The following is a 285,748-nucleotide window of genomic DNA, read 5'->3' as shown; positions in this document are numbered from 1 at the left end:
TCCCAACTTCCCCCAGCCGAGCCGGGAAACCCCTCGGGCCTGGCTTTGGAGAGAATGGTGGCGACTGAAGTGGAAGGTGGTGTGCGGTACAGGGGAGAGGTGCCAGCGGACAGGCGATGAGCCGCTGGGTGTGGGAGGAGGGACGTGCTGGCTCCAGTCGTGCTGCGGGAAGACCCCCTGGCTGCACTGCGGGGGCTGGACTGGAAGGAGGAGACCGCAGGTGGTGGGTGGCAGGGAGGGCAGCCAGCAGCCGGGCACTCAGCCAGGCGGTGTGGCCTGGAGGACAGACAGGCAAACAGGCTGCAGACGGGAGCCAGAGAAAGCGCTTGACCGGAGCTGGCGTCTGTATCTGTGGGGAATGAGTGGGAAGAGGCTGAACACCGCGCCAACCTCATTTCCAGCAAAGGAAGAAGAGAAACCTTGTACGAACGTAAATTCATTTATTCAAGGCATATTTATTGAGCACCTACTCTGTGTCAGGTCCTGAGGTTGAGAATTTACAGCCTAGAGCTAGAAGACCCTTAAATTTATTTATTTATTTTTTCCCCCAAAGCTCCAGTAGATAGTTGTATGTCATAGTTGCACAGCCTTCTAGTTGCTGTATGTGTGACACGGCCATGAGGCCGGAGAAGCGGTGCGTCGGTGCGCGCCCGGGATCCGAACCCGGGCCGCCAGCAGTGGAGTGCACGCACTTAACCGCTAAGCCATGGGGCCGGCCCAACTAGAAGACGCTTAGAGAGCAGCTGGTTCAAACCCAACATCAAACAGGTAACACGGAGGCTCAGAGAGGGACGGACATTGACTCAAGCTCACAGCAAAGGGACCAAACTGGGAGTCACACTCAGATCTCTGGACCCCCAGCCCAAAGCCCTCCATGGCACCCCAAGGCATCTTTCTCAACACACTGGTGGTGGGATGCAGACGCGGATTTCTGGAGGCACTTCCGGGTCTTGGACCCAACCCAGTGGGCTCACTCTCTGAGGCTAAGCAAAGATCCCGTGTTTACAGTGCCATCGCTGTAAACAAGCTTAGTGCCGTCACTCCAGTTCCTGGGTGCAAGACATCTTTGCCCAGAGGTCTCAGAGAGTCAACTCCCCTCCCACAGGACGCCAGCCCCGCCGGGGCCCTGTCCCAGCTCCTCACTGGCCTTCTCCGACCTCACTGCTCTCTGATTCTTCTCATTCCTCCCTTGGAGTTGGGATTCACACTGCGTCTCCCCCAGCTCATTCCAAAACCTCCAGGGGCCTTTCTCTCGAGTAAATGATTTGGCAAAAAAAAAAAAAAAAGGCCGAGTGATTTCACAAGCAAGCAAGGTGAGCTCAACCAAATTACCCCTCCCAGCCACAAACAGATTTCAACACCCGTGTGGAATGAGGCTGTGTTTTCTCATGAACCACAGATCAGGCCTCTTGCCTGGAGGAAAGCCATCTTTCTGGCTGGGCACGTCAATTTTCAAGGTCTCAGTTTCCCCACCTGTAAAATGGGGGAATAGTGCCAGCACGTCACTCAGCTCCCTGAGCAAGCCCTGCGGGGAAGGGCTGGGCCTGGAGCTGGCGCGCAGTGGGGCCTCAGCAAACGTAGCCGCCACCAGCCCAGGCGGGGACCTCTGTGGGGGACGCAGGCTGCGCACTGAAATGCAGGCTCTTGTGCTGCCGTTTCTCACACTTCAGCCTCCCTAAAAGTCATCCGGGGAGATTGTGAAAATCACAACCCACAGACTGTTAAGTCTTCTTGCCCCCGGCCCTCAGAGTCTGGGACGGGGTCCAGAAACCTGTGCTTTTGTGACCCCCTCCTGGGCTGCTGTGGACCCTTGAGGGCCACGCTGTGAGAAGGTACAGAGTGGGTCACCAGATGCATCCTCGGGTAATCCCACGGCAATGATGTGCCGGGCCGATCCCACGCCCTCCCAGCTGAGCACAAAGGCTGCCTCTGGAACACGCTCTCCATCGAGGGGGAGAAAGGAACAAGAGAAGCAGGACATTCAGGGCCAGGCAGGAAGTCACAGCTGGGCGCCGGGACACCTCCTCACTGGTCTAAAGGAGGGTGTGGCTCTGCCTCAATTCTGCAGGCCCCACGGGACAGTCATTTCTCTTTAACCCAGTTCCGCTTTAGGATTCCCAGATTTATGCTTGGTTTACTTATTCATTCGCTCACTCACTCAGTCAACAAACATGACGTGAGCCCCTCCTTGGTGCCTGGACTTACATGTGTTTGGTGCCAGGCTCCATGGCAACAAGAACATCGTGACAGAGCATCGTGACCTTCCACTTGTCACTTCTCTGAACCAGCAGCAAGAGGGCAAAACAACAACACATGTTGCAGTGGGAGGCAGGGAGGATTCAATGAGACGATGCCTGTGAAGTGCTTGGCCCAGGGCCTGGCCCGCTGAATGTTAGGAGTGTCACCTTTCCTGTGGCCTCAGTCCCCCCGACCCCCAGCACTCTCCATATTCCAGGAGCAGTGGACTTTCCTCAGTTCCTCGGGGCCCTGCTCGCTCTCGCCTCCAGGCCTTTGCAATGTTGGTCCCTCTGCCAGGAACACTCTCCCACCCCCAGCTCCCCATCCACAGACATACATACTGCCTGGCTAATTGGTCCTCAGTTCTCCAGTGTCACTGCTTCAGCGGAGTCTTCCCTGACAACCCCCTCCTCCCAGTGAGGTGCAGACCTCCACCATGCATTCCTATAGCACCGCCCTGCAGTCCTGTAGCACAGCCATGCGTTCCTATAGCACGGCCCTATAGTCCTACAGCACAGCCACGCGTTCCTACAGCATGGCCACACGTTCCTACAGCACGGCCCCGTATTCCTACAGCACAGCCACGAGTTCCTACAGCACGGCCACGCGTTCCTACAGCACGGCCACGTGTTCTTACAGCATGGCCCTGTATTCCTACAGCACGGCCACGTGTTCCTACAGCACGGCCACGCGTTCCTATAGCATGGCCCTGCATTCCTGTAGCACAGCCACGCGTTCCTACAGCACGGCCCTGTATTCCTACAGCACGGCCCTGTGTTCCTACAGCATGGCCACGCGTTCCTACGGCACGGCCACGCATTTCTATAGCACAACCCTGCATTCCTACGGCACGGCGTTTCTCAACCTCGGCACTTTGACATTTTGGGCTGCACGATTCTCAGTTGTGGAGGCTGCCTGTGCAGTGTAGGATGTTTAGCAGCATCCCTGGCCTCTACACGAGATGCCAGTAGCAGCCCCCAAGTTGTGCAACCAAAAATATCTCCAGACATTAACAAACATCTGCTGGGGGACGCAAAACCGTCGCTGGTTGAAAATCACTGGGTTAGCCCCTTGCTCCTCCATCGGGAACACACAGCCTGCAGGTTGCTCGGTGCTCGCCATCTGTCCTCCCTGAGAGATGATAAGCTCCATGAGGGAAGGAGCCGGGACTGCCTTCCCATGGATAAATCCTCAGCACTGAAAGTACTCAAGAAATAGTTTTTGGATGGATGGACGGATGGAAGGATGGTGATTCGCCCAAAGCCACACTCCTAGCAAATGGCCCAGCTGGGCGTTCGACCCATCTCTGCCCCCAGGAGCCTGTCCTCCTTCTACCACACCAAACGGGGCTTTTGATCCTGTACCAGACGATACTCACCTGACCTTAGTAATAACAGCTCATGCTCATTGAGAGGCGGCTAGAGGCCGGGCTCTGAGCTCAACACACGTCATGGCTGATCTTGCTAAATGCTCAGCACAGCTCCATGGGGTGGGTGCAGTTGTACTCTCCATTTACAGATAAAGAAACTGAGTCGCAGGCAGGATAAGTAATTTCACCAAGTCGGGCAGCCAGGAAGGGGCAGTGCGGGGGGCTCCCTCTGCAGGAGATTGCCACAGTCTGGCGTCAGCGTTCTAGGGCCCCTGAGATCAGAGCCAGCACCCACCCGGCTCAAGTCAGGGCCCAGACAAAGGGGCCTAGAGTGTGCGCATCAACACTGCACATGATACTGGCTTAGGAGTAGGCGCTAATACTCTTGGGAGAAGGAAGAAAACCTTCAGAGTGCTCCTGACCGATGGAAAATTACGATCCTGCAAACAAAAGTACAAAATTCTTGGAGCTGGAAAAGTAATGACTTTGACTTTGGTAGAGATGGAAAAGCAGTGCCAATGCGGGAATGAGCCCAGACACAGAAGAAAAAGACCCAGGGGTCACAGAGGCTCACAAGCTGAGTCCACGATACAGTGGTGTTGCCATCCCTAGGTGGCTCTCCTTGCTTTCCCCAAGCAGCACCAAATCTTACGTCTCCCAAAGCCGTGCCAAGCTCACTCCTATTTCACAGACCTCCATTGTTCCCTTCTGCCTTCAGATCAAGTCCAAATTCATCCCTTTCAACAAGCTCACTCTTCCCAATCTCTACGTGCTTAATTCCCCCAACTACCAGACTGACACTGCACTCGCCAGGGTTCTCCAGAGAAACAGCACCAATACTACATATCTCTCTGGAGATTTATCATAGGAATTGGCTCAACTGACTATGGAGGCTGAGAAGTCACAGGATCTGTGGTCTGCAAACTGGAAAGCAGGAGGAGGGTTTCAGTCTGAGTCTCGAGGCCTGAGACCAGGAGTGGCGATGTCCCAGGGCAGGAGGAGACGGAAGTCTCAGCTCAAACAGAGCCTGAATTCTCCCTTCCTCCGCCTTTTGTTCTACCCTGGGCCCTCAAAGAATGGGATGAGCCTACCCACATTGGGAGGGGGATTCGATTTACTCAATTCTCCGATTCAAATGCTAATCTCTTCTGGAAACTCCCTCACAGACACACTCGGAAATCGTGTTGTACTAGTGATCTGGGCATTCCTTAGCCCAGCCAAGTTGACACATAAAATTAGCCATCACAGACCTCCTTGGTACAGCCAAAATGGTCTCCGCGTGTTCCTCAAAGTTGCTGTGGCAGATCTATTGCGTTTTCCAAAGACGAACGCAGCAATGTCTCCTCCTCACATCTCTTCTTATAGAGTGACTTGGACATTCCTTCTAGTGAGAGGTGGGATTTGGGTTCCTTTGCCTTCAAACCAGGTGGGCTTTTCTGACTGTTTTGACCAACAGAGCTCAGCAGAAACGTCATTATTGGACTTCCGAGGCTGGGTCTTAGGAGGTGATGCAGCTTCCACATGGGTCTCTTTAGACATTCAGCTTTGGAGGCCTGGCCACTATGCAAGCCAGCCGACCACCCTGAGGCTACATACTGTTCCTCCTCCTCCATGCAGACCTCCCTGAGTGCTTCAGTTCTTGGCCTCACTCCCTACATTAACTCCCCGGGCACTCACCGTCCCTACTGTTCATCATTTAGCAGATGCATCTCTTTTATAATCATCATCTTTTTATGTTCATTTTCCAGCCCAGCTTCAGGGACCACATCTTTTCTCACCATCCCCAGAGCCCAACACTGAGTGTGTTCCATAACCCAATGCTGCCCATGGGCGCTAGAGGCTGGGATGCCCCGTACACCATCCTGTATATGAGTTCCTCAGCGTCCACAGCAGGACTGATGTTTGAAGGTCACAGAGAAAGCAGAGAGAATGCCAAGAAGACCCTACAGGTGACTTGGGAGGGGAAGGGAGTGGAGACCAGCAGGTCCTCCAAGGAAAGAGGAGAGAAATTAGAGTCCTATGTCCCAGGGAAGAAGACCACAAAACATCCAGATGGGTTTCAGCTAGAGGTGGGCTGGGCTGAGGGACAAGGTCTTAGAGACAAATGATGTTATAGCTCCAGGCCACCTAAATAACACGGGGTGCTTGTTAGAATGCAATTTCCCGGGCCATCTCAGACCTGTGGTGGAGCCCACAAGTCTGGATTTTTAAGAAGCATCCCAACTGATTCTCATGATAAGGAAAGTTTGGGAAATGTTACTTCATGTCAAAGACAACGTGCGTCAACTAGAGTGAGTGGTGCAGTTTTCATTCATTCATTCATTCATCCATCCCTCCATCCATTCATTCATCAAGCATTTAATGAGCACCTACTATGTCAGGCTCTGTGTTAGGTGCAGGGGAATCGGTATTGAACAAGACAGACAGCTTTTGCCTTCCCGGAGCCTAGTCTAGTGGACAAGACTTTAATGACTTAGTGACGTAGATAATTAATAAGTGCTAAGAAGAAGTCAGGATTACTATACGCACACAAACAGGAGATTTAAACATTTATTTTTCCTTTTGTTCACACAACATCTGTATCGATTTTTTTCAGCACATGACCTAAATCCCGCCAGTCCATCCAATGCGCCCACCTAGGGGTCTTTAGATCTGGGGGCGGTGACCGAAGGGGCAGGGACCACAGGTGACTCGTGCAGAAGGCGGAAGAGGTGAGCACAAGCCCCCAGCCGAGGGGGCGGGGCTTCCCGCAGGGGTGCGCCCTGCGTTAGGTATCTGCTGCTGTCAAGCAAATCACCCCACGCGGAGCAGCTTGACAGAACAAGCATTCATGGCCTCACAGCTTCTGCTGAGCTGAGTCCTGGGGCCCAGGGTCGCCCACGAGGCTGCGGTCGAGGTGTCAGCCGGGGCTGCAGGCTCCACCAGGAGGGGATCGGCTTCCCAGACCACCCACGGGCATACTGGCAGGATCCAGTGCCTCACGGGGCGCTGGACCGAAGGCCTTGTTCCTCGCCGGATGTTGGCCAGAGGCCTCCCTCGGTTCTTTGCCATGTGGGCCTCTCCACGGGGCAGCTGCCTTCCAGCAGAGCAAGCGAGAGAGCGAGAGACGGTGAGCAAGATGAGAGCCAGAGCCCGTTTGTAACCCAACAGAAGAATCAACATGGCCCATCATGTTTTACAGCCTTCTCTTCATCAGAAGTGAGTCCCCAAACCCAGCACACACTCAGGGGCGGGGAGTACAAGGGTGTGAACCCCTGGAGGTGGGGATCACTGGGAGCCCTGTGGGATCTGCCTACCACACCCCCAATGGGCCCTACGGTTGGATTTGGGCTATTTCCAGTGTCTTCCTTCTTCGATCCCAGCCATTCCCCAAGACCCCCTCTCCAGCCTTCCAGGAGACTCCATATACTGCTGGATGTCCTTTCCTGCTTAAGCCTTTCCTGGCGTCTATCATTGGAAATCAAGAGTGTTGATTACATGGGGAACTCCAGGCAGGGATAAGGGTTTGGTGTCTTATCAGGCAAATGAGCAGAGAAGGATGTTGTATTAGTTTCCTAACTGAGTACGAAGTACCACAAACTGGGTACCACAAACTAGAACAAGAGAAATGTATCCTCTCTCAGGTCTAGAAGATAGAAGTCCAAAATCAAGGTGTCAGTAGGGCCATGCTCTCTCTGAAACCTGGAGGGGAGCATCCTTCCTCACTCTTCCTAGCTTCTGGTGGTTTGCCAGCAATCATCAGCGTTCCTCGGCTGGAACCTGCAGCATTTCAATCTCTGCCTTCGTCATCACATGGCCTTCTCCCCTTGTGTGTCTGTGTCTCTGCGTCTCTTCTCTTCTTCTTATAAGGACACCAGTCATATTGGATAAGGTCCCACCCTACTCCAGTGTGACCTCATCTTAACTAAGTACATCTGCGATGACCCTATTTCCAAATCAGGTCACGGTCTGAGGTTCTGGGGTTAGGACTCCAACACGTCTTTTGAGCGACACAATTCAACCCATAACAGATGCCAAGAGCCAGATACACAGCAGATGCCCAGCAAATATCTACTGAATCAATGGATGAATAATGTTCACAAAAAGGGAGCAGAGCTGCCCTCAGGCTTGGAGTGGGTACTCAGATACAGGATTCATTCATCCAATCCACTAGTATCTATCAAGCACCTGCTGTGTGACAGCCACTGTTCCAAGTGCTGGAGACACAACAATGACAATACAAGTCCCTGCCCCACTGAGGTTACAGTCTAGTGACAAAGACAGACAACAGATAAAGAAATATAGGATCTAATGGCAGGTGCCAAGTGTTACAAAGAAAAACAAAGCAGGAAGAGAGACAGACAGTCATGGGACGGGGATGTGAGCAGGGAAGGTCTCTCCATGGAGATGACATTGGCCTCCATTCTTGAAAGCTGGTCCAGAGCTGGGCCCACAGCAACACAGGGGAGCAGACAGGGGCTGGGTCTCTGGGGCCAAGGGCTGGGCAACTGGATGTGTGCAGAGGGGGACAGAGAGGGGTCTTGGCCCAAGAAGAAGGCTGAAGCCCCGTTCTCAGAAGGGGCCACATGATCACTGTCAATGCAGCCAGATGGCTGACTCGGGGTCTGGCCATTCCTGGTGACAGGCTGGGAGGGACTGTGGGGCAATAATGATAAGGATGATGATGGAGGTGATGATGATATCTGTCGATTACTGCACATATTAAACATTTTACATAGTCGTATTTAATTCTCACAATAACCCTTTTAGTTAGGTGCTATGACTATTCCCATTCTATAGATGAGAAAACAGAAACCCAGAAAGAGGAGCAACTTGCTCCAGGTCTCTCCTGTGCCCCAGGTCTCTCAGTAGCAGAGATGAGATTCAAACTCAGGCTTGTCTGACTCCAGAGTCTCAGTCTCAGAAACAGATGTACGTGGCGGGGGGGGCGGTGTTAAGAGATTCCAGGTGTGAGATTGGGAGGCTTCTGAAGCAGAGAACTCCAGGCGTGATTTGTGTTACCAGTGTTTGGTTTGCAAGGAAGAGAAGCTGATCTCCATGTCCATGGTGGGCTGAACGAGAAGCAAAGACTCAGTTCAAGCAGAGCTCATCTCAGTTGATCATGTATGTGATCATGGGCAATAACAAAAGATAACAGATGGAAAGAACAATGTTATAACACATAGATATCAAGATATATTATAAACTTGTAATAATTGAGACAGAGTGGTATTAAAACACAGAGAGGCAAATACACCAGTGGAATGGAATAGAGCTCAATAAATAGAGATGGATTAACGAATAATCAGGTGGACTTTAGATCTAAATGTGAAAAATGAAACAAAGCAGTGTTATTCAAAACAGCCAAAAACTGGGAAGAATCTGAATTTCCATCAACAGTAGGACAGATAAATAAATTGTGGTATATTCACATGACATTGAACAGAAACGCATTACTACCGCATGCAACTACATGGATGAATCCCACAATCATAATGTTAAATGAAACAAGTCAGATACAAAAGGACATATGCCATATGATTCTCCTTATATAAAGTTCAAAAAGGCAAATCTAATTGATATGGTTAGAGGTCAGGATACTTGTTATCTTTGGGGAAGAAGATGCAAGTCATGAACAGCAGGGCCGCAAGGGGAGGCTTCTTGGGTCCTGGAAGGCTCTACTTGTGGACCTTGGTGGTGGTCACAGAGGTGTGTTCACTGTGGTAATTCATCAAGAAATGCACTTATGATCTGTGTGCTTCTCTATATGTATATTGCAATAAAGTTATCTATTATAAAGAGCAAAAACTGAAAAATTATCTGCAATAAATTGATAAAGGGTAATAGCTTTAAATACAAAAAGCAGATAAAAACCAATAAGAAAATAATACAACTTCTTACCAGAAAAAGGAGCAAAAGAGAAGTGAAAAACTGATAAAAGAGGCATTACAAATGGCTTGTCTATCCTTGAAAAAAATCTTTAACCTCAGTAGTAATGAAACAAGTTAAAATTTTAACACAAAGAGATACCAGTTTCACCAAGCAAATTGACAAAGATTTAATACAAATAATAGGGACTTCTGCTTCTGACCATGATGGAATAACAGGGACCAGATTTACACACACACACACACACAAACACACACAAACACACACACACACACAGACAACTACCACCTTGAACAACTAAAAAGAAAAACAGACAAATTATATGAAATAACAGTTTTCACTTATTGGACAGCAGGAGTGCAGTACAGCAGTCCCTGAGAGAAGGGACATGAGGGGAGTCCTGCGATGCCCTGAATGAGGGGAGCCCCATGATGCCCCAGCTTACTTTCCCATGAGTTTCCAGGCCACGGAACAGAGAAGGGGAACTCATACAGAGGCCAGCAGTCTCCTTGAATTGAGGAGGCAGAATTGATCATTCGCAGAGCTCAAGAAGGCTAGAATTTTCAGGGCACAGTACCAAAGAGTAGAATGCTGCACAGAAAGGGCCCTGGAGAGCTTTAGAAAATTTCCTTCAAATCTTAACTTGAGTAATGATCAGCACACGTCTGCAAGGAAACAACCCAAGTCTTGGGAAGGAACTACTGAAAAGCAATGGAAAGAATAATTCCCAATCCCCAAACTTGCACAGGGTCTGTAATGGTTTGTATTCACACCAGCCAGAGTGGGAAGACCTTTTAGCACACAGGGCATCAGGTGAATTCCTCAGAAGGCTATTCCCTGGGTAGTGGGGCCAAATAGGCCTAGACTAAAGGATGTTCTGTTCCTGCAAAGCAAAGCTTAAAAGCAAGCCTCAGAGGCATCAAACTGTTTCCTAGTAACTTACTGCTTCTCAGGACAAAGTTTTAAAATATTTAAAGAAAATTGAAGAAGTCCATCATCCAACATTAAAGCCACAATAAATTTTTAAAACATTACTAGGCATGCGAAGAAGCAGGAAAATGTAACCCATAATGAGGAGAAAACTCATTCAATTGAAACAGATCCAGAAATTATGCAGATGATAGAATTAGTAGAGTGATATTAAAAGTTATTTTAAAAATACCCTATATGTACAAGAAGGTAAAGGAAAGCATAGACCTGTAAAGGAGAGATGTGGAAGATATAGAAAAGTCCCAAATCAAATATTTAGAGATCAAAAGTAGAATGTCTGGGCTATGGATGGGATTAACAGCAAGTTAGCCCCAGCAGGAGAAAATATTAGTGAACTTTATGATCAGCAATAGAAACTATCGAGAAGGAAACATGGGGACAGAAGGGGGAGGAGGAGAACAAAGGAGCTGTGAGCCGTGAAACAAGGGGCCTAATATTCACAAAATTGGAGTCCCCAAAGAAGAGGAGAAAAGAGGTTGTGGGAGAGACAAAAAATATCCTAAGAAATAACGGCCAAACATTTAAAAATGTTGATGAAAACTGTTAATCCACAGACACAAGAAGCACAGCCAACCTAAAGCACAGGAAGCATTAGAAAACTACATCAGAATCAAACTGCTTAAAACCAGCGATAAAGAGAAACCTTAAGAGCAGCCGGAGAGAGAGCACACGGTGTGTACAGAGAAACGGGGGAACGAAGAGAGGAGCAGCCGGAGAGAGAGCACACTGTGTGTACAGAGAAACGGGGGAACGAAGAGAGGAGCAGCCGGAGAGAGAGCACACAGTGTGTACAGAGAAACGGGGGAACGAAGAGAGGAGCAGCCGGAGAGAGAGCACACAGTGTGTACAGAGAAACGGGGGAACGAAGAGAGGAGCAGCCGGAGAGAGAGCACACAGTGTGCACAGAGAAACGGGGGAATGAAGAGAGGAGCAGCCGGAGAGAGAGCACACGGTGTGTACAGAGAAACGGGGGAATGAAGAGAGGAGCAGCCGGAGAGAGAGCACACGGTGTGTACAGAGAAACGGGGGAATGAAGAGAGGAGCAGCCGGAGAGAGAGCACACGGTGTGTACAGAGAAACGGGGCAACGAAGAGAGGAGCAGCCGGAGAGAGAGCACACGGTGTGCACAGAGAAACGGGGCAACGAAGAGAGGAGCAGCCGGAGAGAGAGCACACGGTGTGCACAGAGAAACGGGGCAACGAAGAGAGGAGCAGCCGGAGAGAGAGCACACGGTGTGCACAGAGAAACGGGGCAACGAAGAGAGGAGCAGCCGGAGAGAGAGCACACGGTGTGTGCAGAGAAACGGGGGAACGAAGAGAGGAGCAGCCGGAGAGAGAGCACACGGTGTGTACAGAGAAACGGGGCAACGAAGAGAGGAGCAGCCGGAGAGAGAGCACACGGTGTGTACAGAGAAACGGGGGAATGAAGAGAGGAGCAGCCGGAGAGAGAGCACACGGTGTGTACAGAGAAACGGGGCAACGAAGAGAGGAGCAGCCGGAGAGAGAGCACACGGTGTGTACAGAGAAACGGGGCAACGAAGAGAGGAGCAGCCGGAGAGAGAGCACACGGTGTGTACAGAGAAACGGGGGAATGAAGAGAGGAGCAGCCGGAGAGAGAGCACACGGTGTGCGCAGAGAAACGGGGCAACGAAGAGAGGAGCAGCCGGAGAGAGAGCACACGGTGTGTACAGAGAAACGGGGGAATGAAGAGAGGAGCAGCCGGAGAGAGAGCACACGGTGTGCGCAGAGAAACGGGGGAATGAAGAGAGGAGCAGCCGGAGAGAGAGCACACGGTGTGCACAGAGAAACGGGGCAACGAAGAGAGGAGCAGCCGGAGAGAGAGCACACGGTGTGCACAGAGAAACGGGGGAATGAAGAGAGGAGCAGCCGGAGAGAGAGCACACGGTGTGCGCAGAGAAACGGGGGAATGAAGAGAGGAGCAGCCGGAGAGAGAGCACACGGTGTGCACAGAGAAACGGGGCAACGAAGAGAGGAGCAGCCGGAGAGAGAGCACACGGTGTGTACAGAGAAACGGGGCAACGAAGAGAGGAGCAGCCGGAGAGAGAGCACACGGTGTGCACAGAGAAACGGGGCAACGAAGAGAGGAGCAGCCGGAGAGAGAGCACACGGTGTGCACAGAGAAACGGGGCAACGAAGAGAGGAGCAGCCGGAGAGAGAGCACACGGTGTGTACAGAGAAACGGGGCAACGAAGAGAGGAGCAGCCGGAGAGAGAGCACACGGTGTGTACAGAGAAACGGGGCAACGAAGAGAGGAGCAGCCGGAGAGAGAGCACACGGTGTGTACAGAGAAACGGGGGAATGAAGAGAGGAGCAGCCAGAGAGAGAGCACACGGTGTGCACAGAGAAACGGGGCAACGAAGAGAGGAGCAGCCGGAGAGAGAGCACACGGTGTGTACAGAGAAACGGGGCAACGAAGAGAGGAGCAGCCGGAGAGAGAGCACACTGTGTGTACAGAGAAACAGGGGAATGAAGAGAGGAGCAGCCGGAGAGAGAGCACACGGTGTGCACAGAGAAACGGGGGAATGAAGAGAGGAGCAGCCAGAGAGAGAGCACACGGTGTGCACAGAGAAACGGGGGAACGAAGAGAGGAGCAGCCGGAGAGAGAGCACACGGTGTGCACAGAGAAACGGGGGAATGAAGAGAGGAGCAGCCGGAGAGAGAGCACACGGTGTGTACAGAGAAACGGGGGAACGAAGAGAGGAGCAGCCGGAGAGAGAGCACACGGTGTGTGCAGAGAAACGGGGCAACGAAGAGAGGAGCAGCCGGAGAGAGAGCACACGGTGTGCACAGAGAAACGGGGGAACGAAGAGAGGAGCAGCCGGAGAGAGAGCACACGGTGTGCACAGAGAAACGGGGGAATGAAGAGAGGAGCAGCCGGAGAGAGAGCACACGGTGTGCACAGAGAAACGGGGGAATGAAGAGAGGAGCAGCCGGAGAGAGAGCACACGGTGTGTACAGAGAAACGGGGGAACGAAGAGAGGAGCAGCCGGAGAGAGAGCACACAGTGTGTACAGAGAAACAGGGGAACGAAGAGAGGAGCAGCCGGAGAGAGAGCACACGGTGTGCACAGAGAAACGGGGCAACGAAGAGAGGAGCAGCAGACTTTCTGTTGGAAACAATGAAAGCCAGAAGAAAGTGGAACGACGTCCACTTGCCATCTCTAAAGTAGCGGAAGGAAAAATCGTGAACCTAGAATTCTACACACGGTGAAAGTATCTCTCAGAAGTGAAGGAGAACAAACAGCAAGGGAGAAACTGGAACCCTAATGCATTGCTGGTGAGGTTGTAAAATGATGCAGCTGCTGTGGAAAACAGCCTGGCAGCTCCTCCAAGGGTAAAGATAGAGTCACCACACGACCCAGCAAGTCCACTCGCAGGAAATACTCAAGAGAACTGAAAACAAGTTTCCCACAAAAACTTGTACATGATTGTTCATAGCAGAATTATTCACAATAGCCACAAGTGATAACAACCCAAATCTTCATCAACTGATGAACAGATAAACAAAATGTGGAATATCCATATGATGGAATATTATTTAGCCATAAAAAGGAATGAAATACTGACATACGCTATAACATGGGTGAACCTCAAAAACACGCTAAGTGAAAAAAGTCAAACACAAAATGCCATATTTTATATATTTCTAATGACATGACGTTTCCAGAACGGGCAAATCTATAGAGATAGAAAGTAGATTAGCAGTTGTGTAAGGCCAGGAGATGAGGGAAATGAAGAGTGAGGGAGTGCAAATGGGTACGGGGTTTCTTTTGGAGGTGATGAAAAATGCTCTAAAATTAGAAAGTGCTGATGGTTGAATTATACAATTTAAAAGCATGAATTTTATATGGAAACTATATCTCAGTGGAGCTGCTATTTAAAACTAAAAGCGAAGGTGGAATAAAGACTTTTTCAGACACATAACCTGAAAGACTTCTTCACAGGCACCTTGGAAATGTTGATGGAACGCCTTAGGCAGAAGGGAAATTACAATCAGGTGGGACATATGGATCTACACAACAGAATGAGGAGTCCCGGAAATGAGAAACAGACGGGTTAACGGGAAATGTTCTTTTTAAATCTCCTTAAAAGATAATTAACTATTTAAAGCAAAAATAATAATTTTTTATTGTGGAATTTATAATATATGCAGAAGTAAAATGCATGACAGCACTAGGACGAAAGCCGAGAGAGGGACAACGAGTTCTGTGGTGGGCTCTAGGCTCCACGAGAAGCGGCACGTGTGACTGTGGACCGTGATAGGTTAGAGGTGTAGGATGTAAACCCTACAGCGACGGCTAACAAATTGGGTATATAATAAGCCAATAAGGGAGATAAAATAGAATCATAAAAAATACTTGATTGGTCAGAGAAAAAAATAGAAAAAGAGGAAAAAAATGAATAAAGAATAGATAGGACAAATAGAAAGCCAAACAAATAGTTAGGACAAATAGAAATAACCCAATCATATCAACAATCACACGAAATGTAAAAAGCATAAATACCCCAGTAAAAGGCAGATGTTATCAGACTGGATAAAAAAGCAAGACCCAACTATATGCTGTCTACAATAAACCCACTTTGAATATAAAGATACAAATCAGTTTAAAGGGAAAGGGTAGAAAAAGATCCAGTATGCAAACAGTAAGCTAAAGAAAACTGAGGTGGCCATATTAATACCCCGCAGGGAAGCAGGATTCCCTGGAGCAAGCTGGTTAACATGTGGATTCCGGGGTTCCACCTGGGGACAGGAATACCCCCCAGGGCTGGAAGGTTGTGGCCCGAAGGCCAGGCTGAGGAGCTGGCATGGACTTGGGCAGGCAATGGATTCACTGAAGGGTTTGGAATGCAGCGTGTGGAATGCATGGGGGCGATGCTGCGGCCTGGAGACTGAGACCCAGCAAGGCAAGGGGTGATGCAGGCCGGGACCACTGCAGTTGGAGATGTGTGACGCGTTTGAGAGACCACAGAGGGGGGACTGAAAGGCGGAAGGTGGAGGACAGAGGAGAGAATCCGAGCCAGAGGGACTGGGAGACAGGTCCATGGCATAACAAGGGGAAAGTGAGGAGGAGGACCGGCTAGCGGGTGGGGAGATCCAGGCTGGAGGAAGGATGCCGATCCATTTAGCATGTACTGTGCGTCTATTATGTGACAAACCCTGAGCTGTGGGCAATGTGGAGAGTTCAGAGACAAGGAAAGCTCAGATCCTGCCTCCCAGAAGCAAAATATGAGTCTGCATTACCGGGATCTACATTATCCTGACCTGCACTGTGAGTCTCCAAGAGTGCCCTGGAATGCAGCATGTCCCAAACTCATTAGACCCTCTGCCTCTGTTAGAGGCGCAGCAGCAGTCATCAATTATCGAGGACTTGCTGCACGCCAGGCACTTCAACTGCCACCAGGCTTTCCGGGCACACACTCGCTTTATGGGGCGTCTCTAAGACGAGAGGGTTCCCCCTCACAAAACCCCAACTGCATGCATGTCGTTCCTCCAAATGTCCGTCTTTCCCACTGATAAGGTGTTGGAGGACAGAAAATAAGTGTCGAGTCTTGTTGGAAGCAATGAAGTGACACTTGGACAGATAAAGCCGAAGCACAGGTGAGCCCGGCTGAGCTAGAGTCTCCTGCTCGCTCTCCACCCTCTGCGGCAGAGCCGGAAGCCCCTGTCAATTCCCAGGCCACTGGCCGCGGGGTGGTGCTGGGGGAGTTTCAAACAGTGGCGGTGAAAAACTGAGTTTTGGGAGATGGCCACCTACCTTTAGGAAGTCCCCCTCGTTCCCTCCCCTGTGAGGCAGCAGGACTATTACGCCCATTCTACAGATGAAGAGAGGCTCACGGAGGCTGAGTGACTTGCCCAAGGAAGCAGTGCTAATAAGTGGTGGGATCTGAAGCCAGGTCAGTCTGACTCCCGCCTGGTGAGTCTTCTTCGGGCTGAGGAGTGAGAGCAACAGTTTGCAAAATGCCCCTCTGCAGGATAGTAAACGCATGCGCCTCTCAGACAGGGAAAGCCAGGGCAGGAATACCAGACGAGCCTGCACTATCTCATGCCAGAGAGTAAGGAAGTGTTCAAAGAGGGCTGGGGGCATGGCAAAGGACACGGGCGCCAGCCTGAAGGACTCCCGCTGGCCCCATCCCGGGCAATCTGAGCATCAACACAAACAATCGCAGTGATGGATTATAACCCACTAAATAAAAAGAGGAGTCTATGAGTCCATGCTGAGTCCATACACAGATGAGTGCATGAATGGGAGAGGAGAAAGCTTTTCCTCACGATGGGGTTGCCAACCAAGACATTTAGAAGGAACCGTAGAATCAGAAAATCACCATCTGACAACCATCTTAGTAATACTTGATTCAGGCAAGAATCATCAATAAATGCTAAAACCAGTGGGTGAAAGTTTGATGGGGAATGGAATGTTCACATAATTACAAAGTACCTCTTCCACAAAATACTTTTTTGGTAACAAAAGGGAAAAAAAGGAACTTTACTATGGAGAAACTTGGTGGACGTCTCCTTAATTAAGAGATCAAAGTGAACGTGACCAGTAAGGGAACAAGTAGAAATTGTGTGCTACCTAACAGGATGCGCCGAGAAGACATCCTTCTGTGATATTCCTACCAGAGGGGCAACCTGAATGCAATAACGAAGAAACAGCAACCACACGACGTTGAGGGACGTTCTCAACACACCTGGCCTGTCATCCTCAAAAGGGTCAAGGTCGTGCAAGCCTAAGGGAGGCTGAGGCTGTTCTAGAATGAAGGAGACTCAGCCTAAGGAGTCCAGGACTGGACCCTTTGCTATAAAGGACATCATTGGGGTGGCTGGTGAAACTTGAGCGGGGTCTGAGGACCGGATGACTAATGCACAGGTGTGGGTGCTCGTGGGGAGGTAGAGAATGTCCCTGTTTGCAAGAAATACACACAGAGCACTTGGGGGCGACAGGGTATCGTGTTAGCAGCTTACTTCAAATGGTTCAGAGGGAAGATGCTCTGTCTACCACTGCTGCGACTTTCTGTAAATTCAAAGTGATTCAAAACAAAAACAAAATTGGAACCACTTGCTGGGGAACTTGTCTCAGTTGTTACCGGTCGAAGGTGGGAAGGAGGGGAGGAGAGAACTTTCCGAGGAGAGCCAGAGCCTTTCCCTTCCCTTTCTCAGGCAGCCGTTGCTGAGGCCCTCCACTGTCTCTGGAAGAGGCCTGGGGCCACCTCCGGATACCCGGACTCGAGGCCAGCCTCTGCTTGCACACCCGCAGCCACGCAGAGCTCACCACCTCTGTTGTAGGCTGGCTGTCCTTGTCAGCAAGTTCTTCCTCTGTTCCCAGACTCTGGTCTGAGGGAGGCCGGTCTGTGCCCGAGAAGGACTGGGTCCCTTCTGACCTGAGCGTTAGGTCACCTTTACTGGGAGGTGTTCTAATTCCGCAGCCTCCCCACGCCCGGCTTTGTGGTGATGGCGCCCTCTTGTGTCCGAGGAAGGAGGTGCAGCTGCCTCAAGCCCAGATCCCGCGCGGGGGAGAGAGAGGTCTCTCTCCTCACCGCCTCCACTCCAAACCCACTCCTCCTTGGACCGGCCAGCCCATCTACTCCGTTCACTAGGCACTCACTCTTCACTGTAGCTGTCCGTTCGCTTGTTCATTCAAGCAACCACTGCACTCCAGGCAACTGCGTTTGACCCTGGAAGTACAAAAACGGACCCCAGGCCTTAACGTCAAAGAGCTCCCAGTCTGACGGAGGGACAGACTGTTACACCATAGCAGGATCTGTGGCCCCCCAAAGGTAAGCACAAGGGCTGTGGGAGCGCCCAAAACAATATGGGAAAGCTTCCAGGAGGAGGTGACCACAATCCAGCTCCTTTCTGCCCCCTGCCACCATCAGCCTGGAGTTCCCCAAAGCTCCCTGCCCTCTCCTCTGGGGCTCCCAGCTCTGACTAGGCCTGGCTGACAGAGGGCTGCCCTCCCAGGGTCCCACACCAGGCCACAGAGGCATCATGGCTGGGTGGGTCCCTCCAGGCAGCCCTGAGGCACAAGTTCCCTTGCTGGTAATAGTGTTGACGATGATATTGACACCGATATTCACAATAGCAGCTACCATTTCATGAGTCTTAGTTTGTTCCAGGTACTGCTCCCAGAAGTCTACAACATTATATCATGTAATCCTCACAACCACCTAGTGGGTACTGGGATTATTCTCATTTTACAGATGAGGAAACTAAGGCTCAGCGAAGTCAAGGAGGGACTCTCACTGGTCACCTTCCAGTCACCGTTGTCACAGCCTCACGTGCTCTGCACCCAGATTCCCCACTCTCCATGCTGTTCCATCCACTGAGGGTCCCCCTCGCATCGCAGGTCAGCTCAGGATCCCACCACCTCGCACGTTCTGGGGGCCTTGACTTAGTAAGTGCTTATGAGGCTAAACCATGTGGGGCACCTCCCCTCCCCCACAGAGGGGACTGCAGGTAAACAGCGCAGCCTGGACATGAGCTGGGGACGGGGGCATCCACACCGCTCTGTGTTCCCCAAGTTGACCGTCCTTGGTGGATGTGCACCGAACACCTGCTGCTTGAAGGAAACTGCCTCCTGCTTTAACACGTGATGTTGGTCCAGAGCGCTCAGAGCTTCTGTTTCCAGTGCTCACGCTGGATTTGGTTTCGCTGTATGGCTGGGATCCGCATGTGGTGCCCAGCGGCTGTTGAGCTGACCATTGCGGGGGAGCGTTTTCCTAGGGCCCACCATGTGCCAGAGCTGGCCACGCTCATCGCCACCAGCTCCTCACGATGGCCCTGCATGAGGGAGAGGAGGCTCGGGGAGGTGAGAGCCACAGCGCCCTGGACACCCTCAGGTGGGCTCCCCAGGCCCCTGCCCTCCCTTCTGTTCCTCAGCACTCCACGCTCCGCCCGGCCTCCGGGCCTTCACACCCGCGCCTCCCTCTGCCTGTGTGCTGTCCCCTGGATCTTCTGGCCAGCTCCTACTCATCAGTCAGGTCCCCGCTCAGCGTCACCTGCTCTGACCACCCTACTATCCTATGTCACTCTGCCCTGCCTCCCCGCTCAGCCTTCTTCGTGGCACTGGCTGTGGTCTGACATTCTCACGCATTCGCGAGCTTGCTCCCTGACTGATTTCCCGCCAGCACACGAGCTCCGGGAGGGCAAGGACTCTGCCGTGGACACTCCCAGGTCCAGAACAGGGCCGGGCACACGGCAGGTGCTCAATGAACTGAATTGTTTGCAAGCCCCATCCACTTGACCTCAGATGACCCTTTCACACGCGCCCGCCCCGCCTAGCGGCCACTCTAGCCACAGCTAGATCACTGATGAGGCGACCTGTAGCCACTCAGGTGTTCAAGTCATCCTGCAGAGTCGTCTTTCTAACCCACACTGTGTTCACACCACTCCCCTGTCATCACTCCTGTGCTAAAGCTTCCCCCAATATCCCGAGGTCTTCATTGTCTCACTTTGTAGACGGGGGACAGAAGGTTGGAGAGGCTGAGTGACTCGCCCAGGCTCATACAGCTCCTAACAGCGGCACCGGGATTTGAACCCAGGTCAGTGTGACTCCAGGCCCATCCCCTCGGCCGCTGGGTTCTATGAGAGAGCGCAGCTTTGGCCAGCCTCACACTGCAGCGTGCGCGTTATCCCCTGGAGGGCTTGTTAAAATGGAGGGCTGGGCCCGTCGGAGTGTGGGATTCAGTCGGTCTGGGGCAGGGCCTGAGAATCTGCATTGCTAACACCTTCCCCAGCGAGGCCAGGGCTGTGGTCTCACACCACGAGAACCACTGACCTGGAAAACTTGTGTCTACAGTTTCAGGAGGTTCCTGGACTCCTGCAGCCTCTCCGTGCCTTCAGGAAGGCGAGGGTCCACGGCCCTCACCTTAAGAACCCTGTTCAAAGAAACCATGACGTCAGACGGAGGCCGGGAGTCCTGTTCAGCAGGTTTCCATCAAGTGAGGGGCACCCGGTCTCTGTCCTTACTCCTTCTGCAAATCTGACTCTTCCTTAACAGAGTTAATTATCTGACCTTGAAATGCACCCTAGCTGACACTCCGCGGAAGGCCTCTGCTTTTCCTACCGACGCAAGTGATCAATACAGGGCCCCAAGCCACCTCTCTCCCAGACTTTGTGCCTGTGTTTTAATCATCGTTGAGCAGAGCCTTGGGAACCAATCACAGAACTAGGGCAGCTTTTTTTGTCTTCTAAAACTACTTGGTTTCCAACTCCTAAAACTTGTGGGTATCTAGTACTGACGGGTCCAGAGGGGTTTTGACACACGGGTGAATTGACACTTCCCCCTCCTCCCTCTGCTCCTCTCCCTCCTAATGTCTTCCTCTCCCTCCACACCTCCTCCCCTCATCCTCCCCCTCCCCACCCCCTCCTCCTCCTCCACTCCTCCTCCCCCTCCTCCCCTCACTCTTCCCCTCCCCTTTCGCCAGCTTCCTCACTGAAACCAAGTTACCCTGGGATCTGAATCCGAGGTTGGAAACCTGCTGTGGGCACTGGGGCCTTCAGCCATACTCTCTGCTCTCCCCGTGTGGTCAGCATCTGGGAACCTGCACTGACTGGCTGGCCGGTGGGGGGGACTGGGGGACCTGGGGGTCAAGCTCCACTCTTGGGGAGCCTGTCTGGCTTCCCCTCCACATCTGGCGATTTCCCCTTCCAGGTGCACACCTGGCAGAGGCCCGTGTCCTCCAGGCCATTGCTGTGGCTGGTGGAGCCACCGGCTCCAGCACAGGCCAGTAACTCAGTCCTCAATGTAACTCAGTCCTCAATCCTCGAAAATGTAAATCAGATCATGTTACAGCCTGCTCTCCACCCTCCACGGGCCCCCCACCATACCTGGAGCAAAACCAAACTCCTTCTCAGTCCAGTCCTCACCAACCTCGCTGACCCCATCTCCCCTGATCCCCCTCGCTCTGTCTGCTCAGCCATGCTGGCCTCCTCACTGACCCCCAGGCAGGGTCCTGCCTCAGGGCGTTTGCACGGCAATTCCCTCTTCCCCAGACACCTGCACAGGCTGGTTCCTCACATGACTCAGGTCTCCGCTCAAATCTTCCCTTCCCATCTTCCCAGGCACCCCTCAACTAAGACAGCACCCCCACCCCCACCCCATATTAGTCATCGCCCTCAGTCTATACTGGCCGTGTGTCTTTTTGTTGTCTCTCTCACTAGAGTGTGAGGAGCATGAAGGCGAGGAGCAGTTTGGCCCGTGACCACCGTCGTATTCCCAGCGCTGGGCTCCCAGGAGACGCTCAGTGAATGTGGAATGAATGAAGGCGACCGCTGATGGAGGAGACTGAGTCCTAGCTGGATGTTTCCACATTTATCCTCCCACCCACCCTACAAAGTGGGAATTACCGGCTCTCTTTTTAGTGCTGTGACGGCTCAGCTAAGAGAGGAGATTATGTGACCCAAGTTCACACAGTAGCGAGGGGGACCTGGGCGGGGACCCCAAGTCTGTGTGACTCCAGGCCCATGGATGGGCGGTTACCTGATGGCAGCTCAGGTGGGGTTCGATGCAGGTGAGGGTGGCTCCCAGGAAGGACTGGGCCCGTGGTGACAGAGTGCAGGTGGGAGGTCAGAACTTGGGGGCAGGCAGTGTGGGGTGGCTCTTCCTCGGGCTCTCGGGGTACCCCTAGAGGGAGACTGAGGGCCGAGGCAGGGCCCTAGGCAGACCTCAGGGTAGGCCTTGGAGCAAAAGCTTAGTCTCCCAGAGCAGGGAGGGGGCCATTAGAGACTGTCTGGGGGCCAGAGCTGGGCGGGGTGGGCTGGCCCCAAACCTTTCCAGCCCTACACGCGTGATTTATGGGTCTGGGCCACTGACATGGTCCTGCCCTGCTGGGATGGGCTTGGGCCGGGCTGGCGCAAGAGCTAGGGTGTCAGGAGATGGCTGTGAAGAGATGGGGAGCCAAGAGATGGGGTGTCAGCAGAGGCCAGGGCCGGGGGTCGCAGACCCCGCTGGGGGACTGTCAGCTCCTCGCCAGGCCAGCAGAGGTGGCAGCACTACCGGGGGGAAGGACGCGCACTGTTCAGCAGTGTTTGGAGCCACAGGCACCCAGAGAAAAGTCCTGAGTTTCCTGACAATGAGGGCAGCTCAGGGCCAAGCACTGCGCCCCAGAGGCAGGCGAGAGCGCGGCCGGGACGCCTCCACCGGCCCAGTGTGGGGGCCGGAGCCTCGCCGGCCACTGGCGCCAGGACAGCTGCACCCGGCCGGAGGCGGGGAGGAGGTGCCCAGGGGGCCCGGTGGAGAGGATGAGAGTCAGCATCCAGAGGGAACCGCGCAGGGTCTGCCAGGATGACACGGACAGGGCGTCTTCCCGGAAGGCAGAGAAGAGAAGACCCAGATGAAACGGCTCCGAATGACGTGACCAGGGCTTGGGGTTTGTCCCAGACTCAAGCCTAGGAAACCGTGGGCGGAAGTAGCAAGACCCACGACCGCAGCCTGGCAGGGGGTGGACGGCCGCCCGCGCTCCCCTGTGCCTGCGCGTGCACACACGCCGGCCTCGGTTTCCTCTCTGTGCGACGGGACAGTGGGCCAGCCTGGAAGGGTGTGGTGTGCCCTAGGCAACCTGGACATAACGAGAAGTGCCACCAAATCACGGCAGTCCCACAGCTTCCACGTGGACCTGCCGGGGGAGAGCGCCCACTTCCCCCAAGAAGCCACCGTGACCCCCTTTGGGGCGCTCCCTTTCCGAAAGCACCTGCAGAGCTGGGGCTCGGTGTCAGCCCCAGATCTGGCTCCAGACCCAAAGGTGAAGTGATGTGACTCCCGCCTCCTGACGAGTCCCACAGCCTGCCGGAAAGGGCACTCGGCACATGACGACATCGAATGCCACTCCCTCGAATACATTCAAGAAATGCGAGCCTCTGCCCTTCAGCCGTGGAGTTAATCCTTGACCTCCGTCAGTCCCTTGGAGCCACGGCTTGCAAACGAGGCGAGTGAGCCAGTCGGGAAATTCTGACCGCCGTGGGCACAGGCTCTGGCACCAGACCCGGGTTCCTCCTCCGGCTGGGGAAGTGCCCTGACTTCTCTGGGCCTCAGTCTCTTCTGCTGTGAAGTGGGTACAGGACTAACCTGCGGCTGGTGGCAAGGAGGAAACGAGATTAGACACGTGAAGTGCCGAGTGAGCCCTGTGCCTGCCCCGTGGCGAGGGCTGTTACAACTCAAGCCCGTCTTAGGAAGGAGAGGGGTGAGCACAGAGGTGGGGGAGCACCTGGGAGTGGAGAAGGGCAGAGACGGGCACGGGAAGAGGAGGGGCGGTGCCCACGCCAGCAGAGCCTCCCCCACGTTCACTCTGGAATGCACTGTGGGGACACCGGCGTCCTTAAAAGCAGGACGAGCCTGCCACCCAGTGCTGCTAGGTGCCACCACAGCAGCCGGGCAGAGCGGCTGCCCCTCCCAGCTCCACCCCATGCCCCCAGCCTGGGCCCGGCTCCCGGTGGCTGGGACGGCCGATGGGGCTCTGTGATGATCCGAGGCTGCCACTCCCTCCTCACCTGAGACACCTTCCTCACACCCCATTCTTCAACCAGCTCGCAGGTCAACAGAGGGGCCTGAGACCCCAGGAGGGAAGCCCCAGGAGCCAAGAAGGTCTCGTGCGGCTGGCATGATCCATAGTGGAATATGACCGAGTACCAGAGTGGCCAGCAGGCAGGGGACTCGCGGAATATCAGGCACCCGTCAAAAATGATACTTGTGAGGACGAGGGAGCCACGGGAGATCCCGCCTAGTCCATCCGTGCCACTCAGGCTCTCCAGAGGCGTCTGGATCAGATGGAAGGACTATACATGAATTCTCCTTTTATATTTTTATTATTATATTATATATGACTGTATAGCATACATTTCATTATTATATTCCTATATTGTATATAATCATATATTAAATATTTTATGAGACTGTATTTTATCTTATATTTATTATATTCATATTTTTGTTATTTTATTACTGCTCTGCTTGGCACTGTTCTAGGAGCTTGCACACATTATCTCATTAATCCTCACACCACCCTTGACCTAGGGACCATCATTTCCCCCACTTTATGGATGAGGAAACTGAGGCGCAGAGAGGTGAAGCAATTGGTCCGGGGTCACAGAGCTCGGATTTGAACTCAGGTCTCCTGGCCCCGGCCTGAGCTCTGAGCCACGATGCCGTAGAGGCTTCGGGTCTTACAAGCTTCTTCGGGTCATCAACACAGTCCTGGAGGGAAAGACACTTCCTGGAGAAAAATCATTTTTAAAAATTCTACCAAGAAATAGTGTCACACATACTTTTCCTCTTTAGTGGCACTTTATAAATAGGTCTATATTTTAAAAAGAGAGAAAAGTGAAAGAAAGAGGGAAAACACCCCTCCCCCCCACCAGGGCTCAGTCCTGACCTCTGAGCCTCTGTGCTCTCCTTTCTCTACCCCTGTCCCTCCCTCCACAGGGGCCCCTCCCCACCAGCAGCCACTCTTCCTCTTAATTTCTAAAAACTGATCTCGAGAAAAATCCCAGATCCCCGGATCAAACAAGAGCTGCAGGAAACAAGGCTCCAGTGGTGGAATTTCAGGCGGGGGGAGGGAGGGAAGGAGGAGGAAGGGAGAACGGGAAGCAGAGGCCAAGGGAAGCAGGGAGACCCGATGCTCACTGAGCACAGACACAGCTCCACACACACTCACAGTCTCTTCTTGAACACTGTCACCACCCCATGGAATGGGCATTGCCCCCATTTAAAAGACGAGGAGACTGAGGCTCTGAGGGGTTCAGGGACTTGCCTGAGATAACCCAGGTAGAAAGTGGTAGAACCAAGATTCACACCCAGTCTCCCCGACTTCACACGTGGAGTCCACTGCATGTTCTCGGAGCCCCTGGAGTGAGTTCAGTGCATGCTGGGAGCTGGGGTCCCTAGATTAGCCTGGCCCAGCTCCTGGCCCCCAGCAGCTCAGGCTGGACTGAACTCTCACATCCAGTGTTGCTCACGAGCCCAGACTCCCGGCTCAGGCTGGGCCAATCCTGACTTTCGGACTGTTGGAATATTACACACCCATCAAAAGGATCATTAAGAAGACAATGCTCTCTACTTGGACACCGAAAACACTAACAAAGGAAGGAGAGAGCAAGTACCAAGAAAAACAGTGAGATTCAGTGTTTTAAGTGACTCTGCCCCTGGTTAGCTGTATGACCTTGGGCGAGTCATGTACTCTCTCTACACTTCAGCTTCCTCATCTGTAAAATGGGTTGATTCCGTAGCTTAAGGTACCCCATAGGGTTCCAGGAGGCTGTGAAATAACATAATGGGTGTGGAAGCAATCTGTGAACTGAAGAACATTCCACTACATAGCCAATATTATTATGATTTTAATAAAGTAGTGTCGATTGTTTTCTGATTTTCTCCTGTAAGTGAAGCTGGCGCTAAGGGCTTGGCCATTAGACTATGAGAATCTGAGAGCCGCCTTGACCTTGGGCAACTCTCCTAGAGGCCCAGAAACAGTGAAGGAGTGTTATTCCCTCCATGCCTGCTCCCGTCATTAAAATGCTGAGACTTCTCATTGACATGCTGTTCAATGCAGTGGGTGTCTCCTCCCATTTTATAGATGTGAAAACTGAGGTCAACTTGCCCGACATCCCTCAACTTGTAAGCAGCAGAGTCCAGACACACCAGGTTCTCTGCCTCTTCCTACACGCCCCCCGCAGCCCCTATACGAAGGATGCAGACAAGAGGCTAGGCTGGCACGAAAAGACAGCCCAGAAGCCTACGGCCAAAATCCTGATGAGCAAAGACCTCATTATAAAACCAGAGAGAGTCCTGAGGAAAGTTAATTGAAGTGAACGAAATCCCGAAGAATTTAGCACTCAATTTGAGAAACTATTTTTGGCTGAACCAAGATGAAAAGACAAAAGAAAATGCACGAAAATTGAAGAGAAACTAATTGGGAAGACATAATAGGAAGAAAACTTCTCAAATTTCCTCGGCGCCCAGGAGACGTGATTATTCAAGAAATAATTAGATGCTATCCTGGGGGTAATGAGAGCTAAAAATGAAGAAGAAAGAAATTGAAAACCTCCAGAAAGGTCACAGGCTGCTCTCAATATTTTCTTCCTTTACAGATTTGAAGATGCAAGAATTAATCCGCAAAAGAACAATAAAGCAGAACTAACTCATCGGAGAGGAAACTGAGTTGGGAGAATGGAAACCTCTCGCCCATCTGTTCGGGGTGACTCTGCTGGGAAACGCAGAGCAGGCGTCTCTTGAGCCTGGAAAGGGAGGGCAGTCCCTTCCGAGACGGCTGCAGGAGCATAAAGCGGGTCCCCTGCCCCAAAGCTGACCTGCTCCCTGGCCTGAGGGGTCAGCAGACTGTTTCTGTAAAGGGCCAGAGAGTGAATATTTTCGGCTTTGAGGGCCGGATGGCCTCTGACGCAATTACTCGATCCTGCTGCTGTAGCGTGCAAGCAAGAGTAGCCAGCGTGTCCGTCAGTGGGTGTGGCTGTGTTCCAGTGAAGTTTTATTTACGAAAAGAGGCAGCAGGCTGGATTGGCCTTCGGGCCACAGTCTACTCCATCCCACCTGAGTTACCGCATCTCGTCTTCCCATCTGCAGTCTGACCCCGCTCCTACCCACCCCGAAACATGAGCTATTAGAAGAACCTTTCAAAAGCTAAAAGTAATAATGATGATGATGATGATGATAATTATAACAAGAAGGAGGAGGAGGAGGAGGAGGAGATCTCTGCTGGCATAGAAACACAGAGTACTTAGTATGTGCAAGGCAGGGTTCTCAGCACTTGCATAACACCGACTATCTTCACAACCTTCATGAGGGAGGTGCAGTTTTACAGATGAGGAGGTGTAGTAACTTTTCCAGAGAGGTGAAGTAACTTGCCCAACGTCACACAGCCAATGAGTGTCAGAGGAAAGATTTGAACCCAGACAGTCTGGCCCCAGGTCCATGCTCTTGACCATTATAATTTTTTTTTTTTTTTTTTTTTTTTTTGTGAGGAGATCAGCCCTGAGCTAACATCCGCCAATCCTCCTCTTTTTTTGCTGAGGAAGAGGGCCCTGGGCTAACATCGGTGCCTATCTTCCTCCACTTTATATGGGACGCCGCCACAGCACGGCTTACCAAGCAGTGCGTCGGTGCGCGCCCGGGATCCGAACCAGCGAACCCCGGGCCGCCGCAGCGGAGCGCGCGCACTTAACTGCTTGCGCCACCGGGCCAGCCCCACTTGACCATTATAATTTATTGCTTCTAATATGATTGGCTTCAAATTCTTCAGGAGCTTCCCAGTGCTTACAAGATCAAGTTCAAATTCCTACCTCACTACATGACTTCATCTGTGACTCGGTATATCTCACCTCTCCAGTCTTACTTTTCTCCAAGCCTCATCCCTGCCCCACGCATCCAGAACTGCTTGAAGAGCCCCGTATTTCCACGCCTTCCTTCACACTGTTCCCTCTCCCTGGGACGTTCTTCATCATTCACTAACACCCACGCTACCTGCCAGACTCAGCACAAGTGTCATCTCCAAACAGCTCTCCACGACCCTGTTGTCTATTGCAGGTTGATCAAGTCGCTTCCCCTCTTTGGCCCAGTTTCAACACCCAGAAATTGGTGAAGGGTAGCGGAACGGCTGATCCCCAACAGCTACTAAGGCTTTAGTGTGAATTAGCCTAGCAGATTAGCTTGGTTTCCTAGTGGCATCTTGAAGGAATGAGAAACAGAAGAAATAAGTTCAGAGGTAGGGGAGAGAGAGGTTGTATGACGTATGACTCAGTTTATCTTGAAAACTTTGATTCTACCCAAGCCTGGAGTGCATCTCTTCTCGGCTGGGGGCCTGACAACCGGTCTCTTCAGCCCGTATTCCCCCGGGGGACTGAGCTCTCAGACTGAGCTCTGTGCTCGCTTAAGGGGAGCTACTGCTTCACTTGAACCCAGCTGCCCTGACTCTACGAACAGTGCGATCTTCCCAACCCCACGCTGGAGAAAGAACTGCGTCTGTCAGGCTAGGCACCTTGATTAAAACATCCCTTCAGAATACCAACCCCTTCTGCTCTAATTCCAATCCTCCAAGGAAACTGTGACCTATAAATTGGTTTTCTTTCTTTTTTTTTTTTTTTTGTGAGAAAGATCAGCCCTGAGCTAACATCCATGCCAATCCTCCTCTTTTTGCTGAGGAAGACTGGACCTGGGCTAACATCCATGCCCATCTTCCTCTACTTTTTTTTGGTCATACGGGACCCCGCCACAGCATGGCCTGACAGGCGGTGCATCCGTGCGCGTCCGGGATCCGAACCCAGGCCTCCAGCAGCAGAGCGCGTGCACTCAACCACTACGCCATGGGGACGGCCCTATAAATTGGTTTTCATCCATTCAAATCTGATTCAGATCCGTTATTCCCCAATGCACCGTTCGAAACTTTTTCCTCTTTCGTCCATTCCTTCATTTAAAAGTAACTTTGAACTAGGAGTACCTTTGAACTGACTCCTATTCTAGCATATTCTAGCCCATCCTTCTAGCCATGTATCCTTCCTTCCACCTCTTCTTCCACCACCAGCCTCCCGTCCGTTCTTTCATCCCTCCATCCTCCCTCCACCCATCCTTCCCTCCATCCTTCCCTCCATCCTCCCTCCATCCATCCTTCCCTCCATCCTCCCTCCATCCATCCTTCCCTCCATCCTCCCTCCATCCTCCCTCCACCCATCCTTCCCTCCATCCTCCCTCTACCCATCCTTCCCTCCATCCTCCCTCCATCCATCCTTCCCTCCATCCTCCCTCCACCCATCCTTCCCTCCATCCTCCCTCCACCCATCCTTCCCTCCGTCCTCCCTCCACCCATCCTTCCCTCCATCCTCCCTCCATCCTCCCTCCACCCATCCTTCCCTCCATCCTCCCTCCATCCTCCCTCCACCCATCCTTCCCTCTATCCTCCCTCCATCCATCCTTCCCTCCAACCTTACCTCCATCCTTCCTTCCCTCCATCCTCCCTCCATCCATCCTTCCCTTCATCCATCCTTCCCTCCACCCTTCCCTCCACCCATCCTTCCCTCCATCCTCCCTCCACCCATCCTTCCCTTCATCCTCCCTCCATCCTCCCTCCACCCATCCTTCCCTCCATCCTCCCTCCACCCATCCTTCCCTCCATCCTCCCTCCATCCTCCCTCCACCCATCCTTCCCTCCATCCTCCCTCCATCCTCCCTCCACCCATCCTTCCCTCCATCCTTCCTTCCATCCATCCTTCCCTCCACCCATCCTTCCCTCCATCCTTCCCTCCATCCATCCTTCCCTCCATCCTTCCCTCCACCCATCCTTCCCTTCATCCTTCCCTCCACCCATCCTTCCCTCCATCCTTCCCTCCATCCATCCTCCCTCCACCCAATCTTCCCTTCATCCTTCCCTCCATCCATCCTTCCATCTGACTTGCTTCCATCCATCCTCCCGTCCATTTCCTCCACCCATTCACTCAAAAATGGGTTGAGTGCTCCCTGTGAGCCAGACCCGTTACTGGGGGTTCAGCGGACAGCGGTGAGCCCAGCAGGGGCTCACCCCCGTGGGGCTTACACTAGAGTAGGGATGACAGAGAAGAGCGGGCACTTCTCCTTCCGCCTGCGGATGTCCCCTCCCCTGCAGATGTTGACGGGAAACTCTGGGTCCTGTGTCCTGGGAGCAGCACCATCCTGCCCTTGACCCCACTCACTTTCCCTCACCTCCTCCTCCGTGTCTCTGTTCCTCAGTGGTCTGCATCTCCTTCCTCCCCAGAGGAGGGACTATTCTGCCTTCCTTTCCAGGCTAATGCATCACTTCTCTCACCTCAGTCCCCTCGGTCTCCTTCCCTCCTGCCTTCTGCAGCCCTTGCCTTACCATTAATTACCCCCTTAGTTACCATTCATGTTATTGTTTATTTGATGTTTGTATTCAACAGTTGCCACCCAGGTCTGAGCCACTGAGATCTCCGGTCTGGATTATTGCAATAGCCTCCTCGCTCATCTCTTTTGTCTTCCTGCAGTCTTTTTTCAACTCAGTATCCAAGGTCCTGCACATAAAATGTCAGTCAGATACTGACACTTCTTTGCTCCAAACTCTCTGGTGGATCCTATTCCACTCAGAGTGAAAGCCAAAGTCCTTTCCACTGTCCTACCCAGCCCCACGTGACCTCTGATTCTTCTCCTGTGGCTCTACCCACCACTTGCTCCACCCCAACCACACTTAAGTGATTCTCAAACACACACTGACCTCAGGGCCTTTGCACTTGCTGTTCCCTCCACCTAGAGCACTCTTCTTCCAGATCTCCCACAGCTCACTCTCTCTCTTCACTTGGGACTTATTCAAATATCCCTCAGAGAAAGTAAGGCCCTCTTTGACCACGCACAACAAATAACGTCCCAATCCTCCTTCTTGCTCTCTATCTCCATTTCCCTGCCTTATTTTTCCTCACGACATTTTCTACCACTGGACACATAATATTCATTTATTTGTTGCTGTCTTCCCCCATTAGGATGCAAACCCCTGAAAGCAGAGGCTTTTTTTGGTTTTGTCCACCGCTGTATCTCCAGCACCCAGCAGAGTTCCTGGCAAAAGCAAATGCTTAATCCAGACTACGGCATGAATGAACGCACGAAGGAATCAGTGTCCACCTCTCTACCGAATCTGTCTGCTCAGCCTACAGACATGTCTGAGCCTCTAGTTTTAAAGCAAATGAAACAAAACAAAACCCCTCCTTGCCCATTTAGCTCTCATCTTTGCCTTTCCTTTCACCACCAACCAGACACATGACTCTCTTTTACGTAATTGCAGGTAACAATTCTGAGTTCCTCTCTCACCTAACCACCCCCCGCACGTGCTGACGAATGTTCTAGATGCACGGTGGCTCAGGGCAGTATATCCTTCATTCTGGCTCCACTTCCCAACTTTCGCCACGACCGTATATGCCCTTTATGCTCTTCCATTCAATACTTTTCTTTAAAACAACTCGCCTTTTAATTTAAATAACGTTATTTTAAAAGAAATCTTATAATGCTACCAGAAATAGGAAATCAGTGTGACTAGCCATAATTAGCATACAACTGTAAAAACAAAATAAGGATGAAAACAACCTGATGAAATTCTAGACAGACACTGTCACCTGCTGGGGGCTCTGGGCAGGAACCTCCCCGCCCCCTTTGCTCTTTGTGAGAAGAGAGACCGGCGAGTGTCGGGGAGACGTTGGAGACCCGGGGGCTGGACGGCGTGGCGACCACGGTTAATGGCGCTGTCCTGTGTACATGGAATCTGCTAAGACGGTAGCTCTTAAGCGTTCTCTCTCACACACGAAGGTAACCACGTGAGGTGATGGATGTGCTAATTAACTTGTGGTAATCATTTCACAAAGTATACATATATCAAATCAAAGCATTGTACCCTTTAAATTTATACAATTTTATCTGCCAGTTTTGCCTCAATAAAGCTGGGAGAAAAAGAAGACCCAGGAGCCCCACTCCGAGGCCTTCTAGAGGAGTCACCAGGACCAGAGGGCCTTGGAGAGGCCCCGACATTCTCACCATGTCACTCACAGGCATTTCATGTCCCTGAATTCGCGGCACTTAACGTCCTGCCTGTGCTCCCCCAAAACTCAAGCTAACTTTCTGAGTGAGGCAGGAGCCTCTCTTTGGAAGGTTCTGGAAGGGCAGAAAGGGAGGTGGACTGTGAGGCAGCCTGAGGCTAGTCCTTGTCCGGTTCTGGACGTGCACACAATCACAGAGAAGTCACTCTGGTCTCAGAACTCAGTCTCCTCACCTCTAAGAGAGGCCGTTGACCTGGAGGGTTTCTGACGTTTATAATCCACTGCGCCTTATGTTTATCATTTTAATGATAAATTTAATATTCCACCAAATTAATACATCACAACTCACTTAACCCTACTATAGGACTTTTATACTGTTTCTGGTCCTTCACAGTTTTAATTCCCACTGCTACAAATAGAATTTTTTCCCTGTCACAACAGCATTTTCCCTATTTTCGAGTTACTTCATGGGATAAATTTGCAGAATTGGTGTTCCTGAATTGAAGGATGTGGGTCTAATCCTCATCGGCCAATGGCTGTCCCAAAGGCTTGTACCAATTCACACCCACACGAGCAGTGCCCAGGTGGGTGCCCTGGGAATGGGCAGGGGAAGGTCTGAAGCCGTTTCTGGGCGTCGTAGGCAGTCCGGGGCTTTCGGAAGGCGTGTAAATTGGAGAAGAGCAGTCCACCTCCAGGCAAAGCTGTGACTTGGCTCAGAGTTCACACCTCGAAAGCCCAGTGACCTCAAACCTTCGCCCTCTTTACCCGAATCCCTGCTCCTCCTTCTCCTCAGTTCTCTGACACCTGGAACAAGTGAAGAATTTCAGAGAAAGAAACTTTCCCCCTTGCTCTTTCTCCCATGGACCTGTCTCTGCACCCCCTTCCTCCAATGGGGAGACCCACGGTCCCAGTGCCTCGCACACCCACAAGGATGGGAATCCGGGGCTGCACCTAGCCCGGCACCCTTTGAGGTCACGGGGGATGTCTGGGAGTATCTTATTCTTGGTTCTGAAGAAGGATGTGTGTTTTGTCTAGATGATTTCTCAGCTCCATCCAGCGATGGGAAGGCTTCCCTCTAACAGTGTAGTCATATCCTCTCCCTGTGAGCACGTCCGAGGGCAGGATTTGCGCCTGCCTTGCTCACGGCGGAACCTCCTGCATTTAGAGCAGGTCGGCACACAGAGGGGCCAGCACACGTTTGTTGAATGAGTGGATGGTGCGACCAAGCTGTTCCGCTTTGATTCGGGTCTGATGCAGGAAGCGGTGAAGCCACTCCAACACATAGCTTTCAGTACCAAAGGGCAAGAAAATGTTCTAGCAACGTGGCAGCTTACGGGGAAGTAAGGGTTTTCTAGTCCAGAGAACATCATTATTCAAGTTCAAATACAGCCTGTGACTAAAATGAAGCAATGAGCATCATATTTTAAGAAGATGGTTAGCATGTGTTTCCTTCTCCCCCTGGAGGAAGGGGACACTCATTCTGAGAAGAGAGGAAAAAGGGAGAGAAAATGAGAGAGGAGAGAGAGGGAAAAAAGAGAGAGAAAGGAGAGCGGGAGAAGAGAGAGAGAAGAGAGAAGAACATGTGACTTGACAGACAAATGCAAGCAAAGAATAAAAAGCAAAAACGTTCCACACCTAGGCTGAAAACATTTCTTCAACAAGTCATTTTAAACCATTGGCAGGGAAAGGTATAACCAGTTTTTAAAAATTGGCTTAAAGCCAATTAAAAATACGTTTTGAATGTGTCCCGGGGTGATGAGGCAAAGCAGCCTTTGAGCCCTGGATCCTGCCCCGGGAAACCCGGACTGAGGAGCCCGCATCCCGGACGGAGAACCAAAGCCCGGGCCAGGTCAGGACCCTGGAGAGCGCCGAGCCTGCGGGGGGCTGCGAGGAGCTCAGCGGCCCAGCAAACCTGGACAGGCATGAAGAAGGGTCCCTTCCCGACCCCCTTCTGAGCGTTAAGCGACTGGAGCCTTCCACTCCCAGACGAGGCCTCGCAATGACCAGGGATGCAGACACTGCAAAACGAAATCTTGGCGCTGAAAGTGGCTGTCACAAACGTCCTTCTGCGATTCCAACCTCAGATCCAACTGCATCCCCCTCCTTGTTGCCGACTTCCGGGTCCTGTGTGTATGTGATATCTAGAGCCCATTGGTCCCCTACTCTGCCCATATTATAGGTGAGAAGACCGAGCCCCAGAGAAATGAAAGGAACGACCCAAAGTCACGGTGAGACAACGCCTCCCATTCTGAAGGGGAAGCAGATGTGCAAAAGATTGGGGGGCCTGTTGGACTACGACTCCTCCTCAGAGGGCAGCACTGGATCCTTCGGGGTTGCCGAGATGTCCGCATCTAATGGGCTCAGACCCGTGATCCACAAAGACTCTAGGCTCTGAAGTTCTTTGCACTTTATCTTGCTTTTCCTCTTTCCCCACCAGAAAGCCTACGATGGAGGAGCTACGTAAAAACCAACAGATGGCTGACTTTCTAGGAGTAACAGTCACTGTTCTTGTCCTAGCTCACTGGACAGTGATTGACTCCTCACTGGCTGCACAACTTACGAGCCCAACTCTGTCCAAAATTTTCTTTGGTTCTGGTCTGGCTAAGGCCAGTTCCTCCTGGGGCTCATCACTGTGCAGCGAATCGGCTGTGAACGAGGAGAAGCTGTGAGGCCCTGGTGACAACAGCAACGCAAGACAGCTGGACCATGAGGTCAGCTCTCTGAAGCGAGAATCACAATACAGCGTGGAGAGAGGAAGGCCCTTGCTCAAGGTCAACGGCAAACACACAGCTTCCGTAACCAGAGCTGTGCACAGAGAGGCTGAGCTGCTTCAGACCCCGGAAGAGAAAACCATGTCTCAGAGCAAAGCCATCACTCCTCATCCCCTGGGCCTGCAGGACACTCTTAGGTGTGCCTGGCAGTGGGTTTTATCCTCAGTATACACTACGAAAGGCACGAAATGTGTGTCTCCTCACCTAGACATGATGAGGTCAGAGATTCCACCCTCGCAGATGACAGTCTTTCTTTTGGGTTGAGTATTGCCCTTCTCATTCGGAATGCTGATCTCTTCCAGAAACACCCTCACTGGGTACACCCAGTACACCCAGTATACCCAGTATACCCAGAAAATGTTTAATCTGGGCACCTGGTGACCCACTCAAGTTGAGACACAAAATTTACCATCACAGGTAGGAAGTTTAACATCAACTGCACCCCAGGACAGGACTTTGTGAAGGTCCCTTTCTCTAGTGACCACGACACTGATGGTGGCCTAGTTCCATTCTCAACCCACACCCAGCACTTTCCTCTCTGATTCGGGATTGCTGTTCAGCGTTCACTCATTGCATTCATGTGGAGTGAGTCCTGCCTTAGGCTGCATACTAGAACCATCTGCAGAGCTTTAAAAAACCCAGTGCCAAGGCCACACCCGGCCACCAACATTATATCAGAATCTCTGGGATGGGGCCCAGACCTCAGTAGTGACACCAATGTAGACACAAGGTTGGGAACCACAGCTCTCCTGGGGGAACAGAGTAGAACTCTAACCACGTCTATCTCCACCAGGTTGAGCCCAGCACGCCACCCCCAGGAGTATGTAAATACCCGCTGCATCCATGGAGCCAGATAGGCTGGGTTCCACGGCAAAGAAAACTCACAGGACACCTAAGTGGCGGTGCTTACCCGTCTAAGGTTTATTGCAGGAAAAAGACACAAGCCAGTAAGAGAAGGACTATGTATAGCATGGTGATGATAGTTAATCATAATACATTGTATCCTTGGAATTTGCTGAGAGAGTAGATCTCAAGAGTTCTCAACACACACACACACACAAGGTAACTATGTGAGGTGATGGGTATGTCAATTAGCTTGATTGTGGTAATCATTCACATTTCACAATCCTTTCACACAATGTTTTGTATCTCAAAACATAATGCTGTACATCTTAAATATACAGAATTTTTATTTGTCAATCATACCTCCGTAAAGCCGAGAAAAAAGAAGACAGTAATAGCCTTAAAGTACGGATATGCATCTGGCGCCAGCCTGGTGGTGTAGTGGTTAAGTTCGTGTGCTCTGCTTTGGCAGCCCATGGTTCATGGGTTCGAATCCTGGGCATGGACCTACACACCACTCATCAAGCCATGCTGTGGCGGTGTCCCACATACAAAGTAGAGGAAGGTGGGCACAGATGTTAGCTCAGGAACAATCTTCCCCTCACACACACACACACAAAGTCTGGAAATGCATCACAGCCAAAGGTTGTGTCACAGCCAGGAGCCCCAAGAGGTCAACGAGGGCTCCGATCCTCACGCTGATGTGGCAGCATGTTGCATGTGCTTCTTCTCTCAGATCCGGAACCACTGGTGTATACACGCAGGAGATCAGAACCCGGAAGCTGGCAATGGAGTGTAGCCCAGGGCTTCTCACTCCACCAGGTCACACGGCCCAACTCTTGCTCCGCAACCAGTCTAACGGCCAAGTTCTCCGAGGGCTCCCTGAGACCAGGTGCAGATCGTCAACCTCATTATTATCGATAAGCGATGCTGAGAAGCGGATGCAAACCACCCCGGAACCCGCCCGGGCCTGGGGTCACAACAGTGCCCTTTCCGCCTATCCAGGCCTCGGTGCCATGCAGGCACGCCTCTTACTTCAGCCAACGGCTCCAGCGACCCCAGGCCTGCCGCCTCACAGCGTACCTGTAACACGAGTCAGCCTCCTTCTCCTTACCCCTTGATACTCACGGTGTGGCCCTGAACCACTGCATCGGGTGACCCGGAGCTCATTAGACATGCAGAACCCCAGGCCCCCCCACCAGACCCACTGGATCAGAGTCTGCGTCCCAACAAGACCCCCAGGCGGGCCCTGCGCTGAGGGCTGAGGCTCACTGTCTCCAGGTCGCCACACTCACACCGCTTTCTCTGCCCGCCCTAAGGCCGGCTCTGACCCGGCGCACCGTGGGCTGAGACCAGTGTGACCTGCCCACGAGGAGGAAAGCGTCCCTCGTGTTCCAGCCCTGAGCCCCCAGCCCAGTCACAGAGTGTCACGGGCCGGCCCAGGGCGGGGACTGTGCAAGTCTCCAGCCCACTCCATTCACTGGGGACCCGCCATTACCGAGGGCTCAGTGACCTCGTGCTGGTGGTGCAGGGTCATTTGGGCCCAGGGGACCAGGAGGGCACTCCCGTCACTGCCCTCTTCCGTCCGACGCGTGAGTTCAGAGGAGGGCAGGTTAGAGCAGCAGCTGGCGCAGCCATGAAGGGAACTTGGCACGAGCCCTGACTTACTCCTCACAACAACAACAACAGCTGCACTGAAAACCCGTCTCAGAATCACGGCCACGGGCGAGCATCACTGGGGCATTTCCACGTGCTGGGCACTCTGCCGGGGGCCACACTCACATCGGCCCACTCGCCTGCACCCTGCGGAGCGGATGGTTGTCAGCCCTACTTTACAGGTGAGGACGCAGACTCTTAGACATCGCGTCAGGTCACCCAGATTGAGGACGCAGCCCAGGGCTTGGACTCGGGTATCTGATCGCAAAGACCCCACTCCTGACTCTGACCTTGCTCTTTGAGAACTGACCCCTCCAAACCTGCCGGGGTTACAGGAGCAAACACACAGACACAGACCCGGCCCTTGTGGACGCTGCCATTTTGGGGGACTGATTTCTGAGCACGTACTGCCTGCTTTGCTTACATTCAGTTGATTATTTGTATGACAACCCTAAAAGGTGAGGCCATTATTAGCCCCGTTTGACACACTGAGGCAGGGCTCAGAGAGGTTAAGTAACTTTCCCCAGGGTCGCACAGCAGGGGCAGGCAGGGTGTGGAAGGGGTGGGTGAACGGGCACCCATGGTGCCTCAGTGACAGCTGAAGGGCTCAAGGCATACAAGTGACTATGGGGCTGTTTCAAGCTCCGCCCACTTCTCACAGCCTTCCAGAGCTGGAGTCCTCTAAACCCCACCAGAGGAAGGCTAGGGTCCTCTGTGCCATTGTCTGGAACCCCTCGAGGCAGTTTCCCTGTCCCCAGTTTGCTGTGTGGCTTTGATCTCTCTGAGCCATTGTGCCACCTACCTGGAGGGTCAGCGTGATGATGAAACCAGACAGACCGTGGAAGGGCGCTGGCAGGTGGGGGGGGAGCCCGCTACACGTCAGCCACTTCTCCCAAATCCCAGGGTGGCAGCGAGGTCATGGGAGACCCACACCCCATGGGGAGAACCACTGGCTGACAGGGAGCATGCCGACAAGCGGCCCCAGGCCCAGAAAGGCAGCCGCTCTGGACCCGGCTTGGCTTTGCAGAGTCTGAGCCCCGCTGAGCACGGCCCAGAGCGACGCAAGGGGCAGAGGCCCTTCCAACACTCATGCGATACTCACCTTGGCCACATGAGGGCAGCACACACCCGCACAACGCCCAGCTCCGGCTGCAGCGATTCCCGGGCCTGGGGCTCTGACTGCCGCCCCCAGAAGGAGGGACTCACGCACAGAAAGCGGGGAGACCTCTCCGCACCGTGCCCACCCGCTCTGCTCTGCCGCGTGTTCCTCCTCACCCTCGGTTCACAGATGTCATCAAGTCCTCGTTAAGGTGTTTATTTTAAGGGTTAAAGCCACAGGCTACTCACCTCCCATCACCTTCCATTCAGCCAATACTTGCTGAAAACCTGCTTCAGGCCAGGCCTGCTCTAGGAGCTGGGGACTCAGCAGTCACAAAACAGGCACAGATCTCCATCCTCACTGACCTCACAGGCTAATGGAGGTTATTAGCTACCTTACTCCACACAACATTTTATTAGGAAAAATTTCAAACACGCAGAAAAATTGAAAGAATTGTACAGTGAACACCCAGAGGCCCACCACCTTTACCACTTATTTATCCACTTTTGTATCCCTCTATTCACCCATCCTACATTTCTGTGCATTTCAAAATAAGTTGTAAACATCTCTATATCTCTGATCTAAATCATTACCTAGAGTTCAGTGTTTATTCATGTTCTTCTAAAGGAAAAATCAGTATAGAGTGAAATGCACAGATCTTAAGTGAAGACTGCACGGATTCTGACAAATGTATCCACTTGTGCACCCAAATCTAATCATGACAGAACCCATTACTAGCTGCCTTTTATTAGTTCTGCAACTTTGGGCTGGTTATTTAACCTTTCTGGATTGGTTTCCTCAGTTTTTAAAGAACAATCAAGTTGTTGAGAGCATTAAATGAAATTACATATGAGAGCACCTGGACCACGATAAACACATGGGTTACAGTCAACCTGCCTGGCATGGAATTCTCACTCCACTATTTTTTGGCTGTGTGACTTCGGGCAAGTTGCTTAACTTCTCTGAGCCTGTATTTCCTCCTCTGAAGTCAGTCATAAAACTTAACTTTTTAGCAATGGTCTCAACCCTGGCTGAATGCTAGAATAACCTGAGGGACTTTCAAACATGATCAACCTTTCCTAATTATTTGGAAGTGCTTAAATATACTTTCAGATTGGAAAATGATTGGAGGAGTTAGGAGAACTGGACTGGGTAACGGCTCTTGGGTAAAAAGTACACTTAAGCTCCCTGGTCCTCAGTTTTCCCATCTTTAGAATGGCTGCCTCGTTGGCTTGTTGTGAAGTACAAATGGGCTAACGGATATGGGAGGAGGAGGAGAGCTGTAGTGTTCCACCCTTAGGATACATCATTATTCAGTAATGATGGGGTCAGAAAGGACCTTCCAGATCTTCATTTGACAGAATTAACTGTTTTACAGAAGGCAAACCAAGGTATAGGGAAGAATCCAACTGTTTATCCTATCTGAGTAAATTCTACCTGGCCTTGCTGATTCCTCAGACCCCAGCGAGTGCAGAGACCCCAAACAGCCCACATGTTACCTCCTTCAGGCAGCCTTCCCTAATCACACCAGTCTCTCTCTTTCCTCTATTGTCTGCTCTACATAATTAGCAGCTTATTAGAAACTCTCACGTGTTCTACTGTGTAGGATTCAGAGAAATGACATTTGTGGCATGTGTACCTCCACTACCTGCTCCTGTGCCCCAAACAGACATTAATAATTGATTGCTGAACCTTTTTTCACCAAGTCCATGGCTGCCTTTGGTGCCTATGCCACACACACTCAAGCAGATATCACCAAATGATCAGCGTTGATGGGTGAAATGAAACCTTTTTGCCATTGTTCCTGATATGAAATTTCAATAAATATTGGCTGGCAACATGAGTTGTTTTATTTCCCCCAATAGAGTATCAGTCCTTTGAGGACAGGACCATGTATCATTTTCTGCTGTGTTCCAATGAAGTTCCAAGCATTATGAACGGTAGCTGTCCTTAAGCATCCCCTGTCTGGCTGGAAAGGCAGTGTGCCAAGGTGGGCATGGTCTCTGCGGTCAGTCAGTCCTGACTTCTGGACACAGCTCTGCCACTGTGTCTTACTGGCTTGGCGACCTGGGCAAAGTGACCTCCATTCTCGAAGCTCAGTTTCCTCTTCTGTAAAATAGGGGAGCGTGCTGCCTCTTCTGCAAGATCTCAGAGACTCCCTGAGCCCATGTGGGTGAGCCCCCCACAGCGCCTGGCACAGAGCAGGTGCCCAGCAAACGCGGACTTGTCTCATCAGCACGACTGCCCAGCTGGAGGAAGGAGAAGGAGAGCCACGTCTATAAAATCCCAAGCCAGACTTGCTCATCAGAGCCGGACACAGAATGAAAAAAGCCCCCCGCCCCCTCCAGTGCCCGAGACAGGCGAGTGCATGGTGAGTACCTGTCACTTCACCTGGCAGCTGATGCAAGTGTTTGTTCCTGCAAAGGTGGCAATTTCCGGGACAGAGCTAGGTCCAGAAAGGTTTAGGTGAATTTGTGTCTGGAGAGCTCGTGGTACCCAGGAGAAAAGGGGGCCAAGGGCCTTACACGGGTGGGGCAGGTGTGTCTGGAGAGACACCCATCTGCAGGCGATGGGGAAGAAGGCCAGCCTAGCAGGTGGGATGGGGGCAGGAGAGAGATTCCCATGCGGGGGCAAGGCCGGCAGCAAGGAGAGGTGCCCAGTGGGTGTCCCAGCAGGTGAACAGAAAAACAGAGCACCTGGGAGCCGGTGATGGGCAGGCATCCAGGCAGGCAGGTGGCAGACAGTTGGCGCCCACTGAGTGTGGAGGTGCAGAGGAAGGTCAAAGAGCGAGAGAGAGTGAGAACACAGCAGGGGATGGCTCTAAGAACGAGGCTTCATCCAGTGCGGCAGCCAAACAAACGTGCAGGGTCAGGAGCCTGGGTCATCCGTGCCTGCACCCCAGAATCGGCATCAGCTGGGGGGCCGTTCACCCAGCGCCTGGGCTGCCTCATTGCTCTCAAGGTGCCCCGGCCCCCCAGCCTGGGGAGCTTCCCCGAGCAGCTCCTCTGGCCCAACGGAGCAGCACAAACACCGCTCGCCTCTCCTTGTCGGTGGCTGTCAGAGCGCATCTGTGGCAGCGGTGTTCACGCGTGCTCCAGGACGGGCGCGAGGCTGGGCGCTTTGGGGGAGGCCGGATTTAGTGATGCCTGTTATCTCTGGATGACAGCAGGGGACTCGTTCCCTGGCCAAAGCAGGGGAAAATGGGACTGGGTGGGTTTCTGGTGGGGGTGGGGAAGGGTGGGGGGAAGAAAGGAGAAATCTACTCAAACGCTACCATCTTGATTGCACTGGGACTTCTAACAGGTCCCCAACAGAGTAAGAGCCGAGATCCCTCAGTTCTCATCCTTAGTTCTGTTATGAAGTTGCTGTGTGCTGCAGAGGAGGTCACTCTGGCCCTCGGTCTCCTCATCTGTAAAATGAAGATAGTCACATCTGCCCTGACTAATAGGACAAAAATGAGGTCAGAGGTGAGCCACCTCTTCCCAGAGCACAGAGCGGGCAGGGATGACAATACATGTTCTCTTGGGTGTCGACTCTGCTTAGTCGTAGCTGCCTGATCACTATGTTGAGAAGGATTCTGAAGCTGAGGCCGAGCTAAGCCAGAAAGCTTGCTGTGGTCGCTTAGTTATGTCTGCCATGGGTGCAAGATTGGAGGGTGCCCCTTCCCATGCTATATATTTGCCATTTTTGTCCTAAATGGTTGTAAGATATCATTATTGTCATTTATTCTTCTGTAGCCTGAAGGGTAAACCACTCTGAGGAGAGGCCAGTATGCAGTCTCCATTCTAGGCTCTTGGTGTGTCTCTTTCGTGCCCTGTCTTCCTTCCATCCTCCCTCCTTCCTTCGTCTTCTCCTTTTCTCTGTTTTCTTCTTCTTCTTTTCTGGGTCGGATGACCAGGTGACGTAGACTCGGGCCAGATCTCAGGGTCGACAGTGTCACAGTCTGAAGGGCGGAAGGAACTGGGAGCCAAGGTCAGGTGGGCAACAGTCAGACACTGAAGGCAACACACGAAGGGTAACAAAGACAGCGAGGGGGTGTGGGCCGCCCCGCGGAGCGGGGGAGGAGGCCAGGGACCCCGGGGCCGGGACGAGGGGCTGGAGAGCGAGGAAACGCAGTCACGGCGAGCCAGCCGAGCACAAACTGGTGCCTGGGGGTGGAGCCAGCCCAGGCCCCGGGGTCGGCGCCGCGCTCTAGCACTGCGTGCCTCTCTGAGCCTCAGTTTCCTCACCAGTAAATGGAGACCACAGTCCTGCCTCAGGGGGTGTGGTGAAGACTAAGTGACACCGCGGCCACAGCAGCCTGGCAGTGTCCCGTGGCTCATGGCTGCCCTCCTGCCAGCGTCGGGTCCCAGGTGAACCCCTGCAGGCCTGGCCCCCGGCTCAGCCCGAAAGACTCTGGAGTGGGCCTGTGCAAGACGAGACAGGCCGTCTGGGTCGTCACTCACGGATGCCTCTCTCGTCCCTGTCCCCAGGCCCTGGCATGTCCCCAATCTCCCAGATCCCAAGTCCTCCTGGATTCACACCCATCCCTGCCCAGGAGTTTCTAGCTCCTTCTGGTACCAGCTCCAGATGGTGCTGGGAAGGGAACATGGGGTTCTTTTCTCTGCAGTTGTCCTAGAACTTCAGAGCATTGAGCAGGGATGATCACGATTACTTACTCGTCCCTCGGGGTCCCAGCCCACTTAGGGGCACCAACATCACTGTGCTACAAGCACCTCCCGGGTGTGCGCCCTCACGACCTCCCTGTAGAGGGGGGGCTGTCAGACTCCGTCCCCTGCCTTCCTTCCCGCCAGGCCACCTCCTGGCTCGGGGACCTCTGGCCCCTCTCTGGGCCTGCGTTTCCTCTTCTGTAGGGTCCCTCCTGCCTGGTGGCTAGAGGGCTACATGAGATAATGTGTACGCATGAAAGGGCTCTGTAAACTGCCAAGTACTGGGCAGACATTAACTCATGTCCCCAGAAATTCAGAGCTCACAGTCAGCCCAGGGGCCTATTCTGGGCAGTGACTGGGGAGCAGGTGTTATCACCTGGTCTCCCCACTCCCATTACTGCCTCATTTCCAGCCACGTCCTTCTTCACTGCAGTGAGGAGAGACTTCCAGTTACTCTAATCACACCACGTACTTTCAGGCCTCAGCACCTTTACGCTGGTTCTTCTGCCTAGAATGCCCTTTCCCTCCTCGCTTGGCAAACTCCTATGCATCCTTCAAGACTCAATGTCAATGACAGCTCCTCTGGGAAGCCTCCCTGCCTGATGCCTCCCTCCCCTAGGCAATAGTGTCTCGCTCACTGGGCTCAAACAGACCTCTGTTTTTGCTCGCTGTGGTAGAAGCTCTCCGGGACAAGCTGAGTCAGCTTGATGCATGTGTGCCCTGGCCCCGCACACAGTAGGTGCTTACTCATGTATGGACTTGCACTCATCACCCCCAACCCACTCACCCAAGACTGCCCACATGTCTGGCCTTCAGAACTCCACGCAGGCTGCCTCCTGACTGTTTGCAAGCCCCTGATTCTCCTTCAGCTGAGCTGCTGTTCCCCCAGCCGCCGTGGAGCAAAGCCCTGCCCGGGCGGCCGCAGGATGCTACGTCCCCGTGTGGCGGGGTGTGCGGGAGCGGAGGGGCGGTGGGCACAGAGGAGCCAACCGGGAGCTCAGAGGCCGCCCGTCGCCATGGCAACAGGGCCCCGGGGCCAGCCAGGCCCGAGCTGTCAGGGAATGAATAAACGTGGCCCACTTTTCTGCCTTTGTCGGAGCCTCCCTGGGCTTCCTGCTGTCAGCCCAGCTGCGGGGAAGGGGCATTGGCCTGATAGCGCCGAGCCCGGCCGGGCCGCCCCATGCCAAGGTTCACGCCCGGCTAACAAGCCCCCTTTGTTCCTGTGGGAAAGTCCAGCCCCTCAGGAGAGAGCCCTCTCGCCGGCCGGCCCCTGCTCTGGGGACTCAGTGAGGCACACAAAGCCCCCTCCGTCGACGACGGGTCACAGGTCCCGGTGTCCACCTCCCTGCCCCGCAAGATGGGCGGGTCTGCTCTGGGAGGCGGACCCGGGCGCCCCTCTCCCCCTCACCCAGGGGGCCGAGACACGAACACAGGCCAGAGGTCCCCCACCCCCGGCCCTGCCTCTGGTCTCAGAGTGGGGGCTGAGCGAGAGGGGACGGCCCGCTGGGGGCGGCGGACAGAGCTCAGCGGGGGCACCCGAGGCCCGGCCCCTGCCCCTGGAGCTGAGGCCCGTGGATCTGCAGACACTCTTGACCACACCTCCGTGCGCGGTGGCCTGACCCCCTCTGTCCACACAGGTGGCCTTGGCCTCATCGCGCCACCTCATCAGCCTCCTGACAAGGACACTGAGCCCGGCTGCCTCCCAGGACGGCACTGATAGTGACAGGGATAAGCAGCAACTTTATTTAGCACTAGCTCTGTGCCAGGCGCCCTGCGAAGGGCGTCGCATGGGTCACCTCAGTGGGAAGTGTCTCACGATGAGAGTTCACCACTCAGACGTGTACAGGGGACAATAGGCAGTAACAGGAAGGAATGCCACAGCCCGAGGGGGACAGCCGTGGGCACTTGGATCTCTGCCCTGCCTAGAAGGTCTCCAACAACTCAGCACCAGCAACTGTCCCCACGGGAGACTGTGGGTCCAGCTGGCCAGATCTTCTGATTGTTGCTAAAGGAAGTCGGAAATCTGGATTTTGATGGGAATCTTCTCAATTTGTAAAAATGTAAAACTAAACAATATATCACTTACATCTAAAGTAGAACTGCATATAACGCATGGGGATGATGAACACAAAATTCGGCCTAGTGGTGACCTCTTGGGGGTGGGGGGCTGGTGAGGGACACTGGGGGCTCTGCAGTCTCGGCTGGTCTGTTTCTTGAGCTGGGGGTTGTTATGTGGATGTTCATTACATGATTATTTACACCTCATATGTACATTATGTTTTTTCTTTGGAATGCATGACATGGACTCCATGGTAAATTATTTTAAAACCACCTGGAGATCAGGGAAACCTACTTTCAGCCCACGCATAGTCCCCAGGCCTCCTGTGTGTGACAGCTGCCCTAGGGCTCAGGTAAGCTTTTCCCCATTCCACAGATGAGGAAACGTGGACTCCAGGGCTTGAAGCCCCTGCCTCAGCTCCTACAGCTCTCACTGATGGCTGTGGTTTAGGCCTCCCGGGAGCAGAGCCTGAGACAAGGGTTTGAGGGCAAGTGGTTTACTGGGAGGTGACCCCTGGAAAGACAGCAGGGGGGCAGGAAGTGAGACAGGAAAGGGAGGGAGGCCAATTGAGGGTATGTCCTCAAGCAGGTGACCCCTGGGGGCAGCTGGAGCTCAGGCCTGCTGGGAACCTCTGGGAGCCGTAGAACATGCACCTGCCAGCTCTCGTGCTCGACGGACGAGGGAGCTGGGGTGTTTATGCTCCCTTCCCATCAGCATCAATTCAGGACTGCTCCAGAAGGCACTAATTCCCCTGGCATCTCCGGCCTGCTGTTGGTGAGGGCAGAGCGGCTCTGGGGCCAGAGAGGGCCCTCAAGAAAGGGACGCAGGGCTGGCGGGTAGAAGTCAGGCGGTGTGCACAAAAGGGGCCGGAGTGAGAGGATAAAGCAGGACGCCAATGACAGTGTCTGCTACAGTGCCTGGGAAACCCAGGAGGCTGGCTTCCTCCACTACAGCGTCACGCGCTCGCTCAAATTCACTAGCCTGAGTAGCTCCTACCCCACAGCCGCGGAGCAAGAATCTTGGGGGGAAGGTACAGGCAGATGTGTTTTCAACAGGGTCCCACATCAGCCTTATAGGCACTAAGGTCTTGGCTTAGGAGAGAGAGCCCAGGCTCCTGGCCTGCCAGTCCAGGCTGCCACCACACTCAGCTCCCACCTTTCCCTTCCTGTCGCTGTGCGTGTCCGTGTCCCCGTCCCGAGGCTGCAGCCCCACAACCTGCTCCCTTATCTCTCTGAGGAACAGCCGCCCCGGGAAGGGCAGTGCTCGCAGACGAGTCCCTGTGTGGCAATTCCAGACTCACAGGAGTTAAGAAACTGCCCGTGATGAGGGTTTCTGAAATCACTCCTCTTGTCTCTTCTTGGCCTTAAGATTGCTTTCTATAAGTTGAGATGATGGAGATGTTTCTCTCTTCTGCAGAGAGGCGTCAAGGGAACCACTTCCATTTTGTAACCCAAAACGTAAGCCTTAATCCTCCATTTCCTCTGCAGCCACAGTAAAGCTGCTAATCTTTAAACCTGTGCTGATAGTTCCCATCCTGGACATCCAAGGGATCTGAAATCCCATCCCACTTCCCTCGGCTTTATCTGAATTTAACCCTGTAAAACAGACACGGGCGACTTGAGCCCTGAGAGCGTGAGGGGTCCTTTAAGGCGAGGGACGCTTTTGCACGTGCTGGACGCTGACTGAGCATCTGCTGCACCAGGCACCGTGCAGGGTCACGGGGATGCGGAGGTGGGTGGGCACCAGCCCCCACCTGGGGACTGCGGGGAGCACACGGAGCGACGGACCGCTTCCTTACTGTGCGGTGCATGTGACAGCCGGAGGAGGATGTCCAGGTGCGAGGCTGTGACCCTGACCGTGGGGCCCCGGCTCTGGGAGTCACCAGGGGCTGCAGTGGTGACACACTCAGTCACCCCCCCAGGACGAGTCCAGCTTAAACCTGATGCGGAATACCGTTGCGGCAGACTCTACACTAGCCCCTCCTCACTCTTCCAGACTCATTTCTAAAGACCACCGATGAGAGGAATCAGAGCACAAAATGCTTCAGAGACTCACCCTCTGCTTTTCCACTGGTTTCCGCAGACACTGAGGAGAGCACCCCGCTTGGAGCTAAGGCGTCTTTAATACCTAATCTCCCCAGCTCAACAAGAAGGTCCTGGCAACAGCAGGGCTCGGTGACAAGGTCATTCCGACCAGGGAGCCATGTAGTTAACGTCAGCCCCCTGGGGTTGGGCATCTCATCCTTCCTGCGGAGGAGGATTGCCACGGGGGCATGACTCACAAGGGAGAAGAGTGTCTCCTTAAGATCTCCTCACACCCTTTAGGACAAGCCTATTCTACAGGGCGAAGGGGTCCATGGACACCTGTGCCTGGACGCCCTTTAGGAAAAGGTTTAGGATCCAGGGAGCCTGAGAACTTGCACTTGGTGGCAGGGGTCCCAACAGGATGGATGGAGATCGGCAGAAAGACACCAGTGACATCGTGAAAGAGTCTATTGTTTCTTTAAAGGCAAAGACCGTAGAAACGGACCTGTTTGGTGTGGAGTTCAGAGACAAATCTGGGATGTTCCAGCGTGTGCCCTGGTTGAGGCTCAGGCCTCCGGCACTGCTAAGTCCCCCACCGAGATATCAAGTCACCCGTGCCACCACTTACATACTGGAGGCTTTGGCCAGCATCAGAGCCTTGAATCATCAGGTACTTCGTGATCATTACATTCCTTGCTCCGTCTGAACTATCTTGAACATTCTGGCTACAGCTAGTTTGCTCACTAGGTGCAAGGAACTGCTGCAAATCAACCCTAGCCCCTTCTGAGTGCTGGCTGCTGACTGAGCCTGCAGAAGGCCAATTCCCCAGATTTATCATCCCGCTAGAAGTGGTTCCCAAACTTGGCTGCCATTAGGATCGCCAGGGGAGCTTTAAGAAAGACCCACACTGAGTCTCACCCCAAGAGATGCTCAGGCAATTGGTCTAGGGTGTGACCTGGGCATCAGGACTTCTTTAAAAGCTCCCCCAGGTGATTCTGATGTGCAGCCAAAGTTACGAATGCTGACCTAGAAGGACCGGGGGTTGACTATCTCCTTTAAGACCGACAATCCACGTTCTCTCAAAGGTTCTGAGAGCCCCTGTTCAACGCAAAGTCGCCCAAACTTATTTAACCACGGAACCCTTTTGTCTCTTAACACTTACTGACATCGGGGAAAATAGCATGCCGTGGAACACATTTTGGGACATGCTGGGGAGAGAGCATTCTATAGGGTGAAGGGGTCCATAGGGTGGTGGGAATAAACGGTCTATAGAGGCAGAAGATCATTCTAACCTTTGCCCATGATGGAAGGTTGTATAATTGATCAAAATATTTGCTCTCGCTACAGTGACCTCTGGCTTGGCCATGTGGCTTGCTCTGGCCAATGAAACGTGAGAGGAAGTGACACATGTCCCTTCTGGGCAGAAGCATAAAGAGCCACTGCTTGGTGCCATCAGGTTCTCTGTTTTCCTTTTGCTATGAGACAGCACCAGCTCAGACAGAGGCTGCTCTGTCAGCCGGGGTCCTAGAGAGAAAGAGATGTGACACAGAACCACAGCCAATTCCCAGCAGACGAGCAGCTTGAACAGGAAATAAATCTTTACGGTTGTAAGACACTGAGATCTTGGTGTTACTTGTTACCACAGCATAACTTAGCTGATGCTGACTGATGTACCCATGGAAACGGGGCTGGTAACATGCTTGTTGTCGCCATAAAGTGCTGAAAATTTAGGCTGAGTATTCAGATCCTCTGTATTATTTCAATGTTTCCTCTTTGGCATGTATCTCATTCAAGAAAAAAAAAGCTTGTTTAAAAGTGTTTCGAGTTTTACCCTCACAGCGACCCTCGTAGAGGAAAGCTTCTTCTGCTCAGGCTGGCAGCGTCAACTGGAAGCCTTAAGTGCATTCTCTGCTCAAGCAAGACAACAAAATGCCTTTCCCGGAGGAGATGCCTAACCTTTTACAAATATCCTTCAGAACTTGGATGTGCAGAAGGAAATGCTTTGGGGACGTGGCTTTAAAACCAGTGGACGTTATTTTTGGTTTCTGCCCAACACAGATAAGCTCTGGGCCACCCACCCGGAGGGGAAACGGCTCAGTCAAAATGTCAACACAATAATTTCCGCAAGACCTTTCAGTTTCCTGCTCTGGGGACGATTAGGCAGCAGAGAGTAATGTACATCCATCCTCTGGAAAGATGTCCAAGAACACGGAGTGTAGCCTTTTACTGGTTCACTTAAGCCAGCCGGATTCCCTAGGTTTGATGGTCTGCGAAGACATCTCCCTCAATCACCTATGACGGTGCCTGTATTCCGCCATCAAAGCTTTATTCCTTCTGGCCTCCCACGTGCCCTGTAATGGTGCTTAGCAAAGTGGAATCCATGAGCCTGCTGCCTTGTGAAGAGGAATGTGCAATTGGCATCAGGTTTAAGCATCTAAAGGGCCATGTTATGGGATGGAAGCTGTTCCTTCTGGAACAAGGCAAGAGTGAGGCTAAGATAAGAACAAGCCTGGCACCACAGACCCTGTCAGGGCTCAGCCACAAGCATTGCTGGTATTCAGCTGGTGCGTACTGGGACACCTAAACCTGTTGTTAAAATACTGAAAAAGTTCATTCGTGTTGTAGCTGCTGTCACTTGAGATTAAAGCATTAATGGTGGAATCTCAGGCACAGAGACAGGCGGTGGGAGGGCCCTAGCCACTTTGTAAGGTCCAACTCCCCACAGCCAACCCTCCCCTCCATCCAGAAACCAAAGGGAATGAAGCCTCCTGATCAATAGAAACCTTGGAAGCTGAGAGCAAGGCTCATGGGAACAGAAACTAGGGGGTGGGTTACCAAAAAGTGAAACAGGCACAGAGGGCAGTGGAGGTGGGAAGGGCCAGAACAAAGCTCTCCAGCTTCTCTCTGTGCAGAGGAGCCGCCCTGCACTCGGAAGGGGACACAGCAGCACTGAGCTGTTACTGAGAGCCGGGGAGGAGCAGGTCTCTGCAATGCTCATACTTGAAGAGTTTCCATCCAAACCAGAGCAACCAAAGTACTCAGCGTGAAATGTCTGGGCGAGAGGGGGGAAGCCCTCTAAAAGGCCCTAAAATCTAAAGAGCATCCAGAACATACAAAGAGCTCCTACAAACCAAGAAGATGACAGCTAGCCCACTAGACAGCTGGGCAGAAGACTTGAGCAGGCACTTTACGCAGAGAAACATCCAAATGGCCAACAGGGATATGAAAGAAGGCTCAACCTCATTACCGACCAGGGAAGGGCAAATTAACACCACGGTGAAATATCTCTACACACCCCTCAGAATGGCTAGAATGCAAGACAGACAAGACAGGCATTTGCAAGGAGGGGGAGCACCTGAGACTAACATACGTGTATAGATGGATCTCACCAACGTAACGTTCAAGGAAAGAAAGCAGACACAAAACATGACACACAGTAGGACTCTGCTCCTACAGAGTTCCAAAGCTCCCAGGAGGACTCAGGATAGTGCCTCTGCAAGCTGAGGGTGGGAAGTGACTGGGAAGGACATCAAGGGGGCTCCTGGGGTGCTGGTGCTAGAAGCTTCCTGATCTGGGTCCAGTTTCATGGATTTTGTCAGCCAGTGAAACCCATGGAGCTAACCAGGTACAATTTGTGCATTTTTCTGCATGTCTGTTGTGCTTTAGTAAAAATTAAGGGAAAAACCTTAAAGAAGGTATTTTTGTGTTCATTCCCTTCATTTTCACAAATGTCTGAGGGCAGAAAAAGTATAGAGAGAAACATCTTTCCTGAAAAATGTTTCCCCGACTATATTCCCACCCCTTTTGGAAACACTGAAAGAATGGCCATGTCTGCTAACACAGGCATCTCAAAAAAGAACGTGCTGCTGTGCGGAATCTCTGCATGGACAGGTGAGAGCGCTCACTCTGCAAATTGTGTCCCCTTTAAGGCTCATATTTAACAAGTAGTTGCCCAGCACCTAAAGCGTGCTAGGAACGCTAGCACCTGTAGCATCTCAGGTCACGCACCCAACAAGCTGTGAGCGAGAGACGATAGCCCACATTTTGCGGATGAGGGAAGTCAAGGCTTGGAGAAAAGGTGGGCGGCATTGACAAGGCCACACGGCCACGTGCTGGAACCGCGATGCGAGCCCTTGGATGTCTGCCTTCAAGTCCAGCATTCCTCTGTCAGGTCACAGCTGCCGTTCACAGTGGACCAAAAGTTCTGTAACTCGAAGGGAGAGGAAGTTCTAAATGAAGCACCATCTTTCATTAATGGTAACTTGTTTCCCTTCTATCCATCCATTTCTGTCGAATACACACACACACACACACGTGCGGCCGCCGTCAAAGCAGTCTGCACGCAGGCCCGGGGACTAGGGGCCCCAGGGCCCCTGGGCTGTCGGGGTGGGTCCTGGGGAAAGGCAGACCGGGGCCACGTCCGCGCAGCCTGAGGGCGGCTCTGGCTTTTATCTCTAGAACAGCCCAGACCCCCTGTCCAGGGGCCTGACACAGCCTTCAAAGCAACTCTGTGGATGCCAAATCCTGACAAACCTGGAGAGCAGGACGCTGCCCCACCTGGAGAAAGTGGGGAAGGGTTTTCTTAGACTAAGTGGTAGGGGACAGAACGCCTGGGCTCAGGCGTCAGGTCCAGCTTCCCCGAGTCCAAGGATTCAAGTCGGTCCACACCCGAGGCGCTGCAGCGCTTCCTCTGCTTGCTCTCACCTCTCCAGGCACCAGCGCCCCACGCCCCCACCCCCCCATCCTCAGAGGAAGCCCCAACCACTCCGCTGTGCTACCCTGGCCCAGACCCCACCTCCCTCGGAGCCTCAATCTTCTCCTCCGGAAAACGAGAAATCTGGACGCTACGGACTTCACAGCTGCTTTTGGCTGTCACATTTGGGAGTTTCTCAGACCTCATCGAAAGCAAAACACCCAGGCTCCGTCCCTGAAGACTCAAGACGGGGTCCACGCTCAGGGCGGGCTGGGGCTTCTGTATGTTTCAGCAGCATCCCTGCGCAGCTCTCTGAAGCATATGACCACGGGCCCCGGACACAGCTGAATCAGTATTTTTCAACACCTCCCAGAAGATTCCCATTAGTGAGGTGAGAAACACTGGCCTCTCATTACAGGCCTAAGCTCCCCAATCGTGCCTCAGTTTCCCTATACATCAAGTGGAAATAATGGTTTCCTTGAGCCTCTGACCCGCAGCTGGAAGGGGCACAGTAGGTTCTTGGAGCAGTGTGGCGGGGCACCCCATCCTGGACCCCATCACAGAGAATTCTAGGCTGTATCTCCCGGAGGAGGCAGGGTCGGGCGGGGAGGAGGAAGGCAAGTGCAGCCCCACCTCATAACTCAGGAGCTGGGAAATGCGGGGCAGGCACCCTCGCCTCCTCGTATACCGCACATTCGATGCCTCACTGGTGGCCCACAAGGGAGCTTTGTGGAGAGAGGGGCCGGGAAGAGGGCGGGCAGTTAACGTAAATAAACCCTGGGGCCAGCTCTCCCCCAGGGTCCACCAGCTCCGCAATCTCCTCACGCAGGGGCTGGAATCACGGCTTTTTTTTTTTTTTTTTGGAGGAGGAGCATTTGGCTCTGGGTTTGAGGGCACACAAAAGGCCCTCAAAAAGGAGACAGAAATCCATTACCCGCCTGGCCAGAAATAGCCCTGCTGGAGACTGGGCTGAAGCCAAGGGCCGAGGAGCAGTCCCGGGGGCCTCGGGAGGCCTCTGCGAGGGGGAGCGGGAGCCGCCTGCCGGTGCCCGAGGGCTGCTGGCTGCAGGGAGGGGCTGTGAGGGCACGTTTTAGCTGCAGGAAGTCTGGGACGGAGGGTGTAATGTCAGGCTGCCCACCAGCAAGGGGTCCAGTTGAGGAATCACAGAGGGGCAGCGATGCCTCCCACCAGAGGAGGTGCCGCGTCCACTTCATCTGCCCAGAGGGGCGGGGCTTTGCCTCATGTAGACGAAGGCTCCATATGGGTACCAGAAGGCCCTGGTCAACTTTGCTTGGCCTGATTAACAAAGATGTGACCCATTTAGGAAGAACTCACTCGTGGCAGGCACTGTGTGGATGCTGTGCATGCACGAGAGGCAGTTTAGCCTAGTGGTTAGGAAATAGATTTAGAGTCAGATCTGGCATTTCCCCGCTGTGTGACTTTGGCCATGGAATCTCACCTCTCTGCGCTAGGGTTTCCCCAGCTACAAGACGTGGATCATGTGGCTGCTTCCAGGATTCAATAAGACAGTGCAGGTAGAGAACGGTGCCTGGCAGAATGAGCACTCATTACAGCAGATTATCTGCAGTATCTCTCTAGGTCTTGACAATGTGGAGATACAATTGTGCATCGGTGAGGGTAATGCCAGCTGCTGTAACAAATAATCCCCACGACTCCGTAGTTTAACAGATGTTTTTGCTCACATGCTCCAGTGCAGGTGTTTCTGGTGGGAATGCGGCTCCCCTCCACACGGGGATTCAGGGAACCCAGGCTTAGAACTCTGGAGGCCTGGCATCTGGGAGGAAGCTGAAGGAGATGACGGAGAAGATACAGCCGCTTCTTCACCACCCTGGCCTGGAAGTGAGGCACATTCCTTCCACTCATTCTGCCGGTGAGAACTAGTCACTAAGTGCAGGGCGTGCTGAGAAATGCTGTCCCTGGCTGGGCAGTCACTGTCCAACTCTGCACAATGGAAACCACAGGGGCAGTTAGCCGTCTCTGCCACCTATCGCTTAAGGACAAAGATGCTGAATCTCAGAGAGATGAACTTGCTCAAGGCAGAGCAGCTTGCAAATGGCAGTGCTGAGACCTGAGCTCGTGTCTGCCTGCCTCCTAAGCATGGTGTCTTTCCACCGAGCAGTGCTGCCTCTGCCTGGGGCATTGTGTCTCCTCCTGGCTGAGCCAGGTCCTTCAGCTGATGGGAGAGAAAGAGTGAGGACCTGACTGTGAAACTGCGGCTGCACCAGCCACACGGTCAGAGCAGACTCAAGGGTCTTAGTCGATGCTGGAAGTGGCTGCCATTGTGACAGATGGAGCAGAACGGAGGGAACCCAGACAGTGGTCAACATTTAAGGCCCCCGTGGGCAAGACGCCTTCTGGGAGTCAGACCCCAGTCCTGAAGGTGGTGGGGGCACAAGCTGGAAAGGAGTGTAGGGAGAGAGGAAGGCCTGAACCAGCAGGTGTCTTCTGGGGAGCCCGTCCCTGAGCTGGGGGCAGCCAGGAGATCCTGGGAATACGTGTGAGGGTGTCTTGGTCTGTTTCTCCCAGAAGCGGACTTGAGGCAATTGTTGAAGTATAAATTGTTTATTTGGAAGGTGATCTGAGGAAACACCAGGAGGGGAGGGGAAGGCTCTTATCGAGCAAGTGACCCCTTGGACAATTGGAGCCTGGTCTTGCTGGGGACCCTGGGGGACGGTGTAGGACATGTCATCCCAACAGGGGTTTTTATCCCCAGATCCCCACTGCAGGTATCTATCGGCATGCAGACGGGGTACCGGTGGGAAATCAAGAGTGTCTGCTCCCTGGGTATTATTCTGGGGCTCAGAACTGTGGGGAGGATGTTGGCGCCAGGGCCACTGGCATATTACCCACCTTGGCCAGGGTTGGCTTAGAACTTGGAGTGAATCAGTGGCTGTGTGTGTGGGCAGCAGAGGGCAGGGTCTGACCCCATGATGTGGAAGGGAGGGAAGTAACCGTATCCTCCGAGATGGAGACAAGGGCATGAGGATGCCTAAGATGCCCCAGGCACCGCCCCAAGGCTCACATCTGCAGGACGTGTCCATTCCCCTCTCCCTCCCCTCCTCTGCGCTGTCCAAGTCCATGTCCAGAATGCCTCACTCGCATCCACCAACTCGTTGGGAAGTGAGGGAGGAAGCCCAGAGCACACAGCAATTCACCGTGCAGCACAAGAGGGCAGCCAGGCCGGCATCCATGTGAGCTGGGTGGCCAGGTGGCCAGGGCGGCTCCCTCTGAGGGGAGCGGTGCCAGCCCGTGTGGCCAGCCGGCCCCAGGGAGAAAGCTCACAAAAGCACACCTCTGAGGTCTTTTCTCCCCGACTTCAAAAGGTCCCACAGACGACATCAGCCAGAATGAATGCTCAATTAAATGCACCGAAAGGTAATTAAGTGCAATTTCCCTGCCAGAAATGCAAAGGCAGCTGGGGGCTGATGGGAACAGCGGCCTCCTCTGGTCAAGTCTTGGGGTCCCGGACCTGTGGCCAGAGGTTTGGAGGGTTTCAGGGAGTGGGAGGGGATGCTGGCCACGAGCCCGTGCCTTTGTCCTACCAGAACTGCACAAGGAGGCCCCGAGGAGCCTCTGTGTTCTGTGGGCAAGAGGTGCAGGCTGACGCCCAGCAGCGGCGGCACCCAAGATCCTCAGCCTGTGTACAGGCGCCGAGAGGGAAAGAACGCTCCGACGGGAGCTGGGGGTTCAAGCTGGAGACAGCCTGCGGGGGAAACATCCAACAGAGACGGAGCCTGGACCAGACTGACTGGGGTCCAACCCCTGCCTCATCACTTACAAGCTACCTGACCTTGACCACATGACCTCACCTCTTTAGCCCCAGTCTCCTTCTCTGTAAAATGGGAATTATGAGAGTAAGACCTACCTTCCAGGGCAGTCAGGAGGATTAAAAGGGAGAAGTTATAGAAAACACTTGATACATAGTAGGCACTCAATTATCATTTATTAAGAAAGACAGTTGTGATATAATAAAATTATTGGTAACATGGAGTACCTACTATGTGCGGATGCTGCCAAATACTCCACATGCATTTGCTTGTTTTTTCCTCTCAAGCAGGTGGCTGGGATCAGGTAGGAGTGGAGACTGGACACACTCATCCAGCCACGAGGGAGGGCCCAGGTGGATGGTCAGCAGGGGAGAGTGGGCATAAACTCCTGGGGCTGGTTGCCGCAGGCAGCTATGTCAGGGGCCCAACTTCGGGTGGGGCAGAAGAACCCAGGTTGCAGTGATACTCAAGGTCCAGCAGGCACTAGACATGGCTTCATTGGGATGCCAGTCCGTGGCCTGCATGCCACCACCACTCTGCAGCCTCTGTCTCTGGCAGACATAACTAATCCATCACAGAACGGTACCCTGGAAGTCTCCAAATCCTTCTCAATGAGAGTTGCCAAAGAAAGTTAAATCAACTTGCCGCCTTTGTACTCACAGATGAACCCACGGAGAAGGGGTGAGTGTGAAGAACGGGAGTCCTTCACCTGATGCTGGGGGTGCTGCTCTCTGACCCCAGCCTTAGAGGAAGTGCAGCTTCACATGCCCGTGGGAGGAGGACTCCTAATACCTCCTTCCCCATGACACACACACCCTGCGGGCCAGGATGACTCAGGAAGGTGGCGGGGGCTGAGTCTCCACGTTCAAGAGGGCCAGGACTGCAGCTGAGCAAAGGCTGGAGATGGCATGTCCCAATTGGTGCCTCAGTTTCCCCACCTTGAAAATGCAGCAGATGGAGTAAGCTCTCCAATAGCCTCCTCTTTCCTAAAACCAAGCCAGCAAACCCTGCTACAGGGGCATCTCCAGAGGAGATATTTGCAGCAAGGAGCACAAATGAGTCTGGCCCCAAGGGGCTCCCCCTGGAAGAATCCAGGGTACAGAGCCAAGAGTGGGAAGCTCCGAAAGTCTGATGAAAGCCACGCTCCATCAGGTGTACTGTGGCATTTCTCAGAGCCTCCTGTGTTCTCCAGTCTCCTCTGAGTGTGAACTGTTCATTTCACGTTTTCTCGATTCTGTCACTCAATTAACCAGCCAGCAGGTGCCACCTCCTCCCTGCCACCTTCAGCACATGCAGCAAGAACTAGAAACTTCCTCCCTGCAAGGATTGGATCCCTTCTGTTTTCGGCTCTGCTTCACCCAGGCCATGCCCTGCCCTGCCCATCCCTTCTCCCTCACCGCTCTTTTCCGTGTGTCTTTTGTATTTCTGTGCTTCCCCTCGTCTGAGCTTTCTCAGCTCAGGGTTGTACAACTGTAACTTAAATTCTTCTGTGCTCTTTGTTTTCTGTGTGTTCTGACTGAGGACGTGTGTTGACGCCTTCTTAGAGGCCAGTCGGTGAGTCAGCACAAGTGTGTATGTGGATTTTCAGAGAGGAGGAGAGAACTGTGCAGACCAAACTGCCAAAGCCATTACTGCGATGTTGGAAGTGGCAAGTCTTGTCACTTGATGTCTAAAAGGCCGTGTTCAAAGCCTCTGGCCTCCTGTTTCCCGTGGGTGCCTCTTCCCCTCACGCTTGCTCATTACCTTCCCAGAATGATTGCTGCCTCTCACCACCACCTGGAATCAGATCCAGGCGCTGCTGAGCCAGCTGGGGCGCCACTGCAGGCACCAGGGTCAGAAGGGGTGTGGACACGAGTCTGCGTACCAGCTGGGTGACCGCAGCCACGTTACCAACGCCTGCCAGCCATTTTATTTTTTTCAACATGTCGGGTTAATTCAGACTCACCTCACATGTCCCACCTCTTCCTTACCCCTCTCCACACTCAGCAGAATGAAGAGCCTGGGCTGCTCGGCAAACCTGCATCACCAAGGACAGGTGCGCGGCATTCCCTAGACACGCGGCTGGTTGAGGCCCCCGCTGTGGCCCGGGGCTGACGGGAGGGACCTGCACCGAGCGTGGGGAGGTTCAGGCCCTTGCGTCAGTGCTGGGCTGCGCCTTACGTCTCAGCTCCACGGGCTCTCTCTCGGGCTCTCTGTGGTGCTCCCCAACACCTTCTCTCTCGGCTGTCTTACCACTTCCTCGACTTCACGCCCACCTAGACTCCAAGGATGCCCAGATCCATGTTTCCCACTCTGACCTCTCCCACAAACTCAAACCCGCATCTCCAAGAGCTGGCTGGACACCTCCACCTGGTGTCCCACCAGCGATACATACTTCACATGCTCAACACCCAAGTCCTCGTTTTCACCCTGTGCCAATCGACTCTTTCTCCTGGGTCCCCCAGCTCAGAGCTGAAACATCTGCCCAGTTACCCCAGCCAGGACGTGTGCACCAGCCTTGACTATTCCTTCTCACTCACCAGGTCCTGCCAAGCCATGTGCTCCTCCAGATGGCTCTTTCATCCCCTCCCCCATCCTCCCTGGTGTGGGCACCTGCATCCGTTGCCCAGACAACAGCAACAGCCCCTTCCCTCATGGCCCTTCCCCTCCATTGACATCTTTCTCCTCACTGCCATCTGGGTGATTTTTCCAACACGTAAATATCCAATTCAGTCACTCCCCTGTTGATGCAAATTCAAGAGGACTACGTGACAAGCTCCATGGAAGTTGGGACCTCTTTTGCCATTTTTATGAGACATGGTCCTGGGAGGAGACAGATGGCATACACACCAAGCTGGGGAGTTGAGGACAGCCCAGGACTACTTGGAAAGGTGTGGGTGGAGTTTAAGCAGAGTGACAAGGATGGTGCAGAGCCCAGGACGAGTTAACAGCAGGCAGCCACCGCAGCTGAGGCCTGAGGGTCAAGAAGAGGGAGCGGTTTCTCTGACCCTGAGAGCTATCTGAGAGGGGGTTTCTCTGACCCTGAGAGCTATCTGAGAGGGCGGACTGACGGCAGCTGTGGCCTGGGAGCTTCGGGCCCTGCTACTCCCCCAGGGAGGGAACTGGGGAGAGAAATACCCTGGTCTCTCTCTCTTCGCCCTCTGCTGTCTTGCTAGTGCCTCTAATTTGCCACCTCTACCCAGCACCCAGAGGGCACAGGCGCCTGCTGACCCAAGCCGTATGGGTCAGCCTCCTGGGGCACAGAGCAGCACAGAGGAAGGTTCCCAGTGGACCCGAAGGAGCCAATGGAAGATCCCAGCACACCATTGGCACCAGGGACCAGCTGCTCAGATAGTTGAATAAACCAATAAATCAATAAATGTTTCCAAATGCACGTGAGGAGGAGGGAGGCCAGAATTCCTGGCCGGGCATTTGGAGACCTTCATAAATCTGACCCAAACTCCCTTTCCACGTGCCATATGCTCCACGTCCAGCTAGGACACTGCTTCTTATCCAGGGCACTTTTCAAATGCCACCTCTTCTGGGAAGGCTTCCCTCACTTCTCCAGAAAGTTATCCACTTTCCCACAAACCTAGCTGATTTTCTGCTTTTATTATATCATGCACTGCTTTCTATTCAAATCTCTTAACATGTCTCTCCCCACCAGCATACGCACTATCATTTTTATCTCTACATCCCAGCATCTGGTCCATACGAGGTGCTCAACAAAACGTTAAGTAGTTAATAAGAAATGATAGGATAGAATCGTGAGATGCGATCATTCCTAACGCCCACCCTGGAGGCAATGAAATTTTCTATCCCTTGCCAAAGATGGTTAGGGCATTTTTCACCTTCTGATTTTTAAAAATCAATGTGATATGTTATGGACTTGAGATCAAAAGCTGGTCTACTTTTTTTACTGTGTAACAAAAGTACCAAGGTAAAAACCCGAAGGTGCTTCAATTCAGACTAAGCAAAGCCAGAGACAGTGAAGCTGGCGCCGAGGGAAAAGCTCCCCGAGCGACAGTGAAGGGCGCCCGCCTGCAATTCCCTCCCAGCTCCTCAAGCACCATAAACTAATGGAACCGAGAGCCACTATTTGGAAGCAAAGTTTACAGTCCAGTTACCGATGGAGAGGCATTTTGTGGACACGGGCTATGAAAGTTGTTTTCGTTTTGATGTTTTTAAAATCTCATTTCCACGCAAATAGGAAAAGATGTGTTTGCGAGTGTCGACTTTGGGATTTGTTTGAGCATCAAGCGGCATGACTAATATTTGGGGGGTTGGAAGGTGTCCAAGGACACTTAAGGAATTCCAGTATTACAAAGGAAACCAAATATGTTGTGATTAGAGCATTCACTGTCCCATGCAAATAAATGAGCTGGCTCAGAAGAGGAGCCGCTGTGCACTGCCCATTGGCTTCCGATCAATTCTGTTCCCAAGAATCTGTGATCATGTAAGAAGACTCCTTGTTCAAACTTTGGTTAAAAACTCATTTATTCAAACGTTTTTAAAATGGGTTTTTAAATATTCAGAGGAAGAAAAATGCAAAATGTTAGGCCTGCGGGGCGGGGGCCTGCTGATAGAGTTTTAACAAGTAATTTGTTTCTGCGTTCCGTTCCGTCCCAGGGAGCCTGAACTTGAAGAGCGGGAGGAGGGAGAAGGTGAGGGTTTAGACGCTTGGGATTTCTCTCCTGATTAAAAAGGGAAAGAGTCATGACTGTGGCGTGAGGAAATCGGGTATATAATTCCCGGTTTTAAGAAACCTTTCTTGGGTTGTGACTTTGCGCTCGGGTGAAAGAAAAGTCCTTGTGTTTGAATGGGGAAGAAACGAAGCTGGAGAGGTAGTCAGCACAGGACGTTCTCCAGCTGAAACAGTTTGAAAAGGGCAATGACCTCATTTTATCTGATAAGAGCAAATGAATAGGCAAAGGCTTTTAAGATAATCAATTTGAAGTCCCCATAAAGAAAAGCAAGAAGTTGAGATGGGGACCCCAGAGCCCCAGAAAGCCTCTGTGTCTTCCCGATGTCACACCAGGGACCAGCCTCAGCATATGCCACGTTAGAAACCAACTGAGGTTTAATACGAGAAAAGGTGCGGCTTGGATCTAGATATTTGCATCTTCCCTATCTTATTCTAAATCTGATATCAAGATATTATATTTTATAGTAGTTCAACAATACTTGCTATTGTTTTGATAAAGAGCTAGATCTGTGTGTGTGTTCGTGTGCGTGTGCGCACACGCTCGCACATGCTCTGAGATCTTAGTTACACGCACTGTGTCCATTGCCCCAAATCTGCACTAATCACTACCTCCCCTAGTGGCCATCTCCATAATTGCAGGCCTGCGTCACTGCCCCCTGGCGAGGGCAATGAGTTTGGTTTACGATTTCTCATCTACTGTTTGTCTCATGGTGCCCCTGACGTGGGGACATGAGTACCAGATGCTCCACAGGTTCAAATTACTCATCCGGTGATAGCCTGATCACGTGTCTGGGACTTCCATTTTAAGTAGAACCTCTGGCTCTGGAAGGACATTTGCCCTTTCTTTCCTAATTCTGGGTAACGACTCTCCCGATTTCTTTCTTCTTTCCCAATTTCTTGGTGCAGAGCACCAGCACAGCTACATGCCCCTTCCTTGTCCCAAGAGGAGAACCACGCTCATTAGCATCAAGTCCCCTTAAAGGGCCAGGGAGCCATTGGTCCTTCCTTCTCAGACCAGGAAGGCTGGCTGGACCTGAAAGATCTACGGCTTGACATGCATTGACCTGAATTTTTGTTCCATTCTCATTTCTACTCAAACAACTCTAGATGGCATTTCTATCGCTGTTTTAGTCTAGTATCCTGGCAACCACCTTCATGGTTCTTACTGTCTGACAAGAACGGTGGCAGGGAGGGAGGAGAGGGAGAAACGTGTCCTAGAGGTGGACGGGAAGAAGGGCGGCCACGACATGAGGGGAAGGTGGAGGGAGGAGAGGAAAGGAGAGAGGAGGCGAGGAGGCGAGAGAGAGGAAGGATGAGAGGGAAAGACACATGAAGCTAGGAAGAAGCGGGGATGAGGTGGGGAAAGGCAGGGAGGGAAGGCTCGTGTCCCCCAGGGTAGCAGGCACCGAAAGGACTGGCACCGCAGTGGTGGCCCAAGACACACAAGCGGGCAGATCAGGGTCCTAACATCCTCCCCACTGCAGCCAGAGCCGGCGGCTCGCTTGCTGGCCCGGGCGCCGGGGCAGCCCTGCTCCCTGAGACGGGAGGGACAGGCAGGAGGTCAGTCAGGGGCCCGAGCGCCCTCAGTTAGGAGGAGGCTTCAGCTCAGGGGCTTGTGGCCCCGCCTGGCCTGCACTTGCTTTCTGGCTCTGACCTTGCTGCTGCCTCTAGACCCACACACAGATTCTGGAGAATTCTTCGGGTTTCTGACTCGTGCGCTGCTGTTTCTGGGCCCAGCTCCCAGGAAGCTGCTGACTAAAGGAAGTGATTTCCAGCGAGGTATCTTCAGCAGCCAGAAGGAGCTCAGCTCCTGGCTGCTCTGGACCTGGGATGCAGACATGTACAAGAGCTTCCCTTGGACGCTGGGAGGCCCCGTGCAAGCTGTATTTTCACCTCATCTTGGCACAGCAGATAGGCTCAGCAAAAGGGTGCCTCAGGCATTCTAAAATATGTTCCCATCTCGCTAAAAGCCAGCAACCGTCTTTCAACATGCACTAAACAATGTGCAAAGTGTTGTCACGTACTGCGTAGTTTTTTCTCCAGAAGTGGTGGGGTGACTTTCCCGGCCTTGCTGTTGGCCGCAGTGGGGGTGCTGACAAGCCAAAACAAACACGCTCTGCTTCAGAAGACTTTCCACGGAGCTGATGTTCATGCTGCTGTGCTGAAAGGGAAATTCTTATCCCATCATTCCTCCAAAAACACAACTTGTCAAAATGAAAACAAGAAGAAACAGTAAGGTTGAATAGTCCTATATTCTTTAAAAAAAAGACAACTCTTTCTACACATTAAGAAATAGCAATTTTACATCATCTTGTCCACAAAATAAAGAGGAAACGTCTCCCAACACTTTATTTTGAGACCAACATAACCCTGGTATCCAAACCAAACAAGGATATTATAAGAAAAGAACATTATAGGCCAATATTGTTCATGAACAGAGATGTGAAAATTCTATACAAAATATTAGCAAATTGAATACAGTGACGTATCTTAAAAAAGGATAATATATCATGACTGAGTGAAGTTTCTTTGAAAACTGCCAGCATGGTTTAAAATTCAAATATCAATCAATACATTTTAGAACATTAACAGAAAAATCATATCTCAAAAGATTTATAAAAAAAATTTGATGAAATCAACACCTATTCATGATAAAAATCTCTCAGTATTAGGAATATAGAGGAACTTCTTTAAATAGGTAATGAGTATGCACAAGATATGCACAGCTGACATCACAGTTACTGATGAAGTATTACACTCTTTCCTCCTGTGGCTGGGAAAAGATAAAGATGCCCAGTATCCTGCTTACAACCTTAGGGGCCAAGCAAACAATTAGAATTAATAAGCGAAGTTGTCAAGGTCACTAGATACAGGATCAACATAGACATCAATAAATTTAAAAGCACTTAAACAATATAAATTTTGTTCCTGAAGTACAATGGAATTAAATTAAGAATCAGTAACAAAAAGATCTGGGAAATTTCTAATTATAGGAAACTAAACAACACACTCCTTGTTAATTTATAGATCAAAGAAGAAATTACAAAATATTTTGAACCTAATGAAAATAAAAACACAATATATCAAAATTTGTGGGCAGCTAAAACCGTGTTTAGAGGAAAATTTATAGTAATACATGCTTATATTAGAAAAGAAGAAGAGTTTCAAATCAATCACCTAGGTTTCTAACTTATTATTCTAATCAAATTTATTCTAACTAAGAAACTAGAATAAAAACAGCAACTTAAACCTAAAATAAGCAGAAAAAAAATAGAGGAAAAAATTTTTAAAAATCAATGAAATAGAAACAGAAAAATAAAGAAAATCAAAAGCTGGTTATTGCAGAAAATCATTAAAATTGATAAACTACTAGCCAGAGTAATCAGGAAAAACAAAACAGATGACACAAATTACCAATATCAGGAATGAGAGATGGGACATGACTATAGATCCTACAGACAGTAATGGTTAATAGAGAATATTATGTATAAATCTATACCGATAAATTCAACAATTTAAATTAAATGGACAAATTCCTTGAAAGACATAAATTACCAAAGCTCACTCAAGAATAAATATATATCCTAAATAGCCCTATATCTAGTAAAGAACTTGTTTTGTAGTTAAAATTCATCCCACAAAGAAAACTCTAGGCCCAGATAGCTTCATTGGTGAATTCTATGAAAAATTTAAGGAATATAATATCAATTCTATACAAACTCTACTGGAAAATTCAAGAGAGATCACCTCCCAACAAATCCTATGGGCCAGCATTAACCTGATAGCAAAACCAGACAAAGATACTACAAGAAAGAGCAAAACAAAACTATGGACCAGTATCTTTCATGAACATAGATGCAAACGATCAAAACTTAGTAAATCATAACCACAACATGTGAAAGGATCACGACCAAGTGGGGTTTACCCCAGGAATCAAGGTTGGCTTTAGATTTAACGTCAGTGCAGTTCCCCTGCTCACAGACTGGAACAGAAGAAAACAACAAGCCTGTGATCACCTCAACAGACGCCACAAAAAGCAGCAGCAGCAGCGTCTGACAGAATCCAACAGCCGCTCACGACAGAAACTCCAAGCAAACCAGGACTCGAGGGGAACTCTCTCAACCCAATAAAAGTGACCCACAAACCTACAGCTAACATCATCACACTTAGTGTGATGGTTAATCACACTATACCTTCTCCCCAAAGATCGGGAGACAGGCAAGGACGTCTGTTTTCTCCACTTCTATGTGATATTATACTGGAGGTTCCATCCAGTGCAACAGACAAGAAAAATAAATAAGACCATACAGTCTAGAAAGGAAGAAATACAACTGTCTTTATTTGTAAGCGACTTTATAGTCCCTGTAGATAATTGTAAAGAATCTACAAAAAAAAAAAAATACTGGAATAAGTGAGCTTAGAAAGATTGCAGGATACAAAATTCACATACGACAATTCATTGTATTTCTATATACCAGTAAGCAACAATTGGGAATTGTTATTTTAAAAAACATTATTAACAATAGCAGGAAAAATATGAAACACTCAGCAATAGCTTTGAATAAAAGATGCACAAGACTTGTACGTCGAAAACTACAAAACAGTGCTAACAGAAATGAAAGAAAACCTAAAAAGATGAAGAACTATACCATGTTCATGAACTGGCAAAATCAATATTATTGATACAGCAATCTCACCAAATTGATCTATAGGTTCAATCAACCTCAACTAAAATCCCAGCAGGTTTTTTTTTTTTTGTAGAAATTTACGAATTGATTTTAAAATTTATAGGCAAATACAAAGGACTTAGAATACCCAAAATAATTTTGAAAAAGACAAACAAATTTGGAGGACTCAGACTACTCAATTTCAAGATTTATTATAAAGTAACTGTAAGAAAAGCAGTGTGGTGTCTATATAAAGAGACAACCTCAGTGAAACAGAATGGAAAGTCCAGAAATAGAACCACATATTCACGCTCAATTGATTTACAACAAAAGTGCCAAGGGAGTTCAATGGAGAAAGGATAATCTTTTTAACAAATGGTTCGGGAACAGTTGAATATTTGAAAGTAAAAAATGAGGCAGATCATTACCATATCACATCATATACAAAAATTAACTTTAAATAGATCATAGATCTAGATGTAATAGCTAAAACTATAAAACTTCAGAAGAAACCATGAGAGAAAACCTTGGCGATCTTAGACTTGGGCAAAAAATTATTAAATAGGATACAAAAAGCCTACACCATAAGAGAAAAAAATAAATTAATTGGTTTCCATCAAAATTAAAAACTTTTGCTCTTCAACAAATACTGTTAGAAAAATGAAAAGGTACAGACTGGGAGAAAATAACTGCACAACAAATACTCAGCAAAGGACTTGCACGTAGAATATATTTTTAAAAAATCACAACTCAGTATTAAGACAAACAGCCCAACAAAATATGCCAAGAGATTTTAACTGACATTCCACCAAAGAGGATGGTAAATAAGTGCATGAGAAGATGCTCAACATCATTGGTCATTAGGGAAATGCAAGTCAAAACCACAATGAGGTAGCACTTCACACCCACTAGAATGGCTAAAATTAAAAAGACTGATCACTCAAAGTGTTAGCGAGGATGTGGAGTGGAGCAATTGGAACTTTCAGACTCTGCTGGTGGGAATATAAAATGATATAGTCACTTTGGAAACCAGATTGTAGTTGCTTAAAAATTAAATATACCCCTACCACATGATCCAGCCATTTTGCTCCTACGTATTTACCCAAGGCAGGAGAAATGAAAGTACACGTCCACAGACAGACTTGTACATGAATGTTCATAGCTGCTGCTTGTTAATAGCACAAAACTGGAAATAGCTCAAATATCCATCAGCTGATAAATGAATAAATGAACTGTGTTATATCCATATAATGAATGCTCAGCAACAAAAAAGGAACCAGGTATTGATACACAGGGCATCACGACTAAATCTCAAGATAATTGTCTTGGTGAAAAAACTCAGATTCCCCCCCAAAAGTACATATTGAACAGATTTCCATTTATATAAAATCTAGAAAATGCAAGCTAATCTATAGTGACAGAAAGCAGATGGGTTGTGCACAGGGACAGGCTGGGGTAGAAAGATAAAAATTGTAAAGGGGCATGAGGAGAGTTCTGGGAGTGATGGACATTATTATCTTGATTGTGGTGACAGTTGCACAGTGTACATGCACATCCAAACGTATCAATGGCACAATCGAAATGCGTACAGCTTACTGCACCTCCATTGTGCCTCAAGGGTAGCTGTAAGAAACTCAACTGTACTCTAGTGTATTTTCATACACCAGCAACAAGCAACGGGAAACGAAATCTTACAATCTACAAGAGCTCCAAAAATGTACAACATCTAAGAATAAATCTAACAAAAGATGTGTAAGACATCTACACTGAAAATTACAAAACATGATAGAGAGCGATCGAAGAAGCCCTACAAAATGGAGAGAGAGTCCGTGTTCACAATGGGAAGACTCAATACTGTCAAGATGCTACGTCTCCTCCATAGGACCTACAGATTCAGTGCAACCCCAGTCAAAACCCCCAATTGTTTTTTATGGAAATTGAGAAATTATTTTTAAAATATATACAGAAATGCAAAGGATCTAGGACAGCTAGAGCAATCTTAGAGAATCAGACAAAATTGGAGGATTTACGTTACCAGATTTCAAGAGGTAGTAAAAACTGTGGTAATTAAGACAGTGTGGTATTGGCACAAGGTCAGACAAATAGACCCACGGAACAAAATCAAGGGTCCAGAAGAGATCCACACATATATGGTGTCACTGCCGTTCAGTGGAGACAGGAGGATCCTTCAATAAATGCTGCCAGAGCCATTAGATCACCATGCGGAAAAAAAAGAATCTTGGCTCCTAGCTCAGATCATACAAAAATAAGTTCCAGATGGATCACAGATTTAGATGTGAAAGGTACAACACAGAAGAAAACATAAGAAAATAGCTATATGCCCTTAAGTATGCAAAGATTTCTGAAACTGAAAACAAAAGCACGCAACATTCAAGTTAAGCTATTAAAAAGGAAAGCCACGTAGTGGGAGAAGATGTGTGAACAGATCTATCTGATAAGACTGATACCCAGAATTTAACAGGAACTCCTACAAGTCAATCAAATAGGCCAACAACCCAGAAAAACGGGCAAACAACCTGAACAGGCACTTCACAGAGGAGGCCATTAAGTGGTCAATAGACGTATGAAAAGTACTAAACATCATCACTCACCAAAGAAAGCTAAGAACATAAATTACAAACCCAATACAGTACCATTACACACGGCCAGAATGGCTAAAATTAAAAAGGCAGAAGTGTTGACAAGAATGTGGAGCAAATGGAACTCTCATACGTTGCTGGTACGAGTGTTAATTGTGTAAGCATTTTGAAAACCCCTTGGCAGGATCTGCTAAACCGAACATACACATACCCTACAACCCAGCGTTTCTACTCAGGAATAGACACAGCAGGAATGTGTGCATATGCTCAAGACATACACAAAAATGTGCACAGCAGCACTATTCCTCATAGCCCAAAGTGGAAACAATGGAAATGTCCAGCAACTATAGAATTAATCCATTGCAGGATATTCACACATGGGAAGAAACAAGCTATAACCACATGGATGAAGCTCACCTGATAATGATGAGTAAAAGAGCCAGCCAGATGTCAAAGAGTACACACAGTAGGACCCATTTCTGTAAAGTGCACAAGCAGGGAGGAGCAAGCCACGTACGTGGGTTGGAAGTCAGGGTAGTCGTCCTCTTAGGAGCAGTGGTGACCGAGAGGGGGCATGAAGGGGCTTCTGGTGCTGGCTCTGTTCTGTTGATCTGCGTGCTTGTCATAAAGGGTTCACCCTGTGAAATTCACCCAGCTGCACAATTATGACTTGTACACTCTTCTTACGTATGTCACGCTTCAAAAAGTAAGGTTGACTTACTGTGTGGAAAGTGCCGTGATGGAAACCAACAGAGTGCTGGAAAGAGAATCTGGCTGGGGTGGTCAGTCGGGGAGGGCTCCTTGGAGGAAGGGATATTTAGCTGAGAGTCAGAGGGTGAGGAGGAGCCTGCTATGAGAGGAGCAGCACGGACAGACAGTGTGATATAAATCAGGACTTTTTTCCCCAGAAAACCACAGGCTGTAGGGTGATGATCCAGCATAACAGACCCGCCTTGGTTGGTCATTTAACTGTCTTTAAGTCAACTCTGTCACATCCTGGGGCCCTAGCCTTGGTCCTCAGCTTTTCTCTCTACTGCTAGAAAAAATGAAAGCTTCTTTCTTTGGAAGCAACCAAAGAGGGCCTCTGGCTTTCACTTATCTGTTAGTCATCTTTAGGTGTTCATTGTTCTTCTTTAGTATAGAGAGCAAGGATCAGCAAACCACAGCCCATGAGTCAAGTCTGGCCCACAGGCTGGTTTTGTAAAGTTTTATTTGTTTACGTATCATCTGTGGCTGCTTTGCACTACAACAGCAGAGCTGAGTTGTTGTAACAGACTTTATGGGCTGCAAAGTCTAAAATATTTGCTATCTGGCCCTCAGAGGAAAAAGCCTGTGGACCCTTGGTACAGAGCATCAGTGGTGCTTAGCCATAGCCATCAATCCCAGTGAGCCTCGTGGCTACTGTTTTCTCCATCCCTGTCAAGTACCCAGGGTACCACACCTGCCCGTGCATTCCATTCCACAGGTCCACCCTCCCAATTCCCTGCTCATGGAAGTTTTAACACGTGGGCTGTCTCTGCTCAGTCAGCCACCAGTGATGGGAACCATTCCCATCCAGGCCGTGAGCAATGAAGCTCCAAAAGCCCATCCTCTCACCCGCCATCTCAGACCAGTCCTGGCACCAACTCCTGGAGGTTGGGGTCTCCAAAAGTAGACACCAGATGGAGTGTGGGGTGCAAGATGTTAACAGGGATCAATAGCTGTGAAGGGAAGAAAGAGAAAGCAGGGTTGGCAGAGGGCGAAGTTGAAGCGTGTGGAAAGCTTGACGAAGCCTTGGCTCATCAGGGGAGCTCTGGTCCTGTCTGAGCATCAGAGCATCCTGCACCAGCAGAAACGGCTGGACCCTACACCCTCGCCTCACTTAGCCACTCGATGCAGACTGTCCTGGGCAGGGCATGAGCTCGGCAGGGGGTTTCTCTCCAGCTGAAGCCAACCCTGCGGGAGGTGACAGCTGGAAGCTGCTTTCTGATCGCACTCCCCGCAGCTGGGCAAGTCCTCCCTTGAAGGGGAGAGCGAGGCTCTGCAAGGTGCACTGAACAGGCCAGGTCACACAGCTAGGGAGTGGCAGGCTGGTATTCAGAGGTAGTCTGCCTGGCTTTACATCCCGTGTTTTCTCCACTGTAGCCCACCACCTCTTGTAAAGCGACTACTGTGTGCTATAACATTTTACTAATTAAAGACAAATCGCGGGCAGCCAGGTCGTCTGACCAGCTTGAGCTAGCCAGAGTCACTCTTGCACAGACACAGGGACACGCGTAATTTGTGTACCCACTGTGTGTCAAGCACTGGGCTAAGCTCTCAACACAGATGACCCCCACAGCAGCCCCTGAAGTAGGAGCTACTATTATCCCCATCTTACAGACAGGGAAACCGAGGCTTAGGAGAGGAGAAGTGACTTGTCAAAAGCCACTGTCACACACAGGTCTGTTTAACTACTGCACACCACTTCCTCCTGTCCTGGGTAGAAGAAGGTGTACCTTCAACAAGAGCAAGTATGGGTTAGTTTTCTTGTATCTTCCTACTGTAGGGAACTGTATAACTTTAAGCTTTTTGAAATATTTAAAATAGTCCAGGGAATCCCATTGCTGCCTTCAGAGACCCCCAAGGACCCGGGCACGCAGAGTGGGCCCCACTCACCTGTGGTAATGACAGGCCCAGGGAAGGTGGGCTGGAGTGCACCCGAGTGTTGGGAGGGTGCAGGGATGACAGCCAGCTGATTTGGGACCCTTTCGCTGTCCACTGGTTTTTGTTGATTTCCCCCTGAAGATCATGCATTATAAAAGACAGCATTTACTTTGTTTTGTAAATCAGACAGACAAGCTTTCAACCCCAGATTCTGCTCCTTACTAGCTGTGTGACCTCCACTACATAGCTTCACCTCTCTGATCCTCAGTTTCCCCATCTGTGAGGTCTGGCTTATAACATCCTATCTCCTGTCACTGCTGTGAGGGAATGCTTGTAAAGCTAACCATGGAGCATCGCACGCAGTGGCAGTCAACAAACAGTACTTGAGCTCTGGTCACTATGGGAACCCAGCTCTTTGGCCACACAAGTAGACACCTCCTGTTTTCAGCCCAAGATCACCATCTCAGCACAGAAGCCCTGCCTCAGTTCACAAGCAAGGTCTCTTTCCCTCCTCAAGCACCAGAGAATACCCGTCTCCCTGACTCCTGACCAAGCACTCATTCTTCCTATCACCTCTGCAGAACTACATCTGGAAGAGGTGGAGAGTAGTCAGCCCCGGAAGCCAGGCTGGTTTGAATTTCATCTAAGTCGCTTGTTAGCTGTGTGACCCTGGACAAGTTTCTTAACATCTCTGGGCTTCCCATTTCTTATCTGTACAATGGGGATAACAATCATACCCACTTCATTGGGACTATGGTGAGGGGTCAATGGACGTTGGATGTGAAGGCTCCTTGCACACTGACTGGCATACTGGAGGTACTCAATAGATGCCCGTTCTCTTTTCCTTTTGTTATTCCCATGTATTTTAAGCCAACACTTTCACCAGAGACCCCTAAAAAGCCCTACCTTAGCCCAAGCCTTTCTATAATCTTGCTAACAGATTGCTATAGTTATTTAAAAAGACAAAAATCAACAATGTATTTCTTAATAATAATAATGGCTACCTGTATGGCATGTAGAATCAGCCCCAGTCCATGCCCTGCTGCTGCATACAGTCTAGCCTAGTGCAGAAGGTGAACACAGACCCACCAGCCACAAGCGCTGGGAAGGAGAGGTGCGAGGGACAGCTCACTGACTCCTCAAAAGGATCCTCTGAGATGTACACGATTACACCCACTTTCAGAGGAAGAAACTGAGGTTAGAGAAGGCACGACTCCTGCTGAGGGTCCCCCAACTAGCAAGAGGCAGAACCCGGGTCTGAGCCAGGCCTTCTCACACTCCAGCTGTGAAACACACGTAGGGGTGGTAGACGGACCTTGTCAAACTTCTAAGAGACAGAAGCCCTGTTAAGTAGAGACTGAGCATTCCACACCTTCAAAGAGGAGTGAGCTTCAGTGGTTAAGACTGTTGTTTGAGACGTGTCTGAAAAGGGGGAGAGAGAACAGACCCCCAAAGAAGCCAGTGCTGGGATGCTTTGTTTTGAAAAGCAGGATCTGTCAGAACCATAAGTCAGAGGGAGTGGAGGCTTAGGTGGCACGTGGTCTAAACTTGTATTTCACAGATCAGTAAAATGAGGCTCAGAGAAGGGAAGAACCTCGCTCAGGGGCACAAAGAAATCGCTAGCAACTGATTTCTCCCCATGTCTATATGTCAATCCCAGGAAAGACTCTGATTGGCTCTTTTGGATCACATGCTCATCCTTGCACCAATCACTGTGGCCAGAGGGCAGCCCTAGATCCCTGAGTGAAAGCCCCGCCCAAACCATCCCACCACTCTTCCTTGAGATGCCAGGACTGCTCCTTCTCAGGTTTTGGGTGAGAACGATACCTATTCAGACAGGCCTTCCTCAACCACCAAAGGGAGACCCCGCCCTGGCCCCGTGGTCCTTTTATTTTTCTCCATAATACTTATCACTCTTTGATAGTATTTATTTCTCTTTCCTCACTAGAATATAAAGAAGCTTCTTGAAAAGAGGGGCCTCAACTGATTTCTTGATCACTGTACCCCCAGTGTCTAGAACAGGACTCAGCATGTAAAGGTGCTCGATAAATATTTTTGCATAAAAATAAAGAGAGTCGGGGAGAAGTTTCCCAAAGGATCTGGAAGAAGACAGAAGGAAAGCATTCTGGACAGACGTACAAAAACACCCACAACAGCCACTATGGAATTCTCAGCAATTCATTTCTAGAGAAAGCGATAAAGCAACTACTTTTTCAATTAGGAAAAAAAAGTCCGTGGGAGGTCTGTGACCTTTGGTTCCTCATCCTTCTCCCTGACTAGCCCGGTACCTTCTTGGTGGCAGAAATGGGGACTCACTAGTCTCTGCTTGCTTAGCACTTACCAGAGTCTGGCACACAGCAGGTGCTCAAACACGGGTTCTGGATGGATAAACCCAGACTGATATCTCAGTCCCAGTTTCTGAAACATTCACGTGCACTGGAATTACCTGGCGGGCTTGTTAGAATGCAGCTTCCGGTTCAGTAGGCCTGGGCGGGGCCAGAGAGTCTGTGTTTCTAACAAGCTCCTAGCTGCTGCTGCTGCTGCTGCTGCTGGGGGACCACACTTCCGGTAGGAAATCTCAGTGTACTGACAAGGAATCTGTGGGCATCTCACTAAACAAAGAGGTGAAATAAAGAGCCAAGAAGGGCTTTCCAGAAAGAAAAATGGTAGAAGGATTGGGAGACCTAGATTCTAGTCCAAGGTCTCCCACCTATGAGCCAGTGAACTTGCACAGGTTTCTGCTGCCCTCTGAGCCTCAGCCCCGGCCGCCAGGTCAGGACGCCCCACCTGCCCTGCCCTCCTCACAGCCGGTGTCTGAGCTGCAGCAGGGAGGCCGGGGGCTGGAGTTGGGGGGACGGGGTGGTGTCTAAGGCGGAATCAGGCCCAGTGCTGTTCTGGATAAGCTCTAGGAGCTCACAGGCTAGCACGCCCTGCGAGGGTGTGTGGAAGAGTTAGGTCAACACACACCGCAGCAAACAACCCCTGAACTCACACAGCTGCCAGCCGGCATGTTGATCTCACAGTTTATACTTAACCCTACTTCATCACTTCTCTGGTTATTTTCCATTTCCTAGGGCTGCTCTCTCTCACTAGCTGGCCTCCCCTCTCTTTTTAAAGACTTTCTGATCTCTGATTTTCACCCTACCCTCTTCCTGAAAAAAAAATCCCTTTGCCTTTGGCTATGCCTCACAAACAATAATGAAAATGATAAAGGATAAAAACGATAGCTTAATGTTTATTAAGCACCAGCTCTGTGCCAGAGGCATTAATAAGACCCGTACCTAGATTATATTGGTGTTCCCTAAAAAGTGGTAACCATCTACTACAGCATGTGATACGCAGACAAGTGTCACTTTAATAGCTATGTTATTAACGAGTTACCTTCTATTTGTGGTAAATAATGCTCTTTGCACTTAGGGTAACAACAGAAAGTCTCCTTTAAATATAAACAAAGTGAGTTAATATAAAGGAAAAGCAAGTCAAAACCACAGTGAGATACCACTTTATACCAATTAGAACGGCTATAAGAAAAAAAAGATACTAAGTGGTGACGAGGGTGTGGAGAAATTGGAACTCTCATACACAGCTAGTGGGAAGGTAAAAATGGCGCAGCTGCTTCGTACAACAGTCTGGCAGTTCCTCAAACGGCCAAACACAGAGTTACCAAATGACCCAGTAATTCCACTCCTAGGTATATACCCAAGAGAAGTGAAAACATATGTCCAGGCAAAAACTTGTACATGAATGTTCATAGCATTAGTCATAATAGCCAAAAACTGCAAACAACCCAAATGTCCATCAACCGATGAATGGATAATAGAATGTAGTATATCCACACAATGGTGTATTATGCAGCCATACAAAGGAATGAAGTACTGATAAGTGCTACACCATGGATGAATCTTGAAAACATTGTGCTAAGTAAAAGAAGCCAGGCACAAAAGGCCACATATTTTATGGTTCCGTTTATACGAAATATCCATAATGGGCAAATCCAGAGAGATAGAAGTAGACTAGTGGTTTCCCAGGGCTGGGGGAGGGGTGGGGTGGGGAAAAATGGGGAGTGATAGCTGGTACAGGGTTACTTTTTGGGGTGACGAAAATTGGGGTGTTCAAAAATTGGTTGTGCTAATCCTTGCACAACTATGTGAATATATTAAAACCACTGAATTGTACACTTTATCTCCAGGCCAGGCAATGGAAAGACGGCTTTGGAGCCAGGAGACCCAAATCCATGCCCCAGCAACCCTGCTTGCTAGCCATGCGGGTGATTTAAACTCTTTCAGCTTGGTTTGCTCAAATGTAAATTGGAGAGGATGCTAATACAAACCACACGCTATTTGTGGTATAGACTGAGTGAGGGAATCTGCAGGAAGACAGTTGAGAAAGATCTGCTTGGAGCAGTGACAGACACCTGTCCCCTGCCACTCTCCAAAGAGGAGAACAGATGGGCAGTTAGAAACGGGCACAGCACATCATAACTCATGGCTTGATGAGAAGCAAATGGCCCACTGGGAATGCCTGATCTCTAAGTCGTGGCTGAATACTCAGCCTCAGGCAGGAAAATGTCTGACTTGTATTTGGCAATGATTCGAGACCTCAAATAGCCCCCTGAGAACTACCTGGATGGGACTCAGACTGGGTTTGCAGCATGGACCAACTTTTTCCCAGGCAGCCCAGGAATGAGAATCTGGACTTTCTCCCTTTATATCTCAACTGGACAGTGCTGGTCTAGAAAAGCTGGGACACTCAACGCTCTGGTGCCACTCTGGGGAGCGTGGCAACCACATAGGTGCTCACAGCGGGATCAAAAGCACAGATGCTTCAGGGGCCAGGCAGAGAACAGAACAGCGTGAAGAGGCTGGGAGCCATATAATAGCGAGTGGCTGGTACTGTGAGTTGTGTGGCAAACTGGGCATGTCTACAGGCTCATTTCAGCCCACAGCTGAACTAAAGGCTCAAATCTGAATTTACTGCCCTCTACTGCCCCAGCTTTTCTAGACCAGTATTGTCTAATAGAAATATAATGTAAGTCACATAACTAATTTAACCTTTTCTAGTATCCACATTTAAAACGTATAAGGAGAAAGATGAAATTAATTTTAATAATATATTTTACTTAACCCAATAAATGATTCTGATCACCAATTCCAATGTGTGTGTGTGTGAGTTCCCCCACCCCCACCAAGCAATTCTCGGACATCAGCGGGGTGTCCTACGATTCAACTCCATTCTCACAGTATCTATCCAGAGTTAGCAACAGATTCCACAGGTTAAGGGCTCGGTCCAACAAGACTGCCCCCCACTTCAGATGCCAATTGCAAGTCCAGGTTGTCACTTGTGCTTCTGGTCGACAGGCTATAAATCAGAGGTTCCCTTGGTCCCCTCCTCCGGTTCAATTACTTTGCTAGAGCAGCTCACAAAACTCAGAGAAACATTTTACCTACTAGATTTACCAGTTTATGATAAAAGGATATAACTTAGGAGCAGGCAGACGGCAGAGATGCATAAGGCAAGCTGTGGGGAAAGGGCACAGAGCTTCCAATGCCCTCTCCAGGTGCACCACCCTCCCAAATTTCCACCTATTCACCAACCCAGAAGCTCTCTGAGCCCGTCCTTTTGGTTTCTAATGGAGGCTTCATTACAGAGGCACGATTGATTGACTCATTGCCCATTGGTGATTGATTCAACCTCCATCCCCCTCACCCCCTCGGTGGAAATCAGGGTGCGGGATGGGAAGTTCCAGCCCTCTACTCACGGTTGGTTCCCCTGGCAACCAGCACCCCCCCCCCAGCTTAGGGGCTCTCCAAAAGTCACCTCGTTAACATAAACCCAGTTGTCATGGAAAGGGATTTGTTATGAACAACAAGACACCATTTCACCTTTATGGCTCTGAAGCGATTTCAGGAACTGAGGACAAGAGACCCAATACTTTGACAAAAGATGTTCCCATTGTTCTTTTTGCTCAGGAAATTCCAAGGGTTTTGGGAGATGTGAGCCAGGAACTGTGGACAAAGACCAAACATATATGAGAAATATATCCGAATGGTCAAACATATATTTCTTATAAGTCACAATTGCACCCAATATATCCAAAATGTTATCATTTCAACGTGTAATCAATATTAAAAATACTGACGAGCTATTCTACATACTTTTTGTTTTTTATACTAAGTCTTCGAAATCCAGAATGTGTTTTACACATCTCAATTAGGACCAGGCATGTTTAAAGCACTTAGTAACCACCGGTGGCTGGTGGCTGCTCTGTTGGACAGTGCAGCTCTAGGCAGTTGGCATCCCCCACGCCCACCGGACATTTCTACAACTCCATGCCTTTGCCTACACTGTACCCTCTGCTGGCACAGCCTCCTCTCCTCCCCCACCTGAACTCTCGCTCATCCTTCAAGCGCTCAGTGCAATTGTCACCTCCTCCCTGAAGTCTTATGCAACCCTGTAGGAGCAGGGGTGCCCTTTCCTCTGTGCTCCCATAGGACCTTGTATGCATCTCTGTTCAAGTGCCCACCACTCTGGATTATTGCTTGTTACCTCCTCGAAAGGCCAAGACCATTTCGGAGCCGTCACCTGCACTTAGCACGTTGCTTGGCACATGGCAGACCCTCAATCACAGCTGTCGGCTTTAGGGGGTAATTATGGAGCTCTCTCTGGGATGAGGATGTTAGGGCATCAGGAGAACGTCTTTAAAAGTTCCCCATTAATTTTCTTTTGTATTGGTTCACAATAAAGAAAGTGGTAGAAAACATTGCTTAGGGAGTCACTGTTACCAGAGAAACTGGACCAGAGAGCTGTGATTTGGGGCTGTATGTCTCTTTAACAGTCATTCAGTTCTTAGTTTATGATCCTCTGCAGGAAATATTTGAGCAACCTTGATACAGAGTTACAAGGCATGTATATCTGGGGCCGCTGGGGAGCGTGGCATTTTACCAGCTGGGTAACTCGGGGTCAGTGTGGACATGAGTACTAAGAGGGTCAGGGCCACCGTGTTGCACAACTCCAGAGTAACAACGTGAACGGTGCTCCTGGAGCCGAGCACGCACAGCCTGCTGGCTGGGTGCAGTGGTCCTGAAGCCCTACCTGTGGGCAAACGTAAATGTCTGCGGCATGGCGCTGGCTTTAGACATCTGAGCCAGAATAGCGAGGAGAGGAGAGAAAACACAGGGACACTCAGAACACGAGGAACCACGTGTGTTCACACACACGCTGCCCAACTCCTGAAGGACTGCAGCTCAGCGTCCAAGTGGAAAATCAGGGTTTCGGAGCTTGGAAAGCATTCTCCAACGGAAACAGGGCCCAGATGGGGGCTTCTCCTCCCAGGCTGGCATCCAAGACATAATGATGAAATTTTGAGCTCATGTTCTTGGGCTTAGATGAGGAAGAAGATATGAACTTCCTCCTTTGTCCTCTCCTTTTCTACCCAGATCAAACAGGGAAAGACAGAGTTCATGTGGGTGACACCACTGGCTGGAAGAGGATTGAAGTCAGACCTGGCAGGTCACAGAGTATAAGTCAGAGAAGTCGGTTTGAATTCTGGCTCCACTGTGTGATTTTGGACAAGTGGCTGAACTTCTCTGAGCTTCAGTTTCATTACCTGTAGAATAAAGATGTTGCCATCCCTACGCCACAGTGGTATCGTGCAGCATAACAGAGATGGGGTACAGGAGGGCCCAAGCACACTGATAAGCCTAACAGAGATGGGGTACAGGAGGGCCCAAGCACACTGATAAGCCTAACAGAGATGGGGTACAGGAGGGCCCACGCACACTGATAAGCCTAACAGTCAGCTTTTGCTGTGTAACAGCCTCAAAATCTCAGTGGCATATAATGAGGAGCGTTTATTTCTTGCTCGGTAACGGTCGGTTGGCTGGGGCAGCTCTGCTCCATTGTCTACTTCTGGCGCCCAAGCTGCAGGGGCAGCAGCTCCACGGGGTATGTTCCTCTCCTGGTGATGTCAGCAGAGAAGAGGGCAGGCCCGACTACGCAAGCACACGTCAAACCGCTGCATGGCCAGTGTGAGCCACACAACCAAGCCCGATTCGAGGCACGGAGAGGTGCGATCTGCCCATCACCAGCCACACAGGAGAGGGTGTAGAACACACGACGGGCGAGCGAAGGGTCGGACAGCCCTTCACTCTATTACAGTATGCAGACAGAATTATCATCTGCTCGTGCTCGCTCATCCAGACATTTCAGTGGAAAACCAGGTAGTTCTCATAGCTTTCCTTCTTTCAAAAGCAGGTTGTCGTAGGCATTGTGGCAGAAGATAAGCAGACGAGTAAGGATTTAGGGAGACTGCTAAGGGGCAGGGGAGGGAGTATCAGCAGGAGGGGTCGCCCATCCTCCCCTCTGAACTCTGGCCCTACCAGTAAAGATCTTGCCCTGAACCAGCCCTGAGGGTATTAAAGGAAGTTTTCTACAGCAACTGGTCAAGGCAGGTCCTAAGTCTGGTGGGTAAAGGTTGCAAAATGATGCTTCCTTTTGGAAGTTAGGGTCATCAAGGAGCCCAGAAAATTTAGAGGGTGGAGAAATCATTGTGGAATTCATGACGAGGGTGAGCAATACACTGGGCTGAAGAGAACGAGTTGTGTCTGATGAATGAGAGGAGCATTCAGGGAGGGCAAGGACACGAGCAGAAGTGCATGAGCCTCACTGATATCCAGCGGCTTGAGACAGCAGACACTGATCATTACAGCTCCCGAGGCGGGAGGCGGGAGGTGGGCTGATCCGGGCTGGGTGCGCTCACGCCTCTGCAGGTCAGAGGGCCTCCGCTTCAGTCTCGGTTTGTCTGGGGAACTCAGCTGTGGTGGTTCTGCTCTGTGTGTACCGGGTGTTCCTCCTGGACCAGCAGACTGACCTGGAACATCCTCTGCGTGGTGATGGCAGAAGCAGAAGGAGGAGGAAACACCTGCGGTCTCCTGAGGCTCGCAACTGGCACGTCATCACTTCTTCCTCTTTCCAATGGCCAAGGCAAGTCAGATGACCGAACTCCGGCGCTTGGAGGGTCCCGCAGAGTTACCTGGCAAATGGCATGAATACAGGGAAGGGTGAAGAATTGGGATCGTTAACACAAACCTCTTAGAAAAAGCATGGTGGTAGTAATGAGGCAAGGTTTTTGCAGACAACTGTGTTCCCAGGGGCTCTCGTGATTGGGAAATCCCAGCCCTCAGTCCCCTCGTGGCACCCCTGCTGGGTGCCAGGCCAGCTTCCACCTCTACATCTCCAGCGCTGAGGGGCTCACCACCTCCTGGAGCAGATTATTCAGACTAGACGACTTGTAGGAAGTTCTTTCTGGTACCTGATGCCTTTTAGCTTCCTCTCTTTGGTCTTGGTTCTGCCACGTAGGTTTTTGGTCCGGCAGCCATTCACACAATTCAGGAGACTGCACTGGTCTAGTGGTTCTGGTTTATCGCTCCCTGAGCGAGCCAGCAGTGGGCGCACCGGCACAAGGCGGAGCAGGACCATCACCCCCACAGAGGGGCGCTCGAGGCCCACTAACCAGGGGGGCAGACTGGACACCTTCCCTTCCCGCACCCTCCACACCCAGCCCCAGGGCAAGCCCTGTGGGCAGCGCCCCATCACTCTACTCCACCTTCCTCTCTCTCTCTCCACACCCACCTCCCTCGTCTAAGCTGCCGCCCTCTCTCGCCTGGACCACTACAGCAGCCCTTTCACTGCCCCACCCCCCCATAATCCCCTTTTCACACTGTGGCCACACTAATCCCTTAACAATGCAAATATGCTCATGTCACCCACTGCTAAAAACATTTCCCCTTCAGGAACATCTTGTTCCACACTCTGCACTCCAGACTTGGCCCCGGCCATCATCTTTCAGGATCCCCAACCCCTCCTCATCCAGTTCATTGCTCCTTCAGGCTTCAGTTCATCTGTTACTTGCTCAGGGAGCCCTCCCTGATCCCCTTGACAAGGTCAGATCTCTCAGTTGCAAGCTCTCCTAGCACCACAGACTTCTTTGCAGCATATACCAGAATCTCCAACTTGCCATTCATTTCTGCAATTATTTGACTAGCATCTGCCTCCTTCACTAGTCCATAATGGGGGACTGGTACACTGGCTGGTGTGAGCGGGGCTGATTTGTAGTGCTGGCAGATTCCTGTGGTGTAAACACAACCACCAGGGTAGATTTCAAGCTACCAACCATTGTGGCTCACAAAATCCCTGAAAACTTAATAATCAGCTCTCATGAGCTAGAATAAGCTGGCTCTAGAGTACCACCAGGGCAGGCCTGGTAGCTGGTTTTGTACCCTCAGGACCAATAAAGTATCTGGAAGGTAACTGAAGAGCCATAAATATTTGGTGAATGAACGAACAAGCAATGCTGAAGTTTAAATGAGCCTTCAGGACAGCAATTGCTGTTTCCAGAAGATAAAAGACTTTGAATGCTTGCCCAAGAAAGGAACAAGGAGGTCAGGACATTTTGTTCTCTGAAGACTATTTATACATTTATTTAACAAACACATCTGTATCAGGCACAAATCCAAGTGCTTTACTAATCCTAACCCATCCAATCCTCACAACAATCAAAAGGTAGATACTGTTAGGACCCTCATTTACAGATAAGGAAACTGAGGCTCAGAGTCACCTGCCAAGGTGGTGGAGCTGGGCTTCGCACCCAGGGAGTGGGACTGCAGAGCCTGTCTCCCTAACCACTGTGTGTGCTGCATCAGGCTCAGCTCTGGAAAGGAGACACAGCCCATGTTCCCATCCGGCTCCAACCTAAGTCCATCCACCCCGTGGACTTGGGGGTGTGCTCTTCAGGTCACTGCACCTCAACACAGAAAGAACGAACGGAAAAGGGCCAGAGATGAGGCTCCACACTGATGGGGGAGATGTGGCTCTTCTGGATAAGGACAGAGTAAACAGATCAGCCAGCCCTGGGGGTCTAGTTGTTAAGATTCGGTGCTCTCAGCGCTGTGGCCCGTGTTCATTTCCCGGCCAGGGAACCACACCACCCGTCTGTTGGTTGTCATACTGTGGCGGCTGCATGTTGCTGTGATGCTGAAAGCTATGCCACCAGTATTTCAAATACCAGCGGGGTCACCCACGGTGGACAGGTTTCAGCAGAGCTTCCAGACTAAGGCAGACTAGGATGAAGGACCTGGCCACCCACTTCCAAAAAAACTGGCCATGAAAACCCTATGAACAGCAGCAGAGCGTTGTCTGATACAGTGCCAGAAGGCACAAAAAAGACCGGGCAGGGTTTGGTCCTCGTGTACACAGGGTCACTAGGAGTTGGAATCGACTCGATGGCGCTAACAGCAACGAGAGACAGATTAAGCCTTTTCCAGAGCCACAAACTAGCCAAGGAGATGGACTTTAAACATTTATTTACTAAATTCTAATGGGAGGAAAGGGACCTGGTCAACTTTCATAAAGGGCAACATTAAAACTTGAGAGGCGAGTTTGGGACACTGGTATGTGTCCAATGTTCTTCTCTGCACGTGGTCTCACTTCACCTCTAAGACCACCCTGGGAGATGAGGACAATCAGGCCCATTTTAATGAACCGAGGACACCAAAGCTCAGAGGGTAGGAGATGCACCCAAGACCACAGAACTCCCCAATGGCAGAACTGAGCCCAGGTCTGAGCCAGAGGATGGCCAGCCCCACCTTCTCACGCTGGTGCAGCGCCACTCCCCAGGCAGGTCTCATGGAGTCAGAGCCGCTCAGGGGAAGTCAAGTCCTGGGGCTCATTAAGTTGAGCAGCAGATTACAAAGCAAAGTGCAGTCGGATTCAAAGGAGCTGTCACAGATTCCGGGCAGACGGCCTAACATTAATAATAAGAGTTGAGAACGCGCCTCTAACTTTCCAGGTAGTTGTTCATTTAACAAACAGACTCCTAGGTCCTGCGTGCCTACTGTGCGCAGGGACTGTCAAGGTCAGAGACGCACTCCCTCCTCTGTTGCCCATTCCATATGCAGCCTTGAGGACCGCCCCAAAGAAAATGAGAGCACTCACGCGGACCTTTAGCCTGGGAGAAGAACGGCCTTCATTTAGAAGGAAAGCCTGGGACAAGCAGACTGTAGGGTAATTTTGAATGCCAGGTCAGCAATTTGATTTTATCCTTTTTAGGAAAAGAAGGGCCAGTGAAGACTTTTAAGCAAGCGAATGGTATCACCATCATCATCATCACAATAAAAATAATAGCTACTGTCCACAGAGCACCCATGCCCTCACACCCGCCCACCGATGTGGAGCCAGGGCTCAAGGCTGAGTCTGCTGCTGCAGACAGGAGGCCAGGCAGGCGGCGGCAGAGCAGGAACCCGAACAGGCGATAAGGTCGCGTATGGGACCACGGCGGACTACCCTCCCCAAAACCCGTATGAAAGGGAACTGATGTGGAAGTGACTTATACAAGGCAAGCGGGGTTGGGGAGGGGGCTCCGGAGTGTCGGGTGATGGATGGCGGCAGAACGTCGGGCGCCTCTCCATAGCAGATCTGCTGAACGCAGCACTCCCGAGGAATCTAAGAAAACCTCAGCTACTTCCTACCTGGGACGGAAGGGACCGTTTGGGCAGAGGACATAAATTTTCTGCTAACAAGTTACTCTTTCTACTGGTCACAGATCAGTTTGCCTACATACAGTTCTAAATGTTTTTCCAGAGCACATTGTGAGCATAAAACGGGGAGGGAAGCAGGTGGCCTTGGGGGCTGAAGTTCTAAGAGTTCTTTGCGCAGGGGTGACTGTCTTTCATGTTTCTTTTGACGTGTGCAGCTTACAATCCATTTTAGCTTCTCGAGGCTCCTGCGTGATGCTTAGTCAGGCGGAGGGCTGTCAGCAAGTTACTCTCATCAGGGTCCTCCCGCTGTTCTGGAAGGCAGCTCAGAAACTTGGATTACTTGGTTTCCCATGTAAACCTTGTGCCTACAGGCACAGTTTCATTCTCATCCAGGGCAACTTGAACTCCTTCATCCTCGGTTTCACCATGGGGTCAGAATTAATATCAACACCACTCGGCAGATGAGGAGCCTGAGGCAAGAGATAACAGCTCACAAGGGGCAGAGCCTGGATCTGAACCCACATCCACCTGAATTCAGTTTACTCACCCTAAACACCCTGCAGGATCTTTGCTTTCGAACATACCCTGGACAGCGCATGGGGTGGAGGTTTGGGAGCCATCAGCGTTTAGTGGGGTGGCTAAAGGCACGAGAAAGTCCAAATTTAAGGGAGACAAAGGAAAACCAGAGAAGCAGGGAGAGAAACAGAAGCTGAGGCAGGCAGCATCCAGGAAATCACGCAAGTGCAAGTTTTAAGAAGGAAAGAAGGGAATAACGGTGCAGACAGTTGCCTAGGCAGGATGGCGCTGGACAAGGAACCGCAGAATTTGCCAAATTAAGAGGGCTTCCGGGCCTTCACAGACAGCATTTTCAGAGGAGTGGTGGGGGTGGGGGCCAGATTGCTGTGGGCTGGGAAATGAGTGGGAGGTGAGGACAGGGCCGGCAGCATATAAACTCACTCTTTCAAGAAATATGATAGTAAGGGGGAGGGGAGGAAGGCAGCCTGAAAGGGGAAGGGTTTCCTGGGGGATGACGGTGGGGAGAGATGTGAGCGGTTGTAAGCCAGAACAAAAGGAGAGGCTGAAGGCTACACGACAGGGAGGCTCCCCCTGAGAGAGCCCCAGAGGGAGCTCCAGGGGACAGGTGGAGAGCACATGGGTAGCGTTAGCGACAGCTCCTGCGGGTGGACTTCCCCAGGGCTGAGATGACAAAGGTGGACCTGACTATCTCTGTGGCCCCTTGCAGATCTAAAATTCTTTCCCTTTTCTTCTTCCTCCCTCCTTCTTTCCCTCCGTCCCTCGCCTCCTCTTTCTCTCTTTCCTCAAATGTTTACTGAGCATCTACTACGTGCTAGGGCTTGTGCTAGGCTGTGGCTATTATAATGAACAAGACAGTGTATATCATCCTTATAGTTGAGTGGGGACACAGATATTAAACAAGATGCACAAATATGTGTATGTGTGTGACTATACATTGTATGATAATACTAGTAATTGCTGAAGTAGTTTATAAGCAATTTCTCATTAACTCCACACACACAAACACACACACCACCCATAAGAAAGGCACTATTGGTATTCCCTGTTGCAAATCAGGAAACAGAGGCACAGAGAGGTCAGATGACTTCACACAACTAAGATGGGTGGAGCACGTCATTCAGCTTAGATTTGCCTGTCTGCAGACAGGAGCACTGAACCGCCACACTGTCCTGACTCACTGTGTTTATAGCAGGGGGCAGCAGGATGAACAAGATCTGGAGGTGTCCCCACCCTAGGGGAGCTCACAGTCCCCGAGCACTGGGAAGAAACCAAGAATTCATTTACCCCTTTTCCCTCCAAGTATGGTCCCTGGACCAGCAGCATCCGCAGCAGCTGGGCGCTTGTTAAACATGCAGAAGCTCCAGCCCAGCCAGACCCATCAGATCAGGATCTGCAGTTTAACAAGATCCGCAGGTGCTTGGTACGCACGTTCAAGTTGGAGAAGCCTGGTCTAGAGCCCACTTCTCTTATCAGAGATGGGAAACCGAGGGCCAAGCGTTTGGAGGTTAGAGAGAGTGGTTGCACTTCAGGGCTTGGTGTCCTCGGGAGCTCAGCCTAGGCCTGAATGGGCGCTTCCACTCTTGCGCTAAGAGGCCGGCGGAAGGAAGGGCGCGCAAGGTGCTCGGCGCGCGCAAGGTGCTCGGCGCGCGCAAGGTGCTCGGCGCGCGCAAGGTGCTCGGCGCGCGCAAGGTGCTCGGCGCGCGCAAGGTGGGCCGCGGCGGCGTGGGCGCCCTGAGGGCGGGGCCGCCGCGCCGCGCCCCAGTCCCCGTCCCCGCGCCCGCCCGGCCCGGCCCGGCCCGGCCCCTCAGCTCCACCCCCGCCTCCCCCTCCCGCCCGCTCGCGCCTCCTGAAAAGCCAGCCCGCCCGGGGCGGCGGCGCAGAGCCGGGCCGGCGCGCGAGGCAGGCGGCGCGGCCATGACGGCGGAGAAGGCGCTGCCTCTGGGCACCGGGAAGGCTGCGGAGGAGGCGCGGCTGTCCGAGGCAGCGGCTGGCGGCGCCGGCGGCAGCGGGGGTGCGGCGCCCGCGCGCGACCCGCGCGACAAGCGCGACCAGGCTGTCCACGAGCGCGGCCACTGGAACAGCAAGGTGGAGTTCGTGCTGAGCATGGCCGGGGAGATCGTGGGGCTTGGCAACGTCTGGCGCTTCCCCTACCTGTGCTACAAGAACGGAGGAGGTGAGGGCACGCGGCACTGGGGGCAGCGGAGGGAGGCGCGACCAGCCTGGTGGGGGCGGGGAGCGAGGGGGTGTGCGCCAGGCCCCTCCCGCGCCTGCGTGTAGCGGGACCCTCGGGAGACTGCCCGCCCCAGGCCACCGGCGCGTGAGCTGACCCGGGGCCAGGCGCGCCTTCCCAGTGCGCATGTGCACTTGTCGCTTCGCACCTGACTGTGCCGCCTGCTGGCACGCGGGGACTTGCCCACCAGGTGCATTGTGCCCCAGCGTGAGGTGCAGACCGAGACAAGGAGCCCTTGCTTGTGGTAGCTGCACTGCTGTTTGAAACAGGGCAGGAGACAGCCCCTTTCAGCCTTAGCTTTCCCAGCTAGAGACCGGCATCGGGGAAGGGGACTCGGATAATGATCTGAGTAAGCTCGGGTTTTGAGCACTTGCTGAAATGCCAGGGTGGGTACTAAGCTTTACCTGCGTCATCTCATTTCATCCTTACAGTCATCTTTGTAGGTAGCGCTATACCCATTTTGCAGATGAGGACACTAAGGGTCAGAGAAGCCACTCACTTAATGAGTGATAAAGATGAGATTCTGACACCAAAGGCCTTGTTTTAAACTGAGATTGGACCGACAACAGGGAGAACTTTTAGGTGAGGCCTGGATTTCCTGCCCAGGCTTTCGTTTGCTCTTAAGGCCCCTTCTAGGGCCTCTTTTCGGGTCTCTCCGGTGGAAGAATGGCCCCCAGCAGTTTTTTTTTACTGGTCTCAGTCACCCACAACGAATAGCAACAACACTGATTTAATGTTTAGAAAATGCTCAGAGATTGGGGGCGGGGTGGACGACGACAGGGAAAGAAAGGTGATGAGAGAGTCATGTCTAGTGACCACATGTCCAAGTCAGTTTGGTGGAGATGCAGCAGTGAATCCTCAGATCTCCCAGCTCAAGGAAGGCGCTCCAGACTTCAGGAGCCCCCGCCTGTTGTCGTCAGCAAGACAGCCAGTGGGTCCAGGGCAAGGGACCTTGTCAAACCTTCTTGGGTGGCACGGTTTCTCCAAGAAAAAGCCTTTTCTATGTATTCCTCCCTCCCTTTGCTGTGCCCCTGCGCCTCCAGCAGATCCCCAGACCCCAGTGAAGGTGGCTCAGAAGTTGGCTGGCAGGGCCCATGCTGTTAGCCTGTGTAGAGCAGGACTTCCTGTGCGAGCAGCTGCAGCGAGAGCGAGAATAGTACTGCTTGGCCCAGGCCATTTCTTTGGAGACATTCATCCTGAAGGCACAGGCTGCTCCAAGCCTGCTCTGCACTGGTAATGAAGTGGCCGCCGATGTTGGTGGTTTGGCAAGGGGGAGAGAGGGAGTGGACTCGGAGACCCCAGACATGCCCTGTGCCCTTGGCTGCGAATCCCGCCTCTCTTTGCAGATTCAGCCTTTATAAGCAGCCGTGTCTGCTTAGAAACCTGTGGAAACCCTTTAGGGTAGTCCCTGGCAAAAATTGTTTTAAGATCTTTTTTTATCCGGGAAATTGTTATGCCAAAACAAAAAGCATTCCTAAAAGCAAAAAACACAGTAAGTTGGGTTAATTACAAATTCTGCCACAGATTTAAAAAAAATGGTTGGAGTGAGTAAAGTTTAAAAATGAGTCATTCTTTTTTTCTTTCTTACTCGAACTTGCCAAGAGTCTCCATTGGGTACACAGATTTCCTGGTTGACTTGAGCTAGTTATCTTCAGGATTGCTGGCTTTGAATACACAGGCCAAAAGGCTTTCAGGAAGTGTCATCTGTTATGTACTAAAGGATTCGCAGGTAAATTACAACATATTAGAGATCCTGCTGTGGCTTGTTTTAATCACTTAGATTTAGATTCAGCACACAGACCCTCTTATCCCCTTTCACACACTTTTTGCCTTCTAATGTAGTTGGGATATCTGCTTATCGACTGTTTACTTTAAAAAAAAAATCTATACAGCTCTACTCATAGATCCCAACAATAGTTTAAAGTCTTTCTTTCCCAAGATGAAACTTTAAAAGTAGTCTCTGGCCCAGGTAAGCTAACAGACTTTCGAAACCTGGTAGATATGGTCCTGCTATCAGGATTGATCAAAATTGTTGCTATTAATCCTGCGGGTAAGAGACTTCATTTAGCAAAAAGCAATTTCAGTTAAGCCTTCATTTGTGAGATCAGCTGGCAAGGAAGAGCCTGTGTTTCCATGCTTTGTTATTAGATGGGAGAGAGAAGGAGGGATTTGGAAAAATTCCTTTCTGGTTGTAATAGCTCATGTTCACCTCAGTTATTTAATTTGTTTCACAGAAAGGCCCAGGCAATGGATTGTATTTCAAGATAGGAGCACTAAAGCTTGCGATGCTCTTTTTTCAGATTGATTCAAAGCTAGCCTTTCTGGACAGATTCTTGCTGCAAACTCCTTATAACTCAACTCCATATCTGAGGCTCGTTGTATCGGGGCCGCATACTGCTCATTGCATATCTCCTTAAGAATGCTTTTCTTTATGAAAAAGATATTTTGCAGTTCACTTCCAAAGTAAATATGAAGAAGAGGTTCCCCTCACCTGGCCTGTTGAAGTTGCTTTAGAATAAAAAAGGAGGATGCAGCATTCAGGGAGGGAGTGGATTTGACCTGTGTGTGGGGCGACATGTGTAAATAAAAGAATCAGGCAAATAAAACACTTTATTTTACATTATCATCTTAGCTGCGTCTCAACGATTCTATGACGTTAAGTGGTGCAGATATTAAGTCTTAAAGCCCCATTTTACAGATGAAGACGTGGAGGCTGGGAGATATGAGGTAGACTTACTCAAGGCGTAGTAGGCGGCGGAGAGCACAACCCCAGGGCTGTGGGGGCTGACTCCGGCCCTCATAGTGCGAACTTGAACACACGCTCAGGGGACGTTATGTCTTGCCTGTAGTGGGTGCTTATTAAAGATTTCTTGTGCTGAACGTGAAGTGGTGGGGGCAATTTTAACCTACTTCCTTTATTCTGCATCCTTTCAGGGGCGTTCCTGATTCCCTACGTGGTGTTTTTTGTTTGCTGTGGAATTCCTGTTTTTTTCCTGGAAACGGCTCTGGGACAGTTCACGAGTGAAGGTGGCATTACATGTTGGAGAAAAGTTTGCCCTTTATTTGAAGGTGAGTGTTGAGTTAATTGGAAAATAAAACGATGCCCAGGTGATGTCAGGCTGTGAAGAGTTGCTGAGACTGTTTTAACGAGGTGGAGAGAGACTCAAATCGCTCCCTTCCTTTGCTCTTTCAGGCATTGGCTACGCGACACAGGTGATCGAGGCCCATCTAAACGTGTACTACATCATTATCCTGGCGTGGGCCATTTTCTACCTGAGCAATTGCTTCACCACCGAGCTCCCCTGGGCCACCTGTGGGCACGAGTGGAACACAGGTATGGCCCCCAGGGAGGGTGTCTCTGCTGGTCCTGCTGGGGGCCTGGCCTTGGGGGTGTGTCCTCGTCCTGGAGGCCAGTCCCGGCCTCTGGCCTCTCGCCATGAGTCCAGATTCCGCTGAAACTGGAGATGGACTCTGCACTGGGTCTGCGTACATGCTGTGGGTGGCAGCCCTGAAGCCTGAGCTGAGCCCTGGCCCACGAATTGGCATGAGTGGAAGAATGGTGATGCTCTTTCCTCGCTTTGCCAAATATGGAGGCTGAGCCCTTTGGGGGCAGAGTGGAGGTGTGAGAGGTCTGGCTCCAGTTCCAGCCCTACCTCTCTAGTGTCAGGTTTTCCTCTGAGATGAAGGGGTTAGACTAGGTCAAGGGTCACAGACAGGGGGCCTATTGGCCAATTAGGCTTTAGATCAGTGACCAGCAAATTTCAAAAATGTATTTGGTTGCCAAAATTGAAAAACCAGAAGACTACGTGAAAATCCAGACTTCTAGCTTCTCTTGAAAAGTTAAAAATATCTGGCAACACCAGACCCACATTCCCACGTTCTTGCTTGGCGGCACTTGCTGCAGCTGAGAAGTGGCTGTTGCCTTTGGATGAGGCATCTATCCTCAAATTGACCACAGTCCCCACGCACTCCACTTTGCTCATTAACTTTACCTGTCCAACCCAGGTAGATATTTGAATTCACCACCCCCACCCCACCTCCTTGAATGGAAACTTTTTAGATTACTTCTGATTCTGTGTACTGTTTGCTTTTCAATTTGTCATCCTATCAGGGTTGAGTCTTATGATCTAGGGAAGACAAATATGTGCCAACCCCATCTACACTATGCTCTGTGCTCAGAGCAGACATCACTAGTCGATTGTAGCACTCGGTCCTTTTGAGTCTGGTCTTGGCCTTAGAACCCTTCTCAGCAGTGCTGTAGGCATCCACTGCCTTTCGATGGGGACTGGCACACACGCTTTAAGCTATTTACCATCCATGTTGTAATCTGTGGTTAGGTTGTCCCTGGAAGTGACCTGTCATCCTGAAGGCTGAGCTACAGTAAGGCTGGGTAGGATGTTTGTCACCAGCAGAAGGGACAGCAGGCATTAGGCCTAGAGAGTGCTGTGAACTAGTCTCCAGCCCTGCCTGACTTTGCCCTGCTCCCCGACCCGTCACATTTTGTGGAAGTCTCGCTGTCTCTCTTTAGGGCCTGTCTCTTAACCTTTCTTTGGCCAGGGACCTCATAGAGATGTTTATTAAACTGAAATTCAAGGACATATTCTTGGAGGCCTGTGAGTTGTCCATGATAATTTGTGTTTGTTTATTTTGAGGCTGCTCTAAAAATATGCACACGTTCTGGATTGTCTGCACAGCCACCTTCTAACTGAGGACAGTCAGGAGATTTCAGTGCCTGACTTTGTGCGTGGTTACAGTTAAAGGTGCGTCCTTAGTAAATAGGATGATGGCAGCCCAGGGAAAAAGCGGAGAGATTTAATTCATAAATGAGGCATTCGTACCAAGTGAGGTCCGGTTGAGAACGCAGCAAACCGTAGCAATGAAGGTTTCGCAACGGTGTGAACAGAGAACAGTTGGTGGGATTGAGCCTCAAACAGCCCGTGGGGTTCAGGCAAGCTGAACTCACTGGCCCTGCCCTATCTGGCAGCTCCGTTTTTCTGTTGGGAAATCCACCTAATTTCGCAGACTGGCATTATCTTTCCCATCCATTTTATGCTGTCAGTTTGAATTGTATTGGGTCCATAGATTAGTCGATATTTAATTTGTAGATTTAGTTCTGGTTTTATAGTTGTGTGACTACTACAGTCACAAAGACTTTATAACTCATTGTTTATTCGTACATGATTAAATATCATTTTAATAAAAATGCCTTGTCAACCTTGGGTGTCTGAGAAATTTTTTTACTCTAGAAAAAACATTTGAGAAACACTATTTGAGAGAATCTGATCAATGCTGAGGGCTCTTCACCCCAGAAAAAGGCACAAGGGCACCTCCGACGTTCTGCCTATAATATCAGGTTTCCAGACTCCTGTCAGAACTGGGGGCCCCACAGACCACCTGCTTCCAGAGTGTGGTTAGCACTTGCCCAGAGGAGTGGGAAGGAGGCAGACCGTCGGAGGGACTGTCCCCAGCCAACTGCAAACCTTTCTTCCACTGATTTGCGCTCCCCTCTAAAGGCATGTGAACACTTGAGATGGGTGAAACATCACGTACAGGAGGTGCTTCCTGCTCCAGAGATCACAGGTGTGGTTTGGAGGGTTCGTACACACGTGAGAAGAGAGAGATGCCAGGGTGAGGCTGAACACAGCCTCCGTGCTGGCCACCGTGCTGGGCGCAGCCGCTCGGAAGTGAATGGGTGCAGGAGGCCCTGCCCACGGGGAGCGCTGTAAACAGAGGGGTGCTGTAAAGAGGCACGGGTCCCCTGGGCCGACAGCGCTGGACAATAACCATGGCAAAGGAGATGGAGACTTGGCTGGGGTTGATTCCCAGTTCTGCCCCTAACTGGCTGGTGACTTGTAGAGGAGGGAGAGGGTGTGGATGGAGGCCCCTTGACTATTTCTGCACCTTAGATTCCTACTCTTCAAAATAAGGGGAGTTGGAGAACATGGTCCTTTGGAGGACCTTTAAATTCTAACATTCTTAGAATTCAAGGGAGGGAGATCGGGAAGGCTTCCTGGAGGAGGGAGGGACTAATGGGTTGATCTGAGCCTTAAAGGATGAACACTTGGATATTTTTACTTGAGATTCAAATCTCGCTTGGTCATCAAGTTTTGTGAAATGAGACATTTGGTAGACCTTCCTTGGACTGATTGATGGAGCGAGGGAATGGTGAGGAAACGAGGGCTTCTTCACACATGCAGGCTCACGTTGTTTCATCCAGTCATCACGTCTTTAGGAGGCAGCTGTGAGATCAGCTTCTTTTTACGTGAAGGAAAACCGAGTCTCGACTGCATCACTGCCCTAAGGATGCCGTGACTGACCCACTGCTTTAGTTCCCCCGTTCCTGTGGGGCCGCTGAGCGGGGCAGGTGGATGCCACAGGCAGGCCTTAGGTGGGGAAGTGGGAAGGGAAAGGAGGTTCGGGAACAAGGCGGGAGGAAAGAGTGACAGGGCACGTGGAGTGGGAACGAGAGAGGAAGGCCCTGCCCCCAAGACTTGTCCTCCTGTTGGAATGAGGCCAAGCCTCTCACACTGTTTGGAGTCACTGATCCCCCCACTGCCCTTTGAGGCGTGTTGACGCGGAGTGGCTGGGTGAAAGGCCTGGTTGCACCGTCAGCTCTAACGTTTTCCAAGATCAGCCCCCCGGAGGTTAATCTTGTTATCTCTTGTCTTGTTTTCCCCGTAGAGAATTGCACGGAATTCCAGAAACTGAACGTGAGCAACCACAGCCACGTGTCCCTGCAGAGCGCCACCTCTCCCGTCATGGAGTTTTGGGAGTAAGTGGAAAATGACTTGTCTCCCTTGGCCGGGGGGCTCTGTCCTGGTTCTGCTCAGTTAATGTTGCTCCCACCCCTGGAAAAAGCCTGACTCTTCCTTCCTCCGGCCTCTCACTTCCTGGCTTCTGTGGCCTTTGACTGCTTTGGAAGCCAGTGGAAATCTTGAGAGGTTTCCCACAGGAGCTGCTGAGAGAAATGCTTTCTTACTCTTTGATGACATGTCAGCATGCCTAGTTGCTTGTTAGGGCAAGAAGTGCTTGGTAAAATGATGGACAGTTTAAAAGTTCATTTTTGACAAAAGAGAAGCTACGGCATGTTTGCAATGAGCTAAGTCAAAAGTATATTTAGCCTGGAAGGCAGAAGTCTCCCGGGGGGACAGGTTAGCTTGCTTTCAGTAGCTGAAGTGTCATGCAGAAGGGAAGTAAATCAACTTTAATGGATAGAGGTTATAAAGAGGCAGGTTTCACACATGCTTAAGGAAGAGCTTAGACTCACTCCGAGGGTCGTGATCACCCACCTTGGGAAGTGTTTGGCCAGTGTAAGGCTGCTGATCGTCATTGGGGAATCCGCTGACATCATGGGCAGCCATTGTGTGGATGGGCGTTTTCCCAGAGATGGCATTTTTCATCAGTGTTCCAAAGGGGCCTATGACCTAGGAGTTACAGGGCTGCCACATATTGTTGTATAAGTTGTTCACTGCACAACCCTAGGGGGCATCATTTGCATTGTGAAATGTGCACTCCAGAATTGTGCAGTGCCAACCTGTATAACTGTACACAGTGGCCCTGACTTAGGAGCTTCTCTGTAGAGGTGGGAGGCTTCCTTGCTCCAGGTGTTGGAGAGAAGTTTCCCCTGTGGGTCAAAGGTTGGACTAAAGGCTCTCAGCCTTTTCGATATGAAAAGTCTGGCTTCCTTGAAGAACATCCCCTACCCTAATCCCTAATGCTGGTTAACATTAGTATAGGGGACAGTGGTTTTATGAGTGATTTTTATTCTTTTCCCAGATACCATTCCTCTCCTTCTCTCTCTAGAGGCCATTGTGCTGAATTTAGATTGATCATTCTCATGTTTATAGTGGATATATATAAAATAGTTCTCTCTCTATATATACACACACACATTTTATATATATATAATACATTATATAGTATTTATAATACATATAATATATATAATGCATTAATGTATATAGTACATTAATTATTATATGTATACATTGATAATGGATATAACAGTATATATGTGTATAATATATGCATCTTCAGTCATGCACATCAGGATGTTTTGGTCAATGCAGATGGCATATACAACAGTGGTTCCATAAGCTTAGTACCATATAGCCCATGTGCAGTAGGCTATACCATCTAGGTCTGTGTAAGTCCTGTAGGGGAGGAAGAAATTTTCCTCTCCCCTTCTAGGTTCTTCTGGCTGATCTAAGAATTAAATTGATATGAGACAGATTGATAGAAAAACAAACAAAAGTTTAATACCATGTATAAATGGGAGAAACTCAGGAAAATTAAGTAACTCCCAAAATGGCCAAAGCCCTCACCTTAAATACTATCCTCAGCTAAAGACAAAAGAAGGTGTTGGGGGTGGGGAGAGTCAGGGACTTCAAAGGGAAGAAGGCGATTCACAAGTAGGTGAAAAGGAGCAAACGTTTGGAAAACAAGTGTTTGGCCACACAGAAACAGAACACAGAGGGGCCCAACAAAGAGGCTTTTCTAGGTTCCTCCCTGTCTACTACCAAGTTCATATGATGCTAATGTGATAGCTCGCTTCCTGAGACAGGTTTTCTTTTTTTAAGATTTTTTTTTTTTTTGAGGAAGATTGGCCCTGCGCTAACATCTGTTGCCAATCTTCCTCTTTTTCTTTTTTCTCCCGAAAGCCCCAGTACGTAGTTGTGTATCATAGTTGTAGAGTTGTAGCTCTTCTCTGTGGGATGCTGCCTCAGCATGGCTTGAGGAGCGGTGAGTAGGTCTGCGCCCAGGATCCGAACCTGCGAACCCTGGGCCACCAAAGCAGGGCACTCGAACTTAACCACTACGCCACTGGCTGGCCCTAAGACAGGTTTTTTAAAATCTGAATTCTTTTAGGCAGTTAAGAGGGAGGTAACAAGAAAAAGTTTCTGAATCTTTTGTTTCTTAAAAATAATCGGCCTAAAATCACCCTCATGTTAAAGAGGCACATTCTGGGGTGACAAATTTTGTTACCGTTCAGTGCACTCTATGATGTTTGCACAATGACGAATCACCTAATGACGCATTTCTCAGAACGTATTCCTGTCGTTAAGCAATGCATGACCCTGTAAGTGTGTGTGTAGATAGATGTCCTCAAATAGCACCCAGATCTTTCTTGCATGTTGTAAAGTTTTATGTTGATGGTATCCATTACTTACATTTTTTTACAACTTTGTTTCTTTGCTCAACATTGGTTTTGAGATGTCTCCATGTTGATATGCGTAGCTTTGGTTCATTTATTTGTTCCTTCTGTATAGTATTTCAGTGTGTAAATAGACAACACTGTATCAGCCAACTCCTCTTGATGGGCATTTAGACTCTCTCCTGTTTCCCACTGTTATTAAGCACACTGGGTGAATGTCCTTTCTGTGTGAGTGAATGAAGGTTTCTAGGTTGTATACTTAAGAATGGAATTGCTGAGGGCAGGCCCCATGGCATAGTGGTTAAGTGCATGTGCTCCACTGCTGGCAGCCCGGGTTTGGATCCCAGGTGCGCACCGACGCACCGCTTGTCAGGCCATCTTGTGGCAGCGTCCCACATAAAGTGGAGGAAGATGGGCACGGATGTTAGCTCAGGGCCAGTCTTCCTCAGCAAAAAAAAAAAAACAAAAAAACAAAAACAGGAGGATTGGCATGGATGTTAGCTCAGGGCTGATCTCCCTCACAAAAAAAAAAAAAAGTGAAATTGCTGAATGGTAGGGTGCGTGCATTATCAGTTTTATCAGATAATGTCAAATTGCTTTCTAAAAGGATTGTTCTTATTTACTCTCCGAACAAGAATGTGCGAGAATTTCTGCTGCTCTATATTCTAGACAGCACTTGGTCTGGTCAGGGTTTTTAAGTTTTGCCAGTGTAATGGGTGTGAAACTGTATCCCACTATTTTACATTTGCATCCCTCTAATTACTTGTGAGGTTGAGCATCTTCATGTTTTATCCTCTGTTTGGGTTCCTCATCTGTGAACTTCCTATTCATATCCTTTTCTCTTTAGATTGTGTGTCTTTTCTCATAGGTAGGAATTCTTGATACATTCTAGATATTAGTTTCTTGATACATTCTAGATATTAGTGTTTTTGCTGCAAATATTTCCTAGTGTGTGGCTTTTCTTTCTTATTTATTTATGGCATACAGGAATTTCAGTTTTATTTAAGTCAAATTTGCCAGTCTATTCTTTTTGGTTTGCCCAGTTGGTGTCTTATTTAGGATATATTTCCCTACCCCAAAGTTGTGAAAATTTTCTATATTTTCTTCTAAGAGTTCTAAAGTTTTATATTTCCACATTTAGGAATATAATCTACCTGGAATTTTATTTTTGCATATAGTACAAGGTAGGAATCTCGTTTTATTTTTTTATAAAAATAACCAATTTTTCCAGCAGTATTTACTGAATTGTTCATCATTTCCCTACTGATTTGTAATGCCATCTTCCGTATATAGTTTTCCTAAAAGCACAGGTCTGTTTTGGGGCTCTCTGTTCTGTATTGGTCTCCTTGGCTAATTGTGTGTCAATACTCCACTTATAGTTTTATTGTAAGCCTTGAGTTGGTAAGGCAAGTCCCTCACTTTGTGCTTTTCCAAAGTTGTCTTCGAAATGAATTTTAGAATCAGCTTGTCAAGTTAAACAATAATAAAGAACAAAACAACTCCACGGGGATTTTGATTGGAAGTATATTGAATGTATAGGTTAATTTGAGCAAAACTGACATCTTGATGATTGAGCCTCTCTGCCTGTGAACATGGTGTAGCTATCCATTTATTTAGGTCTTTTTAAATGCCTGATAGAGTAGTGCTACTTAAATGTGGTCGGCAGAGCAGCAGCACTAGCAGCACCTGGTTAGAAATGCAAATTCTCCAGCCCTCCCCAGACCTACTGAGTCACAGTCTCAAATAGAGCATCCAGAGGATGTGTGCCAGAGAGGAGGGTGCTGTGGTGGGAGGGCCTGTGTGGCCATGGTTTCCCAGAGGAATGTCACAGAGACTTGTTTGAGACCTGCACACTGCAGGCTCTGCAAAACATGGTCTCTGTGCTCCGTTAGAGAACCCATCCTGGAACCCCACACTGGGCAGTCTCTGTGTAACTTACTATTGTTTTGCACCATTTATTTCCTTTGTGACATATATAGAAAACCTCAAATCGTTATTTGTGCGATGTGTTTGTTTCTTGTCTGTGTTTCCCACTAGACAGTCATGAAGCTGCACCTCGTCTGGCTTTACTCACTACTGCTGGTCTATGAAAGGCCCTCCACTGAATATTTACAGAATGGATAGATGTGTGGGAGGAAGGCAGGCGGGCAGTATTTTCTAGAAAGTACTACATGAGAAGAGTCAAAGTGGGCTCTGGCAAGAACCCATCCTGTCACTAAGCTCCCCAGCTGACAGCGTTGGTTGCTTCCAGGATTCCTCTGCAATATCTATATCAGCATTTATTTGGACACAAGTGGTGTGAGGGGCAGTTAGTCTCCCACCTCATGTGTAACTGGACCTTTTGGCCTGCTGCTCGGCCACTGAAGATGCAAGTCCATGGGTGAATAAACCCATGGTTCTAGTTTTCTGTTCCGATGGCATCTGTACCTTCTGTGCAGAGTTGAATTCTGCATCCTGAAATACTCAGTTACTGGCGGGACGCCCCTGCATACTGTGCTTCTGTCAGACGACTCTAATTCATCTTTCCCCAGGGGTGAGCTTGGGAGGTGGAGCCTGTGTGAGATGTCATAGCATCCTGTGAAAAACTGTTGGGGCCACATAAATTGGAGAAGGGCTGAAAACTGCGCTCTTCAGTAAGAACATCCATAACCTGTGATTAACCCAAACCCCCAAACGCATTTTCCTGTAGAATCATTTGGAATCTTTCCCCTCCTCCCACCACCCTACCCCCGCTCCCGGCATGCTACCATTCCACTAACACACTCTGATGCCACTTTGCTGGGAGGAAGTTCTTCCTTAAATTCAGCTGCCAGCTGGCTCCTGGGGCTTTGGATCAAACATGCCTAATACCTTTCCCATGTGACAGCCCTTCAAGTATTGGATCAGGTTTCCTCAAAAATGTTTCTTCTCCCATTCTCTTCACTGTTCCCTTGTGTGGCCTGGCTCACGGATGCCCGGCTGTGATGCAGATCTCCACTGTGCCCCTGCTGCCCTTTTCTCCCTGCCTCTAGTGGCTGGGACCTCATTCACAGCACATTGCTTGGTCCACGTAGACTGCCTCGGCTCTCTGCTTGTTCATGCATTTCGCAAACGCCTGAGCTCCTGGTGCACGTAAGAAGGACACTCTACGTATCTGGAGGAGGCAGAAGTGTAAGACGTGGTTCACGCCTTCTAGAAGCAGAGGTGAGACAAGCCCGTAGATTACCGTAAAATCAGTTACAAGGTGCTGCTTCCCTGCCCCCGACGGGCCTTGGCTTCACCTTGACCATGGGCACCTGGCCCAACCCACCCCACCTTGAAGGTTCATTGCCCTTTTCAGGGTGTAGTTAAATTACTGAGAACAGCGCAGTCCCTGGGTCAGTCCTGGATTCTGTCTCAGGCAGGGGGCCTGTGGGGCCAGGGCAGTTTGTCTTTCTCGTGTCAGATTTCAAAATCACGCCATCCTGGTTTCCCTTAGTAACTCATTATGCATCTGGCATCTGTGCATTTATCTAAATATGTTTGCAGTTTTAAATTCTGAGCCTGTCTCTGGTGGGATACAGGGCTGTAAAGTGTGTAACCGGCATCGTGGCATCAGATGGGCTTTGATCTGCCTTCGCCTTCCTTCCTCAAGCCCTCGAGTCCAGTCAGTCCAGGGTTCTGCGGGCAAGTCCACACTGCTGTGTATGCAGTTGAAATCGTTATTGTGTGGCATCCATTCGACAAACATTTGTTGAGCACATATTGTGTGCTGGGCCTGAATTAAACTCTAATGGTATTCGCTTCTCTATCTTTATTCAGAAGGATGAGGCCTGTCTTTCTGGTTTATCTTTACTGGAGGAGTTTTTTTCAATTTGTTTATTTCTAAATCACGTGGCCACTTGATTGATTTTCTTTGGTCGCAAAATCTGGGATCAAAGGAGCTGGAGGTAAACCTCATTCTTCTGTGGATCTGGCCGGTCCCTGCTCCCTCTCAGACTCCTCGTCCCCTCTGCCCATCGCCCTCCTCCGCGCTGGCCTTCCTTCTGTCCTTTGCACATACTGGGCTTGTCCCAGGATCCATCTCAGGTGTTGTCGTGCCCTTTGCTCAGAAGATTCCTCACCAGAGCCTTGTGTGTCTGGCTCCTTCTTATCACTGGGTCTTAATTCAGATGTCGTTGGGGAAGCCCTCCCTGACCATCCAGCTGGATGGGTACCCAGTCCCTCTCCATCCCAGCACCCTGTTTTATTGTCTGCATGGCACTTAGCTGAAATCCTCGTGTCTTTGTTTACTTGTTTATTCTCTCTCTCATTCCATTAGAGTATGAGCCCCATGCTAGCAAGGAATATTCTGTTTTATTCCCTGTTGTCTTGCCAGCATGTTCTAGGTGTTCAATAAATATTAGTTGAAATAGATGAGTGGAGGAGTGAATAAATGAATGAAAGAATGAATGTTTCCTAATCCCTTAGAGTTCAGTGTCCTTGTCTATAGATTGGAAATGATGATGGTAACACCCACCTGCAAGGCTGAGATGAGTACTAGATGAGACCTCTCCTGTACCGAGCCTGGCATAGCTTAGGCCCTTTGGAAAGGTTTGAATGCAGAAAGAGAATGTTCCTGATTGACTCTCCTGTTTGTGAGATGGGGATTAGCCCTGTTCCCTGCCTTGCCGGCCTCTCCAGGTTGCTGTGAGGATTAAAGGAGATAACACACGCTGAGAACTTTGATGGGTTGCAAGTGGGGTGCCTGAGTTAGTTCCTGGTCCTGAGCCTCGGTGTCCCGCCTGGCCTCTGCCTCTGCAGGTGCAGATTCGTGGCTGAGCCTTGGGCAGCGTCGGCCTATGTGTCTGAAGTGGCCTTTGTGCCTCCTGCTGCAGGTCAGAAGCGCCCCAGACCCTTTCCCTGTGTCAGACCCAGCACTGTATGGCACCATCTGCTTCTGTTAATGTGGATTACCCCACTCCCAATATATCACCCCATTCACAGCCACAGCGTAGACTTCAGCCAGCAAGTTCTGGAGCCCAGTGTAAGTCATTGCTTCCTCCACCTGCCGTGGGCACAACCCGGGCGACTTAGACAGCCTCCCTGAGCCTCCATCGGCCCCTCTGAAAATGGGATGGTAGTAGTCCCTACCTCTCAGGGTTGTCGCGAGCATCAGAGGAGATGAGGCCTGTATGCTTTGCATGTGCTAAATGCTCAACATATGGTAGCTAATTTTACAAGGAAGACTTTGTCCAGATATTTGAAAATCTACATGGGTTCTTTTCAACATTCTGTTGAGAAGCCTCATCAGCCAGGTCTCTTTGCCCCTGACTGTGGACCTGGAGAACTCTCTTAGTGCATTTTCTTCACTTGGTGGTTGTTCTGACATTCTCTGAGCACCTACTGGGTGCTGGGCAACTTATCAGTAGCCAGAAAGATGAGGGGAACACTGTCTGTCCCTGAAGAAGTACAGAGCCTGATGGGGGAAGCTGGAAAGTAAAAAATATAAAATAAAAATGAAAAGAATTTTTGAAATAGAAGGCAACAGATATCTGGAGGATACTTGCACAGAGCCAAGACGAGGAAGCCTGGATGCCTGGGCTTTGGGGAAGGACTCATGGAGTTGGTGATGCTTAGCTGTGTTTTGCAGGGTGAATAGGAGTTCATGTGGTTGATAGTGGAGTGAGCGAATGGCATGCCAGGTGGAGAGAATAGCATAGGCAAGAGCACAGCGACCTGAAGTTGTGTGTTGAGGCGTGTAGACTTTACCTGAACGCTGCTGCATGTGGAGCCTGGGGAATGGTAGGGACTTTGCTGAGGAGGTAGGCAGGGCGTCAGAGTCTTTATTGAGCACCTACTATATGTCAAGTATAGTCGTAGGTTCTGGCGTGCAGCGTGAAGGAAACAAAGACTCACCGTGGTGGAGCTGACGGCACAGACAACCAAATAAGCAGGAAGTACTAGGTTTAAGTTGGGATCGGTCTCCTGAGGAAATAGCAAGCGAGGAGCAGAGAGTGTCGTGGGGTCAGGGAGGAGGTGGCGTTTGAGCAGGGACCTGAGAGAAGTGAGGGAACCAGCCGTGCGCTGTGGGGACGAGCTCTGAGGCTGAGGGAGCAGCGAGGGCGGTGCTCGCAGCGGGCAGATGGTGGGGGTGTTCGGGGAGCAGCAGGCGGGCAGAGAGTCGAGCCGAGCGAGCGTGGAGGACCGCGGTGCCTTTCTAAAGGGTTTGAGATGACCTGGGGGCCCTCCACGGGCTCTGTCCCTGGAGTAGTGTGATCAGGTCTGGGAGTAAGGCGGGTCCCCGGCTTCCGGCTGGAGGCGGGGCAGTGGGGGCACGTGCTGCGGTGCGGGTGCGGGAAGCGGAGGTTTCCGCCTGGGCAGGGGCTGGCTGGGGAGCGGTGCCCTCCCTGCGGGGGAGACGGGCGGAAGCAGTCTTGGGAGGACGATGGTCGTTGTGCCCGGCCATGCGGTGCGCCGGGTGAGGAGAGCGCTGCCCCCTGACCTCCTAGCGCCTCCGCAGCCTCCCGCCTGCGCTCGGGTTCCCCTACCTGCGCGCGGGCTCGGGGGGCGCTCGTGCCAGGCAGAGGGGAGGCTGCAAACTGGCCTGGACCTCGCGGCCTTCGCTCGGCGGCGGAGGCCGGCTCGGCAGTCACCCTGGCGCGTGGGCCGCGCTCGCGCCGTGTGCCCAGAATTGCGCTTCTGCAGTCAGGGCTGCAGGCGCGACCGCATCGCCTGTGTGCAGTGTGTCGATGGCAGCACTGATGGTGATCGTTCTTTTTAAAAGAAAGACACGTGTAAAACCTTAAATATGATCCTGATTAGGTAAATTATCGTTTATTCCTGCCGTGACTGCTAAAAAGGGAGGAGGCAGAGAATGTGTTGGTATGGAAACGATCTCTAAGATAAAATTAAGTGAAAAAGGCGAGGTCTAGAGTGTTGTATATAATAACACATGTATAAAATATACGTACACGGCTTTATCTCCATAGGACGTTTCTGAAGGGAACGCAAAAAACTGTTAACCGTGGTGATCACCCGAGAGTGGGTGGGGTAAGCGAGAGGGTAGAGAGGGTCTTACTTTCTGCTTTATACTTTTTTGTAATATTTGAATTAAAAAAAATTAAAACCAGGAACATGTTTATTTCATAGTAGTAAAAAAAAAAGGAGCCATGGGGTTACTGAATAAGCTGACATTCATGATAACCATCCTTCCTCTTTAAGTGACAAATCCCATTTACAGACCTGGTTTTACCTTTCTAATCATATTTTATTTATTTTACAAATCGTTTTTGTTAACATCATTTCATTTAATTTTTAAATCAGCCCTTTGGGACAGGCAGAAGAAAAAAGTTTCCATTTTCCAGTTAACTAAACATAATCTTGGAGAAGCTGACAGCCTCCGGGCAGCCCGCTTCTCCAGAAGGCCCTGCTTTCTTGGAGGAGGGAGGGTGCTCCCTCTCCCTGCATGCGCTGTGCCCACGGACAGAGGAGCCTCCCCTCAGAGGAAGTTCTTTCCTACTAGTTCCTCCTAGGCAGGGAGGAGGGCTCTGATGTAAGGAGGAGAGAGAGGAGGGCCAGTTGAGGGCGTAGCGCTTCCCAGCTCTTAGGAGATGTGCCAAAGCAAACTTGAATCCGCACTTGGTTGCCCGAGTAAGGTGTTGTGTCTTTTTATTCTAATTGTTTAATATTTAACTGATGCCAAAAATAGTGAATGTTGTATGCAATTAAAACACAACAGTTATATAAATGTGATAACGTTTGCATGTCAGATTATAAATCACTTAGAAATATGTGTCTTAGTCCATTCGGGCTGCTGTAACAAAAGTACCAGAGACTGGGTGGCTTCAACAATAAACATTTATTTCTCCCAGTCCTGGAGGCTGAGGAGTCCCAGATCAAGGCGCTGACGGATTCCGTGTGTGGTGAGGGCTCATTTCCTGGCTCAGAGAAGGCCGTCTTCTTGTTGTGTCCTCATGTGGCAGGAGCGGTGAGGGAGCTCCCTGGGGTCCCTTTCATAGAGCCCTAATCCCATTCACGGGGGCCCCACCCTCATGACCTGATCGCCTCCCGGAGGTCCCACCTGCTAATACCAGCACGTTAGGGATTAGGATTTCAACCTAGGAATTTTGCGGGGACACAAACATTCAGTGCTTTGCAACGTTTCCCCCCAGCCCTGCCCGCGAAGAGGTAACTCTGTTAACAGTTCATGCTCTTCCTGCCAGGCTTTCCCTGTACATTTAGTACCATTCTTTTTGCTTTCCTGTTTGCCCTGTCTGTTGAAGAATATAAGTTCCCAGATTCAGAAATTTAATTCACCTCTTAGGTCAGCTGCCTTTTCTAGAAGTGGGTTCTCCCATCGACACTTGATTTCCTTATTGCAAAAGTAATCTGTGTTTTTTGTAGGAAATGTAGGAAGTATGTTTAAGTAAAAGAGGAAAAAAGAACATGCAATAGGATTTCAGTTTCCACGCTGCTGAAGCGGGGTGGGGGGCCCACCCGTCCGGCTTCCTCGAATCCTTGATGACAGCGCCCGAGGGTCCCTCTCTCTCCCCCGAGGGAAGTGGTCAGCCCCAGGGATGCCCGTGTGCCCAGAGCCCCTGCCCAAGAGGGCCAGTTAATAGTTCTGATGATGATGCAATCTGAGCACAGTGCTGAGAGCAGGAGCTGAGGGCCGAGGTGCTGCTTATGTGTACCGTGGTCGAGATGCTCTTTAAAAGTCCCGTGATAGGGTGTGGGGATGCAGAGGCCTGGGCTTTGGGGCCAGACAGCAAGAGTTTGAATCCTCTTGCTTCCACTTATTAGCCTTGGGCTTGTTACTTAAATCTCTCTGCAACTCACTTTCTCTGTCTGCAAAATGGGGGGGGGGGGAGGAGGAGGAGGAATTGAGCTTAGTAAGTGCTGAAGAGTTGTGATCCACTATTATTACCCATTCTTGATCATTAGAGTAAAGATATTTGTATATAAAGTCAGCCACGAGGGCATTTGTTTTCACAAACTGATAGTGGATGTCTTACACTAAATACTGGGAAGCTGCGATTGACTGAACCAGGAGAGTTTTGTCTGAGGGTCTTTCACGTCCTGATGGACACAGTGAGGGAAAGGAACTCTCATTTAGTTACTGTGCACCTGCTGTGTACCCTGGCCCTGAGCAGGGCCGTCCAGGCACGTTCCCTCACTAATCCACCCAACCCAGGGGATGAGTGATGTCTGGATCCTCATCTCACTCTGATGCAGGGAGAGGTTAAGGGGCTTGTCCCAGGTGCCTCTCTTGGCGAGCAGGGGCCAGAGCTGGGCTGAGAGCGGCGTCTGATCCCTCCTCCCTCCGTGCTCCTCCTGCTGGTATCTGAAATGCATCCTTTGCCTGTTTTATTTCGGGGCAGAATCCGACTGGCGTGTTCCTCCTCTCTGCAGCCCTGTGGATCTAGGCTCTTGAAGGAAGAGTTTTGCAGCAGATGGGGAGGTATAATTCATGGAGGGAGGGAGAGAGGGAGAGGGAGACTAATGAGGAATGACTTAAGAGAAGGCTCCAATGCCCAGCAAAAACAAAAAGAAACCTGTTGGTCTATGTCTTCTCTGGATTTCAAGAGGTTCCTTTAGGAAAGGACTTGAATCTTGCTTTTAGAAGAAAACTGGTTTCCAGCTGAGCCTGGTGCTGTGTGAGACCTGTGGACTATGATCTGCTGTGGTGACAGATGTAAACTGATGCTGGCCTCCCCGTGTATAGCTTGTGGCCCCGCAGCTGGTGGCACGAGGCACTGATGAATGACTTTAATTCAGACTCAGGCATGGAATAACTCAGACGTGGCTGTTACCCAATTTTAGTGCATTATCTCGATTCCAGATTATTTTAAATAAAACCATGGGAAAGTATATAAAACTCCCCAGTTTTACACACACACGCATGCGTGTACACACGCATGTACACGCACACACACGCACATGGTCACCTCTGCTCCACGCTCTCCCTGGAAGACATCCAGGATGGGGAAGAAGCGTCAGAGCTGGGGGACCTGACTCTTCCGTGTACTAGTGGGGCCCCTGAGCATGTGATGCTGAACCTCTGTTTCCTCGTTGGTGGAACGGGTGTACATCTCCCACCCTTCAGGGCACAGTCAGTGTGAAGTGACAGTGGTAGGTGGGGAGGCGCAGGTCAATGTTAGCTTCTCTCACCCCTGCGTCTCTCATTCTCAACCCGCCCGCCTCCCCCACTCCACAGCTGCGCTGGATGAGGTGACATTGGAAGAACAGAGGTTTGAGGTCTCCTGGTGGGTTGCACACGGCTGGCAGCAGACCCCCGCTCCTCACTCCGGACCTCCTTCTCCAGGGCTCTTCCCCACGGCACGAGTGCCTGTCCTGGTTGCCGGCCCTCTGTGGCAGACAGTGGCTCTTTGCTCTTTGCCAACCTTAACACAGACCATCTCAGAGGGGCCAACGGGCAAAGTTGGTCAGACTTGACCTGAACTTTTGGTCCCACGTAATGCAGAGCTGCTGTGCCGTGGAGGCTGTGGGGCTGGGAAGGCTTGGGTGGCACTTTGGGGCTGTGTGAGTCCTGGTGGGCGAGAGAAAGGGGCAGGACTCTGAGGGCCCTGAGACCTCAGCCGTGGGGTCGTGATCCCATCCACCTCTTGGGGTCCGTGTGCTGTGTGTGAGAATGGGCTTGTGAACTTGTGGTGGGTTCCGGAAGCTGCGGCAGCCTCTCTCGTTCTCAGCCTGCCCCTTGTGTGCTGTGCCTCCCGACCTGCAGATGCTCTGTTCCCTTCTCCCCGCGAGGCCCGAGTTTGGGGGCTTTCCCTGTGTTCTGATGGTTCCCACCTCTAGACCGGCTCTCCTCTCCTCACTGCCTCCTGCTTCCCTGGATCTCACCCTCCAGCTGTGGAGGGCCGGAATGGCGTTGAACTTGGGGTCAGGAGACTGGGGTGTGAGGCCAGCCTCTGTGACTTACCAGTCTGTGATCCAAGCAAGGCACATATCCACTTGGGGCCTCAGTTTCCTCTGAACAAGGGGTATGAAACAAGATCACGCACATAAGAGTGCCCACAGCTCCAGCCCACAGCGTGTGTCTGCACAGTGTTAGGAAGTATCGCTTTGGAAAGACAGAAGCGTGGTGGGGGCAATTCCTTCTTAACAACTTTTTAATAACTTTGAGGTCTAGTTTACATACCGTAAACTGCACCTCTTTTAAGTGTACAGGTTAGCGATTTTGAGTAAATTTGCCGAGTGTGAAACTGTCACCACACTGTGGGTTTAGAGCCTGTCCATCACCCTTCGGGGATCTCGCATGTGTGTTTATAGTTAATCCGCACTCCCACCTGCAGGCAGCCGCTCCTCTACCGTCTGTCTGTGTGGATTTGCCTGGTCTGGACGTTGCACACAAATGGGCTCCGACCACGTGTGGTCCTTCATCACTGTCTTCTCTCACTTGGCGTAATGTTTTCGGGGTCCATCCGTGTTATAGCCTGTATCACGACTTCATCCCTTTTTGTGGCTAAATCATGTTCCACTGAGTGGGTACACCACGTTTTCTTTTTCTGTCTTTCCATCAGTTGATGGACGTTTGGGTGGTTTTCGGTTTTTGGCTGTTAAGAATAACCTAGGGATGGAATTGCTAAATTTTATGTTTAACTTTTTAAGAAACTGCCAAACTGTTTTCCGACACGGCTAAACCGTTTTTCATTCCTACCAGCGATGTCTGACCGTTCCATTTCTCCGCGTCCTTGAAGACACTTGTTATCGTCTGTCTTTCTGATGGCAGCCGTCCCCGCGGGTGCACCCTTGTGGATGTGAAGTGGTATCTTGTTGTGGTTTTAATTTGCGCTTTAGTGGGGAATAGTTCTAAATGAATGTGGGCGGCCTTGGGTTAGACAGAGCTGTGGAGCTGTCTTTGTTGTAGGATTTCTCGGAGCCGTTAGCATTCTGAGGAGCCTTGGGAAGCTCTGACCCGGGCTGCGTGTGCAGCCTTTCCTCAGATGAGGCCCACTGTGGCCTGGGACTCAGGGTGTTGGGAAGGGTTAGTGCTCTTTGGGAAGCGTTAGCCGGGGACAGGAGTTAAGAAACTGTGGGCCGTGTGCCGTTTGCTGCCTGCTTTTGTTAACGTTTTATTGGAAGACAGCCACACCCACTCATTGACAAACTGTTTTGGAGGCTCTCACATTGCATAGAGTTGAGTAGCTGGGACGGAGACCATATGCCTTGCAAAGCCTAAAATATTTACTGCCTGGCCCTTTACAGAAACAGTCTGCTGACCCCTGACCTAGGGGCACCTGGTGCACAGCAGGTGCTCACTTAACCTTTAGATGGAAGGAGGGACAGGCCCTCAGGGTACAGGTGGGGACTGAGGAAGCACTCTGTGAGGCTTATTTGAGCTGGTGCTTGAAGGCTTGAAGGTAGAATTTTGACGGCTTGGGAGAATTGAGAAGGACGTTCCTGGCAGAGAGAACAGGGGAAACGAATCCTGGAAAGTGGACAAGTGCGGGGTGTGTTTGGGGACTGGCGGGGACTTCTGTGTGGCCTGGAAGGAGGGTTTCTGCAGTGAGGGGAGAACGTGGAGCGGTAGCCCCAGACTCCTCAAGACAACTTAGGTCCCCAGTTGTGTTCCCTGAATGACACGTGGCCAGTCCATCTTCCCCAAGACTGAGCAGTGAGTCTGAGCTCTGCCTCTGGAGTCAGGCAGATGTGGCTTCAGGCTCCGCCTCTGCCTTCCTGGGCAGGTTACTTCCCTAAGCCACGGTTTTCCCACCTGTAAAATGGGAATGATAGTGGCGCTTACCTCAGGAGTAAGCACAATGAGGGAAATGCAAGCTGTTGTCCTTGTTGCTGATAACTTTATCCTCCTGGAAGGGAAGCTCGCTGAGGGCAGAGCACGCCTGCTTTACTCATGACTGGCGCCCTGGTCCTTAGGGCGCTCAGCATGGAGTTAGTACCCAGCAGTATCTGCTGAATGACGCAGAGGCCCGAGTTTCTTGCTGGGGAGGGTCCTGCCCTGAGTCCCCAGCTTGGTGTAGGGCCTCTGCTGTGGGCTCTGCAGGAGCAGGGCCCGTGCATGGGGAGAGTTGGGGGCCTGCACTTCGCTTCTTTCTTCCTGGAGATGTGAGAGCAGAACCCCGAGAGCGAGGGCCAGAGAAGGCACATTTGTTTTGGTGATGGGCCCCTTTTTGTTTGTTTGTTGCTTTGGGAGACCAGAAAGGAGGACTGAACAAGGCTACTTATAGCCCAGCCCCTCAGCGCCAACTCGTGGGGCGGTCTCTGCATCCCTGGCAGCTCTTTCCTCCAGGGCAGGTTGAAGAAAGGTGACGTGTTTGCCGGCTCCGTGCTGGACATTAAGATGAGGCCTGCCAGGCCGGCTGGGAGCCATTCCCACCCGCCTCTCCAGGGCTCTCCGCTGGCGGTGGGAGAGAGGGGTCTGCTCCGTCTCTGCTCTCTCTGCTCCCGCCATGCCTGGCCCTGGACGCAGGAGTGTTTGGAAGGGAAGCTCCGGTTGTGTGGCTGTGTCCTTCTCTCCAGACTCAGCCCCTCTGTGTGGGTGAAATGACCGTGATGCCTGAGGAGCGGGTTTGGGATTCCAGCCACTTCCCTCAGATGTGAAGGATGTACGAGACGCCTTAGGCAGGATGCATCCTCTCTCGGGGGTCGGTTTCTGGTGAGGCAGTGGGATGTGTGGGTGTCAGAAGAACCTGGTTTCAAGCCCCAAGCTGGGCACGTTGCTTCCCCTCTCTGGGCCTCAGCTTCCCCGCCTGTAAAATGGGTATAATAATGCTTTGACAGGGAGGACTGAGTGCAGAGAGATGTGAGGGCTCTCGGGTGGCACCTGCCACAGTCTCCTCCACTGCCAGCTCCGTTTAAGCTCACCTCTCAGTACCTGCCTCCCCCAGCTGCCCCTGACTCTGACCCGTCAGAGCCAAACTCTCCTAAAGAGCCGCCTCACCAGGGTCTCACCTCCTGTCTGCTCGCCACCCCCTGCCTTCTGAAGTGTGCCCCACCGGTGATCGGTGAGCGGCCCTCCTTGCCTCACCTGCCCCTCCGAGTCTCAAGTCATGCGGCCACTCTCCCTCCCACCAGGCTGCTCTGCTACCCTTGGCCGATGGCTGTTCCTCTCCTGGAGGCCTCTCCCTCTGCCTAGGGGACCCACCTTTGCCTGCTGTCCCCTGCCCTTCTGCCCACCCTCTCTGCCTCCCTCAGGGGCTCCTCCCTTCCTCTCTCTGCCCTGTCAGTGTTGGGGTTCCGGGGCCTCTGCTGCAGGCCCCCTCCCTGCCCCTTCTCCATCTCTCCCAGGGCAGCCTCATGTTCTCCCGGGGCACCCCGATGGCCGAGGGCTCAGGTCTGCATCTCTTCCCTGAGCTTTGCACCCAGAGACCCAGTTGCCCTAGACATTGCAGCTAGGGGTGTCCCGCAAGCACCTCGACATCCTCTTCTCTGAAAGATTGATTCTCCAGCTCCTTCTCTTCCCCATGTGCAGTTCACTCCTGCTCAGCTAATGACCTCCGTCCATCTAGGTGTGAACCTGGCTATCTGCCTAGACCTCCCTCTTCCCTGCTACCCACTACCCCCAGGCAGTCCCCTTGTGCTTCTGCTGCTCTCAAACCTTCCTCTTCCCGTCTAGGGCCATTCCCCTTCCTTGGTCCACAGCCTCCCCGTTTGTTGTCCAAATTAAGGCAAAATTCTCTGCACTGGGCACCCTGCCCCGTTCCACCCTTACCGTCCATTCTTCCCGCTGCAGCCAGAGAGTTTTCTGAAACGTGCATCTGACGGGGTCTCGCCCTTGTTTGAGATTCTTTTAGGCCTCCACCACCCTCAGGATGCAGCCCCAGCTCCTCAGCAAGGCTCACAGTCTGGCCCTTGCTCGCCCCTCCAGTCTCGTCCTCACCACCACCTCTCCCTGCCTCCTCTGCACTGACCAACACGCCATGCCCTTCCCTGGCCTCACTGAGCCTTCCTTCCAGCCTCCTGGCATTTGCCCTTGATGGCCTTTCTGCCCCAAATACCCCCCCTTCTGGTTTGCTAACTCTCTTCCTACCCTCCAGGACCCCCACCCCACCCCCTCATCCTGAGATTGGCCAGACCCCCATGAGGGTCCCGGCTTTTCTCTATATGACCTCTCCACGCCCTGCTCTGTTTCCTCATCTGCCCTCCCCATCAGAACACAAGCTCTTTAAGGACGCGCAGATGTACACAGGACCTGGTACACTGAAGACACCTTACTAAGGATTACTTGAACAGATTAACAAATGCATGAAGGACACGTGCTGTGTACTCCTTTTACTTAGCACACAGAGACAGCTTTGGGGCGTGCATTTACTACAGCTTTAGCTTACAAAGGAGGGGAAGGCAGTGATTTGAGTGTGGTGGGGAGTCCAGGAGAGAGCAGTGAGGCTGAAAGTGTGGGCTCTGGAGCCAGGAGCCCTGAGTTCAGATCCCAGCTCTGTCGCTTGCTTGTGATATGTCTTCCAGCAAGTTACTTAACCTCTCTGCACCTCAGGTTCCCCATCTTTGAAATGATGATAGTAATTGTGCCTACCTGAAGGATTGTTGAGAGAGTTAGATGAGTTTGTGCTTAAAACCCTGGAGAAGAGAGGTATCATCCTTCCTGTTTTACGGATGAGGGAGCTAAGGCTCAGAGAGGAGATCCTGTTACCCGAGGTCACACAGCTGGTGAGAAGCAGAGCTTGGATTTGAGCCCAGCCTGTCTCTGATGTGCCAGTGGCTGCAGAATCAGACATATTATGCCTGCAGGCTCTGAGATTTCAGCCTCTGGGTGGAAATCTCCAGAAATATTCTACTCTTATGGCCAGAAAAAGACGCTTCGTGCAGAAGCTGCTTTCTTGCCTGGCTCACAGCAGGTGCACAACACTGCTCGCGTAGATGAGTAATATTTACTAAAGGCCTCAGAGCCCCATCTCGTCTCCAGCGTTTCCTGCCCCCTGGGCGGTGGCGGGAGGGCTGTCCTGGGTCTCCTTTGGCCAGGGTGCTGACAGCAGCCTGTCCTCATTCAGGCCTTTCTTCTCTCCCAGCGCTTCGTGGGGGAGAGGCATCGAGAGAGCGTTCTTCCAGGAGGAGCTGTGCCTTCTCCGAGTCTCCGCAGTTGAGTGTCCCAGCCCCTGCGCTCTCAAAGGCTGCCCTTGGGGGTTTCAGAACAACCCCACAGCCCTGCAGGCTGAGAACCTGGCCTCCGAGCCCCTCCTTTGGGACTCAAGGTCTGTGGCTGGAGTCAGCGCTGGTAAAACCTAAAGAAAATAGTTTGGGGATGTTCTCAGATAGTGTCTGGTGGGGCAGAAGAGCGGTTGGTCCTGCGTCGCTTCTAGTAATCTGCTTCACTCTGGGGTGAGAGTGTTCAGTTAAGCGAGGGCGCTGACGCAGGCTGCATGGCTCAAAAGTTTGCAGCATCCAGAATGTGGAAGAGAGGGGACTGGAGCCAGTTTGCTTCTGACAGGTCTGCTCCTGCTTTCTCCCTCCATCCCACGCGGTTTCCAGTTTTCAGATTCTCCGTTCAGAAAACAGCGACATCCACAAGAAGGCGTGTGTGTGCACCCCTGCTAGCTAGGGGCCTTGTGTGTTCCTTTAGTGAAACATGCAGAGTCGGGAGTGGCCTGGGGCGGAGCACACCCAGGTCGGTTCCCCCTGCAGTGGCCCGCTTTCTTTCCTGCTCGGGGTTGTCCGTTCTCATTCACCAGCTGAGGGGCATTTGGGACGCTTTTGGGGGCAGTTTGTAAGGTGGCAGGTATAGGCTGGCTACAAGGTTCTTTGGAGACAAGGGAGCTGGTGAGCACCCTGAAGTTCCCTGCTGAATTCTGGGAGTGAGTAGGTGCATCAGGGAATTTCTCCGGGGAGAAAGCCCATCCCACTGGTAGCTTCCCAAAACACCCCTCACTCCCTCCCCAGGTCCTCGCCAAAAAAAAGGATAAAAAGGGTCCGGCCCGGTGGCGTGGTGGTTAAGTTCGCATGCTCCGCTTGAGCGGCCCAGGGTTTGCAAGTTCAGATCCCGGGTGCAGACCTGTGCACAGCTTATGAAACCGTGCTGTGGCAGGCATCCCACATATAAAGTAGAGGAAGATGGGCACAGATGTTAGCCCAGGGCCAATCTTCCTCAGCAACAAGAGGAGGATTGGCAACAGATGTTAGCTCAGGACTAATCTTCCTCAGCAAAAAAAAAAAAAAAAAAAAACTATTCAAGTGGAGTTTGTAGGTCGTTCCTTCATTGCTGGGAAACTGCTTCTGTGGTGCTCAAGCCATACCGTGTGTAAGCAGGCCTTGGGGAAACGTGGCAAAATGTGTCTTCCTGGGAGAGCCCTTCACAGAGATTGGGACTCAGTGGGTCTGGGATGGGGTGCAGGAATTTCTGTGTGTTTGGCAAGTACCCCACAAGGACCATGCTCTGGGGCCCACCGCTCTGTTATAATAATGGAAACTCTTGAAGGTTTCATTTAATAAGGTCTGTAGTTTTAAAATGAATTAGAGCCAGATACTGGTAAGACATAGGAAGCAGATAAAGTAACGGTTGTTATAACTGTGTGGCTGCCTCCTTTCTTTCTCAAATAACTTGGACTTCTTTTTTGTCTAGCTTATCCTACTAGGGGGCAAGAGCCAAACCCTGTGCCCGTTTTTATCCTCAGTGTCAACATAGTGCCTGGCACGCAGTTGGTGCTCCATGAGTGTGTATTTAAGTTGATGTTCCCCCTTGTCCTGGCCATAGGTCTGAGAGCTGGTTTCCTTTTGCATAAATCCATGGCCGCACACAGCCCGATTTTGTTTGGGGGCCTGCCTGATTTCTCCAGCGGGGTTTGGGGTTGGAGGGAGCCTGCAGACCAGTGCTAATTGGTGTCATTGAGTAATTAATGCAGAATCAGGCCCTGAGCGGATTCCCAGGGCGACAGACACTGAGGGAGGCTTTCATGCTTGGTGGGATGGGAGCTGCTTTCTCAAAGGACGTTCACAGAGCGCTGAGGCGGCTGGCGTGGTCCGGTGGGGGTGGTTTGGCAGCTGGAACGGGGTTCGTGGAGCGAGTTTGGAGGGAGTTTGTGTTGGTGCCATGGTTCTGCACAATATGGAGCGTGGCGAGTTTGACTTTAAAGGAACACAAGCCCCAGGCGTGGGCTCTGGAGCCAGGCCTGTGTCAGCTCTGAAGCATTGATGGTTCTGAGGGAAGGCCGTGGCTGGAGCCGTGGCCCCGTGCACCCAGGCGTCCTCGTTCTCCCGTGGCCTGGGCCTCTGAGACACCCCTCCCCTCAGCATGCTGGTCAAGGCTCTGTGGTCCTCCTCTGCTGACCTTTCCTGCTTTCCCCTTGATCCCTGTGCTCCAGCCTCCTCCAGGTGTCCCGTACTCTGCCTTCTGGACTTTTCTTGTGCTATTCCCTTGACCTAAAGCAATCTTTACCCCTTCCCTCCCCTGGCTAAATTCCATCATCCTTCAAAGTTTGGCTCAAATATCCCTTCTTCCAGGAAGCTCTCCCTGATCCCCTGTAGCAGTCAGGATAGAGTGCTATCCTGCCCCCAAAGATCTCAATAGCTTAAAGCAACAAAGTTTATTTCTTACTCACAAAACATCTCTGACACAGGGTGGCGGGAGGGCTTACATAGTCACTCAGGAACTCAGGCTTCTAGAGGCCCCATCGTGACACATGCTCCTGTCGTGACAGTAAGATAGGGAAAAGAGAACGTGGCGAACCACACCCCCTGGCTCTGAAAGCTCCTGTCGAAGGGACGAGTCCTCTGGCCACTGCTGAGTTCAGCAGGCCAGGGATGTGTACTCTCCCCTGAGGGAGGACCTGGAGTGTTTGTGGACAGTACTGCGAGCTCTCGGCTCCCCTGAGGTGGGCTGGGTGCTTCTCTGTCTTCCCAAAGCCCCTGCACTTCCTGCATCCTCGCCTTTACCACGCTGTGCGGTAAACCATCTCCGACTGGCCCTCTTTCCCCCATGGAGGGAATCCATGAAGGCGGGGGGCTGGGTCTTGTTCCTCTCTGAGGCCCCCACACCCAGCCCTGGGTTTGGCTCAGAGAAGACGCTTTGGGGGCAGGCAGGTCAGCGCGTGGGCCCGACCCTGCCCCTCTGCAGTGCTAGCTTTGCCCGAGGTGGGGATCGAGGTGGGCCGTCTGCAGCCCCCCTGACTCTCGGCCCTCCCTTCTGCAGGCGCCGGGTCCTGGCCATCTCGGATGGGATCGAGCACATCGGGAACCTCCGCTGGGAGCTGGCCTTGTGTCTCCTGGCCGCCTGGACCATCTGCTACTTCTGTATCTGGAAGGGGACCAAGTCCACGGGGAAGGTAGGAGGTGGATCTTCAGGCACCTAGCCGCGGCCAGGGGTGGGTGTGAGTTGTTGTTGCAGGAGCTCACAGGAGACCCAGAGAGTGCGGGGAGTTCGCGTTGCAAAGGTCAGCTCTTAACTTGGGAGGGAGGAGGAGCCTGGACTGGAGTCCACTCAGGAGCCCAGAGCCGGAATCCCAGTCCACCACGTATTGGCCGCACACCTCAAGGCTGTTCCCTCCTACCCTCTGAGCCTCCGTTTGCTCATCTGTGAAATAGCAAAGCCTTGTCCCTCTTGCTGAGCTGAGAGTCGCACGAGGAAAGGGGAACTAAAGTGCTTTGACAGCCAGGAAGTGCCGAACTGCCGCCATGTAGTTTTTTGTAATTCAGACGTGCGCTGGAGGCGTGTGCTGGCGCAGGTAGTGCTGGCAGCCTCGCTGACAGAGCCCGAGGTCTCACTCGCTTGGCGTCTGGAGGGAGGGCAGCCGCTTCCACCTCGTTGCCTTGCTGCGCCGCCCGCAGCACGTGGCCTCCAGGGCCGCGCCTCATCAGCGGGAGAGAAATGGGAGGAGACAGCCGGCTTTAACTGCCCTGGCCTGGCAGTTACCACGGCCCTTCCCCGCGCAGACCACCGGCCAGAACCTGAGGCAGGGCCTCACCTAACCGCAGGGAGGCCGGGAGGTGTGGGGGAGCCAGGGTCAGCCGGGAGCGTGGCCGTGCAGGCCACAAGCATCGGTGCGGAGGTTACAGCTCACGGCCAAGTCCAGCCCGCTCATGCGCTTTATGTAAAAGAGCAGAGGGCAGGGGGGGAGCTAGTTACCAACATTTAAAAATCAGGAGATTTCAGGTGGAAAAAAGAAATCTGATTCTGGCAACCCTTAGAAAGTTGAAAGATTTGGCGACACTGCACCTGCGTACCTACACGGCAGCGCTGGGCTGAGCTGAGCAGCAGCCGCCTCCTCCTGGGGATACTTTGGTTGACCGCAGTCCTCACCATTCCTTATCGCCCCAGTCCTGTGGCGGAATGTCAGTGCCGTTAGTTTCCTCGTTTGTGCTGCTCGTTTGTTCTTATGGAAAAGAGGAAAATGAAGCTTTTCTTATGCCTCCGTCACCCCGACCACGACTCTCCTTGCCTGCCTGCTTCTGGTAGGCAGTTGCTCATAAATTTATTCTAAGCTATTGGCTGGGGCAGGGGCTAGAGTTAAAACCTCCAAGGAAACAGGAACTTAACAATTCTGGGCCCTTTTATAAAAGATGGTCCCCTTGGCTCCCGCAGCGGTGGGTGGGATCAAGAGGAGACTGCTAGAATGCTGGATGTGGGGGAGCTGCAGGAGGGAGGTTGGGATGGCAGAGAAGAGACGTCAACAAGCTCCGTGCTGTGGGCTGTAGAGAAGCTGAGCATGTTCTGGAAAGTGGTCACGAGTGTGCGTGGGGACCAGAGGAAGCAGAACAGAGACTCCAGTGTCCCTTCAGCCACGGTGACTTGGCTGGTCTTTACTTCTCTGGTTGTATCGTAAAGACAATAGAGTTTTTCTGGTTTTCCAAATATAAAAATTATTGCATTATTGATATACTTCTTCAAACTACACACACGCTGCCCCTGTCGCCCTCCTTGCTGCCTCTTCCGGCTAACGAGGAGGAGACTGTGACTGGGGGCATCCAGAACCAGGGTCTGGAGTCAGGATTCACACCTCAGGTCTGTCGTGCACTAGCTGCGACCTTGGGCACGCTACTTACTTTCTCTGAGCCTCAGTCTCCTCTTCTGCAAGACAAGGATTGATAATGGAGCTCACCTCACAGGGTGGTTTCCAGGAGGAAATGCAGGGATGCACATTCAGCACTTAGCAGAGTGTTAACTAAGAGTAAGTACCGAGCGATGGTGATTTCTAAAAATCTTGTTATGAAGATGACATTTATTCATTTAGGCAGTAGTTTCTGAGTATTTGCTGTATACATAGCGCTATCCAGCAGATATCTAAAGATGAGTAAAAGGTGGCCTCTCCCCCACCCAGACAACATGCATGAAAGCACTCTGTGAACCACAAGGAGGCGGGAGGGGGTGTCAGGGTTGGTCTCATCATTCCTCCTACTGCAATCGCTGCCTTCTTGGGAGTCGACGCTGAGGCCAGTGGGGCTTGGCTGCGTGCTGTGGTGTGCGGTTGCTGCGAGGACTGCTTGGACGGGGTTGTGGTGCGTGCACACGTGTCAGTTGTCCATGTGCACGTGGCCTTGCACGCTTGGGCCCAGGATGGGCCATGGCAAAATGTGGTTCCACTCCGCCCTCAGGAGGAAGCTCGATGCCATGGTGGGGCCACTGGCCATTGGCTGGGCCATCGAACCTGTGTGTTCGAATTCCAAGGCAGGGACCGAGTTTCAAGGAAGGACAGGCAGGCTACGTTCTTGGAGATTTCAGGAGAGGCATGTGGGGAAGGCACGGGGGAGAGCGTCCATCCACGGCCTGCTGCTCGCTCGACCCCCTGCCCGGGGTCTTCCCTCTACGTTAGCACGTAAGATCTCACAAACTGGGGAGATAGTGCCTCTGTGTCACAGGCGGAGACCCTGAGGCCGAGAGGTTGAGTACAGAGTTACACGGCAACTTTGCACCTCAGCACGGACCGAGAGCTCCTCCGCCTTGCCTGAACTTGGACTCGATGAAAATGTAGAACATTGTGGTGGTTTGAGTGACGTCCTTTCACACACCCTCCCTGAGCCTGCTTTTTCTCCTCTCCAGTAGAAATGGTAATGATGGCTGTAGTAATAATACTGATAAGTAGTAATAAGTAATAGTTATTGAGTACTTCATGTGCCCCTTCCATTCAGACCTTGAAACAACCCCATGAGCTGGCGCTAGCGTTAGCTCCATTTTACAGATGAGGAAACTCGAGCTCCATTTTACAGATGAGGAAACTCGGAGGGATTACCTGGCTTGCTCAAGGACCCTCAGGCAGGAAGCAAGTGGCCGGTATTAACCCCAAGCCTTGGTAACCGCCTGGCCCATGCTCTGGATGAGTGTACCATAGTGCCTGTCACCTGTGACATGGGGGCAATGACGATTTTCTTATGGGCTAGTTACAGAAAAGCAGTTAATGAGATAGCTTAGCACATAGTAGGTGCTCAATGGTTGGTTGTTGCGCATAGATCTAAATGGTGCTTTTAAGTGAAATGCTGAAATCACATGAGCCGATTAAGGATTTTCCTGAAGGCTGGGTTTCATGGGCTCTTCCCCGTGTTCCATGCCCAAGACCAGAGTTAGCATCGGGCTGAGATGTGGTTTGCTGGAGCTGTGAGATTCCTTAGAGACCATCTGGTCCACCCCCATCCTTATTTTATGGATGGGGAACAAGGTCACACAGCGAGTAAGTGTCACTTCAGAAACTAGAGCCTGGTGGCCCAGCTCCCCGGCTGTTTATAACTGATGAGGTTCTGGGGTCACATCGGGTAGTTTCTGGAGACCAGGAGTCCCCGGATCGGCACGTGGGCTCTTCAGGAGAGGTTACTGTTTATTACTTGCCTCACCTTGGCCATGAGCACAGCGTCCAAAGGTTTATCGGGTTCTGTACAAAAACAGCTAAAAATAAACACTGGGTCATCTGAGTCTTCCCGAGTGGTCAGAGGTCGCCCCTGCCCCCTGCCTGCAGAACCCTGGCCACAGCCGTTTCCATGACGCTGCTCATGAAAGAGAACCCCATCTTGCCGCCGTCGTCCGGGCCACGACTGAGTTGGCATTTCCTCTTCATCCCGAGTGCCAGCCCACTTCCCATACTCAGGCCGCAAGCAGAGATTTCTGAAATTTTATTAATTCGAGAAAAAGTTCCTGGCGCCCTCCTGTCTCCAAGGTAAAAACTAAGACCCCAACTTGGACTCAATTCAGCAAGCACGTGCCCCCCGCAGGTGGGCCGGCACTGCGGGCTCAGCCTTTCGGGAGCTGCTTGTCTAAGTGGGGATTTGGGATCAGGTCACAAATAAGTAGGGTACAGGTGAGGCCTTGACACTGCCATAGGTGACAGGGCGGCCATGCTCCCAGGGGCCTATGGGGCAGTGCGAGGGCCCAGGCTGCGCTGGCCTGACGTCCCCCGGGGCCAACCTCCGCAGGTGTCCTTCAGCTCCATCCTCTGCTGCACCCTCCTCAGGTGCTTTACAACCTTCTGACGACACAGAGGCTGGCATTCGGGGTCTCCCCAGGGTCAGAGCGGGCAACCTCTACACTCAGAGGAAGCTGCTCTGGGCTGAGAGAGAGATTAACCAGATTCCAGCTGGTTCCAGGGTGCCACATCCCTTTGCTTCATAAACATTTGTGGAGTGAATGAATCCCGCCTGTGCCTGGGGCTCCCTGCGAGGCACTGGGATGCAATGGAGAGGACGGGGGACAGTCTTGTCCCCGCAGAGCGTGCATCCTAGTAGGGCGGGCACAGACACAGAAGCAGTTGCGGTTCAGTGTACGTATCGGTGCTAGCATTAAACAAAGGACAGTTAGAGAATCAGATCCCAAGAACGCGGGGATACTAACGGCTGAGGACTGGCTCTGGAAGATTAGAACATGGCATGTCAGAGCTGGGAGGCATCTTGGCTTTTAAGTCTAAACCCTATTTTACAAATAGGGAAGTGGAGGCCCAGAGAGGTCGCAAGGGTTGCCCGAGGCCGCCCCACTTGGAAGGAGCAGAGCAGGGATTCAAACCCGGGTCGACTGCCTTCCGTAAGCCTGGTCCTCATCTGTTCTGAGGCCTCGCGCTGGGAGTCCACGTGAGGTTCAACATGAGCGCGTCGATCACGGTTCCGAGCCCCTGCAGGTGCTTGGTAAGCCGTCTCCCTGCCCCAGCGCGACAGCTGCACTCTCAGTTCTGCATAGTCATTCCTCTCTCCAGACGCTGTTGGAAATTCTAGAAATCTGGATTAAAAAAATAAATAAGAACCTTTCTCAGGTGTATATTAAGTCCCGAGAAAATGTAGGATTCTGAAACACTTGGTTTCTTCAGAGGAAACTTCCAGGCTGTTTATCACTTGTCATCTTCTAGATGATAGACAGTTTCAGTCTGGAAGATTGGAACATGGATAATTGAAATCAAATGACCAGAACGTGGAGACATGTTTGTGATTTTCCTGTGTCCTTGTTTTTTGTTTTTGTCTTTAAAGACTTTATTTTTTAGAGCAGTTTTAGATTCACAGCAAAATTGGGAGGAAGGTACAACGAGTTCCCACATTACCACTTAAGCACAGCCTCCCCCATCATCAGCATCCCGCACCAGAGTGGTACATGTGTTACAATTGATGAGCCTGCATTGACACGACATAATCACCCAGAGTCCATAGATGACCTTAGGGTTCCCTCTTGGTGCTGTGCATTCCATGGGTTTTGACAGATGTGTAATGACATGTATTCACCAATAGTTTCACTGCCCTAAAAATCCTCTGTGCTCTCTTCTGTTCCTCTCCCCCTTCCCCACCCCTGGCAATGACTGGTCTTTTTACTGCTTCCATAGTTTTGACTTTTCCAGAATGTCATATCACTGGAATCATACTGTATGTAGCTTTTTCAGATTCACTCCTTTTACTTAGTAATATGCATGTTCCTCCATGCCTTTTCATGGCTTGATAACTCATTTCTTTTTTTTTTTTTTTTTTTTGTGAGGAGATCAGCCCTGAGCTAACATCCGCCAATTCTCCTCTTTTTTTTTTTTTGCTGAGGAAGACGGCCCTGGGCTAACATCTGTGCCTATCTTCCTCCACTTTATATGGGACGCCGCCACAGCATGGCTTACCAAGCAGTGCGTCGGTGCGCGCCCGGGATCCGAACCAGCGAACCCCGGGCCGCCGCAGCGGAGCGCGCGCACTTAACCGCTTGCGCCACCGGGCCGGCCCCGATAACTCATTTCTTTTTATCACTGAATAATATTTCATTGTCTGGATGTACCACGGTTTATTCACCTGCTGAAGGACATGTTGGGTACTTCCAAATTTGGCAATTATGAATAAAGTGCTGTAAACACTCGTGTACAGATTTTTGTGTGGACATAAGTTTTCAGCTCCTTTGGATAAATACCGAGGAGTGCAATTACTGGATCTTATCATAAGAGTATGTTTGATTTTGTACAAAACTGCCAAACTGGCTTCCACAGTGGCCGTCCCATTTTACGTTCCCACCAGCAGTGAATGACAGTTCGCGTTGCTCCACATCCTCGCCGGCATTTAGTGGTGTCAGTGTTTTGGGTTTGGGCCATCCTAGTAGGGTGTAGTGGCATCTCGTTGTTTTAATTTGCATTTCCCCGATGAGAGGTGATGTGGAGCATCTTTTCGTATGCTTCTTTACCATCTGTGTATCTTCTTTGGTGAGGTGTCCATTAAAGTCTTTCACCCGTTTTGTAATCACGTTGTTTTCTTCTTGTTGCATTTTAAGAGTTTTTTGTGTATATTGGATATATCGGATGTGTCTTTTGCAAATATTTTCTCCCAGTCTATGGTTTGTTTTCTCATTCTCTTGTCATTGTCTTTCACAGGGCAGAAGTTTTTAATTTAATGAAGTCCAGCTTATCAATTATTTCTGTCATGGATTGTGCCTTTGGTGTTGTATCTAAAAAGTCATATAGATTTTCTCCTATGTTACCTTCTAGGAGTTTTATAGTTTTGCATTTTACATTTAGGTCTATGATCCATTTTGAGTTAATTTTTGTGAAGGGTATAAGGTCTGTGTCTAGTTCGTTGTTTTACATGTGGGTGTCCGTTTATTGAAAAGACTATCTTTACTCTTACCTTGTTTTTATATTCATCAACCAAATTCATCTTGGCCATCCCTGCGAGTAGCTCCTCCCCCTGGTTTTGTAGGCCTGAAACCACTAAGTCATTTTTGACAACTTCTTTCTTTACCTCTCATCCAATTATTGACGAAGTCTCATCCTATCCTGTCCATTTTTGTTATCCATCCATCCACTCACCCACCCACACAGTCAACAAATATTGAACCCTCAGTGGTTCCCCAGTACCTCCAGAGTGAAAACGACTCTGAGAATTTCCCGCTTGTACAAACATTTTCCTGACATACAGAATGAGACAACTGAAATCCTTTGTATTCTATGAAACAATAATTTCAAATAAATTCTAGGTGTTCCTGTCTTTATTTTGTTTTATCATATGACAGCATGTGAAGCAACATTATGGTTTTGTGATATATTCCTAGTACCTGCTATGCATATTTGTTGAAGACCAAAAAAAACTGGTCATTACTATGTGTCTTTCTCTTGTAGCTTTGCCAGGCTTTAGTCTAATCCACAGATTGGCCAACTATGGCCTTAGGGCCGTATCCAGCCCACGGCCTGTTTTTGTAAATAAAGTTTTATTGGAATACAGCCACGTCCACTCACTTATGCATTGTCATGACTGCTTTTGTGCTACTGCAATGGCAGAGTTGAGTAGTTACAACAGAGACCACGTCACCCACAGAGCCTAAAATATTCACTATCTGGCCATTTACAAAATAGTTGTGGCTCTCTAGTCTAAGCTATTAAACTACTTCATGCGAACTGTTTGCTATTTAACAAGAAACTAACATCTAAACTGCTATCACTCAGAGCATGGACGGTTTCAAACACCGAAAAGCTACAGTCAGGGTTGTCAATGGAGAGCTTTTCTGAAAGATCCTCAAAAATCTCACCCCGGCCTTTCCAGCCCCAGAGATGCTACTTCTTGTGTCCAAATGCTCGCTTGCTCTGGATGTTGCTCATTCGCTCGTTCGTTCTTTCATTCGTCCAGTAAGTGTTTATTGTGCGCCTGCTGTGTGCCAGGCACCAGGCCGGGGGCTCTTGTCAGCGGGGAGTGAACCAGACCATGGAGCTTACAGCCTGGTGGGGAGATGGAAAATGAACAAGTCACAGCAGTGCTGTGGACGGCAGAAGGGGGCTGTGAGAAGAATGAGGGCAGGGGACTCCTCAGAGGGGTCAGGAGAGCCTTCCCCCACCTGTGATGGGATGGAGGGGAAGGGATTGGCCGGGTGGGCAGCACACACGAAAGTGCTCAGGTGGGAAGCAGCTGGTGAATTGGAGAGGCAAAGCAAGTTGCGGGCCAGACGGAGTCAGTGGTGGAGGGAGACGGAGGCATGAGAGGAGGCAGGGGCAGTCGGCAGGGGCCAGACCTCGCAGGCCATGGTGAAGGGTTGGGGATTTTATTCTAAGCGCAATGGAGAGCCGCTGAAAGTTCTTAAGTAGGTGTGGCATGATCTGATTTTCACCTTTAAAAGCTGGCTCTGGCTGCTTGTTGCGAATGGATGTGTAGGGGACAGAGAGGCTGTGCGAGTCCTGTTAGCGGGTGACCAGGGTGCGGGTGGCAGCAGAATGGAGAGAACTGGTCAGATCAGAGAAACCTTTTGGTGCTGGAGGGCCCCATGTTGCACAGGACTTCCAGACCTTGCTGTCCTTCCACTTTTGAGCCAGGGCAGCTGGCCCAGGATGCTCTGCCCTCTGCAGGCAGCCGTCCTGCCCACCAGATAGTCAGTGTCCCCTCATGCCGCCCCCACTCCCTCCCCAGCTGGCTCCTGTTCCTTGCTGTCTCCCCTGCCCGGTTCCTTCTCTGTCCTCCTCTCCGTGGATGATTTATGGATTTTTCCCCCTCGTTTCCTGGTCTCCAGGAGCAGCGGCTGGGAGGGGAGGACGCTGCAAAAACAATTCTGGTCCCTTCCCCTCCTCCTCCTCTTGCCACTTTAAAGGAAGCTGCAGGATTAGCGGGGATTTTAAGAAGAATCTTGCCTTTTCACTACTTCAGGGCTCTGTTTTTATTCTTTTCAGAGCTCCAGGACACCAAGGCAGGAAAAAAGAAAACACACACACACAGACAGACGCGCTCACACAGAAACAACCGCAAATAGCCTTGAATTGAATTGACTTTTTTCTTTCCTTCTCTTCATTCACCAGCAAGTGGGGAAACTGGAGGTGGCACAAGGACTCTTAAACAGCCCGTGCCGTCCGCCCGATGATCTAGGAAAGCAGATGCTTGAGCGGCGTTTTGTACTATCCAGGCGCTGTTCTAAGGCCCTTGCTGCATTAACCCATTGAGTCCTCGCAATGACCCTAGGAGAAGGGGACTGTTATCATCCCCATTTTGCAGAGAGAAGACAAAGGCTCCCAGGGCTCAAGCTGCTTGCCCTAGGATCTCGGGGAATCCAAGCCCGCCGGGGTCTGGAGGAGCAGGGTGGGGCCCTTGGCAGGTGAGGGTGCCTGCCCCAGCCAGCCCGCCCAAGAGCTGCCAGATGGAGACGGGGCCGGGTTGGAGCCGCCAGTGGGGAAACCATCGGGAGCCCCACACAGAAATTTATTCTTCGGGAGCACCCTGTAAAGTGGCTAATGGATTCAATGAGGCAGAAAGCGGGAGTAAAGGGGGGGAATGAAAGGGAAAGACGTGTGAAAGGGAAGAGAACAGGCCCAGGAAAGGAACTGGGCAGCGCTGTCTCTCGGCCCTCAAGTGGCCTTTGTTGCCGCCTGAAGCGAGCAAGGAGCGGCGTTGGTGGCGGGGCTCTCCCGGCGGCTGATGTCTGCATTCAGAGAGGAAACTAGAGCGCTCATGAGATGCATGCAGAGAGCCCTGCCCTCGGCCCCCAGAACCCAGGACGCCCTAAGCGGCCGCCGAGGGGCTTTTGTGCGGAGTTGGGAGCACTTCTCCCACAGCTGTGGTTCGCGGAGAGCCCTGGATGGTAACATTAAGTCAAAACAGTTTAGCATCTTGATTCAGCCCTTTCTTTGGCCTTGAATGACAGCGCTTCACCTTTAGCGGGAACCCTGGCAGCGAGGAAGGTTGGAAAGGAGGGAAGCTTTGTGACTCAGTAATACCGTCTTTATTAAAGCACAAAGGCCCCCCAAAGTCCGAGTGGTTGCTGGGTGGGAGAGGTTCTGCAGGGCTGGCTGCCTCCTGAGAAAGCTGGCTGGAGCACTGAGAGGGGGCCCTGGCCGGGGTGGGCGCCGTTAACCCTTAGGGAGCACCTGGGGAGTCTGGCACTATGCAGAGCCCGCCCACATCCCTGGGTCTCCCAGGGCAACGGAAACCCACCCTCCCGTGAGCAGGCACGGAAGAGTCAATGCAGCTTTGCTCTCCACGTGAGACCAAGCACCGTGCTGTTGGACAACTACACCAGAAACGAGTGACGTATTGATTTTGTGCCTACTGCATATTAGCACTGTTCTAGGCACTGGTTGGGGGAGGGTTAAAAGAGTTGTTATCTGCGTATCTGCCCTCAAGAATTGGGCAAAGAAGAGAAAGACAGAGGTAACGATGAAGAAGGATGAAATGAGCCAATGTCAAGAGTCACAAGTCCGGCCCCACCGCTTGCCAACTGTGTCATTTAGTGCAGGCCACCACGACCTTCTCTGGTTGTTCATGTCACTTCGTCTCTCTGGGCCTCAGTTTACCCTTTTTTCAGGGTTAGCATGACAAGTGCTGTGACAGGTTGGGGGCTATGTTCTCTCACGCTAGTGAGAGAACGAGTGGGTCGGGGGGCCTGGCAGCCAGAGCGTTCGGAGCAGGGGAGGACATGGGGTCAGTATGTTCTAGAGGCTCCAGGCTGGGTGACATGTGGGTGGCTCTGGCAGATGTGGTGGGAACAGTGATGAGCAAAGGCCCGGAGGGGTCTTTGGGGAGCAGTGAGAGCTGACGTGAGCCTGGGCAGACTGTGGCCAGATGGCTGAGTGGGGGCCTGGCAGGTTACAGAGGCCCCCGTTTGCTGTCAGCCGAGGGGTGGTGGGCCAGCCCACTCCAGAGCAGTGGGAATTGACAGGGAGCCGCTGTCATCCTCCAGAGTGCACACTGGCTGCCCCTTCCTCCCCACCTCTTGTCACCTGTGTCAGGCAGCATTCAACCAGAGCAGCCGAACCATGAGAGATACCTATTAAGAGATGCAGGTTGAGGAATTGGTGGTCTTGGGGGCTGGCGGGGCAGGTCTGGAATCCAGAAGGCAGGCTGTCAGGAAGGGCAGGCTAGAACTCTCTGGCATGAGCTGAAGCTGCTGTCGGCAGGTGGAAGTTCTTCTTCATTAGGGAAACCTCAGTTCTGCTTGGAAGGCCTTTCAGCTGATTGAACCAGGCCCACCCAGGTCATCTAGGATAATCTCCCTTACTTAAAGTCAACTGATGATGAACTTCAATCATGTTTACAAAACACCTTCATGGCAACACCTCAATTCATGTTTGGATACCTGAGGACTGTAGCCCAGACCGGGCATATTACAGAGCCTTCCCAGCACCTTCATCCACGTGTGCCCCACCTCACATCAGGACGATGGCACAGAGGCCACCCTGCTGCGCCTGCCCAGGCCGTTTGTCTGCCACTGCCAGACTCGGCTTCCTTGACTATGGCTTCCATTGCGTAACTCTTCCCCTCGGAACTTCCCAGTAGCTCCCCCTCACCTGGGGCGCCTACTGCCCAAACAATATTGTAACGACAACTATTTCAAAGTGAAAAAACAGTCTCCTCGAATCATTTACGTGTTCCCTCTAATACTTAGATGTGTGTAACCATGGTTTGTACCTTGTTTAATCATAACACGATAGAATTTAATATTTTGCCTTTACCATTTAACAGTCCATCACCCGGCATCCCCCCCACCGCCATTTTGCCGAAAGATGGTTTTTAAATTCCATTGAGTAAATATCCTATGACATCATAGACTATTCCATGACTGTTGAACTTGTAGGATATTTACAGTTTTTCACGTCATTGAAAATGCTAAAGGGGGCCTGGCCTGGTAGTGTCTGGTGGTGTAGTGATTAAGTTCGCATGCTCTGCTTCGGCAGCCTGGGGTTTGCAGGTTCAGATCCCGGGCACAGATATACACAACGCTCATCAAGCCATGCTGTGACCATGTCCCATATACAAAGTAGAGGAAGATTGGCACAGATGTTAGCTCAGGGACAATTTCCTCAAGCAAAAAGAGGAAGATCGGCAACAGATGTTAGCTCAGGGCCAGTCTTCCTCACCAAAAAAAAAAAAAAGAAAGGAAAATGCTAAAGGAAATGCTTTTTTCACATGGTTGTTCTTCCCTCGGGGAGATCATTTTGTTAGGAAGCTTAAAAAGTGGGAAACGTCTGCCACAAGCGCCTGTCTTATCTGCCCGGAAAATCTCTGTCCTCTCTCTGCCTCCCTCAGTGAGCCTGGGCCCCTACCACCTCTCTTCTTGTGCCTGGATGCCTTCCCCCCTGACACTCTGCTCATGGTTGAAGCCCAGCTCGAGTCCTGTCCTGGTATTTGGGAAATGTTAGAATTGGATGGAGGAGGTTTGTCTCCCTCACCCCAAACAGTTGCTCCCTCACACCTGCGCCTGTCTCCACCCCTCGTCTCTAGTCCCCCCTGTGCTCCCTGGCAGGGTGATGGGCAGGCCCCCGTCTCCGCCCCTCGTCTCCAGCCCTCCCTGTGCTCCCTGGCAGGGTGACGGGCAGGCCCCCGTCTCTGCCCCTCGTCTCCAGTCCCCCCTGTGCTCCCTGGCAGGGTGACGGGCAGGCCCCCGTCTCTGCCCCTCGTCTCCAGTGCCCCCTGTGCTCCCTGGCAGGGTGACGGGCAGCACTTTGTCCTCCTCCGTCTGTCACTTCCTCATCACCCTGCTGTCTCTCGCTCCTCCAGGGAGCCTGCGCTGACCCTCCCACCCTCATCCTTCTTGGCCTTCTTCTAAGTCCTCCTGTGCCTCTTGCCGGCAGCAACATCCAGTTGCCCTGAGTTTGCCTCTTACTGTGTCATGACTGCCTGGCTTGTGGGTCCAGGGAGATTTCTTAGCCCAGGAGGCAAATATTTATTAACAGTGTCCTGTGTACCATGTCCTGTGCCGGGCACTGCAGATATCGACTCTAAACAAGTTCAGAGGCTCGAGTGCAGGCAGACAGGTAAACGGGCAGTTACAAAACCTCCCTGTGCTGGGGGTAAACACGGCCCCGGGGAGGCAGGGGCGTCCGAGCCGGCCGGTGAAGCATGGCTGGTTATTGATTACTGAAGGCCGTGGAGAAAGAGGATTCCAGGGCAGAGGAGCTGTGGACAGTGCCCCAGAGCCAGCTGCGTCCTCTCTCTCCCTCCTCTCTTCCTTTCCCTTCTCTCTTCCTCCTCCTGTGTGTCAGAGTGAGCACCCATTGCACGTCAGGGGCTCTTACGCATGTCTGTGTCCCTGGGGAGCCACCTGGTAGGTGTTGGGAGCGATTCCGTCAGCCAGGTGTGTGTGATGGCCGTCATGTGCTGGGACCCGTCTGATTGACAGGAGAAAGTTCCACAGCACTTCCTAACAGTCACACAGCCAGGCCCTCCCCGCAGTGGCTAAGGAAGCAGCAGAGGGAAAACCTGATTAGGGGCGAGGAGTGAAGAATGAGGCAGGGTTGGTAGGAATGTGTGTGATCCTGGGTGCACAGCTGTGCCGCACATGGGGGGTGATCGCAGGCCAGGGCATGCACGGAGATGGGGAGGGGCATAGAAGTCAAGGAGTCAGACTGGCCCAGTCGAAGCTCCGGTCTCCTAAGCTAAGGAAACATCATTTACAGAGCACCTACTGTGTGCCTGACGTGGGGCTTGGCACCCTGCATTCGTTCATTAATTTAACCTTCACAACTTGTAAGTGTTAGCAAGCCCACTTTATAAATGAAAATGCTGAGGCCCAGAGAGGTGAGTGCTGTGCACAGGGTCACATAGCTAGTGGAGGAGGCAGGATGTGAACCCAGGACTGCCAGAATGGATGCCAAATCCAGTGTTCTTCCCACTGCTGCATGTGGAGCCCTCAGGAGGTGTTGGCTCCCTTGCTTGCCTAGGTGAACATTCGTCCCCCACCTGCCCGAGTGTTTACTGTGAGCCGGCACCGCTGGTGGGCGGCGTGGATGTGCTCAGGCACCAGAGAGCAGAGCCGGGTGGGCATGGGTTTGAATCGCAGCTCTGCCCGCGGTTGACCGTGGGCGTGGGCCTCTCTGCCTGCGAGCACCATCCTCAGCCTTCACTGGGACAGTAAGAACACCTGTCTCACTGGGTCGCCGTGAGGCTTCAGTGAGCAGATGCGTGTAAACGCTCACAGGGTGCTTGTCGCACGGTCAACACGCAAATCACTGTTGTTTTTATTTTATTGCTCGTAATTTTTTTTTTTTTTTTTGGTGAGAGAGATCAGCCCTGAGCTAACAGCTGCCAATCCTCCTCTTTTATGCTGAGGAAGACTGGCCCTGGGCTAACATCCATGCCCATCTTCCTCCACTTTATATGGGACGCCGCCACAGCATGGCTTGACAAGTGGTGCATCGGTGCGTGCCCGGGATCCGAACTGGCGAACCCCGGGCCGCCGCAGTGGAGTGCGCGCACTTAACCACTTGTGCCACTGGGCTGGCCCCCATTGGTTGTAATTTTTATAAACCCATTCTCTGACCTAAAAGAGTTCTCAATCTGGTGGGGAGCTAAGATGGGATTCACTCACCTGAAGATAATGAACCCGATTCTGTAGTGTATATTAACTGTCAAATAATGGCACATTCAGTGCTGGTACCGAGTTTGGATAAGGAAGTGGCCCAGAGTTTGGAAAGGCCTCCTGGAAGAGGTGGAATTTTACTTTGAAGGGCAGCCAAGTGGAGGGGCTGAGCTGGGCCTCCCAGTGGAGGAGGGGTGAGGAAGCGGGAGTCAGGGGTGGGTATGGAGGTTAGGAAGCAATAGGCTGGGGCAGACTTTAGGGTAGGGGAGCACAAGTGCCAGACCACGGTCCCATGGGCAGTGGGGAGCCATTGAGGGTTCTTGAGCAGGAGTATGTTTTGGGAAGGTGGAGACATCACAGACGGGCCTCACACCATGCTCTGTGCTGCAGCAGCAGCTGTCTTCCTCCCGGTTTGACGGCCCCTGTGTGTGATGAACCAGAACGTCCAGTGAGAACTGGAGCAGACGCTCACGCACTGCAGGAGCCGGGCATGATCTTTATCCTGAATCACAAGTGTGTTGTGTCACGGTTATGATTGACCCAGGACGCTGGCGATAATAGTAGCAACACCAGGAAGCAAGTGCGTACTCCATGCCAGCCCGGGTACGGGGGCCTCTACAAGCCCCCAGCGCTGCTGAAGCCACTCACGGACCCAGCACCCCTTGTGTATGATGAGGATTTGTAACAGCGCGTTTACCACCCTGAGATGCAACTCATAAATAATCTACCTGCGCGGGTAAGTTCAAGAAAATCGATATAGTACTCTAGCTATATTTTAAAGGCAGAGCAAAAGGGAAGCGACTTGTGAAAAAACATCATGCGTGTCAATACGTAGGCACTCTCAGGGTAAGGGAGTATTAGGAGCTGCCGCCACCTAGAGTGACCCCGTGTGGACGTGAGGTGAGGGAGCCGAGGTTCTGCTGCATCCTGCCAGTGCTTGTTCTCTGTGGTTCCCGTCTGAGGTAGGGCTAACCACGTCTGTTCCTACAGCATCGCCGCAAACCCAGCGGCCACAAGTGTGGGCCGAGGGGAGGGCGTTGCACTGGCCTCTCAGACTCCACGGGTGGCAGCGCCGTCGTGACGTGATTTTCTGAAACGATGAATAATGTTTGGGAAAGCGCTGAATGAGAGTCCAGCCTTCCCTCCTCTACGTGGTAATTGTATTTGTGGAAAATTCAGTTTATATTAAAATGAGATAAAATATATACTTTGAGATTATATGTAAAACAGAGTTAGACTTGAGAATTATGAACAGCCCCCCCCACCACGAATGTCTGGTGGGACGGCTGGAAATCATGAGAAACGGGGCGGTTTTCTGTTGTGCGAGGACTGCCCCCTGCATCGCAGTATTCCAGCTTTCCTAGCCCTTGGTCATTACATGCTGCCCCTCAATCTTTGTGATGGCCTGAGAGGGCCTCGCATGTCCCCAGATTGCCCCTCGGAGGACAGTGCTGCTTTTGTGGCAGCCACCAAGTTGGATTCCGCTGTTGAAGCTCCGCAGCAGTCCTCCACAGTCTGTGTCCATCCCCACATCGTGGACGCGCACGCTGAGGCGCAGAGCGGCGCCCTGGTCTGCTCAGGGCCACGGGCTGGGCCCGGAACCCGCCCTGTTCATCTGCCTCGCTGTGGCATTTCATAGTGTGTTGGTGTTTATGGAACCATGTGCCTTAAGATTAACTCAACAGGCGTGTACTAAACACGCACTGGATTACAGCACCCTGGTAAGTCCTGGAGACACACAGGCGGGTATCTAGGCTGTGGTCCCTGTGCAGCGTGTGAGAGAACGCGGCTCAGGAAGGAGCAGGAGGTTGTGTGTGGCAGGAGCGGGCAGTCCTTGAGCGGGAGCGGGAGGGGCAGGCTGGACTGTAGGCGGGGCCGGCTTGGAAGGGCACGTAGGGAGCCTTGTGAGAAGAGGAAGGCCGTGGACGGTCACTGAGGGGCTGAAAGCAGGGGAGGATGACCGGTTTTCTTCGTAAAAAGGCAGTGTGATTGTGACGTGGGGAGTGGGCAGACGGGAGCCGAGGCTGGAGTCCACGTAGTGGTCGTTCAGCAGGAGATGGGTTCAGTAGGAGATGGTGGCGGCTTTGAGGTGGACAGAGGAGGTCGGGTTTGAGAAATACCCGAGTGTGACATAAGCCCTGGTGACTGAATGTAGAGGGTGAAGGAGACAGAGATGTCCATGGTGCACCTCCTGGCTTGAGTGCCCGGTGCTTGGTGGTGCTGTTGAGAGAGATGGAGTGATGTGGCGGGAGGAGGGGGTTGGGAGAGGTGGGGTGAGGCGGCGGGAGGAGGGGGTTGGGAGAGGTGGGGTGAGGTGGCGGGAGGAGAGGGTTGGGAGAGGTGGGGTGAGGAGGGGGTGGGGAGAGGCGGCGGGAGGAGAGGGTTGGGAGAGGTGGGGTGAGGAGGGGGTGGGGAGAGGCGGTGGGAGGAGGGGGTTGGGAGAGGTGGGGTGAGGCGGTGGGAGTTGGAGGTTGGCTGGAGTGGAGGGAGACAGTGCGTCTCTTTGGGGACCCAATACGTTTGTGATGCCTGAGACTGAGGAGGTGTGGAGCTCGGGAGAGGGAGTACGAGTCGAGTCATCAGCATGTATGTTGGGATTTCTTCACCTGCGGTCCACAGATGCTTCCAGAGGCCCCTGAACCCCTTGGAATTGTATAAAAATTATGGGATCATGTGAATAAGTACATTTTTCTAGGATGAGGGTCCATAGCGATCATCTGACTTTTTTAATTTAATTATTTTATTGAGGTCATATTGGCTTATAACACGTGAAATTTCAGGTGTACATTATTATATGTCTGTTTCTATATAGACTGCATTCTGCTCACCACCAATAGTCTAGTTTTTATCCATCACCATATATATGTGCCCCTTTACCCCTTTTGCCTCCCCGCCCCCCACCACCTTCCCCTCTGGTGCCCACTAGTTCTCCTTATCCATGTGTTTGTTTATCTTCTACATATGAGTGAAATCATACAATGTTTATCTTTCTCCGTCTGGCTTATTTTGCTTAGCATAATACCCTCAAGGTCCATCCATGTTGTTGCAAATGGTACGATTTTGTCTTTTTTATGGCTGAGTAGTAATCATTGTATATATACATACCACATTTTCTTTATCTGTTCATCCATTGCTGAGCACTTGGGTTGCTTCCACATCTTGGCTATTGTGAATAATGCTGCCATGAACTTAGGGCAAATGAAAATAAAAACACAACGTATCATCTGATTTTTGAATGGGCCTGTATCCCCCAAAAGATGAGAAACTCCTGATATTCCGTATTTCATCTGGTGTAAGTTACATCATTATTTTATATACCAGAAGGTACCTAATACTACCAATTAAGAAAGATGTTTACCAGAAGCAAAAACACTTCCAAGTCATCTGCTCTACATTGCCTTAAAGTTCTTCCTGTGTGGCACATGAGATACCATACCAGACTGTTGTTGCTTTGAAGTTTTTTTATGTCTTCCAAAGGAATCGTGTATTGTTTGAGGATAATAGCAGTCAGTTTGTAGGTACTGCAGTAACAGCATAATACAGCTTCATCTACTCGTGGGTATCTTCTTAGATCTATAGAGTACTTGGTTGTTTCTTTGCAGAAAAATATGGGATCGTGGTCAGTTCTCTAATGGTTTATATTTGCTTTAGAGTATCAACTTTCTCCCCTGTCTGTTTCTGTGCCTTTCTGCAGAAACACAGTGTAATCTTTTAAAAAGACACTCTAAACATTAAACAGCAATTGACTTAAATTTATTTAAATAAAAATATTTTAACCAACAAAGCCCGTAACTCAACTGAAGTGATGATAATAGGAGCAGCTCTGATCTAGGTCCCTGACACTCGGGGAGCTGGAACTACACTGCAGCTGCCACCTGGGGGCCATCCGGATTTCAGAGGTAATGAGATGAACCGTGCTCAAAGCGTGCGTCTTAGGATTGATGGAAGTGAAGCTCTGGCAACAGTGAGAGACTCAGGGAGAGAATTCGGGAGAAGGGCGGAGGGATAAGATGGGACTTGGGGAGCCAAGAGGAGGAGCCTGTGTGGAAGCTGAGTTCTCTGGGAAGCAGAGAAAATTCAGGATGATGAGGCGTCAAGGAGAAGAGGAGGGGGAGAGGGAGAGCCCCCTGGGACCGGCCACGCCTGGCGAGAGCAGGAGGGGCTGCAGGGCAGTGGAGCCTGACTGTGCATTTCTCCTTTGAAAGGGTTTGTTCACGGAGAGGGAGCGAGAGAGAGAGAAGCTGAAATCAAAGATGGCCTGGGGGTTGTAGCTTGGGTGGCACCGTTATCCAAGAAGGGGACACAGGGAGGAACAGGTTTCAGGGAGAAAGTCACGGTTTTGGTTTTGAACGTGTGGAATTTAGGTAGGAAATCCAGGTCCATTTCCTAAGAAAGTTGAAAATAATGGGTCTTAAACTCAAGCGATACTGCTGGGCTGATGAGAGAGATTGCTCGTCGGCACGTCGCTGGCTCCTAAACCCACAGGAGTAGGTAAGAAACGCCAGGCGAGCAGTGGAGAGAGAATAGACATGGGATGAGGCCAGACTTGTGGGAAACAGCTTAGAAATGTACGGAGAGCAAGCCGCCACAGGGCGAGCGGGAGAGCAGGGCGAGCAGGAGGGCAGGGCTCGCTCCTGGTCTGTCTTTGTGTGCCCTGTGCCTGCTGTGGTATCTGGCACATAACAGGTGCTAATCCAAGTTGGTTGATTGATTGGTTGATTAATTGATGGAAAGAATGTGTGAAGAAATGAACCTGTTAGAGACTAAAAAAATCATGAGGAAAGGAAGCAGAAAACCAGAAAAGTCTAATGAGGAAAAGTTTTAAAGCTGAAAAATTGGAGAAGACCAAGCACTAAGAAGCTATTAGGTTTGACTTAACAGAGGAGCCCTGGTGTCCTCTGGGGTGGCTGCTGAGTGGAGAGGTGGGAGGCAGGAGGCAGACCGCTGTCAACTGATGCAAGGATGGGAGGCGAGCACAGATTTCTCTTTCAAGAAATGAAGCTGTTTTGGAAGGAGCGTGTTGTAACCAGCGCAGGTGGCCTGGGAGGGATCCGTGTTGCTCAGGGAGCCTGAGGAAGGGCGTAGGAGAGCCCCAAGTTGTTGGCCTGCCGGATGGATGGGAGGCAGTCTGTTGTAGAGAACAGGTGATGCCTGCAGCATCCAGGCAGCTCGTTGCTCTTTCTGGCTGCAGACGTGGTCCCCGAGCGTCGGCGCCCTCCTCTCCACACGTCCACCACCAGGAGCGTGTTGAAGACTAGGGTAGGAGGACATGGAGTGGTGCTTCTCATCCGACAGCCTCCCCACACTGCTAAATCCCTGCCTGGGGTTTAGTGGTGTGCTTTAATGGTGCCCTTGGTCACCAGGGTGACACCAGCCTTCTAGTCCAAGAGAGATGGATGGAGTTTAAATCATTATTAGCCAAGGTACTGAGTGTGTTTTCCAGGCGGTAAATAATAGCTCCTAATGCCGGTGTAAGCCTGACTGGGCACTGCGTGGCATATTTATGTCGCTGGGCTTGTTTGGGGATTTGTTTTCATTTTTGTGGTCTTTATGGTGGAACTATGTAACAATCAATAGCACTGACTCTCTAGCTAATCTTAATTCGCCATGAAATAGGCTTAAACACTAGACTTCCCATCCAGTGCTTTTTAGATATCCTGTGGACAAGGATTTGAATTGGGCTCAACCGTCTTAATGAGCGTGGTTGCTATTTAAGTATCTTGTCACCTCCGGGCCCAGCTTCCCTGCCACCGTGCAGAGCTGGTTTCTTCCCCTGGAGGTGACGTTCCCAGGCTGAAGCATCCCACGTGTTCCATGTCCTGAGCCCTTCTTGCTCTAAGGAGTGATTCACCTGATACTTTCTAGATCAGGAGTCTTTGGAGTGACAGGGACAGCCTGTCCCCCTTCAGAGCCCAGCTCCAGGAGGACCTGTCTAGCTGTTCCTTGTCACTCTGTGTGTCCCGGAGCTCCCACCACTGCCGTCCCCTGAATGGGCCATCATGTCTGACCATGTCGAAGGCTAGCTCATACGCCCTTGCAGGTGAGGGCCAGCTCATTCCTCAGCATGCTCTCTGAAGCCAGGGCGGTGCCTGCCACACAGTGGGCTCAATAAATGGCTGATGAATGGAATTAACCAGAAAGTTCTTTACTCTCAGATGGAGAAACTCAGTGAGAAGAGGGGCTGTGTGCACCGAAGGCCCATCGCAGACATGGGGGATCATACCCCGTTTTGTCCCATGCTTTCTCACTGGGTTATTGAGGTTGGAATGTATTCATTCATCAACTATTTGCAGTCTATGTATGTCTTTGCAGGAAGTGTTTCAGAGCCTATAAAGGTGAGTGACACCCTTGCCCTTCAGTAGCTCACAGCCTAGCGGGAGAGGCAGGTGTGTGAGAAGTTGGACTGAGGTAGGGCTAAGTGAAAGGAGGAAGGGGAGCTGTCTACTAAGGGCTGACGTGCCGCGTCACTGTGCCTGGTGCTGTGTGACAGTGGCTCATTTAATTCTCGTACTTACCATGGGAGGTGGGAACTCTTATTCACATTCCATAGATTAAGAACCTAAGGCTCAAAGGGATTGAGTTAATCTGCTGCATTATCCCCATTTTACAGAGGAGACTAACAAGACCTAGAAAGACAATAACTTGCGGAAAGTCAGTCACACACATAGAAAGCGCCAGAGGCTGGATTTGAACTTGGGCGGATCCCGTATCTGCATGCCATATTTCCCAGTGTGCTGTCGGCTGTAGAAGGAGCGTTTCTTCCTGCCTGGATGGCCTCGTGCTCAGTCCTGGAAGACTTAGTGATTGAGCTGGTCTTGAAGGCTTGCAAGATTGTGGTTAGTAGAGAAGGGGGCGAGGACCCCAGGTGACAGAAGTGACAAAAGCCAAGGCTTACAGGCAGGAAAGTGCCATTTCTTCAAGGAACACGGGAAGATGTGGTGTGAGGTGAAGCTAGGTGGGTTCTGGGGGCACTGAAATTCCCCGTGGGCCGGGTGGGGGTTGATCAGGCTGTGATCAGATGGATCTGAGCTTGAATCCTGCCTTTTTCGAGCTGTGCAACCATGGTCCAAATACCCGACTTCTGGGTGCTTCAGTTTCTACTTGTGCCAAGTGGGAATGATGATAGTTTCTGTCTCATAGAGCTGGGTGACATAAGAATGAAACGTGAGGAGCCAACAGTAAATGTCAGTGCCGTTGTTATTAGATACCTCCCGATCTTCCATTTCCCCTGACCTGAGCACTTTTCCCTCGTAAGCCCTCTGCTTCCAACCAGGGTGTCCCTGATTACTAAATAAGAAAGCCGTGGAATCTCCAGGTTAGAACAGGCCATGGGTGTCGATGATCTTTGTGGTCCCCATCATCAGCAAGAAGAAGGAGTAACGCCGTTCCCTGGGCTCCTAAGGCGTTTGGTTTCTTGCCCACAATGCCCCAACCCCTGAAGATGCTGCATGGATCTAATCCTTCCTCGTGACCTATCAGGGCTGAGAGTGGCACTGTGGGATCCGTATCTGAGGAGTCTCAGCAAGTTTCCCTCCATAAGCTGCATTGAGCCCACAGCAACCACGTACCCCTCAATGGGGAGCCCCCCAGCTCCTTTCTCACTGGAGCCTCACAAAGGTTGGTGATGCTCATTGTCCTTGGCTTCTCGTCAAAGCCTGGCCTCGCTCTTTATGGGGCAAGCTTCACTCCTGTCACGTATGTGTCTGTGATGACACAGCCAGGGCCTATCCTTCCCTTCAATTCAGCCTTTTTTTTTTTTGCTGAGGAAGATTCTCCCTGAGCTAACATCTGTGTCAATCTTCCTCTATTTTTTTTTTTTTTCTATGTGGGTCACGGCCACAGCATGGCTGATGAGTGGTCTAGGTCCATGCCTGGGATCCAAACCCGCGAACCCAGGCCACCAAGCAGAGCTTGTGAACTTAACCACCATGCCACAGTGCTGGCCCCAATTCAGCTTTTGAGTCCCTTCTGTTCTTTTAAATTGGAATTTGGTCTCACCTGGTTCCTTCCTGCAGTAATATCTTCCATTCCATCTAAGACTGTCTGCACCCTGGCCCCTCAGCTGCCATAGCTGTTGGCTGGAGCTGGGACTCCAGAGAATTCTGGTCCGTAATGGCCATCTTGGCTTACTCCTACTGCCCTCTAGCCTTCATTCCAGAGTCTGGCTGCTGTAACTCCTCAGCATGGCTGTGTACACTTCCCTCGTGTCCTGGTGGTTTTCTTATCTCTGGGTCCTATTCACGCAGATTTTCCCAGCTAATGTATTACCACCTCTTTACACCAGCCTTCCACTGCCGCCACATTGCCAGTCACCCACCTTGTCAGTGAGAGGATCCCATAAGGATTTTCAGGAGCCACTCCCCCAGCCCCCCTTAAAGCCAAGACAGGGCTGACTCCAGCCTCTCTGTTTGCATTCTTGAACCCCTCTGCCAGTCAAGGCCACTCACTCGCTGGGCTGGAGGGGCATTGCTTATTGACCCAGTGATGGCCAGCAAAGGCAATCATAATCCTTCCAATTATTGAGTGATGTCTGTGTCAGGTGCTTTGTGTGATTTCTAATCCTCACGTCCACCTTTGAAATAGGCATTATCCTCATTCCACACGTGAGGAAGATGGAGGCAGAGGGAAGCCTCAGAGTTTTTCTAACACATGCACACAGCTTGGTACTTGACGGTGGGGTCCACACCAAATTTGGCTCCCCACCCTGTGAGGCTCATTCTAAACTGTGACAGAGGAGGTTAGAACTGTGGCTTACCAAGACGTGGTGATCTCTTTGGCAGGTCTGTTCTAACTGCTCTTTTCATGTTACTGACTGCACCTTTCTGAAGACTTCCTGACTATTTGTTGACATTCCTGGTTGACCCCAAGTGTAGGATGGTCACTCGCAAGAGTCCACCTTCGGGATCCTCAGTTCGTCCTCAGCATCTTCTCTTCATTCTGAGTAGAAAGGAAGAGTGTGGATCATCTGGGCTGGGGCCTTCATTTAACAAGAAATGATGCAGACTTAGATCCTGTTCCTGAACAGGACCTAGCCATGATCACAGAGGCAATGGGTGGTTAGATATTTAGGTTACATGTTAGGCTCCTTACAGTGGAGACCTCAAAGAGCAATAGTGGAAACAAGATAGTGTATTTCTCTCTCCTCTAATAGTCCAGGCATGAGCTGCCTGCTTTTGGGGACCTAAACTCCTTGTGTTTTGTTGCTCTGCCTTCCTTGGATGTTGCCTTCATTTCCATGGTCTAAGATGGCTCACCACCTGGTCTTCCTTCCAGCCCATGGGAAGGGCAAGAAGGGAAGGATAGGATACAGCTCTTCCCTTTAAGGACACGACCTGGGAGCTGTACACGGCACCTTTGTTCGTATGTGATTGGCCAGAACGTAGTCACATGGTCATACCTAGCTGCACGAGAGGCTGGGAAATGTCTTTATTCTAGGTAGCCATGGATCTAGTTGAAAATTCGGGGTTTTGTTACTGCAGAAGAAGGGAGAGCAGCTCTTGCGGGGGGAGGGACTCATGGTCTCTACCGCTGTGGTGGAGTGGGGACTAGAACCTGGTCGTCTCACCCTGTGTGGGCTGCTCTAACCTGCTCTAACCCTGTCCCTCGCCAGCTCTCCTCTCTTCCTCTTCAGCCTCGCTCAGGGACGATGCCATGAGACAGGAATCCCAAGGTGGGCCAGTATGTTGGTATATTCTTGAGGCTCCACACATGGGCTAACTTTCATAGCTAATGACAAGCCACTGTCATTGCACAAAAATTGTGACTTTAGCTCCCTACGGAAATATTGCTGCACTGCTAAAATACCATCACCTCCTTGAATAATGAATATCTTCACTATTTTCTTATGAAAACATGACTCCCTCCAGCTATTTAGAATTGGGTTGATTAAAACAGAACTTTTTTTTCCATTTACTATTTCTGTTCGAATAGTCTAAGAATACCTCAAACAATGGTGAAAAGGCCAGATGTGTCCGTGATGACCTCCCTTCTTCAGATTCACATTCTCTTAGCATCGTGTTCCCAGAGATGAATATCATCTTAGTGGACGTGATGCCATACTATTTGGTGCCTGCTGTGGTGTTTTCTCCTGGGAATTCAGGTAGTGCTCTCACAAAAACCAAAGCTGGGAAAAATCTTTTGGCATTCAAAACAATGATTCTCTGAGGATTGGATGTTCAGTACCATGCTTTCCAACCATATGGGATGGGCAGATGTACCCCAGACACAGAGGCAAGCCTGGCTGGAAGGGAAGTGTGGGAGGGCTGGGCTAACACAGTATTTCCCAGGCTGGGAATGATGACTTCTTGCCAAAAGTCAGGCGAGCTGGACTTTTGAGGTTAAGGGCAGACAGAGGAGAAAACATGAGTTGGAAACAGGAAGGCAATGCCTGGCCTGGTGTGCCGCAGAGAGCACAGCCATGGTAGAGAGCAGACTTCCGATCACTTACTGCTCTGTTATCTGGAACAAGCCACTCTGTTTCTATTCCTCGGTTTTCTTCTTTGTCTGCAAAATGAGGATAGAACCTATTTAAGGGTATGAAGGTCAGTTAGAGATACTCCATGACACATTTCTGGTGCCCAGTAGGTGCTCAATAATGGCAGTGTCTTCCAAGGCTCTGTAATTGGCTTGCAGAATGTTCAGCCCAGATCAGTGTCAGGACCTTGGATAGCTCCAGGGAGTCCTGGTCCTTTGAAAAGGGTTGTGGTTGATGGTGGACTGTTCTAGAAAACACTGCAGTTGCTGGGATGGACCTCAAGATCAGCCGTCTGGTCTTTCCCACAAATATGGGAAGTGTTCCTCCTACTGGCAGTCCACAGGATGATTTAGTGGTACATGAACACAGATGAAAGAACTTCCAATCGCGTGATGAGAAAACGTCCCCTTTGCGTGTCTCCTAAGGCAACGGGAGCAGTAAGCTGGCTCCTCTTTGACACTTGCTACTCTTGCTTTTGGACAAAGGGAGAGCACAGCTGGGACTCAGAGCCTCTGGCTGGAATTTAATCACATCTGGTTTTCATTGCATTTGTTTTTGCATTTATCTTCTATTTGTGGTAAGAGATAAAAGTTTTTGGTTTATGATGATAATTCACAGTTTTCTCATTACATATATTTATTTAATGCAAGAAAGCATATTGATTTATAGAAATATTGAGTAAATAATATGAAAGCGGTAATGTATATGGCAAAAAAAATATTGGGAAAATGGTACAAGAGTGACTGAAGTTTGGATTAGTTCACTCCTGCCTCTTTGTAGATGGTAAAATGCCAGCCCAGAGAGGGTGGGAACTAGCCCAGGCTGCCCAGCACATTGGCTCTTTTGACCCTGTAGTCCTGGGTTCTTACCCTCCTTGCCCAGTGCCTTTTGAACAACACTCAGCTTTCCAGTTGACCCCATTATCCCGGAAAACTTGGGGAGGGGCAGCACTTCTCCAGCCTTTGTGGCATTCCCAATGATCAGACAATCCCCCTGCTATGAAATAAATGGCTGTGTCCTGGAAGTAAGGGGAAGACCCCCACAATTTCAGTATTGGAATGCAAATGAGCAATTAGAGTCAATTAAAGCAGGATACAGTATAATTACCACCAATTGTGCTAACCTTTATATTCAGAAGGACTTGACCTGCTAAAAGGAAACTAAACAATAGTAAAAAACTCTTTCTTAACCAAGGGGTGTGCTTTGTGCAGGAGCCTCATTTTGGGGCCTGAGAAGTCTGACAGATTGGAGTCTCCTTCCCCCTGCACCCACCTCCCTGGGTCTGAGCCACCACTGGCAGTGGCCTGGAGCAGCCGGGCTGGCTGGTACCTCGTCGTTGACCTTATTGTGCCTGTCACCAAACGCCGCATAATTTAGCATAATGCCTGAGCCCTGCTTGGCTCTTCCGGACTAGTCCCGGGACCTCAGGCGTCTCGAAAGGGACTCTCAAGTCTGCCCGGAAGCACCTTGCACCCGAACTTCCTTGCCCTTTGTATCCGAACTGGTCTTTCATTTAAAACCAAATCTCTTGTGATGTCTTTATAAACACTCCTCTTAAAATCTGATTCAATTTCCGGAATCCTGTTTTATGTGGATCCACCATTTCATAAGGACCAAAGACAGAGTGGTGTTCTGAAGACCTGCATTCTAACCTCAGTTCCAGATATCAGCCTGCTTATTTATTTATCCATCCAGCAAATATTTGTTGAGCACATTTTATGTACCATATGCTGTCCTGGGCACCGTGGACACAGCTGGGAAAGCAACAGACAGAACTCCCTTCCCTTGTGGAACTAAATTTTAAACTTACAAGCCAGTAAAACAGCTGGTGGAGAGCAGCCGTAGTGCTGGGAGGATACGGGAGTGTCTGGGGGATGAACGTGGGATGGGGGTCAGGGAGGACCTGGCACTTCAGCCTCTCAGCAATGTTTGGGCAGACGCATGCTTTACAGGTAGGACCGTGGCTCCGGAGGTGAGACTGAGGCGCTTCCCGTCGACCTCTGTGGACACCTGCCGCCTGCCCTCTGAGGTGGGTAGGGCAGTGGTATCGCAGCTGGAGAGGGGGTCCCTGGCCGGGGAGTCCTCAGCCTTGTGGAGATTCAGGCACGCCCAGGACTGATGCAGTGGGTGGCCCGGGGGCTGGGGATGGACGTTGTGGACAAAGGGAGGCGTGAAAAGGCAAGGAGGCCTGAGGCAGCCTGGCGTGCTCCCCAGCGGCGAGGGCCCTGGCGCGGCGGAGAGCGCAGTGGTTGGGGGAGGGTAGAGGCCGGCCCAGCCGCACCAGGGTGTGAACCCAGGCCCCCTGCCTGCAAGTCCAGCCCTTTGCAGTATCCCACAACCCTGAATGTGAGGGGGGACGTGGACTCAGAGGAGCAGGGAGACACATGCCACTTCTGTCTTCTTAAAACTTGGGCCACGGTGCGGGCTGTCGCATGATGGAGAAGAAAGGTGACGGGGGCCCCGAGGATGAGGCTGAAGAGGGGTCTGACTTCAGAATACACTTGGGGATCAAGTTGGCAGGACTTGATCCTACTGATTGAATGTGGCAGAAGCTGAGGAAAGAGGAGAGGCTGCCTCCAGCTTGAGCCCCTGGAGGTTCCTGGACGTCCCAGGGGACAAGATTCTGTGCCCACTTCCATGTCCTTGGCTGGTTCCACGTCTTCCCTGCGTGACTCGGCCTCTCCCGTTCCTCCTTACCATTGGAGACCAGCTCCAGCCGCCCCATCACAGCCAGGAGAAGGCTGAATCCCTTCACAGAGACCTTCCTGACCTGTCCCTCTCACCTCCTTTCCCTGATTCACCCTGCTGCCGTGGTGTCCTGACCCCAGGCGTCGCGTTCATGATGCACGCACTCAGCAGTCCTTTCCTTCAGCGCACGACCTGGGTCTGACCGTTCTGAGGACAGAGACTGGGGACCTGCAGGAGACTCTGAACACATAAATAAAAAATGAGCTAGATAAAGAGTGGTAGATAGTGGGTTTCTTCCCAACTGATTATGGGGGCTGCCAGAGTCCTGTGTGGAGGGTTCTGAGGCTGCATCCAGCGTGTTGTGATCAATTAGTGATGTCTGCCCTGAGCACAGGAGGGGTGTGGCAGCGTGCATGCTGTTTATGTGCAGTGTGTTGATGACTAGATCTGTATTGTTTGGACAGCCTGCAACTGTCCTCAGGAAAAATCAAAGGTGATGTCCAGGTGTCTGGTGTGGCTGAGGGTAGAAACGGATTAGAAAGGGCTTTTAGGAAAGCTGGCACCAGCGACAGATACAGGCTGTCCTCAGCGTTGTGTTTCACCTTTCACACCACTCGCCATTTGTGTGCATTATGTAATGGTGCCCCTAAACCACCTTTTGTACCCTGACTCGAAGCTCTCAAACCTCAGCTTACAAAGGAATTTTTCTAGCTGAAGCTCGACAGCCAGCGGTTTCATTTTGGCAGCCTAACTCGTTGTCTATGCTGTGGTCTTTGGGCAATTCGTCTGAATATTTTATTTCCCTTATGGTTTTATAAAAGGAGTGTGAAAATGGAGGTGTGGATACCAGTGGAGGGAGTGTGCTTCTCCTAAATATAATATAGAAACAGAGTATCCATTTACAACTCTAGACAATGGAATTGCCTCAAAATAGTCATCAGCCATTTAATAAATCACGGCACTGAGGTCGTTGAGGAGCATCAGCTGTGTGTGTTGCCAGGGGCATGGTAAGAGTGCATTTGGCCGGGTTATAAGTGACCCCTTAATCACACCCCAGTGGCCCAGTCCACTCTAAACAGACTGAGCGGGGCATAACCAACAAGTTTAGTCACATGAAGTGGTCCCACAGATAAAGGACAAATTCCTGTGATTTTCAGTTTTTCTTACGTTTTACATGGTAATGTTCTTTTCCTTAAATTTTGTGAGCATTGGGGGTTAAGATGGCTAAGCCCCAAAATATCGTTAATCAGGTCCTGGGCATTCTGGACAATTGATCTTCTGCCATACAACAGAGGTGAAAGTGGAAATTACTCAGTGAAAGCAATAGATTTTTAGCCTGACTTTTCATAGACTTAAGCTGGTTGACTGGAGGGTTTGTTTAGAACTAAGAGACTCAAGAATTTACATGAAATGCTGAAGATCTGTGATAGGTTGTGCCTACAAAGCTAAGGGTGATGGAGACTTATTTTATAGCACTGATAGCTCCCTGGGCAGGAACCATCAACCCTTGTTGACTGCTGGCCGTTATTATTAATATCGGCTACTGATGTCTTGTTATTCTGTATTTGACCTGTATTTACCTTCTCTGGATTACATTATATATGACAGCAGGAGATTGTATTGATTACATGACATGTTGACTGAACCGATGGTTGGTTGGGAAACAGGGATGCCTAAATTGGTGGGGCGGGGCTGTGAGTGGGCTGAGGATGGCGCCAGCATTGTAGGCTGGGGACAGTGTCTGGATGGAATAATCCAGCCTTCCGGGTTGCGTCAGCAGGACCCATTGACACCACCCTGCTGGTTCTTGTTTCCTGTTTTCAAGAACTGGGTTTAACCTGCTTTGTCACTTACCAGCCGAATGACTTTACTTCCTGAGTTGCATCTCTAAAATGGGGGGATAAGTTTGACCCGAGTGTGCATTGCCGTCGCGAGTCTTGTACATAGCCTGATGGTTGAATGCATGACCTTGAAGTCAGGCAGGCCTCGTTGTGAATCCCACACCTGCCATTCATTAACTGGGCCGTCCTAGGCAAGTTACTCGTGGCCTCTCTGACCCTCCTCCTATGTGAAAAGAGGATAATCATGCCCATTCAAAGAATGAGTGCCTGCTGTGTGGAAGTGCTGAATAAATGTAGCCATCGCTGTCGGCGTGTGTGACGTGCCTGGCACGGAGTTGGATTTTATTTCTTCTCTTCCTCGTTCCATCCTCCTGTCCCATGTCCTGAACTCCTACTCCTCCTTTATGGGCCAACACCTGAATCACCTCCTTGGAGAAGCCCTCCCTGACTGCCCCTGCGGTGTAGCTCCTCTGTGCTCCACCATCCTGCACTCCCCTGATTACATAGTGCATTGATTACCTACTTGCCTACAGGTCTGTCTTTTCCACCAGTGGGGAAGCCTCTTGAAGCAGAACTTCCATCCTGTGACTCATTCTTATTGGTGCATTCCAGAGCCTGTCTCAGTGCTTGGTACACAGGAGTGTTTTGGCATTTGGGAGTGAGTAGGTGGACGAGTGAGTGAGTGAATGGAGTGAAGGACCGAACCACTGGTAGAAGGAAGCCTGGGTTGTCAGGGGTGAGAGGCTGCAAAGGGTCGTTACCTGGGGAATGAGTCTCTGAACCATCCAAAAGCTTGCACACCTACCTGTGTCTCTGCACACTGGGGGAAGGGGTGGGGGTCCATGGTGTCCTCAGATTCTCGCAAGTGTCCATGGCCTCCATGTTGACAAGTTGCTGATCCAAACAGATGGAACAGACAGGCCCCGCTGGGGGGAAGGAACCAGGTGATTGGAGTAGAGAATGCGACAGAGGAGAAGAAACCAGCACTGGAGGGGTCGCTGGTCCTGCAGGGACCTCAGGCAGGGCTGGCCCCAGGACAGGAGCTCCCACAGTCTGTAAAGGGGTTGCTTCTAAGTGCTCTTGTGTGAGGAGACCGGGGGAGATTTTGTCCCTTTCACCGTCTTGATTCTTACAGAGACTCCCTGGGGTGAAAGGGCCTCTCAGTTCCCGGGGTCCCGTCACCTACCTCTGAGCAGACCGAGCCGAGAGGATTCCAGGCCAACACTGGGTCTGCCCGCCCCTCCCTCCTCTGTCCCACTCTATCCTGTCCTTGGCTGTAGAAACCGGATTTTCATTAAGAGCAATGTTTTTCAAAAATGGGGGTCTTGGCCCATTGGTGAATTATGACACGAACTTGGAGGGTCAACAGCTTTAAAAAAAATGAGATAGAGTATGATAGAAAGTATCGAGTGCCTCACACGTGTAAGAGTGAGTAGGATTTTGTGAAACTTTGTTTCAGCTCACTGTGTGCTGGGTTGTGATACCAGCTGTATTTCTTTCTGTGGGTTGTGGTCAAAACTGTTTGAAAAACACTGAGGTCAGGCATCCTTGTAGGCACGCAGTAGGTGCTCGCTGAGAGACCAGCCCTTGAGGGGATGATGTTGAGAGATGAGGCGGGAGATCAGGCTGCGTTAGGGGTTCACTGCCTGTCCCTGCACTGGAAAGCCCTTTGCCCCAGCGAGACATGAGGGGCCTGCTGCTTTGCCTACCATGTCCTCCACCTTGTCACCCCTTCTGATTCTTTCCTCTCCTTTCCCGGGCAGGTTGTCTACGTCACTGCGACATTCCCCTATATCATGCTTCTGATCCTCCTGATCCGGGGGGTCACATTGCCCGGGGCCTCCGAAGGCATCAAGTTCTACCTGTACCCCGACCTCTCCCGGCTCTCCGACCCGCAGGTAAGAGTTGCTTGCTTGCTGCACCGTCGCCTGCCACCACCGGGAAACCTTCTGCGGGCCCCTGCTGCCAGCCACGGAGGCTCCATGGCCAGTTGAGCAGTTGGAAGCCCGTGGACCCCTTCTCAGAATAATAAGTTTAATGCATAAATTAAATACATAGAAAATTAAATATATGGAAATACAATCACCAAAACATTCAAAAAGAAAAATTTGTGATGTGATAATATATGTGCCTCTTTATCATTACATTACATAGCAAGATCCAGCAACAGGTCCAATAATTTCCACGATTTCAAAGCAGCCATGAGCGTAAAGGATATTTGGTGATATCTATACTGTGATATGAAAGTATCTGGGATTCCTACTGCTAACAATAGCGTGGTTTGTTGCCTGTATTCATAATTGAAGGAAATGCTAAATTTCAGTTACAGGTTACTGAAAGTAAAAACATATTTTCCCCCCACCTAAGATCACAGATCTCTGCAGCCGTGCATCTCAGTGAGAGAAACTAGGTCTTGGTTGGCGACCGATTTTCTGTGTGGGGGTAGCTCAGGGAAAGAAAGCATTGGTGAAAACTGGCTAACCTGTTAGTTGCCTTTGGTAAGGCATTGGCCGTTCTACATATTGCGTAGTAATTGTTTCTGCCTACGCTTCTCTAAGTGGATATGGGGTGGTGTGCCTGGGGTGTGTTAGACAAGAGATGGAAGCAGAGCATCTTAGGGGCCCCGGGTTTCTCAACCTTGTGCTTATTAGAAGCTTTGAGGAGCTTTTGAAAATCCCAATTCCCAGAGCGCAACACGAACCAATTAAAATAAACTTTCCGGAGCGGGTCCCAGGTGTCAGTATATTTTAAAGTCCCCGGGTAATTCCAGTGTGTGAAACAACGTACTCCAAGATGTGTGAGTGGGTGAGGAGACACCCATTTTTCTATTAAAACAGACAGATCACGCGGTGGAATGTGGAATCCGCATTCAATGGAACAGGAGTCTTGCAAGCAATTTCAAGTCTGTGGCTGTGGTTTCCGGCCACCCGGTTAGGAGAACTTGGGTGCAGATGTTGTGGAGCGCTGGTTAATGCGACTCAGCTGCACCTCCTCACGGTGAATGAAAGTGGGCGGTGGAGTGGCAACGTGTGCTCATTTCTGTCTCGGTTTACCACACGGTGAGGGGCCCTGAGGCTCAGGGCACCACCAGGCGCCTGAAGGCAGCATCCCGAGCTGCAGGCAGAACCCTGAGGAGGAAGGAAAGTAGCTCCTGACTGTCGGCCTCGCCCGCTCCAACCTCTGGTGGCAAAGGCTCAGTTGAAGAAGCAGTTCTGGAAAATGTGTTTCCAAAATCACTGGTCTGTGTATTTTTGTTAGGTCCACAAATTCTGCCTTGATCCGGGACAGATTTCCTGTTCTCTCCTCTGCTCACAGGCTCCCTGTTCCTGGTTCTCGAGGTAGTCAGTCGAGGTCTCGAGCGTCACCCAGTTTCCAAAGCTGGCTGCTCATCAGAACACTTGGGAACGTGTTAAAAATGCAGATTCCAGGCCCTGCCCCTGGAGATTCAGTTTCAGGGGCTCTGAGCTGGCACCTGGGCATCATCATTATTAAGAGGTTTCAGAGGGGATTCCGATGATCAGAAAAGTTTGGGGAAACCCAGTCAGCCCTTTCAACCTTAGAGCCCTGCACGTATACACACGTGCACGCACAAACACACTCACACGCAGAGCAGAGGTTAGGCCAGGCAGTTCACCGTTCAGACGGTCTGTGCCCTAATCATCCCGCTGTCCTGCCGTCTCCTTCCGTTTAGGCCTCGGCTCCTGGGCCAGCGCTGGCCTGCAGGCCTGTTCTGTGGAGCGGCTGCTTGGAGTCGTGGAAAACACTGGGCTGGGAGTCAGGCTGTGGGTTCTCCCTCTGGTGCTGCCGCTGATCCTGAGGGGCCTCGGACAAGTTTCTTCTCTTTCCTCTTCTGGGCCTCAGTTTCCCCACAGATGACATGATGGAGTTGAATTCCATCAGTGGTTTTCAACATGGATTCGGAGAACCCTGAGTTTTCTGTGAGCCGTGGGTGGGCAGACTACGACCTGCGAGCCAAATTATTGAGCCCTCTGCCCGTGTTTATAAATAGTCTTATTGGAACGCAGCCGTGTGATTATTATTTCTTTTCCATGTTGTCTGTGTCTGCTCAAAGGCGTAACCCAAAGGCAGCATTGAGTAATCGAGACAGACTCTGTATGACCCCCTGTGTTGAAGGTCCCAAGACCCCCACACATTCGGTGATTTACTGGAGGGGCTCACAGGACTCAGGAGCAGCTACGCTCTCAGACGTGGTTCCTGTCCACCAGGAGTGTGAGGAAGAGACACATCAGGTGCAGTCTGGAGGAATTGGCGCGCAGGCTTCCCACAGTCCCCCTCCTGCCGGGAGAGGCCGCACGGAACGTGCTCCTTCTTCCAGCATCGAAATGCGGCAGCCTGTGGGCGGTATTTCTGTCCAGAGGAGCCTGCTCAGGACTCAGAGTCCAGGTCTTTAATGGGGGCGTGCTGTTAAGTGCACGGGTACTTCCTGCCTGCGTGAGCGACCACAGTCCTCAGAATTCCAGACTCGCAGAGGGAAAGCAGGTGTTCACCGTAAATCACGTTGCTTGCACAAGCAGGGCAGGCAGGCTGGCACGGCCGAGTTCAGTGCCCCAGGCAAACAGAACAACCGTGTCACTTAGGACCGTCTTCAAAGCCAAGGTCTCCGACACCAGTCAAAGCCAACCCTGCAAGCAGGCCCTACTGGAGAGCACCCTCCAGCCCGCTGCAGTCACTCTTTCCTGCACACCTGCAAGACCTAAAATATTTACTGTTTGGCCTTTTCTAGAAAAAGTTTGTGTATTCCTGAGCTGAAGAACCCTCAGACCCCTGTGAGGGGAGAGCTGATGGGCTGTGACCTCCACTCCATTCATGTGGCTCTCTGCCTCTGCTGCCACCAGCCTGGTCCAGGCCACCACCGTCTCCCACTTGATAACTGCAGCAGCCTCCTAACTGGTCTTCCAGAAATGGCTCTTGACCCCTCTAGGCCACTGTCCACCCAGCAGCAGAGTGATCTTATAATAATAAGTGGTAATAATAATAAAGAAATATAAATCCGATGAGCACCTCTTTGCTTAAATCCCTTCTCAGGTTCCCTGTGGTCTTTGGAATGAGATCCAAACAGTGGGGCTTCCAAGGTCCTCCATGAGCTGCCTCCTTGCTGCACCCACTATGACTCTGCCCCTTTTTCAGTTCATTTCAGATATTGGCCTCCTTTCTGCCACAGGACCTTTGCACATGCTGTTTCTCTGCTAGAAACACTCCCTCTTTCTTCCCTAGACCCTCCTACCCCACTTTGCCTAACATCCACTCATCCTTTAGGACTCAGTTTAAACATCACTTTGTCAGGCAGGTCTTTCCCAACTGCCACCCATGCATACCGCCCCCAAGTATTCTGCGTGTATTTTCCAAAGCACTTATCATGTTTGCAGTGAAATATTTATATAATTATGTGTGTGTGTGTGTGTGTGTGTGTGTGTGTGTATATATATATATATATATACATATATATATATATATATATATATATATATAACGTGTATGATTCATTTGTTTAATGCCCATTCATTTGCTCAACAGGTATTTCCAGAGTGCCTACTCTGTATCAGAGATTAGTATAGGTACTGGGGGTATAGCAGTGGACAGTGGACAGAACAGGGATCCCTGCCCCATGGAATTTATATTCTAGTTGGGGAAGAAGGCAGTAAACAAAATGGGAAAGTAAAACATGCAGTCCATTAGCTGGTGACAAGGACCATGGAGACAAAGTCTGGCAGTGGAGAGAGAGTGCTGGGGGTAGGGCTGCGGTTCCAGCAGAGTGGCCAGGGAGACCTCTCCGAGGAGGCAGCTTCTAGCCAAGGGCTGTGTCTGCCTCGCCCACCACTGTGTCCCCAGTCCCTGGCTAGCTCAGTGCCTGTTACATAGTAGGTGCTCAATAAGTGTTTGCTGAATGAATATAAAAGCCAGAGCTATTTTGATTTTTGAAGAAAGATTCTGTTGCTTTAGCAAAAAGTCTAAAAAATTCCAGCTCACCAGATCTGTGAGCTGTAATGTTTCCTCATTTTCTATCAGTGATCCCAGGAAATGGATCTGAGTGTGTGTGTGTGTGTGTCTGTGTGTGTGTGTTCCCAAAAGCAGCAGTGACAGCCGATTGTCTGTCAGAGGGAAAGGGAGACAAGATCATGTCGCTGGTGGTTTTGGAAGCTGGAGTGTGCTGCAGGGAAGGCCCAGCATGGCTGGGAAGGGAGGCGGGGGCAGCCATGGGCCCGCTCTCAGTCTGCTCTCGGGGCTGAGAGGCTGGTAGCGGGGTGTACAGTCATGTTGGGTCCATGGAGGGGTCGTGAGGGCTCCTCAAACTGTGGAGGCTGGTGCATCACGCACAGCCTGTCTCTGTGTGCTGAGGGAAGAATCACAGTGCCCCAGCTGGAACGTCCACTCGACAGATAGATCCAGGTCAGAGAGGCTGAGCTACTTGTCTATGGCCACACAGCAGCTTAACAACCCAGTTAGGACTTAGAGCCCAGGGTTCCTGGGTTCTGGGGGGAGAGCTTCTAAATGAGGGAAGGTGAGGTCTTAAGAACAGAACGACAGATCCACACCACCTGTGCCAACCGTTCCCATTTGTGAACACCCCAGACCACGAAGCAGCAGGAGGGCACTGATTTCGATTCCTGCTTTGCTGTTACTGGTGGTCTGGCCTCGAGTCTGTCTCCTCACCTCTCTGGGGCCAGCCCCCTCTTCCCTAGCATGAGGGTCGCAGGTTGTACTTGCCTGCCCCGTCAGATGGCTGTGAAGTTCAAGTATGATGACCCAGTTGGTGGAGGAGTGCTTTTTTCCTTTTACAGTTATGTGTATATTTTAACGTGCATTAGAAAAAACCCGGGACATCAACATTAAACCATAACTTCATAGTTGTTATTGCTAGAATGAGGAGATATGTATGTGCACACACACACACGCACGTATACGTACATCTATGTGCACATATCATATATATGATAGAAAGCAAGGTCACTTGAAAGGCAGCTATAAATAAATATTGGAATAAACATGGACATGGAAAAACGGCACAGGTGGAAGATGGTTGGCTCCCGTTTAGGGTGCAGCTGGGGCAGGAGAAACGCCCTGGGATAGTGTCGGGACTTCAAATAGCGCGTAGTGCGCGCGAGACAGCCGAGGCACCGCTCTGGAGTTGGAAAGTAGGTCAGGGGAGCTCCGGCTGGAAGCGTTTTACAGGCGGTCGGTGAAAGGCTCTGTCCAGAGTCCCTTGGGAGTGTTCTCCTTTTCACAAGCCCGGATTTTTGTTTCCTGACTAATTGTCCTGCCTTAGTTCCTCATTTGTACTTCAGATTACCCCAGGAAGGAAAGTTCCCAGGAAGTGTCACTAGGCCTGGTGGCTTGGCTGGCCTGGGCGTGAACACCCTTGTCTCTTGGGGATGATCTAGAAGTTGCAGTGTTGAGGCCTCCTGCAGCTATGAGGGACTAGAGGACTAATGGGTCGATTCTGGAGCCACCGAGATGTCTCTCGTGGGTGGAGAGATGGGAGGGGGAGGGGGTCCGGGGGAGGTCAGAGGGCTGGTCAGAGGGTGAACTCCAGGACACACTCGCGTCTCCAGCCTCTGAGCCCCCCTGGCCCCCTGGGTTTCTCCACCCAGTCCCTGGGGATGGTCTCAGGTGGACTGAGGCCAGCAGGGGGTGGAATGAGCCCTTGACTGGGAGTCCTCCCTGGTCTATCGCCTCCATGAAGTCAGGGGTCACCACAGTCCTGTGTACCAGTCATCTGTCGCCAGAGTCCAGCACAGCTGTTCCTTAGTTTATTCCCCTGACATTTGTGGCATGCCTCTGTGTGCCAGATGCTCAGTGTGTAGGATGAATAGGACCCCCTTCTCCCTGAGGAGCCCATAGTCTGTGGCAGAGGGCAGAGTGGCACCTCTCCCCGCCTGTTTCTCTCCCTACAGGAAGAGGGAGGTGGGGTTGGGGGAGATCAGAGCTTCTCATCGTTCCTTTTGGTCTTTTGAAAAGAACCTAGCAGCTTGTTATTGATAATGGTCCTTGTGCCGAAGCTGAGAACGACTCCTGCCTTTTATACCTTGGAGCGGATCTAAAGTGGCTGCACCCTTGCCATCGCTTTCGCTCTCTAGCCTTACCAGGGGCTTCCTTGGGTGGAGGAGAGGGCTGATGGCAGATGCCCCAGGCATTAGACAGAACCCGGGAGATGCCTTCTCTCTCCAGCAGCCTGGAGGGCCAGGTGCTCCAGTAATAGCTGTGGGGTTGCCCATTAGCATCAGAGCTTTGCTTCTCTGCAGACATGTTTGGGGTTTCGTGAAGTCTGGGACCTGGACTGGGGGGGAGTGGCCATGCAGGTCAGCAGGAGGAGGGGAAGAAATGACCCCCTGGAAGCCTCCAGGTGCCTTCCCCGCCCCGCCGTAGGACGCTCTTCTCCCCGCTCCCCGCATCCCAACTGGGTGAGGAGGAGCTCCGAGGCAGCCCTGCGGCCGCTCCGTGATCCATGATCCAGAACCTCCATTCATTCCAGACCCCGCCCCGCTCCCCTTCCCCACTGCCTACGAGGGGCTCAGACACGCCTGTTTGCTGTGTCATTTACATTTCTGAAGGGACGTAGGGCGCCTGATGGTGCAAAGCTCTGGATCCCAGCTCCCGGGGCCTTAGACGAGGAAGAATTCCCTTTGAGGAGCCCTCCTGGCCCCTCTGGGCTTGTGTGGCAGGGATTCCGCATGGAGGCTGATGAAGTGTTGAGTGGGGTGGGTGGGCACATTCATAGCGGCCCCCTCCTGTCTCCAGAAAGGACGGAAAGAGAGCTCCCTGTGGAGAACCTGGGAGCCAAGGAGAATCCCGTCCTCGCTGGGTGACCCCGAGGTCGAGAGACAGAGCCAGGGAAGTTGCTCTAAGGTCTAAAGGGCTGTGCGCCATGCTGTTGTCTCCGTGAGGGTTTCCTGGCCACCTGGGTTAAAATTGCGCCCCCTTCACCCCCCACACATCCCGTCCACCTTCCGGGCTTTGGTTTCCTCCGTCACACCTGCCACCATCTCAGACACCGTTCATGTTGTATCACCATCCTCCACTCGCTACAGTGTAAGCTCCATGAGGGCAGAGAGCTGACCTGTGCATTCCCCGCTGGCTCTCCAGCCCCCAGAACAGCCACTGCCACACGGTGAGCACTCAGTAAATATTTTTGGAATGAATGAAGGACAGTTTCTGGCAGAGGCTGTGTGACTTTGTGTTGCAGTGATGCAGCATATACTACGGTTGTAGGTACACTCTCCAGAGAGAAGGTTTTGGTGTGGTGGAATCTGGTGTCAAGGGAAGGAAATTTGAGTCACTCTACTGCCATTGACCAGCTGGGTGACCTTCAGCCTGTGCCGTGACCTCTCTGGGCTCTGGGTTCTCACCTGTCCGTTGGGGTCAAGATATCTATTGCACAGGGTAGCTATGAAGCCAGCGTGCACATGAATGCAAGGGCACTTCTCCTTCTCATTTTTGGTGCTCGGCCCAGGGCGTGGCGCGCAGTGGGGCTCCAGGGACACTGGTGGTGTTCCTCACTTTGCCTCCATGTCACTGGCTCTGGTCAGGACGAGTCCGAGCCCCATAGCCCAAAGGGGAGGCGTTGAACTCAGAACTGAGTGCCTTTACTGTGGATCCAGTAAATTAAGTTTCTCGTCAAGAACTTGAAGCGACACAGCAGCTGCCTTCTTTGTCTCCTGGTGATTTGCATTCCGTGGTCTGTTATAACTTTCCAAACATCTATGTGTCGTCTCTGTCAGCCCTGTGTTCTCTCTGAAGTGTGAAGTGCTTCCACTCCAATTTTTTTCCCCTCAAATTTTTGTTTTCTGTCTTTTCAGACTTTGGGGAGGGAGGGACTCTTGCAGGAAATCACATTTTCCCTGCCCCAGATTCCTGCCACTCTCACTCCGCATTGTGTTTCAAGTGTGTGTTTTCAGGGCAAGAACAGAAAGGCCTGTCACGGATCCAGATCGCGGGGTCTGCTTTCCCAGGGCGTGCGCAAGTTCCCCAAGTCGGCCTCCTCTATGGAGGGAACTGGAGTCTGCAGCTAAGGAGTCCAGACCCTGAGGATGCAGTCGAAGGATGCCCCAACAGTGAGAGCACCTCAGAATACCAAATCTCCCTCCTCCCCACACCACAGGAGGACGGGTCAGGGCAAACAAGACCCTGGTGTAAAACCCTACCTGAGGAACCTCTTGGATGTGACCGTGGAGTTGCTGCCACCTGGTGGCAGTGTGCTCTGATCCCAGGCAAGGACCCAAGGAAAAACGGGCCTCTTGGCTGTTGGACTTTCAAAGCAAATTTGCAAAATTGACATCGACTTAGAGACATTGGGTATGATTTTGAAAATATTGCGAACCTCAGTGACGTGGAGGCTGCTCTCTGGGACTGAAAATCCCCCAAGGTTTCCTTTCAGTATGTTTGGTTCTGGGTTAGGGTCACTGCCCCCCCAGCATTGGTTTGTTGTCCGCTCAGTACCACTGGGGATGCAGAATCTGATCACACGTGGTTCTCGTCTTCAAGGAGATGACGGTCTCTGGGGTGAGACACATAATTAAGTCAGTGATTGCAGAGTGAAGGGCCGTGCTGGGGTTGGAATTCACCTGATACAGGTGTGCTCCTTCCAGCCATCAGGTAAACTCCCCAAGAATTAGAGACGCATTGGTGATCTAACATCATGCCCACCTAAAGAAAGGTAGTGAATGTTTCTCCTTCCTTGAGGTTCTGTGCGTCGCTGGGGTGCCTCATTACATTCTCTCAGCCACGGGTTTCCTCAGGGTGAAGGTTCCTGATCTTTCGTTCTTGGCTGTTTTAGCAGCATGTTATTAGTCTGCAGTCTCAGGGGATGAATAGCTGCTCGGGTACCACTGAGTGTGGTGATGCTAGTTATGGTTTCTTGGCGGCTGACTCTATGTTGGGTACTATGATTTACAAACTTGTGATTTAATTTATCCAATTCAGTCAATCAACAAATAGTCAGTTATTAAAAATTATGATGTTCTAGACCTAGGAGCTAAGTGCTATATGTAAGTACCCTAAATTCTCATAACCTATAAGATGGCTCCTTAAGATCCTGTGACCAGGAGAAAGGTCCTATCTTACGGGTCGTGTGGATTTTCAGACTTATGTCCTGAAGTTTTATTTATTTATTTATTTTTATTTTTTGTGAGGAAGATCAGCCCTGAGCTCACATCTGTCACCAGTCCTCCTTTTTTTGCTGAGGAAGGCTGGCCCTGGCCTAACATGTGTGCCCATCTTCCTCCACTTTATATGGGATGCCACCACAGCGTGGCTTGACAAGCGGTGCTTTGGTGCGCGCCCGAGATCTGAACCTGCGAACCCCTGGCCGCTGCAGCAGAACGCACGCACTTAACTGCTGCGCCACTGGGCCAGCCCCTGTGTCCTGAGGTTTTAGAGATGAAGGGACTGAGGCTCCGAGAGCTTTGAGCACTTGCCTGCTTCTTGCACATCTAGCACTGAACCGAGGTAAGTCTGACTTGGCCGTGTAAAGGATGCCGTGCGGAAACTCTCTGTTGTATCTGATTTTCGGGCCTCGCTCTGGCTCTGTCCAGCCCTGGGTTGGCAATCCTGCCTCTGGGGTCTTTGAGTACCTCAGACCTTCGTGACTGCTCTTCAAGAATCCTAGAGTCTCAGCATTGGATAGGTGTGGCCCCCACGCAGTGCAGGAAACCCCTCTGTAGTAAGCTGGTCAGCCTCCGACTGGCCCCTCCTGTGGCAGCGAAGACCCTCATTCTCACTTTGGGACACCCCACTGCTCACCTGGTTCCCAACGTTGAGGTAGTCATTCATTCTTTCTTTTGCTTATTCTTTCTTGACTCTTCTGCTCTAATTGGCAGTGCCCCACTTTGAGGGTTTCCACCAGGGTTGGACATACCAATATAAGTGCAGCCTAAACAACCAAGACACAAGGCAGCCTCCTCTGGGCTAATAGGAGAGCCTGTAAGGTGGGCTGCCTGCCTTTGCTCCCCACTGCTCCATCCCTCACCCAGCAGACTGAGGGAGCTTTGAAAGAGCAATCTTGGCTCGTGCAGCTTCCTGTCATTGTTCTTTGAGTGTATTTTCCTTTAATTCTTTGAGTAGATTTATAATAGTTACTTTAAAGTCTTTGCTAAATCTAACATCTTTTTTTCTAGAGTACGGATCATCTTTTCCCGTTTCTTTGCATGTCTGCTAGTTTTTGATTGAATACTGTGGACTGTGATTGAATGTTATGGATACTATGTTGTGGAAGCTCTGGATTCTGTTATCTTCCTCTGAAGAGTGTTGGTTTTTATTTTAATAGGTAGCTCAATTACTGGCTGATTTTATGGTGGTTCAACTTTATGTTTTCTTAGTGCAACTCTGTGGACGTCACAAGCTGTTTCCCGAGGCCCTCTAACTTAATAGGACTCAGTAGGCTGTAATAGGATTCTCAGCTCTGTCTCCCCTGTAGGTCTCGTCAGAGTCTGGCTTTAGGCTTTATTCGGATGGGTCTAGAGTAGTTCTTACTCTGGAGCAATGGTTCTCAACCAGGGACGTTTTGCCTCCCAGGAGACATTTGGCAATGTCTGGAAACAGTTTTGATTGTCACAACTTGGGGGGCTACTGGCATCTAGTGAGTAGAGGCCAGAGATGCTGCTAAACACCTTACAGTGCACAGGACAGCCCCCACAACAATGCATTATGGAGCCCAAAATATCCGTAGTGCCGCAGTGGAGAAGCCCTGCCTGAGGGCATGGTTCTTGCCCCTACAGGGAGGTCTTTCCGTGTCTCAGCCGGTACCCAAGGTGAGTACTTGGCGTTGACCAGATCTGTCCACTGCGGCAGGCTGGGAGCCTCTAGTGTCTCCGCTGCACTCTCGACCCCATGCCAGTGCTATCTGGAAAACCTGGACATTTACAGCCCAGCCATCAGCCACAGCCTCACGGGGGACCTCTACCTGGCCCTCTGGGTCTGTGGATTCCAGCTGTCTCAGCTGCCCCACACTTGCCCTACCTCCGTGTGTTCTGCTCAGACTCCAGCTCTCGTCCCCTGGTGGAGGGCTGGGCGGAGACCCCTTGGTGGTCCCCATCTCTCGGGGGTAGTGGTCTTGCCCTGCATGTTATCTATGGCCTGAAAACAGTTGCCTCTTGTATTCTGTCTGCTTTGATAATTGCTTTTGCAGGAGGGCCATTCCTTTACCAGTCACTCAGTCATGACCAGAAGCAGAAACTCTCCTGCTTACAACTCCCCTTGCACTAGGATTAAAATCCAGACTGCTCGCCGTGGCCAAGGCTGAGGAGCTCTCCGTGGCCTGGTCCCGTCTCCCACACAGCCCTGGGCATTGCAGGCTCTTTCCTACCACAGGCTCTGTCTGTCTGGATCACTGTTCCCCCAGATGTTTCCATGGCTGGCTCGCTCTCACCCTGCTGGTCTCGGTGTCAAAGTCCAGCTGAGCTCAAACATCCTCACTAAACCCCCTGACTTTAACCAGGCCCCTGTTTTATTTTATTCACGGGGCTGATGGTGGTCTGAAGCAATTGCATGTGTTCGTTTGTTGATGTGCTCACAGTTAGTCTCCCCCAGTTGGAATGTCAGCTCCGTGTAAGCAAAGAACTTGTTGTGTTGTCCACTGTGGACTCCCTGGCACCTGGCACAGAGCCTGGCACATGTTAGGCTCCCAGTCAATACTGGATGGGTGGGTGGATGGGTAAATGGGTGGATGGGTAGGTGGATGGATGGGTGGGTAGGTGGGTGGGTGGGTGGGTGGATGGATGGATGGATGGATGGATGGATGGATGGATGGATGGGTAGGTGGATGGATGGATGGGTAGGTGGGTAAATGGGTGGATGGATGGGTAAATGGGTGGATGGGTGGGTGGGTGGATGGCTGGGTAGGTGGGTGGATGGATGGGTGGATGGATGGATGGATGGATGGGTAGGTGGGTGGATGGATGGATGGGTAGGTGGGTAAATGGGTGGATGGATGGGTGGGTGGGTGGATGAAAGGATGGATGGATGGGTAGGTGGGTGGATGGATGGATGGATGGATGGGTGGATGGGTGGATGGGTAGGTGGATAAATGGGTGGATGGATGGGTGGGTGGGTGGATGCATGGGTGGGTGGGTGGATGGATGGATGTGGGTGGGTGGATGAAAGGATGGATGGGTGGGTGGGTGGATGGGTGGGTACCATATGGTGGTTTAGATAAAGGACTGAAAACAGTAAGAAGAGAACAAAATTATGTCCAATTGCATGTCCTAGAGAAGACTTTATGAAACAGGTAGCCTTTGATTCGATCCTTGAAGGATTGGGAAGGGGAGGCTGCTTGGAGATAAGCAAAACCCACAAAGTCTACATATATGAAGGAGATGGTGAGTAGTTCAGTGTGGCTACGGGACAGGTTTTGTGACAGGGAATCGTAAGAAATAAGGTTGAGACAGTAAACCAAGGCCCTTCAGTGGCAGCCTTGGGTGCCAAGACCAAAGAGTCTAAGACCTCACTCGGTGGTCAGTGGGCAGCTGTTGAGTGTTTCTGGGCAAGAGATCGCCTGGCGTGAACAGAGCTGTAGCTTCGGTGGATTACTCAGACAAGAGAGGCTCAGCAGAGCTTGGCGGCAGAGGGTTTTAGAGTCAGCACTGCATTTGAATGCCTGCCTCTCACCCACCCACTGTGTGACCTTGAGCAGATGACTTGCCATCTCTGAGCCTCGGTTTCCTCTCTTTGTAAGCTTCTAGAGGGCAGGGTCCAATCTTTTACACGTCTCCTGCCCCCTCGTAGATGCGGTAAGGTTAGAAGAAACAACACATGTAAACTTCTCCAGGTGCATAGAAAGAGCAAGGAAATAGAGTGAATTTGGAGGTGAAGGGGAGAGAAGTGGAGACACATATCAAATGGCCTTGATTTGAGGGCGGGCTGGGGGAGCAAGGAAGGAGTCTGTCTGCCAGGGTGGCGGAGGCTCTGTGTGTTGTAGGGGATGTGAGAAGCGGCCCTCCAGCTGTGCCGTCCCGCGTTTATGGGCAGATGTGGCTGGAGTTAGTGCCACTGTGTGAGTTTGTCCAGCTACTTCCAGAAGCCCGAGAGGTACCTCAGAGGAAGGAGGCAAAGAGATGTCAGCGAATATTCGGGATGCACCTACTGTGCCAGCCCTGACCACGCAGTAGGAGTGCGAGGGATGTTTTTGCCCTTGAGGATTTTTCCATCTCCCAGAGGAGAGAGATTTCACCGCAGTGGCCACAGGAGGGGCTGGTGCGAGCCATGGAGAGTGACGACTCCAGCCGTACCAGCCCCGGGGAGGGACGGCTGCGAGCCCGTCACCAGGAATTCTTAGGCCGTTTTGTAGAATTCCAACCTTAACGTTTCTTCATCCAGCAGGTATTATTGAGCACCTACTGTATGCCAGGCATGGGGCTAGGTCTTGAAATGTGTAAGGTATCCACTCTTGCCAGCCATTTGCTGGGCTCAGTGGGAGTGGGGTGGAGGGGGTGGCTGGTGATGTGTCCTAGGACAGCAGTTTTTAATTGGGGGAGGGTCTTTGGCCCCCTCCCCAAAGTTGGACATAAAATTTTGTGCATTAGGCATGTACTTTTCTTAATTAATAAACTTTTTAAAAGCAGTTTTAGCTTTCCAGAAAAATTAGTCAGAAAATATGGAGAGTTCCCATAGGCCTCCTCACCCCCGCCCCTAGTTTTCCCTATTATTAGCATCTTACATTAGTGTGGTACATTTGTTACAATTGATGAGAAAGTATTGATACATTGTTATTGACTGAATAAGTCCGTAGTTTACATTAGGGTTCACTCTTTGTGTTGTATATTCTGTGGGTTTTGACAAATGCATAATATTATGTTTCCACCATTACAGTGTTGTACAGACTAGTTTCACTGCCTTAAAAATCCCCTGTGCTCCACCTAGCCATCCCTCTTCCTCCCTCCCCTGCCCCGGCAACCGCTGATCTTTTTCCCGCCTCCACAGATTTGCCTTCTCCAGAATGTTGCGCATTGTGTAGTCTTTTCAGGTTGGCTTCTTTCACTTAGTAACATTTAAGGTTCCTGCATGTCTTTTTGTGGCTTGCTAGCTCTTTCTTTTTATCACTGAATAATCTTCCATTGTCTGGATGTACACAGTGTGTTTATCCTTTCACCCATTGATGGACACCTTGGGTACTTCCAAATTTGGCAGTTGTGAGTAAAGCTGCTGTGAACATTTGGGCGCAGGTATTTCATCACGCATGTTTTTCTTGAAAAGAGTCCCCAGCAGTCGGGATCCCTGTTCCTGAGCTTTCAAGCAAAGCTGCAGGTACCGTGTGGGGGTTCCCGTCAGACTGCTTGGGTCTGAGTCATGGCTGGTCCGCTTACTAACTGCGTAACCTCCGGCGGGTTACTCAGCCTCTCTGTGCCTTGATTTCCTCGTCTGTAAAGGGGGTTGTTGTGAGGATTAAATGAGAGAATCTCGTTCGCAATGTGCGTAGCGTTGTGTCCAGCACGTAGTAAATGCTCAGTAAATGTTAGCTATTATTTTCTTTAAGAGATGAATATGCCTTTAATTTTATTTTCTTGACCAAAACTTGAGGCATTTTTGTGATGCTGCATAGTGTGAACCAATTTGACCCATCCTCTCCCACAGAGTATGCTTTTAAAAGCCTATGGAGAACCGATAGGGCAAAAAGAGAAGACACAGAGGTTAATGTGAGCTGTTATTGTGCTGGCTGTCACTGTGTCTGTGGGCAGAGTTAACTGACGCCTCAAGACAGCTGTCGAAAACCTGACACCTCGACGTGTGGTCCGCAGACCAGCAGCAGCAGCAGCAGCCGTATTTGGGAGCTTGTTAGAAATGCAGGCTCTCAGGCTCCATCCCAAACCTGCTCCGTCAGAGTCTGCGTTTCAGCAACGTCCCGCTGGTTTGCATAACATGAAAGTTTGAGGAGTGCCGGTCTGAGAGCATTAGGGGCAGGTGAGACCTGTCAGACACAGCAGTGAGGACTGTGGTCAGAGTGGGCAGAGGTGCTGGGGCCGAGTTAGGTGAGCAAGAGGGATTTCCTGGGTGTCGGGGCCACCCACCTGCTCCCGCTCCACTCAGGGCAGAGGGAGGGAGAGCACGGTCCAGGATCCCTGCACCCGTCTCTCGGGACCATTTGGGAATGGAGCAGATCCTTTCAGGGACTGCCCACCCTCTAGAAGTACACTGTCCAACATGAGAGCCACAAGCCATATCTAACCATTTAAATTTAAAGTAATTGAAATTAAATGAAAGTTAAAGTTCAGTTCCTCAGTTTCACTAGTCATATTTCAGGCACTCCATAGCCGCATGTGGCTCGGGGCTACCACACTGGACAGAGCAGATGTAGAACATTTCTGTCATTGCAGGAAATTCTGTTGGACAGTAGTGCTGTAGAGGGAAGAAGGCCCAAGGAGCAGGGGCGTCTGTGGAAACAAACTCACATTACACAGGCTCTTGGAAGTGGAGTGGTGACCCCTGGCTCCCCAAAGACTGCTGTCAGTATTATGGGTTTCCTTCTTCCACCCCTAGGGGCCTGGTTATTTCCAGAAGAGCTCGAAGAATGCACAGTGAGGAATCAGGACCAGAGCTGTGGCCACGGTTGTCTCGGGCAGAAAGGGCTATATGTGGAGGTCCACCCTGTGAAGTGCGAAGAAGTCTGTGACAGCTACACACACAGCAGCCCCGGCTGGGAGGAAAGGGTCTGCCCCTGAGTACAGTGGAAAGACAGAAAATGTGGGGGCCCCATTAGCCAGCGTGGCTAACTAGCCTCATCCTCTTTCAGAACCAAAAAATACCATAGGACACAAATTTCCCTCCAAATTCCATCCCCCCATCATCCTTGCTTTATTGTGATCTATCACTTTTTAAATTCTGCCTTATTATTTTTTAGAGTTGATACTTCCTTGGATTTTACGATGTGTTTACCAATTTCTTTGCTCCTTGTTACTTTCACTCCTTTCTACTGGATTAAGTTTTCTTCTTGTTGAAGTACATCCTTTAGTAGTTCTTTCCACAAGGGCCTGTGGAAACTAAGCTCTCTTAGTCTGTATATGTCTGAAAAGATATTTATTTCACTGTCACTCTTGAATGGGAGTTTAGCTGGGTATGGAATTCTAGGATGGTAATTTTAAAGTTACAGTTTAACTTGGGTGCCCCCATTGCAGGAGCAGTGCATAGTCACACCCGTACCTGGCACTTCCATGTTGAGCCCTGGGCTGAGGGGCAGAGTGTTCTAACATCTCCGTCACTGTAGGACAGTCCCCTTCTGGCTCCTAGCTGTGAGCCCACTCAGCTTTTGGTCATGCCCAGGGCCTGCAATCTTAACTCTGTCCTTGGGAAGCAACTTTAACCGCAGCCTCGTGGGCTTCTGTGTGCTTGGATACCCCATGGGCTGCTGGGTCTGTTCTTGCTCATCTTTCAGCTTTGACTTCTCTCGTTTCGGGCATCTGGGAGAATTTTCTGTCTTCCTTTCAAGCCAAGCTGTGAGTTTAAAATGTCTATTATATTCCATGATTGTATGTCTTCTGTATGTCCCATAAAATATGCTTAATTCTCAGTATTTGCTTCTTTTCACCTGCTGGTCTTGAACATGACATAGTGAATGTTCAAGCAGTAAATTAATATTGATGGAAGTAGCCCTTGGTCATTCATGCTTAATTCAACAGTGCAATTTTATTCACAACGTCATATGTTTGTGGCGATGATTTCGTATTTCATACTATCCGTGAATATATTTTCTGACAGTATATTTGCTTCTGGCATATGGAGTAAAATCGTATTCATCAAGGTATTGGACTGAAAGCCCCATGGAGCCCATTTATTTGCTATTTTAACAAGTTTGAGAATCATTGTCTAGGCTCACTTTCTTCTGTTGTGGTGAGTGGCTGGTTCCCAGAGAAAGGACGTGACTTACCCAGCTGGTGGAGAGCTGGGCTAGGAGGCAGCGTCTGTCATCTTTCCACCCTTTGAGCCTGTTTTCTCGTCTGTGAAATCAAGAGATTACAGTAGACGTGGAATCAGTCCTGGTTCACTAGCTTTGTGACCTTAGGCAGATCGCCTAACCTCTCTGGGCTTCCATCTTAATAAGCCCTACTCTCTCTACCTCAAATGACTGTCAAGAGTATCAGACAGGCTGACATGCACAACAGAGCTCCGAGAAACACGAGGGCTGAGGGAGGTGCGTGCGGTTCTCGTAATTAAGATGCTGAGACTGTCTCCTGTGACGCCTCCCTGGTCAGGAAGAAGAGTGCTTTGCAGATGCAGTGTGTTCTGATGATTCCTGACCCAGCACAGATGGGAGCAAGGAGGGCAGGGGGTTTCTCTGTCTGTGAGCAGCAGGGTGATGGGGCTTTGATACATCTTAGTTTGCTGGGATTGTGGCATTTGATGTTCTTCTCTGTGAAAGCTCACCGGTGTGTGAATCTCAGGTTCCGCTCCCCTCACTTCTCATATGCGAGCCACGCTCTGGAAAGCCCTGCAGGGCAGGCGCCGAGTCCTGCACACTGTTCACAAGGAGGTCAGGCAGAGCTGTCTCCTTGATTAGAGCCTTCGAGACCTTGCAAATGTTAGAGGCGCCTGCGTGCAGCTCAGCCTCCAGTGTTGGAAAGGCCTGGTCCTTGCATTTTGCACCCTCTCTGCCCCCAGGACGCAGTGGTGCATTGTGGGAAACCCCCAGGCTCAGAATCAGGGGACCCAGCTCCCTCGGTGACCTTGAACAGTTATTGTCCCTCCTCGTGCCAGAGTGCCCTCAGCCATAAAATGAGGACAGCGAGTGAAATCACTGGTTTTCAATCTTTTCTCTGTCAATTACCCTTTTCTTTCCCCCCTCATGGCCTATTCCCATGGGCTGTTTGATGCTGACAGCAAGTTCCTATTAGCGGTTATGTGTGTCTGAGGCAGAGCCCAGGAATTATTCTTTAAAATGTGCTTTGTGGAAATGAGGCCCCGAGAGATGAGATGATTTATCTGTGGTCATGTGAGTGTTTTTGTATTATAAATCAGCCACGTGTCCCAAGGTTATAGATGATAGAGCTTTACGATTTCTCAAGGCCTGGAGAGTAAGTGGGAGGAGGGTCAGATGAATGTCATTCTAGGCAAGTGTGTGGTCAATATCCTTGGGGAGATAATCCAAACTATGCTTGATCACCACCCACGACTACCCTTCCAGAGCCCTTCCAGAGCACGGTCAATGTCTTATCCATCCCTACCTCTCCCCTGGGGGCTTGCATATTGCTCAGCACATAGTAAGTGCTCACTAAACACTTGCTGTAGAATGTGGTCTCCATCTCAGTGCTGTGCTTTTGCCCAGGGCTGTGGGTGCTGTGATAATTGTTTACACCTCAAAATAGGTGACCAAGTAGAGAAGACACAAAGTGGGAAAGAAAGAAGGCGTTCTCTAAGAAAGACGGGTGAGGAAAATGGACTACAGACACGGGCTTCTTAGTGAATGCCTCGGAGACAACATGAAAGGAATCCATAAGACTGTGCAGAGGATGCCTGGGGGTGTGTACTTGTCCATTCTTGTCCGTGGCTCCTCCTCATCCCTTGAGCCCTGGAAGGTCGTTCCTCCTCACCCAAAAGAGAACTGGGGCTGAAAATGAGGTTTAAGAACTCAGATCAGTCCATGAATTGCAGTTGGATGATGTAAGGAATTCAGAAGTATTGTTAGTCATTGAGGTGATGTCAAGGAGGAGACAGTGGAATCCCAGAACACTCCCGGGTTTTCTGCTGGGGGGCTGAACACTGGGTTTGGCTCCTGACTGCCCCCTGGGCAGGGGAGGGATTTCCTCGGTTTACGCCGCTGCTGTGATCGTGAGTTACTGGTCACAAAGCATACACCTTGTCACCAACGCGCCTCTGGAAGGGGTGTCCCTTCCCTTTTGGCAGATGTGACTCCCCTCCTCGGGGAGCCCGCCAGTTCCCACCGCTGGGACGGGAGCTTCCCCTCTGTGGTCTTGTTGGTTCTGCCCGCACGGGGGGCACCCACGTACCCACCACCTAGATTCTGCCATCGAGATCGTGCTGTGTCTGCTTCATCACAGGCCTCTCCAAGCCTTCTATCAATCCATCCATTTTATTTTTTGATACATTTCAAAGTAAGTTGCAGATATCAGCACGCTTCACCCCCTAAACACTTCCGTAGTCATGTATTGATTTATTTTTAAAATTATTGTTCTTGGTTTTGTTGCTCAAGCCGATGCCTGGGGAAGTCCCTGAGGGAGGCGTGAGGACTGCGGACAGCCCCTCTCTCATGGTGGCTTTGCCCAGAGCCGAGGCCACAGTCCTGGAGCATCCTTTGGGAGGGAGTGTTGTGGCAGCCTGTCACATCTCCCGTTAGTCCACCAGTGAGGTTAGCTGTCCGTCCTGTGTTCTTGCCCTCCAAAACCATCCCGTGGTCGGGAAGATGGTGTCAAAGCTCGTGGGTGAAAGCGTCCTGCCATGCTGCTGTGGTCGTTCATTCGCCCGTCACGCGACCTGCTTCTGTCCTCTGCCCTGAGCGCTCTGGACTTGCTGCCCCGTTCGTCAGATTCCTGAGGATCTGGTGTCGGGGAAAGCTGCCACCTCCCCACTTGGATGAGCAGAGGAGAGGCAGTGTGGAGCAGGGGCCGTGTGACCGTGAAGGCTGGTGAGGATGTGGAGAGATTGCAGGAGAGCAGGCTCTGAACCGACACAGGCAAGTGGTCGCATGTCAGGCACCACATCCTTTTGTGCTGAGCCTGTGAGGAGCAGAGACTTGTGTGCCAGGCTGGTCACCCTGGGCTCTCTCATCTGGGTTGGGACGGTGCCCATCTCCTGGGAAGGTTAAAGGGAGGGCTTTGGGTTCAGACAGATCTGGGTTTGAGTCTTCCACTTACTGGCTGGGTGATGGAGGGCTGCTTCTGTAGCCTCTCTGGGCCTCAGTTTCCTCATCTGTAAAGTGGAGATAATAGTAATACTGAGTTCACAGTGTTGCTGTGAGGACTATGTCAACTGTCAGCCTCGTAAGCCCCCAGCGCAGAAGTGAAGTCCGTGAGGATTTAAGGGCCTGTTGTCTGCTGCTGAGATGATGTAAGAGGATCCACTCGCCTTCTTTTTCTAGGAGCAAAGGGCGTCCTTGCCTCTCCAGCTGATGCTCGTATGAGCAGCTTGCATGGCTCCTCGAAAGCCTGGTGGAGGTTGTGAGTTTCCCTCCATTCTCACTCCTGATGCTGCCCAGAGGCGATGGCCCCAGGGAGACGGCGAGGCCCCAAGTGAGGCTGCAGAGCCTGGCTCCCTGGGGTCATCTGCTGGGCCTGGAGGGGAGCTGTGAGCCAGGGAGTAGGCAGGCTGCCTGCCCCTTGTGGGAGCACTCACCCGGGGTGGGGAGGAGGCCGGGGCTCTGGGACCAGTCCAGAATAGCGGACTTTTCTTCTGCTTCCCCTCCTGGGACACACCTCCTCAGCCCCACAGACCCTCCAAAGATGCTTTCTCAAGCTGGAAATAATGACCCCTCTCCGGCCACTCAGCCCCTCCCACCGGATGCTGCATTTGCCGTGAGCCAGGTGTCAGTGTGTGCTCTACACACATCATCTCGTTTTGTCTCCAGAACAGTGCTGGCCGCTTGGAGCTGCTGCTGTCCCCACTGTACCCATGAAGAAACTGAGACTCACAGAAGTGGCCTCCCCAAGGTCGCCCAGCAGAGCTGGCACTCACCCAGCTCTGTGTGAGTCTGGGGACCAGGGAGGGTGCTTGTCTGACTTCCTTTCCCTCGTACACTTGCTCGATTGCAGCTCCTGAACAGGGGATGGGGGTCTTAATCATCTCTATATTCTCTATGGCTGGCAGGTATATGATGCTCGGAAAATGTTGTTGGGGGGAGTTGACCCACTGACCGTTAAGTTTCTTAGCAGCAGAAAACCTCAGAGATTTCTGCTCTAACTTCTAATGCAATGCAAGAATTTCCTCACCGCATCCCCAACTACTTGGTTACTTCTGGCAACAGGGAGCTCATCCCAGAGCTGGAGCTCTCAGCCAGGGAGGAACCTCTTCTGCTGCTGACTGTCCCCACCCCCTAGCCACCAGGGGTCCCCTCTGGGTGGCTCCTCAGGCAAGAATTTGAGTGCTTTCCCTTTCACTGTCAGAATTTGGTTTCCCATGGGATTGAGTAGCATCTTCCTGCATCCTCCCCGTGCCTGCCACTCACATTTTCCCACTCAAACTCTGAGCAGCTTCCAACCAAAGACATAGTGATGAATGAAATACCAGCTCTGTGAGTCCGTGGGGTCCAAGGAGGTGCGTTCCATCCCCGCTTTCAGTCCTTTGCTCATAAGCACTCCTGCTGGGCGACTTCTCGCACGTCTTTGCTTTTCCTACCTCTAGGCTTCGCTGATACCATTTGCATCACCGGAATGTGCTGCCACTTCCTCCCAGGCCAGGACAAGTGCCAAAAGCCGTTGCACACGTGTATCTCCATGAGCGTGGTGTCATTCTCCCCTTCCCTTTATAAAGACTCTCCTCCCCCTGCATTTCACTTGAAGTTGTCACTAGTGTGGGGCAGGAGCTTAAACTCTGTGGTGTCACAGTCTTCCTGGGCTTTCAAGACTGTAAGGTTGAAACACCCCGAGGAAAATGAGCCTCAACTGACCCCCAAAACAAATCCTTGCTTTATAAGCCTGGGATGTCAGGGCTAGAAGACCACCTCTCTCAGGTTTTAGCTCACTTACCAACTCTGACTGGTGGTGGACTTCTTCCACCATAGCTGGACTGAGGGCAAAGGAGTGCTGTGATTGATTAGCAATGTCTGCCACGGGAGGAATGGTAGGTATGATTGATTAGCAATGTCTGCCACTGGAAGGAGTGGGAGTAGGATTGAGGGGCAATGTCTGCCGCTGACAGGAATGGGGGTGGGATGTGCATGCCACGTATTTGTCATCTCCGTTGCAATCCAGTCTCATTTTACAGATGAGAAAACTGAGGCCAGGAGAAAAGCAAGAGCTTTCAGGAGAACACACAGGAACTGTCAGGGCAACCTGGAATTGGAACCAGGTGTCCTGACCCTCAGTCCAGCACGTTCTCCACGTGTGCTGGCAGCTAGGACTCGGTATGAGCCTTGAGTGCTCCCTTCCTGTGTCCTGGAGACTCTAAGCAGCTGTGGGTCTTCAACAAATGTTTTTGAGTGCTTATCATGTGCCAGGCAGTGTGCGCAGTGCCAGGGATGCGTCAGTGGAAAACACAGACGAGACTCCCTGCCCTCCTGGAGCTTCTGTTCCAGTTGGAGGACGCAGACAGTAAACAGTGAATATGATGATGTGGGTAAATGTATCTACTTCTTTGTCTCTGGGCAGATGCGGAGGCGGCTGCCTTTACCAATCATGGACCGTGGCTGTTTCCTTTTTCATTTCCCTCCCAAGGGCTTAGTCCTTTTTATAGACTGGAGTATACGCGGCCTCTTGGCTGTCCCAGGGCGTGGAGCATCCTGGTGTGCCCTTTCTCTCCCTGGCTCTCTGCCTGGCACCAGCTCCATGGCTGTGAGAGGAAAGAGGTGGTTATGGTGGGAGATGATGAGGCTCCATCGGCTGCTTGCTCGGCTGACACAGTAGAACGTGCCGGCTTGGGCCTTGGTTGGGAGCTGACGTCTGGTTTGGCCCAGAAGACCCTGACCTTGTGCTCCCCAGTGATGGGATGTGGGTTCTGCAGCCCCACCACTGACGCCAGCTCAGACTGCTCTGCCTCCGTGGTTCTCAACCAGGGCTAGGTAGGCCCACTGCCCAGGGTCACTTAGAAACACGTGGGGGAGTAATTCTGGTTCCATGATGACGGGGCCACCTGTAGCATTTAGAGAGTGGGAGCCAGTGATGCTAAACCTCCTACAATGTGCAGGACAGTCCTGCACAATGAATCGTCCTGTCCAAAGCGCCAGTAGCATCCCCTTAGAGGAACACCGATGGGGGGAAGACCTTGGCCTAAAACGTAGCCCCCCGAGGGTGTGTCCTGGGAAAAGCTCAGAGATGGCCGTCTTCGGGCCTTGCCCATGCTTTCCATTGCTCCCAACCTCCTCTGTTTAGCCCTTTGGTAAAATGGGGCTCCATTGCCTCATGCGATGGATTAAGGGGTAGGCGTGTGCAGCCCCCAGGATTCTACCACGAGGCATGGAGGTCATTGCCATCAGCCCAGTGCTGGCAACCACCCGTGCACTGCCTCTGTGCTCTGTGACTGGGGCACGGCTGTCCAGCCTCTGGGCAAAGGCCCAGCCACAGTGACCCGGCTCCCTGCTCCACACAGAGGGGCCGCGAGGGTCAGCCTACACGCCCAGGCTCCCCCCACCGAACTGAACAGCTCCTCGCCGCCCGCAGTGCAGCTCTTAGCCCGGCGACACTTTACTGGCAGGCCCTCTGGCAAGGCCCAAGTTGGCCCCCAGGGCTGGCTGCCCAGGGGAGGGCTTGGCGCCGGAGCCACAGGCTGCAGAACATATTTCCAGTGGGGCTTCTAGGCCAAGAGCTTCTGCCCCTTCCCACCACCGTCCCTGCTGGCCCTGCCTGCCTGCCCAGCGCATTAGCGTTTAAATCTGTCCAGAGTCGGCGCCCCCAGCGCCCTCTCCCCGCATTGAGTCCACCCGGGAGGGAGCGTTTGAATCCTGCCCCCCAGACTCCCTTCCCTCACAATGGCCATACTGTGTTAGTCAGCGTCTGTATGTGGCATTAGCCGAGAGGAGGAGAGAGGGCGCCTAGCAACCTGGAGGGGCCCAGAAAGAGGTGGGCAGGAAGTGATTTTCATGTAATTATTCACTTCTACAAAAGCCGCTGTCAGGTACACACTGGAAACACAGCTGTTGTATTGTTCTCCTAACCTACTTTTAATCTTTTGAGAATCTTTACCGATATAAAAGGCGAAAAGAAAGTGCTTAATTCAGCCATTTTCTGCCGGGCCATATAAGTTATGTTCTTGCCTCAGTTGAAGGCTCCGCTTACAAAAGTTGTGTTGTGTGTGTGTGTTTGTGTGTCTGTGGCTGTCTGTTTGAAAAGAGAATGTTAAAGAGAGAAAAGGCTCAGGAGGACCACCCAGCCCTGTCCTGGCTACTTGGATCCAAAAGGCAAATGCCACATGTGCTGTGGGGACGGCAGGGAGCGTGGGAGCAGTGGGAGGCTGGCTCCTTCCGCCCCTCGCTGGTACCCTTGCTCTGAGCCCCAAGGGCAGGCGCGTCTGCTTTAGTGATGCGCGGCCGCAGCATGCAGTGCTGCTCAGAAATCTGGTTAGTTCACTGGGGGTAGGGGGACTGGGATGGTGGAAAAGACATAGGAGCTTCTTTTTATAGTGTAGTTGAGAAGTGTTAGCCACCAAAAGAAATCAGATTAAGAGAATCATACCAGATACCCACTGCGTCCTTTACATTCAGTGTATCTTTCTTTTACGGACAAGCAAGTTGAGGCTCAGAGAGGTGAAGTAACTTGCCCAGGGTACCACAGCAGGTAAATGGAAGAATAGGGCTCCAGCCCGGGTCTACCTGCCCCGAAGCTCACACCTTTTCTGTTAAGCCCCCGTAAGGCTCAGAGACAGGCACCTGACAAAAGCCATCTCATTTAACTTAGTCCCCCTTTGCTTGGTGCTTCAGTGCCTTCTCCCAAAGCCAGGCCAGGTTCCAGGGGGCAGTTCCGGAGGTTAATTTGTCCCTAAGAGCAAGGGGACTCCTCACACAGTGGTCAGCATGTACATCTCTCCAGAGCTAAATGGACAAGCGACCTCACCTCTCTGAGTGTTCATTTTTTCATCTATAGAAAGGGGATAATGATAGCACTCTTTGAGTCTAATACTTGTGAACAGTGAGTCTAATCCCTGTAAAGCGCTTAGAACAGCCCCTGCTGTGTCATGGGTGCTGACGGAGGTGAGCAGGTGTCGCTGTGGCTATCAGCATCACCATCATCACCTACCTCCTCTTACTCGTGCTCTCGTGGCAGGGTGGGTGAACGCTGCATTTGTCAGAGCCCTTAAAGCACGAGTGCAGCGACCACCACCGACTCCAGGACGCGGAGGTGGACGGGCCAGGCCCGCCTGCTGGCACTGGCGTTGAGGACGGACAGAGGTGCTGCCCTCGCTCTGACGGTGGCTCTCGTCCAAGCACGTTTCTAGGGGAGCTTCTCTGTAGCCCATGGTGCCGTAGACGCCGTGGAAGATCGCTGTTGCGCCTCCACTCCCCTCCAGCTCCCGGGACTGCAGCTGCACCCTCACAGGGCCGGGCCCTGGCCCCTGCTGCCCCGCGACCTCGTCTCCCCGGTTCCCCCTCACTGCCCTGCCCCAGGTGTGGTGTTACAGCTTCTCTGCCTTTGCGTACACCGTCTCTCCTCTGGAATGTAAGCTTCCTGAGGGCGGGAGCTCCTGGAACTGCGCCTGGCGCACAGCAGACACTCACCGCATGTTTCTTGTGGGGAACGAGGGAAGAGGCTTTATTTCTCCAGATCTTTGAAGACTGGCGTGTCCTGGGGGGCAGCAATGTGGACTAAGCACCTGCTGTTGGTTAGCGCTCACGGCTGGGTTTCTGAGTGCTTCCTCAGTGCTCCCCAAGACCTGGGCACCGTGCAGAATATTTGTTTCACACATATTGTCTTTTTAATCTTTTGTGTGTGAGGGAAAAAGAGGGAGGCTCTAGCCACATGTGCGCAGTGACCCTCTCCCCAGTCTCCCCGGTCGGATAAGTCACTTCTCTCCAAGAGGTGAGAAAAAGACATGAAGCTCTCTCCCCAGACTTCTAGGAGGTTAGACACCCTCACGTGGTCCAGGTGGGCATGTGGGGAGAGGGCAAGAGTGTTTCCACCCACATGCAGCTTCTAACCTGGGGATAATGATGCCCACCGCAGGGCAATGTGCAGGTCACCGGATATAAGATGCCTTATAAACTGTAAAGTGCTATGCATGTGGACTGGGGCAGCATACACTGAGCATCCATCGTGACAAATATAGCCTCTGAATGTGGGTAGGGAAGAAGTGTCCTTGTCCCTCCATCCTTCCTTGCTCCTCCCAGCCGAGATCACTGAGGACCTACTCTGTGCCGACCCGTGCTGGGCCCTGAGGGTCTAGTTGGGAAGGCGGATTATACCTAATCCATTGCTTTCTGCACCTACTGTGTACCGGGGTTCATTGGAACCAGGTGCCCAGAGAGAGGTGAGGTTACCCCAGAGCTAGAGGGCAGGACTACCTCTCTTCTGAAGGGGCTCTGCTCCCCTGTTCCCATACAAATCTGTCCTCCAAACCTCTGAATGTGGACCGCCCCCAGCCATGCTGCCAGAACGCCCCCCATTCATTGCTGCAGAACATGGGGAGTGATCCGTTTCTCAGCTATTGACCCAGCTTCCTTAGGGTTTGTTTTGAGAAGACTATTTTCCCTTCAAATTGTGTTGAGAAATAGGAAGCCCTTTCTCCGCTGAACTGCCCCCTTTGCAGCGTCCTGGGAAATGCTGGTCAATGGGGCTCAGTTGCCTGGTCTTCATTCATGGAGGTGGGGTTGCCTTTGTCCTGTTTGACTTGACAGCCACAGAGCTATGTAAATCCTGGCCAGCCAATGCTCCAGGCCTGCTCAGCACCCCAGGAGGCCCCAGCTTTTCTCTGTAGAACGTGGAGCCAGAATGCCTTGGGTTCGAGCCTGATTCGCTCCCTTATTAGCTGTTTGACCTTTTATGGATCCGTTTCCTCTTCTATAAAAATGGAGATGATAACACTTCCCTAGGGAGACGATTCTGTAAATTATGAGACTGTGTCCATGAAAGCCCCGAGTACACAGTAGGTTTTCAGCAAATGTTGACTCAAGTTTCCTACTTCTTAAGGTGTCATCAAACTGGTAGAAGGGTTCATGAGTGTTCTCTTAGCCTGATTTGTTAGCCTCTCTTTGCCCCTTTTGTCAAGTCATTCCAGTGGCCGCCATGATCTTGTGTGACCTCTGGGTGTTTGAAGAATTCCTAGTTGAAGAAAGAAGTAGCCTGAGATGACATGGACTTGGGATAATGCCTTTAGCAGAGATAATGCTGTGTGTTCACCAACTATTTTTTTTTTTCTTGGGTAAATGGGAAGACTACCTTTCCCAGATTCCCTTGCCTTTAGGTTGGGACCATGTGACTTGGTTCTGGTCAATGATACCATTGATATCAAATGCCAGGCCTGGCTCTTAAAAATTTCCCAAGCAAACCTCCAGTTCTCTGTTCCTCTGCCTCAGAAGCTGTGTTGACATGGAAATATCATAATAAGATAGGAAGGCTTATATCACTAAGCCCTTGGGTGGAAGAGAGCCCCTTCACAATCTGTGTCTGGCAAGAAATAAACTTCGGTTGTGCTAAGCCATTGAGATTTTGGGGTTTACTGTTTGATCCAGCATAGCCTATCAGTAATTATCTTAACAAATGTAGCAGCTTCCTTATGAGTAATTTGTTCTTTCCCAGACTGAGGAGGAAGGCTGACAACTGGGGCCCTGTTGCATTTTCACAACCATAGGCATATGTTTAAGAACATAGACACACATCAGTTATGCCAGTCTGTTAAGGAGTCTAATGATGCGGACTCCCTGTGAAGATATATCATGCTTCTTTGTGAGACTTTGTCAAGAAATCTAATCCTGAAGGTTCTTGGGCACTGCATGCCCAATGAACATGTGTCTCAGCAGAAAAGTTGATATCAACATGGGTTTTCCAAATGTGGAAAATAGAAAATGCCAGTGAAGAAAGTTTTGGATCTGGAGTCGTGGAGATGTTAAGTTGATGCTAAAATTCTGATGACTTCCAGATCTGTGTCTCCAGCCCAGACCACGATATTTAGCCCTAGACTTTCCTCCTGGGTCCTGCACATCTCACTCACTGTCTCAAACTTGCCTCGCCGAGAAGTGTACTTGCCCATTTCCCTACTTTACACCTCCACCCTCCCTTACAAAAACGGGCTCATCCTTGAGTGTTGCATGCCCATCCACCAAATTACTCAGCTCTGGATATTCTGCCACCTCCAGTTGAGACCGATTTTGTTTAATTTGCCCTCTAAACATTTTTCGAGAACCAAGGAGACAAGAATGGCAACAGAAAAAAAATTTTTTTTTAATTTCCCAGAATCTCTCTACCCAAACAGAGAAACTAGGATAGTAAAACAAAAAACCTGTGGACGGCACCTTCCACATGTCTAGGTGACTCCATGAACCACAAAATGTGGACAGGTAGGGCCAAACACCAACAGCAATACGTCTGCGTGATACCAGCTCTGTGGGTGAGATGAAGATGAAGGTGAAGGCAAAGGGAATTCAGAAGGCTAAGATCCAAGAAACCCTGAAATCTCTAACATGTCCTCAGCTCTAGGAAGAGAGGACTGGGAGTAGAAGCTTGGTGGAGCTATCTGAGAACGTGAGACAAATGTGGGAAAGATCTGTGCAGGCTGCGAGTCATGGGTGAGTGAGCGAGGACTGCGGGAAGTTCAGGTGGGGGTCTGGGCCCTGGGAACTCCAGGGACTGACCAGCTGAGGCTCCGTGGTCAGAGAGAGCCCCACACTGAGGAGAAGCCACTGGAAGCAGAATCCGAATTGAGCAGGATGGAGACACTAGAGGAAACCAAAAGAGAAGTTCCAGATAAGAGTGGAGGAAGGGAACGGAGAACAGTAGTTTCAGAAAGAACTAACTGTGTGGCCATAGTTTTAAAGACTTTTTGGTAATAACAGAAGAGGCAGCCCTGGAACTGTGAGGTCAGAAAATCGACCCCAGAGCACCCCCATTCCTCGACACAAGAAAACCCCCTTCTAAGAGTACGAGAACATGCATCTCACCTACACACGAGCAGCAGAAAAGGACTGTGGTCATATCTCATGCAAAGCTATTATAAGAAAAAGAATTATGAAGAGAATAGTGTTCCTATAGATCATACATTCCACAAAGACCCACAAAACATCTAAGCACTGAAACTTAGTTATTTCAAAACAAGCTAAAAGAAATTGAGAAACCAAGAGATGCTATGAAACAGTAGCATATGTGAAATTGTTAGAAGATTTGAAAAGAGCTGACAGGGAGGGCAGTTTACAAAAGAAAAAAATATTTCAGAATAAATAACTCAATAGAAGGGTAAAGGGGTGAGTAGGCACCATGGATAATATCAGAAGGTAAATAGAGGTTGTAAAGGAGGAAAATAAAAAATAAAGTCAGAAATGAAGAAAGAGATTTTTTAAAGGATGCAAGAAAAAGTGAGAGGTATAAAAGATAGACAAAGACGACCCAGCATACAAGTACCCCAAGAAGAAACCCAATGCAATGGAAGAGAACAAATACTAAAAACAATAGTTCAGGGATTTTTTTCCCCTAAAAAAAAAGACAAGACTTGAACTTCCATCTTGAAGAAGTACACCACAACCCGGAAGAATCAACATTAAGACATATTCTAATAAACATTATTGGACTTCACAGAGAAAGGAAAAAACCTGTTGGTCGTTCAGACAAAAAAAGCAAGTGCTTTATAAGGGGAAACAGATGAGAGTGGTGTCAGACTTTTCTACAGTAGCTCTTTGTGCCAGGAGACAACCACGCAACATACTCAAGATAGTCAGGAAAAGAAAAAGAGAGCCAAGGATTTTATGCAGCCAAACCGACTTGCAAGTACGAAAGCCGCAGATCAACCATTATGAACATGCAGGAACCTGGGAGATATTTCCCATAAGCCTTTCCAGAGGAATTGACTAGACAGCCAGCTTACAGGCAACCAAATTGACTGGAGAGGTATTAACATAAGGGCTGAGAGGGAGCATTAAATTTCTAGTCACCTGTGGACTCACACTGGATAATGGCTGTAAGGGAGATAGTACGATATGGAACAGTTGTAGGTTCTGATAATGCAGATACAGTGCAGACATTAGAAACTGGAGAGAGAATGGAGCGTGCGTGTGAAAAGGAGAATAAATTCACACACTACCCTTACATATTAACTGGGAACTAATGGATGTTTCTTCAAATCAGGTGCTAGAGGAAAGGGAAGGGAGAGAAATAGAGACTGTTGGCTTATTTCAATATTCCTCATAGCAGGGAACCAACAGACATTGTCAAAAATGGGGCATGCCAAGGGCATGGTATAAAGGTGTCGATTTAATGGTAACCATCAGAAGGAACATGACAGGCTTTTTCCCACAGAGGTAAGGGAGCAAGAGGGAAAATCATTTGAGAACACTTCCCTCTCTCACATGAACCTCCAGGCCCAACATGTCCTCTCTCATTGTTTCTCTGGTCTTTAAAGGTGTGCCTCCTCCAGACAGCCTTCTCTGATTGTCCTAGCACGTGTTAATCTTCCCCCTCATCCACCGCTCCTGGTACTGGGTGCCTTCTTCTCTGAATCTTGTCTCACCTGCGCACAGAGATGGAGTGCCATATATAATGGACAGTACCTCTTTCAGAGTCTGGCACAGGGTTTTGCATACAGAAGGCACTCAATGAATGCTTGGTCTTTGGTAGTTCAGGATTAATTGAAGGATTTGGGCTTACAGCCTCTGGGTTTTTTTTTAAGAGCTTAGTGTTGCTGTTAGTCAGAATTCTTTCCATTTGAAGTGACGGCAATGCCTTTCAACTTGACTTAAGAAAAAGAGGAATTGATAGGCCTCTGAAATTGAAATTTTCTAGGGTAGGTCTGATTTTTGGTATGGCTGGATCCAGGGACTCGAGTCAGGTCACCAGTATCAGTCTTTTTTGCTCTGGACTCTGCTTTCCGTGGTGTTGGCCGTGTTCTCAGGCAGGCTCTTTCCTCGTGGTCAGCGATGACCCCAGCAGGTACAAGCTTAACGTCTCCAGGAGGAAAGAATGTCTCCCGTTTCCACTGGCTCCACTGAGAGTCCCAGGACTGAATTTGATTGGCTTGGCTTGCATCATGTGCTCATCCCTGAACCAATCACTGTGGCCGAGAGAGATGCTTTGATTGGCCAGGCCTGGGTCATGTGACAACTGGCGAAGTTATCTGAGTGGGGAGGAGATGGTTTCCCAAAGTAAAATGGAGGTGCTGTTGCCTGAAAAGGAGCAATGGATGCCAGGTGGGCAGAAACAGCAGACGTCGTTTTAGTGTTGACGTGCTCAGTGTGTAAACTGTAAGAAAAACTCCCTGCAAGTGAAAATCATGATTTGGGGGTCCATCTTTGGGACATGTGGATGGAAAGCTCTCTCTGATATTTTCAAACTCACAGAGTTTATTTACCATGTTTTGGGGGAATTCACCGTGGGGCCCAGCTGCGATGGAGGAGCCGGTTTTCCCGCAAGTCTGGGGGCTTCTCTCACTCTGGCCTGTGCACTCAGCCAGGGGACAAGAAGGTTCTGGAAGAGGGACACTCCGTTTGCAGAGGCGTTAAAACCAAGTGAAGGAAACTCGGGGAGCAGTGCTCGGTTGAGCCCTGAGCATCCCGGGGGGTTGCTCCTGTGAGCCGGTTTTGTTTCCTGGGTCAGCAGCTGTACTGTTTGTGCTTCTCCATGTGGTTTACTGGCCTTACCAAGCAGAACGGGAAATCCACTGAGGTAGCAAGTGGGGAAACTGAGGCAGAGAAGGAAGAATTTAAAATACATCCATTTCTCTCCTGAATCTTCAACACTTTTTTCTGCACCAGACCCTTCCTATCAACATTTAAGCATCCTCAAGTTTCTACCAGTTTTTTAAAAATCCTCCCTTTTCTGGGGCCGGCCTGGTGGCACAAGCGGTTAAGTGCACTCGCTCCGCTGCGGCGGCCTGGGGTTCGAATCCCAGGCACCGACGCAGCGCTTGCCAAGCCATGCTGTGGTGGCGTCCCATATAAAGTAGAGGAAAATGAGCACGAATGTTAGCCCAGGGCCAATCTTCCTCACACACACACACAAAAATCCTTCCTTTTCTAAATTTTCTTTAAAAAATTCTCCCTAAGTTCTTCATTTAGCTCCAGGACACTAAACCCAGGGACCCTAAGGTAGAGGGGGAAAAAATGGATTCATTTCTTAGGTTGAGAGGCAGCATTAGGATCTTCAATTTTAATAAGTATTTATTGAATGATTTAATAAACTCGAGCAAATCCAGGGTAGAGTGACCTGGACCATGTAATCAAATCCCCAAGAGAGAGGACATAGAGATCTTTTGTCTGGAAAAGGGAGAGTTCTAGGGCCCAGGGGCACTGGTGCTTTCCTCTAATCTCGAAAGTGCTACCACAGGGCAGAGAGATGTGGGGGGCCCAGAGCTAGGAAGACGGACAGGGAGACTTCCTCTCATTTTAGGAAATGTCCTAATGGTCGGAACTCTCTCAAGAAGAGAGGGGCCGGGTCAGGAGAGAGAGAGCTCTCCATCCCTGGTGGTAATCCGGGGACTGTTCTGTCAGGAGACTCAGAGGAGGGTCTCGTGTTGGGTGGAGGCTGCGCCAGAGCACTTCTCAGGTTCTGGGAGGGGTCAGCGTGCATCTCCAGAGGTGGGTCTGCGTGGACTTGCGTCCGCCACTTCCCAGCTGTGTGGTCTTGAGCAAATTACTCAACTCTCTGTTCCTCGGTTTCCTCAGCTGTAAGGGGACTAATAACAGCACCTGCTGCATAGGGCTGCTGTGACTGTCGCAGTGCAGTAATGCCTCCGGGTGCGGCACGGGTGCCTGGAGCACAGTGAGTGCTCAGTACGTGTTTGCCAGTGTTTGTATTGAGTGCAACACCCTGGTCTCGAGGTGGCGTCTGGCTCTCCAGCGTGCGTCTCCTCAGCTGCAGTTGGGTTTTAGCCGTGGGTTTTCCTTGGCGACACCCAGGAGCTGGGCACAGAGAGCCTGGGGAGGTGATGAGAAGCGTCCGTAACTCCTGTGGTGCATGCCATGCCGTCCACGGCGGCCGTCAGAGAGGCACCTGGAGGCTGAGGAGGTCGTTTCCGTCTGTACCCCAGACCCGTGGGAAGGGGCTGGACGGGTGGGCTCTGCCTTCCCCTCCGTCCCTGCCTCCTCTTGTGCTCAGCCAGCTGTGCAGACGGTTTCCCCTGTGGAATCCTGGGGCAGTTTTCTCATGGTGGTCTCATCACAAAGAAGGAAAATCACGTGTGTGGCTTAAACGTAACTTACCTCATGACGCGCCGGGTCCCAGGGCTTACCCTCCTTACCACGTGAATCCTCAATCCTGAGAGGGAGGGTCATTCCCCCCTTTGCAGATGAGGAGACTCAGCCTCAGAGAGGTTAAGTCACTTTTCCAAGGTCACACAGCTGGAGCAGTGTCCTAAACACCAAGTTCTTGCTATTGAGTGAGCTATTATCCATAACCTCTAGAAAACTCTGGAATTAATTAAGGACGTTTGTATTTAATCAAGCATTCCCCCAGAATAGAACTCCTAAAAAACACGTTCCTGAGAAGGTTAGGCAGTTTGGTTATCCCTTTGTGGAGTCTTTTTGGAGGGTAGGGTGTGGGTGGGGGTTCCAGAGAACAGGGCCTCCACACATCTGACTTCTTCTCTCTGTGCCAACTTCTTTGTGCCTTCCTGCAGGTCTGGGTAGATGCTGGAACACAGATCTTTTTCTCCTATGCCATCTGCCTGGGTTGTCTGACTGCTCTGGGAAGTTATAACAATTACAACAACAACTGCTACAGGTGAGCATTTCCCGGGGCCCTGCCAGCTCTCCACCGAACCCCATGACCCTCCACGCTGCCCGGCTGGTTCGTGTTTGTCCTCCCACCTTGCAGGGCCAGGCGGAGACAGATGGGCTCTTTCTCAGCCTCTCCCTACCCTGGGCCACCAGAGGAGATAGGAAAGTAGCAAATGTGATCAGAGTGCATTCCAGGCTGCAAAGCGAATCCACTCCTGGAATCTTATTTAGACCTCTGTCCCACCCTGTGCAGCATAGATTTATCCCAGGGTGGTTAAGTGACTTGCCCGAGGTCACACAGCTAGTAAGTGACAAAGCCGGGACTTGAACCCAGGCTTTGACACCAAAGGTCTTGTTTTTCTGCCTTCTGTTGAGAAACTGGCTTCCTACCCCTATTCACTTGACTGTAGGGTCCTCTCCTGCCCCACCTGGAGTGGCTGGTGCCCTGTCTTACCCCTCGACCTGACAGGCCTCCCTCCCCGGCCTCATGCCTCTGGCTGTCCCCAGGGCTGGGAGGGGGCTCCCGTGGGGAGGGCAGCCTGAGGCTGCCTGACTTGGCTGCCTGGCTTCTCGTGCCTGCAGCCTGAGTTCTGAGACCCACAGAGGGCCAGGGACTTGTCCAAGGTCACCCGGCAGCGCATAGTGGAAGTGAAATTTGCACCCTGGTCTCTGACTCTAGGCCGATGGGCTGTTTGCTGAGGCCTCTGCAGCCCTGAACGCAGTGCCTGGTCACAGCAGGTGACGGTGCAGGGACGGCTGGACACATCTGTTCCTTGCAGTCCAAGAGCTCCTTATGCAGGTGTAAACTCGTGGACTCATGGCCGTGAAGCCATCCCTGATCACAGATTAGTTGAAAAAGGAAGGGTTGTTCAGCAAATGATTCTGAGAAAGGATAAATATTTGGAGAGAAATAATCAAGGTAGATGCTCAGATCTCGTCCCCTGTGTACCACCGTGTCACATTGATCAAAGAGTTAAATATTTTTTAAAAGGAAACCATCCTAAAACTAGGAATAAAATATTGTTTTCAGATTGGGAAAGGATATAGAAAATATCAAAATAATTAAAGAAATCACAAAGGAAAAAAGTGACAGATTGGTCCACATAAAAATCTAGAACTTATAAAATTTCTGGGAGGAAACTATTAAAAATAGCCCGCTCTGGAGAGTGGGACTGGGAAGTCAGAGATGGGGAGGTGGGCTTTTCCCACCTGTACCTTCCTATAGAGTTTAAATGCTTTGTTTTGTTTTATACAATTTAAATGGTTTTTTTCCCACTTTGAGTACATATTGCTCTTATAATTTAAAAAAAATCAAGTTGATACAAATGTTATCTACATACCCTTCTGTATGATATCTCCAAATAAACACTGTGAAAACCATTTGCAGAGCTAAAGAGCATACTAACAACATATAATATGATACTCGAAGGGTTTGTGTCACTAGTATGTAAAGAAGAGGAGCAGATCAACATGAGAAACCTAAACACCAATAGAGAAATCAACAGCACGCTCTTAAAATGATGAGCTCGTTTTCCTCAACTAGCGAAGCGGCAGAGGTCTAGACATGAATGCTGTTCGGTGTCGGTGGTGCAGGGAGAGGGCGTGTCCCACTCTGCTGGCGGCAGGCACTTGGCCTGACAACCACGTGACTTGTTGTGTGGCTCTAGCGGCAGCATCATTTCAGAGAAGTTTGTCAAGGATAAAGTCCCTCCCACCTTACCTCTGTCTTCCAGATAGGGAAATTGAGCTCGTCCCTCAGCTGGACTCTGGCCGAGGTCTCCACGTCTCCACCCCAGCCCTCTGCTGCGTCCCCTTTGCAAGCCAGCTTTGTGGTCACTTTACTAACCCATTTGTCGGGTCAGCCATGTGCATTGTGTGTATACTAAGTGTGAGACGCCGGAATCGACACCTTGGGAGATACACACAGTGATGGCACAGCTCCAGGCTATAGAGATTGTGATTTGGGGAAACTGAGGCAGTGCAAGTGGGCAGATCCAACATGCTGAAGGAAGAGCCATTGTGGAAGCCAGTGCACCTTTAGGCAGCAAGTTCTGCTGTTCGTGGGGGCCTTTGGGCAGAGAGGTAACTGGCTGTGGCTGGACAGAGGGATGCTAGAGGGGTGGAGGTCAGAGCAGGTTGTCCACAAGATCCTTTCCACCTTCAGGGCGGGTGGTGGGTCTGGGGGATGAGCGCTGTCAGCCACAACACAAAATAGTACCTGTGGGCAGACAGGCCAAGGCACTGGGACGGGAGAGCATCACGGCAGACCTCTGGCCCGGGGCGAGTGTGACACCCTTGGGACGCTGGAGAGGGTGCCGTCTGCATACAGCTGTCAGCACATCGGCAACCAGCGCTCAGCGCGGGGCCCTCTGTGCCGGGCACTGCGGAAATCCGTGGTCACTCTACATCACCTCCAGCGAGGCTGTCAGCTCCATGAGGACACCGGCTGGGTCTTCTTGTTTGCCACTATCCTTCCAGCCTAGTATAGTGCTGGCTGACACGTAAGGAAGGGGGAAGGAGCCACACCGTTATACAGACGAGGAAACTGAGGCCTGAGGGTACGTGACTTGCTCGCGTTCACGTCACCAGTGATGGAACGGGGCTCTGACCCTGGGCCCCTCCGGTTCCTGCTCTCCTGTTCCTCACGACTGGGGGCGGCCAGTTCTTTCCCGACGCCTGCCAGTGAAGAGGATTTGGCCAGACTGCCTTGTCGTCAGGCTGTGGCTTGGGTCAGCAGCAACCTTGTTCCCAGCGAGCACGTGGGTGAAGTGTGCTGGTCGCCGTGGATCCCGTCTGCTTTCCCATCCGACAAGCAGGGTTTTTGCCCTCCTGTCAGCAGAAGAGAGCAAACCCCCTGGGTGACATTGCAAGATCCGAAGGCTCATTTTATTTCCGTTTCCAAGTTGCTCCACGAGCAGGTCTTCCTAACTCAGAGGGAGTAAATTTATACCCTCTCTTCTGACAGCATAATAGCTTCTGGAGGTCTTCGGAGCCCAGCTCAGCTCCTGCCAACTTCAAAGCACTCGTTACATAAGCCTTTCCCCTAGAAGGTGCCCTGCAGGGAGGGAATTAGAGGGATGGGGATGGAGCAAGCCAGGCGGGGAAAATCCTCACTTCAGAACACAGGCGGCTGAGCTCTGTCTGCTTGAAGTGTGGGTGCTCGGAGCGCGGGGTTGCAGGGCACAGGGCTGAAAGCACCTCGGGTCCACTCAGAGCCTCTGTCTCTCTGTGGTGTGAAGAAATCACATGGGAGGCCTCTGGGGGGAAGATGGGGACTTTGCAAAGGGACATTTGTTTTTCAACAACTACGTGGATGCCTGGAGATAATTGTCTACAAGTCAGGATTTGGAAGTCTTAATTCTTAGGGAGCAGCGTTTTTGTATAACTCCTAGAAACAGCGTGGGCTTTGGTGTCTGAGATAAAGGGATGCACACCCCAACTTCACCAGCAGGTGGCTGAGACCTCGAGTGTGTGACTCTCCTCCCTGAGGCCCAGGACTCCGTGACACAGTGTTCAAGAAACCCTGGCACAGGGCTGGGCACACCACAGGTCCAGGTGTTAGAGGAGAATTCCAGAAAGGAAATGGGCACAAAGAGCAGATTTATCCCAGCCTTAGGAAGAGCCCTGCCCTTGCCTGGGCTGAGCTCAGTTTCCTTTTGCGAGAAGGTAAATCAGACTTGCAGATCAAGTCCTCAGGTCCGCCAGCCCCGCTTGTGTCTAGTGCCAGAAGGGTTCTGTGAAGGAACCCGTATCAGTCCCTCACTTCCACAGTAATGCTGTGTAACCAGCAACCCCAGGACTCAGGGGCTGACCGCCACCAGTGTTTGTTTTTGTCACTCGCAAGTCTGCTGGTCAGCCTGGGAAGCTCTCAAGGCCCTGGGTTGTGTGGGTTTGGCTGCAGGGTGCAGGCAGGCACAGGTCTGCTCCGTGTGTGTAGTTCTGGCCTGGGGTGCAGGCTGCGGGGACAGCAGCTCCCCTGGGGAAGTTCCTCTCGTGGCATGTCATGAAGGGATAAAGGACAAGTCCAGTCGCACAAGTGCATCTCAGGCTCCTGCTTGTGTCACCTCTGCTAATATTCCATTGGCCAAAACAAGTCACGTGGCTGAGTCCAAAGTCAGTGGGGCGGGGAGATATGCTCCACCCCGAGAAAGAAGGTGGGGGAGTGACTACTCGCTGGAAACTGATTTCATCTCTGACAAGGCCCAAGAGACCCTGTTATCCGAGCACCTTATCCTATAACTGGTACAATCAGCCCCAGAGAAAACATATTGCCGGAGAGAAGAAAAGGTCCAAAAAGGATTGGAAGTCGACGCTCCTGACCCTGGTCTAACGCTCTCTCCACTACGCCCTTGATCCCCAGGGTTGTTGCCGGACAGCAGGTGGTTACAATCAGCAGTGTCAGCGCACCCTTTGGTTGCATTACAAAAAGTACGGTGTCAGGAAAAGAGGAGGCGAGAGTCCTACTCCGTTCTTGAGGCTAGAGTTCAGTCCTGGGTGTGACATTTGAAGAGGGGCGGGCAAGCTGGAGTGTGTTACAGATCAGGAGCGGGGGAGGAACTGGTAAGGGAACTGGGACATTTAACTGAGAGAGCAGAAACTCAGGAGCTGTAGGGCCACTGTCTTCAGATCTCCCAAGCCTAAAGGAGCTCCAGGCTGTCTGGGAGGGTGGAACGAAACCAAAACCGTATCAGAGCAGGCGGATTTGGGTGGAGCACGGCATGAGGAGATTCTTCCCGCTGTGGGCAGCAGGGGCCGTCCGGCCAGGGGCAGGCCCGGGGAGCGAGAGGCCGAGCTCCTGCTCGCTGGGGTGTGAGCAGGGCAGCTCACCACCACCACAGGATGCTCTAAGCTAGCCAGGCCTCGGGCCAGTCCTGCCGGGGGCTCCTGCCTTTAAAGTGGAGCATCACGTGTGTTGTAGGCCTACCTGGCAAGTACAGTGGAGATCTGAGGCCGATTCCCTGGCGTGGCCTTGTGAGGACGCGGTCCTGAGGGAGGAGGGCCCAGGACTCAAGGGTCCCATCTCCTTCATCTTGGCAAAGCCCCGCCGTGTGTAGTCGGATTTCTCCTGGGTCGCAGCTTTATGCCGGTGCTTCTTTGCTGGTGAGCCGTCCCAAGAGCAGGGGACAGTCACTGCTCCGGTAAACCCCTCCGTGAGGGGTCCGGCCTGGAAGGGGCTGCCCCTTGGCAGCCGCAGAGCTTGGCCGGGAGGGGTGTCTCCTCCCGAGGCTGCTGGGGGCTTCCGGTGTGAAGTCCGCGGCGCTCCCCTGGCTGAGGGGCAGCCGTGTCTCAGAGGCGTCTCCTGCCCTCCTTGCTTTGAGCTCCCAGGAAATCAGTGCTCTCTTTCTTTCCTTGGTTTTCTCCCTCACCAGGGATTTGCAGGAGTGTTGGTTTGTCTCCGAGTGTTTTCTCACTAGTTGTGCATTTTCCCATCTGCCCGCCTCTCTTCCTTCCCACTCCCTCTCCGTGCTTCTGGTGTGTGACCTGCCTTATCTTCCAGAGGTACAGGAGAAGCTGTGTGACCCTGGGCCAGCCACCTAACCTCTCTGAACCACAAGGGCTTCATCAGGCAAATGGGGCAGTCCGTGCCTGCTCTGCCCTGCCGGCCCCACAAGACGGCCGTGGTGCTCAGACAGCATGTGGGAGCAGAGCGCCTGTTCCACCCGCGCTGACCCGAGCCCCTCTTGCTGCTTCCCCACAGGGACTGCGTCATGCTCTGTTGTCTGAACAGTGGCACCAGCTTCGTGGCCGGCTTTGCCATCTTCTCGGTCCTGGGCTTCATGGCGTACGAGCAGGGGGTGCCCATTGCCGAGGTGGCAGAATCAGGTAAGTTTGCCAGAGGTTGGGGAAGCCTTCGGTGAGGGTTACACCGAAAATATGATCTTTCTCCTTAGCTCATTCTCCTGTGTTCAGGTCTCGGGAGGTGGCCCCACGGTCCCTCCACAAACCAGGATCCTGGGAATTACCTGGGAGGGAACCCTTGACACTGCCTCACTCCCGAATCCAGGGCATCCCCAGGTTGTGTGATTCTGCCTGCTCCATGTTGTTTCCCTTCATCCACTTCCTGCCAGCTCCGCTGTCTCCCCACCGGCCCAGACCACCATCCCTGCTCACCTGATGACTGCAGGAACCTCTCACTGGCCTCCTTGCCTCCACTATTGCCCCTTCCATTCCGTGCACTACCCTGCAGAGTGATTTTTTTCAAAGTGCAAATCAGAACAGGTCCTTCTCAGGAGCCGGCCCCGTGGCTTAGCAGTTAAGTGTGCACGCTCCGCTACTGGCGGCCCTGGTTTGGATCCCGGGCGCGCACCGACGCACCGCTTCTCCAGCCATGCTGAGGCCGCGTCCCACATACAGCAACTAGCAGGATGTGCAACTATGACATACAGCTATCCACTGGGGCTTTCGGGGAGAAAAAGGAGGATTGGCAATAGATGTTAGCTCAGAACTGGTCTTCCTTAGCAAAAAGAGGAGGATTAGCATGGATGTTAGCTCAGGGCTGATCTTCCTCACCAAAAAAAAAAAAAAAGAAGAAGAACAGGTCCTTCTCTGATGAAAAGCTTTTTTTTGTCTTCTCACAGTGCCGAACTCTTAGCCCACAAGGCCCTGTGTTGCCCAGCTCCCATGGCCTCCTCAGCCTCACCACCCACCTTGTTCCCCCATGCTCATTCTGCCCCACCACAGTGGTCTGCTTTCACTTCTGTGACATAGCTTCCTCCCTCGCACCCCAGGGCCTTTGCACATGCTGTTCCCTCTGCTTAGAGAGCCTCTCTCCCCCTTTCCCTGTGCTAGATGTAGAATCACCATGAGTGTGACTTTCTTAAGTGTAGATTGATGTGTGTTTGTATCAAACACACCACAGGCAGTTATTGCTGCTGAGGTGATTGTGCAAAATAGTGAATAACTCTTCTCTTGATTTGTATGGTGTTTGAATTCTGGGAAAATTCATTATATGTTAAAAAGTACAAAAATGGTTTGTGTTTACATGACAGCGTTAGATTCTAACCTCAGATAAGTCTAAATAGGCTTTTCACCTACAAGAATGTTTGGTGGGACGGTTTGTCAAAAGCAGCACGGGGAGCGCAGCCTCCCTGGCCTCCGTCTACTCCTGCCAGTCCCGCCCCCATTCACTGTGATGACCCCAGCCCCCCCGGGCCGCACTGCCTCTGCTCCGAACTCGAGTCCGGGATGTGGCTGTTTTTGTGTGGCGTGCACGGACGCCATAGCACCCTCTGACCCACCTCGCCAGGCAGGGCAGCGGGTGTGGACATCAGAGCAGGAAGCTGGTTGCCGAGCTCTGCTCCATAGCCACTCGGGGTCCACCTTCCTCTGGATGCCGTGTGTCAGAGACAGTCTCTGCTAAAATCAGGCGTCCAGTGCTGGACCAGAGGATGTTACTGTGACCGAAGCTCTCCCTCCTCGAGCACCTACTGTGGGCAGGAACTGTCTCATGTGATCCTCTGAGGGGCACTTTTGCTGCCCCCATTACACAGGTGAGGAAGCTGAGGCTCAGAGAGGTGAGGGCGCTTACCCAAGGTCACACAGGCTGGGAGGAACAGAGCTGGGTTTAATCCAGGCCATCTGGCGCCAGAGCCCACGCTCTGACCACTCCGTCCTACTGCCCACTGTGGGCAGAGCAGCTGGCGCTTCACAGAACATGCATGCTCTTCCTCATGTTAAACCACAGGGCAGCCCCGTGAGGAGGGAGTGGTACCTCCCCTGAGGGAGCTCTGCCCTCTGTGAGAATCTGCTCCCTCCTCTGTAAAATGGACGTCCTAATTCCCACCCCGGGTGTTGAGTGAGATGGGACATCTAGTACACTGTTGTTATTCTTCTTCTTCTTCTTCTTTTTTTTTTTTTGCTGAGGAAGATTGGCCCTGGGCTAACATCCGTGCCCATCTTCTTCTACTTTATATGGGACGCCGCTACAGCATGGCTTGATAAGCGGTGCGTCGGTGCGCGCCTGGGATCCGAACCTGTGAACCCTGGGCCGCCAAAGTGGAGCGTGAGAACTTAACTGCTATGCCACCAGGCCAGCCCCCTGTTGTTACTCTTCTTAATCATTATTTCCATTTTATGGATGAAGCTCAGAGAGGAGTCATAAATAGAACAGAGAGGAGCCAAGTAAAAATATAAATTTTATTGGTTTTTTTCTTATTTCAAATTGAAAACATATTCATTGGAGAAAAATGTGGAAATACTGACAAAGGAAAAAATCTCCACTCCACATCCGAAAACACTTTGGGGTTCTCCTGCCAGGATTTTCTATGCATATGTAGCTATATTTGTGTTGATGAAAACTGGATCGTATTATCCTTCATATTCTGTAGACTGCATTTTCCCATCACAATAAGTATGCGGAGTTTCTGCCTCACGTAACAGAGATCTCAGTTGTGAGTCTTAATGGCCATGCGGAATTCCACTGAGTGGATATACCATCACTGATTTACTCTGTCTCGCTTGTCAGGCCTTGGGGGGGTTCTTTTTCAGACACAACCTCATGAAATGCCCACGGCACCTCTGCAGCATGGGCTGTGTCGAGTCCTCCGTCGTGGCCATGCAGAATGTGTGCTGCACACCTCTGGGGGCGCCATTCACATAGACAGCAGCCCTGGGCTTTCTACTGCCCGTCACAGATAAGGACCCCACAGCTCAGAGCGTGAGTGGTCCACCTAAGGCCACACAGCCTGTAGGTGGTGCAGCCTGACTCTGACCTCTTCTGCATCACCCTCCTGTGTGGCTCTTGGTACCAAGCAGGGAAGCCTGCTCTGTGCCCCTGGTTGGGGGTGTGGATCAGACCAAGATCTTCCTTAGGAGCCCCCCCATTTGGAGAAATTGCAAGTGAATGTGTAGCCATTTCACCTTGCTCGGCAGGACCTGGGCCCACTTTCTGAGGAATAAGTTTTGGAAAATACCTAATTAGATGGCAGAATACTCAGTGAGATGCCCCAGCACACCTGGAGCCTGAGGCAAGAAGGCAGATGTGCTCTCGCAGGGCTCAGATTTTGTCCTGCCATGAGCCCAGCACCCGAGATTTGCTGCCCTTTCCCGCGTGCCCCTCGGTCTCTTTCTCTGGTACTGTTTCCAGTCAGGGAGCCCTCTCCTGGGGTCAAGATTTTACACAGTTTATAGTTGGGTCTTGCTGTTTTATCCAGTCTGATCATCTCTATATTTTAATAGGAGTATTTGGCCTATTTGCATTTTGTAGTTATGGTTAGGTCCTGAAGTCTGTTTCAAGGCAGAAAATGTCAGAATGATCATCAGAAGTGAGAAGTGTCAGATGTGTGGTAGCAGTAGAAAGTGATACGTTATTAACTCTGGGTAGACTTTGATGAGTTACATATGCCTATTGTCAGCCCAAAGCTTAGAAAATAATTAAAGACATAGCGCTACAAAGCTAATAGATGAAATACAATGAAATATTTTAAATTGAATATTTAAAAATATTGATTAGCCCAAAAGAAGGCAGGAAAAATACAACAGAGTAAACAAAAACAAAATAAAGCAAACCCAGGAGGGAGAAAAAGAAAACAAATACAAAATGGCAGACTTAACCCAACCACATCAATAATTACATAATGAAAATGGACCAAATACTCCAATTAAAAGGCAGAGATGATCAGGCTGAGTAAAAAGCTAGACTCAGCTATAAGCTGTCTAAAAGAGACACACTTTAGAGACACAGATACAGAGTAAAAGAATAGGAAAAGACATACCACACAAACAATAAGCATAGGAAAACCGGCTTGGCTATCTTAATGTTAGACAGAGTAGGCTCCAAGTCAAAGAGTATTACTAGAGATAAAGAGGGACACTCCGTAATGTTTATATAAGGGGCAGTTCGTTGGTAAGACGTGTAATCCTTCATGTGTTTGTACCTAATGACAGAGATTTACAAGACATGCAGCAAACGCTGACAAACTAAACGGGACTATAGACAAACCCACAATCAGAGTTGGAGATTTGAACGCCCCTCTTCCACTAATGTTGGGACGACTGTACAGAATAGCAATCGAGACAAGAGCTGAACAACACTATCAACCACGTTGACTTAATCAACATTTATAAAACACTGCACCCAACACTGCAGAGTACAGTTCTTTTCAAATGTTCATGGAACATCATCAAGAGAGATCAGAAACTGGGCCATAAAATAAGTCTTAATATGGGGCCAGCCCAGTGGCGCAAGCAGTTGGGTGCACATGCTTTGCTGCAGCGGCCTGGGGTTTGCCGGTTCGGATCCCGAGCGCCCACCGACGCACTGCTTGGCAGGCCATGCTATGGCGGCGTCCCATATAGAGTGGAGGAAGATGGGCACGGATGTTGGCCCAGGGCCAGTCTTCCTCAGCAAAAAAAAAGAGGAGGATTGGCAGATGTTAGCACAGGGCTGATCTCACAAAAAAAAAAGTCTCAATAAATTTCAAAAGATTGAAATCTTACCAAGTCTATTCTCTGACTACCATTGAATTAAATTAGAAATCCATAACGAAAAGATATCTAGGAAATCCCCAAGCATGTGTAAATTAATGTCTAAATATCCCATGAGTCAAAGAAGAAAATATTTCAAACTGAATGGTAATGAAAACACAACATATCAAAAAATTGTGTAATGTAGTTAAAGTGCTTACAGGGAAATTCATACCTTTAAATACTTATATTAGAAAGAAGAGAGATTTAAAGTAAAAAACTTAAGTTTCTCTCTGAAGGAGCTTCAAAAGTACCAATTAAGCAAAGAAATAATAAAGGTGAGACATACAAGCAATAGAGAAGATTTCAAAGCCAAAGTGTCGTATTAGAAAAGATAAAATTTATAACCCCCTAGTAAGACTAACCAAGAAAAAAAAATGAGAAAACACAAACTACAATATCAGGAATGAAAGAGACGATATGGCTACAGATCTTACAAACATTGAAAGTGAGAATAAGGGAATATTATGAACATCTTCAAGTTGATATATTTGATAATGTGGATTAAATGGACAAATTCCTTTAAAAATATAATTGATTTAGACTGACTCAAGAAGAAATAGAAAAACTGAATAGCTCTGTATCTTTTAAAGAAATTGAATTCATTATCAAAAACCTTTCTATCCAGAACACTCGAGGCCCCGATGGTTTCACTGGTGAATTCTACCAAACATTTAAAAAAGACATAATATCAATCTTACACAAACGCTTAAAAATAAGAGAAAGTAAGACTTCTAAGTATCTGAGCACAATGACAGCTATATGGCTACTTATATCCCCCAATTTTTTTCCCAAACAACAAGAAAAAAGCAAGAAAGGAACAGTATATTCTACACAAAACCATGTGCCCTGCATAACTTGAAGACAGGAAATATTGGAGCTGTAAAGACTGTAACAAAGGAAGAAGCACCAGTTTCGGTGCACACTCTCCGGCTAGCACCCGTGCCCTCACGGCTGCAAGGGCCGTGGTGAGCAGAGGCCCCGCTGAGAAGAACTGTGGGACAGGCAGAGGACAGAGGCTGGTGACAGGACCCAAGAGTAATTTGGAGCAATCACCAGAAAGATGAAATCCACTTTACGTCGGAAAATACTGCAGAGGATCCATGCAGACCCGGGAGCAGGGACTGCTGAGGAAAGATTCGAAGTATGTGTGATTTAAAGGGGCAGGGACCATTTCAAGGGACAGGCACAATTTTAAGGAGGAACCCTTTAAAACACAAAGCTTCCAGGGGAGAAAAAAGGCAAAAAGATAGAAGCACCCTTTGACAATTAGGTAGTTAAGGGAAAACCAAGACAAGGAGATAAAATGTAAAGTCTTGCAAAACAAGAGACCCATAAGATCAGAGAGTGGGGGGCCGGCCCCATGGCTTAGCGGTTAAGTGCGTGCGCTCCACTGCTGGCGGCCCGGGTTCGGATCCCGGTCACGCACCGATGCACCGCTTCTCTGGCCATGCTGAGGCCGCGTCCCACATACAGCAACTAGAAGGATGTGCAACTATGACATGCAACTATCTACTGGGGCTTTGGGGAAAAAGAAATAAATAAATAAAATAAAATTAAATTAAAATAAAATAAAATAAAAAAAGATCAGGGAGTGGGGAGGGGAGCTCACCCTTCCCCCATTATCAAAATAAAACTGCTAAAGTACCTGGACTTTGCTATACTGACAGAAGAGGGCGCTACCAACTGGAAATATCGTAAAATACCCAAGGCATGCATGATCATGAACAAGAGAGAAATAAAGTCCTGACAGAGCTACTGCAGAAAATCAGGAATAGAAGTTTCCTACGCGTCAATGAAGAGCCACACTTCCCCTCTGAAAACGAGCTGTGAAACAGAAGGCAGTTGTAAGTCAACACTCCGAACAGAATTAAATATACTCAAACAAGCGTCTGAGGAGGTGAAAAAACACCTTGAACTAGAAAATTTAACAAGTGGCGGAGGGAGAGAACAGGAATAAATGAAAAGAGAGTTAATTGAACTCAGGAAAAAAATGGGAAAAGAGAAAAGACAAAGTTATTTCAGAAATTTCAGAAATGAAGAATAAATTACAAAGTGCCCCATGGAGAATAGTCTCGATAAGAGGCATTTAATGAAGGAAAACAACCAAGTGAGTGAAAATGACATAAAAGTAAAAATGATCCCCCTAAAAAAGTAGAAATGAAGACCGGCAAAGAAGAAAAATATTCATATTACCAGAGTCCCTGGAGAAGAAATATAAAACAATGGAACAGAGGTAATCTTTAAAATGATAAACCAAGAAAACTTTTCAGAAACAAAAAGAGCTTAATCTACACATTGAAAGGACCTCTTGGGGACTAGGGAAAATTAACCCAGAATGATCAACCCCAAGACATCTTAGTAAAGATATTAGCTTTCAAAGATAAGGATAAAGTCTTCAAGGCTTCTAGGCAAAAAAGATCAAATAACTTAGGAAGGGAAAAGAATTAGTCTGCCATCACACTTCTCAAAACCAAAGCAAGGCAACTATAGAGCAGCGTTGTTTTTTTTAATTCACAAAAAATTGTGAATCAAGGATTTAATATCCAGCCATTTCTTCAAATGTCAAGGCTATAGAAAAACCATTTAAACATACAAGAACTTAGAGACTTCACTCATCAGTCCTTTGGAGGAATTTACTAGAGGTGAGCTTCATCCAACCCAATAATGACTGGGAAAACTTCAGAAAAAGGACTGATGGTGAGCACTTAAAAATATATAAATGTACCTGTGAGACTAAAACAAAGGTAGGGAAGAGGGTAGAGGACTAATGTAGAAACGCTGCATACTGGCACAAAGTGGAACTCATTCAGCTGAACAATGGACGGAGAAGGGGAGAGGAAAATAGAGAGAGCTCGTTGTTTATGGCGGTAGGTGGTGGTAAAGGATGCGGGGGAAACCTGGAAAGCAGATGGCAAAGGTTTAAATAAGAAAACAGGGGCCTAAGGGCGTTAAAAAAAGTGTAAGTATAAAGGTGACGACTAGAACAAAAACATGAACCTTCCTAAATACCAAAATACATTTACAAATAAATGAACAAAGAACACACAAATCATAGAGAAACATAACAAATATAAAAAATACATATAACTATAAAATATTTTGTCAGACTAAATATATCAGTCATATCAATACATGTGAATGGCCTTAACTCATCTATTAAAAGAAGAAGATTTTCAGTTTGGCTCAGAAAACAAGGCCTACATTATATGCTGCATAAAGAGACACCTGAAACAAAGTGATTCACAAAGGCTAAAAATAAAGTGATAGACAATGATAATAATCCTGATATCAGACAAAGTAGAATTTAAGCCCAAAAGGATTAAGCATGACAAAGTACACTTTAATGTTAAAAACCACAATTCACAATGAAGCTATAATACAAATGAAAATGTATGCGCTAAATAACACAGCAATTATCTTTATGAAACAAAAACTGCAGGAGATACAAGCAGACATAGATAGAAATAAACTAACAATAAGGAAAAACTATATTAAACATATTTATCAATAAAAGAGTGAAAATAAATTAATTATATCCACAACTAAAAAAGAACCAAGAAACAAGAAAAACAACAAAGTGAGCCAAAAGAAAGCACAAGGAAGGAAATAATAAAGATAAAAGCAAAAATTAGAGTAGAGACTAGAGAAACAGTAGATCTAATTAATAACTTAAAATCCTGAGTTTTTAAAAGTTAAAAGAGACAAATCACCAGATGATCAAGAAAAAAAGGAATAACACATAAATAGCAAAACAGGAAATGACAAAGAGGAAATAACCATTGAAGCAGAACAAATCTTTAAAAATCATAAGGGATTACTTTGCAATTGTCTATGCACAAAAATTTGAAAACCTAGATGAAATGAATGTTTTCTAGGAAACTACAGATGGCCAAAAATCTAATTTGATTTAGAAAGCGTAAACAGACCAATTTCCATAGAAGAAATAGACAAAGTTATTGAGGAACTACCCCACAAAAAAACACCTGGCCCAGATGGTTTCACGGAGGAATTCTACCAAACCTTCGAGGACCAAACAGTCCCAGTGTTCTGTATGTTATTCTAGAGCACTGAAAGAGAAGAGAAACTTGTTAACTCCTTATATAAACATGTATAACATTGAGACCTAAACCAAATAAAGACAATGCAAAGAAAGAAAACTACAAATCAATACCACTCATGCATATTGATGTGAAAATACTAATAAAATATCAGCAAATCAAAATCCAAAATATTAGCATCCAAAATCACATTAAGAAGGTACTATCCTATGACCAAGTAGGATTTATTCCAGGAATAATGCAAGGTTGTTTAAATTCTAGGAAATCCATTAGTATCCTATACCATTTTAATAGCTCCAACAAAGTAAATCATAAAATTATCTCCATAGATGCTGAAAATGTCTTTGACAAAATTTAACTCCCATTCACAATAAAAAATAATCAAGTAAATAGAAATTGGGGGTATTTGTTTAAATGATAAATGTCTGTATGTATAGAAGTTAAAAAAGCAAGTATCTATAGTATTCTATGCATCATGTAAGAAAAAAAGATATAAGAAAGTATTTCCAGGGGCTGGCCCAGTGGCTCAAGCGGTTAAGTGCATGTGCTCTGCTGTGGCAGCCCAGGGTTCGCCGGTTTGGATCCCGGGCGCGCACTGACGCACCGCTTGGCAAGCCGTGCTGTGGCGGCGTCCCGTATAAAGTGGAGAAAGATGGGCATGGATGTTAGCCCAGGGCCAGTCTTCCTCAGCAAAAAAAAAGAGGAGGATTGGCAGATGTTAGCACAGGGCTGATCTTCCTCACAAAAAAAAGAAAAAAGAAAGTATGTCTGCTCATTTGTGCAAAAGAAATACAGAAAGGTTAAACTAGAAAATAAAGAGAATGGTTACCGACAAAGTTGAGTGGAAGAGGTGGAAAGTACAGAGGAATGGGAATGCGGTAGTAAGATGAGAGGGAAGCAGCACTTTTCTGAGTATATCTTTGTTCATTAGCTCTGACTCCTAGAACCACGTAATGTTGCACATACCACCCAAGATAAACAGTTACTTTTTGTGGATAGAACCAAAATGGAGTACAAATAAATGAACTTAGCTGTATTACAGGGGAATACTGTAACCACACTGAAGAGAATGGGGGAAAAAAAGAACTAAGCTGAGTAAATTTCCGGAAGCAGTATTTTGACTGGATACTGTAAGGCTAAATAAAAATAACTGCACATACTCTTGGTAGTACAGGGGTATGGGTTAGCAATTCTGTAACTGGTGTATGTAGGATTGAACAAACAAGTAAATATAGATAATTAGTGCCAGGTTTTTCACTGAGAAATAAGGAAAGTGGAGAAGCTAGAAGGACTGTACGGGAATTGGAGATATCAGCATGAACTCCTAGTTTTAATACGTATACAGATAGATATAGAAATATCTGTGTGTGTGTATGTAGGTAAACATAGGTACACGCATTTCCTAGCTGTGTGTGCTAGAAGGCCTCTGAGCGATGAGACTCCAGCAGCGGTGAGCATCCCCAGTGGCCAGATCTTGGTGTCTAAACACCATTCTCCAGTAAAAGGAGCCAGAGCCCTTTGGAGAAGCAGTTGATTCAGGTCGAGGACAAGATGAAGCTGCAGCATTTTGTGGTGCCAGAAGATAAGGACGTGCTCAGAAAAAGGATGGAGGCGTGTCAGAAGGACACAGGAATCAACCTAGAGAAGCTCCCAGTGGCCAAACCTGGAAGAATTTGAACAGCAAAATAAATAATGGTAGTATTGGATTGTGACCCAGAGAATAAACTAAATACCCAGGAGTCCATACTGAAATAAATAAAAATTGAAGAAAGAAAGAAATAGGTGTGAAGGGACAACTCTTCCTTACAGAAGAATGCTGATTAGTAAATGTAGAAGGAATGAAGAAAATACAAACCACCATTAGGCAAACACTAGAGTAATAATTGTTGCAGGCAAGATCCACCAATGGATGCTAAAATCAATGGGTAAAAGTTTGACTAGAAACAGGATATTTTCATAATCTCAAATTATCCTCCCAAAATATTTATCAATTACAAAGAGAAAAAGAGTAAGGTGACAGTGGAGAAACCTGGCAGGCACCAGCTTAACCAAGTGATCAAGGTAAACATCGCTAGTAATAAGGTTGATTGACATCATGTACCCCCTAATATGGTATGTTGAGAAGGACACAGCATTACTTCTATGGTTTTCTTGCCAAAAAATGTATAACCTAAGTTTAATCATGAGAAAGCATCAGACAAACCCACACTGAGAACCATTCTGCAAAATAGTTGCCAGTACTCATCAAAAATGTCAAGCTCGTGAAAGACAGGAAAAGACCGAGGAGCTGTCACAGATTGGAGGAGACTAAAGAGACACAACCGTGAAGTGCAGTGTGGAATCCTGGACTGGATACTGGAACAGAAAAAAAGACATAAGGAGAAAAACTGGTAGAACGTGAATAAGCTCTGTGGTTTAACTAATAGTATGTACCAGTGCTCATTTCCTGACTGTTAAATGTTGAATGCTTTCCCCTAAAATCAGAAACAAAGCAGGGATGTGTGCTGCCTCTGCCTCTGTTCCATACAGGACTGGAGTTCCTAAAGAGTGCAAGAAGGCGAGAAAAATAAAAACATTAAGATTGGAAAGGAAGAATAAAAACTGTTGTTATTCATAAACAACATGCTTAACCACACAAAAAACCCTAAGAAACCTACAGAAAAAATTAACAAGTGAACTTAGTAAGGTCACAGGATAAAAGGACAATAAACCAAAATCAATTGTATTTTTAAGATGCTAGCAACAAACAACTGGAAAGTTTTAAACTAGTGCTCTTCACAAGACGCCATTAAGACAATGAAAAGGCGAGCCACAGATGAGGAGAAAATATTTGTAACACTGCTCTGGTAAAGGATTTATATCTCAAATATATAAAGAATTCTCACAACTCAGTAAAAAGGAGACAGCCTCTAAAAAAGGCAAACACTCAACGGGCACTTCATAAAAGAATATATATGAATGGACAATAAAGATATGTGAAGACATCGTTAGTCATTAGGGAAATACAAATTAAAACCACAATGATATATAACACCTCACACCCACTATAATGACTACATTTAAAAGGCTGACAATATCAAGTGTTGGCAAGGATGTGGAGCCACTGGAACGCAAACATTGCTGGTAGGAGTGTAAAGTTATCAAAGCTACTTAGGAAATTGGTTTGGCATTTCTTAGAAAGTTAAACATGCAATTGCCATAGGACCCAGCAATTTCACTACTAGGTAAGATGGGAAGAGCTACTCTAAAGTGAAAAAAAAAAAATCTGATCAATGGTTGCCCAGGGTGAAGACAGGGAGTGGGGGTGGAGGCACTGCGAGGGGCCCAGGGGGACGATGGAAATGTTCCATGTCGTGACTGCAGTGGTTGTCTGGGGATACACACTTTTCACAACTCATTGAACTGTACACTTAAAATGAATGCTTATTGTAGGTAAATTAGACTTTAATAAGGCTGCTTTTAAGGTAAAAAATAATAATCAGAGCTAATGTTTATTAAGCATTTACCTTTTTAAGTGCTTTCCATATTCTGCATCATCTCACTGAACTCTCAAAACCACCTTATTAGGCAGGACTTCATTATCCCCATTTTTTCAGCTGAGCTATAGATCACAGTCAAGAAGGAGGACTTGAACCCAGGCCGTCTGGCTGCAGAGCTGGACCCCTGACCTCTGTGCTACAGGGCTAGAGGTCATCCTGAGGACGTGCTAACCAAGCCCTCTATTTGGAGCAGCCAAAATAAGTGAATGTGGCCCTGGGAAATGAGGGGAGGACCCCAAAAGAAGAGGCGTCCTGGGTGGCCCAGCGTTTCTCCAAGCCTGGATTCCTAACTGCCTATGCTGGACTCATCGGGAACCTGGTCCCTGGCTCACCCTAGACTGACGAATCCAAGGCTCTGGGGTGGGCCTGAGAACCTGCATTTTAACAAGAACCTGGCCTCGGTGAGAACAGTAGAGATGGGTCTGTGCAGAGGAAGGTCTGTGTGTCAGACCACCCAGGCTTTGAATCCCAACCTTTCCAGACCCTTGTTCACCTTTCTATGCCTCAGCTTGCTCCTCTGCAAAATGGGCATCATAATAGTACCAACTGCATAGGGTGGCTGGGAGATGTAAGTGATTTGAGTGAGAATTAGGCACAGCGCCTGGCACAACGGAAGCACTCAGTACACAGATGGATCAAAATAATAATTGAATGAGGGACTGCACTCCACCCAGCACCTTTCTCTCCTCCCTCTCCAGGCCCCGGCCTGGCCTTTATCGCTTATCCCAAGGCTGTCACCATGATGCCCCTCTCCCCACTGTGGGCTGCCTTGTTCTTCATGATGCTCATCTTCCTGGGCCTGGACAGCCAGGTAAGGGGGTGCCCGGGCTGGGAGGGCGGGAAGACCAGACGCTGCTCTTAGGAGCGGCTCAGGGCCTACCCACCACCTCCTGGTGTTGGTCATCAGGGCCCCCCACCGTTCTAGCACACCCTCCCGTCCACCTGCTGGTCTCCACAGTCACCCCCAAATACCTCTGCTCAGGTCCCTCCACATCTTCCCAAACACTGTTTTCTTCATCTGTGTTAAAAAACAAAATTCAGCTGAGTAAATTTGAAGATCTAGTTGGCTTTATTAGGCGATTCATGAATCGGCAGCATCTCATCTAGCAAGCAGAGAGATGCCCTCCGAGGGGTTGTACAGAGTGGAAGGTCTTCATAGGAAGAAGAGTGGGCAAGGGAGCTATTAGCAAAAGAAAGGATTATTTTTAGGCAAGAGCATCTTTTTGGGGGAAAGGGACCACAAGGGTTTTATCATGTAGATTGTCTCCTCTTCCTCCAGGGGATGCAGAGGGCCTGCATGACGGATTACCTCATTGGTGCTGACGGGAAAATTCCAGACTGCTTGATTAAGATTACTTTTCTGGGCGAGTGTGAAACTGCAATTAGGTTAGGTATTAAATCTAAGTTTGGCATTATGGGCTTTAGCACAAGCGACACCATTTTGGGCTTGTGGTTTTCTCTTTAACACCGGGAATTCCCAACTCCCAATCCAAATTTTTAAAAAATTGCTAAATACTTCCATTTTGCTAAACTACTTCGGCCCAAGCGCACCACCTGGCAAAGCGGAAGATTCCCAGCTAGTGGGCTGTGGTTCCTGGGGTCCGAGGACCCCGCCAGCGCCAGCGCGTGTCCCTGTCCCGTGCAAGTCACGGAGGACCCGGGGACGTGGAAAAGCCCCTCTTCTTCCTTCCTCCGTCTCTGTGTTGGGGCCCCCGTGACGTGCCCCAGCGGCCACAGGGCTCCTCAGTACCGCCACCTGCTCCCGCCCCCCACGTCCACCGCCTGGCTCTGTTCTCGTCCTCGTCTGGAAGGCTCCCTCGGACCCGGCCTCCACTCGGCAGCCTGCCTTCCTCCGCGAGGGCTGGAGTTAGAGCTGGCCCTTTACCTGTGCACATCCTCCTTTATCTCCACTCGAATGCGTGCGCTTCCGTCTTCTCGCCCTGGAAAACGCACCCCAGCCTGCCCTCCCCGCTCTCCTGCAGCCCCCTCCCTGGTTTTCCAGCCCGAGTCCTGCGGCCTGCGCGCTCCTCCCTCCCAGAAACCTGCCCTTCGCCCTGCTGCTGCGTCGCGGCTCGTTGCCCTGAGACCCCAGAGAACGTCCTCCCGCCGAAGCGGCGGCTCTGCGCGCAGACTGAGGTCTGTTGGCGAGGTGCTGCCCGCCCCGCCCCCCGTGACCTCGGGCGAGGCACTGAGCACCCGAGCCCCGCGGCCCACGTGTCTGTCAGCCCAGCCACGTCCAGTGTCCTCCCCTGACGGTTTCTCAGAAACCGCTAAGTCGAGCCGCTGCGACGCCGGGTGTTTCTGCCCATGATCTTCTCCTGATTGTTGGGGGGCGGGGGGAGCCCCGGAGGATGTGCAGCTTGTGCGTGACCGAGACAGGGCCGCCTCCGCAGGGGGTTGGGGCTGGGCCTCAGCTCTGCGAGTCCCGGGCTGAGCCAGGCCGGCACCCAGGCTGGGATGCTCAGTCTGCATGGGGGCGGGGGGCCCAGCGGTCGGGCACAGAGGGCGACGCACGCACTTCCACGTGTGCTGCGCTTACTATGTGCCTGGGCTGTGTCCTCGGGTCGCCATCACGATAACCACAGGGACTGGGGGCCCCTCTTGTTGCCCCGATTTTGCAGAGGAAGAAACAGACTCAGGTGCTGAGTGATATGCATCCAGGTCTGTCTGCCCCTTAGTCCACGTGCTCTGATGTCTCTTCAGCCTCCCCTGAACTGTCTCCTTCCTTCCCTGGGGACCCCGGAGAAAGGATGAGCACAGCCAGCCTCCGGCAGAGGCAGGGCAGCGGGGAGGCTAGGAGTCTGGGCTTTGGAGTGAGGCAGGGCTCAGGTTGAGTCCCAGCCTTCATGACTCTTGCCAGCTGTGTGACTCTGGGCTAGTCACCTCACCTCTCTGTGCTGCAGTCCCTTTGTCTGCACAGTGAGGATAGAAATACCTTTCTTAAGGAGGTAGAAGTGAATCAGAAAGGATTTGGGCCAAGAAATGGCTTCAGGGAAGGGAGGTGCCCCCACATGGTGACCAGCAAAAGAATCCTTTAGCCCTCCCCTCCTCTCTCCCTCCCAGCGTGCAGCGCGGTGGTTAAAGCCCGTCCTCTGGAACAAGATTGCCTGGTTTAAATCCAGGCTCTGCCGTGTCATCCTTCCGTGACCTCGGGCAGGGGCTTACCCCGCTATGCTTCCCTGTGCTCATTTGTAAAATGGGGGTAATAATACTACTTACCCCATACAGATTGCATACGTTGATATCTGTTAACTGCTTAGAACAGGGCCTGACACACAACACACACCATGTGTTTGCCATTATTATTATTATTATTATTATTCATTTATCATTTTCTGAGCATCTCCTCTGTGCCACTGGTAATAGATGACAATGACATGGCCTCTGCCTTGCAGTCTCACCTTCTTGTAAGGAGACAGATGTAAGCAAGCACAGACCCCTCGGGGTGAGGGGCATGGCCTGGGCATAGAGGAGAGGGAGGGTCTGTTCTGTCCTGTTCTGTCAGGGACAGGCTCCTGTAGGAGATCTGCCTCCAGAGCCAGGAGAACCCGGGGAGGGGGACTGGTGTGTTGGGACATTTGGGCTGGGTGTTGATGGGTGAATAGGAGTGGAACTGATACCACGTGCCTGGCGCTGTCTCAGCGTGGCGTGGTGCAGACACTTGGCGGCTCACGCTCCGCCGTCTAAGCCTGCACAGTCTGCCCGGGGCCCGGAGACTCGGTGGAAACACAAGAGCCAGGGTGGACTCGCCTGACTGCCCTGCACCGGCAGAGGGGCGCTCGTCCACCAGAAGCAAAGGGCGGGGCAGCTGTCACCATCCTGGAGCAGGAGCAAATCGAGGCTGGCCGCACACACTGCCAGAGCCCACACAGACTGACCAGAGCCCCCCACCCGCCACCCGCGAAGCACTGAGCTCTCAGGACAGTCCCAGACTCCCGTCTTGCCCCCGGGCAGGGGCTGGCCCTCCTTTAAATCCTCAGCCCCAGAGCAGGGCCCAGCACATAGATGCATGACAGGCAGCACAGGGGAAAGTGCTACCATTTGAGTCAGGGGACCCTGGCTCAAGTGCTGACTCTGCCACTTCCTTGCTGAGTGATCTTCGGCAGGTTGCTTCCCCTCTCTGAGCCTCAGTGTCTTCATCTGTTAAATGGGCCTGCTGGAGCTCTGTAAAAGCCTAGACTGTTGTTATCGGGCCCCCGTCAGTGTGAGTGAGTGTGGGCGGGAAGCCCGGGGTTTAGGCCTGCTTTGCTGGCCCAGGGCGAGGGCCGCCGAGAACTGCCTTTTTCTTGGGCCTCACACCGTCACGTCTACCCCGTGCAGTTTGTGTGTGTGGAAAGCCTCGTGACCGCTGTGGTGGACATGTACCCCAAGGTCTTCCGGAGGGGCTACCGGCGGGAGCTGCTCATCCTGGCCCTGTCGATCGTCTCCTATTTTCTGGGCCTCGTGATGTTAACAGAGGTGAGTGGTGTGGACAGGGTAAGTGGTGTGAACAGGGTGGCACGCGAGTTAAGTGTCTGGGCTTTGGATTAGGCGGTGATGTCAAACTCCAGCTCTGAAATCGACTGGCTGTGTGACCTGGCCGCGCCGAGTCCCCTGTGACCCAGTTTTCTCATCTTCCTAATGGGTTCTTGTGAAGCGAATGGAAGTTCTCATCAAGCCCTTAGCACAGTGTTTCGCATGTGTGGATGCTCAGCTAAGGGTCACTGCTCTCGTTACCAGAGGGGAGTAACTCACAGAGGGACATGCCAGGTTTGTCTGGTAATCGTGAGCATCTGGATGCCCGGGCCACCCCTTACAGTAACTTCTGGGTGAAGGGGACAGTGTCAGCCATGGACCCCTCGACTAGTTGTTACTGGCCTAAAGTTCAGAGCAGGCTTTTCTGGGGCATCACTGAGAATAGACACACGTGATGAAATTTGGCACCTTCAGGTGCAGTGAGTTCCAGCCCCAGCCCTCCGTGTGTACCCCTCTTCTCGTCTCTGCTGGGCCTGTGGGTGAGGAGGGGTTCACTGTGACCCCCCCCAAATTAACACTGTCTCATAAAACCGTGTTTCTTTCCCCTCGTGCAGCCATCCTGTCTAATAAATACTGCCTCAAGTGTCTTGGGCAGATGAGATTAGATATCTTTTTTCCCCACACTCAGAAAATTAATTTAAAAAGCAGAAAAAAAAAAAACTGTTGCCTAGAAACAAGAAGAGGTTTTGTAAGAAACATGGAAAGAAATGGGGGAACTGAGGATCCGTCAAAGCAATTGCTGTGATACTGAAGTAAGGAGGTCTGTTGATCCTCCTCATCCTCCATGTCTCAGACCAAACACCGCCTCCTCCTGGAAGCCTCCTTTGCTTTCCTTCCCTGCAGCACTTTGTTCCAAGCCCAGCCCGGCCTCCCTCCCCCCATTACAATGACGGTCTGTCCACCTGTCTGCCCCATCAGACCCCAAGGTCCACGAGAACAGGAACTGGCCTCGCTCGGCTCCGTGCCTGCCCTGGGCCAGGCCCCCAGGGCACAGAGCGGCACTGGTGTGTGGTGGCTGGTGTTATGACTGCTCCTAGTCATTGTCACATTAATGGGAGTGATAATCAGCGTTCGTCAAATGAAAGGTGCGGTCCTTCCCGTTTCCACCTCGCCTCTTCCCACACGGGGAAACCAGGGCCTCGTTAAGTGCTGATTAATTACGCAACGTAGAGTCTTTAGTCACGTACGAATTGGGGGGTTAACCTGATGCGTTTAAGAGGCTGACAGGGGCAGGGCTACAAGAAGAGCAGGCGCTGGGTGGGCGTCCCCGGCTCAGAGCCGATGGGCGGTGGGCCCTCCTGGACCTCGGCCCTGGGCGCCCCCAGCTCGCAGTCTTCGTGTCCGCCCTCCGCCTGGGGCCTCGGCTCTGCCCAAGGGCGCCTCATGGCCGCGGGCCCGTCAGGGGCTGCGCTTGGCTGCCCCAGACCGTTAATCAGCGGTGCTGGGGCTCCGCATGCCGGCTCCCTCCTCCGTGGAGGAGAATCTGTGAGCCGTCGTGCCGGAGAAGTCCAGAGGGCCAAGTGGGCCGTGCCGGCCTCGGCCGTCCCCGTGGTTGCTGGCGGGCTCCTGTCCCTCATTTAGGGACACTTAACGCTCAGCTCCAGGGAAAAACAGGCCACGAGCTTCTGCCCGGGGGCGGTGTGCTGGGTAGCTGAGAGCGTGGGCTTCAGCCAGGGCTGCCTGGGTTCCGTCCTCAGCCCCGCGCCCGGCTAGCTGGATGACCTGCGGCGTGTTCTCAACGCTCCATGCCTCAGTTTCCCCATATGAACACGGGGTAAAATAGTGCCTGCCTTGAAATCGCACTGTGAAGGAGCGACTGGATTGAGACGTGGGAAGCAGTTAAAACAGAGCCTGGTGATTGGAGAGCAGTACGTGTGGGTGCCCTCTCATTCTTTCTTAAATGCGTGATGTTCGTGGAAGGAGGCAGCCAGGAGAACAATTAGGAGGGTGGTTTAGCTGAGAAAGCCAAGCCCGCTGCTAGTCACCGAGGAGCCTCAGACCTGCTCCTTACCCTTGCAGACCCGAATATCTACCATATCCGTCACAGGTAGGAGGCCCCAGACCAGATACAGCCCAGATATCTGGGGTTTTGTTTACTGTTTTTTTTTAAACATGAAAAGATTGTCAACAAAGATTTCTCATGAAAATCTGGATTTCTGGTGTCTTCCAGAAAATCTGCAGATCTGGCTGCAACCTGGGCCTGTGTCCCCCAGCAACAATTGACCAGAATTGTGTGGCCAAATGGGGCCTGTACTCTCCAGTTAGCCATAGTCCCCACCACTCCCTGGTGTCTCGCAGCCAGCCCACTTTTCTCACTTGTGTTATCTGTCTGGCCCTGTGGGTACTGAGATGTTGCCGCAATCTGGTTGAAGAGATGAACGAGGAAACACAGTCCCGGGATGTGTGGGCTCGCATGATAGAGGGAGGTCCTGGGGGCTGTGTGAGTGCAGGGAGGCAGCTTAATTCAAATCAGCCCCCATGTAGACACACAGGAGGCTGTCCAGGCTTCGTCCTGGCCTCCCAACCCCGTCCTGGCATTCAGAGTGCCTCCCCTACCTGACCCTCCCTCCCTTTGGCACTTTTATTGCCCCTGCTTTTGCTTCTGCCCCCTGAGGACCCTCATTGTGTTATATAGACTTTCGTTATAGATGCCCCCTCCCCACACCTGCAGCTGGCCTCCCCTCCTCTGCCCACCCAGACACCCCCTCCCTCTTAGGGAACCTTCCTGGATGACCTTGGCCAGCTGAGCTCACCTCCCGGGCCTCCCACTGAACTTAATCGTCACAGATTTGTGTATTACAGAGCTGGCTCACGTCCTTCCCACATCCCATGAAGATCGACTGCACACCTACTGTGTGCCAAGTCCTGGGCCAGGACAGGGACACGGCTGTGGACAAGCCAGTCGAGTTCCTCCCCCATGGGTCTCTCACTCCACACAATTCAGTTTGTGCTTAATGAGGTCCTACTGCAAGCCAGGCCCTGCGATGAGGGCTGGAGACACGAAGAGGACCCGCGCGCGGGCCTTCCCAGCGGGAGCTCAGTGCTAACAGAGCAGCTGCCAGGGGGACACTTTATTTTAAATTGGGAGTCCATAAAACATGTTGTGGAGGCCCAAAGGAAGAATGAGGCTGTCCAGGAGGGCTTCTTGGAGGAGGTGACATTTGAGCTGAGCTTTGAAGGAACTTACTAAGTGAAAGGGAACAGCCTGTGCCCAGGTACAGAGGTGAGACTGTCCCTTGGTCTGTTCGAGGGAGCTTGTTGAGGGTGGCTGGTAGGAGGGGAGATGAAGCCCAGTGAGGAGGGCGGCCCTGACTGGCAGGCCGAAGGAAGCCAAGGTGTAATTTTAAACTGCGAGTGACCTGGTTGGATTTGCACGTTAGAAAGCTCCGTGTGAAAGCTGGTGTGAGGAAGGATTGGGGAGGGCGAGGCTGGAGGCAGGGAGGCCAGTGGGAGGCTGTTAGAACCATCGGGAGAGGAGCTGAGGCTGGCCAACCTCCAGTCTCTGGTCGTCGGTGCTGTCTCTGGCATTTGGGGAGAGAGAGGAGACAGACCAAGGTGATCCCAGCAGCCTGCCACGGGTGGCGTCTGGGGGGTCGCCCAGGTGCGGGGGTGCAGTGTTCTGGGGTGCTGGGGAGAAGCAGTGTGCCCTGGTGGCAGTGACTCCTGGCTGGCGGTAGCCACAGGGCAGAGCTGACCCTGCTCTCCTGTCCGTGTGTCTGTCCCCGCCCACAGGGCGGCATGTACATCTTCCAGCTCTTTGACTCGTACGCCGCCAGCGGGATGTGCCTTCTCTTCGTGGCCATCTTTGAGTGCATCTGCATCGGCTGGGTGTACGGTGAGCAGAGGCTGTGGTGCCCGGGGCTGGGTGGGCGCCCGTTCTCTGTGGCCTGTCTCCACCTGTGTCCTTCCTCCTTCCCCTCAGGGACTCCTTGGCCTTTCCCACTTGTCGCGAGACCTTCCTGCTCTGGCAACCCTGCATCACAGGGAGGGGCTCTGGGCTCAGGCGCTGTGACCTTGGGCCCGTCCTTCTGCCACAGCCTCGGTTTCCCCGTCTGTAACATGGGGTGGTTATCAGCGTGTCTCCAAGTAGGAGAGGAAGTAGGCAGAGCAGCCGCAAGTGCCCGGCCCTGCATCCGCTCCCCAGACTGAATGAGGGGATGAGGATGCTGGGCCCTGTGATCACGGACACTCCCACTTGGAGCATGAGAGGGAACAGACAGCCCTGCAGGCCCCCCGCTCATTAGCAGCCCAGCCAGGCCCTCGCCTGCAGAGCCCAGACCCTCACCCTGGCAAGTCAGCCAACCCCTGGCCCTGCCTCTCGAAGGGTGGGTGGCCCTGCTGTCCACCTCTCTCCCAGGACCTCCTCACCATTCCTGGGCCTCACTGCCCAGGGTCAGGAGGGGTGTCCCCAGTATCGGATCAGAATCCCTCCTGCTGCAGTTTGTTCTGAAACCTCACCCATGTAACATCTGGGTAGTTTTTAAGTGATAAAGAAGATCCCTGCCACAATTTGTCTGTCTTGGGCGGGGAAAGCAGACCCTCCTAGCCTTTCCTCTGAGTCTTGTACAGAAACTCTCTGGGTGTGTGTGCCTGTCTGTTTTCTTCTGGACAGGAAGCAACCGCTTCTATGATAACATCGAAGACATGATTGGCTACCAGCCATTGTCGCTCATTAAATGGTGCTGGAAGGTCGTCACCCCCGGGATCTGTGCGGTAAGCGCCCTGCCAGGAGCCGCCTCCAGCCCACCCACCCACTTTTCCGCTCTAGAGCCCAAGCCTGGCCAAGGCCGAAACTGAGGAGATGGTGCCCCCTGGGTGACGCTCTGTGCGTTCAGAAAGTCCAGGGCACCTGACACCTTTCTCAGTTTGAGTCGTGGGGACAGTCTCCGGGCTGGGCGAGAGAGGGCCTCACTGGGAGCCCGGCTCTGCCACTGGGTTGCTGTGTGACCACGAGCAAGCCACCTCCCTTCTCAGAGTCTGTGCCCGCAGATTAGGCGGCTGGGACCTGCCTCCCAGGGGGAGGATCGTGCCGGAGGCCACGTTCGGCTTTGTTGTTGGCTGTGGAAGCAGCAGAACTGGGGGTAAAGTCGGGCTCTCGCCTGCCTTCAGAGCAGACCACGAGGAGGCCTTTGTGAGCAGATGTTTAAATACGAGAACAACCCCACTGCTCTTCACTCAGTTCTTGGTCCTGCAAGTATGTCAAAGCGTCTTCACAAACCATCGTAGTTGTGAAAGGCAGCTTTGACACCAGCCCTGGGAAACAGCTAGGAAAAAATAAAAATTGATTCCTGACCGGGCAGAGGCTGGGCCGAGGCTGCCGGGGGTTGATGAGGGTCTCACAGCCCCAGCGAGGTCCCGGGATCTGTGGGGGTCCATTCCCTGCGTTTCTGATGCCGGCGGGACGGGCCTCGAGCTCCCTGTGGCCCGGGGCAGGGCCTTGCCTCTCCGAGGCTGTCACGTGGGGTCGACCCTCTTCCCTGTCGACCTCCTGCACGCAGACCCACCCCTGGGTCCCTCGGGGTTAAGCAGGGCTGGAGTCCGGCCCCCGGGACCTCTGCCCGTCTCTCCACAGGGCATCTTCATCTTCTTCCTGGTCAAGTACAAGCCCCTCAAGTACAACAACATCTACACCTACCCTGCCTGGGGCTACGGCATCGGCTGGCTCATGGCCCTGTCCTCCATGCTCTGCATCCCGCTCTGGACCTTCATCAAGGTGTGGAAGACAGAGGGGACGCTGCCCCAGGTGAGACGGCCGGGGGAGTGCCGGCCTGGCTCTGCCCGGGAGGGCTGGTGAGCATGGCGAGGCCGTGGGGCTCAGCTCCCTCCTCTGGGCAATGATGTGATGAGAACGTGCCCCCATGTGTCGCTCAGGGAAGCCAGGGACAGCTCCTCCATGACAGGTGTTCATCATTACCATCGTGTGGAGGCATTTCTGTGGGGCCTCGGGTCGAGCCAGTTTCACTGAGCTCAGCCTCGGTTTCCTCATCTATTATATGGGGCCAACCGCAGTCCCGGGCTTCCTTACAGAGGTTTTCCTGAGGACTCAGTGGTTCATATTGGGAAAACACTTAGCCTGGAACCTGGGACCAAGAGCGAGCACCTGTTACCTCTTACTGTCCTGTTAATTCATTGAGGACCCCGTTCCCAGGGCAGAGGGGAGGGTCTGACATTTGGGGACACCTGTCCCATGTCATCACCGTGCCAGGCTCTCTACGTGCTGTATCTCCTTGAGTCCTCAGAGCAAACCGGGGTGCTGGCATCATTTTCTGCATATAATGGAGAAATTGAAGCTCAGAGAAATCATCACTCAATCAAAAATGAGCATCACAGGCAAAAATTAGCAAACAGGATTTTCTTTATTGAGATATAATTGACATATAACATTATATTAGTTTCAGGGGTACAATACAGTGATGCGATGTGTGTATATTTTGTGAAATGAGCACAATAAGTCTAGTGAACATCCATCACCACACATAGTTATAATTTTTTTTGTTGTGATGAGAGCTAAGATCTGCTCTCTTAGCAACTTTCCAATATGCAATACAGTATTATTAACTGTAGTCACCATGCTGTACGTTACATCCCCATGACTTATTTACTTTATAACTGGAAGTTTGTACCTTTTGACTCCCTTCACCCATTTCACCCACTTTCTACCCATCGCCTCTGGCAACCACCAGTCTGTTCTCTTTATCTCTGAGCTTGTTTTTGTTTTTTTTGTATTCCACACATAAGTGAGATTATGTGGTATTTGTATTTCTCTGTCTGACTTATCTTGCTTAGCAAAATGCCCTCAAGGTCCACCTATGTTGTCACAAATGGCAAGATTTCCTTTTTTATGGCTGAATAATATTCCATTGTGTGTATATGTGTGTGTGTGTGTGTGTGTGTGTGTGTGTGTGTATTCTTTATCCATTCATCCATCAATGGACGCTTAGGTTGCTTCCATGGCTTGGCTACTGTAAATAATGCTGCTATGAACATGGGGGTGCATATATCTTTTCGAGTGACTGTTTTCCTTTCTTTCAAATAAATACCCAGAAGTGGAATTACTGGATCATATGGTAGTTCTATTTTTAATTTTTTGAGGAAATGCCATACTGTTTTCCATAGTGGAAACCAAATTTCTTGAAACAATTTTATTGAGGTATGTTTAAATATTATAAAATTCACCCATTTCAGTATACAATTCAGTGATTCTTAGTGACTTCCTGTGTAGTGCCATCATCACCATAAGTGAGTTTCAGAACATTTTCATCACCCTCATAAGATCCCTGCCCACTCCCAGTTGACCCTCTTCCCACCCCCAGACAGCCATGACTCTCCTCTCTGTCTCTGGACTTGTGTGTTCTGGACGTTTCCCGTCAGTGGAATCGTATGGTTTGTGTCTGTGTAGCAGACTGGATTAGAGCCCGGCCGCCCTCCTCCAGAGCACCCGCTCTGTTCACTCCCCTTCCCACCGGTCGGCACACCACACAGTTTGAGTCAGCTTCTCACTCACTTAGCAAGACGTTTGCTGTGTGCCAGACACTGTTCTCAGCCATTTACAAATACGAAGCCATTTCGTCTTCGTAACAGTCCTTTGAGGTAGAGGCTCTTATTGTCCCCATTTCACAGATGAGGAGGCTGAAGCACAGAGAGGTGAAGCAACTTGCCCCAGGGCACACAGCCTCTGGGTCGTGGAGCAGAAACTCAGGACTCTGCTCTCATCCCCTGAGTTTCTCTGCCTCTGTCCTCTGCTGGACTGGCCGCACTCGTCTCGGGGCCCTGTCTCTGCCCCAGCGCCACAGCCCAGGGATCTCAGGGGTTTGACCTTTGCCTCCCAGGACAAGGCCAGAGGGGATGGGAGCGGTGCAGATGCGAGTGCCAGCTGACAGCTTCACCCGGCCCACCGAGGGGCCTGCGCTCCAGAAAAAGCCACGCGTGCTGTCGGAAGGAGCCGCCAGAGGGAGGTCCCTTTCCCAGGCCTGCTTGTGCCCCCAGAGAAAGTCAGGCTCCTTGGCTCCTGCAGGGAATGTAGCTCAAAGGCGGTTGGTTAATTCCGATCTGGAACCAAACCGTATCGTTGGCCCCTGCAGGCCACTGCCCGAATTTCCAGTGGCATTTGGCGTTGAGAAATACCCAGCGTCTCCTCGAGAATCCTCCAGAGGTTATCTCAGGCCCGGCATGGGAGGGATGGAGGGAGGGAGGGAGGGAGGAGAGGCTGCTCTCCTGAACCCCCTCCATCTCCCTACACTCACACGCCTGCTGGCACACAGAGCGAATTCTTTGGAGGTCGTCAAACCTGGTCTCCAGGCTTCCTTACTGAGGGAACTTGTGCCAGTTAGTTCACCTCTCTCCATTTCCAGAATGTTCCGCCAGCTGACAGGAAGGATCTGTAAGGAAAATTGGGGTCCCTGGTGCTTAGCTCGGAGAATTGCTGTGAGGATGGATAATCTGTGCTAATCTGTGGCCAGGTCGACTAACCTGAACCTCATGATAATCCTGGAAGGCAGGCACCGTTGTTACCCCTGTGACAGAGAGGAGGCAGAGAAGAAAGTTTCTTGCCGCAGTTGAGTGGCAGAGCTGGGATCAAACCCAGGCGCCCGGCCCCGGAGCCTGTGCCCGGCACACAGCAGGTGTTCTGCACGGGGGTCTGCAGAACCCCCTGTTGTTCCCACCTGGGCAGTGTCGGCTCAGCCCCTTAGGTGTGGCAGGATCTGAACGAAAAGACAGAACCTTGACCATGAGAAACCAGCCACCCCAAAGTCTTCCCAGGCTTCCTGGGGAAAGGGTTTATGCCCAGAAGGGACCTCCCACATCCTGGCCCGGCGTCCTCTCCCGGGAGCCTGGGGGTGCACGTGAAGCTGAGGTGTGGGGCCCCGGGGCAGGGCTGTGGCAGCAGGAGCCAGTCAGAAGTCTGCCCGTGGCCTCCACTCCCTCGTCGGTGCAGGGACGATAGCCATCCCGTCTGCGCAGCCCAGGGCCAGCCCTGTGCAAGGCGGTGTGAGGCTGTGGCTGTGAGTGTTGGTGTTAGTGATAAGGTTTCCATCTTCGAGCATGGTACCCACCACATGTTCATCTGGATGGTGGCAGCGTGATGACATCCGTTTTTTGGGAAATGTACCCATTTATCTAGCAATCACTGTATGAACAGCCCTAGAGGTGCCTCAGCTCACCCTCACATCAGCCCTTCAGGCAGGTACTGTGATCCCACTTCACAGAGGTGAGGTGACTTGCCCAACACAGCTAGTGATGGCCGAGCAGTGACTCAGTCTCCACCGGAGGGATGGGGCGAGGCATCGGCACTGACCGCAGCTCTCCCGTCCTGGTCACCTGCGGTTGGCCACGTACAAGGCTGAGCACTTCCGCGCACCACCTCCTCACTCAGCAAACGCCAGGGGTGGCTACCTCCTTTGTCCCCATTTCCCAGAGGAGGAAACTGAGACCCAGAGAGGTCAGTTTGTCACCCAGGACAGAGCTCTCAGTGGCAGAGCTGGGGACCCGGCCCTTGCTCTGATGGTGGTGCGGTTGGAAGAGGCCGAGGCAGGCCCCAGGACCCTGGAAGCTGCCCTCAGACAGTTCTTCTCCTCTTCTCCAACTATCTAGAAATTCCGGAAGTTGACAACCCCCAGCGCTGATCTGAAAATGCGGGGCAAGCTTGGAGCGGGCCCACGGACGGTGACGGTTAATGACTGTGAAGCCAAACTCAAGGGCGATGGGACCATTGCCGCCATCACAGAGAAGGAGACGTACTTCTGAGTGTCCACCCGCCACCTCGGATGCCTCTCCCTCCTGCTCCTCCCCCATGTGTATAAGTGAATACCTGAACCGCGTACTTCACCTAGTGATAGAGGCTTGCTCGTTTTGCACAGGATTTATTAACAAGTTAATTTTAAGGTGGCCGTGTATACTCGGGTTTAAAGTCGTATTCCCTCCTCGCCCCCAGTTATCATGTAAGTAACATTACGAAGAGATACTACTGTACAGGGCCTAGCAGAATCTTCTCGTGCTAGGATGGTTTTAACCAGTGTTTTCTAGGGGTTAGGAAGAAATGTATTATATGGTCAAACTTTTATATTCTGGCTGTGGGGCGGGTGGGGTGGGAGCGTTGCCTGCCCTCCAGCGTCAGCCTTTTAACCGCCCAGTCCATGTCCCCTGTTTTTCCCTGACCATCGCAGCCCCCTCCCTCCCCAACCTCTCAGGGTGGGTTTGCCCACAGCAAGGCTGTGCCACAGAGGTCCTGCCAGACCCCGGACTCCTGGGTTGCAGCCCCCCTCTGCCCTGATCCACTAAGTGACCTTGGGCACTCCCTTCCCCTCCCTGGGCCTCAGTTTCCCCCCTCCCAGATGGGGAGGGCGGGATCAGGTGATCTCTGAGGTCCCTCCAGGCCTGGCACTCTCCTGGGGATTCTCTTGGCGGCCTCGCTGGCTTGCAGACCTGCCGTAGATCTTGCTTTCTTCCGAAGGCTCGCAGGCAGCCGTCCCTGCTCCCACCCCCACCTGCTCTTTTTCAGTCAAGTTTATCCTGGAAATGGTGGCGGTGATGTGTGTTTTCCCCAAAACTCGAGTTTGATTTCATCTGTGAGCGGGTTGTTCTCTGGAGACCAGCCAGGTCCTGGCCGCATGATGGGGCTCCTGTCCTGCCTGCTCGCAGCCGCAGCTCTGCTCCGCAGCGTCGGCGGGGCTGGCTGGAGTCGCCTGGGCGCTGCTTTTCCGGGTCAGGAAGCGGCCTCGATTCTGCTTGCGGCTGTTGGTCCTGCCGCTGCCCCGCCGGGATCTGCACTGTGGGACCTTCCACCAGCTCCGGGGGAAGGAGCCCAGAGCCTGTGGGGCCTGGGACCTGGTTTCCTCCAGCCCCTTCTTCATCCCCCACCGGGTCTTCTCACTCTTGCTGTCCCTGCCTCCCTCCCTCTCCTGCCATCCTGTCACCTCTCAATTCCCTCCCCATCCTCCTGGCACCAGCAGAACCTTTGGAGGCTTCTTCCCTACCCTTTTCTCAGGAGCCATCCCACCCCCCACCCCCCACCCCCACCTCTCTCTCCCAGGGGGCTGAGGAGCCTCAGCTCTTCCTGGAGGAGAGACCTGGTTCCCTCGGTGCAGGCCTGGGGCCCGGGGGGGGGGGGGGGGGGGGAGGCTGGCCCTGCTGCAGACCTCTCTGCTACTCCCTCTCTCTCCTCATTAGACCCCATGTCAAGCCTCTGCCTTGGATTCTCGGTTATTTGGGGACAGGGAAGGTGCATTCTTTATCCTTTTCCTTTATGTTCCCAGTTTTATTTGGTGGAAATGCAAACTTTCTCCAAACTGAAGTTTTAGTTTCCTGTAATGAACACACATGTTTGATTCATCCAGAAGTTTCCAAACTCCCAGCTTCTCTGCTCTGGCCAGCCCCCTCTGAAGCCCGAGTTTGCTAGGAGAGATCCCCGGTGCCCCCGGGCAGGTCAGGATGCCTGGTTCTGGACACCCTTTTGCACGCACGGCCCAGGCCTCTCCCTGAGCTGTCTGATCCGGTGGACCCAGGAAGCGGACCCAGGAAGACTGCCCCTGCTTTTGTCTGTCCTGTCTGCTCTTCTCCCACCAGGTCTGGGGATGGGGTCTCCCCACTGCTGCTGCTGCCGGTTCTCCACCAACAGCTCTCAGACGCGCAGCCCCGCGGTCTCGCGGGGCCACTTAACGTATCACTCACGTAACACTACTCCTGGGGCCGGGCGGGGGGAGGGCTTTCTGGTTTTTGTAATTTCCTACTAGTATTTGGGTAACTTTGGTGGGAGGGGAGGGAAATGTGGGGGCAGGGGAAACATCCATGTGGTGACTTTTTTGATATTCATTAGAAACAATACATCCTTTCTGAGATATTTACAGTGTTATTAAAAAATGAAAAAGGTTGTACTGTTTTGCATAATGAACGTTTTTATTGGGTATTCAAAGGGCACACGATTGTCTGCTTACTCATTTTTAAAAATTAAAGGAATGAACCGACTATACGTGGCTGTTCCCAGCAGAGTGGTTTTCACTGGGTTTTTCTTCCTGTTTTTTATGATCTCCGTGATATTCCTGCAAAACCCTCTTGGTTCCGGATGTGGAGGTTGCAGTCTCAACTTGGGATTACAAATTAGAAACACACAGGGGTGTGTCAAGAGCGCACACTTCCCGTCCTGTGTTCGCCGTGCACCGAATGTCTCCTGTGTGCTGGATGCTTTACGGAAGTTCTCGCTTTAATCCGCGCAGCCACCCCAGAGCAGGCGCTTCCCCCGCTTGATTTGTTACTTCCCCCACTTGACAGATAGGGCAAATTGAGGCCCAGAGATGTCAAGCCACTTGCCCAGTTGCACAGCTAGTAAACAGCAGGACCAGAAAGAGAAGTCAGCTGTGTCGGACCTCAAAGCTCGGTCTCTTAATCGCTATGCCCTGCTGTTTCTCCTGCTGGGAGGCCCCGAAGGAGGCATGAGCCACCCCACAATGGCAGCAGCCTCTGCCGCAGAGCCCGGGCACCTGTCCTGGTCGGCACACTGCGTGTCTGCGGCGGGGAGGTGGCGTGGAGAGGAAGATTTACAGCATGCGGCCCTGGTTTGGGCTCCAGGATCTGCCCTCGCCAGCCTCGGTTTTCTCATCTCTAAAATAAGGGTGGTAGCTCCTGTTTCAAACTCAGGGTGATTATGAAGATGCTGTGAGCTCTGGGTGTGAGTGAGGCTGTGTATTCTCACTGGTTATTATTATCCTGAATGAATAGTGCCTAAGTGCTAAAAGTTTGGTATTGTTCACAACTTAGACAAAATCTCTAAATTTATGTCTGAGATTTGCAAACAATGGCTCAAGACCACAGAGCGTGTTTTGTCTTGCCAGCGCATGGTACAGTAAGATTATCCATGCATGGTGTCTGCTCGTTCCTGACTGGTTGACTCTTTTGCTTAAAAGAGTCAGGGGATCTGGGGGTCCCCCTGAACCTGCCTTGGCCTCTCACCCTCTCTGCAGTGGTAACGTCTGCTCACAGGGAAAGCATCTCACAAAGTTCCAGAATTCAGAAAATCTCTGTGATCCCCAGAGGGTCCCTGAGTACTTCCTAACTTCACAGAGCCACTGGGATTGGTGCAGTGGCCTGTCCCCTGCCACCATTCCCTCCTCGTGTCTGAACATATATTGTATTAGGCAGCAGTCAGCAGCAAGACATGAAGATGCTGGGTCACAGAAATGTGGGTCTCCCTCATTCCCAGGAAATCTGATTTGCAGACTCTTGAGCTTACAGAATTGGTGACATAGACATTAATTAACCAGGTAGACCCTGCAGGCTGCAGTGTGTGCTAGCGACCCCTGCTAGCCAAGTGTGACTCTGCAGCCTAGCTCTATTAGGCACTGCAATTAGCCAGAGAAGGAGAGGGGAACTTTGGAAGTGAAGTCAAAGGCTACTTCAAGCCTAAGAGATTTTCCTGTGGGATGAGGGAGGGGATCAGGCACCAAACAGATGGCACCTTCTACTGAGAGCTGCAAATCTTGGAAAACAGGGTCCTTTCCTGTATTCAGCAGGCCTTTACTGAGCTCCATGTTCCATGCCCGGACCTAGGACTAGGGATATTGAGGCAAGTGGAACAGCCCCTTTCCTTGAACATTCCTGGTCTTAGTCAAGGATGGTGTCCACGCTCCCCTGGACAGGGGTAAGTGCATGGAGGAGAAGCTGTTCTGTATGCCTGTTCCCAACCTTCTCCAGCCACTTGAGCTCTGTGGTGTGGCTGGGCAAGGGTGCCCACTTCTCTGGGCCTCAGCTTAGCCATCAGTAGAATGGTGAAGAAAGTGAGACCCAGAAAGGGAACAGAGCTGGCTCAAGATTCCCCTAGAAGTCATGTGCACTCCTGTCTCATACTCAGCCCCCTGCATCGTCTCAGTCCAATCGTCTCATCGTCTAATGCCATTGGCCTGGCACCTTGTTACCCATCAGGGAGCAGCGTCAGTCTCTGTTGCCGACTCTTGGCCTCCTCTGCCCCTCACTTTGGAATAAAGTCCACTTTGTGGGAGATACACATGCACTGTTCTCAGAGCGTCCGGGCTAGCTGAAGCGTCAGAACACCCCCCGAGGACCTACAGGGCAGGACGTGCCAGGGGCCAGGTGCTCGGGGGTGCCAAGGGCAGGCGTGGGAGCTGTTGGTTGAGCACCCACTCTGTTCCGGGGTCACACCTGCGTTCCGTCATCAGAGCCTCCCAAATCTAAGAGGTAAACGTTGTTAATCTCATTTTTCATATGAAGGAACTAAAGTTTAGAGACTGTAAATAATTTGTCCACAGAGATGCCAGGTATACCTCCTGGAAAGTAGAGAAGCTGGGTTGGACTAAGGTTGGCTGAGTCTAAATAGAGCCCACAAACCCAACCACTTAACCAAGGATGTGGCGACTTGGCTGCACCTTGAGAGGTGAGAAGATTTCGCCAGGCAGGGAAGGGCATTTGAGATGAAGGAACAGCCTGAGCAAAGGTAGAGGCAGAAAAATGTCTTGGGGGGACATGGAAACCGAAGTCCTCCCCATCCCTGGTCTGCTTTTATGAGCCCTTGTGCAACCTCTTCTGCTGTGAGGCTGGGGCGGCCCCTCCCCACCCTCTCGGACAGAGCAAGGGGGTTAGGCCACACCATGCTCAGCACAGAGGAGGTGCTCCACGGGCAGGGGCCTCAATGGACACGTGCCCAGCTGGCCCCGGAGTGGAGAGCCTTGGGAAAGGGAAGAAATAGGCACTGAAGACCTGCTCGGTGCCGGAAACATGCTGGGCCCTTCTATAGTATTCCCTTGCCCTCGGCTCCCTGTGGGTTTGCGTGGTGTTCACGTTCTACTGAGGAAACAGGCTCAGAGAAGCAGAGTCGGCTGCCCAGTGTCCCGGAGCGCGGCAGAGCTGCGGGAACAGCCCCAGGGCTCTCTGGCTCCAAGGGCCGTGCACTTTCCACAGACCACTTTTGGGAGCCACCACGTGCCGCCACGGCCATCAGCACTGATGGATCCTTCAAGGCCATGGTGGTGGAAGCCACGAGGGGAAGTCCTGAGGGTCTCCAGGAGCCTTGAAACACCTTTGGTTATGTTAGGGGCCTCTGGAAGCCTCTGCAGTTCCCCAGAAATGATATAATGCCACTGAGGTTCACCGAGAGGCACAAGGGGATGTTTTGGGCCAGTGGGAGGCATTGAGAGCGGAAGGGACCATTGGGACCCTGGAGACCTGAGAGAGGGTGGGAGGCCCTGGGGTCCGGTGGAATCGCGTTGAGCTGTCAGTGGGTGATGAGCCCTTTGGAGTCACGAGGGGTTGAGCGTACTGGAGTTACAGGGGACTGCTGGGAAAAGTAGAGGATCATTGGGAAGCACGTCAGAGTTACTGAGGGCCATCCAGAGTTATGAAAATGTCAGGGGTCATTACTGGGAGGCTTTGGGACCATCAGACTTTTAGGGGAACCTGGGGTCACCTCGGGGGAAGCGCGCCTCTGAAGAGCACTCTGCAGGACGCAGCCTCGGGAAAGCGAAGGAGGGCAGGAAATGCTTGGCTATGCTTTCAGAGGCGGGAGTGTAGACAGTGGGCTGGAGCGAGTGTGCATGAAGAGGGGCAGAGCCTCCCTGCAGGTGGTGGGGAGGCCCGGCCAGAGCTGCAAACCACGAGGGGTGGCGGACACATGGGGCACGGGCCAGGGACGCCAGCTCGGAGGACCTCGACCTCTGGAGCGTGGAGCAGGCTTGGCTCCCCCCTGCCCCAGGTGTGTCAGATATCAGTCCTAGCCGACACTTGCCTTTTCTTATTCTCTCAGGAGTTTTCTCTGCCTTCCCTTTGAGTATCTTTCCAAAGCCACCCATCTCTGGAGTGAGAGCTCTCTTGGAGCCCGGTCCAGCAGGAGCTCGGGCCCCGCCAGAGAAGGGTGACTCAGGAGAAGCCCAACAGAGGGTCTGGGCCCGACCTATGGGAGCCCCTGGTCAGATAGTGGGGAGAGGGGTCAGAAGAAACAGTAGAGCAAAGGCAAGCATCATTTATTGACCACCTAAAGCATCATTCATTGAGCACCTACCACGCACCTGGGATAGGGTCAGGTATTTCCCATAAGCCTCAGAACCACCGCTGCAACTGTGGTTTATTCCTGTTTACAGATGTGGGAACAGACTCAGAGAAGTAGGTGTGGGAACATGCCCAGTGTCACACAGAGTGTGCTGAAATTCAAAGCCAGGTCTGTCACACCCAGAGTCCTTGTTTTTTTTTCTCTCTACCAGGCAGCTCTTGGGTTGTCCCGGGTCCCAGGGAAGAATGAGCCCTGGTCTCCCTCCCCTCGTCACTGCCCTGCCACCCAGAGTCCTGCTCAGACAGGCTCTGGTGGCAGCAAATCAGCCACCAGGTGGCGGTGCTGCTAAACCCAAGCCCCCTGCCTGTGGTCCCAGCTCTGAGCGGTGAGATGAGCTGGGACCAGACCTGGAGACTAGAGGGTCCAGAGGCCCAACTCTGGTTGCCCAGATGAGGGGCAAAGAGGCTGCCCTTGACAACAGGACGCAATCCCCCTCCTCCCCTGCCCCATCCCTAACTCCTGTTTGCAGCAGTACCCCAACAGCCGGCCACACCTGAGTTCCTTCTCAACTCCCCCACTCGCTGGCTGTGTGGCCTCAGGTAAGGGACTTCCCCTCTCTGACTTCAGTTTCCTCATCTGCGCAAAAGGACAGAAGAAGCCCCTTCTGGCAGGGACATTGAGAGGATCGAATGAGACGATGGTGTGTACCAAGTGTCTGGCGCATAGAAGGAATGTGGTTTCTGTTGCATGTCACTCCTCTCAGGACCATAGCCAGAAGGGCGCCAGCCAGTGTCAGGAGACCTGTGTCCTAGTTCTGAATGATCTGTGTGCCTTGGACAAAGTCACTTTGCCTCTTGGGCCTTAGTTTCCTCATCTGTAAAATGGGGCTAATCACAGGGACTCTCTCTTTTGGTTGTTCTGAGGATTCAGTGAGGTAGTGACTCTGTGGCATTTGTTTATAGAGCTCCAAATAAACAGGAAAGGTGATTGTTGAAAATATTCACGTTTCCAGGGGGGTGTGGTTAAGTGAACACGCAAATGGGGATCAGGTGTGAGGAGCGCAGGTGGCCCCTCAGGACTGACCTGTGCGTGGACAGCTGTGGGGCGCTCTCAGACCAGCGGTTACACAGCCCCGTCAGCTGGGCGCTGCGTGGTGCCTGCCCAGCCTCCCCCAGTCCCTGCCTCGCTCCATCTGCCCTGGAGTCCTGCTCCAAACCCATTTCAACACAAAATGTAGAGCAAAGATGGAGGGCCAAACACTGAAATGTAGATGATGATGATCTCTGAGCGATAAGGCTTGGGATTTTTATTTTCTCCTTTTTTTCCATACCATCTAATTTTTCTTTAGCAAAGAACGTCTATTGCTTTTATATTCTAAAAAATAAAATCGATAAAGCTATTTTTAAAAATCCTCTCCTTGTCACTGAGAGGTTGGTCCCAAATGAGGCCCCCAGGGAGTGAGAAAGGATTCTCATGTGGTTGGAAGAAACATCTAGGGGCAGAAGGGAGGGGAGGCGTGGCCACTACAAATGTTGATTCAGTCCTTGGCTCGCGCGTCCCCTGTGGGATCTGGGCGACCAGGCAGCTTGTCACAGCTGTTTGAGAAAGAAGTTAGGAAGCAAACAAGCAAGGCAGCCCCCTTTGTTGAGGGCTGACTGTGTGCTAGTTGCTGCCACCCCTTTTATCTCCACAGACGCCCCCCTCCCCGCACACACCCATTAAGGGAGCGGGTTATTAGCTCAATTTACAGATGGAGAAACTAAGGTAGGCACTTGTATATCCGACTGCCTTCTGGATAGCTCCTTTTGAGTGTCCACTAGGGCCTCTCAAACTCAGTTTCTCCACTTGGATTCATCTCCTCCAACCCCCACGCCCACCGGTCTGTTCCTCCCTATGTCCATAAATGACACCACATCCAACCACGTCCTTCATTCAGCAAATACTGAGTACCCACTATGACCCTGCCTTCGTGGAGCTGACATTCTAGTGGGAGGACAGGACAAGGAACATTTTGAAAAGTAAACTGTAAGGTAGTGTTACCAGGTGGGCTGGCTGGTTTTTCCAGGTTCTTGTTTGGCGTCGCAAAAGAATTTGTGAGTGAACACACAAAGTTCAGAGCAAGAAGGGATTTATCTGCAAAGCGAAAATACACTCCAAGAGAGGGAGCAGGCAGTCCCGAGGTGAGCGGCTGCCCCGAGGTTTGAGTAATTTTTGGTTATATAGGTGGTGGAGGGGGATAGGAGGGGATTGAAGGGGGTCTGTACAATTGGCTTGTTGCCCCCTCCCTTATGTCAGGAGGGGGAGTTTTTCCCCTTAGATGGTCCCTAGTGGATCTGTCATGGCATCCATCCCCCACAAGGGGGGGTCAAAACCACGATGTAAATTTGTTATGATTTTAGTATAATGGGGGTGAGGTTAGAGGGCAGCAGGTGGACGCTGGCTCTGTGCCTGTCTGGCTGCAAACAGGACGTTGTGAGCGTTGAAGGGGGCCCATCCGAGGAGGCTTCTTCTATGGTGGTTTGTCAGCTGTTATCCCTTGCCCTGCTCGTGTCTGACTCACTACCTGCCTACAACAGTGCGGCAAGGACGTTAAACGATTGGGCTAGAAATAAAGTGAGGAAGAGGTATAGGGAGGGCCTGGGAGTATGCGTGGGGTTGGAATTTTGAATAGGGTGGTCAGGGAATGCCTCACCCAGAAGGGGAGGGAGGGAGCCTGTGGGTGTCTGGGGAAGAGCATTCCATGCAGAGGACACAGCATGTGCAAAGGCCCCAGGGTGAGAGCTTATCTGAGGGTTCCCAGAGCCATAGGAGACCAGGGTGGCTGAAGCCAAGTGAGCAAGGGAGAGTGTAAAAGGTGAGTTGAGAGACGTGGTGGGCAGATCACGGAGGGCCGGGGAGGCTGGTGTAGCTGTCACGTGAGCCACAGGAAGGTGGTGAGCAGAAGGACATAACCTGGTTTTGTTTTAGTAAGACCCCTTCAGCTGCTGTGCGGGCTTGGGTGGAAGCAGGGAGAACAGTGAGGAGGCTGTTCTAGTCCAGGTGAGCAGTGCCAGTGGCTGGACCCGGGAGAGAGGGGCAGATGTGATTAGATTCTGGACGTATTTTGAAGCTAGACCGACGAGATTTCCTGGTGGTTGGAGGTGGGGTGGGAGGAGAAGAAAGCAGTCAAGGATGAAGGAGGTGTGGGCCAGCTGGTCGGGGGAGACACCCTCTTCACTCTCCGCATTCCACCAGTCAGCGAGCGCCTTGGTCCTTCCTCCTGGAAATCTCACGGATCCACTCACACCCCTCCATCCGCAGCATCACCTGGACCTCTGCTGGGGCCTTCCACCTGGCCTGCCTGCCCCCTGCTCCTCCGATGCATTCCCTCCTGTGATAAAGCACTTCACACCTGTTGGTGCTCCTGGCTGGGGGACCTGAGCCAGAGCACTTCCCGCCTCACTGCCGGCTGTCAGAGCATTGCTTCTGAAAGTTACCACCCCAAAAGGACAGCAGGGGGCACCAGTACCCACAGAATGGAGAATGACCCTGGGTCGCCAAAAACCCCATGAAGTCCACCACCCAGCCACACCCACCGTCTGGGGCCAGTTCCACGATAATCAAGCATCATTCAGAGGGAGAGAGGATGGCACCCCTAGAGTTGGCAGGGAAGGCTTCCTGGCAGTGGTGGCAAGGGCTGGGCCTTTGCAGGAGCTCAGAGCTTAGTGATCTCAAGTGGGGCGGCTGTGGCTCCTCACAGATGTGGGTTAAATGCTGGCTCCACCACTTACACCATCTGGGTGCCCTTGAGCAAGTTCCTTCACCTCTCTGAGCCTCAGTTTGCCTCATCTGCTAATTGGGACCCATAATCCTCAGGCCTTAAGATGTTTGCAGGACCTGGGAGTTCCATTCGCGTGTTGGCTTAACCTAGGATGATGTCTTCTAGGCCTGATTCCCCCTGCCCGGGAAAGAATAGGCCCCAGCTCTGGAGTCAGGCAGATGCCCATCCCAGCTCCGCCACTCCAGCCCGGTGACCTAGGGCAAAGCCCCCTCTGAGCCTTCATCCTCTCCCCTGCAAAACGGAGCCCGCTTCTCACCAAAAAGGCAGCTGCGCGTGCACGCAACACATAGTAGTGTCCAGCCAAGGTGCTGAAGAGTTTGGCCTTGTCCCTGGAGGCAGCTGGACCCCCTGCCCGAGCCCCCCTTCCGGGGCCGGCGCAGCTGCAGCCCCGAGGAGTGTTTGTGTCTCCCAGCCGCAGCGGGCTCCGCAGAGCTCGGCAGAGGCCCGCGCGGACAAAGCCGTTGTTCCCGCGGATCTAAAATTGCCCGCGTTTGATTGCCGCTATACAAACCCGGCGGCTGCTAGCTTCCCCATCCAGTTGGGTCTATTTCAAGAACACGCTGACGAGCGCTGATTGCGCCTTGATGATGGCGAGCGCGGCCCAGCCCCTCCCCAGGCTCTGCGGGGAGTACACGCTCCGCTCCGCTCCGCTCCCCGCCAGGGGCCGCCTGGCCCGCGGGTACCCCACACGCCCACAGCGGGCTGGGGCCCCTGCCGCCTCTCCCGCGGGGGCGTTGCGCAGGCGACTCCCCCTCGCCCTGGCCTCTATTCCTCCGCTGCCAAATTCTGCGCTCAAGAAGCTGGGAACAAGAGTCGCAGGAAAGTGCAGCTTTAACGACGGGCTTTCAGACGTCGTGACGGGTCATGAGGGGGAGGGACTCTTCAAAACACCCCATCACACACGTGCGCGCGCGCACACACTCAGAGAGATGGTTCCTGCCTCTGCCTGCACTGGAGGCTGCCCTCGGTGCAGCCACACTGCACTTCAGTCATCAGAGCTTCCCCTACTGAGCACGTGCCAGGTGCACACGCCACCATCGTCTTCTGGGACACATAGTCTGTGTTCATGTGCAAGCGAGGACCCTGAGGCTAACAGAGGTGATGTGACTTGCCCAGCGCCACCCAGCTGGGGAATGGCAAAGTCGGCATCTAAGCCAAGGTCGCTGCCATGGCCAGGCCTTGTGTCCCACCCTCCCACAGCCTGCTCAAAGGGCGACCCCGAGTGGGAACAGTAGCAGACGTCTAAAGCTAGTTTTCTGCTCTGCTAGTCCTGTGTGATCCTGGAAAACTGCTTCCCTTCCCAGGGCCTGGCTCTTCCTCTGTAGAATGGGGGTTTGACTCAGGGTGCCCCAATCTCTAGGCCATTGCCCACGCTGGATGGACTAATTCTTGGAATAAGCTGGAAGCACACTTTAAAAATGCTGATTCTGGACCCCATCCTTAGAGATCTAAGATCAATATGCCTGGGAGGGGCCCAGGAATTACTGTTCTAAGACACTCTCCAGGTGAGGGTCGGTGGTTCTGCCTGACAAGGGTCAATCCTGCCCCCAGACTCCCTCACAGCGCCCAGCCCCGTCCATCCACAAGACTTGTCTGTTCTGCTCTCCGATGGGCCTCCAGTACGCCTGGCTTTCTGCACCCCCACTGCTCCCCGCCCCAGCGCGTGCCCGGTTGGCGCGTGCCCAGACCCCTGCAGCAGCCTCCTGCCTGGACTCCCTGCTGCCGTCCCGGCCCGTTTGTCCTTTTCCTACACAGCAGATGGAAGGATCTTGAAACGCAAATCTGAACACCAGCGCTCCCCCTCGGCTTAAACCATCAGTGGCTCCCTATCCCTGTAAAGAATAAAGAATTGCCAGGAATAAAGACGAAGCCCCACACTGTGGCCTGCAAGACCCCACAGGGACTGGCCGCCGCCTCCTCTCCAGCCTCATTTTACACCACCACCCCCTCTCCTTGCAGTTCCCTGGTCTCCTTTCAGATTTCAGACTTCTGCCCACTCTGTGCCTGGCCACCAGAGGGCCTTTGCATTGCTGTCCCTTCTCTTGCGGCACCTTCTCTCCCTGCTCATTCCAGTTCACTCCTGCTTCTTCGTTAGATGGAGCGCAAACCTCACTTCCCGGAACTCTCCTGGGAGGGGTCGGGCTGCCCTGGGGGTAGTAAGCTCCCCGTGGAGGGAGGAATGCAGGGAGATTCTGCAGATCCACTTGGAAGGAGGTCACGGAGGGGATGCATGCTTTGGGTCTGAGCCCAGGATTCCTCTCCCTGCCTAGGAGAGCCTGTGGTTCTCTAGGTCAAGGGAGCCCTGACCTTCTGGGGTGTGGGGAGTGAGGGGGCAGTGGAGACCCCGCCCTGGTCCCCAGAATCCCCGGGCAGCCGGGCAGCCGAAGCAAAGGCCTGTTGGCAGCAGCAGGGGCTCCAGAGCTCTGGCAAAGAGACTGGCATTCTCACTAGATTTTCCACTTGGCCCCTGGGTCCTGGGCAGCGCTGGGAAGGGGAACGACCTGCCCCCCACTCCTGGGTGAGGGGCACTGGCAGCCCCCAGGGCTTTCTGAGGAGTGTGCAGGTCAGCTCTCTCCTCTCCTCTCAGCTGCTCTGAGGCCCCTTCTCTCTCCAGCATCCCTCATCCTTCCCCTCCTCACTTCCTCTTTCCCTCTTCAGCATCTCCACTCCCTCCCTGCTCCTAATCCTCCTCCTCCTCCTTCCCCGCCCCCGCTCCCATAGGCCTCCTCTCCTGAGCACACCTCTGCTGCCTCCTTCCCCCTTCCCATCGATTTACACCCTCCCTGTCTGACCACCTCAACCCTGTGTATCTCCCTCTCTGCAGTACCACCCCCTGCTCCCCTCTGCTTACCCGACCCAGGCCCCCTGTCCACCCAGCCCAGGGCCCCAGGGAGGGGGCAGGCGCCAGGCCAGGCCACGATGTTTCCACAAATGACCTGAGGAGATGACCTCCCTGTGGACAGGCCAGGTGGGGAACTTGACCCGCAGCCCTATGCTGTTATCCACGGATTTCAGAGCCCCTCCACCACTGTCAGGAGGGGCTCCAACGTCCCGATCCTGAGGAAGGAGAAGACGAGGGAGACACAAGCCCTCAGAAGTCCTCCCCTGATGTCCTTGTGCAGAGCAGAGTGGCCTCAGGGGCAGGGAGCAGGCCCGGCTGTGGTGGGAGGAGAGTGTAGAACAAAGGGGATCTAGGGGAGGCTTTGTCAGGTCAAAGTTCAAGAGCACAGGCTCTGCAGTCACACAGGCCTGGGTTCAAATCCTGGCTCTGCCACTTCCTGGCTGTGTAACCCTGGACTTGTCACTTGACCCCTCTGGGTCTCAGTTTCCCCATCTGTGAAATGGGGATAAGGCTAGTTCCTGCCTCCCAGGGTTGTTGTGAGGATTCCACAAGCTAATGTATCAAGGTGCTTGGCACCAGGCTCCGCATGCGGTGGGTGCTTAGTAACTTTAGTAGGTGGCTAGGGATTGACCCTGGTTCCAGGCTAGACATCTGGGCCAGGGGTGGACATCTGAGCCAGTTCCTGAGTTTCTAGATGAGCCCTCGGAGGGAGGAGGGTTAAGACTCCCAGGGCACCTTCACACCCATCGTCTTCATAACCCTCCCCGAGCCTCGGCCGGGTTGGATGATTTACCCATGTTATACACAAAGACACCAATCTCAGGAGGGCGCGGCCACATGCCCCGAGTCCACAGATGGAACTCAGCTGTGTGGCCCCTCAAGACCTGTCTCCCCCCATCACCTGGTACTGGGCCCCAGCTCCAGGGACCCTCGCAGGGCTGGCACAGGGTCTCCAAGGCCCATGCCTGGGATGTGGGAGATAGGCAGGATGTGTGCCCAGACTCCGGGCTTCTGCAGCCCCCTCCGTCCCTTCCACTCCCCTTGTTGCTAGGCTCGTGGCTGAGGGTACAAGCAGAGGTTGGGAAGGGGAGGCTGAGCAGCTGGCTCTGTCCTTCACAAAGAGGCTGGTGGAAGCCGTTCCCAGGCCAGGCCCTGTGAGAGATGGGGCCTCAGAGATGTGCAGGGACTTGCCCAAGGCCACTAGAGTCAACACATCCTGGCACCAAAATGTCTGAGATGGCAGGTTTCCGAAAGCTGGCCCCTAAAGGGCACATGCACTATAACCCTCAGTTCCTGAGCCAGGGCAGACATTAATCAACAACCGTACTCCTTCCCACCGAGCCCAGCCTTAGCCTCAGAATTCTCAACACAGCGGTCAGGCAGTGCTAACAATGCATCAGAGCCGGCATGCAAGATAAACCTGTTTATTATCTCTTATCTGCTCTGACCCTCTCATTTTACAGATGGGGAAACTGAGGCCCAGAGAACTGTGGCAGAATGAAATGCACATGGGGTCTGGGAGTCAGACAACCTCAGGTCTTAACTCTGCGCTGTCTTGCTTTGTGGCCGTGGGCAAACCCCTTCACCTCTCTGAACCTCAGACTCTAGGTGTGTAGAATGGGTTTGATGATAGCGAGCCCTCCCTGTGAAAACTAAAGGGGGGAGTGGGTGCCGGACACAGAGGTGGCACTCAGGGAACTTTTTACCCCTCCCTTCCTTTCTTGTTTGTCTCCTCCAGGGCTTGGCAGTAGCCAGGCTGAAAACAAGGCATCTCCTACCCCCAGGGCACACCTTCCTTAGTTCTGACTTTGCTGCAGCTCCATTCCCAGGGGCAGATGTTTGCCCTACAAACGGGTTTAGGTGTGAGGGTGTGAGGAGGGAGTCAGGACGGGAGCTCACCGGGTCCTTGGTGCAGCTGCAGGAGGGAGGAAAGACGTCACCCACGGGGGCAGGAGACAGGTGTGAGGCTGGGGAGGGCCATGGTTGCCTGGCAACCGCAGGGTCCCCCTGAGAGTCTCGCTGGCTGGCTGGGTGAGGTCTGGAGTCAGCAACCTTCTCTCCCAGTCCCTAGACTCAGACCCCACCCCAGGCTGCTCATCGTGGTGCTAGGGAGAACCTAGTAGAGGCTCCCCCACACACACCACACACACACAAACTACACACACACCACACACACACCACACACAAACGACACACCACACACATACCCCCACACACAAACTACACACACACGCCACACACACCACACACACCACACACAGATGACACCCTACACACACACCACACACACGGCACCATGCACAGACCACACGCACAGTGTGTGGAGCAGCGTCAGGAGCAACTCCCTGAGCTTCCAGGGAGAGGTGCGTTCAGAAGCAATCAGTGGGCACTTGTGGCCTGGCAGCTTCCCGGTTCTCAGTGACCTAGCAACTCTCCTGCCACAGCTGCTGGAAATCAAGCTGCGCAGGCCACTTGCCTGGACGGCTATTTCTCAGCAGCGCTTGTGCCCGCACCCCCAGGGTGTGAAACGAGGCTCTGCTGAGACCCAGACCCGGTGAGCAGCCAGAGGCAGGGGAGAGAGCCTGGACGATCTGCAGAGAGCAGCCCCGGGGCGGCCTGCAGGGGTTAAAAGAGACACCTCCAGGCTTTGAGGGCCAGGGGAGCCCCATTCTCCCCAGCACCCCAGTCCTGGGGACACCCTCTGCCCAAAAGCCCTCCCCAGGAAGTGATGTGAGCCAGCTGCTGGCCACGTGTTACTAAGGTAGAAATATCCCAGAGTTCCCCCTGGGGCTCTGGCAACTTGGAATTTGGGGTATCATAGGGGAGTAATTAGAGACTCAGACTTTGGAGCCAGGTTTGTATCCAACCCTCACCACTTACTAGCTCTGCCTCGGTTTTCTCATCTGTAAAATGAAAACAAGAATATTAGGACTGCCCTCAGGGCGGTTGGGAGGTTTAAATGAGTTCATACATGTAAAGTGATGAGAACAGGGCTTGGCACATAGCAAAGGCTTAGTAAGTGTTATCTGGTATTGTTATCACAGTGAGCGACCCTGCCAGGGGCAGAGAGCACAGACGGGTGAATTATCAAGGAGTTACCCAAAGGAAGCCGATGTACGTGGCAGATGCATTTTGGTGCCCAGAGTGCATCTGACACGTGTGATCTCAACTGGGCACGCTCCTGATCCCTCTGATTTCAGTGCGGCTGTCTGTGCAGCTCTTCCTCGCTCTGCTCCAGCACATGCTGGAGTCTTTGCCTAAGTGTGGGGGGTGCCCACAGAGCTTACTGGACCTCGTGCACTGTAGCTCAGAAGTACGGGGGAAGGGCCCGCCCCGTGGCTTAGCGGTTAAGTGTGCGCTCCGCTGCTGGCGCCCGGGGTTCGGATCCCGGACGCGCACCGACGCACAGCTTCTCCGGCCATGCTGAGGCCGCGTCCCACATACAGCAACTAGAAGCATGTGCAGCTATGACATACAACTATCTACTGGGGCTTTGGGGGAAAAATAAATAAATAAATAAAAATTATAAAAAAAAAAAAATAAAGAAGTACAGGGGAGTCAGTGCCACTGTTCCGGACAACCCTCGACAAAAGGGCACTTCCGGGAGGCTTTCTGTGTATTCTGCAGAAGAAGCTGACATCTTCGAGCCCCTGTTGCCACAGCGGCAGCCTGGATCATGCCCTTGCATTAGCTTCTCCTCCTTCCCGTCTCACTCTCCCGGCTCCCCTGATCCTACGCCCTGCCTCACTTTTCACACAAACCACCTCGAGCAAGTTCTTGCCTCAGATTCGGAGTTGAGGGGAACCTGAGCCTGGCTCAGGAGCCTGCGTCCTACCCTGACTCTGCCGTCTACACACAGTGTGACCAGGTACAGGGGGATGCCCCTCTGGGTCTTGGTTTCTTGGTTTGCTCCGTGAGTGGGTTGGACCTTTGTGACTGTGACCTGTGAATGGCACAGGTATTGGAGGGAAGTCTGGGTGTTCCCTGGGTGGCCTCACCCTCCACTTGTTCCTCTCCTCCCTGCAATCTTTGGGGCTTCTCCTTCACCCAACCTCAGTCCGTCTCCCTCTCGTGTCCTCCATTGCCTTCTCCCACCATCTGTCTCTGTTTCACCCAGAGTGGTATGTGATGGCTCAGGGGCCCGGGGACAGAGTCACATGTGCATGTTCATGCCCTGTGCGTGTGTGTTCAAGTCCTGAACCCACATGAACACTACGTGTGTGACTGCACCTGCAGGGGTGTGTGAGCCCACTATATGTGGACACGTGTGTGCACACATATATGTGCACGCTTTCTCAGTCTCCAGACTGTAGCCTAGGAGCTCTCATACAAACCAGCCACAGCTGCCGATAGGCAGAGGGGGTCACGGAGCCCACAGTCCCAGCGGGAGTCCCCAACAGGTCACCTGTCTGCACTGCAGACCTGCTCACTCCACCCCAGGGAGAGCAGGTGGGGGCACGAGGAGGCAGAGGGCTCTCGGTGGGTTAAGGAGGAGGAAGGAAGAAAGGAACTCAGTTACTGCTATCAAGTCTTTCACAGATGTCGTTTCCTCTCGTCCCCACAACAACCGTGGGGATTATAAGCCCACCTTACAGACCAGGCAAAGTGGCAGAGGAGGGGGGACTCAGATAGAATCTGCGGGCAAATCCTGGATCCACCAGTCACAAGCTTTGGGAAAGGGTCTGGATGTCTCTAAGACTCAGTATCCTCATCTGCAAAATGAGGCTGATGCTTCCCACTTCTCAGGATTCTAGTGGACATCAGGCGGGAAAAATGCCTGCGGAGTGCTTCTAGCCCCATACCTGGCATAGAGGACATATATGACTATAACTGAGATGACACAGATAGGGGCCAGAGACCATGGGCCCAGACTCCCACCTTCTGCTTAAGACCCCCGTCTCCCTCTTTACTGTCCCTTTGGTGGCACCGGTCAGCCCCTGGCCCTCGGCTCCCTAAGGTGGAAGGCAGCATTCCCGGAGGCCTCATTCTCGCCCTCCCCCAAGTGCACCTGCCACTCAAAAGCAGAACCTTGGGGAAGGCAGCTCAGGTCACGCGAGCCCCCCTCGCAGCCTCTCAGAGACAAAAATAAAGTGTGTAACTGTCAGAAGCATTTTGGAACTGTCAAAGGTATATGAAATCACTCCTGTGAATTATTAATAAGTCACAGCCTAACTATTCAGTGACAGTATAAAAAAATGACAAAAATGTTTATGAAGAGATAAAGAATTTAAAAATAGAGAAAAAAATATGAGCTGTGGAAATAGTTGTCCCTGAGTTGCCAGACCGGGAGCCAAGGGTTAGGAGAAACGAGGGGCCCGGTGCGTAGTGTTTCAAGACCACGGAAAGTGACATGGTTGGGCGGGGAGTGGCAGCCACAGCTGCCTGATCTCCACTCCACTGGCCTCCTGCTCCCACTGCATTGCCTTTGCTGAGACGAGTCAGAGCTCTTGATCCCGCCGGCTGCGGCCTCGTCTCCCTCGACTCCAGCTCACTGGAAATCACTGAGCCCAGCGCCCCATCACTGCAAGAGAGGCTGGGGTGCAACCTGATGTTAATTGTCTTTCTCTGAGCAATTTGAGGTAACTAATCTGCACCATGATGCTGGCAGCTGTGACTGCTAATGGAGTTAGAAACCGTCAAACTGAAGGTAATAATTGTCTCCTTTAAAAAAAAAACTCGTCAATTAGCATAATCAGGGCATAAATGGGCCAATGTTCCTAACCCAACGTGGGAGATGAATATGAATTATGGTGCCTTCAGGGTCTCTGCTAGAGATATCAACGCCAGCCAAGAGTTGGGGTCACCAGTTCAGAAGGAAGAGAAGAGCGCAGGACATGTGTGTGTATTCAGGGGTGTTGCTGTATGAGTGTCCCCAGGAGATGTTATTTTATGTAACATGCACCCCTATTTTCAAGGCAGCGATGTTCATTTTGGCATTTCTCCGACCACCTCTTGATGTGTATTGACTGAGCACCTGCTGGGGAGGCAGACAGGATTTGTTCTTGGCAAAAAAAACGTATTTGAAGTTCACAGGGCATGCCTTCATCCCCCAGACCCCCATCCCCCTTCCCACTCCCAAAGAGGCTCCCTGTGTGTGTGGCAGGGAGGGTGAGGCCTCATTCTAAGTTGTCTCTGTCTGGGAAAGATCCCTATGGGGCTCTGGGAATTGAAAACATCATCTCTCATGTCTCTCAAAGTCATCTCTCTAATGACGGCTGGCAATGGCTGCCTGAGCTGTGTGCGCTTCGGATGGGTATGTGCAGGGAGAGTGGGAACAGGCATGAAATGATCCTAGTAACACAAACCCTTACATAGCACTTCCTAAGAGCTGGGCATTGACCAAGATGATACATACATTCATTTCATCCTCCCCACAACACTGAGGTGGGACCATTGTCATCCTGATTTTATAGAGGAAGAAACTGAGGCACAAAATGGTTAAATAACTTGCTCAAAGACACCCTAGTGAATTCCAGAGCCGGGGTTTGAATGCAGATAGCCTAAATCCAGAGTACGTATTCTTAAATCTCAATCTAAAACAACAGAGTTATGCTTGATGAAGTCAAACATCCATAATAAAGGGCAGGGCAGGGAGCAGAAGGGAAGCAACACATACTGAGCACCTAGTATGTGGAAGCACTGAGCTGAGTCCTGAGGCTGCTGAGGGAACCGAGACCTGGTCCCTGCCACCAAGGCCCTTGCAGGCTGAAGCCAGGTGTGACTGACACCTACAGCGCTGGGCTCTGGAGCAGACACGTCATGTGCTCTGGATTTGAATCCCGGCTCCTCCACTTAGCAGGCAGGTGTCCTTGGTTAAAGGTCTGAGTTTGAGCTCCTCCAGAGGCTGAGCCTGAAACAAAGATTCAAGTTTAAATAGTTTGTTTGGGAGGTGAACCCAGGAAACATAAGTAGTGAAGTGAGAAAGTGTATTAATTATCTATTGCCATAACAAATTACCCCGAAACTCGTCAGTGTAAAACAACAAATGTCTATTATCTAATAGTTTTTGAGGGTCAGGAATCTGGGAGGGGTTTAGTTTCTTTCAGGCATCTTCAGTCAAGCCATCAGCCAGGGCTGCAGTCATCTGAAGGATCCACTGAGGCCGAAGGATTCACTCCAAAGCTCACTCTCCTGGTTGTTGGCAGCACTTTATTCCCAACTGGCTGCTGGCTATGGGCTCCAGTTCCTCACAATGTGGCCTCTCCATAGGACTACCCATGACATGGAAGCAGGATCTCCCTAGAGTGAGTGATGGTGGGGAGAGAGAGAGAGATCAAGTCGAGAGCCACAGTGTCCTTTAAAACGTAATCTCAGAAGTGACATATCATCACTTTTGTTATATTTTATTGGTCACATAGCCCTCCCTGATGCAGCATGGGAGTGGCTACAGGAGGTGTGAACACCAGGAGGTGGGGATCCTGGGGGCCAGCTTAGAGGCTGGCTGTGACAGGAAGTGGGATGGGGGAAGCAAAGGAAGACAAGAGAGGATGTGTTATCAAGCCAGGTCCCGCTGTGGGCAACTAGAGGCCAATCCCGAAGAGGGACTCTGGGAGACAGTGTAGAACATGCCTCGGAGTCATCCCAGCCTACAGCTGAGGACACTGGGGTATGTTTCCACGCAAACCTTGCCTGCCATTGGTTGACAGCTGTTTCCATAGGCATTAACTCCAGCATTTGCTGCTTTCCCGGTGCACTGGGGAAGGATGATGGGTGATGCCCTGACAGATTCCACTGCAGTAGTGACTTCCTCTCTTGCCCTGAGATTCCCGATCGGTAAGTGAGGATGATAACAGCACTTACATGATAGAGTAATTGTGCAGTGGTCATGCTTGGCACACAGTAAGTGTTCAATAAAGCATGTGGTGTGACTAAGGTAGTCATTCTGATGAACGGTTGTGAGGATGAAATCAGATGATGTCAAAACTACCCTAGTTAAATTCCCATTTCCTGACTTCCATTCCTGTGCTCTTTCCAGCTCAGCCCATCACTGTCCAAACTCCAGACAATAACACTCCAGCACTCGGTACCCTGATGCTTAGAGGAGCCCAGAGACAGACTGGAAGTGGGAACGGATTATTTCAAAGGTTGCTGCCAGCCTCAGCATCCAAGAGATGCGCAGATCCCAGGGAGCCCCAGGCAGTATCAGAACATTGGACAGCTCCCAAAGGCGAGCCCCCAGGCAGTATCAGAACCTTGGACAGCTCCCAAAGGCACGCCCAAAGCGGTATCAGAACCTTAGACAGCTCCCAAAGGAGCGGTCCCAGCACAAGCCTGCCTCCTCTGGTTTCACTTCCCCCTGCTTAGTAACACACACACCCCCCCAGTGGTTAGCTATCTTGAGACCCTCTTGTATGCCAGTAAAGTGGTTTGTCTGAGGCTCCACAGCTAGAAAGGGGCCAAGCCAGGACTCAAAGCCCAGGTATAACTGTCTTGGATGAGACGCTTTAATCTCTCTGTGCCTCAGTTTCCTCCTCTGTAACAAGGGAACAAGGTTGGCTTCATGGGCATGTGACGTGGTTTAATTCTATCACTGTCTTGAAATTCTTGATAATTTTTTAACAAGGGGATCGGCAATTTCATTTTGCACTGAGCCCTGACAATGGCTTTACCAGTCCTACAAGGGAAATGATAATCATGGCACCTCCCTCTACTGGACATGTTCTGTTCTCGGCTCCAGGTCCACTCTCTGGCCTTCTGCAAGCTGCCCTATGGCCCAGAAGGCTTGCCTATAAGAACTACACCCTCAGGCTCCTTGTCCTCTGACGAAGGGCTGGGTTCAGCCAGTGGGAGGCCCTGGCAGAAGGGAGGCCTGGAGGAGGGTGGGTGCTCAGGTCCAAGGGCACGCTGCCCATCCCCCAGTGGGGTGTTTGTCCCTGGGCTCCCTCCCTGCTGGGTCACTGCAGGTTGGCCTCATTCCTCAGAGAAGAAGATGGGGTGACCTGGACTCTCAGCTCTGCCTCCTCCCCCCAGTATCCACATCTCAGGCCGTTGGTTGGGATGGCTTCCTGGAGGAGGTGACCTGGAGCAGCCCTGGGCCCATTTAAAAAGGATGAACAGGGAGGCCTTAGCACAAGACCCGGTTTGCTACAAGTGGGCTGTGTGTGCTACAAGTGCACCTCTCTGTGCCTCAGTTTCCTCATCTGTCAGACAGGCAGAACTGTAGCACCTGTGTCTCGAGTTTTGTAGGATTAAATGAGACAGCACGCGTCAAGTGTGTAGCACAGAGCCTGTCGCAGGCCCAGCCCCTGGAGGAGTGGGGACTCCCTCAGGGATTATCAGGGGCTGGCTTGTTCTGGCTGGAGGTTCCCGTGGGGAAGGAGGCAGTGAGCCAGGAGTAGGGAAGGATTGCTGGAGGTTTAGGGGAGTCTAAGGCATTTTGGAGAACCCCAAATCCCTTTGGAAGAGACTTCTCCTTGGGAATGGCTCAGGGCTGGGTCTGTCCCCCAGAGGGCTCCCAGCCCTCAGGGCGGGTCCGAGAGAGTGAGTCCTGGGACTGGGAGGGGAACCCTTGCCGCAGAGTTGGGAGCTGAGAACAGAATCCCTGCCTTCCCGTCCTGCCCCTGTTCCTTTGCAGCCGCCGTGCGCAGGCCAGGTGGAGACAGCGCAGTGTGGAAGGTGACAGATGGCCGCAAATGAGGGGTGAACAACCTGCTAAATCATCAGCTGGGAAATTGAGGATCTTGTCTCGCATCTGCGGGAGCCTCTCCCTGTGGAAGGGAGAGTGTGTTTGGGTGTGAGTGTGGGGGGCGTTCCGTGTGCGTACAGATGGACTCAGTGCTGTGGCTATGGCTTGTGTGCACACACACTCACACACACACGCTCACACATACTTCCATACACACATGCACACACACATGCTACCGTGCACAAGGCTCATGTGCACACGTGCCACATGCTCACACCCATGCATGCACACCCATATGCTCACACTCCCCTGACCCGCGTTCACATGCATGCTCACGTTTGTCCATTCATCCACAGGTTCTTGTACACACCACTTACACACTGTTTTTACATCCAGAAACACCAGCCTACACCTGTCCACACCCAGAGCACAGGGCACCCCAATAGGTAGATTTGCGCACTGCACTTTCTCACACTAACCGAGCCCCACGGAGATGCAGACACTCATTTGGGTTGGCTCCTCGCACACCTGAATCACCGTGGGGTGGGCTGTCTCCTTGTTCACGGGTGTTTCCTGGCCCTGAGGGAGGGGTCCACTTCCCATCGTGTTGAGGACAGGCTCGGTCACGTGACCAGCTCCTGCCCGTGAAACAGGAGAGGAGGAGCCGAGGGTCACTTCCGGGCGGGAGCTTTAAGAGCCAGCTCACAGCTCCTCCATGTTCCCTTTGCCCTCTGCCGTGGCAACGAGCAGCATCCCAGGTGGAGGCTGCCCATCTGCCCCGGGCCCCAGGGGGCAGTGGACAGGGAGCGGAGCCGTAGGTGACCGTGGATTAACTGGTAGATGCTGAGAAATAACTCTGCTGATGGGAGCTCCTGAGATGCGGGGGCGTTTGTTCCGCAGCAGAGCGCAGCCTTGGCTGGCTGAAGCTACTCTTCGACGCACACGCTCCCACTGGGCTCAGACACTTCACACACACGCACACACACGGGGCTCACACTCACACTCACGCTGGGCTCACACGCACACTGTGAAACAATAGAAAAACAGCACGTGTTGGTCTCTGCCCCCAGTTCCTGGCACAGAGCTCCTAAAACGCTTGTAATTTCCTAAGGGATAAGACCCCTAGGGGCGTCTCTTGTTTCGTGCTTGGTCTTTGACCCCGTCCCTCACGCAGAGCTCCGAAGTCCCTTGGAATTTCCTGAATGACTGAGTGTCTTTTGTTCTAAGGGGATGATTCTTGGTGGGCTCCTGGATGGCTTCAGGGTGGGGGCTGGTCCCCCGAAAGACCAAGCCATGATTAAAAGCTTCGAAATTTCAGCCCCAGCCCCCATCCTCTGGGAGGGGAGAGGGGCTGGAGACTGAGTCAATGGTCAGTCACGCCAACACGGTGAAGCCTCCGCGGGAACCCAGAAGTATGGGATTCAGAGAGCTTCTACATGTCGGGAGGGGGGCGCACCCCGACTCCACGGGGACGGGGCTCCTGCACTGGGGAACCTTCTGGACCTCGCTGTGCGCACCCCTTCATCTGGCTGTTCGTGTGTATCCTTTCTCACATCCTTTATTGTGCGATAACCTGGTGACACAAGTGAGTGTTTCCCCGAGTTCTGTCAGCCCCTCTAGCAAATTATCACACCCAGGGAGGGGCGTGTGGGAACTCTGATTTCTATCCGGTTGGCCAGAAGCACAGGTGACAACCCGGGACATGCATTTGGCATCTGAAGGGGGGGCAGTCTTGTGGGACTGAGCTCTTAACCCGTGGGGTCTGACGCTAACTCCAGGTAGACGGTGTCGGAACGGAATTGAATTGCAGGGCGCCCGGCTGGTGCTGCAGAATTGCTTGAGCACGTCTGCTGTCGGAAGTGTTGAGTGTGGCAGTAGTGTGACTGTAAAGGAGACGCACACAGGGGGAGCGTTTTTTCTTACGTACACACTCCTGCAGGGCTCACACACACACACACACTCCCCTAGGTCACACGCTCTCCTCAGCACACTCCAGGCTGGTCTGGCACGCAATGTCTCCACCCTCTGATTAGGAACAGGGAGGGGGTGGGCACGGGGGATGGGATGGGGATAGATGCGTGGTTCTGGGATGGAGTTGCGGTTGAATTATTTCATTCAAAGGGGCTTTTATGTTGTCAAAGGATGCAGGACTCAGCCGAGGCTGAGCGGGCAAGTTTCTGCGGGTCAAGGAGCACTTCCTGCGGAGTCAGGAGTCTGTAAACTGGGCTTCGAGTCTCAGGTGAATGTGACCTTTCCTGGTCTGCCTCTCCCTGGGGACAGGAATTGCCCTGAATCCAGGAGGGGAGGCTAGTTGAATCCGAATAACAGTGAACAGCCCGCCGGCGCCTTCCCCTGCAGGAGTGCCCACTGCGTGCCCAGCGCTGAGCCAGGCTCCTCAGGGGCGTGCGCTCCCGGAATCCTCACAGCAGCCCTCAGGAGAGGACCATTGCGAGATCTCAGGTCTCAGGACTAAACTCTCCCGGGCAGACATCTGTGGGTGGCTCCCAACCTGCAAGGCCCCCCACTGGGTGTGGGTGTGGGCGATGCCATGGTGACCCCCACCTGTAGACACACCTGACCGGGACCCACAGCAGGAGGGGGCAAGCGTGAGCTTGAGTTGGAGTGACGTGGGGGTCCCAGGAGTGGCCACATCCTGGGGAATTTTGGGAAGACTTTCCCTTGGCAAGGCTATTTGAGCTGTCCTTCAGACGCTGGGGAGGGCATGGGCTTTGGTGACAGGAAGACCTGGATTCAAGTCCCAACTCCTTTGCTTCCTGGCTGTGGAACCTTGGGCAAAGGACTTATCCTGACTGGGCCTCAGTTTCCTCATCTGTGAAATGGGTCTAATCACTGCTACAATCGTTGTTGGGTTGTTGTGGTGAGGAAGAGATGAGAAGATGCTCAGAGCAGCTCCAGGCAGGGCCAGTCTGTGCCTCTTAACTAAAGGCTCACTTCTGATGTTTCTTCCTCCAGGAAGCCTTCCTTGATCTCTTCTTCGTCCAAACTCACAGAGCAGTTTGTCCCTGATTAAAACACCTGTTCACATTCTGGCCTGAGTTAGAGTTCACTCATTCATGAATTTGTTCTACATTTTCTTTTATAATTTTATTTATTTATTTTTCCCCCAAAGCCCCAGTAGATAGTTGTATGTCATAGCTGCACATCCTTCTAGTTGCTGTATGTGGGACGCGGCCTCAGCATGGCCGGACAAGTGGTGTGTCGGTGCGCGCCCGGGATCCGAACCCAGGCCGCCGGTAGCGGAGCACACGCACTTAACCGCTAAGCCACGGGACCGGCCCTGTTCTACATTTTCTTAAGCAGCTTCTCTGAATCAGAACTCGGGCAGGGGGCTGGGGTGTGGCGTTGAATGAGACGAGGTTGCTGTCCTCCCACAAGGCCCCACCTATTTACCTGTAGTCAGCTGAGGGCTGTGGCCAGCTCTAGCCTTTCCTTCTGGCTGGCGTGGTGACTGGCACGTGCGTGTGCACCAGGGGCCGGGAGACAGAAGAGCAGAGTGGGAAAGCCTCAGGCCTGGAGGCAAGACCCAGCTCTGTTTCTTTCTTGCTGAGTGACCGTGGGCAAGCCCCCGCACCTCCCTGAGCCTTAGTTTCTCCGTCTGCAAAGTGGCAGGAGTTGGGCCTGATCATCTCTAAGTGCCACTGGGCTCTGGCCCGCCAGAGTTGCTGAGCATGAGTCTGTCCTCACACTGGAGGGGGCTGGCGGCCCAGAGCCCACCGGCCACGCTCACCCCTCCAGGCCCGGAGTGTGCCCTGCCAGGGGAAGCGAGGGAGAGGTTAACGCCGCAGCTCTCAGGAGCCGCCCCTTGTTCGGAGTGGCTTGAATTAGCTTCCATCCACTGTGCTGAGTTGTGATGAATTAACCCCTTCTGACAGCTCCGAGTGCCGGCTCTGTGCTCAGCCCGAGCAAGCCTGGGGTGGCCGCTGGCCCAGGTCCCAGGTCCCAGGCCGGCCGAGCGGCCCACGGCACCCCTGCTTCCGGCAGCGTTCCAGCAGCTCAGCCGGGTTCTTGCCCTCCTTCGTCTGCATCCAGCCTCTCCCTCCTCTCCGCCCCTCACTTGCCCTGCTCCCTAGTCCACTCCCGTGCCACGCCGCGTCGCTCAGCCTCCCCGGCTAGTGGCGGCCTCTTCCCGACTCCTGTCCTCGGAGTGAGTGAAACAGCGCTCCCCCAGCTCCTGGGTAACCAGGGGCAGAAAATCACAGGCTCTCAGAAGCTCATTTCCTCCTCGGAAAGAGAGGTGTTTTATTGGCTGAATACTCGTATACCTTTCTGGGGTTTGGGGGTGAGATCTCCAAAGGGAACGTTGGACTTGAGGAATGCAAATTGAGGGCAGAGGAGAATGGCTCCTGCAGTAAAGGAGAGTTTTAGAGACTGCATGGGGAGAAGAGAGAGGAAGAAACGAGGGCACGTTCTGGTCGGTCCTTCTGCCTTGGCCTCCTGGCAATTCCCTGGCCACACCACGACCTTTCACACCCCTGGGCCTTTGCTCAAGCTGTTCCCTCCACCTGGAATGCTCAGGCCTCTCTTCTTGGTTTGAGAAAACGCCTAATCATGCTTCAAAGCCCACTCTACGTTCTCCCATCAGCCCTTTCTGGGTTTTCACTCAGCTCTGAAAAGATTATCCCAGAGGCACTTATAGTCTTGCTCTGGATCTATCTGTGTGCACATCCACCTCCCCTGGTGGCCTGGCTGCCAGCTCCTGGAGGGCAGGGACCTTGTCTCATTCCCCGTTGTAGCCCCAGGGTCAGGCACAGATCCCGTCCCAGAGAGACGCACAGGGAATGGCGGGGAGGGGACAGAATCGGTCGAATTCCCACTGAAGCCTGAAGGAGGTCCTTTGGGACTAGTTGAAAACTTCTAGCTCGGGTTTTGGTCGTGTGTGCCACCTGGACTGGAAGCCCCGTGAGGGCAGGGCTGACGTCTGAGTTCTCTCAGAGTCCCCCGCACGGCCCGGTCCGGGGTGGTGGCTGAGTGGAGACACGGGGCGGCTTGGGGCCGAGTGAGGCCTGGGGCAGGACCAGAGGGGAGCTCTGGGGGCCGGAGACAGGAAGCAGCCGAGCTCCTTGTCTGGCAGCCTTCCCTCTCTCAGGCTCCGTCACTCACCCGGGCCCGGAGGCTGGGCTGCAGGGATCTCAGGCTTCCTAGTCCTGCGCCCGCCAAGGGACGAGGCACAGAATGCGCCCACGTCAGACTGTCGTATGCAGGCAGGGTCCGCATTAGGAGGCAGGACCCCCGCTCTGTCACTTCCTCACTCTGTGTCTTTGGGCAGGTGACTTAACCTCTCTCAGCCTCATTTTCCACATCTGCACGACGGGCATATGGACAGGACCTCCTTCCCAGCGCTGTCCTGTGGTTTCAGTGAAACGACGAATAGAAAGACTTGGTAACGTGTCTGCTGGAGTTGATGTTCCCAGAAGGGCCTCCCACTCCTTTTCTTCTTTTCCACTCTTCCTTTACTTTCCCCCCTTCCTTTTCCTGCCCTTTGAGCTCCATCTTTTCCTTCCTCTCTCTCAACCTTCCCGATTTGCCATTCAAAGGCAGAGAGAGACAGAGGGCACAAAGCTCGATTCCAAGGAGCTGATGCCCTCTTGGGGGGATCAGGCCTCTGTGGCCACATTCTGACCCGCGCCCCTGAGGCGTGCCTCACAGGCCGCTGGGCCTCCTCCCTTCACAGCAGGGCTGGCTTCCTCCGAGTGTGATTAGTGTCTCAGCAGCTGTGCCATCCCCTGTGGGGCGGGAGGGTTGCAGCCTCAGCCTGCTGCCTGGGGCTGCTGCGCGGGGGCTGGAGGAGGATGAGAAGGCTGCCGGGACGGCCTGGGGCCTCAGGACAGCCGCCCTCTGAGGGGAACAGTGGTCACGAGGGTTCTGATCATCTGCTCTGCGTGGGGCTCGCTTTCATGTCTGTGGTCACACCAGCACCCTGAGGTTGTGCTGGCGGCAAGGGCAGCTGGGAACACAGCAGAGGCCACCAGCTTCCCGGCAGGCCAGCTGCTGTCTGCGGGCCCGCCCGGATTCCAGACTCGGCGTGCGGTGTGCGTTTCCACCAGCCTCCTGTCCTCTCCTGCCTCCCGTCTCCCCAGAAAGCAAGGGGTTAAGACCAGTCTATGAAAAGGCACAAGGGTGCTCATTCACTCACTCATTCTCTCACTCAGCCACTAATTGCCTCACTCGCTCATTCATTCATTCACACACGACTTCACTCTCTTCTCAGCGTGGTAGCCAGAGGGATGCTGTTCAGCGTAAATCAGGAGCCACCTCTCTCCCAGCGGGCATCAAAGTCCTTCAGCGGCCCCCCAGCCCCGTCCCCTGGGACGCCCCTCATCTCAGCCACACCTGCCCCCTGGCGGGCGTCTGGCAGACTCTCCTTTCAGGGGTTTGTATTTACCCTGCGCGTTCCCTCAACTCGGGTCCCTCACGTGGACACCTCCTGCCCTCACTCCCTGCGAGTCTGGGCCCAAATGCCGTGGCCTCAGGGACTTTTGTCTGATACCCCCGTTTCATTTTGTCCTCCCAATCCCCGTCCCTCCTTTAGTTTTCTCCGTAGCACTCGTTGTCTTTTAAAGCTCCGTACATTTTACTTACCTATTTTATTTATTGTCTGTCTTCTCTGAGAATTTACATTACGTCAGGGCAGGAATTTCGATTATTTTGCCCACTCACCAACTGCAAGATCGTGGGGGAAGGTATGTAATCTCCATGCCTCAGTTTCCTCATCTGTAAAATGCAGCTGATGGCTCCCACAACCTCACAGGCCCGAGTGAACACGGTGAGGAAGGGATGTCAGGGGCAAAACTCCGCACAGACGGTGGCGATCCAAACCCATGGACTCGGGAGCAAACAGGACGCACGTCACAGGGGGCTCTGTCCTGTGGCTGAATGACGGGTGATGCATTTCAGGCGAGGGTGGATGTGCAGTGCCCACTGCAAGGCCCTGCCCTCTCCTCACGAGGGCTTCCTCTTGGCCCTGCGGAGCAGGCAGGGTGCGGGGCAGGCTGTGCCCCTGGAAGCAGCCCTCGGCCATTGAGGGGCGGGAGGTGGAGGACGGATCCCCGGGCGCGGGCCCCTCTGTGGTGCGGCTCTGAGGTGTGCTCTCCGCCCCAGTCTCCCACAGCGGTCAGCTCCTCAGTGAGGAGCCCTTTATTTCCTTCCTTCCTCCTCCCCCTCCTCCGTGCCCCTACCAGTGCTTCCTGGGGGCACCTCCTGAAGAAGCTGCTTGCGTTCAAATCCTCGTCTCAAGGTCTGCTTCTGGGGGAAGCCAACCTGAGACAGGTGGCTTCTTGGGGAGGGGTCTTCACAGGGAACACCCGCCATCCTTTCTTTACCAACCCAGCCAAGCCTCTGCATCCCAAGAATTGTCTCTGTGGCTTTCTTAGAAGTGCCCTTGGAGTTTTCCTTTGAAAGTCCACCAGTCCCAGCAATGGGCTGCATGGGAGAGGAAGAGCTACTCTAAGTGGTGGAGGATTTCTTCCTTTCGACTAGAATCGTCACAGGCCAGGGGAGTGTGTATTTGGCTGAGTCAAAAGGTCACTGGGAGGAAACTGCCTGGTTGCGGGGGGGATTCTTCCACCACACCCTCAGGACATACGTGGAGGGGAGACTTTGTCTCAAACTCATTGCGTCTAAAATACAGGGAGAGTCAGCTGGCTCCCGTGCTTTCTTATGGACTCAAGCGTTCATTCATTCATTCGCTCAACACACGTTTACGTAACAATACTCACTCACTAAGAGTTTCCAAATTCTGGAGGGGCCAGGTAGGGAGAAAAAGACAGATGTTTCAATTCTGTTTACAAAAGTATGGCTTACCAAATTGTGGTAAGTCATCGTCAGCTTAAGAGAACAGAGAAAAAGTTTTCCTTAAATCTGAAAAAAACATTTTTTAAAAATCAGCAATATTTTATTTTATTTTCTTCCTGTGGAAGAGTCGCCCTGAGCTAACATCTGTTGCCAATCTTCCTCTTTCTGCTGAGGAAGATTTGCCCTGAGCTAACATCTGTGCCCATCTGCCTCTATTTTGTACATGGGCCGCCACAGCATGGCCACCGACGTGTGGTGTAGGTCCACGCCCGGGAACTGAACCCAGGCCGCCAAAGCAGAGCACACCAAACTTAATCACTAGGCCACGGGGCCAGCCCCATAAAAAAAATCAGCAATATCTTAAATGAAAAGTCATAAAAATTATAATCATCGTCAGTTCATTTAGTGTCACATAACCAACTTTTGATCTTGGTCTTTTGTTGGCAGTTTCACGAAGTCGTCAGTTTCTCTGTTAGAGTTCTGTCGTTTGTTTACACAGTTCACTTTTATAACCTGAAAGTTTGTCAGAAACCTGCTTTCGAGAGTAAACGTCAGAGTCCTTTCCCTGAATCTCTCTGAAGATGAAAACACTTGCAAAAGCATCAGAGTAAAACAATAACTGTCTTGAAATGCCAAAAGACTTAAAAATGACAACTGACAAGGAAACTTGGTTATTTCTGTGACGTACAACCCTTTAAGATAATAACTAGAATTATGACTGATAACAGATCAGAATTCTAGGAATGTTACATAATTCTTAAAACACTTACATCAATAACATTCACCCACACAGTATCATAGGTCCCTGTGAAACAACGCTTAGTTATCCACTTGACCGTGATGACAGTTAAAGATTTTCAGGCAAATGCAGAAAATTAAATAGCTGTAAGAAAAACCTTAGTACCTGTGATTAGAGACCTTATAAAAACAATATAGGAAATTTATTTTGATAAAACACAAAATCCCTACCTTTCTGGTAGACTGCTCAAAGAAAAACCTTTTATAATCCCTTTACCAAGACCAGACTAAAAGTTCAAGAAAATTATCCTTTTAAGAGAGGGAATAAAACAAATTCTAATTTTGGACCAGCTTACTTTTGATATTAAAACTTATTCACTTCATTAAATTTATTTTAATCTTAGTTTCCCTCCTAGTATTTTGGCACAAATTTATCTTTCTTAACAAAACTAACAAAAATATTTCCATTTTTTATACCTTCTTTACTGAAAACATACATCTTACATCTTCCTTTCCTTGAATACAAAGATATATTTTTTAAGGTTTTGGTAGCTTTAATCACATATTAGAATTTTTAACCCTTAGAAACCTTACTTTTTAGTGACAACTAAGTAAACAAGCAATTATGAATTGTCTTTTACATTAGCATTCTGGGGCTTGACAAATTTATAAACCTTTTTTATAATCTCTGGAATCATCTTACTTTATAGTACAATCTTTTATAAAATACAAGACATGTTTACCAATAGACCCAAAACACCTTTTAGTTTTTCTCTAATAAGAAGCCAAAAGTAGGTAAACTTATATTTAGTAATTAATGTCTAATATCTTATCTTATTTGAAATTGATCTAAATACTCAATGAATTTTTACCATTTAAATTAACCTAGCAAAACTTCAAAGTTTCAAGTTACCAAACAGATTTTGGGAGTTATTTTAAGTACACATATCACAAACTACAATTATTGCTAAAAATGTATCTATAAACTCTGTCATTTGTTCCCGACAATTATGTTTAGATTATCCAAGAAAACTTCACGAGGTATTAGACAAAATCAGCTCTGTTATTTTAAGTTATTATTTTTGTTAACCAGTTTTCTGATAAAGAGAGCATCAGCTTATTTGACCAATAAATGTAGAATAAAGGCTGCATGTCTGCAGCAGAGCCAATGCCAATAACTCTGAGGGCACGCCTATTTTGATCAAACCAACACGCTTAAACAAGATTTCGTTTACCAAAGATTATTTCATATCATGTTAACTTGAAAGACATGTAAGTGCTTACTTTAAGTCAATTAAACAGAGCTCTTAATTGTGGCCATACCATCCGGAGGTAACACATCACACATGTATAACATACATATAGATGCACATACACAGAGACTCCACAGCTATTGTTTTAAAACTTTAGGACGATGTACCACCCCTTTAAAAGTCTGCACAAAGCATTTAAAGGCCCTCTTTTTAAGTGCACAAGTTAACCCTAGACCAATCTACCTGGGGGAGGGGCTTTTATTATCCATTTTTATTAGCACTTGACATTAGCCTCTAGTTTTTTTCTCATACAGTGTGGGCTCAGGCAACCCTATTGCCTTCCCTTTGGTAACTTTAATTAACACTGTCTGAAGAGCAGATTTACATGCTGTCTTACAATCAGGCACGGGAAACGTTCCCCGGTGAGACACAGTGTCTATCCCCACAATACAATCTGTAATACAGTCAGGGAAAAAGAGATACAATCACCTCACATAAAGCCTGTAAATATATCAATTTTTCTACAAAATTTCATCTGAATTGCATCAACTCTTGTACCTCTAATCATAGCTTTCATTAGGACTTTATCAGTAGGTCTTGGTCTTATAATTTTGGACAGAGGGAGCATTCCCAGTCAAACATTCTAAAGCACACTCAGGCAAAGTTGATATAACCTCTTTATATAAAATTAGCTCAAACATCCCAACCTTTATAATCTTATTAACACTTACTTTTACATTTTCTCAATTTAATTGAAACCTGAGTTAGGGTCTTTAAGGCTAGTTATTTTTTTGTTTGTTTGTTTTTCTTTTTCATTTGGCCTTTTCATAGGTACCAATAAAACAATTATGTTGAGAGCACTCACAAGTTTTTTTCACAATTTAGAAGTTTTTCCAATTTAAACGGTCCATCGTCTGACCACATTGACGAGTAGATCTTAAAAGCGGCTCATACCAATAAGCTTACCCATGGATGCAAGAGGCGTCCCCAAAAGAGATCCAAAAAATTCACTCCCAAAAATAGTCTAAGAAAGCAAAGGCCATCGTTGCACAACAAGCAACGAAGGTTGAGATGACAAAGGCCCCTAATGAAAGCAATTGGGACCCCTTATGACAAACTCCCCTGAGAGCTGACACAGCCAGACAAAGAGAGTGTCCCCAGCACCCCAGTCTACTCAACTGGCCGCCAAGATGGGTGCCGGTACACGCGTCTTCTGGATGGCGGAGACCAACGAGGTCGCAAAGCCAAGCTCTCAAGACACAGAACAAGGCAAAAGAAAAAAGCCTCATCTGACATGCACATTAACAGCTTGAGCTGAGCCTTGGGTCTCTTGGAACCAGAATATACCTAAGGCGGAGGTGCCATGGGGTTGGGGATCGTGTGTGCTTTACAGAGTACCTCGTCGTTGCACAGACATCTTCTTGAAGTTGGCAGGGGGACCTGTGTCATCTACCCCGTTCTGTGACCAACTTATCCTTTCACGGGAGACTTCTTGAGGTGGCGAGCAACCTAATGGCTCTTAACTGCTCGACCTGTGCCCACCAAATTTGCAGCCTGTTGGCTTCCAAGATGCCCTTAGCAACAGCTTTCACCTCAAGTGCATATTCCCAGACAACAAGCTTATAGAGATGCCTGTGTCTTATGACAAATGACAAAAAAGACAGAGAGAAGGAAAAATACTATCTCTGGGAGGGAAAGGATCTACAACCAGTGAGCACTCAGCCAAATTTCCTAGAGGCACTGAGTCGAAGAAGCTAGCTTCACCAATATTTTCTCCTGCTAATCTCAAGTTAGAAAAGGAAAAAACTCACCACTCTGGCTTCCACTGAGGCCTGCAGATAGAGATCTGGGAGACTGGTGTGGCAAGAACTCTTAACTCCTGCCTGCTCTTGTCAGGGCTCCAGGATCTCTCGGCTGCAGTAGTTCCAGGAGTGAGCAGTGTCCAGCCAGTGAAATTTTATCCCATCCTCATCACCACACTGTAGGAGAGGAAGACAAATCCTCTACCCACTCTGGGTGCTTCTGGCTGGGCTATGAATCAAATTGACATGAGACAGACTAACAGGAGAAAATCAAACAAAGCTTTAAAACATGCATACATGCGAGAGACCCAGGAAAAACCGGGTAACTCAGCCAGAATGGCTGAGGTTGCCAGCTTAAATAGCATCTTCAGCTACAGACAAAGGAGGATGCTGGTGGTAGTGGTTTGGGACTTCAAAGGGGAGGAAGGCAATTCACATGGAGATGGAAAAGCAAATGTTTCGTAAACAGAACTTTGACAAGGATCAGCTTAGCAAGGACCCTCACGGTCTACCGCTACCCAGAGTTATCTTTGGTGATGGCCCATCCTGGGAACAGGTCTTTTATCTCAAATACTTTTAGGCAGTTAGGGGGAAGGCCACAGTTTCTTTCAGAGTCTTTCATTCTTAAGAGTAATCAAGCCAAGGCAAAGAGACACATTTCAGGGTGGCCAATTCTGATCCCCCACAGTATTGTCAGTTAATGTAGTTGGCAGGTCAGCAAGCTTCTGGGCCACGTGGCCACCTCTGCTGACAAGAAGACCCGTACTAACAATTATGAGCTCCTTGAGACCATCGGTGAGGGCAGCTTCAGCAAGGTGAAGTTAGCCCGGCACATCCCAACTGGGACAGAGGTGGCCGTTCAAGTCATTCAGAAGAATCGACAGAGCTCCAGAATCAACAAACTTTTCCATGAAGTCCACAGCCTGAAGGCCTTGGATCACCCTAATACTGTAAAATTATTCGAGGTTTTTGACACCGAGGAAACATCATTCCTCATTATGGAGCACGTTAGTGGAGGAGACAGGTTTGATTACTTGGAAAACCACCGCCCCATGACGGAGGAAGAGGCCCGAGGCAAACTGCGGCAGCTAGTTTCTGCTCTCCACTACTGCCACCAGAAAGGGATCATCCACCGGGACCCGAAGGTGGAGAACCTTCTTGTCGATGCTGAGCTTAAGGTAAAACTTACAGACTTCAGCCTCAGCAACGTGTTCCTCGGCCGTAAGCTGAGTATGTACTGGGGTAGCCCCGGTTGTACTGCCCCGGAAATCTTGCAGCGCCAAGACCACGATGGACCCCCCGTAGACATATGCAGCCAAGTTGTTGTCCTGTATGTGATGATCCCTGGGCGCCCGGTCCTCCTGGCAGACGACTTCTGTGCAGTGAAGCGGCGGGTACTGAGAGAGCGGTGCCTGCTCCCTAGGTTCTTTTCATTGGAATGCCAAAGACTCTTGAAAAAATGATGACCCTTGACCCCAGTGAAAGGACTACTTTAAAAGATATGCTGTGTCTTCTGGGGGGTCTGGGGGGTGTGCAAAGGCCCAGGGCAGATGGGAGAGGTGAGGTGTGGGCGTCACAGCTGTGACAGCCTCGCTGTCTAAAGGACGGGGCTGCGTGTGTGCGTTCTCACATCCAGAAACAGGTCGCTGCCGTTAGCAAACTCAGGAATTAAGGCCGTGTTTACTCTCTCTCGTCAGTTATGATCGGCTGTTCAAACAGAGGCCTCCGGGGTTTATTAGCAACATTGTTTCCTGTCACAGAAGGCTCTGCTCAGCTCCTAGAGGACAGGAGAGCCCTGCACACCTGCGCTTCCCGTCTGCGCCTGTGCTCACTCTCTTGCTCAGCGGCTCTCAGTGGCTCCCCATTGCCCAGGGCCCGCCGCGCTCCAGGCATAAAAGGTGACGTGAGGCCCTGCCCACCTTTCCCCACCTGAGCCGTGCTCAGGCGGCAATGAAGCAGCAGTAATCCCGGGCACCGGCTCGTCTCCCGCACCTCTGCTCCTCCGCGCCTCCGCACGTGCCGCTCCTCCTGCTCTTCTGTTCCCTGGTCTTTGAAACCTCAGCTCCCTCGTCCGTTTCTCCCTTATGGCAGGATTTACTCACACAGCAGCCTTTGCCCACCCCACCTGCCTTCTTCCCGTGGATGCTCAATTTGGAGGAATCACGGTTGGTCCAGCCAGTCATGGCAACTGCTCCTCCCTCCCCTCGCCCACCTCGAGTGACTGGTCAGGGCAAGGACTCATTCTGGCCAGTGAGACATTAGAGGAAGTCTGTGGAGGCTCTGTGAGAGGTTTTCCTTCCTGAAAAGACAGAGATGGGCGGGGAGGAAGGTGCCCCCTGTTTCCAGCTTGAGCACTGACTATGCAGATGTGATGGCTGGAGTGGAGGCAGCCACACTGTAATCATGAAGGAGTGACACTAACACTCTCTTAATGGTGGAATGGAGAGGTGGGTGGCATCTGAGTCACCGATGACATTGTTGGGCCACCAGACCACCTCTGGACTTCCCATCTCCCACATCGTCTTTAAACATTAAACATCGGATGCCTTTGTAGTTTAAGCCACTGTTAGTAGAGTTTCCTGTTACTTCAGGCAAACACATATCTAACTGGTACAGCCTTCAAGTCTCAGTTAAAAATTCTGTCCTTAACCAGTTCCCCAGCAGACGTGGGTCTCTGCCCCTGACCCCCACCCTTCACCCATGAAAACAGCCCGTGAGCCATGCTTCTCTGTCTGCCTGGCCGGCTCGTCCGTATTTGGTTTGTCAAGACCTCGAGGGCCGGCCTCTGCCCTTTGTTCTCTGCGCACCCTGAGCCTGCACACGGCGGGCCCTCAGACACCACAGGGACCTCGCCCCCCGACCGAGGCGAGAAGCCCCCAGCCGTCAAGGAGCCTTTGGGCTGACTTTGGCACGAGCACTACTTCTGGCCCTCGGGGGCCTCGACAGCCTCTTCAGCTGGTGTGTGAGGTCCTTGTGAACAGCGCTTCCCAGCAGGCAGCTCTTGCCTCTCGGGGGCCATCAAACGCTGAGCTGTTGAGTGACCTCAGCTTGGTCTCTCCTGCGGCAGCCCCGGGAGGCCACGATGCAAGGAAAGGAGTAAACGAGCTGCGTTTCAGGGAGACGTGGAAAGGGCAGTGATGGCTACATCTTGTTTGAACATGAGCGATGTTCTCTGCTTATTCTGGAAAAGACCTCTGGTGTGCAAGTGGAGAAAAGGGTCGTCCAAGGCCCAAAGGAAGGAGGTGTGCCCAGGTACGGTGAAGGCTCCTGCCTCGCCTGCAGCAGCTCCAGACACTGGCCTGTGAGTGGTGACATGCGCGTGACTCGGCCAAGCAAAGCAAAAGACGAGGATGCTGGGCGTGGGGGAGCTGGGAGGGGTGCTGGGCTAACCGGTCTGCCCCAAAGACCAGAGCCAGCGACTGGTAAGACAGGAGAAACCAAGCCTGCTACGCTCCTTCCAGCACCCTGGGGCCGCGTAGCCACTCGTCTCTGCTTCTCTTTGCTCTCGCTCATTGCCCGTCTCTCTTCTACAACCTTTCAGCACTCACACACATTAGTACAGGAACCCCGGCTCTCTCTTGGTTACTGTTTGCGTGGACTGTCTTTCTCCACTCCTTCATGATCATCTTTTCTGTGTCGTTGGGTCTCAGTGAGTCTCTTGTAGACAGCAGACAGCTAGAGCATGTTTTTCTATCCGTTCTGCCAGTCTGTCTTCTGATTGGAGAGTCGAATGCATTTACGTTTAAAGTAATTTCTGACAAGGAGGGACTTACCTCTGTCATTTTGCTGTTTGTGTTCTATATGCCTTATAGCTTTTTTTGTCATTCCCGCATGACTGTCTTCTCTTACGTTTAGCTGACTTCGGGTAGTGAAACATTTCAATTACCTTCTCATTTTCTTTTGTGTATATTCTATAGCTTTTTTCTTTGTGGTTACATTGGGATTATACTTAACATCCTAAAGTTGCAGCACTCTAGTGTCAATTCACACCAGCTTAACTTCAGTAACCTACAGAAACTCGGCTCCTATACAGCTCTGTCTCCACCCCACTTCCGTTATTAATGTCACAAAGTTACGCCTTTAGGCATTGTGTGTCCAAAAACATATACTAACAATTGGGTTTTTCATACTTTAGTCTCTTAATGTAGAAAACAGAAAGGGGAGCTACACACCAAAGTTCCAGTAGCCCTAGCTTCTGTAATCGCCCACGTGCTTGCTTTGACCAGAGAGCTTCACTTCTTCATAAGGCGTTGAGTTACTGTCCCATCCTTTCGTTTCAGCCTGAAGGACTCCCGTCACGGGAGGGCAGGTCTAGTGGCAAGAACTCTCTCGGCTTTGGTTTATACGGGAATGTCTTAATTTCTCCCTCATTTTTGAAAGACGGTTTTGACAGATACAGGATTCTCGGTTGGATTCTTTTTTCCTTCAGCACTTTGAATACATCAACCCGTGCCATCTGGCCTCCAAGGTTTCTGATGAGAAATCTGCTCATGATCTCCCTGGGGAAGAGATGACGAAAGCTCTCTCCCTCTCAGCTTTATAAATGCTGATGATGTCCCTTCTCGAATCTTATGCAGCAGAATGCTTTACTATAGTGTTAGAGTATCAGTTCAGTTGTAGGATCGTTTTGAGACTAATCAGAGTTTAAGGATTGAACATTTTCAGTGTAGACATTATGAGGTCTTTAAAAGCCAAAAGTTATTACAGATTTTTAAATTAGAACCGAAAAAGCCACTGATGCATCCTACAGATTTTAATTTCTAACAAAGGAAATATCACTCTCTAATATCCCACAGAAATAAAAAGCTCTTTGGGGTCCATTTTTTTAAGAGTAAAGGGGTCTTGAGATCAAAAAGTGAGAAAACCAGTGTGCCTTATCCCAGCCATGGCTGGCCCATTTCTCGCCCTGACCTCATAAGGAGCCACTGATGGAATTTACAAATCCCTATATGTGTCTGGCCGGGCCTAGGTTTTTGGTCCTTATAGCCTGGGAAGCTCAACTGTGGTGACCTATAGCACTTGGACTGAGGTTAGCTTGTTTTCCCATTTTGTCGTTGTTTCTTTTTCTTCCCATTTTGTTTATTTTTCCCCTATTTTGTTTTTTCCCATTTTCTTTATTTTTTCCCCATTTTGTTTCTTTTTCTTTTTTCCTAGTTTATTTTTCCCATTTTGTTTCTTTTTTCCCATTTTCTTGTTTTCTTTTTTCTCATTTAGTTTATTTTTTCCCCCATTTTATTTTTTCTTTTTATCTACTGATTTTTTATTTTTCTTTATTTTGTTTTTTATTTTTCTTTGTTCTCCTTTCTCATTTTTTAATTTTTTGTCTTTTTCTCACTTTTCTTACTTTTTTTTATTTTTCTCAATTTTTCTATTTTATTATTTGTTTTTTGCTCTTTTTCTCATTTTCTTTAACTTTTCTATTTAATTTAATTTTATTTATTTAAGTATCTTTATTTTATTTTTTACTTTTATTATTTATTGTTGGTATTGTTAGTACAGTTAGTATAGTTAGCCTTGTTGGTACAGTTAGAGTTAGCACATTTAGTCTAGTTACTATTATTTATTAGCATAGTTAGTAAGTATAGGTGGCATTGGTAGTATCATCAGTTAGTATTAGTTAGCGTCCTATAGTTTTGTTTGTTAGCATGGTTAGTAAGCATAGTTAGCATCGTTAGTTAGTACTGTCAGATAGTGTAGTTAGCAGGTCACCATGCTTCCGGGCCGTGTGGCCACCTCTTCTGACAAGAGGACCCGTATTAACAATTATGAGTTCATTAAGACTAGTGGGGAGGGCTGCTTTGCCAAGGTGAAGTTAGCTCTTCACATCCCGACCGGGACAGAGGTGGCCATTAAAGTCATTGAGAAGAACCGACAGAGCTCCTCCCGCATCAAGACACTTCCCCGGGAAGTCCACAGCCTGAAGGCGTTGCACCACCCAAATACCGTCAAATTGTTTGAGGTGATTGACACCAGGGAAAGGTTATTCCTTGTTATGGAGCACGCCACCGGAGGAGACGCGCATGATTACTTAAGAAGCCGTGGCCCCACGACAGAGGAAGAGGCCCGAGGGAAATTTCGGCAACTAGTTTCCGTTCTCCACCACGGCCGCCAGAAAGGCGTCGTCCACCGGGACCTGAAGCTGCGGAACACTCTTTTGGACGATGACCTGAACGTAACACTCGCAGACTTCGGTCTGAGCGACGTGTTCCTCGGCCGGAAGCTGACCAGCTGCTGCGGCACCCTCTCTTACACGGCCCCGGAAATCTCTCGGGGCCAAGACTACGACGGTCCCCCCGTCGATGTCTGGAGCCTCGGTGTCGTCCTGTACGTCATGGTCACTCGGCGCCTGCCTTTCCGGGGAGACGATGTAGGCACGGTGAAGCGGCGGGTGCTGGGAGGGCGACACCCGCTCCCCGTGTTCCTATCACATGGATGTAAAGCACTGTTGAAAAAACTGTTGACCGTCGAACCCAGCGAGAGAACAACTCTAAAAGATATCCTGAATGACCCGTGGGTGAACATGGGCCAGGAGAAACTCAGGCCTCACAGGGAGCTGCCCTGTGACAACGGGGACCCCTGGGTCACAGAGGTAATGGTGAGGGACCTGGGCTTTGAGTGGGGCAAGATCCGGCTTTCATTAAGGGGAAGGAAATACGACCAGCTAATAGCCACGTACCTCATCTTGAGATCCAAGAAACCGAAGGAGGAGGGCCCCCCCCACTGTAATCCCTTCCTTCTACCCGCATAGTTCTTTGCCAGCCGGCGAGGGGCAGCTGGTCTCTGCATCTCCACTGAGACAAAGTCACAGCGAACCTCTTCTTCCCACCTGGTTCCGCAAGAAAGATCAGCGGCCCGAGGAGAAGCAGGAGTCAGGGCTGAAGGTCGAAGAGCCCGCCAGTCCCCTCCCCAGCCTGGAGTCGAGGACCGCGACCCCCAGCTCAACTCCTCTGAGTGGCCCTGGGTCCTTCCCCTCCGCCCACAGCACCAGCACCGGGAGTGGAGCCCCAGGGAGCCTCTGCTGCCCCCAGCATGTATCCTACAATGGAAACTCCCCCAACGATGGGCATCCTGATGGGGCGACCCCAGCCTCTCCCTCTGGCCCCAGCCAGGGCCGACGGGGGGCTGCTGGGAGATTCCTAAACTTTATAAGTCGCTTCTGTTTTTGTCTGCCCAGCAAGAAGCAGCATGGCAAACTCAATAAAGTGCAGCCACTGTAATGTCTGGCAGGGACAGATCACAGACTGTGGGGAGGTCACGCCGCACTCCTGCAGTTGCAATGGAGAGCAAGATGCTGAGCTCCAGGGAGCCTGGCAGCGTGGCGTGGGAGGTTGGCTAGAGGCTGGAGGCGTTCAGCTGGGAGTGGGAGCAGGGCAAGGAGTCCAGGCCGTCTGTGCACGGACGTCTGGGAGAGAGGACTTGGTCCAGCAGATGATGGAGGGGTGGAAACCGCTGCGGCGTTCTCTGCACGAGATTCAAGTCACAATGGTCTCTGGCACCTGCGTGGCCTTCAGAAGCATCTAATCCAGGACACTTGGTGAACTTAGAGGACAGCCTGGAGGCGCCTGGGGGACACGAGGAGAGGCCTCCCTAGCTGCGGGTCTGCCAGACCGGACTCTTCTTCCTGGGGCACTTCGTCCCTCCCCTGTCCTCTCCGTCTCTTCTTCCATGTTTGTGGGGAAGAGGGACGGTTCTTGTAAAGTACTTGGTTTCCCAAGTCTTGTAATAAACTTGAAGCCCCAGAAAGATGTGTCACAGAGACGCTGTTTTGCATCCTCCCTGCACAGGATGGGGCTGTGTGTGCTCCAGTGTGAGAAGCGTGTAGGGATGTAGTGCTTGGAGTCAGAACAACTGAATGGGAAAGTGACTTAGAATTATGATGGAAACTCTCAACAGCAACGAACGTGGTTCTGAAGGGAAAAGGCTGTGAGCCACATTGCAGGGCAGAAAGGCAGAAACTGGGTACTGACATTACCTAACGTTTTCAGAAGGACCAAGGGAAACTTCTGATCTTGTGGCCTTGATTAACTACAACCAAGAGGTCCGTGGTGGCATAACCAAGTGCCGTGAGCCAGCCTGTGTGGGGCGTCAGAGAAGTGTCACGGGTGGGGGCCCCCAGAGCGGCTTCAGGGTCCCTTACAAGTGCAGCTGAGTTTTCTGACTACAATGCGGGAGTTGGGCCTTTCCACTGTGAGGATTTCTCCTGTTTATGACAGTGGCACAGAGCAGTCCCTCTAAGAGTCCTGACCGAGGTGTGGGCCGTTCAGCCAGATCAAGGTTCCAGGGGAGCTCCAGGGGCAGCCAGACATCCTGGGGGGTCCAGAGGGAGGGTTCCTCTATCAGGGAGCTTCCGCATGGGCTCCTAAGAAGCCTGGGGAATGTCTAGGAGGCCCCTGGCTGCTTCTCGCGAGGCTGGGTTGCAGTGTGTGCAGAGTTTTCAACGTGCTCACGAGACCGCCCAGGGGCAGTCCCAGCATCTGAAGGAAAATCAGAGAAGACTTTCCTTCTCCCTCTGAGAGCAGGGCCAGGGGAAGTAAGAAGAGGGCTGGGGATGGGCTGGGAGTCTTGTAACTCCCCTTCACATCCCCCGTTTTGATTTTCTTGACACTAAACAGCCCGATGTGTGGTCAACCAGTGTCTCTCTCCTTGAAATCTGTGCATGGCTCTCATTCCCTTCAGGGCAAGTCCCAGTTCCTTAGTGGGCTTTCGGGACCCTCTGTGACCTGTCCCCCTATAGACCTTTTCACTACCATCCCTTCCTTGCACTTTACTCGCACTGAATTGTTCAGTTTCCCACAGACACTCTGCCCATGAGGTTATTCTCTGGGAAGCCCTCATGCCGGGCACTTGGCCAAACTCTGTCAGGCTCCCCGAGATGAATCAGACATAGATCCCGGCCGAAGAGCACGGTCCAGCTGGGAGATGAGACAGGGACCTAACCGTAGTACAGGTACCCGTTCACAGAGAGAAAGGAAGGACATTCACAGCACAGCACATGCTCACCCGCTGCTGGCAGTATCGGGACAGCGTCTTAGAGGTGGGATCTAGCGGGGCCTCGATGCACAGCTCTGACCATGAGAAATGGAGAGGAGGCATTCCAGACAGAAGGAAGCTGGAGGGTTAGGCACATACAAGACAGAGGTGGGGAGCGAGGCTGGGGAGTGGGGGTTGGACCAGCACCCCTTGTTGCTAGGACCACTTCCCACTGGTGCATTTTGCTCTGTGTCTCTAAATTTAACTATCCTCCAGCTCATGGCCTGAGAAGCAGTCAGCTCCGATAGTAAAACGCTCTGCTAACGAGACTTCCTCCTCCTCTTTGAGCTTTGGGCCAGCAGCTGCCTCTGATCTCCCTCGTTAGTCCACGCTGAGTTCCACTGGAAGGCCTTTGGGTTTGGTTCTAAGGAGCAGGGAGTGACATGATCGACTTCCGTTGGAGAAGACGCTTCTGGTTGCACGTGCACAGTGGGCTCTGCGGGGGAGAGACCCTCAGAGTCGGTAATGGAGTCCCACCAGCAACGTGCCAGCAAATCTAATGAGAAGCACCCACCGGCCCATGATTTTCAGCTGGTTCCTGAATTATGAATGACTTAATGCAGTTCGTCTGATGGACCATTTTTCATAAAACTTGAACTCAGGGCAGGGAGTGGTCGGGTGGTGGGAGGGAACATTAAAAGGGGTGTGGCAGAGAGGTCCAGGCGGCTGGCAGTAGCAGCGTCCACTTCTCAGAGCAGCTGAACAGCTGACTTTTAGCTGGGCGTGTGGCCACCCAAGACTGCAGAGCTCCCAGCCTCCTCTGCAGCCAGGCTGGGAGTGTAACCGAGCTCTCCCTCCAGGCCGGGAAGGGAAGCAATTTGTGCGGCTTCTAGGATGCTTCCTAGGAGAGAGAAGCAGACCCCTCTTTCTGCTTCTCCCTCTGTCCTGCTGCTGGGAGCACGAGCTCTGAGGCTGGAGCTCCGTCCTGACCCACGTGGACGAGGGCAAGTGCCCTGGGGTGACAGGGCAGCAGGGAGAGGAGCCTCCTGGAGCAGCCCTGCCAGGCCGGCCCCGGACCGTCTGCCTCCAGACTGAGCGTGGGGGCGAGGCCACCTTCTCTTGGCCACCCTCCTGTGGGGGCCCTTTGTTACAGCAGCTGAACCTGATCCTGACCATGACAGTAGGCTTGGGGGGTCCTGTCTGCGGGGTTCCCTTGGGTCAGGCTGCCCCCAGGGCCACAGCTGTCTGAAAATTTCAGCACTCCTTTCCGTGGGGTGACAGCCAAGCTCAGCTCCAACCCACTCCCCTCTCCAGGCGCTTCTCTGGAAATCTCACGCGTGAAGGTCGATGCCCCCGAGTAGATGAGTCTGGAGCTGGTATCTCCCAGGGCGTCCTCTCTTTCTGTCCTCTCACACCGTGCACCCCCCACGCTCTCCCAGAGATGCACCTTCTTCTGAAATAGGCTGGGCTGACTCTTTCCTGGTTAATATCTCGGGCGACTTGTTAAATAACTCAGGGAACGGGCCGTCTCACACGTGGTGTAACTTGGTTATTGCTAGAAAGATGAGTTTGGAACTGACAAGTTCCCTGCTAAGCTGACGAGTTTAAAAGCTGAATTTGAAAACGCAACCAAATTCCAGTCACAGTGTGAGGGGAGAGGCTGGGACTCGGTCAAGCCTCGGCCTGAGCCCTCAGTCTGGGGAGACGGATATTTAGGACTTCCCGGGGGTGTGGTCCTGTCCGCGTAATTTCTGATATGCCCTCCACTCTTGTGGAGCCTCCAAATTTATGAGGACAAGGAACTCTAATGTATATTAAAATATTCAACTTGTTGAAGATATTGTAAAAGGGTACACAGTTCATTCGTTCTTCATTTGTTTACACTAAGTGTCTGCCAAGCGTCTCTTAGGGCTGCTTTAAAATAGAATGTTCTGATGGAAAATTTGAGGTTCAGTAAGGCCAACAGATCAGGAGAGGACGCGAGTGAAAAGATACTTTGTTACTCTTGGTTCCCAGAGGAGGGGGCACGGCACACGGGGCCACACGGGGAAGCGCCCTGATGGTCAGCAGGCAGAGGGAGCGGGGCAGCTGTGGGCAGGAGCCTTCACTGTGGGTTCTGCAGGAAGGAGCAGTCGGGCGGGGTTAGCAGGCTTAGGACCGGCTGGTCTGAATAATCGCACAGGCTCTGGGCGTAGGGGCTGTCCCAGTTGTCTGGTACCTGCCCTGGGTGATGGGGGCGGGAGGATAGTGGCCCGCAGAATGAGTGTCCAGTAGAGGAGGTGGTTGGGGTGTGGATGGACACTGGATTGGTTGGTTTGTATTTGAAAAGTGGGCCCAAGAAGGAGGATTCATCCTGGGGTGGGGGGGATGGCGCGCCAAGGGAGGTAGGAGGCCGAGTCGAGGGGATTCAGAACAAGGCGCGTGCAGCAGATGCACGCAGGACAGATGCTAAAGCATCAGGTTTACAGAAGCTAGAGAAGTGGTCCAGACAAGGGCTCAGCTCAAGTGTCACCTCCTCAGAGGAGCCTTCCCTGCCTACTCCATCTCCAGTGACAGCCTCCCCACCCCAGACCCCCTACGGTCACCCACTTCATTCCCCTCACAGCGTTCAGCACCCTGCCCTGACTCACCCCACCCAGAGGAAAAGTCCTCATCGGGGCCCCCAGGCCCTGTACCATCTGGGGCCCTCCACCTCTCTCGTCTCCTCCCACCACTGCCCCCCACCCCCGCCTCCTGCTCCCCGAGCCCTGCTTTTCCTCTCTAGCACTTCTGCCTTCTAACCTGCCGTGCTCCGCTCACTCTTTGTCCCCCTCCGTGATGTCGGCTCCAGAGATTTTCTCCTCTCCTTCACCGCCATCCGGGCCTACAGCCCAAGCCGGGGCCGGGCACAGAGTGGGGGCTCCGTAAGCAGCAAATGAGCGAACAGCGCTTAGCACTCCCGGCAACGTGCTTGTTTGTGGTCTGCAGCGTTCCCTCGCCCAGCGCACGTCCCCGAGGCCCTACTGCACGCTGGGCCGGCTCCAGACACCAGGCACAGCAGCGGTGAAGCAGGCAGAGGTCTCCAGTCTCGTCCAGCTGACAGCCTGGTGGGGGAGGAGGCAGAGAAAAAATAAGTAAAATATACAAAGTCAGGCGGTGATATGACCACGGGGAAAGACAAAGTCAGGAAGGACGTCTGAGCACACTCCCGAAGATGTTTAGGGAACAAGCCATGCAGAGGGTAGAGTGTTCTAGGCTGTGAGACCAGCAAGTGCCAGGGCCCTGAGGCCACAGTGGGCTGCATGTTTGAGAGTCTTAGTTATTAGTGTGGATTCTTAGTTTTGCCTCGAGTCTGTATGCTTTTGTTTGTAGTCCTTGGTTTCACCTCTCTAGCAAATTAGCCTGAGTTCAGCAAATTCTATTCCAGAGATTTGAAGTAGAAACAGGCAACGTTGGGTCAAGTCAGTACCCATTTATTGCATGGCCTCCCTGGGCCCGGCCGTGTTAGGCACCAGGAGGCTGTGAAATCAACGCGGCAGTCTCCGCCTTGACCACCCCAGTTCATGAACGTCCTCGACGTCCTCCAGCCCCTTCCACTGCCCCTCTGCCCCATCTCATCTGGGTCTCAAGCTCCGACCCTGACCCTCTGTCGCACCTTCACCCCCACGTCCAGCTCCTCCTGGACTTCTCTGTCTGGGTGTCCCCTGAGGTTCTCGAAGTCAGCGTGTCCCAACCTGAGTTCGGCCCTTGCCCCACGACTGCCTCCTCTCCAGGAAGTCCCTCTTGGTGAGGGAGCCACCGCCAGCGGGATCCTCAAGCCCCAGGCAGGGCTCCTCCCCACCCGGCCCCGCTGATGCGACCCGCCCCATGGATCCACCGCCTCGGGAACCCGGTGATCTTCTCCCTCCCCTCCTCAGCCTTGCGCTGCACACCGACCTCCCCCTCTTCACAAACCCCCGAGAGGCTGGTACAGTTACACACGGGGACACGGAAGCGACACATGCGGGTGTGGCTGGGAATGACCAGCAGTATCCCAGAGCGGAGGGCAGACCAGGGCTCCCGAGCGGCGAGAGCACGGCTGTTGTGGCGGCAAGACGGCCGTAAAGGGGGTGAGGCGGGCGCCCCACTGCAGCCCCTCCGCCGTTCCCCAGGGTGCGCTGGGTTTCATGCCTCGGCTTGGGCTGGCTGCCCCTCCTTGCTATCTGCTGGGTGGGTGCCTATCCATTCGTTCACTCACTCACTCGTTCATCGTGGATTTGCTGCCTGCTCGGGGCCAGGCCCTGGCTAGAGGAGGGCTGGTCCTCGGAGACCCAGCTCAGACGTCACTTCTTCCATGTGGCCGTTCGTGATCCCCACCCCCTCCTGCTGCCCCCTCTGGCCTCCCCTGGGCCCCCCCAGTGCTGTGATCACACTCTGATGACCTCCCCAGCCTGTGAGCTCTGGGCGGGCCCTGGGCCAGGCGCAGAAAGGGGCTCAGGAACGTGCGATGGCGGCTAAAACACTGAGCAGACGAAAGGATTACACACGGGCCGCCTCTCTCCCTCTCTCCTCCCTCTCTCCCTCTCTCCTCCCTCTCTCCCTCTCTCCTCCCTCTCTCCCTCTCTCCTCCCTCTCTCCCTCCGGGACCGGGCTCCTTCAGGACCAGAAACCTGAGGGACCTGCTCTTGCCCTGTGCTCATTTAGACCGTTAACAGTCTGGATTTTGTTTTCAGTTTTAATTTTTTTTAGACTTTGCAGACGTGTCATGAGGGTATCCCTCAGTAACGAGAAACTTATTTATCACTTCAAGGGTGGGAATCCATCTGTTGTGTCTGAGCCAAGACAGGACAGTATGGAAACCACAGGATGCTGAGGAGGAGCTGGCTTGAGGGCTGGGCCTCAGGGCGGCAGGAAGAGGGGAGACAGAGAGAGAGATGCGGGCACAGCCGCCAGGGCCCCGTCAAGCCGGGAGGAGGGGGAGTCCAGGGGCTTCCACAGGTGAGGGCAGTGGCTTCCAGTGTGCCCCTCGTGACACACAGGCCATGTTTCTCACGCTGCAGCACACCTCCAGGCCGTTGCACAAGCCAGTCCTCCAGCAGGAATGCCTTTCCGCTACTCACCAGACCGCAGTGCCCTCACCCTGCAAGACTCTGCCTTTCTGGGGATCGTTCCCGAGCCTGCCTGGCCAGTATCCCCGCCCCACCATGACACACGCGGCCCGCTCTGTGCTTAGCTCACCTGATTGTCATTGCCTGAGGCTGGCCTGTCTCAGTGCGTGAGAGACCAGTAGACCTAGCTTCCAAGCCTCCTAAGTCTGCGTGACCTTGGACACGTCCTTTGTCCCTTTGGAGGCACAGGATGCTGTGCTCTGTGAGCTGCTGGAGATGGAGCGTTGCACGGCGCCTGTGGCTGGTGCCCTTGGTGCGGACCCTGGGGTCGCGGCCGCATGCCGGGGCTTTGCAGAACGCCTGGGTGCGGGAATGCACGAGGCAGCGGGAGACAGGCAGGAGGTTAGGGTGCAGCTTTGGAGTCAGAAGACATAGCGTTCCTGGGGACACTCCCCAGAGCCTCTGGTCCCAGGCTTCGCCAAACCACACCCCTTCTCGGCTGCCTTCGGCGGGCACACGATGAACCCCTGCTTTGAGGGGGTTCAAAGCATCCCCAGTCCATCCAACCCGCCTGCCCAGGCTGGGCGCTGCTGTGGTCCTCGTGTACCAGATGAAGAAGTGAAGCTCCACGGGGCTAAAGGGAGGATTACAAACTCTGACGCCTCCAGGGGTCAGGCCCGGAGAGGCAGGGGTAGGTCCTGGGCCAGGGGGAAGCTTAGGGAGTGGCGAGGACTGTGGCGAGCTCGGGACACAAGCTCCGTCCAGAGAGCGGCTCCAGCTCGGCTCCAGAAGAACGTTGCCCTGAGGGACTGTCACAGGTGGGAGGTCTTCTCATTTCATACAAAACAAAAGCTGGACACCTGGAGCTTCATCTGTAATCTTCCAGTTTTCGAATGTTAGGATGAACTTTTTCAGTCTGGATTTGCCCCTGGGCCCTGGGTTGAGGCTCTTGGTTTAAGATGCTTGGCCAGGTTTGGGCTCAGGAGCAGCTCCCCAAGGCAGGGTCCAGACTCTGAGTGCTCTTGTCACTGCAGTGCCCCCGTCCCCCCGGCCCAGTGCCTCCTCGTGGATGTTCAGGGGACACTTCATCCCCCAGGGCGGAGTACGGTGGCCTGCGGGCTGCTGGGTGGCTGGCTGCCGGTCGGGGGGCTGGGCTCTTGGGGGAGCTGCCCTTTCCTTCAGCGGCCCCGTGGCAGGTGGCGCCGCCCAGGCCCACCCCCCACCCCACCCCCGCATACCCGGGGCATCCACCCAGCCCTCTGTGAGCCCGGCTGGGCTTGCTCTGTGCACTGACGTGTTTCAGGGCACCCATGGGAAGGAGAGCAGGTGTGCCCTCACGTTGGAGGGCAGTGAGGGGGACCCTGCAGCCTTAAACGTGTATGGGGCGCCTGCTGTGTGCTTGGTCCCAGGTGGGGACCTCGGGGAACTGTGAGGAGGAGGAAGCCTGGGCATCTGTCCACAAGAGACCAGATAACACCCGGGGAGGAGGCAGTGATGGAGAGGGCTTCAGCGAGAAGGGAATACAGCTGATGCGGGAGAGGGGCCGGGATCTGGGGTGGCCTCGGAGCATCGCCACGATTTGATCTGGTGGGGGCGGGGACAGGCTGTGGGTGGGTGTGCTTGGTGGAACAGCATGCACATCGGCTCAGAGGCGAGATGTTCATGGCGTGGGGAGTGGAGCAGATGTGACTGAGGCTCCCCGATTTCACCCAGCTCCTGCACCAGGCCTCCCCCCTCCCTCCTCTGTGATGATGGAGGTGGTGAAGAGAGCAACTCTTAGTGAGCGCTGCTGGGGCCCCTATTATTAGCGCTCTATTACAGATGATGACACTGAGGCACAGAGAGGGAAGTGGCTCGCTCAAGGTCACAGAGCAGGAAACCTTGCTATATCCCAGGCCCCTGACCCACGTCCTTAACTACTGCTCTGTGCTGCCTGCAGGGACACAGGACTCGAGTGGCCTTTGAAAGCTGCCGGATCCAGTGCCCCACGCGATGCCGAGCCATCCTCAGGAAACAGCCCTCAACACCTACTGCACATCCCCAGGGACAGGGAGCTCGTTGCCGTTCCTGGAAGCTGGCTCAGCCTCCCTGTGAATTGGCCCGGGACAGCCCAGGAGAGACTCGGGGCAGCCACAGGGCCCCGAGGCTCCTTGTCCTCGGCCGAGCAGCTCCAGGCCCCTTGGCTGTCCTGGACAGAGGGCCTACTGGAGGTGACAGCCATGTAGCTTGCAGTGGAGACAAGGACATGGTGGGCACAATGCATGCTATACGCAGACGTTCAGGTATTCACTCAACAAACGTACATTCCTGCTCTGAATGTGGCCAGCCCCGGCTTGGGCCTGGGTCTCCAGCAGCAAGCACAACACAGCCCCTTGAGCTGCTGGTCTCGTGGGAAAGCAGGTCTTGGAGAAACCGGCCCGTGGTGCCCCCATCCCACCCCCCATGAATAATCATGCTGCTGTGAGGCTGTGGCTGTGGGTCCCAGTAGAGGGTGGAGGCAGGCCCCGCAAAACCCATGCAGGCACTGCCCAAGAGCTGGACACTGGAGCCCGGCGGCCTGGGCTCCGTGATCTGAGGCCGCTACCTCACCTCTCCGTGCCTCAGTTTCCTCATCTGCAAAAAGGTGTGATAACGGTGGTACCTGTGTCACAGAATTCTCATGTGGATCAAGTGAGTGTCTTGATCCACTTTTTCAAGTGCTTAGGACAGTGTCTGGCAGTGGATCCGGCTGCCGCTCACCTCAGCCACAGCCCCGTGATGTAGGTTTTGCTGTCCCCATTTTAAAGATGAGAAAACCAAGGCCGAGAATGGCTATGAGGTCAGCCCTTGGGCACCCTCTCCTCATGCTGCTCCATGAACGTCCACGGGTCCCCTTCCTGCCCAGCTAGCCCGTGTTCACCTCGTCTCTCCGTCCCCAGCAACCACCCAGCAAAGGAGGCGCTGAGAATTGTTGAATGAATTGGTGCCCGAAGAAAGACTCAGACCCTGCGCCCCAGCCTGGGCTCTCTGGGCTGCGGACAGTACTGGGGTACTGAGCACCCTCTGATCGTCCATCGCTTCGCTCACACCCAGCGTGGCAGAGGGCCTGGGGCCTAGGGCCCCAGGGTGCTGGAGGAAGCCCTGGGGGGAGACGCCGGGTGGGCAGGGGAGGGGCACAGGGGCCTCAGGAAGTGGGGTGCGCCTGGCCGAGTCTCCAAGTGGCCGAGGTGTGGGGGTGACGACGCCCCCACACGGGGCAGAGGTCGGAGTCCAGCCTGGGCACCAGCCCTGGTCAGGCAGCGGTGGGAACTGGGACAGCCCTGCCCCCGCCGGGTCTCCTCCCCGTCCAGTAAGGGGACAGGAAAAGATAAGACTGGGGCAGCCGACCCCCTATCGGCCCCAAGTGTCGGCCGCGGCCTCAAGCATTTTGTGCGTAGGAGCACGTGTCGTCTTCCTGGAGACCTCGTGAAGTGGCTACTGATTCCAGCCCCCGTGGACAGGAGAGCTGAGCACGGAGGACTCAGTGGCTCAGCCCAGGACGGAACCAGGACTCAACCGCCTGAGCGTGCGCTCTGGGCCCCGCTGGGAGCAGCCTCCCGGGCGTTGTGCACGGTGCGTGTGAGCGGGCCGGCCCCCCAGGCGCACAGGGAATGCTCTGTCTTCCCTCTTATGGCGCCCTGGCTTGTTAAGACAGGGAAGGCTCCCAGTGCCGATCCCTGGCGCCCCTCTGAGGGACACTGACATGTGGGGTCCCAGTGGCTCGTGGGAAAGGAGAGAGGGCGTGGGCCTGGTCATCAGGTCTGCATCAGACTCCAGCTCTGCCGCTATGAGCTGTGTGACCTGGAAGCTTTCCCTAACCTCTCTGTGCCCAGCTTTCCAGACCTGACTCACAGGGTTCTGTGTTTGGCACACAGTGGACCCTCATTCAAACGGCAAAAGCCAGTCCTCTCAGAGGGAACTTCTTCTCCTTCGTGCTCAAAAGCACAGCACGTGTGCCCGTGCCACCTAGACCCGCTCCTCGACGAGGGCGGCAGGTGTAATCCAACAGGTCCTCCGGTCCCCTGCCCGAGGCCTTCCCTAGTCAGGGACAGTGAGGAGGGGCGGGTCACAGCATCCCAGGACGTCTGAACTGAGCTTCGGTGACTTGGCAGAATTCCCCGATCTGTATGACTTGCTTTCTGGGTCCCCCCAACAAGGACTAGAGCCCCCTCCACACACACACACACACACTCCTGTTTCAGCTGCAAGGCCCCCCACGGGCAGGATTTACAAATTGTCCCCCGACCATGGGGCTGGGAGATGTGGATTCCACAACATGACTGTCTGCTCCAAGACTTCAGGGAGTCTCGCCCCCACCATCCCTCCCCCCTCAGCCAGCCTCCTAGAACAGGGGTTAGCCATCCCTGGGCAACTACAATTTTATCAGAACGCAGCCCCGCCCACTACTGGAAATGGGAGTGTGTAAGACGGGGAGCCCGAGGGCCTGGACCCCCAGCACCCAGAAGCGGGATTGAGAGCCTGGTGCCCATGGTCGATGCTGCTTTTGCGCTACGACGGCAGAGTCGAGGGGTTGTGACAGAGACCACAGGTCCCTCAAAGCATAAAACGTGTACTCCCTGGCCCTTTCTGGAAAAAACCTGCCAGCCCTGCCCGTGAAAACAGTCCTCACAACAGCACTGACAGCCTCCTGGGGGCGACGGTCAGCCTGAGCCGGCTCCCAAGCTCTCCCTGTACCTCATCTAACCCCCACCCCCAGGAGGGAGAGACTCCAATGTGCCCATTTTACAGATGAGATAGCTGAGGCCCATTTTGCTCTTAGTAACTAGCCAAGTGTTGGAGCCGGATTTCAACCCCAGAGTTCTGATTTCAAAGCCTTCACGTGTCAACCCCTGCTCCCTGGGTGGCTGGGTCCATACACGTGGGACCCTCTGTCTTGCACACTTACAGCCGTGCTCCAGGGCCTGCCATCCCAGAGGTGGCTGTATTAACACATTTAGTCGACTTATTCTGAACCTGCTCAGCCCTTGGCCCCGGCTCTCCCTGCTGCCTGACACTCCAGCTGTGGAGTTTATGGCTGAGGTTTTATAGGCGAGTCGTCGCTGCCCCCCCAACCCCGCCCTGCCGTGTGGGCAGACCCCTCCCAGCCTCCTCCTCCGAAATCCTTAGCTCCTGAATGTGCAGAGCTGCAGCAAAGAGCCCGGCTTGCAGGTAGCGGGGGAGGGGGTTTATGGGAGGGCCTCTTATGCTGAAGTAGACACCTCAAAGGGACAGTATTTATGTCCGTAATGGGACTCAATTTGAAGCTAAGAACTTGGTCCCAGAGAGAAAGAAAAGCTGAGGGGCTGAGGGCTACGAGGGAACAGGGTAGGGGGCTTGGCTGTTAGGTTGTAAATGTGTAGCGTAATTAGAGAAATCAGCCTCCTGGATGATCCCAGTTTGCCTTTCAGGCCAGAATTGGCCAACCTGAGCCCCAGGCGCCCCTCTCTTCCGGGATGTGAGTGTCCGGGCATAGGGGCCTGAACCGGGTGCTGTCTTCCCGGTCGGGGGCCAGACTGCGAGGCCTCACCCGCAGCACACCCGCCCGCGTGTCACTCCACGGACTGTGGGCCCCGTGGGTGCAGGGCGTTCCTCATGCTTGGCCTCGGAGGCCCTGGGTCATAACGAGTGACACGTCTATGGGGTCCCACGGCTGTCCCTCTGCGTGGGATTGTTCGGGCAAGGACTCATTCTGGCCAGTGAGACATTAGAGAAAGTCTATGGAGGCTCTGTGAGAGGTTTTCCTTCCTGAAAAGACAGAGATGGGCGGGGAGGAAGGTGCCCCCTTGTTTCCAGCTTGAGCACTGACTATGCAGATGTGATGGCTGGAGTGGAGGCAGCCACACTGTAATCATGAAGGGGTGACACTAACACTCTCTTAATGGTGGAGTAGAGAGGTGGGTGGCATGAGTCACCGATGACATTGTTGGGCCACCAGACCACCTCTGGACTTCCCATCTCCCACACCGTCTTTAAACATTAAACATTGGATGCATTTGTAGTTTAAGCCACTATTAGTAGAGTTTTCTGTTACTTCAGGCAAACACATATCTAACTGGTACAGCCTTCAAGTCTCAGTTAAAAATTCTGTCCTTAACCAGTTCCCCAGCAGACATGGGTCTCTGCCCCTGACCCCCACCCTTCACCCATGAAAACAGCCCGTGAGCCATGCTTCTCTGTCTGCCTGGCCGGCTCGTCCGTATTTGGTTTGTCAAGACCTCGGGGGCCGGCCTCTGCCCTTTCTTCTCTGCGCACCCTGAGCCTGCCCACGGCGGGCCCTCAGACGCCGCAGGGACCTCGCCCCCCGACCGTGGCCAGAAGCCCCCAGCCATCAAGGAGCTTTTGAAGTCACTTTGGCCCGAGAACTGCTTCTGGTCCTCAGGGGCCTCGACAGCCTTTTCAGCTGGTGCGTCAGGTCCCTTGTGAACAGCGCTTCCCAGTGGGCAGCTCTTGCTGCCTGGCTCCACACTTCGTCGCGACAGCCCAGTTACCTCCCTTCCCTGAGCCTCAACCTTGTCCTCTAAAATGAGGATTCATCTGGGTAACACGAGTGGCCCAGCCGGTAGCAGGCCCCCAGCAGGTATTGCTTGAGACCATTGGGATCTCCAGGTTTGACTGGAGTCTTGCAGTGTTATCTGGAAGTTCTTCCTTGAAGCACGCCTAAATCCTAAATACCGTTGCTGTTCCAGAGTGCTCCATTTAGCCAGCTGGAAGGAACAGTCAGAATTCTTTTGATAGCCAGTGACGGAAAACCCAAAGTGGCTTAAACTAGCAAACAAGCAAAGCAGGAGAGAATGGTTTATGTATCTAAGAAGTCTAAAGGCAGACAGCTTCTGTACCTGGGTGCTCGATGCCATCAGCGGGAATCGTCTCCCCCAGCCTCTTGGCTTGGCTTACTCCCCTCTGTGCTGGTGTCCTCCTCAGGGGGGCTTTCCGTTGATGAAAGCAAGATGGCCACCACCAGTCACAGGCTGGTCTCATCCCCCCTCAGCAGCCCAACGGAAATAGAACTTCTCTTCCCCCAGGGTTCCAACCCTACCTGCTCCCCGTTTCCTGGGTGGGAGATGGTGTGGTGCCCGGGAGAGCAGGGCCGGGGTCCAGCTGCCACGCTCCGCCGTAGCTGATTTCCTGGGGTGAGCCTGCTCCTTTGGGCTTCCCTCACCCCCTGTTTTCTCCTTACAAAGGATTCATGGCCGCACTTCTTCCCGCCTCCGCCTCCTTCCCCAGCCCCACTTCCCCCGTACCAGAGAGGAGCGGGACTTCCTGTGGAAGACAGGATTTGGGGTCCACTCCCAGCTTCACGGCTTGCTTTTTCTGTCCCGGTATAATCACTGATTCAGTCCGCAAATGTCCACTGAGCCCCTACTGTGCGCTCCTCTGAGTTTTCAGGCCTGTTAGTTGTTCCAGGCAGTGGGTGTCGCCCAGGAGCCCCCCAAAGGCGATGAGTTTTGTCTGGCGGCTGGCTTCCAGTGCCACTCTGCCCTTCGCTGTGTGGCCTGAGGGAATGCCTTCCCCTCTCTGGGCTTCTGCTTTCTCATCTGCAAAGCAAGGCGCTGGGAAGCTGAGGTCCTGGGACCCCGTCAGCTCTGACACTCTGTGGTTCGGTCTTAGAGCGTGTCTCCAGCTGTGAGGCAGCCTGTGAGCGTCACGGACGGTGACCACGCTGCTCCAGAGGCGGGCTGGGCTGAGCCGAGTCCACAGTCACACCACTGCTTACCTGAATCCTTCCCCTTCGCGGCTGCTGAGGGCGCCCGGGGCAGAGGAGGATGTGGGGCTTCCGAGCCTGTGAGGACCCCGGGCTCTGAGTTTCTGTGAGCGTGCCCGATGCTGCTGCTGCTACAGAACATCCCTTTCGCGGTGTCTGACTCCCCAGCCCTCCCAGAGTCAGGTTGTGGACTCTGAAAGGGAAGTGCGGGGAGGCCACGGGGAGGGGAGGAGAGGAGGATGCAGAGGTTCCACGGGGCCCACCCACCGACCGCCTCCCTCTCCTTCCCCTCTTCCTCACCCCCCTCCCGGCTCTGTCACAGCTGAAATGGGTCGTGTCCCTGGAGGAGGAGAGACCCTGAGCTGTTGGTAGGGAGGGAGGGATCCCTCTGAGGCCTGCCCAGTGGGGAGGACTTCCTTCTTCTTCTGGTCGAGCCTAGTTTCTCTTCATTCTTTGAACATCTGGGGACGCGAATGACTCCCCTGCTCACCCTGTCACTCATTTGTCAGCTCACTCAGTGCTCATCGTCGTATTAATCCGTTTGTTCCCTGCTTTATTCAGCTCATGCCTTTTTTTTTAAGCAAAGGGGGAGTTGTATTAGGAGGACACGGAGCCCCAGAAGAAACAGAGAATAGGCTAACCCGTCTGCCCAAAAGACCAGAGCCAGCGACTGGTCAGACAGGAGAAACCAAGCCAGCTACGCTCCTTCCCCCACCCTGGGGCCGCGTAGCCACTGGTCTCTGCTTCTCTTTGTGCGTCACCGGCCTCCCACCTGTTGAATCTGCTGCTTTCTCTGTTTCCACTGCCATGACCCTAGTCTAGAGGACTGTCCTTTTCGTCCCAGGAAAACCCAAACGGCCTCCGAATTTTTCTCCCCAAATCCACTCTTGCCCATTTCCAATCTGTTCTCCTTGCCTTGGCCAGAGTGACTTGTCACCAGTTGAGGATTTGTTCGGTGGTTTTGCTTTGCTCCTGGGATAAACACCAGAATCATAAGCATGGTGTCCATCCAGGTGACGACGTGCCCCCCTCAGTGCCCTGGCTGTGGCTCCTCCCTCACTGGGGCACTAGACAGCCCTGCTCCTTGTTGCTCTCAGGCATGGCAGAGGGGCTGAGGAACAGTGACAGAAACCTGAGCTCACACTTCAGGAACCGGTGTGGGCTTTCCCACGTCTCCTTCCACGGCCGTGGCGATATTCCAGATAGAGACTGCCCTGGCAGCCTGCGTCCAGAGGGTGGGTGACATGGAGCAGAGCCGTGTGGACACGTAGCACGAGAGACAGACAAACCTGAGTGCAGGCCCTGACATCTGGGGCGTCATTTGTGGTTCAGCATAACGCAGCGTCTCCCCGCTGGTACCCGTGCTCCAGGAGCTCTCGCTCATTGCCCGTCTCTCTGCTAGAGCCTTTCAGCGCTTACACGAGCCGCTCCGTCCCACCGTAGAACGTGGTCTGTTATTCCATCTCCTTGGAAAGTTCTTTATACCCTTTTCTGCCCAGTTTATGTTTACTCACCAGTGAGAGCTTGGCTTAAATGTGAAGTACTCAGGAAAGGATTGCCTGATCTGTGTTCAAAGTACCTTGAAGTCACCTTCTCTGTCATTAGATCTCTTTCACTAAACTTAAGTTCCGTGAAGACACAGCCCAGGTGTTTAGCTCATGCTTTTTTGAGGCCCTGCTCCATCCTCACTGTGTGCCAGGGCCCGCGCCGTGGGGCTGGAGGTAATGGGGGTGCCTAGGAGTATAAGCCCTGTTCCCACAAACCTACCCCATGGTAGGGGAGACGGACATGCAAGCAGCAGCATTTGAACCCACTGTGATTGCTCAAGCCCATATAAGAGTCTAAAAAGAGTATATGAAAGAGGCCGGAGGGAAGTCAAGGGAGACTGCCTGGAGGAGGAGGCATCAGAGCAGGTTTTGAGGAGGTGTTGGAGTTGTCCAGGTGGGGAACTTGCTGGGGGGTGGGGTGGGGGGTCGCAGAGCCAGAAACAGCATGCCCAGAGTTTCCAGGGCTTGAAAGAGGGTGAGCCAGGAGGAGCTGGGACCAGAAGTGAACATCTGGCATCTGATTCCTGCGGACACAAGCGTTCTTGTTTCCGCACCTTTGCAAGTGAAGAGTGGTGTGTGGTGTTTGCTTCCCAGAGTCTCCGGACAGTGATGATGACAGCAGGTTCCAGGCCCTTCCACGCAATGGGTGGCAGGGGCAGTCTCTGATTGGGGGTCTGGCGGGCCACGTGTGGGCGCGTGCTGGTGCTTTGTTCCAGGACGAAGCTGTCAGAGACAGCTTTGTCTCCACTTGCTCACTGGAGACGTCGAGATGCCATAAGGTCCTGTCCTTGTCTCCTAAGAACCCGCCACCGTTCTTTCCAGTAAATCAAGACTTCCTGCCCATGCAGCCCCAGCCGTCGTTTGAAATTTGCATAAGGTGAATAAAATGGAAGAGAGATGGATCACCAAAGACACCATGTCACTGGATATAACGTCTCTCCATGTGATCTCGTTACTGCAATAACCTGCAGGTAGTGGGATGAGACGGACGAGTCCCGCTGCTCGGGGACTAGGGACTGTGGTCACTCAGCGGCCCCTGGCCTGGGGGAGGGGGGCATGTCCACACAGGACTGGGGTTTCAGGGCCCTGGTGGAAAGTGGCAGAAAAGCTTTCCTGGCCTCCCGGAAGGTGGGAAGGTGGGGTAGTGGGCAGTGATGCTGGAAAGTCACTCTCCTTTGTGGCCCTGACTTTCTCGTTGTCACAATGGGAGTGAAGTGTGTCCCCTCACTGCCAACTTCACTGGCTCTGAGGCAGATGCAGCAGGCAAAGAGTGTTTGGAAAAGACCACTGACTCCAAGGAATTGTCGTCATTCCTGACGGCATTATTATTTTCATGTCAGTTGTGAGGTGGTCTCTGAGGAGCTCCTCTAAGCGGGGGACAGACACTCACAGAACCTGGGGCCAGACACAAGTTCTCCGGGAGAAAGCTGACCTCTGTGGCGTGGCCGTCAGCAGGAGGGAACGTTAACCCCCTGGGGAGGAGGGAGCCCGGGCAGTATGACCAAGGAGGATTCTTGGGAGCCGGGGCCCTGAGGGGAGGGAAGACGGGGGCCTCCAGGAGAAAGGCCCGGAGGCCCGAGTTGGCAAAGGTGGTGGAAGGAATGCCGTCCTTCTGCGGGGGAGACTGGTCGATAAGGCACAGTGGGCATCCTAGTGCCCTCTGGGTAGAGGGTGACGATGAGCTCCCACCCGGGCCTCTGTGCCAGTCCAGCTGTTGTCAAGCCCAGTGAAGCCCACCAGCACAGGGTAGACCTGAGCTTGCCCCCCTGACAGGTGGGAGCATGGAGGCCCAGAAGGACGGTGGGTGGGCAGCAAGGGGCTCCTGGCGACAGGAGGCCACAGAGGTGGGTGCTGTAGAAGCTGAGGTTCCACCTGCCAGTGTCTGGCCAGAGCTGGCTCCAAAGCCAGTGGGCTGCTCCCTGAGAGGCACTGCCTTTCTGGGTGCTGGTGCCTGCTGGCCTATCTTCAACACTCTCAGGCCAGAGCTGGATGGACTCTCCAGGTCAGCAAGTAAGTACCATTGAGTGTGCCATCTCTGATCTGCCATCCCTGGCAGCCTGCAGTGCCAAGCTGAGAAGGAGTCCAAAGCTGTATGTGTGCTCAGCATGAGAGAGTGCTGTAATCCATTAGTAATGTCTGCAGTGGATAAGGAAAGGGAGACCTATGTTACCCATGCCAGCCATTTGTCATTCCCTGTAAACCCCCTTATTTTGCATATGGAGAAACTGAGGCCCTGGGGAAGGAATGCTCTCATCCAGTTTCTGGTCCTTCCACCTCCTGGTCTGACCTCCCCACAGACCTCCGGGTACCCATTGTGACACAAAGAGAAAACAGTGAGCTGTGCGATGGGGACATCATACTGGATCTGTCTGGATCCACACTGTGTTTCTCCCCTTTTATCTCCTTTGCCTATATCTTTTTAATATTTAATGTGTTTTATACATTATAAAGGATAATAAAATTATGAGCATCTGTAAACACACCACTCACTCCAGAACTGGAACCTTCTCAATAATTTGAATCTGTGTGTTTGCATCTCGTCCTGCCCTGGAGGTCACCGCTGTCCTGAATGTTGTGTTTGTTCGTCATTCTCTTGCTCAGAGGTTTACTACGTATCTCCAAGCAACATCTTGGTTGGTTTGTTCTTGAGCTTTATAAAAATGGCGGACCATGCATGGACTTCTAAGATTTGCATTTTTCACTCAACATTTTACTGTTTCTAAGATTTCTCCATGCTGTAGTGTGTAGCAAATTGTGTGACTATTCCACGATTTATTTTTGCATTCTCCTGTCCATGACTATTTGGGTCATTTCCATTTTATTGTTTTCTATTATTAACAATGCTGCTATGAGATCTTCTTATACGTGTCCTGTGTAATGCCTAGGGGTGGACTTGCAGGGTTATAAGTTGTGTGAATGGTCAGCCTAACAAGAAAATGCTGGGGACGGTCCAGTGGTGTAGTAGTAAGTTCACACTTTAGCGGCCCAGTGTTCATAGGTTCACATCCTGGGTGCAGACCTACACACCACTCATCAAACCATGCTGTGGTGGCATCCCATATACAAAATATGGGAAGATGGATACAGATGTTAGCTCAGGGATAATCTTCCTTAAGCAAAAAAGAGGAAGATTGGCAATAGATGTCAGCTCAGGGCCAATCTTCCTCACCAAAAAAAAAAAAAAAGAAAAGGAAAAAAAGAAAATGCCAAAGTGATTTTCTAAGTGGTGTACAAGTTGACACTCTCATCAGCCCTGTGTATGTGTTCAAGGTGGCCTGTACCTTCTCAAGCCCTTGGTGCTGTCAGATGTCTTACTTTTGGCCAGTCCAGGGGGCATGAAATGATAGCTCATTGGGATCTTAGTCTGCACTTCCTTGTACACTAATGAAGTTGAGCATCTCTTGCTGTGTCCTCTGTGAGCCTGTGTTCTCTAAGAAATGCCTGCTGCAGTCTTTTGCTCTTTGCTTCTCTTTTTCCTATGGATCTGTAGGAGTTCTTTATGTATTCTGGGTACTAATCCTTTGCTGGTTGTACCTATTCCAAATGTCTTCTTGCCATTCATGGTTTGTCTTTTCACCTGTCTTTGGTAAAAAGTAATTCATTTTACTGCAGTCAAATCTACCATTTTTTTTAATGCTTAGTGAGCTTTTTGTTTCTTGTTTAAGAAATTGTTCCCAACCCCAAGTTTGGAAAGATAGTGCCCCATAGAAAATTATTCTTAAGTTTTAAAGTTTTCCCTTTCAAATATAGATTTCTAATGTATGTGGAATTGGTTTGGGGATGTGGTGTGAGGTAGGGATCCAACTTCATTTTCCCATATGGATACCCAATTGTCCCAGCACTGTTTGCTAAATGGGCCTTCTTTCTCCAGTCATATATCATGGAGCCTTTTTAAAAATTGTAAGTGTTGAGGCCCTCAAGTCTTTGAGAATTTGTAGAGCACCTTGCAGTCATGCCTCTTGTCTGTCTGCTCCCCCCCGCCTTCCTACCACTGCAATTTCTGGTATGCTCAAGTGCCCCGGGAGGCCCTGTGTCACCATCTGTGGATGTTTTTGCAAGGACAAGGAAGTGTGAACACAGAGGGGCTGGGTCTGCAATGACAATGCTGCAGTGACCCCGACATGCAGTCTGGCTGGGCTCCCTGAGGGCAAGGTCTGTGTTCCTTCCTTTCAGTGTCTGGCTACACACAGTAGGGCTGGTGGGTGGGACCTGGGTCCCTGGGGCTGGCAGTGTTTGGATCAGACCTGACAGCCCGCCTTCTCATTTCCCTCTGTGGGCTCCACTGAGCCGGCGTGGAGGCCGTTCTGGCAAGTTTCTCCTAAAGGCCTGAGAGGTTCTTGCTGCGTCTGCTTCTCATTCCCTGCCTCATCCCACCCAGTGTCCATTCGACAAGGAAGCACATGCAGTCTAATAGACTCCCTTCTCTTGCACCTTGCTGTCTCCTTGCCTGGTTGCAAGATGGAGAAGCCGGAGAGCAGCACCGTGTCCCCCTCGAGCCTGGAACAGAGAGCAGTGTCCCGGCCCCGAAGGCTCCACCCCTGCTGTGGGGGTGCAGAGTTGTGGTCTCTGAGGGTGCACTCCCCCTGCTCATCCCTACCTCCTGGGCCCTTGACACAGGCCCCCACTCTCAGGTCTTGAGCTTGGAAGGGAGGGAGCCTCTCCCTGCGACCTGGGCCAGTAGTGGGCTCTTGATGCAGCCCCCGCATCTCTGCCCTGTCCTTGTCTGGCTCCAGTCTCCACCCCTGACTCCCGTCCCCAGCGTCAGTGAGGGCCCAGGTTCCAGGATGATGTTGCCCAGGGAAAGGCTGTTGGAGCCTCTTAACTCTTACTGTGGTCCCACCCTTACCCTATGATGCCAATGCTGATGATGACGAGTCACCTCCACAGCACTGGTGATGTGCCAGGCCATGGTCTCAGCATTTCATGGGGTCCTCACAGCCCTGTAAGGGACGCTGTTTTTATGCCTACCTCAGATGGGGGAGCTGAGGCTCAGAGCTTGTTACGCGACTTGTTACGCGACTTCCCAGGTCCCTCAGCAGGTCGGTGAGTGAACTAGGACTTTAATCCAGGCTGTCTGGCTCCAGACTCCGTGCTCCTCACCGCAATGCCACACGGTCCCTTCGGACCCCACCCAGGCCCCCAGCTCTGCCTCCTGCCAGCTGATCTGAAACCCCAGGGGAGCAGGCGAGTTCCAGCCCCCAGTTTAACAAGTCTCTCCTTTGCAGGCTCTAGCAATTCTGAGAACGGCCCTGAACGCTGGGCCCTCAGTTAGAGGGTTTCAGACAGCAGGAGCTCCTGGGTAGACCTTGCTTCAAGGAGCCCCCTGTGTTCCACAGAACAGGCCCCTAAGGCCACCTCAAGTCAAGTTATTTTTGACAAACGTGTCACCCGCATAGGGGTTGTAAGGAATTGGGGCACAGCCGTACATCTGGGCTTGTGCTCTTGAGTAAGATACCAGCTCTTAGAAGTGGCTGAAGCACGTCACTGTCAACAGTGTCGCTGGTGGCTGTCAGGCAGAGACGTTGGCAGGCTGCTCCCAGAACACCCAGGTTCCTAGTCAGCTGGCTTTCTTCCCTGGAAGACCCAAGGCTGACCCTCTTCCTCCCCACCCTGCCCTCCCTTCATAACCCTCGCTGGCTCCCACTGGAGGTCTCACAATGTGGATGTTATTGTGCCAGGTCTTGCTGCGCACTCTGAAAAGAAACAAAGCAGGAGGAGGGCGGAGAGAGTGACAGGTGCCGTCAGCTAAGGAGCAGTCTGCTCAAGATAGGTGATAGAGTGATGTGGGAGGCCAGGCCTGAACGAGGTGAGGAGGGGCTGTGTGGGTGCCAGGGAAGAGCGTGCGAATCTGGAGGAGCTCACATGCAAAGGGTCGGGTTTTGTGGGCTGGAGGCCGGTGCGCCTGGAGTGGAGTGAGAGAGTGGGAGACATGAGGCCCAGAGGGGAGGAGAGCAGGGGAAGTTGTGTGGGTTGAGTGAGGAGTTTGGACTTCACCCTGAGATCATGGGAAGCCACCAGAAGGCTATGGGGAGGGCCGGGAAGCAGGAGATGAGGCCACAGGGCTTGGGCACGGTGACTGCAGGCAGACTGTCCTTGGTTGTAACTGTGTGGCCGGAGGCCCGGGGTCTGATCTATGGGGCAGAGCCCAGGTGACGGCAAACATGCTGGCAGGTGAGGCCCTGCGGCCAGCCAGCCCGCGTGTCTGCAGCCAGGCTCCTCCCGTCAGCCCCGCAGCCTGTGCAGCCTGAGTCCTGCATGCTCGGCGCTCTGGAGGGCCTGTGTCGCTTCCCTTCTGTTGCATAACAGCCACTCCAAAAGGTAGCAGCTCACGACAACAACAGTTTACTTAGCTGAGTAGCTGGCTGGCTGGGCAGGTCTTCTGGGCTCCCTCCAGCATGCGTGGTCAACAGCGGGGCAGCAGGGCCGATCTGCTGCTGGGGGTCGGCTGACTGCCGGCCGGCTGTTGGCTGAGGCGACCAGGGGTGGTAGTGACGGGGCCACATGTCTCTCATTGGCCCAGGAGGCGGCTGGGCTTCTGCACATGGTGGTCCAGGGTCCCAAGAGGGTGGGCACAGGAGGCCACAAGGCTCTTTGAGGCCCAGGCCCAGAAGCGGCACAGCTTCATTTCCACCACATTCCTTTGGCCAGAGCAAGTCATACAGCCAGAGCAGATTAAAGGAGGGTAAGTAGACCCCACCTCTTGACGGGAAGAGCTGCTGGGTCACAGAAGCCCCCGTGGACTGCCTCTAATATCTCAGTGGCCAGAACGAGTCCTTGCCCGAACAATCCCACGCAGAGGGTCAGCCGTGGGACCCCATAGACGTGTCACTCGTTATGACCCAGGGCCTCCGAGGCCAAGCATGAGGAACGCCCTGCACCCACGGGGCCCACAGTCCGTGGAGTGACACGCGGGCGGGTGTGCTGCGGGTGAGGCCTCGCAGTCTGGCCCCCGACCGGGAGGACAGCACCCGGTTCAGGCCCCTATGCCCGGACACTCACATCCAGGAAGTGAGGGGCGCCTGGGGCTCAGGTTGGCCAATTCTGGCCTGAAAGGCAAACTGGGATCATCCAGGAGGCTGATTTCTCTAATTACGCTACACATTTACAACCTAACAGCCAAGCCCCCTACCCTGTTCCCTCGTAGCCCTCAGCCCCTCAGCTTTTCTTTCTCTCTGGGACCAAGTTCTTAGCTTCAAATTGAGTCCCATTACGGACATAAATACTGTCCCTTTGAGGTGTCTACTTCAGCATAAGAGGCCCTCCCATAAACCCCCTCCCCCGCTACCTGCAAGCCGGGCTCTTTGCTGCAGCTCTGCACATTCAGGAGCTAAGGATTTCGGAGGAGGAGGCTGGGAGGGGTCTGCCCACACGGCAGGGCGGGGTTGGGGGGGCAGCGACGACTCGCCTATAAAACCTCAGCCATAAACTCCACAGCTGGAGTGTCAGGCAGCAGGGAGAGCCGGGGCCAAGGGCTGAGCAGGTTCAGAATAAGTCGACTAAATGTGTTAATACAGCCACCTCTGGGATGGCAGGCCCTGGAGCACGGCTGTAAGTGTGCAAGACAGAGGGTCCCACGTGTATGGACCCAGCCACCCAGGGAGCAGGGGTTGACACGTGAAGGCTTTGAAATCAGAACTCTGGGGTTGAAATCCGGCTCCAACACTTGGCTAGTTACTAAGAGCAAAATGGGCCTCAGCTATCTCATCTGTAAAATGGGCACATTGGAGTCTCTCCCTCCTGGGGGTGGGGGTTAGATGAGGTACAGGGAGAGCTTGGGAGCCGGCTCAGGCTGACCGTCGCCCCCAGGAGGCTGTCAGTGCTGTTGTGAGGACTGTTTTCACGGGCAGGGCTGGCAGGTTTTTTCCAGAAAGGGCCAGGGAGTACACGTTTTATGCTTTGAGGGACCTGTGGTCTCTGTCACAACCCCTCGACTCTGCCGTCGTAGCGCAAAAGCAGCATCGACCATGGGCACCAGGCTCTCAATCCCGCTTCTGGGTGCTGGGGGTCCAGGCCCTCGGGCTCCCCGTCTTACACACTCCCATTTCCAGTAGTGGGCGGGGCTGCGTTCTGATAAAATTGTAGTTGCCCAGGGATGGCTAACCCCTGTTCTAGGAGGCTGGCTGAGGGGGGAGCGATGGTGGGGGCGAGACTCCCTGAAGTCTTGGAGCAGACAGTCATGTTGTGGAATCCACATCTCCCAGCCCCATGGTCGGGGGACAATTTGTAAATCCTGCCCGTGGGGGGCCTTGCAGCTGAAACAGGAGTGTGTGTGTGTGTGTGGAGGGGGCTCTAGTCCTTGTTGGGGGGACCCAGAAAGCAAGTCATACAGATCGGGGAATTCTGCCAAGTCACCGAAGCTCAGTTCAGACGTCCTGGGATGCTGTGACCCGCCCCTCCTCACTGTCCCTGACTAGGGAAGGCCTCGGGCAGGGGACCGGAGGACCTGTTGGATTACACCTGCCGCCCTCGTCGAGGAGCGGGTCTAGGTGGCACAGGCACACGTGCTGTGATTTTGAGCACGAAGGAGAAGAAAGACCCTCTGGGAGGACTGGCTTTTGCCTTTTGAATGAGGGTCCACTGTCTGCCAAACACAGAATCCTATGAGTCAGGTCTGGAAAGCTGGGCGCAGAGAGGTTAGGGAAAGCTTCCAGGTCACACAGCTCACAGGGGCAGAGCTGGGGTCTGATGCAGACCTGATGACCAGGCCCACGCCCTCTCTCCTTTCCCACGAGCCACTGGGACCCCACATGTCAGTGTCCCTCAGAGGGGCGCCAGGGATCGGCACTGGGAGCCTTCCCTGTCTTAACAAGCCAGGGTGCCATAAGAGGGAAGACAGAGCATTCCCTGTGCGCCTGGGGGGCCGGCCCGCTCACACACACCGTGCACAGTGTACAACGCCCAGGAGGCTGCTCCCAGCGGGGCCCAGAGCGCACGCTCAGGCGGTTGAGTCCTGGCTCCGTCCTGGGCTGAGCCACTGAGTCCTCCGTGCTCAGCTCTCCGGTCCACGGGGGCTGGAATCAGTAGCCACTTCACGAGGTCTCCAGGAAGACGACACGTGCTCCTACGCACAAAATGCTTGAGGCCGCGGCCGACACTCGGGGTGTGCTGGGGGGTCGGCTGCCCCAGTCTTATCTTTTCCTGTCCCCTTACTGGACGGGGAGGAGACCCGGCGGGGGCAGGGCTTTCCCAATTCCCACCGCTGCCCGACTGGGGCTGGTGCCCAGGCTGGACTCCGACCTCTGCCCCGTGGGGGGGCGTCCTCATCCCCACACCTCGGCCCCTTAGAGACTCGGCCTGGCGCACCCCACTTCCTGAGGCCCCTGTGCCCCTCCCCTGCCGACCCAGCGTCTCCCCCCAGGGCTTCCTCCAGCACCCTGGGGCCCTAAGCCCTCAGGCCCTCGGCCACGCTGGGTGTGAGCGAAGCGATGGACGATCAGAGGGCGCTCAGTACCCCAGTACCGTCCATGGCCCAGAGAGCCCAGGCTGGGGCGCGGGCTCTGAGTCATCCTTTGGGCACCAATTCATTCAACAATTCTCAGCGCCTCCTTTGCTGGGTGGTTGCTGGGGACGGAGAGACGAGGTGAACACGGGCTAGCTGGGCAGGAAGGGGACCCGTGGACGTTCATGGAGCAGCATGAGGAGAGGGTGCCCAAGGGCTGACCTCATAGCCATTCTCAGCCTTGGTTTTCTCATCTTTAAAACGGGGACAGCAAAACCTACATCACGGGGCTGTGGCTGAGGTGAGCGGCAGCCGGATCCACTGCCAGACACTGTCCTAAGCACTTTAAAAAGACACTCACTTGATCCACATGAGAATTCTATGACATAGGTACCACTGTTATCACACCTTTTTGCAGAGGAGGAAACTGAGGCACGGAGAGGTAGCGGCCTCAGATCACTGAGCCCAGGCCGCCCGGCTCCAGCGTCCAGCTCTTGGGCAGTGCCTGCATGGGGTTTGCGGGGTCTGCCTTTACCCTCTACTGGGACCCACAGCCACAGCCTCACAGCAGCGTGATTATTGATAGGGGGTGCGATGGGGGCACCACGGGCCGGTTTCTCCAAGCACTGCTTTCCCACGAGACCGGCAGCTCAAGGGGCTGTGTTGTACTTGCTGCTGGAGACCCAGACCCAAGCCCGGGCTGGCCACATTCAGAGCCAGAATCTACGTTTGTTGAGTGAATACCCAAACTTCTGTATATAGCATGCATTGTGCCCACATGTTCTTGTCTCCACTGCCAGCTGCACGGCTGTCACCTCCAGCAGGCCCTCTGCCATGACAGCCAAGGGGCCTGGAGCTGCTCGGCCGAGGACAAGGAGCCTCGGGGCCCTGTGGCTGCCCCGAGTCTCTCCCGGGCTGTCCCGGGCCAATTCACAGGGAGGCTGAGCCAGCTTTCAGGAACGGCAATGAGCTCCCTGTCCCTGGGGATGTGCAAGTAGGTGTTGAGGGCTGTTTCCTGAGGATGGCTCGGCATCGCGTGGGTCACTGGATCAGGCAGCTTTCAAAGGCCATTCGAGGCCTGTGTCCCTGCAGGCAGCACAGAGCAGTAGTTAAGGACGTGGGTCAGGGGCCTGGGACATAGCAAAGTTTCCTGCTCTGTGACCTTGAGCGAGCCACTTCCCCCTCTGTGCCTCAGTGTCATCATCTGTAATAAAGCGCTAATAATAGGGGCCCCAGCAGTGCTCACTAAGAGTTGCTCTCTTCACCACCTCCACCATCACAGAGGAGGGAGGGAGGAGGCCTGGTGCAGGAGCAGAGTGAAATCGGGGAGCCTCAGTCACATCTGCTCCACTCCCCACGCCATGAACATCTCGCCTCTGAGCCGATGTGCATGCTGTTCCACCACGGACACCCACAGCCAGTCCCCGCCCCCACCAGATCAAATCGTGGCGATGCTCCGAGGCCACCCCAGATCCCGGCCCCTCTCCCGCATCAGCTGTATCCTCCCTTCTCGCTGAAGCTCTCTCCATCACTGCCTCCTCCTCGGGTGTTATCTGGTCTCTTGTGGACAGATGCCTAGGCTTCCTCCTCCTCACAGTCCTCCGAGCTCCCCACCTGGGACCAAGCACACAGCAGGTGTCCCATACACGGTTAAGGCTGCAGGGTCCCCCTCACTGCCCTCCAACGTGAGGGCACACCTGCTCTCCTTCCCACGGGTGTCCTGAAACACGTCAGTGCACAGAGCTAGCCCAGCCGGGCTCACAGAGGGCTGGGTGGATGCGCCGCGTGTGTGGGGGGGTGTGGGCCTCGGCAGCACCACCTGCCACGGGGCCGCTGAAGGAAAGGGCAGCTCCCCCAAGAGCCCAGCCCCCCGTATGGCAGCCAGCCACCCAGCAGCCCGCAGGCCACCGTACTCCGCCCTGGGGGATGAAGTGTCCCCTGAACATCCACGAGGAGGCACTGGGCCGGGGAGCGGGGGCACTGCAGTGACAAGAGCACCCAGAGTCTGGACCCTGCCTCGGGGGGCTGCTCCTGAGCCCAAACCTGGCCAAGCATCTTAAACCAAGAGCCTCAACCCAGGGCCCAGGGGCAAATCTAGATTGAAAAAGTTCATCCTAACATTCGAAAACTGGAAGATTACAGATGAAGCTCCAGGTGTCCAGCTTTTGTTTTGTATGAAATGAGAAGACCTCCCACCTGTGACAGTCCCTCAGGGCAACGCTCTTCTGGAGCCGAGCTGGAGCCACACTCTGGACGGAGCTTGTGTCCTGGGCTCGCCACAGTCCTAGCCACTCCCTAAGAATGCCCCTGGCCCAGGACCTACCCCTGCATCTCCGGGCCTGACCCCTGGAGGCATCAGAGTTTGTGATCCTCCCTTTAGCCCTGTGGAGCTTCATTTCTTCACCTGGTACATGAGGAGCACAGCAGCGCCCAGCCTGGGCAGGCGAGTTGGATGGACTGGGAATACTTTGAACCCCTTCAAAGCAGAGGTTCATCGTGTGCCCCACAAAGGCAGCCGAGAAGGGGTGTGGTTGGGCGAAGCCTGGGACCAGAGGCTCTGGGAAGTGTCCCCAATGAACGCTATGTCTTCTGACTCCAAAGCTGCACCCTAACCTCCTGCCTGTCTCCCGCTGACTCGTGCATCCCTGCACCCAGGCGTTCCGCAAAGCCCGGGCGACAGAGGGTCAGGGTCGGAGCTTGAGACCCAGATGAGATGGGGCAGAGGGGCAGTGGAAGGGGCTGGAGGACGTCGAGGACGTTCATGAACTGGGGTCATCAAGGCGGAGACTGCCGCGTTGATTTCACAGCCTCCTGGTGCCTAACACGGCCGGGCCCAGGGAGGCCATGCAATAAATGGGTACTGACTTGACCCAACGTTGCCTGTTTCTACTTCAAATCTCTGGAATAGAATTTGCTGAACTCAGGCTAATTAGCTAGAGAGGTGAAACCAAGGACTACAAACAAAAGCATACAGACTCGAGGCAAAACTAAGAATCCACACTAATAACCAAGACTCTCAAACATGCAGCCCACTGTGGCCTCAGGGCCTTGGCACTTGCTGATCTCACAGCCTGGAACACTCTACCCTCTGCATGGCTTGTTCCCTAAACATCTTCAGGAGTGTGCTCAGACGTCCTTCCTGACTTTGTCTTTCCCCATGGTACATATCACCGCCTGACTTTGTATATTTTACTTATTTTTTCTCTGCCTCCTCCCCCACCAGGCTGTCAGCTGGACGAGACTGGAGACCTCTGCCTGCTTCACCGCTGCTGTGCCTGGTGTCTGGAGCCGGCCCAGCATGCAGTAGGGCCTCGGGGACGTGCGCTGGGCGAGGGAACGCTGCAGACCACAAACAAGCACGTTGCCGGGAGTGCTAAGCGCTGTTCGCTCATTCGCTGCTTACGGAGGCCCCACTCTGTGCCCGGCCCCAGCTTGGGCTGTAGGCCCGGATGGCGGTGAAGGAGAGGAGAAAATCTCTGGAGCCGACATCACGGAGGGGGACAAAGAGTGAGCGGAGCACGGCAGGTTAGAAGGCAGAAGTGCTAGAGAGGAAAAGCAGGGCTCGGGGAGCTGGAGGTGGGGGTGGGGGGCAGTGGTGGGAGGAGACAAGAGAGGTGGAGGGCCCCAGATGGTACAGGGCTGGGGGCCCCGATGAGGACTTTTCCTCTGGGTGGGGTGAGTCAGGGCGGGGTGCTGAACGCTGTGAGGGGAATGAAGTGGGTGACCGTAGGGAGTCTGGGGTGGGGAGGCTGTCACTGTGAATGGAGTAGGCAGGGAAGGCTCCTCTGAGGAGGTGACACTTGAGCTGAGCCCTTGTCTGGACCACTTCTCTAGCTTCTGTAAACCTGATGCTTTAGCATCTGTCCTGCGTGCATCTGCTGCATGCGCCTTGTTCTGAATCCCCTCGACTCGGCCTCCTGCCTCCCTTGGCGCGCCATCCCCCCCACCCCAGGAAGAATCCTCCTTCTTGGGCCCACTTTTCAAATACAAACCAACCAATCCAGTGTCCATCCACACCCCAACCACCTCCTCTACTGGACACTCATTCTGCGGGCCACTATCCTCCCGCCCTCATCACCCAGGGCAGGTACCAGACAACTGGGACAGCCCCTATGCCCAGAGCCTGTGCGATTATTCAGACCAGCCGGTCCTAAGCCTGCTAACCCCGCCCGGCTGCTCCTTTCTGCAGAACCCACAGTGAAGGCTCCTGCCCACAGCTGCCCCGCTCCCTCTGCCTGCTGACCATCAGGGCGCTTCCCCGTGTGGCCCCGTGTGCCGTGCCCCCTCCTCTGGGAACCGAGAGTAACAAAGTGTCTTTTCAATGGCTGCGTCTCCTGATCTGTTGGCCTTACTGAACCTCAAATCTTCCATCAGAACATTCTATTTTAAACCAGCCCTAAGAGACACTTGGCAGACACTTAGTGTAAACAAACGAAGAACGAATGAACTGTGTACACTTTTACAATATCTTCAACAAGTTGAATATTTTAATATACATTAGAGTTCCTTGTCCTCATAAATTTGGAGGCTCCATAAGCGTGGAGGGCATATCAGAAATTACACGGACAGGACCAGACCCCTGGGAAGTCCTAAATATCCATCTCCCCAGACTGAGGGCTCAGGCCAAGGCTTGACCGAGTCCCAGCCTCTGCCCTCACACTGTGACTGGAATTTGGTTGGTTTTTCAAATTCAGCTTTTAAACTCGTCAGCTTAGCAGGGAGCTTGTCAGTTCCAAACTCATCTTTCTAGCAATAACCAAGTTACACCACGTGTGAGACGGCCCGTACCCTGAGTTATTTAACAAGTCGCCCGAGATATTAAGCAGGAAAGAGTCAGCCCAGCCTATTTCAGAACAAGGCGCATCTCTGGGAGAGCATGGGGGTGGTGCACGGTGTGGGAGGACAGAACGAGAGGACGCCCTGGGAGATACCAGCTCCAGACTCGTCTACTTGGGGGCATCGACCTTCACACGTGAGATTTCCAGAGAAGCGCCAGGAGAGGGGAGCAGGTTGGAGCTGAGCTTGGCTGTCACCCCATGGGAAGGAGGGCTGAAAGTTTCAGACAGCTGTGGCCCTGGGAGCAGCCTGACCCAAGGGAACCCCGCAGACAGTCCCCCCGAGCCTGCTGTCCTGGTCAGGATCAGGTTCAGCCGCTGTAACAAACCGCCCCCACAGGAGGGTGGCCAAGAGAAGGTGGCCTCGCCCCCACGCTCAGTCTGGAGGCAGACGGTCCGGGGCCGCCCCGGCAGGGCTGCTCCAGGAGGCTCCTCTCCCTGCTGCCCTGTCACCCCAGGGGAGTTGCCCTCGTCCACGTGGGTCAGGACAGAGCTCCAGCCTCAGAGCTCGTGCTCCCAGCAGCAGGACAGAGAGAGAAGCAGAAGGAGGGGCCTGCTTCTCTCTCCTAGAAAATATCCTAGAAGCCACACAAATTGCTCCCTTCCTGGCCGGGAGGGAGAGCTCGGTTACACGCCCAGCCTGGCTGCAGAGGAGGCTGGGAGCTCTGTAGTCTTGGGTGGCCACATGCCCAGCTAAAAGTCAGCTGTTCGGCTGCTCTGAGAAGTGGACGCTGCTACTGGGAGCCGCCTGGACCTCTCTGCCACACCGCTTTTAATGTTCCCTCCCTCCACCCGACCACTCCCTGCCCTGAGTTCAAGTTTTATGAAAAATGGTCCGTCAGACGAACTGCATTAAGCAATTCATAATTCAGGAACCAGCTGAAAATCATGGGCCGGTGGTTGCTTCTCATTAGATTTGCTGGCAAATTGCTGGTGGGACTCCATTACCGACTCTGAGGGTCTCTCCCTCCCAGAGCACACTGTGCAGGAGCAGCCAGAAGCGTCTTCTCCAATGTTAACTCGATCATGTCACTCCCCTGCTCCTGGATCCCCTGCTCCTTAGAACCAAACCCACAGCCCTTCCTGTGGAACTGAGCGTGGACTAACGAGGGAGATCACAGGCAGCCGCCGGCCCAGCCAGCCAAGGGCCAAAGAAAAGGAGGAGAAAGTCTCGTTAGCAGAGGGTTCTACTATCGGAGCTGACTGCTTCCCAGACCATGAGCTGAAGGATATCTAAAATGCAACAATGGGTGCTGGTCCATCCCCCACTCCCCAGCCTTGCTCCCCACCTCTGTCTTGTATGTGCCTAACCCTCCAGCTTCCTTCTGTCTGGAATGCCTCGTCTCCATTTCTTGTGGTCAGAGCCGTGCATCGAGGCACCGGTAGACGCCACCTCCCGATACTGCCGGCAGGTGGTGAGCATGTGCTGTGCTGTGAACGTCCTTCCTTTCTCCCTGTGAACAGGTGACTGCACTACGGTTAGGTCCCTGTCCTGTCTCTCAGGTGGACCGTGCTCTTCAGCCGGGATCTATGTCTGATTCATCTCGGGGAGCCCGATGGAGTTTGGCCAAGGGCCCGGCATGAGGCTTCCCAGAGAATAACCTCATGGGCAGAGTGTCTGTGGGAGACTGAACAATTCAATGTGAGTAAAGCGCAAGGAAGGGGTGGTAGTGAAAAGGTCAGCAGGGGGACACGTCACAGAGGGTCCCGAAAGCCCACTAAGGAACTGAGACTTGCCCTGAAGGGAATGAGAGCCATGCACAGATTTCAAGGAGAGAGACCCTGGTTGACCAGACATCGGGCTGTTCAGTGTCAAGAAAACCAAAATGGGGGACGTGAAGGGGGAGTGACAAGACTCCCAGCCCGTCCCCCGCCCTCTTCTTACTTCCCCTAACCCTGCTCTCAGAGGGAGAAGGAAAGTCTTCTCTGATTTTCCTTCAGATGCTGGGACTGCCCCTGGGCAGTCTCGTCATCACGTTGAAAGACTCTGCACACACTGCAACCCAGCCTCGCGAGAAGCAGCCAGGGGCCTCCTAGATGTTCCCCAGGCTTCTTAGGAGCCCATGTGGAAGCTCCCTGATAGAGGAACCCTCCCTCTGGACCCCCCAGGATGTCTGGCTGCCCCTGGAGCTCCCCTGGAACCTTGAGCTGGCTGAACGGCCCACACCTCGTTCAGGACTCTTAGAGGGACTGCTCTGTGCCACTGTCATAAACAGGAGAAATCCTCACAGTGGAAAGGCCCAACGCCTGCACTGTAGTCAGAAAACTCAGCTGCACTTGTAAGTGACCCTGAAGCCGCTCTGGGGGCCCCCACCCGTGACACTTCTCTGACGCCCCACACAGGCTGGCTCACGGGACTTGGTTATGCCATCACGGACCTCTTGGTTATAGTTAATCAAGGCCACAGGATCAGAAGTTTCCCTTGGTCCTTCTGAAAACGTTAGGTAATGTCAGCACCCAGTTTCTGCCTTTCTGCCCTGCAATGTGGCTCACAGCCTTTTCCCTTCAGAACCGCGTTCATTGCTGTTGAGAGTTTCCATCATAATTCTAAGCCACTTTCCCATTTAGCTGTTCTGACTAACTCCAAGTACTACATCACTGCCCACTTCTCACAATAGAGCACGCACAGCCCCATCCTGTGCAGGGAGGATGCAAAACAGCGTCTCTGTGACACATCTTTCTGGGGCTTCAAGTTTATTATAAGACTTGGAGAACCAAGTACTTTACAAGAACCGTCCCTCTTCCCTACAAACATGGAAGAAGAGACGGAGAGGACAGGGGAGGGACGAAGTGCCCCCAGAAGAAGAGTCCGGTCTGGCAGACCCGCAGCTAGGGAGGCCTCTCCTCGTGTCCCCCAGGCGCCTCCAGGCTGTCCTCTAAGTTCACCAAGTGTCCTGGATACGATGCTCCTGAAGGCCACGCAAGTGCCAGAGACCATTGTGACTTGAATCTCGTGCAGAGAACGCCGCAGCGGTTTCCACCCCTCCGTCATCTGCTGGACCAAGTCCTCTCGCCCGGACGTCCGTGCACAGACGGCCTGGACTGCTTGCCCTGCTCCCACTCACAGCTGAACGCCTCCAGCCTCTGGCCAACCTCCCAC

The 285,748-nt window shown here is 52.0% G+C and overlaps 1 protein-coding gene across 1 annotated transcript; it reads left to right on the top strand.

The window, feature by feature from the left end:
- The first annotated feature begins 85,033 nt into the window (after window positions 1-85,033).
- LOC131419945 (sodium- and chloride-dependent GABA transporter 3) lies at window positions 85,034-210,935 on the top strand. Its single transcript, XM_058565569.1, has 14 exons — window positions 85,034-85,390; window positions 88,382-88,516; window positions 88,641-88,781; window positions 92,129-92,219; window positions 113,659-113,791; window positions 144,924-145,058; window positions 178,513-178,616; window positions 184,311-184,435; window positions 197,375-197,487; window positions 200,997-201,134; window positions 204,924-205,026; window positions 205,804-205,904; window positions 206,764-206,934; window positions 210,783-210,935. The coding sequence occupies exons 1-14, from the start codon at window positions 85,132-85,134 to the stop codon at window positions 210,933-210,935; spliced, it is 1,902 nt and encodes a 633-aa protein (XP_058421552.1). The 5' UTR covers window positions 85,034-85,131.
- The last annotated feature ends 74,813 nt before the right edge of the window (window positions 210,936-285,748 follow it).

The sequence above is a fragment of the Diceros bicornis genome, chromosome 2 (genome assembly GCF_020826845.1).
Source record: "Diceros bicornis minor isolate mBicDic1 chromosome 2, mDicBic1.mat.cur, whole genome shotgun sequence".
Taxonomy (NCBI): Eukaryota; Metazoa; Chordata; class Mammalia; order Perissodactyla; family Rhinocerotidae; genus Diceros; species Diceros bicornis.
This window is presented reverse-complemented; position numbering and strand designations above follow the sequence as displayed.

Coding starts and splice junctions, on each gene's coding strand:
- LOC131419945 (XM_058565569.1), top strand. CDS start 85,132: ATGACGGCGGAGAAGGCGCTGCCTCTGGGCACCGGGAAGGCTGCGGAG. Junction 88,782..92,128: donor TGGGCACGAGTGGAACACAG/GTATGGCCCCCA, acceptor TTTTCCCCGTAG/AGAATTGCACGGAATTCCAG. Junction 113,792..144,923: donor GGACCAAGTCCACGGGGAAG/GTAGGAGGTGGA, acceptor TTTCCCGGGCAG/GTTGTCTACGTCACTGCGAC.